Here is a 286,785-nt window from a genome sequence, read left to right as displayed (position 1 = left end):
ACCACACACGTGTAACTCTACCCTAATGTGATGAAATCGTCAATTCATAATGAGAGTGTATCTATGGGCGTTTCCCAGTGAGATCATTCACTCTTTATCTGCCCCTCTTTCTTACCTAGGGGGGTATTTTACAGACAAAATGAAGGCATGTGGTCAAGTGTGCTTCAACAAATTAAAACAGAGGTGACACATTGGTTCAGTGTTTTCTTTGGACATCGTTCCTCTTCTTAAACCTATTGAAGACATTTTCACATACAGGTGAAGCTTTAAAGAACAAAACATGAACCTAATGACCCTTCTAAATATCTGAATAAATGGTCAAGATGTCCTTTAAAGTCCCCCGCCTCCCTCAGAAGACCCCACAATGACCTACCATCACCTGCGCTTCCACATTCCCTTCCTTTTATTCCCCGCTTTTTCACACCCCTCTGAGGCTCGTTCACCCCCCCGCCAAGTCTGTCTTTTGTGATCTCTGTCCCCCCGCTGGCTCCCACCCAGTCCCTTCACACCTCGGTGTGGCATCCATGACCCACACCTGAATGAAGATTAGCTGGCCATTATCCTCCCCCTCCTCCCTTCCTCCCCTCCTCCCTCCACTTTATTCGTCTCACTCCTCACCTTGCTCCAGTGTCGCCACATCTCCTCTCTGCTCTGCCTTTTACCCCCCCACTCCCCCCCACTCCCCCTCACCCCCCCCCGACCGGCCTCCGTGTGGAGCCTGAGGTCTGGGATAAGGTTACTGTCCTGCACCGACTGGGGCCGCGAGGAGAGGTAAGTCATTGGGCCACGGGAAGGAGAGAGACACCCCCCACCTGGGCGCAGACGCTGATGTCATGGCGAAGATGCCTCAGGGACGAGCTGCAGACTGATGATGTCATACTATGTTTAAAAAATTGGTGGGTGGATGATGGAGGGATGATGGAGGGGATGGGTGTGTAAATGTGTTAGATGACAGAGAGAAGAGTGTGACCAGACATACAGTACAGTGTCACCTCGACTGTGTGTTTCCTGTTAACACAATGACGCACTCATCTGGAGCAATTCAGGAGGACAAAAAAAGGGGGGAGAATTTTAAAACGACCCTGAGTTTTTATCTCTTTTATCTCTTTTCAGGACCATAAGCATAAGCTGTAGGCTAAACATCTTAAATAACAAAAGTCTCACCGCTGTGTCAAGGTGACCCTGAGCGAGCCTTCTGTAATTCTAGGATGGTGACGAATGCATTTCTGTCAACCACAAAGATTTTCCACGCCGGTGTTTGCCCGTCCATGTTTTTGTTTGTTTGCTCCGTTGGTGGAGGTCCGGGGGAGGTGTAGCGCCGCTGAGTGAGTATAGGGTGCCACCTGTGACCTTGTAAAGGAGAAGTGATGAAAAATTAATGTGAGAAATTCGACCAGAATCTCCACAGGTCATAAATTATGTTTACACCACATATTTTCTCTTCTTTGTCTCTGTCTGACACGTAACAACTACACGCAGGACAAAGCTGGGCGCTGCCGTTGTTGTTAGGTAACCAAACAGAGAGCCAGGCTGAGTTAAACTGATTTATAACAGTAATGTGAAATATTTCAGATGAATAGTAATCAGCCAGCTCAGCGCTCCACCACATCTGTCTTGGGCCGTGCAGGGTGACAGACACACGAGGTGAACGAAGAGTCAGCCACTCTGACAAGATCAGCTTTGATGTGTCCTGCCTTCCTTGTTGAGTTGTGTTTGTGTTATTTAGCGGAGGAGAAAGTTCACTGTCGACCCCCTCAGTCCTGTCACGGCTCTGGATGACTGAGCAGGTCAGAAATAGCAGTGAGGGGCAGCTGTGATTGTGTGTGTGCGTGTCTACAAGCTCAAACATGCATAGGCAGCATAAACAGGTGCCTCGAACACACACCAAACACACACACACACACACACGACCTCTGATGGGCCGACATTCCAGCATGCTCCTCCTCTTCCTCGCACCCTCCATGTGAAAGTCTTAAGACCCCCCAAACACTTTGATTACAAGATTTAATTACATCACCAGGCCGATGGTGAAACATAAGGAGGAGGCGACTCCATGTCAGATAATTATGGATTGCACCGTATGGAGGGTGAGGTCACCAAGTTAATGTATAGCTGCTCTGCCTCACTGTCACTGTTTTAAATTGCAGCGACAGGCCGGGTCATATCAGCCTCAGAGTTAAGATCTTAATCTTCTCAACAGGATTGATGCCGACAATGTTTCATACCTAGTGGAGATAAATATTGACTCACGTACCCAGATGGGCCGGCGTGTGTCAGGCTCAGTCTGTCATGGACGTCAGGTGATTTGCTGACCTTGGCGACGACAGGTTCACGCACGGGGCGGGAGGTACGGCTGCACGTGGAGGTTCAGGGGGGTGGGGGGTTGGGGTGAGGATGGTACAGTGTGTTCTTCTAAAAAGATAATCAAAGAAGAAGGAATGATAATGAGTATCTTACATATTTGTAGATGTTTATAGTATTGATTAATATCATGTAATTTATTGTAAATATGTCCTCTTTGTATTGGCCTTGTAGACATTGTCTTCTGTGATAATTCTGTCTATTCTGCGTTTTGCTCCTAATTGCCTGATGGCAGACTGCTGTGCAGCTGGGAATGCTGGGTACTTATTTCTCACACAGCATTCTGATACTTCACACACTGACAAAGACTGACCGTCGAAACTGGTTTGTGTGATTAGCCTGTCTGTACCCGTGAGGTATTAGATAGTTCACCCAAAATTAAAATTGCACTCATAATCTACTCACCCTCATGTCGACTAAGGGCTGGGAGAAGTTTCAGAGTCCTCCGTGGCTTCTCTGAGTTACAGGGGCCGGCGCAAATCTCGTGAGATTTGGACGGACCAGGAAGAGGAGCTTCCACTACAAACAAGCTTGAAATATAGACTTATTTAATTTTTTTCGGAACAATTTCGCATTTCGGGGCTTCAATACAGGACGGACATTACATACGAGCACTATGGAGGTATTTGGATGTTTTTTGGTGTGTCTTTTTCTTACGAAGAAAAGTGGTATCCATTTGCAACCGTCATATGGACATGCACTGCTGCACGGAGACCCGCTGTAACTCAGAGAAGGCACGGAGGACTCTGAAACTTCTCCCAGCCCTTAGTCCACATGAGGGGGAGGAGATAATGAGTGAAATTTCAATTTTTGAACTATCCCTTTAAAGGGACAACGAGGAGTTTGTATTTGGTTTAAAGAGTCTCACATTAATGTGGATTAATCTATGTTACCCACACTTGTTAAGTTAATGAATCCATTTTCAATAAATATATTGTTTTGTCTTAGTGGTCGGCTCGCCCAGAATTTCCTACTTTCGGTTTCATGCACGCTGCCCGGCGGGTCATGGGAACACCGCCGGATCGCCGTTTATGGTCGGAACTACGACGGTATCTGATTGTCTTCAAACCTCCGACTTTCATTCTTGGCAAATGTTTTCACTTTTGTCCGTCTTGCGCCAGTCCAAGAATTTCACCGTGGGCGCAAAGGCTGTGAAATGTAGCGTGAGAACACTTCGCTTTCCAAAACTCCTCCTCAAAAGTGATTAGAAGGACACTGAGTGTTGATGGCTTCTTTTTCTTTTTGATTGTTGGTTAGCCGAGCACCTCCATACTCTTCCTTCTTCTTTGACGGTGTGTTCTTCTACCGCTGAGCAGTTGTTTTGTGGCACAGCCAAACAGACGAACCAAAGTCACCAGGGAAGCGCCAAAATGGAGGCCGACCACACAGCTCCAGGGGCGTGCGGTGGGAAAAACAGAGCTACGGCAGGAGGGCGAAGACTCCATTAAGGACCATCAAATATTCATCTGGCATACAGCACCAAGCCCTGGGCTCTATCCCCACAGCACGGTGCAACAAACCACCAAGAAAACTACTCCTGCACACAACAACAACAACAAGAGCCTGCAGCAGAGAGCTTAGAAACTCCTTTAATTATCTTTGACCTCACAGCAGGCCGCACTGAATGACTTATTGATGAATTGAGCTAAGAGCTTTACACAGATCTCTTAACATCACCAGCTTAATGGCTGTGCAGGTTGCACAATACTTTTTACACTGACAAATTGGGCAGGAGGTTGTTTAATACCCAGAGAAACTTGCTCACTCACCTGCCCGCATTAAGCATTCACAAACTAATGGTCCAAGAAGCAGTCATCAATGAGGAGAGCGGTGACATCACCAGGCTGACCACATGTTCAATAAAGTGAGTTAAGTCCAAACTGTCAATAAAAACTCCATCAATGAATCAAACCAGGCCTATCCAGGCTGTGATCAGGTCATAAATGTGTTTAGTGCTGCTGGTGGGGTGGTAATTGCCTTAGCAGGCTGGCAGGCTGGATGTAATGACATTATCAACCTGTTAACAACCACAGAGGAGCTCAAGTTGTTCCTCTAAAGGCTTTGTCATCCCTTAATTTATGGACAGTTTTACTGTTTTTTTTAATCCACAGTTTCTTATGTTTTAAGCTGCATTTTATTTATCAATTAGAAAAACATTACACAAAAAAGCACAAAAAGGGTGAGGAATACTAAAGAATGTGTTAGTTTTCTTTTCTTTTCTTATTTTAAATCAAGGAACATAGTTATAGTATGATAATTTCAGCAGGGGGCAGCATCAACACATGTTTCAGACCTCAGTTTCACCTCATTAATTCTATTCTATTCCACTGAGCTTATTTACCTAAAAATGTAAGAACACAGACAGAGACCTGTTGCTTGAAGCCCTTAACTTCATATCAGCAAAGACATGCAAAAAGTACTGGCGCCACCATACGCTCACAGGCAGTCATTTGTTTACTGATTTGCAAACATGCTATTGTTTCACAGTAATTGATACATATTTGCGTTAGGATTTGCATGTGAATCCAGATGAGCATGTCATGGTAACAAACTGGAAAACAGAGACAACAAGCATGGGGCAAAAGAACAAAACTCAGCAATGACCCTGAAAATGAATATTCATCTGTTCAAACAAGTACCTCCACAGTGAACAGCTGAACTGGTGAACTTATTTTCTTTTCTCAGTTTCAGACCGGAGAGCCAGCCTGACATTACACTTATCAAACTTTTTTTTTTTCTTTAAATCACCACTGATCCATCAAGTTGATAAGTGAACAAAACAAATATGAGTTTGGTGGCATCCGAACACAGATGTGTGTAGAGAGAACTACATCTGTGTGTGTGTGTGTGTGTGTCTGTCTGTGTGTGTGTGTGGGCAGCCTTGTGAACATTATGTGTCAGTAGGTTTACAAGATAACTCGACTCCTCTTTTTGTATTATTTTGCATTTTAAATGTTGATGACACGGCACGGCTGATGTCATGAACCTGTGATGTATCACTAAACAATGATGTGGTCAGCTGTGCTGTCTGCTCCACTTCTTGCCAGATGTTAGCTGGGACGCGTTCCTGCTGTTTGCCAAAATGAAAACATGACAAAGAAGAAGAGATTTAGACATTGTTGGCAGAGACCTTTACCAAAAAAAGAAAGAAAAAGAAAACGTGGAAACACTTATCTAATTTTTTTGAAAATGTAGAAACAGAGTAACACAACATAGACATAACCAGATAAGACGAGCTGATCAATCACCACCCCCTCTGCAGACTCATCCCACAGGACTAGTGCACTAACCAAGCAATGTACAGTACAGGCCACAACCATCAACTGTGAGTGTGTGTTCCACGTCACACGTCTGATTTCACACGCGTTTAAACAAATCAGACACTGTGGTAGGAACATGCTGACTTTGTTTTGGTGTTGTTGAACAAAGGCAGCATCAAGATGGATCCTCAGCAACAAAGTAGGAACTCCAAAGTCATGCAACAGCCTGCCATGGCACAATCGGTTGCCAGAGTCTATGGAGGCTTTTAAATCCTCCTTAAAAATGTTCTTTTTCTCCCTGGCAGTCAGTTGAGTTGACACATTGGTCTTTCACTTATAGCACATTTGTATTTCATTGCACTTAACTTAGGATTTTCATTGTATGTTAATAGTCGTATGTTGATCTGTCCAGCACTTTAGTCAACTTTGGTTGTTTTTGAAGTGATCTGTAACTAAAGTTTGAGTTGAGTTGAGTGTTTGAAGCTTAATGTTTGATGTAAGCGGAATATTTGTGTTAATATAAGTCTTAAATAGTCATATCTTCCGACGGCAATCACTTACATAGACTGTTTGGTCCGAAACGCGGGTCTGTCAGTCACTCTGCTCTGCTGTAAGCCGAGGAGAAAACTTTCCTTGTATCCTACAACCTTTATCCAATGAGGAGAGAGAACGGCATGAAGGGCTGTGTGAGAAGCCAAGGGATGCGCGTGAATGTGGTGACGTAGGGACGAGGGCGGGGACTGCTAACTCCATCAGCTGACAAGAAGTTAGCCAAAATGACCGGATCACTTACTTCTGCTTTAACATGCACTCTCACTATGACACTGCTAACATGCAAATGTTCAACAGGTATTCTTCTTCTTCTTCTTCTTCTTCTTCTTCTTCTTCTTCTTCTTCTTCTTCTTCTTCTTCTTCTTCTTCTTCTTAAACCTACGGTCCATGGATGAAAAAACTTTGCACAAAGGTCCTGTCCCATGACAGATTTGCTCAGATGCAAAGGACAGGGATAGGGAGGACAGCAAGTGTCCAACTTTATAAATCTTTAAAAATTCCTAATAAATCACCCGTACGTGCTACAGTTTTGCAACTTTCGCCGAAAGTTTTTGTATGCAAAAACCATGCCCAGCAAGGTTTTACAGTGATGGACTTCATAAATTCCACTCCTCCTACAATTTCTGCTCAATTTGCTGCACTGCATCTTCAGACTGTCCTGCACAAAAATACCACCTGGCCTTTTGATATTTGAAAGATTGAGCCTACAGTGCATGAAAACGTTTGATTGTAAACAGTACTGTGAACACCAGCCAATTCCTGCTAAATGCATTTTCAATGTTCTTGGTCGATGAAGTTTGTCAAATATCAGACTTCAATCTCAAAAACAGATTTTTTGAAAACATTTTGAATTCTGCTCTTATGTGAATAATTGCAGTCAATGTAAGAATGAATGAAAGAATTTTAAAACATCAGATTTTCACTTATGGAGCAAAACACGTATTGAAGCCACATACCAGGTCTCACCTCTGGCCAACTGGCTTAATGAGTTATGGGGATGATTCTTAGTATCAGAGGTTGTGAGTTCAAGCTTCATTTAATGCAAAATGGACGTTGTAATGTCAATGTTCTTGTGGTTTTCCTATTCTGTTGTTGCTCAGAATTGCCTAAAATTGTCTAAAGTTGCCTGCCCCAAACATTGCTATGAAGCAGCTTTAATTATTGTTGGATGGCAAGTTTTTGGTGAGCTATAGATTGAAGTATTAAAAGACTGAAATGTTGTTCTGATGATGAACAGGCAGGGAAAGTTATCCTATGGGGACTACAGGCAATGACACTGCGACCATTGACACGCACCGCAACGCAGTAAGAAACATGTAAAGGTCAAAACACACCTGCCCAGTGGAATAATTTGCATAAGTGTTAAAACAGCTCATGAATCCATATCTAGTGCTTGTTTGTCATCCATCTTATCAGGTGAATACTTTATATGAATAACTTAAAATCCTTGAACACTGGAAAAGAACCATGCATTCTCTGTTTCTTAATTTCATTCAGTAGAAATGCTTTGCGAGAAATAACAGACTCAACAACAACAACAAAAAAGCTGGTTAACAATGTTCTGAATAAAAACATAAGTGTACTGTGCCTTTCAATCCTCCCTGGCAGTGTGCCAGTTGTTTACTGTTCGTTGAAGGCAGGAAGGACATACCTATGGGTGCGTTTCATTTGCAAGGTAAATCAGGTACAAAAAAAGAGACACATTTGCCAGTAACATGACTAGCGTGACTTTGAGGTGGATGCGAGATAGATTGGACTGTGTCAGTACACGGCTCTGTGGTTAGGAGCCACATACAATTAAATAGGGCTTCAGCATTGCAGACGGTCATCACAAAAATGTCACCAGTGGATGGAAATAGTGGCTTGATGTTTGTTGTGAGGACTGTAATTCTGTTCTACTGGGTGTTCCCCGAGATCAACACATCGTCAGGTGAGCAAGTTTTACAAAAGTTAACTCAGAAACAGTATTTCCCATCAAATCAACTGTTCTACAGGCATTTGATTACTTTCACAGGCAATCACTGCAGAACGAAAAATATACTGTTTGTCAGTACAGAAAAGTGGCCGGAAGATCTACAGGTACCTGGTAAGTAAGAAAGACAGAGTGGTCTTCAAGTGAACATTTGAAAGGGATTTTAAAGTAAACTGTGGTTTCACTTCATATTTCAGAACTTCTCGAGGGCGGTGAAAACAAGGTCTGTTTCCAGCTGGTAAACACAACAGAAGGTAATTCCTCATTGACACTTGGATCTTAACAGGGACGAACATGCAACTGTTTCTCTTGATCGCTGATAAATGTGAGTGAGTTCTGCTTTGTATTTTTAGGTTGTTGTGATGATTTCAACTGCGATATAACAATATATCCTGAAGACAAGATCATCATTTTGGATGAAAAGGCTTTATCTCAGCAAGATGTTGTGGTGATGACCGGACAATTAGATAACTTCACATGTGAATCTCCTCTTGGCCATATTGCCAGGTCAACTGACAACTGTGCATCAGGTAAATACTACATGATGCAGTTGCACGGAGCAGTGGGATACTGCCCTCTATTGGTCAAAATGTGTTTTGGTTTTTACTTTCAACCAGCTGCATTATGCACATTTTTATCTGTTACAGTTTTCCTTCTACACCTTCACAGATGCTTACATTTGGGTAAATCACAAATCTATCACAGCTTAATTTCTATATCATAACTATGAAAGACTGTGTGTCTAATAATGGTTTGTATTGATGTTGTAGATAAAGGTGGAAGGAAGCCAAGTATTCACTTAACCCAAAAGCTTTGTGGCAAAGGTTCCTCCTATGGCCTAAAAACTTGCGAAGGTATTGTCACTTGTCTGTTAGATTATATGATTATTAAATTATATTATAAGATATTAAAAGCACAAAGAAAATGGTAGTGAAAATCTAATGTCTCTTTCTATCTCTATCTCTCTCAACACAATCTCTTTGTGTGTATTCAGATCTGCAAGAAACACAATACAAGCTCACCTTTTATTCTGACAACAGTATTAGCTGTGTGTCATGCAAGTCACCAGGAATAAAGCCAAACAAAACTGTTACTCTCCCGACACCGCAGCCCAGCCCTAACGGTGGTATTTGCCCAGAGGCCGCAGTGTAAGTGCCTGTTAATTACTGCTGCAGTGACTGTTTTTGATTATAGAGATATCTTGTCCTTTGCATGCCCACCACTCTGAAGCCTCTGATGCAGCGTTTCATAGTGCGTCACGCTTTATGGCAGGTGATTTTTTTTTTAACCCATCACTGTGTGTTGTATTGTTTTTGTTTTTATTTACAAAAGCTTTGATTGGCAAGCCACCTGCTCAGCATCATTTATTAGATTATAGACGTGAAAGAAAGCCTCCAGCTATTTTGCCCCTAACAAATGGAATAGATTACAGGATGGAACCATCCATCAAATTGAACCATCTAGTCCCTGTGGCGATATTTAAGAGCCTTGTAGACACTTATTAATCTGTCTGTTCTATGTGTTGTTATCTGGGAGATTGTTTTATTGACTGTATTGTCAATTTAACGATTTTTACAATTTTGTAATTAATTATCAGTGTTATGGATTTTATAATCAGGGTGTCACTGAAAAAGAGAGCTTACCCTTATCCTCAACTGGCTTAAATAAAGGTTTCTATACAGCCGAGAAAAAATTAGGACCCCTGATGTCCTAATTTGTCCCGTGATGACATTTTAGGGTTTTTGAGGACTTCTTTTAGCATCTTGCTGTCTGTTCTTTGGTGATGGCCAAACCTGGACATTTTGGCAATGTCCTCCATTTGTAGACTATTTTCAGGACAGTGGAATGCTGATTTCAGATAGTTTTGAGATCTTTTTAAATACTTTACCAGACTCATAAGCTGCGACAGTCTTCTTTCTGAAGGCCTCAGACGGCTCTTTCAGTCTCAGCAGTCAGGAGCACACCAAACCAAATTTCTGAGGTATAAATAAGGCAAGACTCCTTCAAAAAGCTGAGGACCAATGTTCAGATCATGTGCACCTGACGTGATCCACCTGTGTGTGTGATTTTAGCCATTTTAAGTGGGAATAAATGTGACTGTGTTTTAATTTATTCATCACCAAAAATTTAATTTTTTTTAGAATTACATTTTACAGAAAATATAAAAAAGTATTTTCTTCATTTTTAATTGTTTAGTTATATCAGTATTGTTAACATTGATATTAAATATATCTACAGTATATGTCCAAATATGTTTTTTCATATGGTGTCCTAGCTTATCTGGAGTCATGTCACTGTGACTCAGACATGTGTTTGTTGTGTTTCCACCACAGAGACATCATGAACAGTCTCTCCTCTGTCCTGGAACAGATGGGGACAGACAGCGTGGCCACCATCTCAGCCGGCAACGTCACAGGGACTCTGGTTAAACTTAATTCTGAAGATACTGGGGATATCAACTGTGGCATTAAAAAAAGTGGCGACATGAATGTATGCAGTCTGCTTAGCTATGATACAAGAGTGAAACACAGCAGTGTTAGGGTTAAATTACCCTGTTTTCCTCTGATAATGTGTTTTCCTTCTTTCCCTCACAGATTGTCGAGAATGCCACTGATTTGGCGTCAGGCTTCCCTCGGTCTGTGCACATCCCTAAAGAGGCGGCTGACAAGGCCCTGGAAAGAAACGGTTCATTCGCTGGAGTTCTGCTTTTTCCAGAAATGTATCAGGTAAAAGTAAAGTCAATCTTTAACATCAACATACCCTGATGATTATGATACGTTCCCATGGAGATGTTTTTGCTCTCTGTGAATGCTACCATACGCTATATCTTGACAGGATGATGTTAAGAGTGAATTCATCAACAATGAAGTATTGGGTATTGACATGGGAGCAGAGATATCCAATCTCTCCCATTACATCAACATTCAATACAGTGATGTGGATAAGGTAAAAGAGACGTGTTGACAGATGTCATACTGATCTTTAAATGGGTTATGGAAAGACAGTGTACTGATATATCCCTCTTTATTCTAATACAGAAAGGAATGGTTGCTTCTTGCAGGTCATGGGATGGCAAAGGTAGAGGAAGAATAATATCCTTTTACTGTCACACTGTTCTCATTATTAATGCAAAAAAAAAAAAAAACCTTTAAAGTACAGCAGCACTTTCTGTCTTCATATATACAGACAACAGAACCCAGCCCTGGATCACAGATGGCTGTGAAACAGAAGAGATCAATGGCAGCATCACCTGCCGTTGCTCACATCTCACATTTTTTGCCATACTGTTGGTAAGGTCTTCAGTAATCCCACTATATTGGTAACTGCCGCTCACATTTTCTGACACATTTTTATTTTTATTTTTTTTGTTATAAATCAGTCGCCTCCTACATCTGGACACAACATAAGCACTGCTGATTTCAAGTCTCTGACCTACATCACATCCATCGGCTGTGGCCTGTCAATGTTTTTCTTGGCGGTGGCTATCTTCATGCATTGTCTATTCAGGTAGGGGTTACATGCTGTCAAACCGACATCGCACCAATCCGACATCCCACCATTTAAACATCCCACCAATCCGACATACCGCTATTTCAACATGCCATCGTCCCACCATTCCGACAAGGCTTTCAATATAAGGAAATGTGCGTTACTCAACAGGTGACTCCCTCCTACTTATCTGGATTCTCTACTTCTTGTAGAAGTGTCAATCTGGCCTGTCTAGCCTCTATCTGGTCTTTTTTTACTAAACTTAACCAACTCCTTTAATCATTGCCTAAGCCGAACCTGTGCAAAAATGTTTTGGGGAAAAGTACGCTATTAATAGCCTAGAAATCTAGACGCATCCTAGCGGCAGCAAATGTATTTGCTCCGTAGGTGGGTCTAGAAACGAGCCATAGGAACTTTTTGAGTCTCGAACACCGTTTGTGTTCACCAATCACAGCGCTCTATCTGTTTAGAGAGTCGTTGGGCGGGCTTAATGCGATGACAACATACATTTTAATTGGCTTGTCAGGCTAACGTCATCCTGCTCTTTGCTCTGATTGGTCGTAGCGCTACCCTATTGGTGCAGAGGCAGTTTGAAAGACAGCCTTCATCCCGCCCCCTGGATTGAGCCGAGGTCTACCGCTCGTTGCCAGACTAGACATGTTAATGATATAGTCAAGGCAAGAATTGTCGAATGATGGGACATTTGAAGGAAAATGAAGTGTTGCCATTTAGACAATTAGAGGCATAATCAGACTGGTGGGATGTCAGAATGGCGGTTGCCACCCTCAGGTAGGGTGGCGGCAGGGCGGTTTGTCACTTAAATGTGGTGCATTGAAGGCTTTCCCTGACAAAACCTGACACGCTCCACAGAAAGCGGAGAGCAAGCCAGTCGACTCGACTCCTGATGAACCTCTTCGTCGCCATGTTCAACCTGAACTTGTCCTTCCTGATAAATGAGACCATTGCCAACCTCGGGAGCTACAGCGCATGTGTGGTGATGGCAGCAGCGATGCACTACTCCATGCTGGCTACCTTTAGCTGGTTTTTCGTTGAGGCTCTGAACTTGTATTTGAATCTGTGGCTGGTCCCAACACAAATCAAATACTACATGGTAAAACTCCTCGTCGCTGGATGGGGTAAGTCAAGAGAACTCAACCAAAAATGCAACTTGTTTGGATAACCACAAGCATAATATATAACATACAATTGTCTTTCTCTCTAGTCACACCAGCCGTAGTGGTGGCCGCTCTACTCGCCACCAGACAATATGATTTCATGGCCATTTACACTGATGATGGGAATACAGCAACAATGTAAGCAACTTCAGTCTTATAAGACATCTTCTATTCACATCATTCAAAAGAATAATGATGATTTAATTCCTCGTTTTCAGGTGCTGGATTTCTGATGACATCATCCACCGATGGTTGAATATAGGTTATTATGGTGTGGTGTTCATCTTCACCTTCATCATCTTCATTATAACTGTGCGGCAGATTGTTCTGTTGAAGCCCACAGCAGACACGGTTTCAGCCACGGCTAAGAGACAGAGCTCCATCAAGACAAACTCTTTCTCCATCCTCGGCCTGCTGCTCATGCTCGGCATCACCTGGGCCTTTGCCTTCTTCAGCCACGGACCTCTGCTCCTGGCCTCCTACTACATCTTCACCATCCTCAATTCCTTTCAGGGTAGACTCACTACTTTACCACGACGGTTTCAGTCTTATTTAATAATAATAATAATAACACAATGTTTGTAACACTGCCAATGCGTTTGTTTTGCAGGTTTCTTCCTCTTCATCTACTATTACAATTCCACCAAGACAGATGCAGATGAAAAAGGTGCCTCGTCATCAGACACAGTTTTAACATCTCCTTATCAATAAGGTGTCTGTATTATAAAGGCATGTTGAAACAGAAACAGTAACTATTCCATGCCTGAGATAAATTTGACACAAGAGGGCAGCATTTTATTTCATATAGTCAATAGAGCCTGAAGTTTCTCACTGTTCTTGTCTCTTCATAAAAAGACTTGTGTGTGCGTGTGTGACTAGTCTGACCTGGAGTTATACTATAGAAAAACTCATTGAGAATTCATTGAGAAAACAAAAACAGAAATGAGGCTATTACTGACGGAGGAGATGGAGAGGTCTACTGGAAGTCATTTGTTGCTGATGACTCAAGTTCCTCTGCTTGGAATTTGAAGGTTGTGATTCACTCAGAATATATCACATGCAGCGCTCTTAAATCAAAGCTTTAGTCATATGCTGGAATGCAGTCTAAATGTTTAGGAAGAAAAAACATCGGCCTCTTATGATTGATGTGGTTGTCATAAGGACTGAGGATGGCAAGAACGCAGAGGAAACACAGGGTGAAGGGAAGTCTTGTCTCTCACATACTGTGCAGCGCTGGGGGCTGAGCTGGTCGGCTCGCACTTTGCGTGCCTGCAGATAATTACCGTGTGCCTACAGAGAGCAGTATCCACCGTGCGGGGAGCCTTAACTGGCTCACAAGAAATGAGCTCATGACTACCAATAGTGATAAGAAGCCTGAGGTTTATGCCACTATGTTAAAACTACTCTCTGAAAAATGACTGCATATAATTAGTATTTATAGTTCAGTGTATCTAGTGGGAATCTGTATATCATGGAAGGAATCACTGGGAATATCTTCATACCTGATAAGATTGTGATCAGATGTTTTCTGTTGCAGAGTTCATTACAAATCTGCTATTATATCTTTGTTTTTTAGCTTAGTCTGCGGCTTGTTAAGGGTTTTATTTTAATGAAATGTGGTAATAATTGTTCCTTGCAGAAATATGTGTTTTTGTGCAATAAAACCTCTAAGTTATGGTGTCTTAAGTTTATACCAGACTAGTCTTTCCTTATGCGGAACTCTGGGCGTGTAGGCCAAGCCTGTTTACTTATCTATGTCTGATTAATCTTCTAAATGACCACAGCGTGCCAGCCAAAAACTGGGGTAATTACTGCCATACACGTCTGATTTGTGTTGCCCCCCACCTCCCCCCAAAAAAAGGCCTTTCATGCAGAGCACAGCGGGCTTCTTTATTATACATGTACCTGAGTGTGTCTGTACGCTTTCGAGCTCCCAGTGCAAGCCACAGCCGAGATTTAATCTGTAAACTGAGGTTACTACACAGGCTGCGATTACAAATCAGAGCACTGTGGTAAATGATGGCTTGAGAGCTAGAGATGTGAAAGGCCAAGCACATGAATTTATGCGAGGCAAAGATCAACAGTCATTGCTCTTTATTCGTTAATTTACCAAGTCGCAAATCGGTCAGCTTCCACACAGAGATAATGATTTGGAGTGTGGTTTGATCGAAACATAAATCCTGACATCTTAAAGAAATGTCTGAAAGGAGGCCCTCATGTTGAAGCTTCTGGGAACATTTTAATAAGTGTGTCAATCTAAATGATTTCAAAATGAGAAGCGTGAAGAATGTTCAATTTTCACGCCATCCCATAAAACTGTCTGTTTCCAGGGTGAAAATGTGGACGCCAGAGTAAAATTTTAACATGTGTTGCTGTGTTTCCTTTAGTGGCCGGGAACCGTGAAAACACTTTTAATTGCTCTCAGTATTAAACCATATGTAAAGTGAAGCCGGGAGGAAACACATTCACATGCATCTCCAGGTTATAAAAGACACAAGACTGTAACAGTGGAGTAAAGGTGCAGAAAAAGGAGAATGCTGGAGCTGGAAACATTACGGGTGGATTTCTCTTTCTCATGCTCCTTGTGTCGGTGCATACTTAAAAAAAAAGAAAAAAAAGAAGTCAGCTTCAGCCTGAGCAAATAAATCGTTCTTCAAAGGTTTAGTTTCTTTTTGATGGGGGATCATTAGTCTCCAGAAGAACGGGAATAACAATAATAACACTGTTCTTAACCGCAGCACAGAGTGTGAATAGGTTTGCTTTAATGATTTGCGTATTTAAGGTGCAGGAAAAGGGACATCAGCTTTTTGTGTGTATTTTATTAAATAGTGTCTGGACTGAATCCTGCCCTGTAAAAGCCAAATTGCCAATCTCAAATGACCTATAAAGCCTAAGGTCTTGTTCAGAGAAACAAGGCTTTCGAGAAGAAATATGATTAGTAAAATAGAACTCCACATGCACCTGGATGTTTTATTTATTTAATAATAATGAGCAGTGATCTATATAAATGGCTTTTATCAACATGGAGCCAACACGTGGATCGGTATTTAACCTCTCCTACCGACAGAATAACTAGAACTAGACTTAATTTCAAGCATCCATGTTTTTTTTTTAGGTCAGGGCAGCACACTTCCTTGCACCCCCTTCTCTCGTCTCCTTTTTCATAAATCCTCAAAATGATTTATTTCCTAGTAACTTTGCTCGTGAAATTGATGTGGACCCGGGGCCTTTGTAGAGTCTGGTTTCCCGTGCCGACTGCAGTAAAATCAGGCTGAGGTCCAGGCTTGGGGCAGCGCTTGCGTGACTACAGAGTGGGGGAGCACCGGCCATAAGTCTAAGCACAGGGGCACCTGTGAGCCCCCCCACCCCCTTCAACCCCCCCACCTCCTTGCATGTCACGATGTGGCCCCATAGACTCAACAGTCAGACTGATAGATTTGAGGACCAACAGTTAAAGGTGCAGATTTATAACAGGCGTTTGCGGCGTGTCAGAGAGGCTGTGTTACCTTTTTTAAGGGAGCGAAAAATGAGGCCTCTTCCAACAGGAAAACAGGGAGTAAATGGGCGTAAAAGATCCAAGGTGCTTTCAGGTTATTGGCTGTGACTTGGGAAACTCTCCAAACAACACACCGCCTTGTTGTATTTCAGGAGTGGAGGGGGGGGGGGGGGCAGATGGCTGCAGATGCGTTCACTGCACTTGACTGAGATGAACTGTCTCGCCCGACTCCTGGAAGTCGGTTCAAGCTCCGTCTTTGCTGCTCATCAACATCTTTCATCGGGCGGAGAGATGATGCAGTGAGAGCGGAGGGGTCGTGATAGGGGGAAAGGGGAAGGCAGGGGGAGGTGTCTGAGGGCGTGACCTGTTGCAACCTCTGCATCTCAAGGTTCTCCTCCCTGCAGTTCCCCTGTCTCGCCTTCGCACGTCATGCACACCAGCAGGAAGGCTCATTCCCCCTCATGTCACGTAATGGGGTTCTCTTTGTCCCCCTGTGACCTCAGCGGCTCCTCATCACTTACCCATGTGAGGCAGAGGGCCGGTGCAGTCGGGAAGACTGAAGAAGTCTCACACACATCCACATCTATCCATCCAGCATCTCCAGATTCATCACAATCACTCCACCATGTAACTGACATTTAAAACGGTGTTGCATTGTTGCACGATTTGAATGCAAAAGCACAAAAACGAACCTCGTCATGAGGACAAATAATAATCAAAAACAGATGGGAGTTTATTATGTTTGTTATTATTCACTGTTGGAATCAAACCACGTGCAAAGTTCCCTTCAATGGCAGCAGGAAAAGTTGTATTTCACAGTTGCCAAGGAGCCTTAACTCCAGCTGAATAAATAAAAACAGTTTTCAGCAACTAAAATTTATAACACGTGATTAATCTCTCAATAGCAATTTGTGCATTAGATTCCACTTTGCATGGCATTATATTATCCTTAGTGCTGCGTCTCACTCTGAAGTATTTCCTCATTCATGCAGGCTTTAAACAGACCTCATAACTACCAGTTTGGTCCCGCACTTAAGAGACATGAAAGCTTATGGTTAAAAAGCTAAAGCCGTCTGGATTCACTCATACTGCGCCTAGTTTGCTTGCTATTGACTTGGCTGCTGTTTAGCCTTTAAAATTCACACTTGATGAAGTTGTGGTATTTGCTTCACACAAATGGTGCAGGCCTTCCCACAATGATGGAGAGTTTACCACAGGGACTGATTCACCCGCTGGTTTAATGCTGCAGAATTACAAAATCAGCCCAGGTAATAAATGAGCCCTTGGTTTGCGTGCAGTGGCTGCAGGTGTTATTAGTATCTACAGTTCCATATGGTGCCAAAGCATGAGCCCAGTTTTGTCTTTTTTTTTTCATTTAACATTAAGTTATATGAGCAAAGAATGTGGTACCACTTTATTTGACGCCTATCTCTAGAACGCATTATAACCATAATGAGTTATAATGCAGTTACAGCACTGTATAACTATAGTTATAAACACTCATAAATGATCATAATGCTTTATAACAATAATCATAAAACACTGCAATATAAAGCATTTTATCATGACTCATAAGGTCAGGTATAACAATACTTTATAATTGTTAGTAACTCGTTGACAATGCCCACGTTGATAATGCATTTTAAATATAGTTATAATGTGTTATAATTGGCTTAAAACATGTCTAACTATCATTATAAACACTCATAAATTATCATGAGGCTTTATAACAATAAGCAACATAAATTATAGAGCATTATACTGTAACTCTATTATAATACCTTATAAGCCATTATAAAATGCTTTATGATGTGTTATGCTTATTGTTATAAAGCCTTGTGATAATTGATGAGTTAATTAACACGTGTTCAGTAACAGTTCTGTAATATACACTCTGTAAACAAATCTGTGAATTTGCTTTACAGGATCTGTAAGTTCAAGGTGAAATAATATCTTCATGCTACCAAATATCAGTTTATGCAGGCTAAATTTAGTCATGAAGTTTTAATAGTTTATTTAACAGATTGTGAGAGCCCTCTTGTGTCAGTAGCACATGTGTACATGTTAATATGTGTAGATGGTATGTACAACATGCATCCTGAGTGCACAGGGGTCTGATAGGGGTTGTTTCAACTGTACTGCTCAAGCATGAGACTCGCTCCATAGAGACCATTTAATCACCCTACAGTGCTCTCCTCAACACATTTATGTGTGAGACTATATTCATCCGTGTAAATAAATCAACTTAAATCACGATGGGAGACAAATGCGGAAAGCATCCATCCTTGTGCCAATCCCAATCAAATCTTGTTTGTATCTGTGTTTGCATTTGGGTTAGTGGCAGTTTAATGTGAGAGACCACCAGAAAAGTTGGTTTCCTGGAACAGCAGAGGAAGGTTGTTTTTTCATCCTCTCCATGGCTCATTTTAATGTCTCTAGTTTGTCATTTATGGCCGTCTCAGAACATAAGGATGTGGCTCCTCTAAATAATTTGTGTATTGTCCCCAATATGCAGTCCAGATCTTTCACCAAATCGCATTGGACAAACCGCACAATTTAGGCTTGATGAGTGTTCATTTGGAGCGAATAAATCTTCTTTATGAGCAGCTTCGGATATGTCCATTCAATCCATGCAATGAAAGACAAGTTTCACTCCTGTGAATCAGCAGTCGTCCGGCACCAACATGTTTGAGGGTTGCCATATGAACTTTTCACAAAATCTGCGCAGGGATAATAAATTATAGGGAAACAGACCAAAGAGCAGGGTGACATAGCGGGCTCCTTCCTCCACAGAGACAGTATCTGCGTTTAGAGCCAAAGCATCACTTCCAGTATCCAGAGCCAGACATCTCCAAGTGATTCCATCCCAGCAGAGGTACTGACTGAAGCAGTGGCAGAGGTTAATCTGGAACATACTTGCGACTATGTCAGGCTGTGTTATCCTGCTGTCCCAACATCCTGTTTGATTTATGGGCCTCATCGTGCTGCTGTTCACCATGTCTCTTCTTGGACTTAAAGGATTAGTGGGAAGTGACGTCAGCTGACGTTCTCTGCTCCTCTGTCCACGCTCATACTTTTCAGAAGGGTCTGAGTGTGCGCTTTAACCCGCACCAGGTGCATGAAGAACTCAATTTATTTCCCACACTTTTGCTTCACTATAGAACTGTCCTCTGGTCCGCTCTCATTATGCTGTTGTGTTGAGCAAGTAATAGTCCACTAAACATTGTGGAGAATAAAATCAACACAACCAGTGAAACTCAGTCTGGATCCAGGGAATTGGGACCACATGTGTTTATATGCTGTTTTCTCCGAATGGCAATAGCTTTATTTATCTAATTATTGCAAACTTTAAAGTAGCCTAAGGCATATGCATGAGGACTGCTTACTTCTGGGTTTCACTTTGTGAAGGTGTGGGATTTCTACTGGTGACCTCATAATAAGCAACTTTTGGTGTTGAAGGTCGGTCAGTGACAAGAGATAATAGATTTAAACAGAATTATTAAAATCCTGCTGGATGATGCTGCACCTCATCACAAAGTTAAACACTGACACACTGCAGGAGTAGTGTGCCATGTAAATCCTGTGTTTTCCTCTAAATGTAATCATTATATTTTCTGTACATTAAACAAGGGTTTTATTTAACCTTGACTACATTTTATTTGCCGTAATCACAGAGAACAAAGCAAAGTCAGTATTGTCTAAAAAACAAAAAACAAAAACCCATGTTGCCATTGAATGTAATCCAGTAAGATATTCTTGTCTTGCAAAAAGCGGTGATTAAAACACAGGTAGCCGGTCTGTTCTGACTGATTGGGGCTCAATTAGAGCACTCACCCATGCACTGGCATCTGAATGAAATGCGTCAGACTGTGGTCCATGTAATTACCAGGAGGAGGTTTTGCGGATGGGCAGTGGGGATGATACGGTCTGAATCAGGTCCAGGTAGCAGCTCTGGGCCAGTATTAGGACTAATTGTGGTGCATTATTCATCACTGGAAAAGAGCTGCAGGGCTCCGAGTGATTTCAGAACATGTTCAGCTGATGTAGTGGTAACATTCAATGCTTAAAAAGCACCAAATCACAGCATAATGTATTTCACAGGACTTTTGAGTGAGTATAGTTATGTTTTTTTAATATATTTTTATATTTTAGGGGGAAAAAATGAATTATTGTTATTATCTGTTTATTTATGTTTAAATCATATGTGTGTATAATGTTTTTTTTTATTGATGTGTGCACTTGATTCTTCAAGTTAAAAAAAGAGACCAAAATAAACTCACTAAACAAGAACTAACTGAAGTACAGAGCCACAGCAGTTCCCATCAGAACCAGTCTCAGGGTGAGCGGCTGTCTGCTTTGACCCGTCTGGCTGGGAGAGAATTTCAGCACAATGACAGAGATCAGTGCATGGTCCTTTTTGGGTCCACGTCTATGTTCCCACAGCTTTATATTCCCACATTTCTAAGATTCTTCTCAAAATGAGTCCCTAACATGTGTCTAACCCTTACCCTAACCGCCTGTGTCTAAATTGCACCAACCGACAGGAGGCTAGTCAATATGAGGCCTCTGTGCTACTTGCTACTGGATACTGGATAAAAGGTTGGGTATAACTGGCTACTAAATAGGGAGATAAGATGAAATTTATGAAAAAGGAAAAAGGATATGTGGGAGCATAGGGCCTAATTTTGAGGAAAAAATGTTAGATGTGGGAACATAGGAATGACCCCGTCCTTTCTCTTTACTTTAACTAGGATGCACACAAATGTTGGAATTAAGTGTATGTTATGTTTATAGTTAGTAAAGTTATTGTTGTACTGACCTAAATTTGTAGCATATGACTAAGTAACTTCAAAGTTAGTTTTTCACCTTTACATAAGTTTTATACCCCACACTGTATTGTCTCTGGTTCACTTGTGTGTGTGGGGGAACTCTGTAACCGCACTCCGCTCTGCAGATTCGTGTTAGCCCTGTGCCCCTTGTTCCTATCTATATTTGTATATCCACTCCGAGTACAATGGGGGAAATTTGGCAGGAGAGGGAATGTACAGAGACATGAATGTTAGCGTGAGCATTTGTGTGATTACATCAGTGGGAACAAGTTAAATCTCCACACACTGCCACGATCCTCATGCTCCCCTTTTCTCCGGCGCTCTCTGTGGAACGGCAACCGGGACGGTAAACTCTGAGTGACCCGTCTGTGCATGTCATTCCTCAAAAGCAGTTACAGTGGGGCATATTTCCCTTTGACCAAGCAGGGAGGTCACACACTCAGATATACCAGCCGCACATTACCACGCACATGCAAAGCAGAGAGCTCTTTCAGCTGCTGATCCCACACACACACCAGCAACCAACACCTCCATTCAAGAGATGACCCCTCCCTGAGTGTGGTCAGAATGTGCCTTTCACACAGGCGGCTGGCCAAAGCAAATAAACCAGCAACATGCCAGCTAACGAGGGCATGGACAGGGTCGGGTGAGGGGGGGGGGGGGGCTTGCTGGGAGGTACCAGGAGTGACAGAGGGAGGGACATGGTCACGCAAAGAAAACAAGCCCAGCAAGAGCGAGCCAGCCTTCTCACGCAGGGGCCCAGACATGTGTCTTGTCATGCAACAGCCACCCCATCAACCCAAATTAGGTCTGACGGAGGTAATAAAGCGAAGGAGCAAAGACGGAGGAAGAGAGGAGCGATCCCCTCCGTCTCCTCGCAGGCTGAGAAAGTGAGAGGGAGAATATTGTTCACCTTTTAAAGGAGTTTTATAAAAGGACTCTGGTGACCTCAGCGTACCTCGGAGTGGCAGGCTGCCTGCATGCTAAAGCCTCAGCCGTCAGATCCGTCTTACTCACACACACACACCATGTCCTCGGTTGACCTTCTATGAAAAGCAATTTTTTTTCAAACACAAGGGGTCTATGTCATCGGTTTTCCCAGATGCAAATAGGTGTAAGGGCAGTTTGACTGTGGCAAAGTCTATTAACATTAAATGTTTTCTCAAGGAACCTCTAGACTCTTTCTCTTTCTACAGCGGCTGCAAGAAATTTAAATCCATTCATGTATTTTCTATACCCATGAGGCACTGGGGCAATGAAAGGAGGGAAAACATTGTGTGCAGGATGCTAGTATCCTGAGGAGACGTGTCCATGTTGACTGGATCTGAACGTTATGTGCTACACACCATTTATATGCATTACCGTTTAGCACGCTACTTCCAAGTAGCGTGCACTTTATGTGGAGAGGCGGAAAGCAGGGGTGTGAAGGTCAGGGTGGTGTGTGTAGCACATTTCACTTTCATGCATGAGACTGGAGACCTCCAATAAAAGTTTTTGTTTCACCCCCCCACCCCCTAGCCATGTGTTTTAGCCACCTAACCATAACCACTCAGTGACTAAACATTATTTGTCCTAACCAGGATCTTTCCATCTTTAATAAGCTCCATGTGCAGACGCTGTGGAAAGAAAGACTTGGACACCACCAGTCAAAAGTTTGGACACACCTTCTCATTCAATGGTCTTTCTTTATTTTTTTATTACTTTCTACAATGTAGATTCATACTTAAAGGGATACTTCACCCAAAATCAATAATTCACCAATTTTCTACTCACTGTCATGCCAAGGAATGGTTTGGAGAACTTTCGGAGTTATCAAAACGCTTTTGGAGTTCCAGGGGGGGTCCGGCTGGCAACGGATTTTCATAATGGCAGCAGATTGAATCGTCCAAAACACATGTAGAGGCAAAAGTTTGCTCTATGGCGAGGAAGTAAAGACAACAATTTAGAATTTAGAATTTATTACAGAATAGCATATCAGATTAAAATGAACAACCAGCAATAGTCAGCAATGATCATCAAAGAGATTCAGAGACCAAGTCTCGCTGTTCGGCTGAATGGGGTGCAGTGTCTTTCAACCATGGGGGTCTCAAGAGACAGGACACACACTGATGATAGGATCAGATTTTTATACAGTGATGGTCACGTACACATGTTTATCCAGACAGTTCAAAGTACAGAGTATGTCTGGAAATAAATGACGTTAAACATTATTTGCAAAAGAGGTATGTTTATTTGTTTAAAGAGAACAGCTTGACCAAAAAGAACTGAATCGATTAGAAAATTGTTACACAACACATCAGAGCAAAAAACAAGTTTCCCATTACAACACACACTATGAAACAGAAGTTTAGTTTAGTTTTAGTTTAGTTTTATTATGGATCCCCATTAGTCCTCACCTTGGTAAGGACTATAGCTCCCAGTGGCTCTGTTGATGTTTGTGCACATGCGCAAGATTTGCTGTGAGATGTTCGTTCGTCGTTGTAAACTGATGTCTGATGTTAACACAGAAGAATATCTCGCAGCAAATCTCACACATCTCGCGAGCAGTATGGAGGTATTTGGATGTTTCATAGTGTGTGTTTTGGACAATTCAAAAGTCGATTTTGGGTGAAGTATCCGTTTAAGACATCAAAACAATGAAGGAACACACACAGGATTATATAGTAAACACAAAAGTGTTGATTAAAACGAAAGTGTTTTCTGTCACCTGAGCTAAACCCAACTGAGAGGCTTTGGGATGAGTTGGACCACAGAGTGAAGGCTAAACAGCCAACAAGCCAACAACAACTCCTTCAAGACTGTTGGGAAAACGTCCCAGGTGACGACCTCATGAAGCTGAAGACAGAATCAAAAGTGTGTGAAAAGCTGTCATCAAAGCAAAAGGTAGCTACTTCGAAAAATATAAAATCTAAAACGTATTCTGCTTTGGTTAACACTTTTTTGATTACTACATAATTCCATATGTGTGTAGAGTTTTGATGTCTCCAGTACAAATCTACAATGTAGAAAGTGTTGAAAATAAAGAAAAAATATTCAATGAGAAGCTGTGTCCAAACTTTTGACTGGTAGTGTACTTGTTTGGCGACTTTGAGTCAAACCATGTTGACAAAAGAGAAGAGGCAAAGATGTATAACTTGCACCCAGGAGAAGTGACAGATGTGACTGTGTGAATAATGAAAAAAGAGGTAGCACACCTGGACAGTCGCTGCGTGAAGTGAACGTGGTGATCGAAAAGTTTCAGAAATCGCTGGTTCTTGTTTCGGACACTGTTTAACAGTCCGACAAATGCCTCATCTGAAACACACGGACGATTAAAACCAAAGACCATGAAGAAACTCACTCACACAACCTGAAAATCCATCACTTCACAAATCTGCAATTAATAGACACAAAGTGATTTACAAGAGGTCGTTGTGGAGAAAAGACTCATCACGTCCATTTAGCCTGATTGTAGATAAACTCACTGTGCCTCCAAGTCTTCAGTTCGTAAACAAATGCAAACATTAAAAGGAGGAAAGGATGGCTGATGAGGCCGGCCTCCCTCCACCGAGAGGCAGCCAGTCTGATGGGCTGAGGAGGAATATGTCAGCTAGCATAGGTGGTCCGTGCCAGATGTGAAGTATAGGGTGCCTCTTGGCCTCTGAGTGAGCATATGGAATACATTGTGCGTGAGGGACTCCTCCGAGACTGTTCTCTCTTAAGCTATTTAGGCTGTGAGGCAGCCCCCGCTTTTCCCTACAGAAACTGTGGGATTTAGAAATGTATCACCTTCAGTGGTGGGTGCAACAAGGAGGAGGGGGGCAGCGGGGCAAGTAGGGGGACAGGGTAAGAAGGTCAAACTTTAAAGTTGTTTGTGTCTGGGTCTGCCTCCATGGGAAGCCCGAGGATGGGAGAAGTTGCGTCTCAGATTACACCATTCATTCAGATATCTGCAGGCCCACGCCTGACAAGATGTATGTTGTGCTTGTAACTAACTTATCAATGACTTATTACCTACTTACTGCATTTATTACATGAACAACTTGACTTCTCTTTTTGGCCAGCTCTGTGCTTCTCACAAAATACGTGATTCAGTCTTCACATCTGCCTTAAGTCCAGCTCCACCCTGAGGTCACCCTGTAATAATATCAATGAATTACCAAAGCGTATCGAATGGGGAGGAAAAGGCATATCATCCCATATGAAACACGGGGCCAACATTGGTCTTCATCGCACATGTCTGTGAAATTGTTCCCAAACAATGACGGAGTGCCACTCGCTCCAGCTAGGCCTGCAGGGCTCGTTTGAAAAAAAAGAGAAACCCATACAAACAGACTCCAGTGTTCCCCGCTGACTGAACTCCTTCAGGATCTGTTCTGCAAATTAACAGGAATCTGACAAGCTCTCCAGAGAAACAGGATTTCTTCACTCTCTTTAGTGAAAATGAACTACTGTCTCCTGAGCAACCAGGAACCAGGTAGTGACTCAGGCCGTCTTTACACTACATGGTTCCATGGATTTTTTTTCTCAAGTGGTACAAATCAAATCCGTAACATGAACGTGCAAACGGGAAGAAAAACGCATGAGACTGGATATCATCAGATTGGCTTCAGGCTTCCTTCATATGTGAAATTGAATCCAATATGAATCCGAAATCTGCTGATATGGCATTTTGATGATAGTGTTGATAGTGCAGTCATCACTGCTGCATAGTTACACCCAGGTCTTAACAAGGGCCCTATTCGTTCTCCTCTGCCTTAAAATGCAATATATTCTATATTCAATATTCCGTGCACTTCTAAAAAACCTTCTAAAAGAATTGCTTGACATATTCCGTCCATTTCATCAGCTTCCATGTTGTTTCCAGTGTGTTTCCCTTTTCCGCGTTGGTGGTTAAACTGCGGTTGTTTCACGAGTGGAAAGCAGGTGTAAATGCAGATGTCGGATATGGGTCACTGCTAATAGAATATGTTAACACACAGTCTAGGATATAGGCAATAAATTGGAATTGGGCATCGAGACTTGTAGTGTAAAGACAGCCTATAAGAAAAATACAAGCTACAGGTGACTGGACGGGAGAGGTGTAAATCTCTCTCAGGAAGTCTATATCACACAAAATGGTAGGGGTGGTGTTATGCAAATTTGAATCCTAGTTACATCACTGGAAGACAACTGAGGGAACAGCTCGTAAAACCATGTGGATTTCAACCTAGGGAGCCTGAACATTACACATTTTCTTGTCAATTCTCACATTTTGGGGGCCGGAAGGCAAGACAAACACCCAAATATATGTTAAAGAACCTTCAAAAAGTGATATTTCCATAATATGTCCCCTTTAAACAGCAGAGATGGTTGAGATACAATCACAGTAAATGTATCTTTTCTCTAACCACAGACTCCTGAGGCTCTCAGCTCGACTGTACATTAAGAAGAAATATGATGATATAAGCACTTCCATCATGCAGCAGACCTTGTTACACAAACACCATGTGTCCAAGTGTATGTGGATGACTGCTTGAAAGCACCCCTGTGTCTGCTTGCATTGCATCAGTATATATAGATACTGTAAGTATTCATGCTCGTACAGCTTGTTTCAGCCAAAAGCGGTGAACAGGTCAGTGGTTCCAGGTTATTTCCCACATGGGCCGGGCCGCGGGGTGCGCTGCAGTCTGACGGAGGCGGATGAGGTGGACTCCACTGCAGCTGTGGCTGGTCAACACGCCAGGGTGAAATAAATCCTGGAAACCGAGCAGCTATTTGTATGAAATGATGCTACAGGATACATGTGCACCAGAAATTGCATTTAGTAAATAGAGTTCTTGGCATTGTCTTTTGAGTCCTTGACTTTTTGTTCACTCCAATATGAGCGGTCACATGTCAGTCCTCATCCCTCAGCCGAGCCAGACTGAATGGCGTAAAGCATGTCTGTGCAGAATCATGTAATCCGTCTATGTCAGCTGGTGTCAACTCAAATAAAGTTTACTTTTTGATGGCTTGTGTAGTGCAGCTGTGTTGCACAAGTGAACAAACTAGTACCCAACAACAACAACACCACAAACATACTGCAAAAAAAGAAATTCAAGAAACCAGAGTCAGATTTTATCACTTTGTAAATCAGAGGATGTTGTTTTAAATTCTGAACCATCATCATCTGTGCCAAACAACAACAGAGCCGAGTTTCTGACAAGTGAACAAAAGTAATAAAATCAAGCAACAAACGCGCTCTGTGACACAGAGCAGGTCTGAGGGGTGGAAATGTGATGCGGTCATGACCATCTGTCCCCTAGGGCCAAATGATGACACCTCTCTCTCCTGAAGAGCAGCGGAGGGGCAAGAAGGTTTTTTTTTCCCACGTCAGCTTGGTCTAAGAAGTGTAATTATTCTTTGTGCGCTCGCAGACATTAAGTATAAACACTTCTGCAGCTCGTTGGAGATCTCCGCTCCTGGAGAAGCGGTGAGGAGAGGATTGACCTGTCTGCACTTCATGTGAGAGGTTCAGGCTCTGCAGTGAGTGAGGGCTGAAACTGAGCTACTTATGAACTGTAGACAGCAAACTCGCACATTTTCTGAAATGAAAAGATCAATCTGCACCCATCACAAATAAAAGAGCATAGATAAATAGAAGCGGATGAGTTACACAAATTTTAAGACAACTTGAATGTCAGAGCAGCATTAGTGGCTGCAAGATGATGACCTGAACGTTACATTCATGACTTTTTATTTCTAAAATCTGCATCACTGTGTAGAAAAAAGACAAAACTGCCAGTGGATGTGATTTAAAGTCATTCAAGCGACTTCCTTGGTCTCGCTGAAGTTTCTGCTCCTCTGTAATTGCTTTACAATTTACGATCCCAGATACACAGCACTGTGGTGTGTAAATGGAGCGTGTGGTACACAAAGCCAATATAAATCCACCCACTCACTCATTTCACACTTTCCTCTACAGCAGATCTGCTTGATCCACTTCAAACCTTATGTCTAATTGTTTGTTTTTCATAGAGTTTATTTTAAAGGGATAGTTCAACATTTTGGCAGATTGGCCCATTGCCATAACCCCTACAGTTTTAGGAGTAGGTTTGTTACCTTCAATTGTCGGTGCAAGCTATTTTTAGAACAGCAGAGCAGAGCCGCGAGCTGTTCAGAGCTACGCTACGGAGGCTAATGGGATTTCTTGGTTTCCCTCATCAAACTCATCAAATACACAATCCAACAACTCCAAAACGCTCTGGTGGACAAGTTGTGACCTGCACATTCACCACGCTATGAGATAATAACAGAACGTTACGAGACAGAGTTGTTTTCGAGGTAAATTCATGCAAAACTGCTGATGCTCGTTCCTGTCGGGGGGCAGTTTTCAGCAAGCAGTATTTGCCTCGAAAACAACCGCTCTGCTCCGCCGTTCTAAAAATAGCTTGCACCGACAATTAAAGGTAACGAACCTACTCCTAAAACTGTAGGGATTATGGACATATGGGTCAATTTGCCAAAATGTTAAACTATCCCTTTAATTCTTAATATTGGCCTTTTTATTTTTAATTCTTTCTGGCCTGCCAATAATTTTACAGTATGGAGATGTTTCTGCCCAGTGCTGTAGTGTAGTGTATGTGTGCCAGTGAGCCTGCAGCAGGCTGCCAGAGGGCCTGGACAGTGGCTGAACTCTGTTCCACTGCTGGTTGATGCAGTGGGCTCATGTGCAGAACTGGAGCAGCGAAGGGGGGTTACCCGACCGCTCGGTGACCCGGCTTCATTTTCAGGATACTGAAATGCACCGAGCTGCTCAAGCGGAACATATGGAAGTGCAAAGAGAGGGAATCACGGAACATTATCCGCCCAATTACACAATGAGAAGAGCGACCTGCTGGTAGTATCCATACTGCACGTCATGTTCAGTGGGCCTGTGGCTGAGCCAGCGGCCCCCCTCAGCACCTGATCACACCAGCTCAGCCTCCCCACCTGCAGGGATCCCAGCCTGGGACGGTCTGTCTCCAGGAGGGACGGATGCAAAACAGCTCATATGTGAGTCAGTAAAAAGAATGGAGCAGGAAAAGGTACATTCTGTGCCATACCAAAGGAGAAAAACCCTTCTTCATGTCATATCACAGAAGATACTCTACAGATGATGTGAATTGCGAAATATCAAGAGACAAGATGCTTTTATAGTTAACCTTTTCAATGTTCTATAAAGAGGGAAAAGTACCTTCAAAGTTGTAGTAAACACGCTGACATTTTGCCTGGATACCTCTCATCTGTCTGAGTCGTCACGAGAGTGAAGAGTAATGCTCTCTCTGGCTCAGCAGGGCTCAGGGGTGCAATGATTTGACTCTCAGTGATACGAACTGTAGCCTATGTAATGTGAGCAGAGAAGGACTTGCACGCATTTGTACAGAAATCTGAATAATTGTCCTCTCTGTGCACTTCTCTCATACTCACTGTGGTAAATTACACCAAGGTATGCAATTGCAGTTACACTTTAAAATGTTTTAGGACAAATACAGAATAAATTGCACAGTAATACAGACAGGATCTAAAGCCTCCAGTGTGTGGTTTGTTCGGATGAAATTTGCCAAGAAGTTTTCAACAACTCGGTGTGTGTTTTATGAACACAAAATGTTCAGTGTAAGTGCATATTCTTTCTCGAAATGTTTTAATTTCCGTTATGAAAATCACTGATAAGCATTTATTTGGCACCGCTGGGAAACCTTATATATTATTAATTAATATTAATTTGATTAAATAATTGGTAATATGAAAAATGTTAGAATAAGCTTGTTATTTTGGTAACACTTTACAATAAGGGTCCCTTAATTAACATTAGTTAGTACATTATTAAGCATTAATATATAAACTAATGTGTTAATTAATGCTGAGTAATGCATACATAACGATAACTAATTACATTATTCAACTTTTATTATTACTAAATTTCTTAACTAACTTAAACATGAATTAACTGCTTACTAGGCTACATTAATTAATGTGTTTCCTAACCCTAAGTAATACATAATAATGATTGTTAATATATCTGTGAACACTTAATTAATGCTTAATAATGTACTAACTAACGTTAATTAAGGGGCCCTTATTGTAAAAACTGTTACCATTTTGATATTACAGGAATGTTTCATATTTTATTTAATATCTTATTCTAAAATAACACATGATATGTAACATAACAAGGAACATATAGGACAGACAAGTTAGAGTAAAAATACTCAGAGACACTGTGAAACTGCATCAATGCTGGATAATGACTGATGACAGTTAAAAAGATCAAAATGAGTGCAGAGCCAACACAAGCAGATTAGCACCCTGGAAAATCACTTTGAACACTTTGTCCCAGAAAGACTGTAAAAAAAAAAATGGAACAATAAACTCAGTATCTTCCAAATATGTAAGCTTGGCTTTCCAAAGTGGAACATCTTGATCACATACTGTACACAAACTTAAGCACAGTCGGCCATCCTGACACGTTTTAACTTGTCGGTCCATGTTGTCAAAACCGTAGGGAGTCTGAAAGCTTCTACAAACACACAAGTGTGTTTTGTGTGTATCTGCTTCAACATTATCTTCTGGATTTGGATAGTGTGTGTGTTTATGTGTGTGTCACATTTGACAGCGTCCCTGTCAAACGAGCATATAAAATGAAATTCAAAACGACTCTCCTCACATCCATTGGATTAGCTTCAGAAAACATCACCGAAAAGTGCTGTCGTTCTAGTTTCCAGCTGTGTGAGACCTTTCTCCATGTGCAAGTGATTTATTTTTCAAGGTGGATTTCAATTTTCTCTTGAGCGACCCAAAATATCTTTACAAAGCCATCCACGTACTGCGAAGTCGGTGAGGAGCTTGAACAAAGTCTGACGCTGACAGTTAATGATTTGCAGCACGACTGTGGGTGGCTGACGATAACATCATTTCACTGAAGCAGCTGAGATAAGTAACAGATGTTGTTGTCAAGTTTGTATGAAAGGTTAATTGCAAGAAAGCAAGTTTATGAAATGCAGTCATCTGTCACATCTTATGCTAAGATGTGATGCATTATCCCAGCACTTAACTATGATGAGGTGCACAGCAGAAACCTTGCAATGACTCGTCAGTAAAATACAAATACTGTTGAGTGTTTCAACATAATCTGACGCGTGTGAGATAATAAATGGTAATGTGCATCTTCACAATAAAGGCAAGCTTGTATTTCTGGGTTAAAGTATTAACCTTACTTTCTATAATAAGGCAACCTGGTTTAAACATATACTGCAAACTGACTAGAAACCCTGAATCTTGAGTAAAAAAATAATAATATTGTAAGATGAATACAAAAGCATAATGATGGAGGTCTCTACAGTATAACATTCACACACCTGGGAGATACTCTGATAAGTCCCAGATGGAATCATGAGACCCCAAAATCAAAACTGAAACATTTCATTGAGAAAATACAATTGTCTTGAACAAAACAATTTTTTTTTCCCAAACCAAATTTGAAATAAATTTTTATGAACACAACATAAAATACAGAATGTCGTGATACACAAACCACAAGGCCACATGGATGAAAAACACAAGGAGAGTGAAAGAAAATAATAATAATTTACTGTAACTTTTAGTGTTGTTTCCTATCATATGTTACTGGATGGTAATTTTACAACATCTCTTCAATCTTTTTACATAGGCTATCAGTCAGTGTGTGTGAACTCACACACACACACACTCACACACACATATATACAGTATGTGTACGTATGACAGAGCAGAAGGCGAGCTCCATGTCTCAGCCTGTCTTTGATGAGCTCACGGAGTTGAGGTCATCTGGAAGCCATTTCTACTTGTGCTTTCTCCCTGGTCTCATTTTAATCTCTCAGCATAGTCCCCCCCCCCCCTCTCCACTCCACACACCTCCCCCCACCCCCACCCCCAGCCCCCTCCACTCCCCGGGGAAGCCGAAGTTCAGTAACCGAGCTCCGCGCACGCCAGGCCGGCATGGCACGCAAGCTCATCCCCGCTCCACTCCACTTGCACGCAAAAAAACTCTACGGGATTAGAAACAAATATCCCTTATACTGTACATAATAGATGGCTCCTGTCCTGGGTGCCACATTAAGTGAAGGTCTATCACGCAGCCTGCACAAGTGAGGAGGGAAAGGGGTCCAGTCCAGCAGCAGCTTGGGGGAAAGACTTCCTAATTACCCTAATAAGTTTTTTTTTTGAGTAATACCAGTAGAAGTTTGGGTCTGTCTGCAGAAACCTGCTTCATGTGTGACCTGGATGAAATGTCTTCATGCAACTGTATTTACTCCGTTACTTAATGTTAACTCTGTTTTGATGAAGAAATTAAAAGTTGATTTTGGAAAGAGCAAAGATGCCAAATAAATGTGTGTGTGTGTGTGTGTGTGTGTGTGTGTGTGTGTGTGTGTGTGTGTGCGCGCGCGCGCTACTTCAGAAGAACAACACAACTTCTACTTCACAACTTTAATGTCTGCAACTCTAATGTTTTTCCAGTAATGTTTCCCTTTTGATTACAAGTGTATAAATGTGTAATGTGGGTGGTCACTGCGTCGAATCAAAGCTCTAACCATGTCCAACCACAGAGCTGCATGAAAGTGCAAAGTGAATGCTATGTGTAAGAAAACATTGAGCTGAAGCTGAACATGATTCTTTTTGACAAAAGTTTTCATGATTTCAGTTACTCCAGGAGAGCAGCATCTCCTCCAACATGTGGGCTGTTTGACATTACCCACAGAGACACATCTCTGAGCACAGCGGGTCTAACACAACAACACTATCAGAGATAACCAGATTCCTTCGCACAGTGTGTTGCGTGCATGTGTGTGTTTTTCCTTTTATCCCAAATCAAAATGAACACAGGACACTGGAGCTGCTGTTATCCCCCAGTTCACTGTGTCTTACACAGGGCAGCCTGCATGCGCCTCGCTGTGGAGCAGATTTTAAACAAGTGAAACCACCGAGGTTTAGTCGAGTCCACCAGCAAAGAACTCAATCGCAATAGTTTAGTCTTGTTTTGTGTGCCGGGGGGGAGTGAGTGTGCTGTATGTGGTGAGATGTATGTAACACAATACACGCACAATACACGCAGACTGGTCATGCTGTGCAAAGGCTTTGTGAATTTTCTTTTCTTTCTTTTTTTTGTTGGACTCTTTCCTTTTTCGTATATCAAACATAGTTTTGATGCAGAATAAAAATAATCTGTTTTCAATCTCTATATTATCACCATAAGACATTTGTTAAACAGTATTGCTTTTGATTCTTTTTTTCCTTTTTTTTAATAAGGGTTAATCTGCATTGATTCATGTTTTTGACCACTTGGGGGCACTGCAACAAGCTGTGATCCTACATTTAATATTATCACTTTATAAAGTTGCAACCAAGGTGTCAGCGAGCAGTTGTCCAGTGGACACAGATCGTCTTTAGCTCTGGATGGAGGTCTTCTCTCTCTCCACCTGATGGATCACCGTCCACTATCGACCTCTCCAAGCTCCGGTTTGGTCTCCAGAGGGAAATATCTGACTCTTTAGGTTCTAAATACTCCACCAGCGAGTTTATAACTTGATGTGATTGTCTTTATGGGGCTTAGCAGGTAGCGTGCAGTGGCTCTTCTGCTGATAACTGTTTCCTGCTGTGGCTTTAGAGTGAGACTGAACAAAACCAGTCTAGTCACATAATCAAAAAATCAGCTGAAAGACACTTGAGTAGATCTGCAGTTCGGTTAAACTTCTTTCATCTTTCACTTTGATCCAGTATTTATATAAAAGTAGTGATTGGTGCGCTTTTGAGTGGTTTCACCACTTTCTTCTATTTTCAGTCGGGGTGTCACAGTGTCTAAACACACTCCTCCACAAAATGAAGCCGTTTCAGCCGATGACCTTGAAGATTCCAGAGCTGAACTGGTGCAGGGCTGAAACGAATCCCTCGTCGCACATGTGAAACTACTGCTTTACTTCCACCGCCTCGGCCACAAGTCCATTTAATATCATCCCACTGGAGTGAATTGTGTCTTTGCATGTCTTTTCTCAGGCGTCTTACACACAAACAACACAATCAGGTCAGACGCTGACTTTTTTTTTTCTTCTTCTGAGTATCTCTCTTTCCTCGTTGTGGTCTGGCAGGAGGCGACGCTCTCATTTCAAACATCACCATCTCTAACTAGCAATGTCCGGTGGTTACCTTCTGGCTGCCTGAGATGGCTCTGGCCCAGAGGATGTTTTTGTTGGTTTGTTTACTGATTTGTCTGGGTTGTTTTTGGCTGCAGCTTTTTTTTTTTTTTTTTTCGGTCTTGGCTCACCTTAGTTCTGTCAAGCAAGAAAAAAAAAAAGAGCAAAGAAATTAAAACTTCACTCGAATTCCTTCATTCTCTCTGCTCTTCCCTTCCCAACGTCCCACCAGCTCCTCAACTGCCTGTTGGACCCCTGGCTTTCCTCTCCCTGCTGCTGCCCCCCCCCCCCCCCCCCCCCTCCCCTCTTCTTCCTTCCTCCCTGTCGGTGCTGTGCGTGACAGTAGCTCACTGAGAAGTGGAAATGAGACTAGTAAACAATGATTAGCTCCAGAGCCGGCGCAGCCTGGTCTACCGTTGGTCCTGTCTCCACACAGCCAGCGCCCACCCGCTAGCTCATGACATGCAGCGGCAATATAGACCCCATCCCCTCCTCCCCCCCAGCCACAAACAATCACACACAACCCCCCCCCCTCCTCCTCCTCCTCCTCCTCCTCCTCCTCCTCCTCACTATACTTCCCTCTCACCCAGAGTCAACGCAGGGTCAGGGCCAACCTTTCACAGCTAGGTTACAAGGGGTAATCACAGGCAAACACAGCAGCCACACGCAAAACGCACACACGACCCCCCCCCCCCCCCCTCCTCAAAAAAAAAAGCCTAGCCCTCCCCGTCCGTCCCCCCTCCCCAGCCACAAACCTGGCTCTAATTAGTGTGATGGGGATGCGAGTTGCCACATGTGTATGAGGAGCACTCAAGCAAGGAGGAGGAGGCAGTGGTGGTGGTGGTGGTGTTGGTGGAGGTGAAGGGTGGGGGGGGGCTGGGGGGGAAACCCCTATAGGAACGGAGGATAGAAGAAACAGTCATCCCAAGTGCAGCCAGTGTATTGGAAGACGCTGGTTAACCGAGGAACCGTTCTGGAGGCTGCTTGGTGCTCGGCCACGCCACATTTCTCAAGACAAACAGCTCTCGGGCTGAACTGAACCGTCACAGCTCGGTATCTGTGAAAGGCTCTTAAAGCACCATTATTGTGGAAGAACCGCACATAAAGGTGCACTTAAGTTCCCTCACTGTTGTTAACAGACAGCGCCGGTTAGACCAGTTATTTATCAGTTTGTGAAATCAGAACTTGGTCAGTTTGCGAGTGAATCAAACATCTCTGATGAAGCAAAACTCCTACTTTGCAGAAACAGTCAGTTCATCAAAAGTTTGTAAAACATTGACTGTCACAGAAGCATTTGAAAGTCCTGATGAAAGATCCAGGAACAGACACTAATGGATTGCACTGCACTGCATGACTTTAACTCCTATGATAATATATAAGACTCCTCTTGTCTTCTTAAATATTTTTTTTATGAACAATCACTCCATTATTCTCTGTAAATTGCACTTTTAACTGTCAGTTCAATATCACTTTCAGTCACCGTCCTCCACTGACTAACATTGACTGCATGTGCTTGTGCGGCGGTGGAGCTGCTGTCCCTCTGGCTTAGTGCCTCACTTGGGAAATGTTTTAGTACCTTCAATTAGCGTCATTACCTCCGTGCAAAAATAAACTTCACAGTCGGTGGGAAAACAAGAAACAAATTTGGTTCACACACAGAAGGGAAATGTTTTTCCTCGGGAAGTCACATCACTCAACTGAGAGTTTTGCATCTATCTATCTATCTATCTATCTATCTATCTATCTATCTATCTATCTATCTATCTATCTATCTATCTATCTATCTATCTATCTATCTATCTATCTATCTATCTATCTATCTATCTATCTATCCTGATGTTTGTGCAACTACATCAAACACACAGCTCATGATTTATCACCTGAGGCAAAAAAGAAAAGAAAAGAAAAGAAAAGAAAGTTAAATATGACCAGGACTTGATCAGATTATGAGCAGACCATTATTTTTTCTCTTTTGCCGTTGAATATAGTTTTTCTACTGAATTTCCTCCTCTGTGTGTCTGTCGAGGAAAGTTTAACCACTGCTCACACGGGTGGGGGTTTTGTGGGGGTGGGGGGCACCTGAGGTTTGCTGTGGTGTGATGATGTAACCTGAAGTGTCAGGTAAATCTGCAGTTGAAGTGTAATTCACATATTAATATTTCATGGCTAAGTTGTCCACATCACTGTTACTGAGTTAATGGAAGCTGTCAAATGCTTCTATCTCATTCAGACAGTAGGATCAGTGTGTTTTAATGATATTGGCATTTGATATTTTAGAAAACATTATTACATTTATTATATCCAGGTGTGATTTTATTATTTGTATTCCATGAAAAACTCCTGTCATCATATATATAATTATTAACATAAATTATTTTTTGTTTATTGTTTTTAAAAACCAACATGCTATTTACACATTAAATGTTTTAATCGATTCCAGTTTTTAATGATCAAACTGAATAAAAAAAATGTAAGAGGGGCTGCAGGGGCTTTTCTGTTTCATTTGACATAATCACATTTTTACAAACCATTCTCTGCTAAATTTTTCAAAATCACTGCAAAAAAACAACACAAAGCCTATTTAACGATTAGATTACAGCTCATTTAATTCACCGACTTTTCTGACAGCTGATACAAGCAATAAACTGATTTACGCTCTTTCAGGCAGATCAGAATAAACGAAATGAAATGAATAAATCAAAGTTACGTTAATTCACTCCAAATGGAATCACTTAAATTACTTTGCAAACGTTTTAAATGAGAGTCGCCTGCAGATTAAGTCTAAAGTTGGACAAACCGTGCGCAAACACTTTCCCATAGAGATCTCCCGCTGAGTCTTCTGCAGCCGCACAGTAAATCATGTCAGAAAGACGCACTTTAAAATGTGCAAACTCTGTCACTCCTGCAATTAGTAAAACAAACCGGCTCGGCGCGTTTCCTTCTGAATCGGTCACCAGTTGCTCTGAGTCCCTCTCTCTGTTTCTTTTCAGCGGTCGTTCACTGCGCTGCACGCTCACGGTGTCCACCCCCTCCTCCTCCCTCCTCCCCCCCTTCCCCCGGTGTCCGCTCACAAGTGCGCGCCTCCAACAGCGAGCGACAGCAGAGAGATAATGTAGTGGGGTCTGTAAGGCTACCACAATGGGAGGAGTATGAAAGTTATCCTGAGCCCTGCCCACCAACTGCAAAACATATAAGACGCTGCAGTGGAGCAAAAAGCAGGCACTGAAGCCTTAAAGCCTGATGACAACACTAACTAAAGACACACAAACTTCACACTAACTCACTTCATTTATCACTCATTTTAAGGTTTCATCACTATGACCTCTTTGATATTTGACTGATAAACCTGACACATTTTTCTTACCTGATATGGATATCCAAGAGCTTTAGAAGATTTTCGTTTTCTTCCAAAAAAAAGAAAAAAAGAAAAGAAAATCAACCACTGAGCAAACTTTGGTGAGAAGTGAAGATTTTTTTTTTTCTTTCCTGAGGAACAAGTGCGCAGAGAGATCTGTGACCATGGCACTGGACGCAGAGTTTGGTGTGAAGGGCAGCAGCATCATCAGAGAGTGGAGCGGACAGGTCCAGCCTGCTCTGGTCGCCTCCTTCGTCTTCCTCTTCTGTCTGGAAGCCTGTCTGTGGGTCAGGAACCTCAGGCACAAGAGGAGACTGCCGGGACCCTTCGCCTGGCCCGTGGTGGGCAACGCCATGCAGCTGGGCCAGATGCCTCACATCACCTTCGCCAGGCTAGCCAAAAAATACGGCAACGTGTACCAGATCCGGCTGGGCTGCAGCGACATCGTGGTGCTCAACGGAGACAGGGCCATACGTGAGGCTCTGATACAGCACAGCACTGAGTTTGCAGGCAGACCAAACTTTGTGTCTTTCCAGATGGTCTCTGGAGGCAGGAGTGTGACATTTACTAATTACAGCAAACAGTGGAAAGCACACAGGAAAATTGCCCAGTCGAGCCTCAGAGCCTTTTCCTCTGCCAACAGTCAGACCAAAAAAGAGTTTGAGCAGCACATCACAGGTGAGGCCATGGGGCTGGTGCAGGTCTTTCTGCGGCGCAGCGCTGATGGACGCTATTTCAACCCTGCTCATGAATTTACAGTAGCTGCCGCCAACATCATGTGCGCTCTCTGCTTTGGGAAGCGGTACGGACACGATGACCTGGAGTTCAGGAAACTGTTGCAAAGACTGAACAAGTTTGGAGAGACGGTGGGGGCAGGGAGCCTGGTAGATGTCATGCCCTGGCTTCAGTCCTTCCCCAACCCGGTCCGCAGCGTCTACGAGAACTTCAAAAGCCTCAACGAGGAGTTTTTCGCCTTCGTGACGGATAAAGTGGCGCAGCATCGAGAGTCCTTCAGCCCCGACGTGACCCGGGACATGAGCGACGCCATCATCAACGTGATCGAGCACGGGAAAGACAGCGGGCTGAGCAAAGAGTTCGTGGAAGCGACGGTCACGGATCTGATCGGAGCGGGTCAAGACACCATATCGACCGTCATGCAGTGGATCCTCCTGCTGCTGGTCAAACACCCGGACGTCCAGGTCAAAATGCAGGAGCTCATCGACAAGGTGGTGGGCCCAGACCGACTGCCCACCACCGAGGACAGGAGCAGCCTGGCGTACCTGGACGCCTTCATCTACGAGACCATGCGTCTGACCAGCTTCGTCCCGGTCACCATCCCTCACTCCACCACCTCAGACGTCACCATCGAGGGTCTGCGCATCCCCAAAGACACCGTGGTCTTCATCAACCAGTGGTCCGTCAACCACGACCCTCTGAAGTGGAAGGACCCTCACGTCTTCGACCCCACGCGCTTCCTGGATGAAAACGGGGCCCTGGACAGAGACGCAACCAACGGCGTGATGATCTTTTCGACGGGTAAAAGACGCTGCATTGGCAACCAGATCGCCAAGGTAGAGGTGTTTTTATTCACAGCTGTGCTGCTGCACCAGTGCAGCTTTGAGAGCGACCCCTCTCAGACCCTCACCCTTGACTGCTCCTACGGGCTCACGCTGAAGCCCCTCCGGTATTGTGTCAACGCCAAGCTCAGGGGGAAGCTGCTCGGCTTAGTCTCCCCGGCGTGAACAGCACGTCCCGATACTGTGACTCAAGGCCAGCAAACATTAAATCAGTGAGTATCAACATACCTGCACTAAATCCTGTTGTAAGATTCTCGTATTTAATGATATTTAATGGAACTTTAACATGGTCTGTATTTGAATTATTGTGGATGCAGGGCTGGGAATATGATTTCAAAGATGTATCATTCACTGCAGGTAGAATTCACATGTGTGGACTGTTGGGATCAGTGCAAAAATGATGACATGTCTGTTCCACAAAATATTCTATACTTGATCTGATTTTGTACATACTGTAGTCATTTAATTCTGAGTTTTGTGCTTGTTTTACATCCACTATTGAGCATGTCCATGTATGATGTGTCCATGAATTAGCTACATCCCCTAAAGGTCAGTTTAAACTAACAGACTACATGAAATGCTTGTGAATGTTACAGAGTCACTTGATAACTTAACGGTTCAAATTGTATTATGTAAGAATATATTTAACCTTTGCCACATAAAGCAGTTGCATAATATATTTTATATATAATTTCCTACTTCAGGTATGACTGTAAATGTAATGAAGTTTAATGCATTCCACTATCTACTGTACTCCAACTATATGAACAAGTTAAACCAAGAGAGCTGATCAGAGGAGGGGAAAAGAGGCAGGCGTATTTGTGAAGGAGGGAGCCGTTCATCAAGGAGCATCAATCACAGTCTCCAGAGAGAAGAAGAGACTGAATGAATGGAAGAATAAACAAGTGAACACTTCACAAACGTTGTACGTATTCAGGGTTCACTTTTACTGTACGAGCACTGCAGCTACTCCATGCCAAATCCAAGTCTCACCAATTCAAGGAAAACACGTGCAGTTTTTTTTTCCACTCAAGAGGCATTCTCAAAAACATGTTTGTTTACAAAGTAATGTTTTCAAAGCTACACGAATGTCACGGCATCCTTTTTAAGCTTCTGTATTCAGGAATTGATGTTATAATGTCCAAGGGATGCATTTCTCTGTGTGTGTGTCAAGGCAACAGTTTAAATCAGCCGGCCTTGAATGTTAAAGCATAAAGGGTATTTTGTATCAATGTGTTGGCTTTATATGATGGAAAATAAGCTATTATCTGAAATGAATAAAGTGAATTATTAATGCACAATGTGTCCAGTTTAACTGTCTGTTTTTCACCTTAAGAACGAGCCTGAACTTTAGTTTCATGACGCTCTTTTGGAGCTGCGTCATAACGTCAAGCTTGTCAGTTTTTTATGCATTTTTTCAGTCACTACTGGCTTTGTGAGACGTGTGCCAAAAATGTGACATTAGGAACCACCATTGTTTAGATGTCTGTCATTACACATTGTTCTAAAAATAGAAACCTCTGGAATACTTAACTTGGCAGAATATGACTAAAACCAAACTTGATGCTTTTTTAAGTTCTTCCTTTTGTTGCACAAGCACCCACATGAGTAGATTTATAACCAGGGTCCCCAGTTCTGAATCCTTTTTAAAAACTATTTTGATGCAGCCACAAACCTAACAGCTACATTATCTCAGTGACCTGTGTTTAAAGAGCTATTATGCCAACAATAACGCTGTATATATATTTTTATGGAGCATAATAAATCCTGTTGTTTGTATCTATCTAGTGTTTGGATCTTGAAACCCACAGCTTTCATGGTGATATCCCAGAGCCTCTTTCCCTGGATGGTTATAATTAACAGCTTGGCTGTAAATAACAGAAAGCAAATTGTATTTAAAATAGTCACGGAAAGTCCATAGGAAAAGTGCAAACAGCAAAATCATCTAATCCGAGAGGAAAAAACAATCAACTCAGCTCATTGTCCAAATAATTACAATATATGCTCCTACTTTAAAATTCCACTCCGTCCATTCCATCACATTGATAAAGTGAATAATTTCTGGACATTAACAAATTTAAATTAGGCATTTTGTTTATGTAATCTCTGTTATATTATTTGGCAACAAACATATAAATGTGTCGTTTTTGGCATCAGGGCTTATTAAGTAGCTTTCCGACGTCCTACAAGGGGACGCTGCTGGAAGGAGGCCCGAGAGGGAACAGGACTAAGGTCTGCAGGCTGTGGTCAAAATGGGAGGGGAGAGATAATAAAAAACCTGAGTCGCTGACCCCTCCCACCGTAGAGATACATATAAGCAAAGTGTTAAGGCTTGAATCTGCATTCTTCTAAAGTGGTCATCTGAAGACGTGCTGCACCACTGCTAACCGCTCAACCTGATCAAGCCCTTCTCACTAGCTTCTGTGGAGGAGGGGGGAGACAGCATGTGAGTGCTGCTCCGAGCACTTTTTTTTTGGTATGGCTGTTTTACCAGTCTGAATAGATTAGAAGAAAAGAAAACAGTAAGTGTTTGTGCTTTGATATATTTAAGACTTGTTAAATAGAAACCACTTGTTTTCCAAATTTTCAGTGAAAAGCCTTTTTATTGGCTGCAGTGACTGATAGACAAACCACAGGATGGCTCAAGTGGACGCAGAGTTTGGTGTGAAGGGCAGCAGCATCATCAGAGAGTGGAGCGGACAGGTCCAGCCTGCTCTGGTCGCCTCCTTCGTCTTCCTCTTCTGTCTGGAAGCCTGTCTGTGGGTCAGGAACCTCAGGCACAAGAGGAGACTGCCGGGACCCTTCGCCTGGCCCGTGGTGGGCAACGCCATGCAGCTGGGCCAGATGCCTCACATCACCTTCGCCAGGCTAGCCAAAAAATACGGCAACGTGTACCAGATCCGGCTGGGCTGCAGCGACATCGTGGTGCTCAACGGAGACAGGGCCATACGTGAGGCTCTGATACAGCACAGCACTGAGTTTGCAGGCAGACCAAACTTTGTGTCTTTCCAGGCTGTCTCAGGGGGGAAAAGTATGACTTTCACCAATTACAGCAAACAGTGGAAGATGCACAGGAAAATTGCTCAATCAACGATCAGAGCATTCTCATCTGCCAACAGCCAGACCAAAAAAGCCTTTGAGCAGCAAATTGTGGCAGAAGCCACAGAGCTAGTTGAGATTTTCCTGAAACTCAGTTCTCAGGGCCAGTATTTCAACCCCGCTCACGAGCTGACGGTCGCTGCAGCTAACGTGATTTGCGCCCTGTGCTTCGGAAAGCGGTACGGACACGATGACGTTGAGTTTCGAGCCTTGCTAAAGAAGGTTGATAAGTTTGGGCAGACGGTAGGGGCTGGCAGCCTGGTAGACGTGATGCCATGGCTCCAGTCCTTCCCCAATCCGGTTCGCAGTGTCTTCAGAAACTTTAAAGACCTAAACGATGAGTTCTTTGGGTTTGTCCATAACAAAGTGGAGGAGCACAGAGACACATACGATCCAGAGGTAACGAGGGATATGAGCGACGCCATCATCGGCGTCATTGACAAGGCTGACGCTGACAACGGACTGACCAAAGACCACGCAGACGGGACGGTGTCAGATCTGATCGGAGCAGGCCTGGACACAGTCTCCACAGCTCTTCACTGGCTTGTCCTGCTTCTGGCTAAACACCCTGAAATCCAAACCAAGCTCCACGAGCTCATCGACAAGGTGGTGGGCCCAGACAGACTCCCATCAGTTGAGGACAGGAGCAGCCTGGCGTACCTGGACGCCTTCATCTACGAGACCATGCGCTTCACTAGCTTCGTCCCCGTCACAATCCCACACTCCACAACATCTGACGTCACCATCGACGGTCTAAACATCCCCAAAGACACAGTGGTCTTCATCAACCAGTGGTCCGTCAATCATGACCCCTTGAAGTGGAAGGACCCTCACGTCTTTGAGCCCATGCGCTTCTTGGATGAAAACGGCTCCCTGGACAAGGATATCACCACAGGTGTTATGATCTTCTCAGCAGGGAAGAGGAGATGTATTGGAGATCAGATTGCCAAAGTTGAGATATTTCTGTTCTTTGCAATTTTACTCCACCAGTGCAGCTTTGAGAAATGCCCCAGCGAGGACTTGTCTTTAAACTGCTCATATGGTTTAACACTGAGGCCTTTAGATTACAAGATCACAGCCAAACTCCGGAGGGGAACCATTAAAGAGCAGTAAAGAGCTGTCTGACTGTGGTTTCTCTGTTCAAAGAACAGCAATACAATATGAGGTATGTGTTCTGAAGTACATATTTATACCTTGATATATTTATGTAAATAAAAGATGTTAATTCATACAAAAAAATGCAAATGATAAGCTTTCTTACTTTTGGCAACATTTAAAATTGTGACCAAAGACAATACATTGCAAGCTATTACATTCACTTAAAAAATCCCTCCCAGTGTACGTATTAAAAACATCCTGATAATAATTATACTCCTCAACTCTTAAAAGAAACTGACTGTAAGTGACTGAAATCAAATATATCTGTACTGCATCATGTAAGAAAGAAGGGAGAAAGATGTAATGAAAGCTTTGATGTGGTTGCCCAAACCCACAATTCATAATAAACCTTAAGTACGTATTGTTATTTATATGAGGGTAAATTTTAGTGGAGTCTCCCCTAAATTACAATATAAACTGGTGGTGATGAATAAAGTGTTTTTTTTTTTCTCTGATGATGGGGAGAAATCATGGACCAGCTGTGTGGTCTCAACTCAACAATTATTCACACAGGCACTTCCATTTATCTTCATATGTACCAAACTTCTTTATGTTTGAGCTCAATACAAATACAGCATGCATGTCATCTACAGCCACGTACTCCTGAATCATGCATAATACTGTTGTTCTCAGTAACTCATAACTCCTGTCACATGTAAAAAAAGCCACTAATTTAACTGTCTTAGATCTCTTGTGCACATAATACATTACTGTATGTGATCCATGAGGAATACCACACTGTCTGAGAAATAAGCTGTAAAGAATAATTAAATAATGTTTTCATAGTGACCTTGTGTGTACTCTAAAACGTGTGACTGAAGCCGTGAAAGTACAATAAACATTTTGTACTGATTTATAACTGCATCTGTGGCATGTATTAGCCAAAGTGTTGAGAGTCACAGAGGCCAGAGAGGTCAAAGAGATAATAATAGATCATGATGTCTGGTCTCAGTGTTGTTGTGAAAGATTAACAAGGGTTACCGGCCCCGCATGCTCTCGTTCTCCGTGCCTTAACAAGCAGCCAGTGACTCAGTATACGTCAGTACAGGCAACAGCGAGCAGCCGCGAGCCGCCCTCATCAATATTTAACCCGGGCCGTGCTGTGCTCTTTTGACTGCTGTGTCATTTTTCTTCCGAGCGAACACATCCAGATTCGGTCGCTCGCTGCGGAGCCGTGCATCTCTTAAACTGACATCATATCTAATAAAAGGTGTGAATTTCAAAGGACTAGAGGTCCAAAACATTACAGCTTTGGCGTTATGCTATAAGGCAAACAATGCGAAGTGCACGCAGAGACACTTGGGGTGATGAAATCGGCAGGTTACATCAGGCTGTATTTCAATAAACAGCGTTTGACAGGCCTCTTTGTACTATATGTGCACCACGTCCCCTGAGGGCTTTTATTTTGAGACCACTGTTTTAGTGCAGTTTGCAGATGTAACATGCAACAGGAGGGCTGGTGATGTGGCCCTGTTGAAGGTCTTTCAGTGGAAAATAAAGGAGAGCATTTTACTTCAGCACTGTGCTCAAGATTAAGGTTTTCAATATAAATAGAACAAGACAAATGAGAATCCTACAAACTCCCAGTCTTTTTTGGCCTGTGACCCATCACACAAAAGCAGTGTCTGCTTTGGTTCCCTGTCATGTTTCATTTGTCTTTGAGTTGTTAGAAGTATTCTCTCTTTCATTAGTTTATCATAATTTAATAACAAGTACATTTTTGTCATTACTCATGGACTTAAATTTGAATGAAAAACTTTTATCCGCATGACATTTCAAGTAAAGGGTGTGAGTATCCTCCTTCCACCACTTTTAGTTGTTTGAAAACTCACATACCAGAGCGATGATGACCAGACATCTTTCATGGACATCAGAAGCTGCTTACTGGCACTCAACCTGACACGACCCACCTGTGTTTTTATTATCATTTAGCATGAATTTCCATTATTTCCAACCCACTGTTTATCATCTTTACTGTCACAGGATGTTGCAGCGACCATCATTTGCGTCTATTCCAGCAAAAGATTCCCCCTCCTGACTGACGTTCTTTTATTCTTGGAAAACCAAAAACCACCCATTGTTCAACATTCATCCTTGCTGCGAGTATGATACATAAATATTAGTGTAAGTGTGGGTTAGCAGCTTATCATTTTCATCCCTCGTCCTACTTTTATCTCCCTCCTCTGCCCCCATGAGACTCTGGTCCTGAGTGTCTCTGTGGATGAGGCCTGTTTCCACCAGGGTTATGAAGACATTCAGCGCTGTTAAAGACTCTTTCTCCCTCACTCTCGCTCTTTGCTCTGACACCGCAAGGACCCTAGAGGGAGGAGTGGGCCGCCTCAACTCCCCTGTTTCCATCATTGCTTCCCAAAACATCCATGAAATGTGTCCAGCTGAAAGACTTCCTTTCACCCTGAGTCACCCGCGCTCCGCTCCGCATACCAACTCAGCCCTCGACCTGCTCGGGGTTTTTTTTTACCCCTTACAGGAAAAACAGAAAAGTGTACAGGCTGACAGTGTGTCAGCCCTGAGGTTACTCGCATTCTGCACGTACACAGAGTGACCTCCCACTACGTTCTCTCCGCTGCCACCGAATACAGCTCAGCAATCTTATCCCAAAAAGAAAAAAAACTCCTCTCCTCCTCCGTTGGAGCTTTGACATGCAAACTGCAGTCACTGTTTGGTAGATGACACTCAGTGAGGTAGAATTACTTGGAAGGAGACAAACGCAATCCTCCAGAAAATCCCCCCTCCTCCTCCTCCTCCTCCTCCTCCTCCTCCTCCTCCCGTCTGCTGCCATCATCTGCTGAAACACAGCGGAACATTGTGTCTGAGCACTGGCTAGGAACGGCCTCATGTACTTATTCAGCCAATCTTTCCTAAGACCAACAAGCTGACCACAGCTACACTCCCAATCCAAAATGTTGCAAAGACAAATAAAAGTACAAGCATAAATCTGCATTTTCCTCATTCTGCCTGAAGCATAGAACATCACAGCAGATCATTAATCATTCTATTGCAAAAAAAGAAAAGAAAGAGTAAATAAACCAGCAAACATTTTTCTTAGGATTACAAGAACAGATAGCCTTAGGGTGGGAAAAAAGAGCTCACGTAAAATAACCAAAGACTGGACAGAGGTGACGTTTCCAACAAGTGAGATGACGACGGTTGCTCTGAGGTCAACGAATTCTCGTCTCTCTCCAGCCTTGTTTATGGAAGCATCCAGACTGTGGCGATTTGGCTTCAAAAAGGAAACGACAGCTTCCGCCTGACACTTTAATAATCCTGATCCCTGCAACAAAATAATGAAATGTGTCGAAGAAATTGGAAAGAGCTGCACTTTACATTCTGATTCAGTGTAATATATTCCAGAGGCTGTTTGATGTTTAATTGGTTATAAATGTTTCCTCTCTACTGAAGCCCCCTGTGGAATTATGTCATAAACACTGAGCAGGACTTACAATAATGTTCCACTTGACATAATAATGCAGTCGTGCCACCTTACAATTTGGTGCTATAGTCTTTGTGTTTTAGCACATTACTAACAGAGTCTGACAATTAGTGACCCTTCACTTCATGTTCTGGAGAACGACCTCACGCAACCATCGTAAAGACTTGTGACGTGACCCTTTGCAATAAACAATTACCCCATTCATTATTACAGGGTGGGGCGGCCATTGCCTGTTGTTTTGTCCGTGTTGGGATTGTGTTTTGGAGCGGTGGCAAGGAGAAGACCTTTGACATGAAATAATACAATGTGTAGTTCCATTTGCTGAATTTCTTTCCATATAACAAACAATTATTTTCAGGAAGTGCAGGAGGAAGCGATTCCGTGTCGGTCGGAGCACGAGAGCGCGGCACGCATGTGGTTTGTGTTCATGGACGGGGGGAGTTCACATCACGGTCGGACACAGTCACTCATGTTAACAGTGTTTAACTGGTCCGTTTTTGTTTGATATGGAAACTGAGCAACGCTGTCTCCTGTGATTTATGTTAAAACGGCGGCGGCGGGTCGACTGCCGGTGGCGACGGGCGTTCTGATGCGAGATCTGTGGAGTTTGGTGAAGTGGAGGCGTGCGGAGGCGAGGCTGGTGGAGAAGCTCGCACCTCTTTGTTGCCGCGCGTCGTCGGCCGAGGTCAAGTCAGGATTTACACTTTTTCCTGCGATGATGTGGATGAGGAGGCTGACAGACCGCGTTTACACCATTCACATTCTTCACTGTCTAAACAGCTGCACTTCCTTACTTTCTATTAAGAACAACAGGACTTGGCAAGATCTTACTCAAGCAAACACAAAAGCTCCCTCTTCACTTGCCAAACCTAGAAAGCAAATTAGATTACTATAGCATGTCTCCTACAAATAGCCCATGATCTCATTTATCTAATGATAAATCAGTCCTGGTGGACCTTCAGAGTAAGTGTCTGCTACTCTCCTGTAGGTCCAGCACCTTCAAGAGGCCATCAGTCTTCGGCCGTGTCAGAGATAGCGCTGTCGGGCTCAGACGATAACGAACCACTGGCACCGCTGTTGTGTAACCCAGACGGGAACCTCTCGGAGACGAACACAGAGGGGTCTCTGAGAAGTAGACACATCGGGGAGGAAATAAATCAGATTATTGCATTGTGTATTTTCTCAAGTAACATGAGAACGTTCAACAGAGTGAGATCCCATGCATGAGTGGGAGTGGGAGGGGAAGGTAAACCAGAAGACTTGTAGATAAGTGCTACTTTGAGCTGCAGAAGACGCATTTTGTGCAGAACGTGTCAGGAGAAGTCCATTAACACGTCCACTGTACGTCCTCCAGGGTATAAATGAGGAAATCACACTGATACATTTGGCATGAGAGGTAAAGGGCAGTTCTGTATCTCATTTGCACGGTTTACTTCGTGGATAGTATTTACACCATGGTTTGTGCTCTGGGGATAAAGAGAGAGCAGGAAAAGCATGACACATGCCAGACAAAGTCAAACCATGTCCCGCTGGCAAGACCAATGCTCTTTAGCACGCATCACGGCTCACAATCAAAACACTCCAAGAGGACAAACGGGCAGATTATCAGACTGGCAAATCACAACGACGACGTCAACACCGAGGGATCGGACAGCGTGTTTCAGCTGAAGAAGAAAACTATTAGACTTATAATTACAGTCAGGGGGTTTTTCTTTCTGAGGGGTCATTTGATATCAGCTGCTTCAAAAAGATTCTTCTTTTTCTTGAATCCACAGTCCACACGAACTTAACACACTCACCACAAGTTCTTTTTTTTTTTTTCAATTTTAGAAATCCATGAAAACAGATACATTCTTCTACGTGTCCAAAAGTATATGGACAGTAGTAGTGTTGTGGTCAAGTCCACCTAACCTAAAGGGGGTCGAGACCGAGACCAAACCAATGCGAGACCATTTTTAATACCATTACTGCATTCGGTGCCAGTACTCATAATAATCATGTGGCTTGATTTTTACATTATTCCTGAAATAAAAAAGAAAAGATAATTTGATATAAAATCTATACCATACTTAATTTAAACTAAGTTTGTATTGAACAAATAACACAGCACAGAACCTGCTGAAGTCTTTCCCACTTTTGACTTTTTCAGATAAGCAGATACTTTTGTACAACAATTTAATTATCTTAAAGTTATTGAATTACATTACATAAACCAAAGTGAGCGAGTGACAGAGAGAAACATCTGCGTTTTAAAAAAAAGATGTCACTGCAGCTGCGGTCTTGAGAAAAAATCCTGAGTCCAGCTCAACCGAGACCGAAACAAGGCCGATCTTGAGACCACATTTTCAAGGTACATTTTCGAGTACCATAACACAAACTACGTGCACACAAATATTCCAGCTCATTCAAATACTAAAGGACAGTTTTGTGACTATGACATCTATGGTGACAGGATAAGCAGTATGGGTAAGATATGAATTAAGGAATGAATGACTGCATGCTGTAGCAGTGAAATCAACTAAACCCAAAAGCAAAAGAAGACAAAGGAAAGTTAGATAACATCTGTATACTGTCGGCTATAGTGTATAACAGACAACAAATAGTATGTTTCAGCCTAAACAGACTTTGTGCCAGTCCAAGCACTCCAGTGTGCGGTTTTAAACAGTGGCCTTGGCACTGTGCAGTGCGGGTTATCGTCTGAATCCGCAATGAGTATGTAATATTTTATAATCATTGCAGAGCGTGAGACAGCGACATATATACATAGAAATTAAGGCCAATCGAGAAGCGGTCGTTTCCACTGTTTCAGAGAAATAACAGAGGAGTCAGTCATCCTTCATACCGCTGGTGGATGAAGGAAGAGTAATGACCCTGCATTTGTCATAACTGCGTCCGTGTCTGAAATTCTAAGTTGATGAATTTCGGGTTGAAATATCTTGTTACCATCTCTCTGACAAAGAAAAAAAAAAATCACATGCGTCTGTGTCAAACAAGCTAGCCATAACTCAGCAGCAGAACCCCTCTCCTTCCTCCTAACCCTCGCTTTCACGCCATCCCACTTCAAGCTCTCCTCTTGGCAACACTTGACGCCAGACCAAAACAATTTAGCAATAAGCTATTTGCGTTCATAGGGATTCATTTTCAGTTGTTTTTACATTCTCCTTTTGTAGTGGGCTCTGATTGCCTGTCAGAATTTCCCTACTCACTGAGAGACTAACGGTTTGCTGGAGCTGACCACTCCACTGAAAATACCTTGCTCTGTTAAGACTTGGAACCGTCTGCTCTTGGAGCGCGGGGCCGGGGCCTTGTTGACAGTGTGACATGTTATATTTCAGGTCCTGTTATCCAAAACAACACTTTCCCATATTCTATTACCAGCATATTTTCTAAGGGATTCACTCAGAAAATAAAGAAGATAATGCGGACTAATGTCAACATTTTTACTTTTATAGTCCCTGAATATTCTTAAGCGCTTGTTACTTTTTACTTTGCTCGTCTCTCTTGCAAAAGGTCTGATTTTAATAACACCGGTGGATGCTGCAGCTGCCAGTACCTGGAGTTAAATTCCTTCCATGAGGACAAACGTGCACACGTAGCCATGCTAAGACACTGTGTACCCTATGCTTTATTCAGCACTCATTAGCTTCATGACAGCACACAGAGCACCGGTGGGACGAGGGCAGCTAGGTCACATTCAGCGAGCGAGGTCAACATCCCACAGGCAGATTGTCTCTCTCTATGTCCTACTTGTGCTCCGTTGTATCCCAAGCTGCTCTGCCTTCAATCTTTTGATCATGTGAGTGTATCTGCGGTCCAAATATTACATAAACATTTGTTCCTGCAACACATAACTGAAGGTGGAAATGAAGCATAACACTTTCATCAGGGCCAAGCAGAGTCCAATCATTTAAACGACCATCTACGGCTTTTGTTTTTTGTTTTTTTCGAAGGGACACACACAGACATCTCCAGTTAGAAATGTCCCACAGTTCCTAGAAAACAGATGTCTGCAGGATGTTGAACGCATGGGCGTGGACTCAGTGAGTTCTCATCGGGCTGGCCTGCAGGACAGTACATCCAGTGGAACCCCTCGTGAGGGGACCACGCGCAATAAACAGGCATCTGAGAGGGTGCAGGGTGCCGCTCGGGACAGAACAAGAGGTCCCGGAAGACGGCTTTGAGCTGGAGCGGAGGTGCAAGATCATAAAGAATAACACAGCAGGGATGAAGGGCGCTTATGGGAAATGCTGGGGCTAAAACAAGGTTCCGGAGACACCGTTTACTCAGCCTGCCAGCATTAGAGGGGCCGGCCGGCCGTTCCTCCTCTCCTCCTCTCCTCCTCCTCCTCCTCCATGAACGAGGAGCAGAGCTCGATGCCACAGAAGGAAAGAACTCAAGAGGACACAGAAGCCGATGGCATTCCGACTGTTTACACCAGTGTTTTTCAACCTTGGGGTCGGGACCCCACATGGGGTCACCTGGAATTCAAGTGGGGTCGCCTGAAATGTCTTGTAGGCCTAACTGATAAAATTTTTTTTTTTTTTTAACTAATTATTATTCTTTAGGCAATTATGATTAAAAACACCACACACAATCTTAAACAACTGTATTCTATACTTTCACTTTCTCGTATATAAATCGAGTTTAAATAAAATGCAGCATATAAAAATATCTGAGCTGGCACGTCTTGACTGACGGCCGCAACGTGCAGTCACATGATCGTCGAGAGAAATTATGATGTCAAAATGGGGTCAGGAGCCACAAAAGGTTGGGAACCACTGGTTTACACAGTGGCATCAGGATACCAGAGTGAAATTAATCCGAGAAGTCAGAGTCAGGGGTTGGCAGTGCTTTGGATTTGCAAAAAATGTTTTAAAAAACTAGGGATTTTCTGCATACCCACACATGGTCTCTTAACTCACACTTGACTGGATACTAGGGGGAGGGACTGTCAAATTTACTGGAGAGTAAAACCATGCATTGTGACTGATGACAACAACTATGTATTACAACTTTGAGTCTGTAGTGTAGTGGGGGATCTCATAGTATTATGTAAGAAAGCTGTGCCCGTGCCAGACAGAGTGCAGGGGAGGCATTCAGGTGCACGCCACTGAGCACGCAGCTCTCCTCTTTGCCTGCCATACTTGGAAATAGTTGGTTGAGGTTGCTCAACTTGATTACCCCAATAAGGATCCTGAGCCAAGCCTTCAAAACAGGGGGGGTGAGCAGTAAAATGTAGAATTAAATAAGGATACTATTGTGTTAACACCACAACAAAATTAAAAAATCGTGCAACTGTCCCACGCGGGCACAGTAGCTCCAGGTGATTAGGTAATTCAGTCCAGGCACAGAAGGAGTTAACACATCTGCAGTGAACCACCTCTGTCTGAACCGCGGTGGCTGTGGGATGTCTCACATGGACCTGCAGCTCGGCTTTCAAATACAATTACATGTTCGTGCAAATTATACCCACTGTGCCCAAAGCCCTGACTGAGCAGGATCACTTCAAAAGTATCTGATCCTGACTTCTTCAGATGAAGATTAATGACCTGATTGGGACTCAAAATAACGTTAGGGAGGATTAATTATGATTTTTCCTCTCATTACTCCTGCGGTCGCAGAGTGTAAACGAGAAAACGGGAGGAAGGAAAAGTGAAAATAAAGTAAAGGCATCTGGTGGCAGCGGGAAAGCTTAGATCCCAGAGTGACGGGAAATTTATGATCAAAACACTTTCAGCCTGCGTCTGCTCATCCAGGGGAAAGTGCCGATTCATTCAGGAGGTGTCGAGAGCTGAACTCAGACAAGTGCGGCTGCTGATGATGATGGGATGAGTCAGAGGAAGAGGAAGCTGTGGTGTGAATGACAGCCAGTGACTCAGGCTGCTGCACACACACATACACACACACTGAGGAGGCTTTGTGACAAGGAGACATGAGAAGTGACAGAAGCATCCACAACCCCCCCTCATCCCCTCAATGACCACCTTCTACAAGCCAAAGCCCCCTCACAGTAGGCAGAGCAGGGGGAGTCAGGAGTCGGGGTGTCTGCTCCAATTCTCCAAACTGGGATCACATCGTAGAGGAGAACCCATTAAGCGAGTCCTGGACTTTGGCTGACTCCCCAGCAGCATAGGCCCCCTCATCATCACCCCCCCCCCCACCCCCTACGCTGCTTCCACCCACCCCTCTCCTTCCCTATTCCTTTTTACTCCTCCCACGCACACTCCCCCACCCCCCCACTGGCTCTGCTGCCAGGAACTAAGACGTATGGGCCTCTGCAGAGAACCGCCTCCAAGGTAGCACTTCTCCCCTCTGCCAGCAAAAATAAGACATTCTGCTCTCCCTCCCACCTCCCCATCCCGCCGCGGCAACACAAGTCCCTCCGCATCGCAGTGGTCAGAGAGCTGCCAGAAGCAGCAGCCAACAGCTACACTCTGTTTTGCCCCCCCACACCCCCCACACTCCTTTTGGTTCTGAGAGACATTTACTTTGCCCAAGAAAAATTTTATGCAGATATGGGGCCTGCCAGTTCTGGGAGGCAATGTGTGTACCCTGAGATACGTTACTATGTACACACCAGAGCAGACCACTTGTTGCGTTTATTGTTGTTAGGTTGGAAATTAGGAATTACATGGGCTGTAGAGTATCTGGATTTGGCCGTGTTGGAAAAACAGACAGAAAGAGTCCAAAAGTGCACTTATAAATGTCTTCAGCGCAGTTCAAAGCTATATGGGCAGAGCAAATACCAATACTGGCAACGAGGGTACAGTTACAAATGGATCTGCACACATGCACACAGTTGCGGGGACACGTAATTGACTCATGCTCATGCTGTAACCCCTGGCACTAATCTTAACCATAACAATGAAATGCTCCACCATAATCCTTACCCTAAACCTTAACTCAAGTCTAATTATAACTCTGTTCCAAACTCCTGATCCCTCCGCAGCCCCCTTTTCAAAGAGTCATGACAAGACTGTCTAATTTTAGTGGATATTATTTATATTCTTTTTTAGGGAAAATGTGATCATCAAACAACACATGAATGTCTTTATGGCCTCGAGCGTGGGCTGTGAGGAGAAATCCGGATGTCCTGCAATCGCATCTCTTTGGCCTTTAAATGGTCTTAACAACCAGTTCCAGCCTATAATTAGTTCAGCATCATGTCCTTTAATGTCTGCAAATATTACAGACTTTTAGATCCACTGAGTAAGTTTCTAATAAAAGATCTGAAAAGCACTTATATACTTGAAAACTTCCATGCAACCAGGACAAATTATACCAGCCAACCGACCAGTATGTGAATTTGCCACATCTGTCTTTGCGCTCATGGTGGGTCACCAATATCGAGGGGGGGCAGACCAACTTGATCGCTGACGTAATGGATATACATCTGTATTTCAGGTCGACGCAAACATGTGTGCGTTTTCAGTGCCTGTGTCCTCCCGAGCCGAGCAGCTGAGAAAACACTCCCTGCTGCACACTCCACAACATAAAAAAAAAGAAAAACTTGAATTCCATCAGTCACATCCCATGGCACCCATTCGGCTTGGCCTCTAGCTGACATCACACCTACTCCTCATTTCATAATATACTGCAAGGGAAGAGTTTAACATGCAGTACATCACGGGCTGATTTATGACGAGTCATAAAAGCTAGTACGGATCCTGATGGGCCATGGAAGCTTTGGAGTGAGAAATGAAGGGGGATCAGGTGATTTTGCAGGAAAAAGGATACTTGACACTGGCGTTTCAGTCAGATCCAATTCCTCCATGTGAAGGATAAATGCGCTGTGATGATGTACAACCATGACAGGTTTTTGCAACAGCAACACATGACAGGAGAAACTCAGCGAAATAAATAATTCATCCTGTCCAAACCGTGGAGAGAGATTTCCTGAGAAACAATAACGCAGATTTTAACGATTACAGCTGTGCTAATCAATATTTCTATATCACCAAAGCACTAAATAACTATGTGTGATGTAAAAGGGTTCACTCATGGTGACAAACCCACAGATAATTATCACCCATCTCTTCTGTTCCCCTCAGCTCTATGAAGCATTTTTAAAACTCCTTGTTTTGGTTTTTATGGGCTGCATGTTGGTTCACTGTCACCATTCTTCTCCAAGCTCTTTTCCAATAGGACCGGACAGATGTTTTCAGTGAGAAACTTCAAGTCAGCAACTATATCTACACACAATGGAGCATTTAGCTGCTAACAAGCCAGATATTTCCATCAGGAATTGGTGAGAAAAAAAACACAACGCTCAAGGCATTAATACTGGACTGACTCAGGCTGCATAAACACTATAGTTTCTCACTGTCTGCTGGATGTTTTATACAAGCTACTGTTTTGCTAACACATCCACCATGACAGCATGGAAAGTAGATAATGTGACAAATGTCAGAAGTCACATATAAATGTAGAAACTTTAGAAGCTTTTGAAGTTTTATGATCTCTAAACTTCATGAACATTAATGTGGCACGGAAGCAAATGATCCTTTGAAAAGTGGTATGAGTTCTGCTGGTGTGTTGACCTCTTAAAAGTTAGGGTTGGAGATCTTATTCTGGAGCATTTTTTTACTGAAATGCTTGAAATCATCTTCACACCCTGATTGCAAATGTAACCGAGGTTAATCTGGCCCTCTGCGTTATGTTTCGGTACGGACTGCCCCAGATGGGGTTCGATGTCTCCCACACAGCGGGTGACGATGCAAACCGTTGTGCCAAGAAGTCAATGACCACTTAGCAATCAAGTTTGCACGTCCTTTATGGGTGAATGAGTGCACCTGGACCCTCCATTACACAAACAAGTAATAAAATGCTTTTTCACAAAAATGAAAAAAGTCAGTAACCTGTAGAACGGACAAGCTTGGAAAACACCATCCAATCATGTTGAAGTCAACTGGATCATGATGTGTCAATCAAACTGCCATCGCCTCCTCTGCGCGTACCGCTCCTCCTGGACTTATTACATGACGATATCGTCGAATGCCACATTGCTCACATTGGGATTACATTGGGTCCCGGCGTCAGGTATCCCAGCATTCTTAGAGCAGCAAAGGCATTGCTTTCGCGGCGCAGCCCAATGTAATCTCGATGTGAGAGACGCGGCTTTCCGCGATATCGTCACGTGTGGCTTCAACTGGACAAGCACTGTGTGTTCCTGAGTTCTGGAGGCGTGGCTTCAGAAAGAAGTCTGAGGAGGAAAAGGTGCTTGGGCTTTTGAATTGTGCATTTTCAAAATGTGGCCTATACTCAAACTGTTGCTCGTGGATCTCCACAGCTGAGTAAGCCGTTGCATGATTGAACCCTAAGAGGATGGATGGGATGGGTGCCTTACAATGCATGGTTCCCTTTGTAAGCTCATCGTCAAGAAGGACTGTCGACTTAAATGCTCTTTCATAACTTTTTACTGATACTCCTGTCTGACATTAAACACAATGACGTCTTCAGAAGGACTTGGCCAATGGTTGAATATCTTTGGAAAGCACCCAACCTTTCTGACACAGAACTGCTGTGTCAACCATTGACCATTAACGTTGCAAAATCTATGATTCAATATTAACCCCCACTTCACTGTGTGATTGACCAACTGAAGAAATGCCCCTGGCCCTGAGAGTGTGGTGGATATTTACTGGTAGGACTTTGAATGAGCCCAGATGAGCTCAGCTAATGCACAGCAGCTTCATTAAGTGGGAACGGCCTCAGACTATTGTGTCTTTCACTGGAGCTGGCGATTAACGCCTGAGATCTATCAGTGTTCTAATGGGGAAAAATACATTGGGATCAAACCCAGAAGCTCAGACACAAAAAACACTACAACTGAATCAACATATTGAAGAGAACTACATATGTTAATCACCACCAACCTCGGCCCTTAGCTTTCATCCCATAATTCATCTGTTTTCCTAATGGCTGTGGTGAGTTGTGGATGACCATGTCCCTGCTCATAAAGCGTGTGTGGTCACACAGTGGTTTTAATAGCATGACAGCGAAGTTAACCACCACCCAGTGGCCTTATTGAAAAAACAAGGCAGGATTTGATGATTTTTAGCTTTTATGAAACACTTATGAAATCATGCTCTCTGACACACACGGATCGCATTCGAGAAGAACGGGCTAATCGCTTCCTTCAAAACACTGTAAATACACTGGAGAAAACTGCAACGAGTGAAACCATAGTCACAGAGACTACAAACAATATAGACAAAATAGCAGCTGTAGACTCAACAACAAATTAAAATTATTTAAGAAATAAGGCCACAATTACTGAGGGACGTATATTCACAGATTGTTTGTTTTCCTCCCTGTGCAATATTTAGACTTGTGTCTATTCAGCCTATTTAGACACGATTAGCGGCTAAAAGGGATTGATGGAGAGTGAGTGAAAATGTCTCTCTGACTTACTCATTTCCTCCAACAGTAACCACGGGGTGAGGATGCTGGAGCTCACTCTTTATCCCCCAAAATCTGAAAATTAAATCTAACAGATACAGAATAGGTTCATATCCATGGCACTTCCAAAAGGTTTTAGGGTATATTTACATAGTTCTGAACAGTCACGGCTTCTGGATGGTGATGTGGGACTGAATTTGACATCTCATGCGAACTTTTGCTTGATCAGTTGAGTAAAGATAATGCGCTGTTCTTTTCTGAGAACGCACCAGAAATGGAGGATTCAACCAAGATCAAGCTCAAACATTTTATATTAAAAAATATCGAAGGAATAGTCAGGAGGCAGATAAAGAAGCCAGCATCATCCCACTTTTTTTAAATTGTTCTTTTTATGCTGTTTTATGCTGTAAATGCTTTGTCTTCATGTAAAGCACATTGAGTTGCTTTGGTATGAAATCCGCTATATATAAAGATGCCTTGCCTTGCCTCAGCTCGACAACTTTACAGATATCGCGCTCACGCTGTGATCAGAAATAAGGCCAACATTTGTTTTGCACGCGGAGTGTGAATTTGTCAGCGTGATAATTAAATGTAAGCTGAGCTCATTGCTCAACATGACAACTGTAAGACACATGGGAAATGCTAAACTCACACTACGGAAATGACAAAGCTGGATTAATGGAATTCGGAAAAGGCCAAGGACGTTTACCACTGAATCTAGAGACAGCAAAACACAAGAAGAGTTCGATGCCAAGGCAAGAGTACACGCAGCCAAAACGGCTGATTGAGGAGGCCAGGGATTGTGGAACAGGACGCGGAGGGAAGAAGTAAAGAAAGAAAATCTTGAGGCCTGTTCCACTTTGGCAGGACCCCACCTTGGTAATATAAGAATGGTAACTCAGCAGAAGAAGTATGCATGGTTTTCAAGAATCTGGCATCAGAGCCAACAAGGTTTTTTTTCGCTGGCATTTTTATTCGCATTTGGACTGAAATTCAAAATCCCTTGGATAGCGCTCGTAGCTGCTACATGCCATCTGATGTGGTCAAACAGCTTGTGATGAAAATATTGTGTGCAATTATCTGACATTAGCTTGTGTTTTATATGCTATTTTGAGGCACAACACAACAGAACCAGTTCTTTAGAAAATTACTTTATCTAAGTCTCGTTGATGTGGAGAGGGGGGGGGGGAGCAGCAACTGTTGCCCAATTTTCTGGATAAGCTTGTGACATCTCTTTCAGATAAGTGTTGGGAGGAAACAGATAAAGCTTTCCATGTGGCATGTTCTTTTCTGGCTCATTCCTTTGCCCGGCTGCCAGAGACCTCTGTTTAATGGAGTGGTACGGAGCAGACAAGGGGAGAGGAGGGGAGGGGGGGAAATGGAGGAACCTCAAGGGGAACACTGAACATGCATGAAGGAAAACAGTCTTCCCAAATGACTGTGATGACTGGGGGACAGAATGTGAACTAATGTGGGCGAGTGGCCAAGCCAAACAGCCCGAGGGGGCAAAGGGGAAGCCACAGAAAGGAGTAGGAGAGTTCAAATAACGTGTATTGATGGTGGACAGGACAAGGCCAGACACATGCCGTTACAGTGAGATCCAAGAGGGAATCTGGGATCTGTAGGAGTGTTTTCCTCTGGGGGGGGGGGGTCTGGTCTGGTTCTGGCTGCACAGAGACACGGAGCCACCTGTTTAATGGTGCTTAACATGCACAAACACAAACATGCAGCGAATGTGCCCAGCCTCATGTGAAAGTATATTGTCGACCGTACAGTGCATGCGGTCTCCTCTCTACCGCTGCCTTTTCCCCTCGTTCTCACATATACACACACACACACACACACACACACTTGATGACCTCCTGGGTGCTGTGTTTTCTGCGCAACGGTATGTACTGCCAAGTCACACAGATTGAGCAGCAGGGAGGTCCAGAAACCCGGAGGGAGATGGTACGTGACAGAGAGCAGGCTGCGTATGAATGTATGTGTGTGTCAAGGTTGGAAGTGGATATTTTTTCGCGCACACACACTCAAAAAAAAAAAATGTCTGCAAGTTTGCATGAAGCTACATGTGATAAGTGGCAGTGTGTTTTGACAACACTGGACGTGCGAGAGTGTGTTTTCCTGGGAGAGAGAAGGAAAAGACAGTACAATAAGACAGAGGACACAACATCTGAGATCCATATGTTCACTTGGCCAAAGCCGTTTCAATCAGGTTTTTGCGGCTTGGTGGGGCCTAAGTAGCTGCCTGTAGAGTAAAGACTACAACAAGAGGCTCATAACATCAGCCTCACTCTGTGTTGGTTTCGTGTGTGACCGGTTGCATGCACACGTGTATACAAACTGTGCAGAGTCAGGAGGAGAGACAGAGGGGATGGGGTGGTGGGGGGCGTGGGGGGCATACGGGCTTCACGCTGCATCGATCGCCTGCTCTCCAAACTCTGAAAGTGATTTTCTCACCGTATCTTGGAGGAAATGATTCATTAGGCTGTGGCCCAGTTGGGACCGCTCTTGACATGGAATAAGAAGCAGCCACTCACCCCGGGCTGGTGCATTTGGAGTGCGCAAACCAAGACAAAGGGGGGGTGGGGGGGAGATGGGAAGCAGTCCGTGAAAAGGCCGTGAGGACTGGAAGGCAAGAGCGGGAGGAGAGGAGGGACGCAGCTAAAAAAGGAGGGACGGAGAGAGAGGGGGAGAGGGGAGCCTCCGTGGCTTGGAGTCAACGGTACAACAGCTCCCAGACAAGCTCGTCTTTCCTGGAACGCCACGGGACCACTCAGCACGGAAGAGAATAATGCACAATGCGCTAATCTCAAGGAGGTCATCTTGAACACATCTTTGTCCGTTGTAATCCTATCTCGGCATTTGCAGCCCTTGGGAAATGTATGCCAACACGGTCCGGGGTCCAGATGAGAATATTGGGGTCTGATTGAGAATCACACGAGGAAACACATAATAGAAACACACTGGCTGCAGGTATAGGCCTACAAGGCATTAGCAGCCATCCCTGCGTCAACACTAATCACAATAACAGATATCACATTGTGTTCCATTTCAAGTCGGACACTCCAAGTTCCCTGTTGTAAGTTTTGACCTTTTACTTCTGTGATCCCCAGTGTCCGGGCGTTGAAGAAACACCCATGTGATGTGAACAGCTGCACTTCCTAACTAAGTTCATGTCTAAATTTGATGAATAACCCAGTTGTGAGTTCTCATAGTTTTCATTATTAAACCCTAAATATAACCAAACAAAGCATTTCACTTGATTAAAGACAGGATGTGCTCCAGAGATTAGAATGACATTAAATTATTTATCTCCCCATGTTTTTTTAAGCAGAGTTAATCTCTGCAACAGGATAAGATTATACTGTTTAATTTATCAAGTTCAAATTTATTACTGCAATTGAATTCTATGTCTCTGTCGTGTCTACCACATGTCCGTGTGATATGAGACAAGCACCTATCAGAGACACTGTGGTTGATCACACACAGGATGGTGCCTCGTTGCTCGAGCTGTCTCAAACACAACTTTTTTTTTTTTTACAGCTTTGGGAAGCCAAACAGAGAAAACTGTCATAACTCAAGACGTTCCAACACTTTGCTAATTTACTGCTCTGAAGTTGAAAGTAAAATTTTACATCCTTTAGTGATAAATCCGCAAACTCTCCAAGGCCTCTTACTCCAAACTCCCGTCAACAAGTCTAGATGAGTTCACGAGCCACAGAGCAGAAGGCAGAGAGCTCCATCTGGGACGTCCCAACATCCTGAAGTGACCAACCGACATCAGCGCTGATAGGAGATCAGGAGGGTCTGACTTGTGTGGAATGCAGTGTGGTTTCAACTCAACACAGAGGTTCCTGGTGATAACCCAGGATTTTCCCAGAAGCGGTCATAAGAAACAAGAGCGAGAACTAAGAAGAGAACGAGCAAAGATAAGGGAGGGAGGCCTGGATTATGTGCTAAGCCTCATTACTCAACCTCCCACTCACTTTAATAAAGTGAGGGACAGAAACAGAGAAATAAAGGGAAAATGCAAACATTAGTAGGATATGATTGCATGTGCGTTCATGTCTAGCAGTGTGGGTGTCCATGTCTCCCTCATGACCCCGTGCCGCAGTTGAAGCTTGTTATAAAGCAGCAAATTATAAATTAGATAAGTGTCAGTGAGCTATTGGTCTGGGAACACAGAAACCATCCCAACCACACTACATTTAAGAATGTGACTTTCTGCCCTCAGCTTCATCTATCATTTTGTAAAGCCAGTGTGTGTGTGTGTGTGTGTAGTGTGTGAATTACACATGTGTGCTCCCAAGAATTTCCACCGAGTTACTCACATTAGTCGGGCCGGTCTGAACGTACCTCAAAACCCCCATAAACGTGTTAAACGGTCAGATCCCAGAGCCCCAAACGGTAATTTACTTGTTACATGTCACAACAAGACAATAAAAATCACACAGCCGGGTGCTAATTTATTGTCACCCTGCGCTGAAACGGTGTTTTGCTTGTTTCTAATGTAACTTGCTCTCACCGATGGGTCTGAGGTTGTTTGTACGCGTCACCTACACCTCCAATCCCCCTCAGACGGTCTGGCTTCTGAAGGATGTAGGGCACCGAGCACAGCCAGGGAGCCCTATAAGACATATGGCCTTGATCAGAACCAGTAGTACCATGACATCATTGTCACATCATTTACTCCCATAGTCCATCACTCCGTTTCCTCCTTTGTAGTCAGGGCAAGTGAAGGCCGCAGCTATTGAAGTGTTCCTGTTTCACGTGATAATAGTGTTGACTGTGGGCTGCAGTATTAAAGGCTACGAAGCCGCTGGAAATTCTGTTTGTGGAGTTCTTTCCCAACCAGACACGCAGCAGACGGAGTCTTTTCAAGGAAATGCTGGTTTATTAATGGAAAAATTATTTTGGTCTATGATGGAGACAATGTAATGTCTGCTTCTGTAGCTTTTGCTTTAATATGAAAGTAACCATGGCGACAAGCGAACACTGTCAGTAAAGTGGGGGTAGAAAAGATATGAGTTCCTGTTGACATGGTGCGCTACTCAGAAACAGCTGCTTGTCAAGATGCGCCGCACGTCGCACCGTGCCACAGCAACTGTTTAAGTGTAAACCAGTGGAAGTTCTCCGAGCTCCCTGCACAACCAAGGGCAGGAATAGGGCAGCTATTGTGCTGTTGTTGTTATGCATTAAATAAAGTCAAGCTGTCCCCTTGGCTCTTGCCAAGCTCATTGTCGTGGTTGTTTTTCTAGGAGCAGCCATTCTTTGTGTAGCGAAGCTGCAGCGATACACTAAGCAGATTACCTCTGCCAGACTTGTTCATAAACAACAACCACATGCTGCAACATATAATAAAAAACATGATAATAACCACAGGCCTGATGGGAATTATGATGTGACTCAGTCCGGACAGAATGCATCCATGTTGTCATTCCTCTCTCTGCTCAGTTATCTCTTTCTAACGTTTTATTCACATTTATTCAGCCCATCCTTCTGTGGAACATTCTAGAGATAACAACATGCTGTAATGGTAAAAAATGGTACATTTCTATTACTTTTTTTGCACAGTGACATTGCTTAAAGCATCTGTGTGTTTCTTCCACCATTATTTAGGCAAAATATTGGGCTATTTCTGCAATGAAGGCCTCAACCTTTTAACTTCTTCACTAACAACGGGAAGTTTGGAGATCACTGATGTGTGTAAAAGTTCAGAAAAACACTTGCAGTTACATTTAAAGTGAAATAGGTGTCCATAGCAATGCTATGAGATCACACTTGTGTAAAGAGCCAGTTTGAGCAAACAGCTCACATCAACATGCTAACACACTCAGTACGTTTACATGACACTTGAAAAAAACGAATTATTGCCTTAATCCGACTATAACTGGACAACTGAAGTGCATGTAAACACCTTAGTCCGACTGAAATCGGAGTTGGAGAACTCTGATTAAGACACCCAGATAGTACGATTGGAATTCGATTTTCTCCGTCATGTATACACCTTAGTCGGAGTATAACTGGACAATGCATGTGCGCTGCTCCACAACCGTAGAGACGGCACCAAGTGGAGCAGAGAAGCCGCCCGAACCCGGCAAAGTAAAGCAAAACACCCAACATCAGCGCCGATTCAATGCATTTCACACAGCGCCACCAGCAAGAGTGTTTTTTTTAAAAAGAAGAGAGAGAGAGAGAGAGAGAGAGAGAGAGAGAGAGGAAAAAGGAAGCCCGTATCCTATTCTCAGCGTGAATCCGGCCCAGACTGGCGCGTCTGGTCGGGAACTGCAGTTGAGAATTTATTATTAAGCTACTAAGTTGTTTATATTCAGTTTTTTACGAGGTGACAGAAACGTCAACAGGCCAGGGGGCGTATTAACGCGCTGAAACAACGGGTGATGACGCCGCATGAGAGGGCGGACCCCGTCAGTTATTTGCAGGGGTGGAAAGTAACTAGTTACATTTACTCAAGTTACTGTAATTAAGTAGCTTTTTTGTGTAATTTTTAAAATCAGTACTTTTACTTTTACTTGAGTACATATTGTTGGAAGAAATTTACTTAGTTACATTTTAAATAGCTTAAGTTACAAAGTAAAAAATATATAACTCTGTGTGGGTTGTCAAAAGTAGCTACGCTGCTGCCGCCTCTCTCACAGACGCACACAGCAGCAGGCAGGTCATCTATGCAGGCAGGTACACACCTCTTTCCCCCTCACCGCTACGTGAGTTTGTGCATAACAGGGCTCGTCGCTATGTTGTCGTCTTATATTAGCCATTAGCCACAGCTAGCGGTTAAAAGCTGACGTTAATGATTAAAGACAACGTTATCAGGCATGTCCATCTATTCGGCTACGTTTATGGTGACCGTGCCAGACACACCGGGGCTGAAGGCCGGACCGGCGGTCCGTTGAGTTAAATGTAGGAGCCCAGTCAGACCCATGGCCATGCTCAGAGGAACAGACAAGCAGCCCACTGCTTCAGAGCAGTTACAGTAAAGAGGCAAGAGAGAGAAAACCTACAGTAACCCCCCCCCCCCTCCTCCTCCTCCTCCTCCTCCTCCTTGAGAGCAGACAGGAAAGACAGTAAAAAAACAGGTGTGTGTGAGTGAAAGAGGGAGAGAGAGATTTTTCTTTTCTTTTTTTATCCGTATTGAAAATGGTATTGAGTATCGAATATTTTCCTTAATATCGATATTGAGTTGAAAATTTTAGTATCATGATCATGATCGTGACAACCTCAGTGCCAGTAACTGTAACTGTCCATCTGATTGGCTCTGGACAACTGCAGTGTCAGAAGGTCAGAATCAAGTTGGTGCCACAGGAGCTAAAAGATGATGGAGACCAGTGTATCGATGGAGAAGGGACAAATTTGGAACACAGAGACATGCACGGAGAATGTGAGGCCAATCTCTGGCCATTATAGCCCCCCCCCCCCCCCCCCCCCCAAAAAAAAATAAAAAAGTAACTAAGTAACTTGTACTCTGAGTAAATTTTAAATGAACTACTTTTTACTTTTACTTGAGTAGATTTTTACACCAGTACTTTTACTTTTACTTGAGTAAAATTTCATCAAGGTAACTGTACTTTTACTTGAGTAGATTTTTTTTGGTACTCTTTCCACCCCTGGTTATTTGATTTTCTCAGTTGCATGTTTATTGAGACAAGGACAGAAGTCCGACTTGACGCCAAAATCGAATTTTGAGCCTAGCTGGATTAAGCTCTGCATGTAAACGTACTGACTGATGTTTTTGGATGATTAGCATTAAAGCAGAAGTAAGCGATCCGGTCGTTTTAGCTACTACTTGTCAGCCGATGGACTTGGCAGCCCCCGCCCTCGTCATGGATCTATTGGTCCTCGTCCCTACGTCACCACTTCACGAGCATCCCTGCATGCCGTTCTCTCTCCTCATTGGATAAAGGTTGTAGGATACAAGGAAAGTTTTCTCCTCACAGCACTCTTACAGCAGAGCAGAGTGACTGACAGACCCGTGTTTCAGACCAAACACTCTATAGAAGTGATTGCCGTCGAAAGATATAACTATTTAAGACTTATATTAACGCAAAAATTTCGCTTACTTCTGCTTTAACATAAAGAATTGATGAAGCATAATTTTAACAGGTATTTGGTCATAACCGAACCTAACTTCAAAGCCTGGACCACAGAGAACACATGGACCATGGCCTTCACATCAAGTTGTTCAAATGTGGCGTTACCACTGACCAGGGACAGACTGGCCATAGGGCAATATGGGCAAATGCCACAACGGCCGCGTAATGATGTGGCTGCGACCGAGGCAGCCGCGTGGAGATGCAGCCATGCTGATGTTCGCTGGTTGACGGCCAGCCAACTCTGAAAGACTAAAGACACAATAACATTTAGATTAGGAGTAACACAGCTCACCTGGTAGAGTACCTCTCTCTCTTCTTAATCACGAATTTTGTTCCAGTCTGGGACTGAATCCTTCTATCAGTGTGCAGTTTTGGTGAACAATGCATTTTCTTTTCTTTTCATCATTATGATCACTGATAAGTTTGTGTAATGTGTAGCCTCTCTCTGTCAAAAATGCCAGGGCCTCTTTTCGGTGCCAGTCCGCCACTGCCATGGTTACAGTATGAAATTTCAAAGAAATAAATGAACGTCTTGTATCATTATGAGTTTTCTTCTTAAATTCATCTGATTTCTGGACATTCAGATAAATATTTGACTTTGAGGAAAAATATGGAAAAATCACATTTAGGATCTGGTGGGATCAAACTAGAATGAATAATGTAAAGAGTGATTATTTTTCAGCCCATTAAAAGATTGAAATCACTGGTAACAAGCTGAATATAGGCTAAATTGCTAATGTCAGAACAAAAAAGTTCACATCATAATCTAATAAATCATTTTGTGAAAAAGTGAAATTGTGTGGGACACCTGATTTTGCAGCTGCAAGCTCAGAGCTGTTGCTTTAAATAAACAGCTGGAACTGTTTGGATGAACTCAGATGACTCAGAGGTCACCAAATTCACATTTAACAATTCTAAAGCATCCAAGTCAGCTTTATTGTACCTAACTAGTGATAATTAGTCCTACTAAAAGCACATTACTGTGGTGGAACTCGCTGGGATACAACACAGGCAACCATCAACAACAAACTGGGCTGTATAGTTCAATCCTTGTTAAAATCTTTCCTCTGTTCCTTCGTGTTCATTACACATCATGTTTGTTTCCTGTTACTAATAGAGCAATTAATCCCATTTGTGGAAGCCCACAGGGACATGCTCCTTGCACAAAATCAAGCTCAAGAGTCGAGGTGATGAGAGAAAAGACGCAGTGTGTGAGAACATATCCTTCCAAATTTCAGACGACATTATTCTTAATCACAGAGAGAAAGTCTCCCTAAACAAATCCTTCCAGCATGCACGACCGCCGAAACCGCATCCTGGTGTTTCTCAACAAACCTGGTGACAGCACTTGAAATGCTTCACAGCGATGTACGTACAGCTATGATGTGTTGTGTAATTCCTAAAGCTGGCAGTATCATCTATCAGTGTGAGCGCAGCATGAAGGAAGGAGGAGGCGAGGTGAGGTAAGGTGAAAAGAACACACAAAGAGGAGGAGAGGAGAAGCCGACCTCGCCGAGGCTGCTGGGTAATATCGCCGCGGCTCGAAGACACTTTATGTAAGCTGTTGGGTGTAATCTGGAAAACAGCGGAGGAAAGGAGGTCAGTGATGTATCTTCTTGCAGAGGAGGGACTGTGAAGCTCCTCTCTGCAGACACACACACACACACACACAGGTTTAAATTCACAAGTCTCAAAAAAAAGAAATGCACGGCCCAACAATGCAGCGATTCATCACAATTAAGTCGATGTAAACCTATATGGAGTGTAACCCTAACACCTAATCTATCAGCGAGCTGCCCGGTGTCTCTGCTCTCCCACAGTTGAAATCCCTCAGCTGGATATTGGAATATCACTCCGACACACACCTACAGTAAATCATCATATACACACACTGCCTGATGTATAATTCATTCCTATTCGGTCCCCGCTCAGTGATTTAAAACGATCGCTTTAGCAGTGCATACAGGTCTTCACCCACACATATTCACAGCAAGTAAATCCAGCAGACATATTTATCATAGGAAGCCTGGTGTTGTGTGTGGGATGTATGAGATGAGGTAATGGGAATTAGACTTTACGTGACGTGAAGTTTATTTTTTTGAAGAATAACTGTGTCTATTCAGAATTCCATATGTTATACTGGTTTTTTTCTGTTGCAGGTCAGTTTCAATTGTGCTGTGATAAAAAATAACGTTCATTTTGATAGGTGTTTTTGTATTTTATGACCATAAAGTAAAGAAAACCCTTTGCGTTAATGCTTTACGTCTTCACTTGCAGATGGTTCTTTTATCGTTCGACCGAGGTCTCTCTGCTGCAAAAGCCTGTCACACTTTTTGCTGTGAAGGTGAAGGCAGAGGCCTCATCAAAACATCAAACTGCTTCCTGCAGACCCACCAGGGACGTGATCCACTGTCACCGCAGGTCACAGAAGAGGTGACCCTGGACTCCAATAACCAGCAGCAGATGAGCCGGCGCAGGAAGACGCTGCAGGAGCACAGGAAGTGGCTCGGGAAGGAACGTGTTTGGAGAGTGTGTTCTTTTTGGCAGGGAGAGGTTGTCTCTGGTTTGTTTTGGGGGGCAGGGGGGCTCAGCAGCAACCCTGCTGCTTTCCTGTTTTCTTTCCTGTAGTAGGTCTCAGGTTAACAGGGACAGATGAAACAGGAGAAAAGAGACATTCGCTTGGGAACTTCTTTTCATTTGTCAAACCACAAATGATTCAGGTGGAAGCACACAAAAAAAATACTGAAGGCCAGAACATTAATTTGTCGATCAACAAGTGTCCGCTCCAAGGTCAAATCAACATAATTTAGTTTAATTACGTTTTTACCGACTGAAACATATAGTGCATGAAAGTTTCTGAGCAGTGTGAAAGATGTGGTGGATGGATAAGAAAGACATGCACCACAAACTATGACGACAATGATCTTGAAAGCCAGTAGGTGGCAATCTTCTCAGCAATCCTCAGCAAGCACCTGTCCCTCTGAATGAATGAAGGGGCTGCAGATTACAGGCTCTGCATGAATTCAGTAGGTGCTAACCACACTGTAAAGACACACCCATCTGACATTAACAAACAGCATCCATGCAAACTCACACTGCAGAGTTGCATCAAATAAAACAACAATATATGATAAATTCCATTAAAAGTGGTACAGGACATTTCTGAATGAGATGCTTAGATTCATGGCTGCCTACCACCACAATAAGAAGTTATGATCAAGCTCAAAATTACCTTTCCCATTAGGGAAAGAGAAGCGGAGGCCAACTGAAAGGCCGTCGGGCTCCACTGGCATCAGCGTGACATTACTTTCATATTGCTGATTTTATCTGAGTTCCTGCCATTGTTGTCTTCCTTTGATCCATCTCTTTCATTTCCCTTACAGTTACAAGACTGATCCAGAATTATTATTACGGCACCAAGGGGGAAATTAATAAATTTAATTAGAACTCCAGGTTCAATATTCTGCACTTTTTTTTAGTATTATTTATTCATTTATTTATTTACAGATGGAACATAGAAGTCTTGTGAATTTGTGCCAGAAGATTCTGGAAAAAAATCTCTTAACCACAGAATGAGGAGAGCTGACCTGTATGTCATCATATACAGTGGCATGCCCTGATATTTAAGCAATATCAGTGTGTGTTATTTTAGTTTTCTACAATTTTAGAGTGAGAAAGGGAAACCAAGCAGCAGCTTGCAAAGGAATGGGAAACCCAGAAGACTTGAGCTCTCAGATAACTTTGACCAATGTATCAGACAAGAGATTTACTATTTAGTTTCCAAAGGGGGGGCTACTAACTACTGTATGCAGGGTGGTCAAACCTTTGCTGTGGGCCCTTTTCCTTTTCTGTCATTTTGAAAATGTAAAAGAACAAATAATTGTATAAAATGTAAAGGAAATGTGTCATCTGTAACGTTATGCCTTTTGGAGATTCATCCTCCCCTTGTTTAACTGTTCACATTAACAGGAATTTTGACTAGGGGGGTGCACAAACTTCTGCATGCCACTGTAGTGATACGGGACTAGTCTGCTTCATTAAACACGATGATAAATTGTATCTGTGAACTCTGACACGCGCAAACTGGCCAATGTATTTTATGTCAACAAACTCCTGATCTCAGTTGAGCAAACAGTGTGTGCAGAGCGAGCAGCAGCAGCAGCAGCAGCAGCACCGTTGTCAGAAGCCGAGAGGAGACCTGTGATTGGTCCGTCGCGGTGGGTGTTTCCGCATTCCGCGCGGAGCTGTCAGGAGACGCGCGAGTTGGAGAGGAAACTGTCGCGTCTGTGAAGAAACCAAGAAACCCCTCCACCGGTCACCATACCCACCCCGGGGGAGGAACGGTCTGCAGCCAGCCAGGGAGCCGGGATGCCTTACATGCTCGTCAGCACGCAGATCAGACTGGTGTGTATCCCGCATCTGTTAATGACTCGTGTCATGTTTGCAGGAGGAGGAGGAGGAGGAGAACAAACACACATTCACACACACACACACACACACACACACACACACACACACACACACACACACACACACACACACACACACACACGCTGGAGTTGGACGGTCGGGAATTGATTGATTTATTTATTTGGCTGCGCGACGTTGCTCATAACTTCTGATCAGTCCAGATGCCTACTTGCAGATTACACTTATTGGCCTGTAATATTCTGCATGGTGGAATCAACAAACTATTCAGGCTACAAGCGGAGCAAGCAGTCTGCGTATGTGTGTGTGTGTGTGTGTGTTGTTTCTTCTTCTTTGCCATGGTGCACTAAATTAAAAACACATGTTGCAGTTGTCGGCCTAGTTGTTGCGCATGTTCATTTTGTTGTCTGCACGACTGAACAGAGCTAATCCTATAGGCTCTCAGTGCTGCTGGATCTATTTTTAGTCTGTGCAGATTTTGGAGATTATGACCTGCACCTGCCACTGAGAGCAGGTAGCCACAAGTGACAGGCAGCAGTAATGCAAGCATTTCCTACAAATCTTGAATAAACGATCAGCTGTATCCAGGGGTGCAAATCCGATGTCAGGGTGGGGGGGGGGCACAAAAGTGATTTTTTTTTTACCCTATGCAACTCATACCATGATGCCACCATAAATCACAACTTCTCGCCATGTCATTAAGAAAGTACTGCACAGGGAATCATTTATTGTGCTAACCTTTCTTGTTTATTGTGAATGATGTGAATCTAAAATGTAAAAAATGTGAAGTCTGAAAATACATTTGTTGAATTTTGAATAATTTTGGGTATTTTTATTGGGGGGTGCCGTCCCCCCTGTCCCGGGTTCTGCACCCATGGCTGTATCGTTGATGTGTTTATTTGCTTGTCTTGCAGGAAAACGGTCCAACAAACGTGGGAGATGAATATTCTGATCCAGATGTCATGAATTACCTGGGAGCCAGGAAGACAACCATGCTGGGGAACAATTTGTAAGTATTCAAAAGTGGAGACAAGGTTAAGGTGGCAGGTAATGAGGCAGGCAATGTGTAAAGTAGTAGCAGTACCTTAATAATGGAATAAAAACAGAGCGATTTCAATGCCGAGGCTTCAGTCTCAAAGGAATCTTGACTAACGGAGCTCGGAAGAATTTCTATTAAAATTTGATCCATTTCGGGGGAAAGCATCCCCGCCATCACCAACCAGGAAATAGTAAACAGTATGACACATTTCCAATGTAGACCTCCGCACAAAGAACCGGCTCCCAGGTGTACTGTAAATGTCCTCACACCAAGCCCTATTTCCACATTTAGACACTTAACACTGGTGTTTCTTTCTGTCTTGGCAGTCAGTGTGTTCATATTGACAACAGAGCTGAGATCAGGTCAGATGGAGTCGGGGGGAAAAACAAAAAAAACTCTGGTGTGGTTGAGGCGAGACTGCTGCTTTGCAGATTTAGCATAAACCATTCAAGCTGATAGAATGCAGATCAGGGAAGTGTTGTCATTGGCAATCTGATTCAAATGCTGCTGGGAAATGAACCAAGGTGTGGGAGGAAGTGAACAAGCACTAGAACAATTAACAGCATTCTGCTCTCCAAGCGAAGTTTACTGAAAGACAGAGAAACCCCACATCTGTGGAAAGTTGAATTACCTTGTGTTTATGCTCATTTAGCTCCGAGTACCATGTGGACGACCCACCGCGCCTGGTGCTGGACAAGCTGGAGAAGATCGGCTACCGCGTGCAGACAATGACGGGAGTGGGACAGACGCTGGTGTGGTGTCTCCACAAGGACACGGAGTGATCTGTCACAGGGAGATCGACTGTCCAAATACCACTATGAACATTTGAAAGGATGAATGAATGAATTCCGTTTTCTTTTGTTACTTTGGTTATGTGCTTTACATTTAACACACAGCCAGCTACATACTCAGGCTTCTGACAACTGAACATGTAGTTCTAAAGTGTAGATTATCCCAGACATGAGGGTTCAGATTATCTTGAAGTGAACACTCATGGGGAACACCAAACTACATTCCAGATTTGTTTTTATAAGACTCTTTGCCCATATTGTTTGTGATTTACCAAGTTTAAAGGGATAGTTCATCATTTGGCAAATTGGCCCATTGCCATAATCCCTGTAGTCTTAGCAGTAGGTTTGTTACCTTTCATTGTCGTTGCAAGCTATTTTTAGAACGGCAGAGCAGAGCCGCGAGCTGCTCAGAGAGCAGCCCCATGTGTTGAGGCTATAGTCCTCACTGCAGGTGACCGAATCCCGTGTCGAGCGTCCCTATCCTGCGTGTCATTCCCCCTCTCTCTCTGCCTCCCCGTTTCCTGTCTCTCTCAACTGTCCTATCAAATAAAGGCATGAAAAGCCAAAAAATATATTTCGGGGGAAAAAAAAAAAAACTGCCCTCAATGGGAACGCACATCAGCGGTCCGTCTCGTAAAGTTCCGTTATTATCTCATGGCGTGGTGAATGTGCAGGTCACAACTTGTCCACAAGAGTGTTTTGGAGTTGTTGGATTGTGTATTTGATGAGCCCATGAGCCTCCATAGCATAGCTCTGAGCAGCTCGCGGCTCTGCTCCGCCATTCTAGTATAGCTTGCACCGACAATTAAAGGTAACGAATCTACTCCTAAAACTATAGGGATTATGGCAATGGGCCAATTTGCCAAAATGTTGAACTATCCCTTTAAGTTTAGGGAGTGAAGACCACTTTTACTGTTAATGTCATTTTGCAGTAGAACTTCATCAGAAGCATGGCTGTAAAGTCATCCTGTGTAAAAGGCTTCACCCACTTCTCTCTTTATCCAAAGTAAATAAAACACTGCTAGATATGTTTGTACTTACAGCACCATGCAAAGATGTTTAAACCTATCATGTGCTTATGATTAAATGATGTAATGATATGAATTGTTTGTGTACTTATAAAAAAAAAAAAGAAAACAATTTGCAACCCATCTAAGATTCACCGCAGACAACACTGAACACATGTAGTGGATATATAGCCATCTGATAATCCGTCAAGACGGATACACAAATATCACATGTTAAAAGATACACAACACGCTCTCCTCGCAGCTCCCTGGCACCTTACACTGATGCTGCGTGAAAGCACACAGAGTGCAGGGGTGTGTGCCTGTGTGTGAGAGCACAAAGAAGGCTGAGTGGTGGTTTCATTCCAGCTCCAGGTCTGCCAGCACATGTCTGGGGCCAGCCCCGGATCGCTAACCCACAAACCAGAACCTTTTCCAGCACAGCTCACAGCCAAACTCTTACCAGGTCTGCTGCCTCACACATGACTTAGCTTCCACATCCGCACTAAAAGATCAAAAAGGTGCGGGTACTTCCCAGTTTCTGTGACCATGGAGATTTAAGATTACTGTTTGAACACACTTGACATGGCAGCTACGATACGGACAATCCACGGAAAACAGGGGGGAGGAAGAGGATACTATTAAGATTCCAGGGTTCTGCCGTAGCCGCTGATAGGACGGAGCATCCAGCAGTGCTCATCCTCCCATCCTGGTTCGCATGCAGCGCAAGCCACTGTGGGCTCAGGGCAGGGTTGGTGGTGAGTGTGTTTCCTGTAATTGTATTTCCTCTGTTGTCATTTGGACCGGGTTTGTCTGTTTCTGAGCTTTTCTCTGTCTCTCTCTCTCTCTCTGTCTTTGCCGGGATATGAAAAAGGCTACACATAAACCAATCCATGTGATGAGGGGATTTTGCAAGAGAGCAGCAGATGTCTCCCACCACACCGCACCGCACCACTCTCCTCCACAGCTGGACATTGTGTAACAGAGCCACGGTGAGGCAGAGCAGGAGTGGCAGGGAGATGGATGGCCAGGGCTGGATGTTACCGCCATGTAGCTCCTAAATAACACAATGACAAGAGAAAGCACCGCCACACAACCCCAGCAAAAGACAAATACAGACAAACCATAACACCATAGTCCTCCTCTGTGGGACAGGAAAATACGACTATTTGGATGAATAGATGTTGCACAGGCAGAAGACCCGTTGCAAAAAACCACAATGGCTTGGCACTGTAAAGTCTGACTTAATGTGGGTCACAGAGCGGTAGCGTGTCACTTCAGAGAGCATAAATAAGAAATGGTCAGTATCTTCTAGGTATCTGTTACATAAGCCTTCTGTGAAACGGCCAAGAACAGCAATAGCTTGAAGAAACTTTGTTGGGAAAACTTATTGAGATAAGTATCACAGGACAGATCACAGGCAGGTGGCTTGTTCTTCAATCAAAGCTGGTCCAGGGTCTGTGACATGATCTATCTGACTGAAGATGATGCATGAAGGACTTAACACGAGGTAAAAGTCAGAAATCAAAGGAATCAAAGCTTCTTAGTTGGTGATTAAAGCAACAGCTTGTTGCCTTTAGACAGAAAAAAAAGCAACTTGCGGAGTGATAGATGAGAAGATCGATACGACTTTCATGTCTGTTCATTCAATCCTGAGCTGGAGCCACATGCGGTCGTACAGGGGGTTATGTGCCAGACCATTTCTTTGGCCGGGAGCAGTGATTATCTGGAGTCTCTGGCTGCCTGGCAAACGCATGGTGATAACACGACTCCGCAGAGTCATGTCCTCCCTGCCAAGAAATAGTTCAGCACCCAATCTTCTGTCAAACTGCAACTTGTCATCTTTATGCTGTTTACTCAGATTCAACAAACTGGATCAAATGTCTTAATTAATGAGCTTTCATTAAGCTGGGAGGTGGAGATTTTAGTGCTTTTTGAGGTCTTTAAACTAAGCCAAGCAAAGCTAACTTTCAGCTGATTCCAGCTTCATGTTGAATGGACAGACATGAGAGTGGTATCAGTCTTCTCATTTAACTCTCAGCAAATAAAGTGAGAAGACGTATTCTTTACTATTTCGTATTAGGCTACTGAAGATAATTGTAGGAAGTTTAAAGCACAGTTACTTTTAACAGCCTATTCTGTCTGCATATAAATGTGGTTCCAACTTTTTTTGACTTTTCATTCCATCATCTACACTGCTCACCTGTGCAGGGTTGTGGAGGGTATACAGCCAGTCCCTACTGACGAAGGGCGAGGGCGGTGTACACCCTGGTCAGGTTGTCAGTCAATCGCAGGGTTCACATACAGTGACAGGCAAAAGTTTAAGCACCCCTGGTCAAAATCTCTGTTAATGTTAACAGTTCAGCAGGTGGAAGATGAAATGATCTCCAAAAGGCATAAAGTTACAGATGACACATTGCCTTTTTATTTTAAACAATACATATATTTTTTTAATTTAATCTTTTACATTTTCAAAATGACAGAATAGGAAAAGGTCCCACAGCAAAGTAGTAGTAAATAGTAAACAGCTTGTCTGAATTCTGGTATGTTTACATTTGTTAAACTGTTTAATTAATGTGCATTGGCCCTGATTATTAAACCTTTAAATAAATTAAACAAATAACATGGTCAAATCAAGTCTCCTGGTTTCCCATTATTTTGCAGGTTCTGCTGCTTTGTTTCCCTTTTTCACTCTAAAATTGTAGAAAACTTAAATAATACACTGATATTGCTTAGAATATTGCAAAAGAATAGTTCATGTTTAACTTTCACCTTTTGGAGATCATTTCATCTTTCACTTACTTAACTGTTCACATTAACAGAAATTTTGCCCAGGTGTATCTAAAATGTTTGCATGCTTCTGAATAGAGAAACAACCTCACACTTAAATTCACACCTCAGGAAATTTAGAGTCACCAGTCAACCTAGCATGGATGTCTTGGGAGGAGAGAACCCATGCAGGCACATGGAGAACATGCAGATTCTTCCCAGAAAGCCCCAAAGCCTGGGAATCAAACCCAAAACCAACCACTGTATACCGCCACACCCTTTTTTTGACTTGAGATTCCTTAAATCAAAATCATGTTTACTCTTTGGTCACTAGGCATGGCCCCCAGATTAGTAACACCATGCAGTGTGTTTTGTGTGTTTGTTGCAGAGGGCAGAATGGAGATCACATACAAATATTGAACCTACCACAGAAAAGTCTTGAAGTTAAGCTTTACATAAGTTGTATACAAAACCCAGGGAGCAATCATCTAAACCACCAGATCTACAGTGGAGAGCCTCCAGAGTATGATCACTTTTCATCACATGGGACCACAAGAATTCCCATAAAAGTCCTACCTAGTGTTCCAGTTGCAGCTTGATTACTACATGAGGGACAGACCAGATCTCTGTGGTCTGGGTTTCTACAACACTTCACTAAGTTTTATAATGAATCCGCAGAAAAAGAATGATTTTTGCGTTGCATTGGGTCGACTACAATAATGAGGTAATGAGTTGTCACAGCTAACTAGACAATGGTTGACAGATGCAAATTGCATCATTACACCGCTTTGATTACATGTGGTGTTGCACGGCCAATCTCCTCTGGCTCTTTTACAACACAGTGAACAAAGACGACATATTCACTGGATGATTTAAAACTCTAAAGGTCTTACATTAACTAACCAACAACTTTATTACTGCTGGGCAACACTGCAGTAGATGCAACATGGGCCATATTTTACAATATGATGGTGCAAAGAGCCCAATGCAACACTTGAGATTCTAAGGATTTGAAATAGGCCTACTGTACTGATTGATAAGAAGGACAGAAACTATTAATAACTAAACTAAGCTTTACAAATAATCATGTGACTGTTCAGAACAGACTGATTTCTTAATTTATAGTTGAAAAATATGTCAACTATGTACAGGTACTGTACCTTGAATGTGGCGTCTTTGTATTGGTACAATACTTTAAATTCATTCACTGCAGACTCAGTGCTGGGACTCCTACCTGTGGGACTGTATGGTTTAACACTGAATCCTGCAGGAGCCCTCACTTCTTCTCTACTCTGTCTCTCCCTCAGTCATCCTACATTGTCAATAAAGGGGGGAACACACACATTTCAAAATAAGTGTTTCTTTCATTAAAAATGTTTAATTTTCCACAACAACATACAAAATGTAATAACAAAAGACATTAAGAGGCTTTATGAAACTAAAGCCTGAGACAGGTTTTCATTTAATGGTTGCAAGCTGGGTGCTGTCGTGCTACGACCTGGCAGACTCCTCCTCGTCCTCTTGTTGCATTTGCTCGATGAGTTTCTGTCTCTCAGCAGCCTGCCTCATCCTCATCATCACCACGCTCTCGTAGTCACGCTCGTTTGTCAGGGAGTTCTGCACAAGAGAGAATGTCAAACAAGGTAACTCAGACGGGTTAGTACAACAGGGAAAATGCTGCAACAAATCTGTGTATGTTTTTAAAGCATGTATAATCTTAAGAACCAATCTGTGTAATTGCCGTCTTCACGACAGATAGAATTAGCCAATAACATAAATATCTGAGCGCAAGATTCCTAAAATTCTCCACAGAGCATGTGATATTGTAATGTTATTATAACAAACACAACATGCAGTACAATTTTAATCCTATTTGCCTTGCTTGTTTTTCATGTCCTTAGAATAAAAATAAACTGAGGTTTATTATTTTTTATTATTATTTTGATAATCATTTAAGTGATTTTTTCAAGGAAAATATTGAATAACTTTTGCCTTTTGGGTAAAAAGCTTGAGTTTAGAGCAGGGGTCTTCAACGTTTTTCAGGCCAAGGACACCCAAACTGATGATGAGATGGAGCAGTATCTGTATAATGTATAAAGCTGTGTTTTATAATAAACTGGGCCCAGTGCCAGGTATAAACACACCTTGTTATTGTGCATTCAGTACTAAGCTATTCAAATAATACATGTACATATTTAAGGGGACATATTATAGAAATATCCCTCTTTAACATATATTTGGGTGTTTGTCTTGCCTTCCGGCCCCAAAATGTGAGAACTGACAAAAATATCTGTAATTTTCTGGCTCCCTAGGTTGAAATCCATGTGGTTTTATGAGCTGTTCCCTCAGTTGTCTTCCAGTGATGTAACCAGGTTTTGAATTTGCATAACCCCACCCCTACCTGGGACAGGTAGAAGCGGTGGGGCGGGGCAAGTAGTGGTTGATTTGCATTTAAAGGGACAGGCACTGAAACCAGCCGTTCTGAACAGGGCTGTTTTGAGAAGATGAAAAGTTGTGATGTTTGATCTTTGGGGTATTTTGACCGAAGCATGTCACAGACATGTCTTTAAGACACCTGGGAACTATTTTAATTTGTGGAAAGGGGGCATGATATGTCTCCTTTAATGTTTTTATTTTAAACATGTACAGAAACAGTGAGCCGTGCCACTGCCACAGATAAACAGACCTCTAAACTGATACCAGTGCCAATATCATCAGTGCCTGTCGACTGCATGATAATCATGCAGACAGGCTGTTCTTGACATCTTTATTTTGAACTAAACAATTTTGAGAAAACTGTCTAAATAACCAAAAATTTGGCGACCCCTCTGCAGTACCTCGGTGGACCCCCTACAGGTCCCATACCCCCTGTTGGTTTAGAGGGTATTGCTGTGATTGACATGTTTCAGTTTATGGCTCAAGGAATAAGTCATTGAATTAAGAAAACTGTCCAAGTGATTGATAATTAAAATAAACCTGAATGTCATATACACTACGGTATAACTGCCCCAAATATGGAACCTGACAAAGCTCCACCAGAGCCATAATAAAGGTCTTATGTAAAGGGTAACTCAGACCTCCCAACAAGTAAACTAATGTATAAAAGCAGTGGAGTGGATCCTTAATCAGTCTCCAAGGGAAAATGTCTTAGGCGTCATTACACAGGCAAGGAGTCATACAAAAGTTCAACATGTCTGTATTTTATAGCATGACAACAATGACACCACTGTCACCGTTCACTGTCTGTTTGTTTTCACGACGGGGTCCGTGGGTGCAGAGTGGAGCAGAGGTTCGCCTGGGACAGATGCTCTCATCTCAGTTACCATCAGCATGACGGCAGGCTGAACATGCATGAGACAGCAGCATGCAGAGCAACTGTGACAGGGTAATTCCGCTGCCTGAGGTCATTAAACCCCAAAATGAGGGCTGGGATTAGGCCTGGCAGGCGACTCACTCAGTGTGTATGTGTGTGCGTGCGTGTGTGTGTGTGAGAGACAGATTCTCCAACTGTGTGAGGTAGGGGATCAGAGAGGGCAGCCACCACCTAATGGCTAATCAAGCAGGGTGGACGGCCAAACGCCTCACAAACACACAGGCTACAAATGCCACACACAAGCCGGGATACGCGTCCAGGTACAAGAAGAAAAAAAACGACTGTGAAGAAGCGAGGAGGCACTTTTGAAAACATGCGAGCAGAATGTGTATGTTTGCATTCTTCCATAATTTAAAATCGACACTCGCAGACACAGTTGTGCCATTTTTTAAAAAGCAGAGCGAGGCACGCATCCACAGAGTAAGCCACTGTTTTATAGGATTATATCCAGGAAGTCTGCTGGGCCAAGGAAGTGTCTCTTTAACAAGACAGTGAGCTGCAGGAGAGAGTGAGTGTGTGTGTGTGTGTGTGTGTGTGTGTGTGTGTGTGTGTGTGTGTGTGTGTGTGTGTGTGTGTGTGTGTGTGTGTGCATGAGGGACACAGAGAGCAAGTGAGAGCGATTTTGAAGAGGAGACGTAGTTTTTTTTTTGTCAATGCGCTGGCTGAGCTGAGGCATCTGGAAAACATCAAGGGGACTCCAGCATCCATGTGCTGAGAGAAAGAGGGTAAGAGTGGAGGAAGAAGAGAGAGGAGAGGAGAGGAGAGGAGAGGGTCGGTGAGGGGAAGTTACCCCCCGCTCCCTCCCTCCCTCCCCCCTCACCCCTGGATTGAGGAAAGCTGCTATTATCATTCCAGTAATGTGAGCTCAAGCCCCTGTCTGACACGTAACTATGAAATATCACGCGAACGACATTAGGTAAATAAATGACTCTTGCATCTTCGGATTTAACTAAACACAAGCAAGCACACAAGCGGGTGCTGGTGGAAACCGGTAGAAACGCTCCCTCCTCTTCACGGGACGTAGCTCCGCCCTGGCCTGCCCTCTACTGGCCAATACTGTGAAGTGCACCTTTAACGCAACTCCTAAATGGTCTTGACCTGTTGTGTACCCAGCGTGGTCACGGGTTGGACTGGACCGGGGCTAATGATGGAGGGGGAATTCTGAGCTTTAACAGGTGCTTTATGGGCAAATGTGACGCATTTTCTTCGCAGGATGAGGGATGTTTCCTTGCCCGGGGTGTTAACTTACAATGTACATGTTTAGCCAATGCATCACTGTGTAACTAAATACTCGGTGTGTATATATGCATGCGTGCGTGCGTGTGTGTGTGTTGCAGTGCGGCTGGGCCTCCAGAGTGAGTAGGAAACCGCAGAACACAAACAATGGGCCCCCGCACAAAGCCAAGGGAGGAGGATACAAGGCCACCGCAGAGGTAGGATGATTGTAAAACACACATACGCACGCATACGGACAAACAAGCTGAGGATTAGCTATGTGACATCAGCACATGGCTGGCCCTCTAAACAGCACATCCCAGCCTGACCCCAGGCCAGTAATGACATCATGGATACCAGCAGTGCTGTGAGTCAGGCAATATAAGTATACACACACACACACACACACTCTCTCTCTCTCCTTCCCACACACAGGAGGCATCTCTCGGCGCAGGTGGCCACTGCATTCCCCCGGCGTAACTTGTGGGATCAGCTGCAAATTACACAATTTTTCTTTATGTGTGTGTGTTTTTGTGTGAGTATGTAGTGATGGAGTGAGTGTGTGAATATGCAATGGTAATGGAATACGATGGTGAGATAACCACCACCGCTCCAAGAATACTCAACAGTTTCAGTGTGCTTTAAAAAAAAAAAAAAGTTTAACAAGCTAATTTGAAGTTTTCCTGTTGCTACATGGCCAACGTTAGCATTAGCAACTGTTTATTTACCAAATCTTGCTGAGAGCTTCACTTCTTGTTGTGTTTACAGTAGGATATAATACGTCCTCACAGCAGCTCCACCTCTTCAAGGCAGCGTGGACGCTACAGCGAGACAAGGGACAAGGCCTAGACCTAGAGACCTAGAGCTGGTTAGCAGGAAAAGCAGCAGAAGAAAACAAGTGATAGAAACAGAAGCAGAAGAGTTTGCTTTGCTTCAGACAGCTCTTTGAGAGTAAAGGAACAATGTTTGAGGCTGAAGTTGTGGTGTTTCTTTTAGACGGGGAAGTAAACGGTTGTTCATAATAAGACGAGCAGAACTTACAAACAAGTGAACAACTCCTTTAAAGGTCTCTGGAGCTCTACCACAACACCTTTCTTCTTCTCTTTGATGACAGTGGTCATGACAGTTTTATTAAGTATGCACAATAATGTTTTTTTTCCATCAATATTGATGACCAACAACTTCCTGCTTCTCAAAACCGATGCCAATATCGATATACACACCTGAGCTTAAGAAAGGCTAAGATGTAGTGAATAGGGATGTGTTTTCACAATATTGCGATATGAAACGCCACAATTAATTAATCGTAAAGCTTCCTAAATACTGTCACTTTCCAAAAAAAAGATTATGTTGGAACCATATTGGCAGATCAGCACCAAAGTAAAGGTAAATGCACAGATACTGGTCTATAATATGATACCGTAACACTGAACTGGTAGGAATTTTAATGTTATTTGTAATTTAAAAACAAACAAAAAAACTATTAAAATAAACTTAAACATTTGGTATGGAAGACAATTAATGATTTCCCCTGGGGGGTTAATAATTGGTCCTATATTAATAGATACTTAAAATATTTTGTGTATTTAACGAGCAATGTAGTTATATTGACTACATTTGATTTTACACATTCATAGTGTTGTGAAATTAATTGAATCATAATAATTTGTGATAATCGTAATACCATGATTATTTCTATGATAATAATCGTACTGAAAAAATCTATAATCGTGACAGCACTTGAAAATAAGAATTTTGTTCTTAATTTGCTTGCCTGGGTAAATAAAGGTTAAATAAATAAACATCCCTAGTAGTGCGTAAAGATGAATAGAACATTAAAGCTCTGTTTTTTACTTAACAAAATCATATAATCTAACCGACATCACTACTGTTGTAATCACAACAAAAACAAGAACAGTTATGACTCTCCAAAAATCAACATTAAACATTGTTTCAAATCAACTTAGGGGGCAAAAGGACTTATTATCCTATTATTATTATTTTGGCCGATAATCACTGGTACCAATAGTTATCGTGCATCCCTAAATTTCATACTCATCAAACCTCTCAGTGATCATCCCTGCTTGGCATGGATGCATCTGCATGCGTTAGACTTGTAGATCTCTTGCAGCAGCTTGACTGGGAACAACCACTTCATTGTGACCGGCACAGAAAGAAAGCAAAAGTCCCGTCTGCCATTTCTCTGCAGCTCATTCAAAGTTCACTATTAGGCAGGATCATAAAAAGGTGATTACTTTGACCACCATAAAGGTCTAGTCTAGTATAGTGTTTTTCTTAGGGAAGAATAAACACTATATGGGAATTAAAGCTTAAATGTACTTCCTGTGTTTAACCCTTTACCTCCACATGATCTGCCATCTGGTTTGTGAATGGAACAGCAGGACTGAACCTGCTTTTATGTCAGTAAGGTCTAAGATAAATCTGCACATGTAGTCTTAGTGAACACATATTCAGATGATTGACTGTGACTGACACTATTGTACAGGTCAATTATTCATAAGCAGGCTGGAGAATTTACAGACAGACTTGAAACTATATTGGGAAATATGTCCAAAAATATAGCCAGCTTCAGCCAGCCAGGTAAAATGAAGGGGGAAAGGAGTGGATCTGAGGTGTCATGTGAAAACCTGTGTGCATGTGGCTGGACAGACGAGAAGCCTGTTGGATGGGGATGGAGGGTGCCTTTGGAAACTGTTAAAGTAAAGTAAATAAACAGTGAAAAGAGAAATGGCAGCAAAGACCTGAACTTCTGGTGCCCTGGCATTTCTCTTTATGATGGATGAGCTCAGGGATCCTAGAATAGGCGAGACGTGGGGGTTTGGCCTCTATAATATCTAACAATACATCGTTGTAAAAGCAAAATTATGTCTTTCACATCCGAGCCTTCCGGGAAAAACCCTCTGATTGCAAAAGATTTCCCATTAAAACATAAGGGGCCACGGGACTGGTAAGAATGCAGTCTGAACCTTGGAGATGTCAAAAAGAGCTCAGGTATTTTGAGAGGAGAAGAAAAACAGAAAATTATATCAAGGTTCCAAACACAATAGTGAAATGTCTGTTTGTTCTGTGTATGTGTTCCTTATCTACAGTATTTAATGTGCAGAGCAAACAGCCAGTATAAGGCTAGCACACTGTTTACTTCTACTAAGTAAACCAAATATCACAGCTGTGATTTAATAATTACTAAAGATTGGGTGCCAGGAGACAGAGCAGTGCATTCCCAGTTTTCAATGACCGCCCACCTTCTCTGGGGGAAAAAACAGCAGCATGTTATGTGCATTAAACTTTTCAAATTGCTGCAAAACCCTACAAAAAAGACAGGAAAAACAGTAACTCAAGTACCTGATTTCTATGTATAATTTGCTTTACAGTATAGAGCTTTTATTTTCTGGAGGTGGATTTCTGCCTTTATTGGACGTTTGGCTGTTGAGAATGACAGGAGAAGGGCTCCAGATTCTAACGTGAGACAATGCAGCTCTAATGTATTTTCCATCTGAACCCTACCAGAATTCTTCTAAAAGTGTATAATGCTAAAATATTTGTCATGATGTAGTACTGTATGTATCTGTGTTGCAACTACAATAAACAGTGATGATGTGACATAAATAAAGTAATAGGGAAATGTTATTCTAATAATGATAGTAATATTAAAAAGGTTTAAGGTTCATCATTTCTATCAGGTCAAAAAATTGATATGCCCCACAATAAAAAAAAAAACATGCTATGCTATATCATATTGGAAAGGCATAAGGCCAAAACCACATGTTCAGGAGCCCAGTGAGACACAGGAGTGACTCGATGTGACGCCTCCTCCCCCACCAGGTTGGGCTAAGGCTTGGCTCAATGCTATCCCATCCTGTCACACTCTCCATTGCCAACTTCATGCTGTGCTTTAAAGAACGATATAGGTCATCAGATGTTTTGTTAAAAAAATAAAGTCACAGGGCAGTGTTCAGCTCAGTTGGTAGAGCACCCGCCCCATGTGTAGAGGCTATAGTCCTCGCTGCAGGCGGCCCCGGTTCGAGTCCCGCGTCGGACGGCCCTATCCTGCGTGTCATTCCCCCCCTCTCTGCCTCCCATTTCCTGTCACACTCTGAACTGTCCTATCTAATAAAGGCATGAAAAAGCCAAAAAATATACTTAAAAAAAATAAAAACAAAAATTAAGTCACTTTATATCTATATATATTTCTCCATGAATGCCCCAGCCTGTTCTCCTGCATGCTGTTCTGGCCCTGATGTGAAATAATCCAGCCAATTAGAGGATACTGTAAGCTTTTGTCAGGCGTTGATGAGTCGGCATTTGGTATTCAGCAGCATCACACCTGGACTCTGACTGACGTCAGGCCTGTGCTGTGACAGTCATGCGGTGTCGACACTTCCTCTTAGCAGCCAGACCGCCGAGTTTCTCTTGGAGCGCCCTTCAAAAGGCTCATCATTGAGTCATACGTTTGGAGACAAACAGAGAAGGCAACGGTTGAGATGATGACAAATGCTAAGTTGAATGTTCCCATCAGAGCTGATGAAAGGAGATTACAAAGAGTAGCTACTAGACAGAGATAAAGTAGTGGCCCAGTTTCGATCGTCTCGTTTCATGGTTTTGCAGAGCTGAATGTGCTGAGTACGGTATGTCCTGTGTTTATCATTATTGGACAATGTTTTTCATAAAAAAAGAGAATGAGACAGCTTGCTGTAAATCTAGTCTAAGTGCCGGCTGTCTGAGGGCCTCCATTGAGCGGAAGATGGAGAACACACAACAAAGGGCCAGAAGAATATCCACCAAAGCCTCAGTTTGGGCTTCTAGCGCCAGTCAAAGCAATATCTGGAAACACTTTTTATCCTGCAACAACAAAAACACGCAGCATCCCAGATTTCAGGCCCAGCATAGCTGCATCAAACCACATTGCCCGCTATGGTCAGGTCTCAGAAAAGAGGCTCATGCAGAAATCCAGCCGGGGCTGAACGTGTCAGCTCACAGGCTACATAGCATGACAGCGCTGCTAACAGAGTTACCCCAGCCTTGGTCAGACAGAAAGACTTGTGAGGTCATTCCCAGATACCACGGATAAAACCAGCTGATCGCCCTGATTGTCTTCTAGCATGAAAGCAGCTTTGTGGTCGTAGGTGGAGGGAGGAGGGGGTTTCTCAGAAGAGATGTACAAAAATGTTCTGTTTCAGTCTTGAGTAAATGTTATGATAATTTCATTTGCGTGAGTAATTGTGTCTGGTCTTGCAGACTGTTCTGGCACTACGGTTCAGAGCGGGAGAACAAGAGGATCAGGCGGCACGCCTATTGTGTTTTGGATCAATTTGAAAGGACCGGAGGAATAGTCAAATAAAAGACATGAGTGGTCCATTTCCTTCACACCCTGCATGTTTAGCTTTAGTTTAGCGAACAAGGGGATGCGGTGAGACTGGACGGAGGGATTCAGAGCCGCCATGTCCTCCTTCCTGAGGGAACACAGTGTTAAGAATAGGATGGGATAGGAATAACTTTATTCATCCCAAGAGGGAAATTCATTTGTCAGGAAGCTCATCTATTAGAAAAAATAAAAGTATTAAAAAGGCTGATGTCTGTAGGTATGAAGGATCTTCTGTATCTCTCCGTCCTACAGAAGATGTTCACTATGAGAATAAAAAAAATATCAAAATGACGGCTTTTTGTGATTTTAATGTCTCGCTTAAAGGAATAGTTCACCAAAAAATGAAATTCAGTCATTATTGGCTCACCCTCATGCTGATGAATACTCCAGATTCCTCAAAGTGCATCTGGAGACCCAGGAGGCCAGTTCGTAGTACTATTAGTAGTATTCCTCCATACTGCTCATCCACTGCAATCCAAGTAGTAGCAGGCTGTAGAAATGTCCTAAATGGCGTAATTTCAAGTAAACTCTGGACTATATCCCTTCAGGACACTTGGATTGCAGTGGACAAGCAGTATGGAGGAATATTACAGGGTTTTTGTGTAGTTTTATGGACTTTTTGTGTCGGGCACTATTGATTCACATATAAGCAATGATGAATAATGAATAATATAATGAATTTCATTTTTTGCTGAACTATTCCTTTAAAACACACAAACACAGAGTGTACAAGCCTGAAGTATAAACAAGAGTCTTTCTATCCCATAAGACAAAAAACAGCTATCGTGCCCTTCGTGCAAGTAGCAATTACTTCCTGTGAAAGCCCAACAAAACGCTTTAACCCCGCCAGTTATGATGAATTCCACAGAGCTGAAAGGAGTTTTGCTGTTGTGACACAATTTCCAGTATTACTCCGGCATTCCAGAGGGCAAAGACAACACGCTGGAGACGTGAGAATTGGAAACGCAACATGTTATCTCTCTTGTGTAACCCCCGTCGTGCCGCGCCTGTCCATACATGTCTGTGTGCGATAGTATGCTTTGGTGACTTAGAGAAGCTATAGGCCTCCAGTCAGGCAGAAGGGCCTGCAGAGTGGGGGCCGACTCAGAGGCTTTAGGCGAGCCAACAACGGCCAGGAACCAGGAAATGGGCAGCGCGGGGGGACAATGACATGGAGATTAGAGATAAATTAACCCCCCTGCTCTGGGTTTGCTCACTCACTTGTGGCTTCCTATTTTTTTCTAAACATAAGCACACATCTACACAAACTCCACTTGTTGTGCACTCACAATCCTATTCAAACTCAACCTCTGTTGCCCTTCCCACCGACACTCATCATTCAGCCAGAGGGGGGGAGGAGGGGGGAATTAGCCGGTGGCGTCAACATCACAGGAACTAAAATCAGCTGCTACTGTGTGTAACCCGCAGGTAATGTAATGGGTGCTGCCAAACAACCGCGAGGAATGACTTTATACCTTATGACTAAAGGTCCGACACGTACCACAAACAGGATGATATCATCTGACGGCTGGCAGACGTTCCTCAGAAGGGGGATGACAGCAAATATAAACTAAGACTAGCCTGAAGGAAAAGCCTCCACCTGGACGCCCCAGCACTCCTGAACTCTGATCCTACCTATCTGCCTTATCTCTTTTCTCTAGAAGACTTTCCCCAGCAACACACCTGGAGACTTCTGCAAGGCTACAGTGGGAGTTGACACTGGGAAGGATAAAAAAAAAAAAAAGGTTGCAATGTCCAAGGACTGAACACACCTATTTAAGTAGCAGTATGGACAAAGGTAAGAAACGGTCTCCTTGCAGTCACTGTGGAGTGTGGACTGTATTAACTGCTGCACTCTAATGTCAAAGTTGACCCTCTGAAGACAATGCTGTTTTAACGCATTGTTTTTGTTCGCTCTGTCTCAAGACTGTGCAACAACAGCTTCCCTGTAATGACTGGACAAGTCCCATCATGCCGAGGGAGTTTGTCAGGGTGTGCAGGTAGACACAGCCTAGTTTCCTGACAGAGACGTGTGTGCATGTGTGGGATTCAAATGCCTTCTATTTGCTCGGCGAAACAGGTAAGGATTCAAACGTCCGTCTTTTTTCTATTGCTGTTCATCACCCTGTTAGACAAACAGCTGTATGAAGAGAACAATCTTGAATTGGATTGCTTTTAACTTGTTGCTGATCAGACAGATTCCACATCTGTCCTGAAGATGGATTGTGTATGGCAGCCCTGAGAATGATCTATTAAAAAGTGTTCCTTGGCCAATCTGTTTTAATGGACTACTTTAATTTTTACTTGGTTATGAAGTGTTTCCTGAACATGATACTCATGGCTGAAATCCGAAGACTCCTCCTTGGCCAAACTGACATGTTTGGAAAGGAATGCTGTTGTGTCCATGCTCTCCAATCTCCCGCTGCTACTAAAGTGCCGATAAAACCTTTACAAGCCAACAAAACCTGTTTGCTATAGTGACTTACAAATTTACAGAGTGCGTGTTTCAAGTCACGAACACAGACCTAATGTGGGCAAAGCTGTTTGGGAGACCATAAAATCACAGACACTGAGCAGATTATCTAATCGACATGCCAGCGCTGATGAACTGAGTTCTGCTTTACTCAATAAAATGATTACAGGTCACGGAATGCAAAAAAAAAAGGGGGGAGGTTCTCTTTTTGACCATGTTTCACTCTCATTTCAAGTGTTATTGTATCATTTCATTTTAACCAATATGTTTCCTTCAAGTCCAAGCCTTTCAAGTGAAATTTGAAAAATATAAAATCTCCAAACTACAAAGTGGTATTTATTTTTGAAACATTATGGCTGGCTGCAGTGTGATGTTATTTGTGGAATAAGAATATTTCATTTTATTAACTTCCACGTCCAGAGTCACTGCATACCTCTCACACCACAGCAGAATAAACTGACTGTATCCCTGCTATTTGTACTTTCCTCAGAAAATGGTAAACACATGTTCATATGCTTAGTTATCACTGTGATTTCTGACAAATAACAGTAAAACCTCAGGCTCTCCTGAAAATATAAAAAAGAGATACAACGCGCTTAAATGCAGATTCCCGATTGGTAATTGTTTTTCCTGCAACTTTTATTGCTTTTGTTACTGGAAGTCTTGAGCAAGCTAACAGACGTCTTTTGGAGGATCTGCAGAAGACCACACCTGCATTACGGGAAACACTCTCATTTGAAAAGCAAATATTTAGAAACGAGAGCTTCAAAGCATTGTTGGAACATCCCCCTGCTGCCAAATAACACTGCATTTCATTAGAGCGAAATCAAGTGGAGCAGGTGCAATCTCTAAACAATGGCTGTCGGTTCACATCAGGCAGGCTCGTACAGTCCAGTACTTACATCTGGTGCTGAATTTCATGACAAGCACAGACCTGCTCCATCTTCTAACAATATGAGGAGGAAGCCTGGGTTATCAAAAAACTGATTTAAGGTTTTATCAATTATCTTCAGAGAAAATCTGCCACCAGGCTCTATCTTTAATCATTTCTGCTCTTTTGTGATTTGTTGCAGATGGCATCATGGTTTTGAACTTCACAACTGCCTAGAAATTCGCTGTTGGACAAACGAGGACATACAAAAGACTAAGAGGACCTTTTTGAATATATAAGAACATTCAGCCCATCTCAACCAGATCTCCCAAGATGCCTTTCAGAACACAGTCCCACAGGAAGCCGTCCTCTGGCCGCTGGTCCAGCAGGAGCTCCAAGCGGCGGGAGGTGCTGTCGGTCAACATGATCAGCCTGCCGCTGGCTGATTTCCGCCACCTCTCGCATATCGGAGGTGCCCATACGGACAGCTTCGGAGACCTGTCCTTCTTGAAGATGGGCCACAGTTTGCTCCTACAAAGCTCCCAGAGCGAGCAGAACCTCTTCATGGCCTGCTCTCCGCCGCCGAAGCCCCCCCGCCTCAACCTGGATGGGACGGACGGTTCCGAGAGCCCGGACTGGTCGGTCGGCCACCAGCACAACGCCTCCCAGAAGAGGAAGAAGTGCAGCTCTATGCCGCTGCTGGACAGTGAAGACGGAGAAGAGGAGGGAGAAAAGACGGACGGGTACCAGAGGGGGAACGCCGTCGCTTACAACCAGAGTCACAGCCTGGGTCGGGGCAGCGTGAGTTCAGACAAGGACGGAGACTCTTCTGACATCTGTGACAAAACTGACGGACAGATAAAGGACGAGGACAGTGGCTTTTCTTTTAGCCTGGACCTGGGCCCTTCGATCCTGGATGATGTTCTGCAGGTGATGGACAAACTGCACAATTAGACAATTACAGGACGGCTCTTATAATCAACTGGGAGAGTGATCCAAATCATGATGGACACACTTCATGGACAAACACAATCCATCAGTGATCTTACTTGTTCAAATGAACCTATACATGTGTCTCTATTATCCCAGTGACTAAAAGCCTCTGGAAGAGAACTGACATTTGTAAAAGAATACGCACAATCCGGTCTGAAAGGTTAGACTGAAAAATTAAATACGCAACCTACACAAAGTTAATGATCTGCTTAGATTCATAATGAAACCCTGTCTGATGTCAAACTCCAAGCTAGACATTTTTACCTTCCTTCACTTCCCTCCTTTGCTAGTGTAATCCCCCAAACCACACAGCGCTGCGCTGAAAACGGCTGTTAAGACTTAAGAGTGTTGTGTTTAAGAAAAGAAAAGCTGCGGCTGGAATCCAAGGTCCTCGAGCTGTGATGTCTTGGCTCTTGGCGTGCTTGCCAATCTATTGTGTGCAGAGGGCAATTTTTCCTCCGCACGCATCCCAGAGGCCCCACTCAAAGGTAGGGCTAAGGTACCCCCCATCACTCCCCACGCAGTGAAAACAAACACTTAGCTCTGCTTCCAATAAAAACCAGCCAGTGGTGGCAGGTTGGGCTGCGGACCAACCCAGGCCACAGGTCCAAGACCTCAGAAGACGAAGAAGAAGAAGAAGAAGAAGAAAAGGGCTGGAGCAAGCTGTTTGCTTAGCTGCAAATCAGAGTCCGATGCTCTGGTGAGTGGCGCACGAAAGGGAAAGTGGTAAAGGGTAACGTGATACTTCCACATATGCAGGGGGTGTCGAGGGAGGAGGACCAGAGACATCCATTACTGCAGCACAAGTCCTGATGAGGTTTTAAACACTACCTTCTGACTAAACAGGCCCCCGACACGTGAAAAAGACATGCTTGCATCTCACACACACACACAGACACGCACTGGCACACAAGTGCAAAGAGAGACACCTGTATACGTGTAAGCACGCGTTGTCAAACGGAGATTTTTGGAGACGATCTCGGGTTTTGTTCCTCAGGTTTGGAGAGAGGAGAGAGTCAGGACTGTCTATGCCTTAGTGGGAGGTGGCCAAAAGGCTGCGGGGCAAAACCAGAACCAGTCAAATTCCTAGGTGCCCCATGGGTCGTGCTGCAAAATAAACAAACCACAAGTGTCCCGCTCCTACAAATAGATTTAGAACTCTATGTATGTCCTAACAGACACGGCAATGTTTGTGGATACATCTGCACTGTGTATCTGTTTTGGCATCTCCTATTTTAAACTGGATATCACTGCACCCGTTTCTTGTATATGTTCTGACAATAACACATTGTGAAACTTGTGAAAAAAAAATGTACTTTGTATTTTTGGGGAAGTAAAGAAAAATATGTTTCAAATTCCAAGATTGGTGGTTTTGTGGACAGAAGTGCTGGTGTCAACATTTTGAAAGTTTGTATGAGAGTGTTTACACACACCCCGATGGACTGACATTTATTTGGCTTTGTAACCATCAGAAGCCACTGTGGAGGCAATAAACCCTGTCTGTCACTTCCACAGAGAAATTACAGCCTTGGACCATCCGACACTACGAGCAGAGCAGCAGAATATTATTTCAAGGTGAAGAGATACACAAACTTAAATTAGACAAGCATGTCAAGCAGGATTTCATGGAGAGTCATGGTAGTGCTGTGAAGCGGACTTTGAACTTGTGGGTTGCTAAGCATTCGGTGCACCTGTATCACAAAGAAATGACATTCAATGGGTAACCAGGGTGTGTCTGCAATTTGTCAGACTTTTCTATACAGGCTGCTTTTTCATGATAAGCTGGAGAAAGAGCTTTTTAGTCACACAGACTTTACTTTGGACAGTCTTCTCTCGTCTGCTACAATGAGCCTTTATGATCAAAGCCTCATTTATTCTTAACAAAAAAAGAGAATAATAATATATTTGACAGACACTCACCAAACCAATTACTGGGTTCAAAAAATGCTATTAAAAATGGTATTTTATGTACTAAAGATAGAACTGATTAAAGAAAACTTCTGGCATTATATCAAAACTAAAATGAACTGGATAGAAAGCCTTCCTGCAGACAAGAGCCCTTAGCCGCTTATGACTCTGCAAACTATACAAGAGCCCTCAGTGTGAAGAATCACATAAAGTTAAGCTCAACATGAGTTCAGCCACATGACTGATGTGAGAAGAAAGAGCCTGTAATTGAAAACAAATTATCTTGTCTGCACTGCACAAACTGGCCGAGCTGTGAAGTATCCCAATCACATCTGGTACCACTTCACTCCATGCAAAAGTCTAAACTCACTGTCATACAGATTACCAAGAAACCCTGTCATCTCACCGTGGAGTAGCTGTAATGAGTTATTTATTTTGTCAGGTACTAACTAAGAAACCTAGAAACATTGTTTTGGAAAATAAGAGACGTGTCCTTCGACTATAATTATATCTCCCAGTTCAACCTTATGAAGTCACTGGAATACCATATAGAGGATAAATCTGCAAAAGGATGAGATAATAAATGTTGAAATATAAAGAGGAATAACCGACTGAGGATGAGAAATGGAAATATAAAAAAACAATACAGGTACTTTCAGTTATTTTCATACAAAAAAAAAAGATTTTCAGTATATCTTAATTTAACTTTTTTTTTTTATCCCTATACTTTTTCCTCTTGTAACAGAAAAAGCAACAGAAACGTACAATATGGAAATGTATTTATTAACACACTATATAAAAATACATGGATGACTAAAAACTAAAAGATATAAGAAAAATGTGTTATTTTGGTAACAAATAAAAAATATATATTCTTTATATTTTATGTTTATTTATATTTCCACATTTAATAATTCTTTCTTTTATTCCTCCATGTATTCTCTTATTCTTTAACATATTCATTCATTTTATGGCCCCTCTGTGACTCCATACAACCTTATACTACTGAAAAATACTGTATGTTTTCACATGGGCTCACACACAAAAGGGGATTTTGTGAAAACTGATATTGTTTATACTGTCTGTATCATGTCAGAACATATTATCAAACTATACATGGTTAGGGCCAACCCAGTCCACTACAGCCTTCCCTTCTCGTGAGATACATGATGAACTGAAGGTACATGGGTGTAACGCAATCATTTGGAAATTTTGGAAATTAATTCTGTTTCAAATGGGGAAAAGAAAACAAAAGCTGTGCATGACAAGCTACCCTAAACCAGTTTATCCTTTCTGTAAACTGTGTGGTCTTTTGTTCCATGAAGTCCAGACAGTGCATCACCAACAAGTCCAGCCTCTAATAGTTCCACCAAACCTGCCACACAGTATTAATATTAGGTACAAAGTAAACAATAATAACAAAAACATCCAGACGTCCATTATCCCCTATCAGGGCTGAATATGGCACCAGCATGGCCACATACAGCGCATCTCCTCTAAACTCAGGGGCTATTTTAGGTCAGAGTGCACTTTTCAAGCACCAGCAAACTGACGGGCTGGAAAAATAATCCTAGAATAGCTGATCTGCCGCATCTGGTCTGTGTCGTGTCAAGCTTGCGATAACTCTCTGGCTCAAGATGGAAGAAGCAGGCACAGAAAGCTTCAGTTTAAATCCTTTACAATAGACGCACTTTAAATAATACGGTACGCTAAGCTACGTAATAAACCATGAATCAAGTCGCGGTGATTAATGATGGCATCATATCTCGGGAGACACAAACACTACGTCTGGCAAGGAGAAAACAGATGGTTAGATAGTGATTCCATGTCCAAGACAGGCCGGGAAGTGAGATATGAATTATTAGTCAGACTCTGTGGAATCCATACAGACGGCCACACATGAAATACTATCATGATGCAGCTTTTATTTACAGCTCTCATAAAGACCTGTTTTTTTGGAAGACATCAGCTGAGCCTACACTGTGTCTGGTGTATGCCAAAATTAATATCAAACAACAAGCACTGTGCTTCATTCAAGATTCACTGTGGTACAATACAATATGAAAACTAATCTTTTCTGTTATGACAATGACTTAAGCACTTTTATAAACTTTCATAACCTGCCCATTTCCCAATCTCTCACTCACTGTGTCAAAGGGTAAAAACATAACAAAGAACCGTCTGGAGATGAAACCAGATCCATTCCCAATAGAGAGGTCGAAATTAAGTCTGGAGCATGGGGAGCAATTTCACACAGTGTGGATGATGTGGCCCTTCCCTATTGTGAAAATGTTTAATATCCATGGTGAGAAAAAGTGGGTGAATGTAGTAGAACTGGTTTTATCTACTCTCTCAACAGGCAGAACAAAAACAGAGCCAGCGGTTCAACGGGCCTCTCTGTGTCTGAGAGAGCAGTCACAATCACATCACAGTGCAGTTAATTATGTTCAAGGTCCCCGGACCCTAAGGGGGGGGGGTCTTCGAGGGGGGCTGGGATTTGTGGCCCTTACTCCATTAGGGCCCAAACATTGACCCCAGATTAGTTTATCAAGCCCACCGGAGCGGGAACTGAAGCTGAGGCTGAAGTCATTCATGTGTGTCTCTGAGCTCCCTGTGGTGAGACCTGGACTCTCCCAGCACTATGTTTGGATTGACAAGGTTAAAGAAGCAAGTCCTCGCCCAAGCTGCTGCTATGTGATTCCAGCTGGCTGGTGTGGGGCAGTGAAGAGGGGAGAAGGGGGGGGGGGGGTTGGTGTACAGCAGAATAGGAATCTGAGGAGATGAATGTCATGTCATGTGGGGCCTCTTTAGCAAGAAGTTTTCTTGCTCAGGGCTAATGCGAATATTATCCGGTGGTGATAATGATTTCATTCTCAGGTGCAGGACAAAATGTTAAAAAACAAAAGAAAACATGGATGAAGCAATCAAATATGGATATTTGTGAAGCTAACTGTGTTACCATAATGAAATTTGAAGAGATTAGAGCGACAAGTCCCAGTGTGCAGGCTGGGTCTTAGATGCTAGTCCTGACAAGAGGATCTGCAACACTGCACCTGGCTGAGGGGTGAAACCCAGTTCAGTGGCTGCTCGGTTAACAGAGGGAGAGAGTTTATTCATCTGCAATCCCCCCAAATGTAAAGATCTGTACATAAGGCAGATAAAAATGGACTCAGTGGAAATAAAGCATTCCTTCGTACTATAATCTAATGACAAGAAAGAAAAGCATTGTTGGTTCTCAGTGGATACATCTGAAATGAGATTACTCTGTCTGAGATGGAGTTAATGTACCTTTGGTGTCTGGCAGCAGACAAGACAATATTACATGTGCAAAATTAATCAAAAAAAGTGGCGATTGCAATATGTTCTGCTGCAATTGCCAAATCACAAGTGGCAACACATCAGAGGGAAAAGTTTTTAAGACAGTTGTTACTCAATAAAGAACAGTTTTGTGCTGCAAATGTTTGGCCTGCAAAAAGTAAAAAAAAAAAACCCTCATTTATTTCTTTATTATCAACAGAAATACAAACGCACGAGTTCACTTGCCCAAGTGCAGACGGTTAATCAGTCTCACATGCCAGGCTACCATTATTGTAAACTGCGTCTCCTGGGTTGTTATGTGAAGTAAGGCATTCCTGGGGTCTCCCAGGTCAGGCCCGTGAATGAGTGGCTGACCAGAGGCTTTGGGCCGGTGCCGAGCCAGCGCCAAACCACTCCAAAGCAAATAAACTGCGGTCAGTTTAACCAAACACATTGTTCTAGGCCAGACGAGGTGAGCGCGAGCACTGGAGCAATATTTGCACCGCTGATATGAAAATAAAACCTTCCGAAGGTTTACATACCTCTCTTTGTGGGGCAGTGTTTAGGCTGTAGTATTTGTGTTGGAAGTGGTGTACATGGGAAGGCTCTGTGACATGCTTTATGAGGGAGGGGGAGTATTGCGTGTTATACGGTACCTGTGAAGACATGAACTGGCCGGGCTGAGATGCTGGAGCAATAACTTCGGGCTGTCCTTCAAGCCATGAAATCTTCAGGGGGTTTCCACTCAGGCCACATTCGTTCTTCACTGCCAGCTCCTAAACACACAAAATCAAATAAAAAACATTTCTCTCATTATGTCAGGCTAGAAAAACTATTCCTCTTTCTCTCAATATCTGTTAAGGTCGTCTTTTTATCTGTCTCACACGTACGGGGACAGTTGGTAAAGTAGACATATAGAAAACACATGTAAGACCTGGACAAAGCTGAATTATAACCGGGCAGACTCCCAGAGTGGAGCTAGAACTTGGAGATGGGCAGGAAGAGACCGCAGACCCTGAACCAGGGTCCTAGTAAACTGGCAGACATGTTTCCCTGGAGGGAAACCACACGCCGCGGTGAGGAAGCCACAATAGAAAAGTACACCATTAGGACAAAGGGCCTGAGGATCCAGACAGTGGGGAACAATGAAATAGCTCAAATCCTTCCGTCCAATGGTTTCCATCAGCACAGAGATCTCAATGAACATCAAGAACAAAAACATCGGTTTAGGTTGCAAATATGGTCCTGGGGCCAGGACGTCTGTGACAGGTGTCATTCCTCGTAATAATCAAACTCAGCAGGTGATCAGAGACTCTGGAGGCGAGCGAGTGGTACGCAAATGTGGTTCTGTGCAAATGTCCACTTTGGATAAGATTTTCATTATTGGACAACAAACAAATGGGGACAGAGACTGGGGGAAGAGGTATGTACTTACAGCTGCTCTCACAGTTGCAAATTCAACCACAGCGCTTCCTTTCTTCTTGCTGGATAGGATCACATTCAAAACATCCCCATACTAGAGGTAGGGAACAGGAGAATAAAAGAAGAAGGGCAAGAAGAGGAAGAGGAGAAATGCAGAACATTCAAATTAGTATTTCCTTTTACAGCACAACCCATAACCATGAAAACACAAAGCATATGCAGACTCAAAAACTCAAAACACTGGTGAATATAATAAGACTTCTGGCCAATAAAAAAAAAGTTTGGATTCAATATGTGTTTGGTTATTGAACCAAATCTCTAATGATAGGGTTTGTATGTTTGAGGCTAAAGTAGTAATGCTGCAAAGAACATTGAGTAACATCATGTACTAAAGTGAGGCCTCTGAGACTTCTCAAAAGAGACAGGAGGCAATACTTTATGTCATCGTTTCAGCTACTCCTTGTACACTGACGACATTTGACGAATGATATTTTTGGCATGGAGGCTGGAAGCAAATATGGCGGCCGTCCAGCTCGCTGACTCAAATCAGAACAGGGAGGAAAGGTTGGCCAAAAAAGATGGATCAGGGTGAAGAGCATCTCAGTCATTTCCTGACCTCTGCTGAAGTCTATGTAGGATCTGCCTCTGTCCAAGAGAAGAGGATTAAGAGGAGGAGGAGGAGGAGGAGGAAGGCTAAAAACAGGACAGACCCAAACTAAATCTCTGTTGAATGCAACGTTGTTTTTATTCTTCAGGGTTTGTATCACCTTAAACCAAGGTCTTGTATCATTAACCTCGTTCCAGCCGAAGTGGGGGCCTCGGAGCAGAAAGGAGGCTGGACGTGGCCTTTGACCGTCTCATGAAAATGTAGCTTTCTGGGAACGGGAAAGTCCAGGAATGCTAATTCTTACTAAGGACACTCTGGAGCTAGCCAACAGTGACAAAGGAGACTCTCAAAAGGCCTCTGTTTCATAAAACATAAATATCTGAACATGGGTTTTTTTTCCCTCCTTAAATGAAAATGTATTATTTTAGGCGGCCAAAGTACACAAGGCCGCGCACGTACGCATGCACAAGTACACACAAACCATGCTTGCTTTCCCACACAGCGGTGGCTATTTCTACTTGCCCAAATCATTAACTGTCACTCAGCTGAGCTTTGCCATCTCAAACAATAAAAAAAATCCTGAAATTTATTCCCTTTGCTTAAGGATTTAAAAAGGAACAAGCCTTTTTTTTCCAGTGTTCGCTCGCTGTATTGATTGAGTGTGTGCACAGGAGAAACTCATACGCCTTTTTCCGGATGGCTTGACGTCAATGACACTTGCCCTATCCTCGTTTCAGGCAAACCTATGCCCCACCAAAAAGCCCCAGTGACGGATCATAGCATGAAGTGGTACCAGGTTGCATGAGAAGAGCACATTTCCTAATGCCTCCCCTGGCACTGCTTAATCACCTGGTAAGAGGGCCGCAAACAATGGTGTGCATGACTTTAAAAGGGCACTACAACATTGCCCTCAGCACTTTCACTCCAACAAAACTTAATGGGCCTTGTTTAAGGGGAAGAATAAAATGATCTACAGCGCTGATGTCATGCAGACCTCAAATATGGCCGGACTCTACACGCAGGTTTGTTACCACAGAGCTCTGCTTTGGGACAGGGAGGTGAAGAGAGATTAACATTCTCACATCAGAATTAGATCGAACAGTATCTGTAATCTAATACTGTAAAAGGCCTATATATTCTGATATAATGACCTAAACTATTATATTTTGATTGAGAAATAATTCATAGATTAAATACACATTATTGTATCATCATTATTATGATTAAACACATGCAAATGATTGTGTTTTTGGTTAATTACTTTGTATATCACAGTATTTAGGACAGGATTTATTGCATCCAGCAGGGCTCCAGACTGCCCCTAAATGGGGGCATTTTGCCCCTAAAATTTGAGACAGTGCAAGTATATCTTTAATCTACTTGCGCATGTGCAACTAGTAAATTTACCTTCTTTTCTTTTTAACACTGGTGAAATTTGGAAGGGGCGACTCATAAATCTGTCATTACAGGTGTCAGGCCAATGTGTGTGAGGATCGTGAATGAAAAGGAAATGTGAATATCACTGTGATCATAGTAAAAAACTTTAGTCTGGTGCCCTGTCCATGCAAATCCAAGAATCCTGTAAAGTTGGTCCAAGGAAAGAACAGTGGTGAAGCGGCCACAGACTCATTGATACACATGGGGAGAGAAGGCTGGCCCGTGTGCTGCCATCCAACAGACCAGATACTGTTGATCAGACTGCTCAACAGGTTGATGCTGCTTCTGATAGAAAGCTGTCAGAACACACAGTGCAGAGCAGTTGGTTGTGTAATTACTGTAGCAGCAAAGCAAGGGGACCAACGCAGAATGAGGTGCGTGTGTGAGGTGGGGATGTGAGTGGTGTAGTAGGGGGCATACCATTTTTATCTTCTATGTATGTATTCTATGTTTGTTTGTTTTATTGTATGTGGCGGTAAATGTCTATTTTTGTCTGTATCTGTATTTTTTTTGTCTCACAAATGCCCAAGATGAATTTCTCCAAGACAATAAAGGCTCATCTTATCTTATCTGAACACAATATTAGGCAGGTGGTCAGAATGATATGCCTGATCGGTGTATATCATAATATAACCCAGCCTAAAATTACACTGTATCACTGAAACTGTTTTGAGTCTTATCAGCAGGATGGTGTTGTAGCATTCTGGCTCTGCAGATTTCATTTTCTACCTTTTGTAGAAGTTTCAGAAGAACGTCTTGAGAGTAGCCTCCGTTTGTCTCGTCATCTTTTTTACACTTCCACTTCAACTGCAGAGAGAAAGCAGACGAGAGAGGAGAGGTTGGCATTAGTCATGAAGAACTGAGGACGTGCACGGTTATGTCTCATCATTAGAGCACAATTGATTGAACTCAGCTGACAAGAAGGCAAAGCACGCCAGCTAGGCTTGGTCCTAATAAGACACTGATTACCGCGGTCGTCAGGACAGACTGGAGTTACCGGGAGAAAAGAACTTGTTAAGCTTCTTGGAACTTCACCCTGGCGCCACCTGTGAGACCTGCAGACAATTTCCATTCATACCAAAGGTGCTGGTCAGCGAGAAAAAGGGTGAAACTTAACCTGTTGCCACTCCGACGGCCCGCCGGCGGGCCGTCGGGGGGGTTTTAATCAGGGAGGTGTCACAGAGGATGTCACCAGTCACTTGAAATAGTCATGCCACATATCGTTGGAAAGCTAAAACTCTTGTGATTAAAGATATGCCGACCATTCCTAAATATAATCATCACAGCAACACTCGAATCAGACTATAAACATGCTAACAAAGTTCGTAAAAAGCCGATATAACTCACGATTTGTGTCAGGGCAGGCTCAGGATCACAGGGTTTCCCCACAAACTTGGTGTCGTTACATTCAGAAAAGTCCAGTAAATCCAATCCAGTAAAGTATTTAGTCCAAAACACACGGTTGTACCGGTAGATAACCTCATCCCGCTGCTGCATCTTATGAAATTACGCATTGTATATCCAGTAAATCCGTTTATTTCTCCTCATAAGTCCGGCGTTTACATGAAAACAATGTTTATTTCACTTTACAAAATGGCGCTGCCCTCTGACCTTTCGATTGACAGCTCACTCGACCAATCACAAGCTCCCTCTCTCCGGCTGCCGCCTGCAATAGCGAATGAGTGGCTGTGTCTCATGAGGAACATCCCCTCCGACAGCGCTGAATGGCTTCAGCCAATAGAAACAGATCCCGATGACAACTGTAGCATTGAATAGCCAATGAAATTACGAAACGAACGATGTGCTGCATTCACGGTCCCTGGGAAAAGGCAGCACCGCCATTTTCATGCGTAACTTTGCAAAAGCTGCACTTTGGCGCATGTATTGTTTGTCAATGGCAACTTTAGGAAAACGCCTAGATATACACTTAGAAAAACATGTGTAAAATACTCATTTTTAGCAGGATTGTTATCAAATTTGAACTGGGGCCAGGTAAGGCTTCATGCTGTAGTCCCATTGTGTTTTCCAGCTAAAATTCTCAGCTACACTCATCTTCAGGCATCTGATTGCAACAAAAAAATTCAGGCGAGAATAAAAACATTCTAATTCAGTGTGCTCCCACTTAGATTACTCAATGATAGTAGCACTTATAGTGATTATTTCAGTTTGGGGAAAAACTTCAGAGTGATACCTTTCAAAAGAGACCAAGCCCATCCATATTCTCCAAACAGTTCAAGAACAGCATTCAATTTACTTTGGGTACGCCTTGGATAGGCGAATATTACAGAATTTATAGGAGTGACAATTAACACACTGACCCCGGGAACCAGAGAATACAATGGTGACTCAGCTTGCTTAACTGCAGCTTTGGGGAATAAAGCACAACACCAGACAAAACAAAGACGAAGTAATCCAAAGCAGGTCGATGCCCATTGCCCAAGGTGCTCGGGTGTGGGTTAAAAAAAAAAAAAAAAGTGGCAGTCCTTTTGTGGAATGTGGTGTGTCTTCGTTTTGAACTGTGCTGAACCTATTTGCTTGTTTCTGGGATTTCAGTCTCAGTTCCTGCCATTTCGCAGTGTGTTAACGGCTGTTTTAGAAATCACCGGGCAGCCTTTCCTGCTCAAGAGCAGCTTCCATAAAAGGTGAAAAGTACATAATTTATCTTCCTTTTCCTTGGTTAGAATCCTGTCACTAAATGCTGATGTGGGTTCCCGTAGACCTAAGAAAGAGATGTTGTGCAACCTTTCATATTCATGCAGAAAGCAGAGCCGAGTCGGAGCCAACATCACACTAACTGCTTAAAGTAGCATGATAAATGGCGAGCGCAGAGTGTTGATTCGGCTCCAGCATTCTCCTCACTGTCAGAGAAGGAGCGTTTCTGGGAATTTCCATGTCTACATAGCCTCTTACCAACAAATGTGCATTCTTCTTCCAAGAGCAGTCTCCCACTACCCGCTGATAACCTTCTTTCCCATTAATCAACTATCAAGTATTTGCATGATGTGATCGCTACAGTTTTAGCCCACAACACTGACACATTACCCTTACTCCCAGTTTAAATAAATATACAGAAGAGACATTAGTGGAAACGACCCAAATGGCTCCGTCTGTATTTGATATCCACCCATCTAATTAAAAGAAAATTTCAAGAGCCGTCATGTGATAATGAAACATGCTTTGAAAATAACTGACTTCATATAAAAAAGCAATGATTGGAAGTTAACTTGATAATTAAATACTTAATAGTTTTGCTAAGGATGATGCAACTAAAACTGCCAAAAGACTAAAATAAAGCCAGACTTTGAAAATCAGGGTCACTTTTGAATAAAACCAATGTCAGGGTACTCCACGGTGTAAGTTCTTGAGTTTAGTCTAGACATAAAAAGCAGTAATACATTATTTCTTAAATAAGATAAAAGTCATTATTTGCTGTAGAAATTTAGTTTTGCAGCAACATGGAAAACCTGACACTTGATATAATCTAAAAAAATGAACTGTGGTCAGGACTCAGCAGCCTCTGAGACAAACCTATGCTGTAACATTCCCATGTCCGCGAACATGACCTGTGATATTGTCGGTCTTAAGGCTGCTGTTTGTTTTTCTAACTGAACACACAAACGTCAGGGAATACACTGCTGCGCTGGATGGCTATCAAATTCTAAAACCAGATTTAATGTCTAAACACATTAGCTAACATCCCCAGTGTCTGTTAATATGCGCGGGCTTGGTCGCTTCCAGGAGTTAATATAATAAGCCCTCTCCTGGCTCGGTCGCAGCTCTACTGACGCTCTGGAGGAACGGCCGTTAGCACACACTGGTGAGACGGCGTATGTGGTCTTCAAATAATGAATTACAAATGTCTACGGTTCTATCAGAATCCCAGCTGAGGGTCTGCCTGTACTTTGACGCAGATGAGGCAGATTAACCCTGCTGAATACACTTTTTTAATCTTGCCATATTTCGGCAACCATCAGCCCGACCTCCGTCACTGACTGACAACACCAAAGCTGAGAGCCTTACCTTCAATTTGGGGGATACGTTGCTCTTAAAACATCTCTCCACTCCAGAGTCTGGGGAGAAAAAAACAAAACAACAAGAGCCGTGAGATGGAACGTTGAGGTGAAAAGACAAAGAAACAATCGCTTTGCTAAAGAAAGAAATATGGCGTTCAAGATAGCTTTCAAGGGACTCGTGCAGATGGAGAGCAATTTAAAACTGGCTGTCATGTGGTAAATGTATGGTTCTTGCTACAGTCTGATGATCCACAGAGTGCCTCTCGAGATGGAGCAGACAGAGCGCTGATCCAGGGGAGGGCTGGGGAGGCCTGACTGCGTGCAAATGGAAGAGATGTGCTGACTATGCATGAGTAATTGTCCGGCCACAAAAAGGGATCTCGTCGAGGGCCAAGACTCGGTGCTTCCCTCACATACCCACACTTCCATGGCCTTATTTTACAAGAGCATTTTTTAGTGTCTCCAGCGTGGAGACACCGAGGCTTTAACGCAGAAATATTATCGAGAGGTTAAAAGTTTGATGGACAGTGTGTGTGCAAGTGTGTGCGTGGTGCTTGGCATTCCTGTGTTACCTTGCCAAGTTGTCCTGCTGCCAAGAAACTAAAATGACCTCTTCAAAGTGGTTTAACACAAAACATAAATTCAGATATACATTGACTTATTGTTATTGTTTTTTTATGTGAATAATATTTGGTGAACCACAGGGTGCCTGGTGACTGCTGTGGTCACGGTGACACCACGATGGGGTTCACTCGGCTGAGGTTTCAGCGTAGTGAAGCTTCACTGGATCCAACTGGATTTCTCCAGGCAGAACAGGACTGGGCTGGACTGGTATAGTTAACCTGGACGTGGGTCAGTCTTGGAAGTGGACTTACGTCTTTGAGGGTAGTCTCCTGTTTGCTGCTGTGCTTCTCTCTCCCTCTGGATCTGCTCCCTGATGAGCCTCTGCTCCTCCTCGAGCTGCCTGGATCCTTCCTCTCTCAAACGGGCGATCTGGTGGAGATTGAATCATAAAAAAACAACGGTCACAACAAGTTTCATCACAGCAACATGAGAATCTTGATTCTTCTCCAAGCACTGATATCAAGGGCATAACTTTTGCTATCTCATAGCGTGGTGAATGTGCAGGTCACAACTTGTCCACCAGAGCGTTTTGGAGTTGTTGGATTGTGTATCTGATGAGTTTGATGAGGGAAACCAAGAAATTCCATGAGCCTCCGTTGTGTAGCTCTGAGCAGCTTGTGGCTCTGCTCCGCCGTTCTAAAAATATCTTGCACCGACAATTAAAGGTAACAAACCTACTCCTAAACTATAGGGATTATGGCAATAGGCCAATTTTTTAAAGCAAAAAAGGTCAGTGTGTATGTGTCCTAATACGAGGAAGAGTGCAAAATCATTACCTTATTTGTTACAGTAGTAAAAGGTGTTTCATTCACTTACCACCATTATTTATAATGCATTCATATTTTGTTGTGAATTGTGGTGATTAATCATATCATATCACCACTTGCCACTGTGTAGCTATTTCCTAACAGTCAGATGAACTAATGACACGATTTTGTTTTAGAGAGAAAAGCCGATCAGTTTTCAGATCAGATAAATCATACACATTTCTGTGGTGTCCTCCCATAGCAAACTATCACCCAGCTAACTAAAGATAACAATTCACTAACCAACTCAATGATATGACTGTTACCTCCTTTGGACTGTTGTTTTTCTCCTTTTATATGAACCAAACCAACTATCTAAATTGTTTGTTGGCCTTGTGGCTCTTGTCATTATTAGCAGAATATTGGCTTGACCACTTATGACCAGTTATATTGGCTGGATTAGATTTTTGGGGGAACCCCCCCCATAAATTACACCCTTAACTGATATAATCCATCACCTGCACCACCTACCTGTCCTTCCATGAGCAGGCCTACCGTATTTATCAGTTACCCATAACACCTTGACATGAGACAGAAAATGGAACAGTGCCACCTACTGGATACCTCCTCCTCATTAAACCATGTATTTACATGCATTGAGCGCATTGACCACATGTGATGACTCACCTTGGAAGCATGCGCACCATTTTTATTTATCATTGGCTGTCGGAACAAACTGTATCAAGTCATGCGATATTATCTAACGGGTTTACTGATAATTATGATGTGGCAGTGAAAAAAGGCTTCTCTCAGATAAAGTCTTTGTTCATGACCCAAAGATTTCAACTCAATCAGAGGGAAGTCTTTGATGAAGGCCAGAATAAAAGCACCTGGGCGTGCTTCAGAATTTCCTGGATGCACTGGAACACCTTGTTTCCAGTGCACGGCGGAGAGCTGTAAGTATAGTGGAATTTCTTATTTTTTACTTCTGTCTCTGGGCGATGTGAGGTGGAATATCATGTCTCACATGGTTTCCATTAATTCCCTTACCTCTTCTTCAAGTGTTCTAGTGATTTGAACCTCCTCCTGGCTCTGGGATTCTGCTTGTCGCTCTCTGGCCTCTAAATCTGTTGGCAAACACACACACACACACACACACACACACACACACACACCTCTGTATTGCCATCACAATTTTCCACATGGAAACAGACAAAACTATGCAAAATAACTTTATTATTATTGTTACATGCTGGACCATCCATGTGGCAATCCCCATCATCTCACAAACCTCAGCGCTTGTTGTGTTAATCCTGGTATATGTCTTACAAAACAATGTAATTTACTACAATAACACTAAAATAAACCCCATTTGTAAATGAAAAAAGAGAAAGATATGCTACGATTTGAACTCACCAAGTTTAATTTTCTTTCTTTTCGCATCGAGTTTATTGTTTCGTTCTTCTGCTTGCTTCTTGGCAGCGCAGATCTTGTCATAGGCCGCCTGAAAACAACAGCATTAGACACTGAGATTAATTGGTTCTGTGGATTTGTATCAGCGCTGTAAGTGAGAGAGATTTGTGGTCTTACTTTGGCAGCAGCATCAGTTAGCACCTCAAGAGCCTGGGACAGCTGGTGGAAGAGCTCAGCTGGAAAAAAGTGAGACAAGAGAAATGATAACACTGAAAACACTACAACACATAAACACAGGGTTTTAGGTTTCTCAACACAGTACACTTTATGATTGTTGTGTGTGTGTGTGTGTGTAATATGAACCTTGAAAATGTGGTTAAGAATTCATAAATTATTTTTTTATTGAATGTTTATGTATAGGGACAAAGCACATGGCATAAACCAATGCTTCATACCCAAATCCCTTGTAGCTACAATACAATTTAAAATGTCATAACAGCAGTAAATTTGTACATTTGACACAACAGATAATAAGAGTGAAGAGCGGGTTCATGCCAGAAGGCATTATATGCAAACTTTTATATTTTCATGGGACACTGGTCTGAGAGAAATGTTATGCTTTAAAAGAAATAATAAAAAAAATGCACCACAAGTCTCACGAAACCCGTTTCCACCAATGACACAGCCGTACATCACCACGCAAACTCTTGCCCCCTCCATCTATCTTCCATTACAGCACCCCGAGGGGGCCCGCCGCCACAGTTGCCGCTACCACGCGAGACCGGCCCTGCAGTGTTGGCCTGACACACACACACGCACAGACGTTCACAGGGAGACCGCCACAATCCCACTCCCCGTGGTATAACCGCCGCGCCGCTGCACTATACAAGCCAGGCTTAATCATTCACTTATGAGAGGCCTAACGAACCGATACTGTTACTCCCTGTGGGGACCGGCGGCGCGCACCGACAGGAGATCATGCTACCAGCGGAGGCGTTGGGTTACCTACGTGCATATAATGGGCTGGAATGAAACCCAACTGTGGAGGGTCGGTGGGGGGGGACCTGCCATGCCTACTAGGCAGGAGTGTCACAACATGGGGGGCTGAGGAAAATGAGGGGTAGCGGGGGTTGTCTTCAGTCAGAGAGGAGAGGAATCGTGACCCCCGCGTCACCTCTTCCACGCACACAGCGTTCCCCCCCTCGAGGGGCAGCGAGTCCCGAGACTCGCTCCGCTCTCGTGCGATAGAGACCGGGTCTGTGCATATGTGGGTTCAAGTGTTGAGGCCCTCCAAACCACTTCTTTTCCATTTCTGGGAAACCGACCCCCTGCTTTTGTATTATCCCACTCAACCCCACCAATTTCCCAGTTTTTTTTTTCCTGACATAATCAGGAATTGTCTGAACCATCCAGTAACCACAGAAACCTCACTTGAAAACATGCCTCGCTCACGACCAGCCTTTTTGTCCAAGGTGCCTTTTCCCCCCTCCCCGACAAAAAGCATCGAGATTTCCTGGTCTAATTGTTGACATGTTGGTTGGCGACAGGCCGTGGAAGGACTCATAGAGCCAGAGAGGCGAGGGGGGGGGCGGGGGGGCAGAGTGTGGTGATGGCGGCGTTTGGCTGGTCCTTCTGACTAGAGAGCCGGCGGGAGAGAGAGAGGCAGAGGCGCTGGTTGAGACTTCCTGCAGAGCGCTGTGGCTTTTCGCCTGTCTGGCAGGGTCGACGCTGCTGAGAGCGAACAGAGACGACGAGGGGAAAGCAAACACAGATAAAAAGCATTAACTGGCTCGCTCACCTGCTTTCGGGTTGTCTGGATTCTTGTCTGGATGGCATGTCAAGGCTTTCTGTCGATAAGCTTTCTTGATCTGGGGAGGGAAACAGAAGAACCCCTCGAGTTATGTAGAGTGGAAAATGCTGATTAGGACACAAAGAGAACGAATCATCCACTTAAAGCACAGATTTTGGCCATGTGAAATTTAAATTCTTACTCTCAGTACCAATTATCTTTATCCTCCCCTTCCTTGGCCCAGAAAACCAAAGTCTGACTACAAAAAAATGACGGCCCCATTAAAATAAGGGCACAAATAGTAACAGTCTGACATGGAAGCGTTGGGGGTGCAATGTGGTCTGGTCTGCATTTACATCAGAATCTGAGATTGTGTTGTGTGGATCAAATCGACACCTGAGCGGATCCTCTGCTCTGTGTCCCTGTGACATGTTGTCGATGGAATCTAAGCAACCGCTGGTGCATAATGCACAGTGAATGACCCGCGCATGAACGCCAAATTATTTCTCAGGCCTGTTGCCAGTTTGCGAGATAAATGTGTCCCGAGTTGCAGCTTAGTATTAGCACATCTTTATTCAAAAAGCGCTACAATAACACACACAAACAGAGAAGCCATTGTCTACAACAAATCTAAGGAGGACGCAATTAATATGTTAGGCTGCTCGCCAAAACTTTTGGGAGGTTCAGAGAATGAAAGTGTAAAAACTAAACAACACTTTGGAGTATTGTAATGTCATATGAGGTTTTAGTTCTAGCTGATTTTTTATTTTTTTTGTTAACACTGGGTCAGTGCTTGGAATGTTAACCGTTCATTGGTCCTTCTAGGGACCAGTTAATGACAAGGTGGTTTTCATTAGATCCCTGCTCCTCTGGAGAAAGAGGGGAAGCAGGAAAAAAGTTTCCGTGGAGACCAGAGGGGGCTGTAGAGTGCGGTGATGAAGCCCTCCGCACACAACCCCCTAAAAAACACACGCTCATATTTATGCATCGCATGCAAAGGACTTGGCACTTACATCCCCTATACGTCCAAAGCTCAGACACAAACGCACACACTGACACACACATACACACACGTGCGCGTGCTTTCTCGCCAGTCTTAATCAGCCATGCCAAAGTTCTGCATGTTTTCACATACACCCCCCTTAGCGCAAACCGATCTCGTGCCAGTACGCTACGGGCCATAGAATTTGGGAGCTCCTTCTCTTCGGGGCCTGGGAAACATTTACGTCGAACGCCTTGCCCCTGTGTGTTGTTTTGCGCAATTGACTCTCCAGACTGCACACCAAAACACACGGAGCTGGCTTTACTCGGGGGGGGGGGGGACAAAAGTCAACTCTGAGGGAACCGAGCAAGGATGGTGTAATCCGTCAGTGTCCAAGTGTTTTTACCTGGAGGCTCCAGTGAGCAACTCCTGACAGTCACATCAGGCCGGACGCCCGTCGTCAGAGGTACGAGGTACAGGAACCCAGCTTCACCGGCCTCCAGTCAGCCCTCTGGAGATAATCATGGTTCAGACAGCTCCTAAATGTCACAAGTCCTTTCCTCCCCTATCTCTTGGTCAACGTCAGTTTTTTTTTTCTCATAACAGTTCCAATAGTAAATGAGGGTTTGGTTCACCGAGAGGGCTTCGAGAGACTAGACATCATTAAGGGATATTTAGTCTTGCTGTTTGGCACGGAGCCTTCCTACAGATCGAGGCTGACACGCAGGGCTGTGGACTGGCGCCAAACACATATGCTTGATGGCCTAGGCCCATTTCCCCTTTTCAGCCTCTCCGCCTGTCTCTCCTTTTCCCCTTTCTCTGTGCTCGCTATCATACCTTTGCCCAGTTCTCCATTTAAGACAGTATATGGGAATGAAATCCTAAATTTGAAGTCCAGTACACAGTTAAACAAAATGAGGTTCGTCATTGGGCCGATGGGAAGCAAAGAAGCAACAGCACAGCAGACACTGTGAAAGTCAATGTTTCTCAACAGAAACCTCATAGTCTTATACAGCCCAACTAGCTTTACAGGGATAGTTGATGCACGTTCCCGTCTGGGGCAGTTTTCCGGCAAGCAGTCTCTTTACGGCTTTGCATTTAACTCGAAAACAACTCAGTCACAACTTGTCCACAAGAGCATTTTGGAGTTGTTGGATTGTGTATTTGATGAGTTTGATGAGGGAAACCAAGAAATCCCATGAGCCTCTGTAGCGTAGCTCTGAGCAGCTCACGGCTCTGCTCCGTCGTTCTAAAAATAGCTTGCACCGACAATTAAAGGTAACAAAGTAAAGGAGTAAAGCAGTCTGCCCTTGAGAACTACACCACCAACTTTCACCTCTTTCACAACTTTTTTGCTGACAATTTCCAAATGCAAGTTTTAGTTTTTTTTCCGACCTCTCCAAGTTTTCCATTTATTGCGATATGATATGAAAATCAGTTACCATAAAATCCAAAATTGCTTGAGTGATTTGTTTAATCTCGGTAAAGCATTTTATGTGCAGACTGATGGGTTTTTTAAAGTCTGCAGTGCATTACCTCACAGCAATAATGTCATTTTCACAACAACACACCTTTAATGCTTCCAAACAAAGGTCAGTAACAAGGTGAACCTTTCAGAACATACAGAACCTTTCAGACTATTGTGGCTTTCCTTCAGCCTGTCAAAGCCATGAGAGGCAAGAGAGGTAGGTGTTAGAGCCATTTGTACATGGTGGACAGGGTGCTGAATAGTTTAGATTTCGTTGTATTTAACCTGATTTGTATTTTAAGTTTCAAAGTTTATGGCAGAATGCCTATTTGTTAATAATCACTGCAATTCTCCTATTGGTTGAGACGTGTAATGTGATGTTTGTGTACAGTACTTAAATTGGACTGCGGCTGCAGAGACGGGAGGGCATACTAGTTTTTGACCGTGTTACACGTGATTGTTGCCTTTTTGGATTACTGCACAGTTTTGTTTTGTTTTGTAACTAAAGAAAGGTTCTTCAATAAACCCTTGGAAAGAAGAAACTGTGGAGTTTTTGCTTTAAAGCTCCGCGTCAATTACATTCACGTGCTCCATAGCTTTAGTGGCCATTTAGAAGAAAAGAGACGGAGCCACACTAACAGTAAATGTTTTTACAAGAATGAAAAAAAAATGTATCCGTTTCAAAAAATAAAAGTTTACTAAAAGAAAATTCAACTACATCCATCACATCATTCTGTAGAAAAACTAATATGCTCCCTTTTCTCGTCGCAGCTCTTCATCTGAACACTTCAGCTGTCGGTGACGTCTTTAGCATTTTAAACATATAGTAATAGACTAAAAATACAAACTATGTAATTCAAAAACTTATGAAACTGTTTAACTTAACTTTCATTCATCCATAAATTATGGCTCTAACACAGACCATACAGAAATCAAACCACTGGATGTGTCGAGGCAGATGAGCGCCCACCCTCAGTCTGCTGCTCGAGGTTTCTGCCTCTTACATGGAAGTTTTTCCTCACCACTCTTGCCTTGTACGCTTTCTCTTGGTGGGAACTGTTAGGTCTCTGTAAATATTATTATAAAGAAAAGGTCTACACCTTCTCTTTTTGTAAAGTGCCTTGAGTCAGCTTGGTTGTGAATTGGCGCTGTATAAATAAAATTGACTTGACGTGTGGAATGGTACAAAAATTAATGAATACTTGTGAAATAATAGTAACAGAGTTTAAAATCAGCCACTGGCGCGGTCGTCTAAGAGGTAACTCTGCGTCCTGAGCTCACACTTCACTTCTCATGGTCTTCATCACCTGCAGCCAGATGACAAGATAAACATGTCTCTACGTCTGCTGTAAACACTGGCCATGTTTAATGCTGTCAGGACAAAAGTCTGGCTGGCTACCCTAACCCTGTTTGACAAGCGCAACCTGTCATCGTCGATGCTGTCCCGGTGGAGAGAAGCCATGTTGCACATCTTCATATTTGTCTCCCTGGGCTCAGTTAAAGGTTAAGTTATGCTTCTCTATATTTCACTTTATTATCTTACCTCTCCTTCTCTCCTCTGCCTTTCCTTTCACTCCCTCTAGCACCTTCTACCATATCATGTCTTAACTACACTTCCAGTGCTGTTTCGTTAAATAATACATGATTACTCCCATCAATGCCGTGTCACGCGAGCTTTAATTGATGCTGGAAGACCCCGAAGGCCCTTGGTCCTATAAACTAGGAGCAAAAGTGAAGGTTAGCACATGTGTGTGAATAAGAGCTCTCAGATCGAGTGGCATCTTTCTACAGGACTAATCCAGTCAATTACTGTAGCAATCATCTCCATGCATTCAGTTTGACCTTTTAGGGTTGGCTCTTGAATCGGGTATGACTAAGACCATGTGAAGAGAAAACCATAAGAAGTCCTTGGCTTCAACAAACTGCTGTCCATTCTGCTAACAGAGGAGACACAATTCTCCTCTTGTCCTCTCTCTATTGCAATTGAAATTATTCTGAACTTTCACATGCTCATTTTCCTTGTCTCATAAAGAAGACAAAGTGAATGGGAGAAATATCAGCTATTTCCCATGCTCGAGTCTGAAGAGTAAGGAACCAGAAAAAAAAAAACAACAACAAGGAAAGACTCCAATCGTGCAGCAGCAGGCCAACAGTAGCCTAATGGTTAGTGCCTGGTGAAAAACAGACTCTGGGTTGCCCTGATCCCTGCCTGCCACGGTCTTAACTGCATGCCTACATCTTGTCCTCATTACGCTGCTCTTTGGTGCCAATTATAGTTGACAAACTGGTCCTGGTGCAGCCGCAGCACGGCCCCGTTAGGGTCCCTGCCCTGCGTGTCTGATTAGCTGCTTGATCTGCCATGGGCCCATCCTCCTTAATTACAACACTCGGCTATTTACGGGATGTTATCAGCTGGAGGAAAATAATCACAGGCACAACAAGGAGAGGGAGGGAGGAGAGCTAGATTGTGGGCAAAAAGGCAACGAGCAGATGGCAAGTGGCACCAGAACGGGATGGAAAGAGAAGAAATGTGGAGACAGTGAAATCTAATGTCTGATCTAATGACTGGGACCAAAATAAAAATAGACCAATGCCTTTCACATACATTGTAATGGAAGGATTCACACCTGATGATTCCAAGAGTAAATAATTAAATAGAAATAGGCCTTGTTGGAGAGACTGTGGAGTAATGGATGCGGATCATTCACATATTTTTTTTAGTAATGTGATAAAATAACACAATTTTGGAAAATGTTATACGATGCATTGTTAAAAATACTTGAGATTGCTATGTCTTGTACAGTACTATAACTTGCGTGAAGAAAATATACGAGCAAAGGACAGATATTTGGTTACTGACAGCGGCTAAAAAAGCCATTAGGAGGACATGGGGAAATGAGGACATCCCAACACAGGATCAATGGACACAGATTGTAGAAGAAATCTACATAATGGTGAAAAAAATTACGCACCGGCCAAGACTACAGGAAGTTTGATGAGAAATGGATGAGACGGACAATATTTAAGACTGAACAGCATCAAAGCACAAGACTTAAATATGGAGAGATTGCAAGATGGTAACTCCCATGTTTGTTTACATGTATAAACTTTGGTTTTACAACTGTGTAAAAGAAAAATTCAAAGTGACAAACAAAAAAATCCAGAGAAGCAGATAACTCAAAGAGATAGATAGTGCAAAGGTCACTCATTCTCAGTGAGAGCAGTGAGTTTGCAGCTCAATGCAAAACACCTTCCCTTGGACGATCTGCCTGGAAGTGAATCATCCAGGCATGTAGTTACTGCATACTCTGCAACACATCAGGTACACTATGGTTTAAGTAGCTGAATAAACCACAATAAATTTTGTGTGGTCTTGGCTGTTGAGCCTGTTTTACCAAGCAATCTGTGGTAGGTAAAACACACACTTACGCAATTATTACTCAAACCCTGCTGATATGCATGAGCACAACTCTTTAAATGGTGGCTAGCCTTCAACAGCAGCCTCCCTTAGCACTACAAGACTTAAACAAACCCCAGTCATCCGTAGTCATTAAATCTTCGGCTCTGACATACCAGTTTCCGCAGCATGTGTACTCGACAGCCAAGTTCGGAGCGGGCAACAGCAGGAGATGCTAGGAGATGCAGAATGTAAATACTTGTTGTTTTACGGCCTGTGAGCCCACATACAGGCCCAGGGATGAGTTTTAGCTGTCTGTGTGACGCACAGCGGTGGTGGCGGAGCAGAGCGGCCAAAAAACTGGGATAAGTGGCCCATCTGATGACATCTGTCTTCTCACACTTGATTGATTTCTGAGCCCAAACTCCCAGGCTCAATTCACCACACACACACACACAAACATATATAAACCCTCACTATCTCTCTCCACCATCGACAGACCTCACAGAACCAGCCTTCTGCATTTTGAAGTCTCAGTTCTGCCCAAGCCACAACCACCAACTTCCTCCAAGATATTCCTCTGGGGAGGACAGGACTTTGAAATCCAATTAAGAAATTAACTTCCTCCCTCGTTTTGGCAGTGATTTTAATTTCCCTACGGGGCTGTGGATTCTGCGAGCTGGAAACTGTGAGGAGCAGTGGTCTTAGGGAAAATGCTGGTCCAGGATATCATGGTGAACCGCTCTGGGCCGGGACTTTAAATGCAGAGGAGAGTCGAGGAATCTTCCCAGAGCTCATTTAAAATCCTTGCAAGTACAAAATGCCATTCTGGCAAATAATCCTGTGTGTTGGATGCAGGGCTGAGATATCAGATGTCACATATGCTGCCCCTCAGTATCACAGCCCTTACTGCCAATCTATTATCAATTTTACAGACCAGTAATCGCATTAACACTCCAAGATTATATCTGTTCAGGTCTGAGAACTGAGTTTAGGAATATGAATGTACCCTGGGCTGAGAGACTCAAAATGCATTTCAAATGCAAACAATTTGTAATTTATATTTATTTTTTCTATAGTATAGTTGTTATGTGTCCTAATGTTCAAATGTTATTTCATGTCAGTGTTGATGCCCAAGACTTCACTGATGCAAGGCCGCCCCCCTGTGGCCACTGCACTGTATCACACCATTGTGATTTAGCCTTTAGCCGGTTAGTCTGTTTTACTGTGGAGCTTCTACACACCTGAAACCAGACTTAGTTTAATTAGCTTGGCCTTTGTCTTAGCTGACCCAAGTCTGAGTATTACATTTATTTACATGTAGCTACACACATAAATATACCCCCACGCTCTCTCAGTAATAATAACTTAGCAGGCTACCACAGCTGTCTGCTTACGGACATACAAGCTCTCTCTGTACAAACATACCTTTGTGTTAATGTTACACAATGATAATAAAAGGACCGTGACCGCCTACAACACGCTTCATACCAGCAGCGGCTAACGTTAAACTACAGGTGACGGTTTGTATGAGTTAGCCTGACAGCTAGCTTGTTGACTAACCTGTTTCGTTGTAGCCGTGGTGTCGATGCCGAGGAGACCGTACAGGTCCATCTGGAGGATGTCCTTCGCCTTCCCGGACATTTCTGCAGAATAACAGCTTCAGTACTGACACAGAGGAGAGACAAATGGAAAAGAATTGCCAACGTTTCGAGCTACAGCCCAGCTGCTATTTGTTGTTGTTGCAGGCAGCATGAATTTGTCGTCATCGACATGCTGCCGAGGATGGGCACTGCAAACTGGGAAATGTAGTTTTTACATCACGTTTCTGCTCAGCTGCTTTTCAGCATTTATCTGCATTTATTTGGTTATTATATATGTATACAGTATATATATATGTAGCTCATAAGTTATAGTATATATTTAGTAGTCTTTTTAACTATATTCTTAAGTAATTTTTTTAGGGTATTTTGGGGCTTTTTGCCTTCAATTGATAGGACAGTTGAGAGAGACAGGAAATAAGGAGGCACCATTAAACTGGATGCCAGCCGCCATTCAAATCCAACAGAAAAAGAAGGAGAAGGAAATGAGGAGGCAGAGGGGGGGGGGGTGACATGCAGCAAAGCCACCAGATTCAGGATTTGAGCCTGCAGGGCCGGCTGCAGCGAGGACAGTTGCTCCTGGATCAACCCACTGAGCTACACTGCACCCCCTTTTAAGTTTAACCTCTCTGAGTGCAGTTAACCTGTGATGACACTCGTGCTTCTTCAACACACAGGTACCCTTTTCTTTCTGATGGTTGTACAGTAGCCATATTTTCTGCCTGCCTTCAGCCATCACAGGCCCTGTAAAACTGGTCACACTGTGCTTTAGTTAGTTGAAGTCATTCCGTTATTGTAAAGGCTTTCAGATCTGCACACTGCATCAGTCCTGGGTTGATTCCTAATTAGATAACCCTTAGCACATAACTCATATGCGAGTGCAGACAATTTGGTTATTTACTGTAACAGCCATTCCTAAAGAAATCATATTCTCTGCTTCATGACCGATGAACAGGCCAGTGCACGTCTTGCATGTTTATTTTGACCTGTTTCAAGTTTAGACAGATCTGGGGAGTAGTAATCAAGATGAGATAAAACTAGTACCTGTCTCAGCAGCTCTCTAGTGTCATGACATCTATATTATCGACATGTTTCTACCCATCACTTCTAATTTCAAGCAAATTTCCCTCTTGGACCTGCCCAGAAGCTGAGCCTGTGTGACTGGCAGAGGGGATTATCACTGTAAGTGGCATGTCTGGCCCTGAGCAGAATAGGCCTACCTCTGGCTGTGCAAAAATGCAGGTCTATAACAGATCCTCATAAAAGTTTTCTGTTGCTCCTGCATTTTCTTTATGTGAATGTCTATAGTCAAATATTCTGGACCATCACTGACAGTTGCTGTGTTTGCATTTTCACTGGTAAATACTCACTGTATCAGTATCATACAGTATCTCCCCTCAGTAGCCATCATCCTCCAGTCTTAGACAGTCTAATAATACTCAACAAAACACAGTACTGATATTTAAACCAGATTTTTTATTATTCTTATTCCAAATCAGTGCTGGTTAGTAGTATGTATTTCAGCAGATGTCAGTTTAAGAAACTAGAAGATACTTGGTCATTTGACTAAATAAATGTAGGAATTGTTAGCATCAGTTACTGTTAGTGTATCAGATCCTGTAGTATGTTTATTTATTCATGTGATCATCTGGTTGATTAACCATTTACATTCCAGCCTCCTTTAGATTTCTCATTTAAATTGAATTCATCAGTCGAAGTGTAACAGGTCAGTACAAAGTTGTTACTTCTGCAACCTTACAGTTACATTGTTAAATCATAAACAGCCTTTCCAGTTTGGACTGATTTACATCTGACGTAGGTAATGACACTCTGGTGATTACATTTTCTTAAAAAGGAAACACATAACAAGGCTTATTTTGTGGTAAGTTCCACAATTTCATAATTGTGGCCTTGTGAGAGGCTCAACGGTGTTTATTAGACTTCTCAGGATTCTGCAATCACGGGAACTCCTGTAAGGAAGAAATTCTGAATAAAATCAAACCTAATAAGAAAAACATTGACATTGTTGTGGTTCTTTTTATGATGAATGCTGAGGGCCTAACTGGAAAGAGCAAATGTTAATTCAAGAAACTGACGGAAGATCCTGAGAGAATAGATGTGCTTCACAAAAACAAAGAGCAAGGAAGAACGAGAAAGCATCACGTGTGATTAAATGCTCTAGTTGTTAGAGAAGACACAACAGATGCCATCGCTTGATAGATTGCGTAAGTCCACACGGGGGGGGAGGACACCTGCGGGGTGAGGTGAGGATCCAAGCTCCTGAAGAAAAAGCTAAAGAGTCAGGTGGAAGCCAGCCAGATCACAGACGGACAGAGCAGACAGGACCACGCTCAGCCGAGCATGAGGAACTAGAGAAGTTCACCATGGGCGAGGAAGGTAGTTAGGAGGGCTCAGGATAAATTAGAGTGTGGCATTCAGGGGCAGATAAGACAAAGCTTTAGCAAAACAAAGAGATGAAAAAGTCCCCGCGTTGTGAGAAAGAGGCAGACAATTGGGAGGAGACTGAGCAGCTGAGACTTTGAGGACAAAATAAACAGCTCATGTCTGAAAGTCTAGATGAAGGTGGGTGAGGGGCACACTGTATCAAACCTCCATTAATCCAGATTGACAGATATCTTTTTATCTTTTAATCTTTTTCTTCTTGTAAGAAAAAATCCACACTTCAAAATGTAAAGTATGGACAATCTGGATTAATACATACAAATCTACATTGTTAAGAAACTGCACACATGTAGCTACCACCTGAATAAACTATTTCACATGTTGCATGTGGTTTTCCTGCACCGATAAAGGTTTCTGTGATTATTGTATGAAATAATAAACACATCTAATCAGCAGTGTCACTGTACAGTTGTTCTGTTTGTTGTTTTGTTCTGGGAAACGTCTCAGGATCCCCCAAGAGGAGCTGGAAAGTGTTTATAAATGGGATTATATAAAAACGGAAATGAAGAATGTACTGTGTACACAGGAGCCTCATGATGTCTTCACAAAACACTTGCACATTGCAAAAATAAATTTACTAAGGCTCCTTCAAATCTGCATATTGAAGTGTTTTGACATTTTACATTAGAATAATAAACTGAGCAGCTAGTTACGCTGGTGCATCAGGCTTTAGAGGGGGATCTATTATGCACAAATTATGTAACCGACACATTTTCACCAGAAATAAATCACCTTGTGGTCTTGCAGCATTTACTACATGTGATTATGAAAATTCTGTATAACACAAAGATCTGTACTTATACATGTGTGATAAGCCAATATCTTAAAATGCTCGTGGGAGGGAAGTATTACAACAATGATTATGTTTTTCTGTTATTATTTTGGGCAGCAATGTTCCACCTTTGTTTATACTGGTGTTATGGTTTAGCCTGCTTAAGTCTGTGGGTTGGTTTAAACTTGCCGACTCCTTGTAACAACTATTAAAAGTAAATGGAAAATGTGGTGCTGCTAAGACATTTTCATCCTTGGCTTTTTCATGTATTTTTCATTAATGCTGATTAAGGCTGTCTGGACTGGTGGAGGCTGTTGGCCAGTCTGGGGTGTGTGGTTGCACTGAGGAGCTTATTTTAGGCAGCAGTACTTCAGTATGATATTACCATGAATAATATACTGATTTGAAAAAAGGATCAAAAACATCTTATTACAGCATCGTTCTCCACCATTTTTATGAGATGGGACAGCTCATAAGCAAAATCAGTTAGAAACGTGCAGGAACATGCCCTGACGTGTTGAGTGACTGTTCCTAGGTTTTTCAAGTTCATGAATAGGCTGCATGTAATTTCTGAACAGTTCAGTAAAATTATCAGTTTGTCTCCTAATGTGTTGAATGTGATGGCTTTCTTTTAGGACCATCATCTGTGTCACTGCCTCCTATAGAGAGTTCTTTGTTCAGCCCATAATGTCGCTTGTAGTGACCTTTTATCCTTCCAGGATTCCAGTGACAAACACAGAGGAACTAAATCCTGTCAACACCAGTGCCAGACACACCCTATAGCCATTAACATTTAGCAGCAGGGCTGGTGGGTGAGGGGTCGGTTTCAGTCTAAATGCATGGCTAATCACTTGTTGCGTAGACATGTGTAATATCTAGAACAGTAAATGGAGAAGGGACAATCGTATTGACTTTCAGAATTAGGAAGTGGATTCCAACTGATGTTTTATAATCACGTTCAACTCGCTCAGCTAGAGGCCTATTCGTGATGAGTGCATGATATTTGCCCAGTAGCTTTTCATTGCTCAGTTTAAACAAAACCGATGCATGTGTAATTATGATTTTCATTGTGACAGGCTGTGTATTGTGTGCTAACCCGCATGTAACTTGAGTACCTATGCAGCTGAGTCTCAGTGGTCTTCCTGAGAGAAGCTCCATTTTCTTTCAAATGTGCAAAGTATCACAGTGATAACACTTAAGCCCAGGGGATATAAAGCAGTGCATCAATACAATTACTGTAGGCCTACAGTTACCTTTGTCTGAGCCAGTGAAACTCTACTGAACTAAAAAGCCCCAAGTAGTCACATGGGGAATGATAAGAGCTACAAAAACACAGGGCTGCAAACTCAACACACACATCCAGTCTGATTGGTTTACTAAATTATAAGATATTTGTGCACATCACACTTTGGTGGGTGTAATTCAACAGAAGGCTAAAGCTGTAAAAGAAAACACACCACACTGTTCCTGTTGTCTCATCCCAACCCGCTTGTCTCCACAGTCCTTAAGGAAAAATGCAAAATATAAATTTCATATTCTTTCTACGGTATCAGTAGGCTAACTGGAAATTTTGGTTCATTAAAGGACAAGTAGAAAATGTCTCTGTTATTTTCTCCATCCTGTTGCTTCAAGTTGGTTTGTGCATCTTAATCCCCGTCTTTTAGTAAGAAAGTGGTGGATCATTGAGCTTTGTGTTGCTAAGCCCTGAAGCTAATGCAAACAAATTATAGAAGAGAGACCGGGTTTATCTAGGTGTTCCCTTGTTACATCTAAGCCCTGGATTCTTATCAGAAACATTCATGGGACAACTTGGGGTTTAGAAGGAAAAACAATGTGCACCATCCCACTGGGAACACTGGCTTAGGACCAGTTTACATGATGCCTCATGTTGAAGCATGTAGGCTACCAGTGAAAGTCTGAACTACAGGATACACATCCTGGGGGGCTGCAGTTATCTGATGGAGACTATCAGTGCATGGTATTCTGCTGTGGAAACTTGTAGGCTACAGCCCAGTTGTTGACTGTCTTGGAGAATGAAGAAACGTGGTATTTTCGCTCCAGCAGCTTCTCCGTACCGCCCGAGGTCAGATGCCGCTGCTGGGATGGATGGATGGGGAGTGTGGGAGTGTGGGAGTGTGGGCGGACGGCCCAACCACTGGCTGCATTCAACATCACAAACAGCTCCAAGCCACACAACGACAGGCACAGTGAGACCGGAAACACAGCATTGTGCCCTTCACAATAAAGTGTTGCTTTCAACCTCTTTAACTGTGTATGAACCATCTGTATGAGCTGCAAGTATTTGGGGAGATGAAACTACAAATGAAGTTATTACCACCCATAAATAGTTCATAGTACGGTCATAAACGGTCTATTGAATCCATATACGTAATTGCAGTTTTCAGCTGACATTACAGTTCCGTACAGAAATGTCATAAAGCATATTGTATGTAGGCCTACCATATTTGAATGTCCAATTAAAACCTACATATAAACCATACATCTTTATGTAATAATTAGGCTACCTGGAACAATTCAATTTTACGTATATGGCGAATGAAATTCATGTAACAATTCATTATCATGTATCATGTGACATATGTCTAATATGTATAGCCTACTGTATAGAAATTTGACACACAGGCATATGTATTTTTAATATGATTACATATATTATGCTGTTAAATTTGCACACAGATTATTAACCATGTAGTATAATTGCAACAAATAATCCATGAAAATATATTTTTCATATGTGTTTACGATGGGCATATTCAGAGCATGCATGCATATAACATCAATTTAACCCCTTATATGTGACATGGTAGGCTATATGGCAACATCTTTCTGGATAATATGTTCTATATTACATTTCTGTAGAGGCAGAAGATGCTTAGGCGGGACAGACATGTTTTATCCTATTCATAGCCTATCTGAATGGAAGTAGCCTATTTCCTGTTGCTGCTAAATTTTTCATTTTCTCAGCTAACTCTTAGCTCAAACCATGTTTCTTCACGCCATAACTGTAGTTTAATTTTTAATGTGTTAGTTACATAATTTGCAAAAGCTGCCTTGAGCCTGTTGGAAAGTAAAACATACGCATTGGTTTTATTGTGAAGGGTCCGACCGGAAGTCGTCGCCCTGTAACGCCTCACCTTCGCCAGCTTTCCCTCCAGTGACTGAAAGCTGAGGGGGCCGTGGCAATTTGAAAGCGGTGCCCTCCCGATCCCGTACTGTAGTTTGAGCTGCCACTGTTTCCACAGGTCCACGTCTCCTCTGTCTGCAGAGGGACACGGCGGCAGCTGAGGAACACACACACACAGACACACACACAGACACAGACACACACACCTGAAAACACGCGGCAGAGGACTGCAAACCTGCAGGTGTAGCAGGCTACTATATTTATGGAATAAACCAGGTAAGTCTGCACTAGAGAGGCGATCTGAAACGATGCAACAGTGTGTGTGGAGATGTGATGTGACCTGGTGTTGTGGTGCTTTGTGTGTGTGTGTTTGACCGCTGCGAGCTGCCTGGTCTGGTCCTGCTCTGCTCTGCTCCTTCGGGATGTGGCAGAGAAAATAAATCGCAGCGCAAAGTAACGATGTTGGCAGCGTTAAACGTCGCTGTCTAATCTGCTTTACGAGACAGCAGATGACATGATGCAGCCTGACGCACAACAACACTCTCATGCTGTCACTGTGTTGTGTTGTGTAGTTGTGTTGTGTTGTTTGTGTAATCGGTCCATTGTGGATGTGGTGATCTGTTCTCGCTTTGGACAGGATGAGGGGAAGAAGACGGCTGTGATGAACAAACACACACTTGAGCCGAGGATTGCAGTAGTAGGCTAAGGCTGTGTGGAGCAGATGGGCTGTCACTTGTTTGGACCGAGTCTAATATATAACTACTGAGTAAAACCCTGTAACAGATTGGGAATAACGGAAACTACTGTAGGCTATAAACTAAACTACTAGATCAGACTTCTCCTAATGTGTAGTCAGAGAGTTTGGTATGTCGGTTCCTCCCTCACATAGCAGAGAAGGGAAAGGGAGGACTGAAGGGAAGCAGTGGAATGAGGACCAGATGTTCTTCCTTGGTATTTAATCATTCTGCAAATACTGCGAAAGGTTTTATGGTGTGTGGATGGAATTATTCTCTAAAATTACTCAACCCTCAAAAGGAACACACAATCCTTGTGTTAACACAGATGACTGGTGAATGGTGATCAAAGGTGAACACACTGACTCCTCATATCATCATATCATCTTGTTAAATCTGTCATGTCAGCGGAGGGAAATGAAAAGGAGCTGGGAAAAAATGTGCAAATCTGAAAATCTATGTGTTTATTTACTCTTTATTATTATTGCAGCACATTAGTAAAGTAGAGGAAGCGCTTGTATTGGCTTTGCATATGTGTCAGAGGAAATAAATCGGTAGAGATGTTCCTGTTTGTTCCTAAATGTTGAGGCTGCACACACAGTAGCAGTGGGCTGATGTGTGGGAGGCTGAACCAGAGGACAGACTGAGTAGGTTTGTCCTGTGTGCAGTGAATCAGCCTGCTATTAGTGGTACATGTGGGAGCTCTGGCAGACGGGGGTCGGCAGATGACAGTTTTCTTATACCCGAGGAAGGATATGCAAATGTTTTTCTTCCCCATAGCTGCTGATCTTTGATGTTTTGAAGCCTAAGCCAGCTGTTTGTGTATAGGAACGGTTTTGCAAGATGTTCAGGAATGAAACTGAATTGAAATAAAAGAGGAACATGAGCGTGTCACACCAGCGTGTTTATCTCGTGCCAAGTTTCCTGTCCCAGGAAAGTCCTTTCCTTCCCTCTGAAAGTTCCTGAGCCATGCAGGGGAGGAGGGAGTAGGCTCCAGCTTATGGAGCACATGACACACACACCCGCTTCTCTCAAGTGTTAGTCATACTTTGTAGGAAATGCCATGACATAAAAATCCCTCAAATTACAAGAATCAGACTGTAACTTTTGTTCCCTGTCTGTACATGACAATACAGTACATGAGTCCTGAGTGTGTGGAAATGACTGTGGGGCAGAAGTCTTGCCAGGGCCTGAAAGAAGGGGGGAGGGAACATCCCCATCCATTCTGTGGCTAATGAACACGGCTCTTTGAAGAGCACTGAGAAGGCCTATTGTGAAACCCCATTGTCTGACTGCTTGCTGCCACGGTAACACTCTCATACTGGTAGCAGGACTATAATGCTTTCGGTCAGAGCTGAGGAATGCCTTTGCAAGAATATGAGAGACAGAAAAAGTCTCATGGTACCTCCACTCCACTGAGTGAATTGTTCAATTTGTCAGATTGTTCACAAGTCATTACTTCTGTTCAGAGCCGTTTCTAGGTATTCTGGGCCCCCTGAAAGTTTTTTTCTTACACGCATGTATTATATTTTTTTATTTACTTTGTTTTGATGCTGATAAAGCAATGTGTATTAGTCAGGGTAATATGCAGAATAATTTAGTCATAGAAAGATTGGGCTACTGGGGGTTTTTTGGGGGCCCCCCTGGGCTGTGGACCCCTAGAATTGTCATCACATTTCTCCCCTTTGCAACGGCCCTGCTTCTGTTCTCTGCAAATTGCCCCTTGATAGCAGAGAGATAAAAAGTCATTTGGAAACAGCTTGTGGTGTTTTTGGTTTACCACTACCAGGTTCCTAAAACATGCAGAGGACCGAGCCTTACGTTGTCCATACAGTCAAAAATATAGGCTACCGCCCAGTCCTGTGACTTTTCTGCAGAGCATTGTGTTTGTACGTGCTCATCGCTCAGCGTCTCATCTGTGTACGTTATCTTTGCCAAGTGTTAAACCAACAAGAGGAGACGGAGGAAGCACTCACCCGGTTCACTTCAGACGGACCACCTAATATCACAACTGCGGTATAGAGAGAAAGTATTTTTAGCCTTTTAGAGAAACTTTCCCCTTTTTTGGTCTGAACCTTATTCTGTTGATTTTATTAGTGTGGGAATGTGCCTGTTCTTGTACAAAGTACTGGAATTTGATCTTTTTTTCCTTCTTTTTTTTTTAGATGTTTTGGAGTTAGACAGGTTGGTACAGGAGGGGAACACGCTTTGGGGATCTGCCAGGAAAAGGGCTCTCGTTGGATCAATATGTGCATTCATAACGACGTCAGATGTTTTTTCTCTCTAAAATCATATATATTTGTTCATTTGCCAAGTGAATGCACATGTTGTCCAGTGTTTACATCACTTAGATGCGTTTATTTGCATCTGTAAATGAGGATACTCAGCGCCCAGACAACACAGAGCCTGGCTTTGTGCAGAGTTTTGATGAGCTGACAGTCAAGCCTCTTTTTCTCTTTCAAGCAGGATTAAGATGGAATGCTTGGCAGCGCTGGCGATGACTGGACTGCTGACATATCTTTTACCCGTACACAAACTGCAGAGCTATCGTTTCCTATTCTGTTTTCCTTTCTGATAAGGTGCAGTTATGGCATGTTTCCTGTGCTCTGAATAGCTATTACGCCACTGTACACCGGACAAAAATCATTAGTTATCAGTACAAACAGACGCCATCTGCAGAACAAAACAAGCTGAATTTCTTTTTCTTTTTTTCTTTTGTGGATAATGATGAAAATAGAGAATGTCTATTTTCATCTGCATGAACTCTGTGTCCCTCTGGCCTCTGCAGTTCCACCACCCATCATGTCCGGGAAGTCAGACATGAAGAAGAAGTGGGCGGCGGTCAGGGGTCGCCTGGGCTCCTCGCAGGACTCGGACACCCCGCAGGAGGCCAACCTGGAGAGCGCCGATCCGGAGCTGTGCATCCGCCTGCTGCAGGTCCCCACCGTGGTCAACTACTCTGGGCTGAAGCGTCGGCTGGAAGGCAGCGACCAGACATGGATGGTCCAGTTCTTGGAGCTCAGCGGGCTGGATCTGCTCCTGGAGGCCCTGGACCGGCTGTCGGGGCGCGGGTGCTCCCGCATCGCCGACGCTCTGCTGCAGCTCACCTGTGTGAGCTGCGTCCGGGCCGTCATGAACTCCTCTGCAGGGATCCACTTCATTATAGACAACGAGGGATACATCCGCAAGCTCTCACAAGGTTGACTCCTCTTGCATCAGCCTTTTAATCTCATCTAACGTTGTCACACACACACACCGCACACTTTCTTTTTTTCTTTTTTTAATTTTTAATTTTGTTTGGAAAAGGCATTTTCCATCAGAATCAACAGTACAAAAATACAAAAGTATTTTTCATAGTCCTTTTCAAGTTTATGCAATCATTTGCACAGGTGAGCAACAAGAGTCAACTAAGGACATGTGGTAAAGGACAGTCCTCCTGGTCCTTCATGAGCTTCCATATTCACTTTCCTGGAAACATGTCCTTATATATTCCACTAAATATGAAAGGTTTAGCACATTTACTGTAGGCTACACGTATTAAACTCTCTCTTCAACCCACATGCTTACAACCTGCATAGTTGCAGTTTCTAGCTACATCAATATACTAACAATCTTGAAAAGACTAACTATCTAGACTAACTAACTATATACATTAACATTTTTGGCCAGGTCTCTCTTGCAAAAGAGATCTTGGATCTCAATGGGACAAACGAAAAAAACAAAAAAGGTTATAATATTAATAATAATAATAATAATAATAATTAAGGTGAGGGAACTTGCTTATTGTTATTTCCATCACACACTGCACACTTTCCGTCATGTGTTCATTTAATCCAGGCTCAGATCAGTGCTCCTTCAGAAAATAAACCTTCAAGTGCGGTCGTGATATTCAAATCATCCTATTAATTAAAAACAGATCTGATATCATGCAGGACCTGACGCTCCAATCGCTTCTCAGGTGTCGTGATTTAACATTTACAAGTTAATTTGGTCACGATTCGATGGTTCTCATCCGGCTGACTCATTCTGCTGGGCTGAATTTCCCAGCCATGTACTGTACTCAGTTTTTCATGTGGACATGAATCATTGAGGGCTGCCTAGGGAGATTCCTAAAAATGTTGTGTCACAGTGCGCTGTGAATATTGGATTTCCCAACATTAAAAACACACACACACACACACACATACGACCACTTGTTTATCTCAAGTAGGTACAACACCTCATCTGAGCGGGGCAAAGTTCAAGAGAGAGAGAGAGTTGAGAGTGTGAAACAAAGCATCCTGCTCTGTATCTGGACACCAGAAGGGGATGATCACACAGAGGGAGAGAGACAAACGGAAAGAAAGAGAGCAATGCTTTAAATTTAAGAGAAACAGATGGGGAATATGAGTATTCATACTGATGTGTGTGATCATGATGCTCCGCAGCCTTGGACACGTCCAACACCATGGTGAAGAAGCAGGTGTTTGAGCTACTGGCGGCCCTCAGCATGTTCTCCACGGACGGACACCGCCTGTCTCTGGATGCCCTGGATCATTACAAGGTAAGTAGATGAGCATGTAGAGTCATTTTGTTTTGAAAGCTTGAAAACTTAAGTTCCTGAAATGATCAGTGTGAACAACAGCTCCTCAAGCAGTGCCCTCTAGTGGCAGGATAGGTGTACAAGGCTTATTATCAGTCCTCCAACAATGATTGAGAGTTTGATCGCTGACCTTGTTTTACCCTTCAGGGCGTGAAGACGCAGCAGTATCGCTTCAGCGTGATCATGAACGAGCTGCAGGCGACGGATAACGTCCCGTACATGGTCACACTCCTCAGTGTCATCAACGCCCTCATCTTCGGCTCAGACGACCTCAGACAGAGAGATAAGATGAGAAAGGAGTTTATCGGTGGGTTCTCTGTTTTCACTAATTAATCAGGAGTCTGGAGCCACATCACGGCCAAGGTCACACCGTGGTCAGTTGTCAGTACAACAGTGTCTTCACCCCCCCCACCCCCACCCCGCCCCGGGCTGAAAGTGAATGTAAAAAAGGAAAACAGGCCATCAGCAGGAGCTCTATTACAAATATCTCTGTCACTGGGTCTGTCTAAGAATAGGCCTAATGGCCTCCTTCTCACTGTCACTATGCTGCAAACCAGACAGACAGCATTGTGTACCTTTTGCCTTTTTTTTAAGCAACTAGTGACTACTGGATGTTTCACTTTAAAGAAAATGTCATCACTGCTGCATTGATTAGATCACACCACACTGATATCACATCTGCCATTTGAAACTCTACGGCAGATAATCACATTTGAGAGTCAGTGAAGACCAGCATGCACTGGGAGAAAATCTGGGTGGATTCAAACCAAGCACATATCCCACAAGCTGCCTGACGCTGCTGCCCAATGACACGGCGTCGCCACACGGCCGCCACCTTGCTTCAGTCAACTGGTTTCCTCAGAGCATCAAGCCTCTGTCTACTATAATAACCAGAACTTGCTCAGGTTTTGACCAGTTTTCAAACAGTTCGGTTTGTTATGAACTTCAGAAATGCAGTTATGATACTGCATACTTAAAGGTGCCATATGTAAGAATGTGGCCAAAAACGGTTACTGCACTCGAATTCAAAACACAGTGATCTCGTTTTTCCTCCCATCCGTAGCGGCAGCTCAGTGGAAGCAGACTGAGGCTGAAATGCCACTGACGCTGCCGTGACTGGGAGAGAGCGCTAGGTGGCGCAACATGCCAACACGTAAATTCAAAACATAAACATGATTTGCAGTCTGCAAAAAAAGATTTTGAATGCGAATACTGTACTGGCTGTACAATTGTTGTTGGTGAGTTCATCATGTTATATGAACATTATTCCTGAGTCTCTGTGACATATTAGGAGGATTTTACTGTCAGTTGCTTTAGATTTCTTACATACTGTACCTTTAAAATTACGAATAATTGTAATCATGTACTTTTCTATGAAAGTAACGCAATAGTAACGTTATGCAAATAGTTAAAGTAATAGCTACATACAGAGAAAATTCCACAGCATTATGAGTGTTTTTATTTAGTGCAGATGACTGGATCATCATCTACTGCAGCCAGAGTCAGAGCAAGTCGACTGACCCAATATGGCCGCCTGTGCGTAGTCCGATCAGTCAGCTTCCATGTATACATGGCTTCTCCACGGCCCCGCCCCTTTAGGAGACTAGCAGCAGTCTTGAGTCTATTAACTCCAATGAGAGACGTGAACGTGAGCACAGATTATGGTCGAGTCTTTCACCCCATAGTAAATTAAGTAAATATCGGAACCATTTTTCACAAGACACATCTCTTCTGAACATTTTGACACTAAAATGGCAATTTTTAGACAGACACATTAGGAGAAAAATGAACTTTGTTTAAGACCTGTCTCTGTCTCAACAACACACTCTCGTGAGATCACCTCACTAATTTTTAAAATAATTTCCGTTATGCTAAATATGACTGTTAGCTGTGTAAATATTGAATGTTATCATAAGAGAATATAAATAGCTATCTCACTTCCGTCTACCTACAACTTTTATAAATCCAAACACGTTCACAACATGAGCTGGGGGGACAGGTGACCACGCCCACTAGGAGACATGAAGCGTAACTATTTCATGTCATTTAAAGCAGAACAATGCAAGTCGGCCGGAAATAGCTCGCTCCTTCGTTGGTTTCTCTTTTTTTCCCTCTCCGGAGCTCCCCCACAGTTCTGGGAGGCACATGTCACTGTCGTAAAAAAAAAAAAACTCTCCGCCGCCACCTCCTCCACCCCCTCCACGTGCTTGTGTTTACTGCTGTTTGCTAAGCCCTGCTAACACCGAGCTAACGCTAACGCTATGCTAACGCGGAGCTAACGCTAACACGGAGCTAACGCTATGCTAACACGGAGCTAACGCTAACACGGAGCTAACGCTAATACAGCCACACACAGGCACAAAGACACAAAGACACAGACATACACACACAGGAATAAAGGTTCCAAAACGCGAAGGTGTGTGTGTGTGTGTCATGATGTATTGCATTATCTTATAAAGACCCATGGTGTGTGTATCTGTGTTAGCATTAGCTCCCCGTTAGCCACAAGCTGAACTTCATCAGTAAACATTTCATGTTTCCATGGTTTCCTCCGACTTTCCGAACTCAAACCAATCACGATTCGTGACATGCATGACGTCATGTGCGTTCTTATCTCGTACTGCCGTAAGGCAGTTTCTCGCGATACTTCTATCCATTGACGAGATTTGTAACACCGAGACGGACGATTGATCTTGCAAGTGCGGTTTTCAGCCAGTGGGGGGGGTGAGCGCATTGGCCTAGACCCCATTCACTTCATAACAGGTCACTCAACCATCACAGTGACTCTGAGCCACAATAATTACAGCCCAAATCCTGCATAGTTCCGCTTTAAGCAGCTTCTCATAGGGTGTCTTGGTATATAGAGTATCTTTGGTCCGATCCACCCCCTTAGGTGCGGCTTCATTCACATAAAACACCACCCACCACCTTGGGCCAATTAGCCTTCTGATTGGCCACTCCTCATTTGTTGATTGCTCACCTGTGACCCCTTGCCAACCGTTTGCCTCTGTGACTCTGTGAGACGTGTGGTCCCTTTCCTTTTAGGATTAGCTGTCTTCAAAAATTGATGAATTGAGTGTTGTCATACTCAAGAGTTGTGTTTTCTTGTTACTGTCTTGCAGGGCTTCAGTTACTTGATATTCTGCCAAAGTTAAGGTGAGCCTTCCTTCTGCTGCCCACATTTGATTTTGTTTTAATATTCAAACTAGATGTTATATAATAAATAAAGACAGAGTTTTAGATGATAAAGTGCATCAACACTACAACTGGAACAGTGCTTTTAGGAAAGGATGGATGTAAATTGTGTCCGTTAATGACAGCAATTTGTGCAAAGGTCTTTTATCTTTGCTTTTTTTCACTGAAAATGGCATTTTAATGTGTTGACGTGTCCCATCAGTGATCTGTGTGTGTGTGTGTGTTGTGTTGTGTTGTGCAGGGAGCAGGAGGATGAAGACTTGATTATTCAATGTGAAGCTTTTGAAGAGGCGATGGCTGAAGATGAGGAGGAGCTGCTGCGGGTGTATGGAGGCATTGACATGAGTAATCACTTAGAGGTCTTCACCACCCTCTTCAACAAGGTAAGAAGTGACTGTCTGACTCACTTTCTACTAAATTACTTAATTGTGAGCCTGAATGCCTGAACATTTTGTTACAGATGTGAGGAAATGAGGAAAAATATCATTTATTATCTGGATATGTGGATTAGCTTTAGTTGCAGTGGCACATACTAGACTTTGGTAGCTAATATGGAAACATGTGGAACGTCCTCCCTGATTTTGTCCGTCACACATGTGTGGATGCAGGTGAGCAGCTCTCCGGCCTCCCTCCAGCTGCTGTCCATCCTGCAGACGCTGCTGGTGCTGGGGCCGAGCCGCTCCGACATCTGGCTGGCTCTGGAGGCCATCACTAACAGAGCCATACTGCTGGCCCAGGACTGTGAGTCAGCACCGAAGCAACAACACAATACACTCTCTGAAGAGGCTAATGGTCAGCTAATGGTCGCCTCGGTGATTAATGTGTGAAGCGGAGGCGGCCGTGTGCAGCGGACAGGACGGCTGAAAGCTTTTGTTTGAGAGTAACTTCAGATTAGGGATGTCACGATTTTAGATTTTCTTGGTATGATTTAATCACGGTATCACAATTATTACATATTATCATATTCAATTCATTTTACAACACTATGAATGTGTAAAATCTAATATAGTCAAAATATTATTTCATTACTAATCTCTTAATATAGGACTAGTTATTAATCCCCCAGGGGAAGAGTTTGAAATATTTAAGTCATTATTTGTCCTCTATACCAAATGTTTAAGTTTTTTCAAATGACATGCGATGCAAACATTTAAATTCCCACCAATTCGGTGTTACGTTAGAGAAATGGACCAGTATCTGTGCAGCTTCCTTTACTTTAGTGCACATCTGCCGATATGGTTAAAAGGTAAATGGTAAATGGACTTGCACTTTTATATAGCGCTTTTCTAGTCTCTCGGACCACTCAAAGCGCTTTACACTGTAGGTCACATTCACCCTTTCACACACACATTCATACAGCGCTGTGCATAGTGCAGGAAACTAAGCATTCACACACATTCATTCCAACATAATCTTTTTCGGAAAGTGACGGTATTTAGGAATCTTTACGCTCAATTAATCGTGGCGTTTAATACCGCGATTAATTGTGAAAACAAGTAATTGTGACATCCCCACTTCAGATGGGTTTCATCCGTGTGTGTGTGTGTGTGTTTGTGCTGCAGCTCAGATGGAGTCCTGTGAGAAGATCATGCAGCGGCTGATGTTCTCCAAAAGGAAGAGCTGTGAGGGTCGTCATGAAGTGGACGGGCTGGTCGGGGTGGACAAAGCCGTGCAGACGGATCAGGACACGGAGAAGCAGCACAAAAGCACAGCGTCCCCTCAGAAGCAGCTCTGCACCTCCTCCCCCCCTCCTCCTCCTCCTCCTCCCCCTCCACCTCCTCTGCCCCCTGGATCCCTGCTCCAACCCTCTAACCAGTGTCCTCCACCTCCACCTCCACCTCCACCGCTACCTGGAGGGCTGGGCGGACCCCCACCGCCACCTCCTCCCCCTCCCTTACCCGGGATGCTGCCTCCTCCTCCGCCACCACTGCCCTGCGCTCCGGGCATGGCGCCTCCTCCGCCTCCGCCGCTCCCGCCAGGGATGGGCGGCGGACCGCCACCGCCACCTCCCCTACCCGGCATGGCCCCTCCACCACCTCCCATGCCAGGACTGATAGTGGCTCAGAGCGTCCAGTCCCTGGGGTGCGCGACACCCATGAAGGCCAACCGGTGTCCCACCCTGAGGATGAAGAAGCTCAACTGGCAGAAACTCCGCGCCGTTACTGGTGAGTATGAAAAACATCCTTTCAGGTTCAGATTCAGAATACTTTTTTTAATACCAAGAGGGCAATTCAGTTTCCACAGACCAACTAACACAATATCACACTCACTCACACAGAGTTACTCAGGGCATATTTTGCAAGCGTTTTTTTTAAAGTATATTTTTGGGGCATTTTTTTGCCTTTATTTGATAGCCGAGAGAGACAGGAAATTGGTCGAACTATAAGTTAAAGGGATAGTTAAACATTTTGGAAAATTGGCCCATTGCCATAACCCCTATAGTCATAGCAGTAGGTTCGTTACCTTTAATTGTCGGTGCAAGCCGAACGGTGGAGCAGAGCCGTGAGCTGCTCAGAGCTACGCTACGGAGGCTCATGGGATTTCTTGGTTTCCGTCATCAAATTCATCAAATACACAATCCAACGGGGCGGCGTTTAGCTCACTTGGTAGAGCTGCCCCATGTTGAGGCTACAGTCCTCACTGCAGGTGGCCCTGGTTCGAATCCCGTAGCGGGCGACCCTTTCCTGCATGTCATTCCTCCTCACTGCCTCCCTATTTCCTGTCTCTCTCTCTCTCTCTCAACTGTGCTATCAATTAAAGCCATAAAAGCCCAAAAAATATACTTTAAAAAAATAAATAACAAGTTGTGACCTGCACATTCACCATGCTATTGTTCTCGAGGTAAAAATAGCTTGCATCAACAATTAAAGGTAACAAACCTACTCCTAAAACTATAGGGACTATGGCAATGGGCCAATTTTCCAAAATGTTGAACTATCCCTTTAAAAGAAGTGGAATACAAGTTAAAAATAGGTATTACGCAAGTACCCTTAAAATCCAACACCACAATATCATCAGTGAGTATAAAATAAAGATAAATAATTTTTTTTTTAAAAGAATAAAATACAAGCGGTTCTCCATCCTTCTCATTAAGTCTTCCTATCTGCTCCTGGTTCCCTCCATCTGCAGCATTAATCCATCCCAACTGTACTCATCCCCTCAGGATGTTTTTATTTGTTTAAACAGAACAATATTATAGAGAGACACTGACAGAAGGGACATGTCCACACAAATGGCTCTCCATCTGAAAGGTCAACAGAGCAATAGTTCATAATTGGGTTTTTATTCGATGTGGATGTTGCACAGGATTCCCCTGAGCTTTCAAATGAGTTTCAGACAATGTGTGTTTTGTTGATACAAAACGGAGCCACATGAGCTCATGACAGGTTACTCTCTCTCTCTCTCTCTCTCTCTCTCTCTCCTCCCCACACACACACACACACACACACAGATGGTCACTCCATGTGGGCCTCGGTTCAGAAGGAGCCTCCTCGGGAGCCGGACTACAGCAGTATCGAGCAGCTGTTCTGTCTCCCGGTGACCGAGCACAAAGACAAGGGGGCAGCTGCTCCTGTCAAGAAGGAGCCTAAAGAGGTGTGCTTGGTCAACACTCGACATCGCTCCTCAGAGCTGCAGCACAAACGCACCTGATTATCAGAGCTGAATAATCAATGTGCCTCTCCACCTCCTGCCTTTTTTTCCCCAACAGATTACATTCATTGATCCAAAGAAAAACTTGAATTTGAACATATTTCTAAAGCAATTCAAATGGTGAGACATCGCACATTATTTTCATGTTTGTTTGTGTATTTCTTTATACATATATTTTTTACAGCTCAATATTTTACGTTTTCTCTGCCCAGCAAAAATGAAGAGTTTGTAGCCATGATTCAAAACGGAGACCGATCTAAGTTTGACGTGGAGGTGCTAAAACAGCTTCTAAAGCTGCTGCCCGAGAAGCACGAGGTGTGTTCTGGTAACACTTCTGTATTCTACGACTTTTACGCGTGATGCACACTTTAAAAATAACATAGCACGTCTGAGTCACTGTGTTGTTTCTTTAGATCGAAAACTTAAAATCCTTCCAAGGAGAAAAAGACAAGTTGGCGAATGTTGATCGCTTCTACACCTCCCTCCTCACTGTGTCAAGGTGATGATTATTTCCAGTTCTTGTTTTTCTGATTCGTGCCTATGCTGCATATGATATTCTTTATATCCCAATGCCACCATGATTGGCTCCATGCTTACTTTGTCTCATTTGGTTTGTCTCTGTAGTTACCAGTTGAGGATTGAGTGCATGTTGTTGTGCGAGGAGACTTCATCAGTGCTGGACATGCTCAGACCTAAAGTCAAACTGGTGGAGGAGGCCAGCCAGTGTGAGTAAACCCTAAAGCCTGTTGCTGAAATGACACACATCATGTATGATTTACTAACTTCCAGAGGTAACTGTTCTCTCAGCTCTCAGAGACAGCACACTCATGCCAGAGTTCTGCAAGCTCATCCTCGACGTGGGGAATTTTCTCAACTATGTAAGAACCACATCGGCTCATTTATATTTAACTCCGCCTGACATTTATTAGAAAAAAGAGCTTGCATTGTTTAATCGTCGCTCTGCTTCCAGGGGAGTCACACGGGGAACGCAGAGGGGTTCAAGATCAGCTCGCTGCTCAAGCTCACCGAGACCAAGGCCAACAAGAGCCGCATAACGCTGCTCCATCACATCCTGGAGGTACGCTAACTGGTTCATGTCTGCCATAACTGTTGTCCCCCTCCACCCCCCAACACCATACCACCACCTCAGTCATGATCCGGTGTAATCTTTCCCAACTGTGTGGCTTCTCTTCCAAAGGAAGCAGAGGCTAAGCACCCGGAGCTGTTGGAGCTGCCAGATGATATAGAGATCTGCGAAAAAGCAGCAGGGTACGAAAACGTTTGATATGTTCTTCTCAGCTCATGTTCTTTGTGATCTTTAAAGGGATAGTTCAACATTTTGGCAAATTAGCCTATTGCGAGCTGCTCAGAGCTACGCTACAGAGGCTAATGGGATTTCTTGGTTTCCCTCATCAAATACACAATCCAACAACTCAAACGCTCTCGTGGACAAGTTGTGACCTGCACATTCACCACGCTATGAGATGATAATAATGGAACGTTAAAAAACTGCCCCCGACAGGAACGCGCATCAGCGGTTTTGCATGAATTTACCTCTTAAACAACTGGGTGCAGGTCAAAACTTGTCCACCAGAGCGTTTTGAAATTGTTGGATTGTGTATTTGATGAGTCAAATACACAATTAGCCTCCATTAGCCTCCATAGCGTAGCTCTGAGCAGCTCGCGGCTCTGCTCCAAAAATAGCTTGCACCGAGAATTAAAGGTAACGAACCTACTCCTAAAACTATAGGGATTGTGGCAGTGGGCCAAAATGTTGAATTATCTCTTTAACAGACACATAAAACTTTGACTTTGTCCCCAGAGTTAATCTGGACTCTGTCCAGTCAGAAGCCAGTGCCTTACTGAAACGACTGAATGAGACTGCCAAGAAGGTCTCCAACTCGGTGGAGGAGGTGAAGGAGCAATACGCTGAAGTTCTCGAAGTAAGATGATGTTCTCTGCTTTCTCTACAAATAAGATTTTTTTTAAAAAGAGTTGCAAATGTTGTTGTGATCTGGGTTCACATCCTAAATGCACCATTTCCCCCTTTTTCTTGGTTCCAGGGGAGTCGAGAGGCCTGTCAGGCTTTAAGCGTCAGGTTCACTGAGATCGATAAGCAGAAGTGCGAGCTGGCCGTCTACTTATGTGAGGACCCCAACCAGCTGTCGCTCGAGGAACTCTTCGGAACCATGAGGACTTTTCGAGGACTTTTCATCAAGGCTCTGAAGGTCAGGGAGGACACTTTTTGTTTTGCCGTACGGCGTCGTGAAGTCTTCCTCTTGTGTACGGGGATGTTGTCTTTGGATCATGTGTGTCATTTTAACCGTGAGAAACTGGAAAATGTTAATATGTCCCTGCCCAAATGCTACAAAGACAGACTGCTGTGTACGTTCTGTACTTGGCAGCAAGTGACATCCCTTCTTTGATGATAACAGGAAAACAAAACCAGAAAAGAGCAGGCAGCCAAAGCTGAAAAGAGAAAGCAGCAGCTGGCAGAGGAAGAGTCCAAGAGACAGAAGGGAGAGAATGGAAAAATAAGTAAGTTAAAGAGCCTTCTGATGTAAAAGAAAGCCCTCATCAGGAAGGCATTTGAATAAAGTTAAAGCTCTCTTTCTCTTTTTTACCTCTTTATCCAGTTAAGAAAGGCATCCCGCCGCCGGACGACGGCTGCATCATCGACCACCTCCTGGCAGATATCAGGAAAGGTTTCAGCCTCAGAAAGACCAGGCCAAGGTGCGATTCGGAAAGCCGAACTTCTAGTGAAATGCGTAGCGATTCCCGCCCACCCGGTAAGGACAAGAGACTGCGGCCCCCATCCGCAGTTCCCAGCTCCGCCCCCACCCCCGCCCCCACCCCCGAGCCACTTACCTGCGAGCCGCCACACAGCTTCGCTGCTTTATCTAGAGCTCTTTTTCATTTGCTTTTACACCACTCACCTCTTGATGAGCTAGCTCCATCGCTTTGCTGCTTTTGTAGAGCTGCAGTAGCTCACATTCTCATGCAGAGTCTGCAAGGCTTTCTTCTTTAAAGGGATAGTTCAACATTTTGGCAAATTGGCCCATTGCCATAATCCCTATAGTTTTAGGAGTAGGTTTGTTACCTTTAATTGTTGGTGCAAGCTATTTTTAGAATGGCGCAGCAGAGCCACGAGCTGCTCAGAGCTACGCTACGGAGGCTAATGGGATTTCTTGGTTACGAGCAGAACACGCGTCAGTGGTTTTGCATGACTTTACCTCAAAAACAACTCTGTCTCTTAATGTTCTGTTATCTCATAGCGTGGTGACTGTGCAGGTCACAACTTGTCCACCAGAGTGTTTTTGAGTTGTTGGATTGTGTATTTGATGAGTTTGATGAGGGAAACTAAGAAACTCCATTAGCCTCCGTAGCGTAGCTCTGTGCAGCTCACGGCTCTGCTCCTCCATTCTAAAAATAGCTTGCACCGACAATTAAAGGTACACCTGCTCCTAAAACTGTAGGGATTATGACAATATGACAATTTGCCAAAATGTTGAACTATCTCTTTAAACTACAGGCCTCGATGCCCAATTCCGATTAGTCTATATCCGATTTATTTTTTGTCCCTCTGTTTACATGTTCTGTTGAAGTGATCCATTTCTGATGTCTGTGTTTACACCTGCTTTTCCTGCACAAAACGTCTTGCATGCATAGACGTGGTTGGCTAGCAAAGAGGAAGTCAGCTGGCCCAGCTGCAAGTAAACAACACACACTGTCATTAATATGTGCTATCGACGCATTTGTGATGATGTACAACTTGCATTGCTAGGGAATGTCCAATCTGTCTGTTTAGTCTGCAGACCCATTGGCAGATATCTGATCTGATTTATTTCCACATAACGGGGGGCCTGAATATTTGATATTGTTTTTTTCATGTTTACATGTTCATGTTGCAGATCTAATCTGCGCCACTTGAGAGGAAAAAATCGGAATTGGGCCAGTTGATCCTTGTAGAGTAAAGACAGCCTAACTGTTCAACTCTTCAAAAACACCTTCTGGTTTTCTAAATCTTTTCCTTCCACATTGGTCCTGTTTACTTCTCCGCCGCAGGATCAAGTGTGAAGCCTGCAGAAGACGGAATCGCAGAAGCGGCCACCACTTCCGCTCCTACCAAAACCACGACAGAGGATCACCGAGCCACCACAGGCGAGGTGAACGGTCTAAGCAGCCCGTCAGAAGAGACTGCGCCAGCGCCGCAGGCTGCCGCGCCAGACAATGCAGCTGCACCTCCCAGCACACGCCCAGCAGAGCCAGCCGCGACCACGCAGGCACAGGCACCCCCGGAAAGGCCTGCGTCGCTGCAGGAGGCTCCACGCCCGGCCAAGCCTCCTGCAGCGCCAGCCCCAGCCCTGCCTCAGGCTGAAGGGGAACAGCAACCATCTCTCACCACAAATGGCTTCTCAACGGATTCAGCTGACACCAGCGTCCTCAGCCCGTCCTCCCTCTCAGATTCTGACCTTTTAGAGGCCGTGTCAGACGCCACCTCCGGCCTGGTACCAAAGCCCGAGCAACCAGCAGACATTAGTGTGGATGTGCAGATCAAGGAATGTCCAGTGCCCGAGACAGACATGAATGTGACGCAGGGTAGTGAAAGCAATACAACGGGAGACGGGAAAGGTGAAACTGGTAATAAAATAATCCATTTAGCTGAGACTGTGGGAGAAAAGAAGGGTGGAGAGAAGCCAGAATCCATTACGACAAGAACACACAGCCAGGATGAGGTTGTGAGTCATGAGCACTCGGACCCTAAAAGCAATCAGACCACACTTAGTGAGGGCATTGAGGGGTATGACGTCCCAGATGGACTGGAACCAGAGGATCTGCCGTCAGTATCTGAAGCAGAGCCTCCGTCCCTAAAGTCAGACCCAAAGAAACACCACAGCTTCTTTAAACGAAGCAAAAAGAAGAATAACCAAGGTAATCTATTTATTCACTTCAATAAACACTACCTTTGGAATGCTAGCTTCTTGACTTGTCTTAAAGGGAGACCCTTATTTGTGTTGTTTTTATTGCATTTTGTGTTTTATATCTTATGTGTGGGTTTTTTAAGTATATGTTCCTAAAGTGGTTTGCATGATCACATGCATTTTTATTAAAGAGTACGGTTGCAGTGTTGTAGCACTTGATATGCAGACTTTTAATACTGAATGGACTTGAAATCTCTGGTCAGTTTGTTTGAATGCTCTGTTCTTCCGTCTCTGACACACAAGGTGGAAAAGGACACACTAAACATAAAAAAGGCTGTGTGTTGCAGTGAGGTAGGTCAAATCGATGGGATGGCAAACTGTAAGCAGGACCATCATCCTAACGAACTCAATCACCGTCGAAGCTTTGTCTCAAATAACACGTCATTTTGTCGATCTAACTGGGATCTGGATCTCATTTGTCTGTGTCGTCCAGCTTTTAACACTCGCTCTCTCTTTAGCTTTTTTAATTCAGTGGTTCTCAGGCTAAACATTTTAACATTATCTGACCTAATGCACGTGCCTTGGTGGTTCTATTTTATATTAAACCTGGGGGAAAATACTCCTAACAATACTTCTGTTATTATAAGTGGTGCAGTTAACATCAGTGTTCTGATCTCAAACAGCCTTGCAGTGTTTGACGTCATCGTGAAGTCATCGTGGACTGAGTAATCTCATGAAAACTGTCACTTTTGTGTCTCCTCCTTCCATATTTTCTTGTCCATTTTCCCAAAATCTGCAAGTGGGACTGTTTATAATTGTCTAACAACAAACTCTTGTGTTTCCTGTGAAGTGTACTTTGTTAATCTGACTCTTAAGAAAGCTACATGTGCTGTAAATATATTAAACAGAGATGTTTGCACAGCAAACAACCATAAATGAATTTCTCTACCTTTGTGCAAACTGTTTTAATGTAAAATTTTAAATATAATAATTTGAAAGATATTAAATTATTTATCTTCATATATTTTTGATTTTATCCATTCATTTTAATCTTTTGTTTCCGTAGGTGACAGAAAAAGGAGATCCAGAGGAAAAAGAAAATCTTAATATCTCAGTGGAGTTCACAACTGGAAGGACTAAAGTATATTTTTATTTAGAGACTACATGAATATTGACTCCTATGGGTGGATGCAGAAGTCTTCCTTTTGCAATGATTAGTTTTTCCAGAACTCAGAAGAGGAAATGCATATAAAAGGCTGGGACCTTCACAGCATGGATGTAAAACGTATCACTTTATGTAAATGAATTATAGTCTTTGTGTATACAAGTGCTTTTGATTCAAAAAGAAAAGAGTTAATTATGCTTTGTATGTTTTTTGTATAACTGTTGTAATATGCATTGTATGTGTTTTGTTATGAGCTTTATTGACCTTTCGACACCTTTGGGAAGGAGGATGCAGTGTGGTGCAAGATATTTAATGTAACATTGAATATGAAGTTGCTTTGAATAATGTCTTAAATTTATTTCTATATTATTCAGATGGCATCTAACAGAAGAGAGCATACAGTGGATTGCAACTTTTAATGTTAAAGTCAATTTTAATAAAAGTGAATTTACTGTTCAGTTGTTCTTATCAGCTTTATTATGCAGGTTACACACTGTAAAACCTCCAGCACGCTTTTATTAGCAGGATCTCCACTCTAAATCCCGGTTACTGCGGTGTGAAGTGTATTTTGTCGGCGCTTTAGCAGGCCGAACACACAGAGAGAGAGAGACACACACCCAAGCGCGCACTTCAGCCTGTGTGTGTGCCCGCGTCTGGCTCTGACATCATAGGCTATGAAGTTACAGATATGGCAATGCCACTCTTGGAGACGGTTTAGTCTTCTTGAGGCGGACAGACTAGAGCCAGCACCTCTTCCACCTCCACCATGTCGCTCACCTGGTCGGCGAAAGACCACAAAAACACGAACCAAGCCGCGGCGGGCGGACTGAAGCGATCGCGCAGCGACGTGGGCAACAAGGCGACGGTGGTGCTCGGTGCGCAGTGGGGAGATGAGGGCAAAGGAAAAGTCGTGGATTTGTTGGCGACCGAGGCTGACGTTGTCTGCAGATGTCAGGTAGGTAAATGTTGTTGGGATTCGTTGATTACAGCTGAACGGTCCGCAGGGGCGTGTCCTTGTGTTTGTCTATTGTGGCTGAATGAATAATGAATGCCACTTTTACATTATGAATTTCTATCTATGCGCTCGGTGTGGAGGGGGTCAGTGGTAGTGGTGGTGTGGTGGAGAGCAACAGGTGCCCAGACTGAGAACACTCCTACTTCTGCTGGAAACAGACCTGCATGTGCAGCCCATCTGTGACTATTACTAACACATACTGAGCATTGATCTAAATGGTGGATAAGTGAAGTGTCATCCAACATGTAATTAAATTTTATGTTTTATTAGTGTAGTATTTAAAGGACAACACACAATTCTTGCACAGACTTGTGAAACTCATGGAAAGTTGTCCTGCCTGATCAGAATGTAAACTGACTCAGAGTTCACAATAAAAACAACCTCAGACCCGTCAGCGTCTGTCCATTCGCGAAGGGAAACATAACACTGTGGTCAGAAATCAGAGGTCACTCCGGCACTGGGACGGACACGATGTGAAACCTGCCAACAGTTGCTGTGTTGTACTTAACTCTGCACTGACAGGACTGGCACCCTGTGTCCCGGAGGCTTGAGAGCCCCACCCACCGGGTTGGAGCGAGGTCACATTCTCAGGGTGGCTTGATACGTGAGAAGGCCAGGTCTTAGAGCGGAGGATCCACTAGGAGGGCCAGCCAAGCCTGTTAAAATAGGTGCTGGAAAAGCTGGGTGAATTGGGAAGAGGCTGGCTTATCACTGTCTCACGAAAATAAGACAAGACGTGGGCACGAGGCTGAATCGCCCCCACGCCCCAGGTGGTCCTGGGTAAAAAAAAACATGTTGGATCTGATGATAAAAACATGTTGGATCTGATGATACCACAACACTGACAGAGCCACATACTCATGGTGTGTACCCCACTTTGATTTACAGGGAGGCAACAACGCAGGACACACAGTGGTAGTGGATGGAAAGGAGTATGACTTCCACCTTCTCCCAAGTGGAATCATCAACACCAAAAGCATATCACTCATCGGTAAAGGCCTCCATCTTTGGTCTTTATTGACAGAACATCATAGAAGTTTTACTCAAACTAAATGAATCAACTCTTCTTCTGCTCCGGTAGGCAATGGAGTGGTCATACATCTACCTGGCCTGTTCGAGGAAGGAGATAAAAATGACAAAAAAGGTATTTTACAGAAGAAATACAGTATGTGATGCACTAATGAAAGCTTAGTTTGGTGTGTCCTCACATGTGTGTTTTCTCTGGCCAGGTCTGAAAGGCTGGGACAAGAGGCTCATCGTCTCAGACAGAGCTCACATCGGTTTGTATGGTTTATGCATTTGTTTAATAGGGATTGGCTTCAGTTGTGTGCAGCCCCTGCAAATTCATGTACTTTTAAGTGTGCAAAAGGTTGTGTTATATTGATTTGTTTGCTGTCTCTGTGCAGTGTTTGATTTCCACCAGGTTGTCGATGGCTTGCAGGAAACTGAGAGACAAGCACAAGAAGGAAAGAAGTAAGGCTAGAGAAGGTGACAGGGTTCACAATGATCGACATCACCGACCAGCTTCTTCTTTTTTTTTTGCCAAAAGATAGGAAATAATAATCCACCTGTTTCATATTGACAGCATTGGAACAACCAAGAAGGGCATTGGACCTGCTTACTCGAGCAAAGCATCTCGCACTGGCCTGCGTGTCTGTGACCTCCTGGGCGACTTTAAGGACTTCTCCACCAGGTGCAGATGACAGGAAATTGTAAAATGAAGTGGTAAAATAAATAAGGTGATGTGATATGATTCATGACTTGCTTTCCTTCCAGATTCAAGAACCTTGTTCATCAGTACCAGTCCATGTATCCAGCCTTGACAGTTGACGTCGAGGACCAGCTGAAAAAACTCAAGGTTACTCATCATAGAAATGAACAGCAATTGTTTATCATCATTGATCCTCCAATGGTGAGACTAATCACATGTGTGTTTTTGTCAGGAATATGCTGAGAGATTGCGGCCAATGGTGAGAGACGGGGTCTATTACATGTACGAAGCTCTTCATGGACCTCCAAAGAAAATTCTGGTTGAAGGGGCCAACGCTGCTCTGCTTGACATTGACTTTGGTAAGGGTCAACAGGTTCTTTCTGAAACATGCATGTGCTTTAATGGACTTAGGGAGGAGTCTGTCTGTGTGATAGTAACATAGATTTTTTTTTCTCTTCAGGCACTTATCCTTTTGTGACCTCATCAAACTGCACTGTGGGCGGGGCATGCACAGGTCTCGGCATCCCTCCTCTGAATATCGGAGACGTGTTTGGCGTAGCGAAGGCTTACACCACCAGAGTGGGAATCGGAGCGTTCCCCACAGAACAGCTCAATGTAAGTGCTCAGTGTTACTTGAGTAAATCACGAGGAGCATTAACATGTGTAAGCCACATGTCGTCACATGTCTTCCCTGCTTCACTGCTGGTTTTATCGTATAGAGGAGGGACATGTGGTTCGTTATGTAACTCGCAGACACCGAGCTGGACACGTACAGTTTGTGATAATGGGCCTGACACCCAGACAGCACGGCCGGGGGAGGGCGTGTGTGTTCTGATGGCCGAGTGCAGCTGTCAGATTTAGTGAGAGACGGGCTCAAACACACTTTACCTCTTATGCAGGTCACATGTTCACAGGGATAAATTTAGGGCCAGAGCCCGGGTTCGGGATATATTTACTGTGTGTGCAGGGGTTATGTTACTTGTCACGGGAACTGACCATAGAGACATCGATCTTAATGTCAAAACTCTATCTCCCAGATCATGTGATGTTTTATTGTACTCAAATGCATATATAATTATTATATAATAAGTATATTTTAGGATTCTTATATATATATTATTATATATATTCTTTTTATTTTTTAAATTTATTATAATTTAACAGTTAAGGATGGGTTTTTTCTGTCTTTTTAGGCAGTAGGAGAGCTGCTGCAGACGAGGGGTCATGAGGTCGGTGTAACCACGGGAAGGAAGCGACGTTGCGGCTGGTTGGATCTTGTCATCGTCAGATATGCTCATATGATTAATGGCTTCACAGCGTGAGTGCACATTTAAGAAAATCCAAAGGTGTTTTGTGGTTGTTATGGGTTTTTTTTTTTTGTTAACACTGGGGCACATTTACATCACAAGCTTTGTTTTCCTGCGCCACCAGTGAATGAGACAGCACATATTAAGCAGTTGACCATTGACACAGTACTTTCCTTGCAGCATTGCTTTGACAAAACTTGACATTCTGGATGTGCTGGATGAAATAAAAGTTGGAGTTGCCTATAAACTCAACGGAAAAAGAATTCCCCATTTCCCAGGTAGGCTAATTAACAGAGGAAGCATGTAGAGACAGACTCACAGATCCATATGCCTTATTTGATTAGAGTGGAAGTGGCAGTGATTTAATGATTGATTTCTTATAATTATAGCTAACATGGATGTTTTGCAAAAAGTGGAAGTTGAGTATGAGACTTTCCCTGGATGGAAGACGGACACGTCTGCAGCCAGGAAGTGGAACGACCTTCCAACAAAGGCACAGAACTACATCCGCTTCATTGAGAACCACATTGGAGTTCCCAGTGAGTTTCACACAAAACACCAACAAGATGCAAAACAGCTGTTGTCAGAACTTGGCCCTGAAGGCCTCCAAACTAAATAAACAGTAGGCTAGTTATGAAATTGCACAATATCCATTAGCAGTGCTGTCTCACTGATCAGAAATGGCCTTTGTTATGATTTTTCTAATCTTTCTCTCTTTCTTTCTCTCTCTTTAGTCAAGTGGGTTGGTGTTGGAAAGTCCAGAGAGTGCATGATCCAGATGTTCTAAAGAGAAACCTTTACCTCCCTCTGATGGACACAAAGACAATAATGTGGCAGGAGTGGCATATTTTCATCACCTAAAATTATTTTCTCCTCATTAGTTAATAAACAAAACATCTAACAGTGTTGGCTATGTTTGTTTTGTTGTTGCAGCCTATTGTTGTTTTATTGATACAATTAGCCTATTAGATTTAATTTTACCACCAATGTCAATTTGTTACTGTGTCACCAATAAACCAGCACATGTGTTTTCAAATAAAAGTCAATAAATCCACAGCAGGCACTCTGCAGATCATTAATCAGTGTTTTGATTTCTGGAGCTCATCTGTAGCCTAAATAAAGCATGGTCAGTTGAAGCAATAGTCCATGAATCAGACACCATGTAATTAATTAATAAAAAATAAAAAAAAATTAAAAATATATATATCATTTATTCGAAATCAATATCATGCGAAAACGTTATGTATTCGACAGTGAAACTAAAGATCAAAAATGCGGCATTAACCACAGCCCGTGAAGGCAGCATACAGAGTGGGGGGAATTTAATGGCGAGCCAAACGTCACGTGACAGAGGAGCGGTTATCCGATTGGTTGTAACATTCCACGTGACAATAAAGCTCGTCTGTGATTGGCTGCCTGCTCCCTCTCTTCGGATTTTCCCGCAACAAACAAGTGTGTGGTGTGGAAGCCCGCTGCTGGTCGACCGCTGAGTTTTTCTAGCTGCTAAAATGCCGAAAAGAGCGTGTCCGTTTCCCGAAACCTTCTCCTCTCAGTACAAAATCCACGTCGGGCAGCAGGAACTGAATAATTACGGCGTGTTTGGGAACATATACAGGCAGGAAATCTACGGTAAGTGCGTGTTAGCGCTGCGCTGACTAGTTAGCTGCGTCGGTGCAGACAAAATGTTTGTTGGCGCTGCGCAGCTACAAAGTTATGACTGAAATACGTCCTCGAAGTTGAAGCATTTGTCAATTTCAATGCTATTGGACTCTGCCTGTATTGTTAATGTCAGTATGTTGGTGTATATAAATTGACAACGTTAAGTACGTCAACTGTTGAACGAGATATTCACGGTCCGTTTGCCCTTACTGCCTAATGGCCTCTGGACTAATACAATAGCACAATCAGTGTGGCTTTAATGTGGCGTAAACAACAGGCTCCTGTGCGGCCAGCTGCATCTCACTTAGTCACATGTCATTTCACTCACTAGTGGCTCTGTTTTTCTCCACCCCGCCCTAGAAAAGACAAAGAGCTTGCTCTTCACCGGAGCCAAGGCCGTGATGGGAAAAATATGGACCGGAGAGGATAAGTGCACGGAGCCGCCGACACCTGGACAAGCTGAGACGCCTGCACGCAGCCAGGCGCTGCTGAGGGGACAGACGCTGATTGGACACGATGGGAGACTGACAAAGGCCAATGCTGGTCCAGGTGAGGCTGAAGTGAGAGGCAGGTGAAAGGATGGACACGCACAGTCCCAAAATAACAACACATGAGGAATCAGTTCTGATGTGTCCAACATCACCACATGATGTGTTTATAATCCACTAGTCACACTGCATGAGACTGCCTCAGCAAACTAAGACTGTCACCCATCCATCCATCTTTATCCTATAATTATGCGTCTCCTCCTGTGAGCTCTGGTGGTGCAGGAACTTTCTCTGAAACACACAGACACACACAGACCGGTGGGCGTCGGCCACAGTCTCTGAGCTTGTTTCCTGTGTGTGGTTCTGGCTCGGCTCAACAGTTTGGGATGTGAGTCGACCTAGATACCTAGATACCTAGATACCTCACACGTTTTTCGTGGTATCACCTCTCATGTGAACTGAGGTGATGGCAAAAGGTGCCATGCAAACACTGTAGACAACTGATCAGAGAGAATCATCACTGTTGTGTCATCATTTTGTTAAAGGGCTCATGTGTAACTTTTTTTAAACAGCAAAACATCTGCACTACGCTACACACAGGAAGTGCTGTGTCTCCAAAACTTGACTTTGATCAGTTGAGGAGGTGCACACGTTTCCTCTTGTAGACACTCTTCATTGGCCGCGTCGTGTGTGTTGTTTTGAACATTTGACACTCAACGATAGCTTTGTGTGTTGTCAGTTAAGTAACAACATTGACTACAGTCTGCAGGTGTACGTCGCTGAAGCAGAAAAACATCTGGTTGTAACACAAGAGGGGAGTCTGCCAGTAAACACAGTCAATATGTGGAAACAGTGACGTCTACTGATGGAAGTGGAGTAGTGAAGTGACTGGGCCTGATGTCTACGTGTTATGAACTGCAGTGTAATGTCCTCATAGCATACTATATAGCCTGTGAAAGTAGTAAATTATGACCCAAGTCCAGTTAATGTTGTATTTACCCACAAAGCACTGGGAGGGTGGGACAAATAGTATTTAATGAAACCTGAGATTAGAGTTGCTAACAATAACTATTTATTTGATCAAGTCCATGTCATATATTTACTAGTCATTGGGTAAATGCTTTTTTTTTGTCTGTTAGTAGAACACATATGGCCAGATGTAGACTCATTGGTTACAGTGATGTTTCCTGTTGTCTGCACTGGGCATGGAGGATGTCCTTCCTGAAGTAATCTGTAGGAAACACAAACATGTGCCTGCATATCACATATGGGTTTTTACTCTCAAAACTGACGGAAGCAAATTTCCCGCTGATATTAGAGCTGTTTATCAACGACGGGGAAAAGGCCATAACATGGTGAACGACTGTGCTCCAAGGCCGAAAGCAAACCTGCTTAGTACAGTTCATCGTTTTCACCAGCAGGTGTCAGTGTTGTCACAGGTTTGGTTGCTTTTCCAGCTGATCCAGTGTGTTGTCTGGACGTGTCTCTGTGTCTAGGTGCACCGGTGGCTCCCACAGGCTGCTGCGTGTGTCAGAAGAGCCAGGGGTCCAGGACACAATGCTCCCAGTGTGACCGTCCAGCATGTCCCTCCTGCACCCGCCAGTGCTCCAGCTGCTCCAGCCCCTGCTGCTCCGTGTGCACCATCATAGAGTGAGTTACCTTCTTACTGCCTGTTATCTGCCTGTTATGATCATCTCTTCATTTCCCCAAAGTGCCTCAACATTGATGGAGCTTAAAGGGATAGTTCAACATTTTGTCACATTAATTGTCAGTGCAAGCTATTCTTAGAACGGCGGAGCAGAGTCGCGAGCTGCTCAGAGCTACGCTACGGAGGCTAATGGAATTTCTTAATTTCCCTCATCAGACTCGTCAAATACACAATCCCACAACTCCAAAACACTCTGGTGGACAAGTCGTGACCTGCACATTCACCACGCTATGAAATAATAACGGAACGTTACAAGACAGAGTCGTTTTCGAGACAAATGCAGAGACTGCTTGCCAAAAAACTGCCCCGGACTGGAATACGCATCAGTGGTTTTGCATGAATTTACCTCTAAAACAACTCTGTCTCGTAACGTTGTGTTATTATCTCATAGTGTGGTGAATGTGCAGGTCACAACTTGTTCACAAGAGCGTTTTGGAGTTGTTGGATTGTGTATTTGACGGGTTTGATGAGGGAAATTAAGAAATCCCATGAGCCTCTGTAGCGTAGCTCTGAGCAGCTCGCGGCTCTACTATTCTAAAAATCAGGGATGCAAACAGCGCGCCGAAAAGCGAAACTCGCTTTTTTCATGACCAATTAGGTGACTTGTGTGAATAGTTCAGATCCGAAGAGTTTTTGTTTGGGGGGGTCTCAGTGTCTCAGCGTCTCAGCGTCTCAGCGTCTCAGCTGGGGTCAGTAAAATGTTTTTCTAACAGGCTGACAGTGACAATCACGTGAAACTGAGGTGAACTCATTCATGGTCTCTGATTATACTGATAACAGCCGACCTCAAACGTAGACGCGCGACGTGCGCGCTCGTTACCCAAAGCGGCGCGTAGCCGCGTGCAGTCGGTGCGACGGCGACGCCGTTTTTTCCCCCGTGCATGTCTGTGGAGCTCTGCACCGCGGACATGCACGGTTCTCTACGTTGCTGTGTCAGGCAGGTGTTTCCCACGGAGCTCTGCCCCGTTTCAGAGGTGAAGGAGAGACGTCTCCTCCGCGATGTAGAATGTGTTCAATTAAAGTGAAACTAACACATTATACCTATAGGCCTATATGTCCATTACACACTGAATGAAACATCCCATGTCTTTATTTATTCAGTTTATTTTAATAGTAATAATTATGACTAACATTCAGTGAAGACCTAAAATTCAGTATCTCCAAAATTGAAATATTGCAAAGGATTTTTTTTAAGCATTTTTAATCTAGAAATGTTGGCCTTCTGAAAACTATGTCCATCTATATGCACTCAATACTTGGTTGGGGGGTTGAACTACTGGAAATTGACTTTTCCATGATATTGTAATGTAATCATTTGTTAATGGTGAGCCCCCCCCCCCTCCCCGCCAGACAATTCCTCTCTTTTTTGGTCCTGACCCGTTTGCATCCCTGAAAAATAGCTTGCACCGACAAAGGTAAAGAACCTACTGCTATGACTATAGGGATTATGGCAATGGGCCAATTTGACAAAATGTTGAACTATCCCTTTAAAAACAGCATCTATGTCAATATAATGATCAAAGTAGCTCTAAAATTTAGGTTTAAAAAAAAGTATGTCCCTCAATCTTCACGTCCTCTGCATTAATATGTCAGTCACTCATTTAAATTAATTATCTTGCAGCTAATGCAGGCAGGGAAATATTGGCCTTAAAGGGTTAGTTCACCCATAATTCAAATTTCACTCATTATCTACTCGCCCTCATGTGGACTAAGGGCTGGGAGAAGTTTCAGAGTCCGCCGTGCCTTCTCTGAGTTACAGCGGGGCTCGGCGCAGCACTGCATGTCCATATGATGGTTGCGAACGGAGCTCACTTTTCTTCGTCCAAAAAGACACACCAAAAAACATCCAAATACCTCCACACAGCTCGTCTGTAATGTCCCTCTTGTATTGAAGCCCCGACATGAGAAATTGTTCAGAAAAAAATTAAATAAGTCTATGTTTTAAGCTTGTTTGTAGCGGAAGCTCCCAGTGTTGCGCTGCAGGAATCTTGCATGATTTGCGGAGCCGTGAACTGGGTGTCAATGCAAATCGCGCGAGATTTGGACGGACCAGGAAGAGCAGTGCTGGGAGCTTCCGCTACAAACAAGCTTGAAACATAGACTTATTTAATTTTTTTCTGAACAATTTCTCATGTCGGGGCTTCAATACAAGAGGGACATTTCATACGAACACTATGGAGGTATTTGGATGTTTTTGTGGTGTGTCTTTTTGGACGAAGAAAAGTGAGCTCTGTTCGCTGCACGGAGCCCCGCTGTAACTCAGAGAAGCCACGGAGGACTCTGAAACTTCTCCCAGCCCTTAGTTGTCATGAGGGTGAGTAGATAATGAGTGAAATTTGAATTTTGGGTGAACTATCCCTTTAAAATCATTGCAGTACATCCTTTGCTTGAATCAGTGCAGTGTTTTTGGTTGTTAGAACAAGCAACAGTTTCAAGGTTTCATTATATTGCTTTGAAACAGAAAGACAGTGCAAGCTGAGGTTAATTAGGTGTCAGATGGAAAAGCACTCTCTTTGGCATTAAAGAAGTGTTTATACAACACAAGCTGTTCTTCATCTGTTCTGTGAAAGGCATTTCTCTAGTGCATTGTGCTGCAGATCAAGTTTATTGTAAATGAGATACTTGAAGTAATCAATAAGACAGGACAAAACCACGGATCCACCAAACCCTGAAACATGGTTGATCATTAATTGTGAGTAAGTTGCAGGGTTTTAAAAGTGAGTTTGCTGGAAGGTTAGACGACAACAAAAAGCAATGGAAGCAGAAAGCACCTCAGCTGCTCATTCATTTTTGAGCACGAAGAAGCAAACTACCCATGTCCTTCAAGCCTGCAGAGTCATCAACACTTGAAAGGTTTAGGACTGGACTAAGTTGTAAGTACTGTTTATGGGGGCTCAGTTGGCCATTAAAGCATAGTTTACATTTATTATCATAGCAAGTTTTACATTGGTGCAAAAAAATATATATATATTTTTTTCAAATCAGTTTTTCACCAGTAGCTCTAGTGGCTCCTTCTAAGTACCATTTGAGCAAGAAACCCAGACTCAGATCAGACTTTAAGGCAGTCCAAAGGTAGTTAAAGACTTTCTTTACAGTTGATCTAATGACTGTTTTGTCTGTTCAACAGTTACAGTGGGCGGTACGATGAAGTACTGTGCTGCAGCTGCTCGGCGTGAAGGACGACCAACGGAGGGACCATGAGTTTAAGCTTGAACATACTGTGTATGTAGTTGCCTGACATGATATTACTAAGACTGCATTTTATACCTGTGATTGTCTTTTTATGTGATCTCAATGTGTGCTTGTATATATGTGTGTATTTCAACAGTATCTGAAATAAACTTGAATGAATTTTGTACTCAGTTAAATGTTGAGACGTGGTCATTTATACATCTGATTAATCAAAGGGACGCTGCTGTAATCATTAACTATTTAAATATAGTTTAAAACTTAGAAGTAACCAGTTTACCAGTGGGAGGTTACAGAGCTGTCGGTGCATCAGCAGATGGCAGCACACTTCAAGGTCTGCAGCTGAGCTGCTCGGTTCCTGGCTGACTGCGCCACGCTCAGGGTGAGACATGAACCGGGTTGTCTCGGAGGATGAACAAATTTATCTCACTATGCTAAAGAGGTGCTTTTTCAACCTTTTATTATTTGAAGTGTGAAAGTTTTGTCTCGGCTCGGCAATGATAATGAAATTCCAACACGGCTCGTCTGTCCCGACCTTGAGGATGTGCTATCAAATCTATTTATTAAAACAAGACCATCCAGAGGTTGAGCAGCACCACAGGCGCCTGCAGCACACTATCCTGCTACGATTAACCCCCGCTGGACACGACCTTGAGGGTGCAGTCTTCACCTTCCCCCGGCTGCGGCCCGTCGTCGTCGTCGTCGTAGATGACGACTGGGTTCGGGGGTCAGGTATTGTACAGTGTGGGTAATTGTTCTTGGTGGCAGAAGTCCTCAGCGCTGCTATATAGAGATCAATCACATGCTATGGTGTTAGAGATATTAGCTTGGATGAGTGCACTTCCTGGAGCTTATTGCAAATGTGCCTATGAGCTGTTGAGTCACATCCCCTGCTCAGCGGGCCAGTTGTGGCTCCGGTCTTTGGGGAGCTGTGCAGTTGGTGTCCGAGGGCACCACTTGATTTCTGGCTGATTGAGCAGACAGCTGCTGGCGAGCGAGGCGTCAAGTTGTCTGCACATTTCTTGATAAGGCATTAAGGAACCGAAGAGGTGGACAGAAAACACTCAGAAGGGAAACTTTTAGTTTAAAAGAACAGTTTTTCTTTCAATTATTGATTCATTTGTTAAATCCACCATCATTGTTCATAATTATAAACCTGCTGGATGCATTCAGACTAACTTAATTGTAAGAAAAAAAAACAACGACAAAAAAAGTTGAGCTGAGAGTCATGCTGAAACAGTTGATCAACAGGACATAAATCTGCAACAGATTTATTGAGGAAAATCTGTGTTCACTTTAATGCCAAATATTTTCTATTTCCTGCCTCTCATATATCAGAATTTATGAGTTTTTCTGTTTATGATCATTATAAACTGTTGGGTGAAACAAAAGCACATCTTCAGAGATGTCACTCCAGGTTCTCAGAGCTGCTGACTGGCACTTTTATCATTTGTGCAATCTTTTTTGAACTCATGATTTTAAAGATAATCAACAGATAAACCGGCAATGAAAATGAGATAGATTATTAAAACAAGCGCTCCCCGAGATACAGAAGTACCATCAGTGTGTCTGTATCACCCTTGACCTTTGCTTCTTTTAAATATGTCAAATCAACAAGTCCAGTCGCACAACACTTGACTACAACCTGACATACACATGTGTACAGTTTGATATTTTCTTTTCCTGTGAGTCATTGTTGCATCAGACCTTAATTTAGTGTTCTTTGGTGGAAGAAGAAAAAGATAATTTAATGTTTGACAGAGGGTATGAATCATCCCCCCCCTCATCAGTCAAACCAAGGCTATTGGCTCAGTGCGTAGAGCAGCTAATATTGGTGATGATGTGTCGTGATGCTCTGCACAGCCTGAAAAATTAAGAGTAAAAACCATTTTTCAGGTAGAAGGACACTATGAGAGGTTGGATCTCTGCCAAGGCCGATGTCGGACAACATCACCAGACTTCAGAGAAGAAAAGACAAAAAATGAGAAAGAAAAATCAAATTCCCAGTAAATGATCCGCATCTGCCGTGAAGTGTAGGGAGGCGGGGGGGGGGAGGGGGGTCTTCTCTGGCTCCTGCTCCATCCCTTAGGCCAGAACACTCCCAGATGTCAATTGACTGACATCAACACAGGACAATCATGAGTCTTAACCCAGAGTGGTGCAGATGCTTTACCTCCTTCCCTCCCTCTCTTCTATCGGTTAATAATGCTGTGATGTGTTCATGAACCCCCACTCCACCACCACCACATAAGAATGCAGCTGCCTTGGGTTTTTTCTTTTTTTTTCAGCACATCCCCATCCATGACACCCGAAAAGAAAAAGGTCACGGTCTCCCATCTCACCCCACCCCACCCTACGAATTGCCCTCATCTTTTCTCTTGGTACATGTATGGCTGGGTGTCTGCGAGGAGGACGGGGTGGTGGCAGAGGGGGAAGGGGGGCACACATACACACACACACACACACACACACACACACACACACATAATCACCCACAGCGCTCCAGACAGGACCAACTGCAGCCGGCCAGCGGGAGCACGTGGCTTTGTCTTTCACCCATTCTTTTGGGGACCAGCTGTGGACTGAGCGTGGCGAGCGTCAAAACCCAGTGATGCTGCTGCTATAAATATGCGTCAACGAGTGTGAGTAAGTGACAGCTGTACAGTGGACCAAGGACACACTGTCTTGGCACTGTCAGGGCGAGCCACTCCAAAAAAGGCAAACCCAGTATGAGAGCACTAGTTGATATGTATTTATGCACTTAAAGGAGCGATTGATATCTGACACACACACTTCACATTTGGGTGTTTTTTTAAGCTTCAGATGTGTGTGGCTCACGCTCAATGTAATACGCAATGCAATATTACAGTGCAATAATGGTTCATCATCACCAAGATTTTCTTTTTTTTGCACACACCAGACTATTCAATTATTCCATGGGACTTAAATTATTATTGTTTATTCTTGGGAGCAGTGTGATTTTCTGAAAGTCAAAAGAGTGGCTCCTCTGAAATTAAGTGGATGATAACCATATGCATGTGTGTTAATATGGAGAGAGAAAAAGAAAAACCACCCATGTGTGTGTGTGTGTGTGTGTGTGTATTGTCTGTACACAAGTGCATGTGTGACTGTGTTTGTGTGCCCTTTTCAAGTGTGACCACCTGTCTTTTGTTAAGAAATAAATAAATAAACACAGGCCACACCAGCTGTCCCTGGCAGTCCGTCCCTTCAGAGGTCAAGGGCTCCCACCGCTGGCCTTGTTGAGGTGGTGGACACTTACAACTTTCCTCTCAACTTCTCTCAAGTACCTCTAAACACACACAGAAAGAGAGAGAGAGAGAGACACACACACACACACACAATCACTCACAGCCAAATGAGCCGGGCTTTGAGCCTCGGAGAGGAATGTTTTATTACACCATCGAGTTACACTGCACATATCCCAGCTCGTCACCCTGCAGCTAAGCCCTATCACATGGCCCCGACTTTCCATGTGAAGGTTTTGGTCCATAAGAAACACACACACACACACACAGGCACACCAGGCAGTCTAAGCCCTGGATCCTGTTGGGCAGATGTGAGGTGTTGGTGCCAGTGAGCTCTGAGGCCTGCTGCTGTGGATGTTTACAGTGTGAGGTGGCCGCAGCCTTGCGGAGGGCCCTTATTTACCGTGGGCTGGCCGATTGGCGGGGCCGGGGCCGTTCAGGGTGTTTATGAATGATCTTGGGAGGACATTGTTTTCTTTATGTTGTAGCTGCCTGGCCAGCGCCGCTGTGTCGTCTGTTTGTGCATAAAGTACGTGCTGGGGAGCCGGGCCAGACAATAGCCTGGCTGAACTACTACCCACGCACACAATGGAGTGTTGGGGATGAGGGCGAGGTTTGGGGGGCCCGTGGTTTGGGGGGGGCGGGGGGGTGGAGGTAGGATAGATGTGGGGAGGGTGCAGGGGCAGTTGGATGCGACCCATGTCTATATGGTGTTCCCAGAATGGGTGAGCTGGAGGGGGATTGGAGGGGGGGGCAGGGCGGTGGGAACCCGAGCACATCCCCATTGGGATCACGTCGCCGAGCAGCTGGATTTCTTTCATCGTGCAGCAGGGAAATAATTAAAAGTTCTCGCCATTGAAAATGTCCAGTGAATTGGCATCAAGTCCCTCAGTTAGACACGCACACACACACACACACACTCGGTATGTTAATTATTTATGTAGAAAAAGATGCATGTGTAGAGATAGGTTTGTTGAAGCCAGTATCAGTGTTAATAACATGACAAATTCAACTGGTTCTGTTATCCCAGGTTCGATCTCCCCTGCAGAGTATTGGCAACAGGTCAGGAACAATGGGGGCCTGTCTTGAAAGTCTCCGTCCTTGAGCTCAGTTTATGGTTTCAGAGGGATCGGGCCTGTAAGACCAGCAGTATTATCACATTCTGTTGTCTCTGTACACATTGCGATTCTGCCCACACACACTCTCTGTCTGCCTGATTGTTGCTGCTGTGTGTCAGAGTCTTCTATAATATTTTCTGGCTGTTCTCCTCCATGATGATTATGTGTCTGTTAATGACATACGACCTAAAACTAAACGACTGAAGTAGTGTGGCAGTGTGTGTGTGTGGTGGTGGGGGGAGGGGGGTTGTAAATGAATGAAACACACAAAAAGAAAGTTGTTCCATTTAATTCTATGCATAATCTTAATAAAGACCTAAATCAAGATTGTCACATTTCCACAGCACACACACACAAGCACACTCCAAAAGCGCAAACAGAGAAAATGCACATACAGTTATAGATCAAAGTAAATTGCCTCAATATCTAAGCAATGTCAATTCTGCATAAAGATTGTCCTCTAATCTCTACACCACTAACACTGAAGCAATTGATTACTATAAAATATACCTTTCTTATTAAAAAATTATATTAAATTCTAATGGCACTTCTACAAATTCTATTAAAAAGATTTTCATTTTGACATTTAGAAGCTTTTTTCTTTTCTGTTTTTTTTTTTAAACCAAATTAAAACGGAGACAGTCAAATGTTGCACAAGAAGCAAATGCAATAATAAATATTTCTCATGATTATACACAATTTCACAGTTGTAACCTGCAGAGGACAAAATTCCAGTATCAGTATATAAGTCAGTTTTAGACTTTAAAAAAAAAAAAAAAAAAAGGATCATACAGCATGAGTTAGGCAAACGTAGCCCTCGGTCAAGAGAAGCACTGTTTCCATAGAAGTCAACAATCAAAATCTCAGTGTTTCACATTCAACAGTGACATTAACTGAGGAACAGACTGTTAGTTCCCAGTAGCGCTGGCTACTAAAAGCCAAAACAGAAAAAATGCTTGTCTTCAGTTGAACACATCCAAAAAAACAGATTTAGTCACAAACAAAACAAAGAGAAATGGTCAAAATAAATCTCAGAATGCCGATGTAATCTCTTGCAAAGCAGCAAAAAACAAATTCAATGGACTTCAAACTTTTAGTTTGTCTTGTTTGACATTTTTGATATGATAGGAAAAAAAACAAAAACAGGAACAACAGCTGTGAAGTGTTTCACATCAGTGGGCCACTGTCGCTGTGACGTGAACTTTGACACCGCAGTCGAGGGCAAAAATGTACAATATAGAAAAAGGCCTTCTCCAGATGCAACACCTATTTGTGTGTCTACAAGGCACATTTGGTGATCATCCTGGAGGTATAAATAAAGACTGCAAACAATAAAAAGAAAGAAATTCTTTACATATCATTAGTTTGTTTGTCTGTCTACCTCTGTACACATGTACATTAGAGAATCAAGAGATTTTAACTTGCACCACATATGAAATATTCCTTTAAAAAAAACTGAAAACAGACAAAATCTACATTCCTGTGGGTTCGGATTGAAATATACATTATTAACACTACACGACATCTACGTCTCTGAAATATAGCTATTGTTCTGATGACTAACAACGTGATTAACCTGTCATGTGAACAACAGGAGCGTTGTGCAAGTAAACAGGGAGCCAAAGCACATTTCCTGAAAAAAAAAAAGAAAAATTACAAGCCAACCTTGATCATTGGAGCTCCACTGCTGACTGCAGGTCAGGTAAGGAGAATGAAAATCAGATTGCACGTAATTCTGAGAGAAACGCTTTGATTCCGTCTTGACTTGGGCTTTTTCTCTGCCTAGAAATGCTGACGACCCTCGCTGCAAAACGCTGAGGAATCACAGAGAGAACTCATCTCTGAGTCCTCAGGAGAAGTCTTGGTGATTAACAGAAAAAGAAAACTAACACCTCGGGGGTGTTTGTGCTGAAACGCACAGGTAGTCAGCACCTACATCTGACCTCGGCTAGCCGTCACAGTTTGCCAGATATATATATATTCTTTTTGTTTGTCAATCTCAACGATCTTTTCCTCGGTCTGGCACTTTGAAAACAATACTCTGATATTCTCTTGATGGATGTGCAATCAAATCACCGTGGTACTCCTCCATGCAGAGGAAACAATGAAGCATTTATCTGCTGCATGCTGGGATGTGGAGGGGCCGTTCTTTGATGCCTCCAGACAATACACCTGTTTACAGTCTCCCTGCTCTCCCTTTGCTAAATACATTTCTCACATTCCAAGGGCTCCATTCAATACAGAAAAGTGCAAAGAGAGACTTGCGCTGGCTTTTCTCCCCACAGCTCGGAGAGAGACACACAATGATCCCTTGAGAACTACCTGGGACCTGGCGATGGTGGGGGGTGTGTGTGTGTGTGTGTGTGTGTGGATGTAGGGGAGGGGGGACAATGCCTGTATTGTCTCAGTTCTATAGGTAGCCAATGCTGTATCAGTGTGGCTGTGCTTGTGAACAACTGTTTCCTGTGGCGGAACAGCGGGAGCGGTATCAACCGTGCCGATTTGTAGTGAGGCGGAGTCCAATCAAGCCTTGAATATGGAAAAGGAACCAAACTCCCCCGGGGAAGACGTGACACTTTAAGAGACTGCAGCCTTAATAAGACACCTGACTCTTCTCTCTCCCTCCTCTCTCTCTCTCTCTCTCCGCCTAACGTGTGTTGTAACACGGAAAAACAAACAGTTTGATAAATAGAATATATATTTACATTAAATATACAAATAGTAAGAAATAGCAGCCTAGACAATAGTGTTGAAACTATATGCATGCTAAAAACAAGTGCTTCTCTATGTTCCATGTGACAAATCTCTCGCAGAGGTTTCTACATGTTATATTAAAATACAGTTACAGTAACGTGATTTGCACAGAGAAAAATAAACAGACAGCCCCAACACCAGTTAATGAGTACCAAAATTGCTAGGCAAGACGCGATGTCTTTCAAGCTTATAGCAATAAGGACTAACACCTACAATAAACCCTGAACCAAGTCAAAACTAATAAATAAATTCTGATCAAGTCTTCTCAGGACAGATTAGACAAACATCATGAACTTTTAGTGCTACGCCCCCTGTTTTAAGAATTCATACAGCCTCTAAGTGAGCAGACAGGAAGGAAGAAACCCCCATTTTTCCTTGCCCGGAGATTCTTCCAAAAAAAAAAAAAAAAGGACTTGAGCCTCAACAAAAGGCCTCCAGCTTCATCAGTAGTAACTTACACACAGTACAGTAACAAGATACAACAATGTGAAAAAGTTCGCTCCAAAGAAAGAAAACAGTCAGTAGATTCGGGCTGAATGGCACAGCTTCTGATGAACAACAGTTCCCCGACAAAAGCACTGAACATCCATCTGTCTTCCCTCTGTGCCCCCCCCCCTCCCTCCCACTCCCCCTCCCCACTCCCACTCCCCACTCCCTACTCCCCTGGCTGCTGAGGGTCTCGCCTTCAACACCATGTCAGTGTACTGTAGCCTTAATGCCATACCAGGAAATAACAAGGTAATTTACTGTTAACTGTTTCCTTTTAAACCTCAAACGAGCCATTGAACGTTTCATTGATTTATATGCTTTTTATTACATTCTTGTAATTGACTTTATTATTATTATTATTATCATCATTAAGGACACTGGTGGATCAGTTGGCGTTGGTTACCTTTGTTATCACCTGGTATGTGGAGTGTAATGCAGGTTTCGTAAAAAGAAAAAAGGCCTTAAAAGCCACTGAACTGGACGAGAAGGCATCGCAATATATCTCATTCTTGTTTTGAGTAAGTCCACTAGGTGAAGTGTAGAGAACTTCAGTAGGCACCAGTGTTACAGGCATTAGCTTTAACTACTCTCCATCCCTCCTCTGATTATACAACTTGTTTTGAAGTAGCAATTACAAGGCCGTTTCATCGATGTACGCTCGCTCACATTAGCAACTAAAGAGCTGGTAACTCTCTCCCCAAGGCAAAAAAGAAATGTGATGATATAATGGTCTGCTTGTCTCTTGTTATAAACAACATAAAACTCTAATCAGGTTCTTTTCAATCAAACAGAGAAAAACATATATTCTACTTCAGTGAAAAAAATAATAATCATACTTCCAGTAGTCAAACTTCATTAGTTTTGCTGCCTTATGATAGTTTACTTTGTTAAAAGGACTAAACAAATCCCAAATAATAAATAATAACAAAAACGTAGGAGTTAAAAAAAAAAAAAAAATCATATATTGCTACTCACGGACGGTTCTGATCTCCCATGTGCACAAAGTCTCACCTACTCTGACGATTGTATTAACATAATGTTAGGATTAGCCATCACCCATTTACCCAGAGGGTATGAACATGGATGCTTTCATCCAATAAACTCAACGACAGATTGACACAAACAGGACACGAAACAAAACAAGTGCATCATCTGATTTGTTCACTTTTCACCAACACAGATCCAGAGCTTGAGTTTCACAGCACCCATGTTTTAATCTTGAAAAAAAAAAAAAAGCCTGTGGCACCTTTCGGACTGTCTGCCTCTGAACCGGCATTTCAAACCTCTTGACTCAGTCCGGCTGCAGAGGACAGATCCCGTCTTAAAGTTGCTACATCTTTAAAACTCGAAAAATGCCACATGGGTGGGTGGGTGAGTGGGGTGGAATCCGTAAAAAGATATGTCTCCGACAAACTAAAGAAAACTGTTGGGTGATAGATTTCAGTGTGTGAAAAGACATTCTCGTCTTATGTCATGGCACTGGTGAGACGTGTTTTATCCAATGGCGAGAGTCTTGACAAGGCCACAGTGAAACTTCCTGATGTGGCGGTACAGGTCCCCGGACTGGGTGAAGCGCCGTTCACACCACTTACAGGCGTGGGGCTTCTCACGTGTGTGAACCACAGCGTGCCGACTCAAGTTATGCGAGTACTGGAAGCTCTTGCCACACTGGCCACAGGTGTATGGCTTCTCGCCAGAGTGCGTGCGCTCGTGGCGCTTGAGGGTGTACATGCAGGAGAAGGTCTTGTTGCACTGCATGCAGGTGGGGACCGAGCCGTCGGGGGACAGCTTGGACCGGGCGCCTTCCTTCTCGCGGAAGTGCGAGCTGAGGTGCAGCTGCAGCACGTGGGGGCTGGGGAAGACTTTGCTGCAGAGGGGGCACACGCACACCTGTTGCCCCGGGGGCAGGAGCACCCCGCTGGACGTGGAGATGTCTGAAGAGGCCAGGTCGTCCTCCTCCTCCTCCTCGCTGTCCCCCAGCAGCCGACCCCTCCTCTCCTCCAGCTCCCTGCCCGGGGCGCCCTCCCTCCCCCCCTCCTCGTCCATCAGGTCCTCCTCCTGGGAGAGCAGGGCGGCTGTGGAGCCGTTGTTGCCTGGGAAGAGGGCAGCGAACCCTGTCACCACCGAGCTCCTGGCGCTATTCCCAAAGCGCTGGCTCTCAGGGCTCGTCGGCTCACTGTCCTCCTGCTCTGACAGCAAGTCGTGTTCGTCTTTAACAAGTGGCTCAATGCCCTGCTGCTGGCTGTCGAGGGCCAGCTGTCCCGAGACGTAGGAGGGGTGTAAGGGATCTCTGCTAGACAGAGGCTTGAAAGACAAATCCAGTGCACAGTCCATGTCATCTGAAGCCCAGGACCTCTGGGACAGCGATACGGTGGAACTACTGACATCAGCTTTTGTTTTTCCAGCTGTTTGGACGCAGGGCTCGGCCTCTGCTGACACATAATTGACACTTACAAGGTCCGGGGACCTGCCAGAGTGACCGTTCGCCTTCTGCCTGCTCCGTGCAGACCTATCACAATCTGTGACAGCCAGCCTGACTTCGCTCTTGTCCATGTCAAACTCTTCCGCCGGGGGGGCCCTGTGAAGCCCCTGAGACGGCGTCTGGGGCTGTCGCCGGATGAGCTGCTTACTGTGCAGCTCGCCGTCCGACGAGTCGTCCCTGTCCAGACAGCTCAGTCCCAGACCCTCGCCCAGCTTCTCATCCAGGGAGGAGAGTTCCTTATCCTTCAGCCTGCCTTTACACACTTTGACTATGTCGTACATGTGGAGGTAGCTGGCCGCTGCCAGGACGTCTTCCACCGGCAGAGTGCTGAACTCCAACTTCCCCTCATACATAAATTCAAGGAGCAGACTGAAAGCAGGGGCTGTCACAATGTCACTGTTGAGATGCACAACGTCCCTTTTGTCTAGCTGGTCCCTGTAGAAGAGATGGAAGTACATGCTGCAGGAGGCCAGCACGGCTCTGTGCGCTTTGAATCGAGCCTCCCCGACAAGAACAGTGCAGTCACAGAGGAAACCTTGGTGACGCTGCTGACTCAGACACTGCAGCAACTGGCGGCTATGGTCTGGGAACTCCATTCTTCCTTCATAACCTGATGAAAAACAGGAAAAACAGGATAGTGGGTGAGGGAAATGGAGGACACACACACACACACACAGTCGAGCTGCTGTCGCATGCAAGAGGCAAATAAATAAATAAATAAAAACAGCGAAGTGACAGAGAGAGCGGAGAAATTGGAGAAATAATAACTTCAGCTCAAATAACGCAAACGATTACAAAGTGTCAGCAAACACACACACACACACACACACACATGACCTTACACCTGCCGCGCTTCCACACACACATTCACATTCATATACACACTCAAGTTCATTAAATCATAGCAAATGTCCAAACTTCATTCGGATCAGGCTTTCAGCGCTCTAACTGCCTCCAGCTAAAGACTTTATCCAACTTGAGTGATGCAGGACACGCTCGCTCACCCACCCACCCATGTTTCACGGTGTAAACGGATCCACGGATCCTACAGCTAATACAGGCTATATAGTGGGTTGTCTGTTGTCCGTCAGACCTGCAGTTCTCCTACTTTCTTGCGCTCCTTCTCCCACCGCCCACCCCCCAAAGAAATTTTAAGCGAATGGCGACGCGCCGGTGCGTTCCCAAACGCACACACAACAGAGGTGTTTACAGAACAAGCAAGTGTGGCTGGGAATGATCGCGTCCGTCCATCGGAGAGAGAGAAAGAGAGAGAAAGAGAGAGAGAGGCTGGCGTGAAAAAAATAAGAGCCGAGCGGAGTGAGTAAACTGCTGCTCTGTTTGCTAATTACACTGCAAGCTGTGGAGTCAGCTGCTCTGACATCACCGCAATGGAAACGCTACCTCCAGCTGTGCTCCCCTTTATGCCATATGTTAACTCTGGGCTACGCAGTGCAAAAAAAAAAAGAAGAAGAAAGAAAGAAACTCAACTTACTTGAAGTGAGAGGATCGTTGAGAAATAACGCATGTCTAACTTTTTTTCCCTATCTCAGACGATCTGTTATCAACACCACTAAACCGCAACTCGATGTCCGCGGATGAGGAGAAAAACGCTTTGTGGCCCCCTTTTTTTACGCACAGAGCACGCACACGCGCACAGCTGTGTATGTGTGTGTGTGTGTATGTGGAGGGGAGGGGGGGTTTCTTTAAAGGGTGTTAATTCAAACCAGAAAAGGCAGATGACAAAGAGGAGGAGAGGAAAAAAAAGGAAAAGTAAAGTCAAAGTGAATATTAAAGTTTGATGCCACCGTGCATATGTGTGGAAAATCCGCGCAAAGAAGTTACGATCGATTATAATAAAATAAGAAAAAAAGTGTAGGGAGGAGGAGAGCGGAGGGCGCAGTAAACCGAGCTCCGTGTCCGTGTCGGGAAAACGCATTGCTGGGATCCTTTTAAACAGCAGAGGAACTCGCAGCAAAAGCCAACTGCGCTGAACGAAGCGGCGAGAGAGAGAGAAGGGGACACACACACACACACTCTATAACTTTCGCTTTCTCCGCTCCGAGCCACAGAAACACCGTACTCACATTCACTTCCGCCTACTTCGTCGTCTTTTTCTCCTTAAAAGCGCCGATTTCCTTTCATGATGTGCGGCCAGATGTTCGCTTCTCTCCCTCGTCGTTTCTTGAGCTTCCACAGTCCGACCCTGGCAAGGCAGGCTGCACTCAGCGCTGCTGTGTGTCAAGCAGGTTGATAATGGCACAAGTCTCGCGATATCGCGCGGAGAGCCCACAATAAGTTGGGTTACTACTCTGTGAATTCGCACAGCGGCAGCAAGTAGCAGAGTACACTGGGAACATCAATTGGCTGTCTTATTAAAACACCTGTCCCTTGAACAGGGGGGGAGGGGTGAGGAGAGGAGAGGAGAGGAGGGGGCTTCTGTCTCACTGTGTAGAAGCCTCAAGTGGAGCAGGAAGCAGACAAGTGACACAACTGAAACACCAAATTCTAGTCTTTGAAATTTTTTTTTTTTGTTAATATAAAACTGTAAGCTAAACGAGTTGCTTGGTCTTTTCTCAGAAGTATCCAGATCTGTTTGAAGATAATGGGATTTGTAAAAGTTTAAACCCAGATTTAAAATTTTGGCTCATTTACTGTAACAAGCCTCCCAAAAATGTTGCCCCCTTCTTTTTTATTCCTGCTGTGGTTGGGGGAAAAAAATAAAACACACTTTTTGTGTTACAAAGACTTGGTATTTGTGAAGGTTATCCAAACTGATAAAAGAATTGTAAATCTCGCTTTGTGATTTCGAGGGTCAGTGGTCTTTTTTGGGGGGAACTTTTAAGGGCTGTTCTCTCTAATCCTGCTTTGGGGTTGTGGAATTCCCTGGCACCAAATCACCACCAGTGCCTTTTGTTTTTTTCCAGACCACACCACAGGTCCTCGTTGTGTTTTATTTAACTCAAGTCGTCTTGAGACAGGCAGGGTGATGTTAAAAAAAAAAAAAAAAAAAAGACATTCATTTGTGTGAGTTTTTAAGACATTAGCTATTTTAAAAACACACCCTCACACTCTTCCGAGTCCTGCTCCGTAATTGTTAAAGCTGTAGAGATGGTGGCACGGTGGAGGAACAGGGGCTCGAGGTTGCAGCTGCTCATCTCGTGCCCCCCCCCCTCCTCCTCCTCCTCCCTCCCTCCCTCCCTCCCTCCCTCCTCCTGTTCCTCCCTGTGCTCCCCCAACTGCCTCGGTCACCTTTGCCCTGTGTTCCAGCTGTCGTGTGTTTTGAAAGGGCCATTTGCAGCTCCTCACAGCCTTCTGACACAGAGGGGAATGAGCAATGTGACGGGAGGCGGCAGCCACTGGTCGGAAGGGGCCACCGGCTAGATTCTTATCCACTTACTGCTTTATTCCATTTTTAGTCCGGGCTGTTAGGACTCTTCACAGAGAGCGGATCTCTGAGCTCTGATGATCACGAGCAGGAGAATGCTGCAGTCTCTAAATAAAAACTCCACTGGTTAATTGGATGCTCCTAGATAATAAAGCAAAAAAAAACGATGACTGACTTCCTATACACCTGTAAACTAAATGAATACACAAGTGTTCCTATTGAAGTGTGTGATGTGTTACATGAATAACAAATTACCATTCAGCACTGAGACACACACACACACACACACACACACACACACACACCATCCATGCAGAGGCAGCGATGTGGATAAGAATAGGAGCAGTGGCCCTGTGTTTCTCTGGCCCTGGCAAACGTAGGCGCCCAGTAGAGGAGGGGTGTGTGTTCACAGGGCAAGACAAAGCAGTGGTTGTGCCTGGGGACCGTGGCCTCAGAGAGAGAGGCTCGGCACGGCCAAGGTTCTCACACACAGAGAAAGATAGAGACAGGGAGAGAGGGAGAGAGAATGAGAGTGGGAGAGTGGGGGAGCGGGTGAGAGAGGGAGAGAAAGAGAGAGGGAGAGGGAGAACACTTCCTGGAGGTTCATTCTTCCTCTCTGCAATCATCAATGGCATTCTCCCCCTGACCCACTCCTCTCTCAGACAAACAAAAGACCCCGCATTCCAGTGTAGCCTGACCGGCCAACCAGCCAGCCATCCAACCACAGTTGAACCACATCACTCTCCCCAACTGGACCGAGTCTCATCATGGGGGTGGGCTCAGGGCTGGAACTGGGCTGAGGACACTGCTGATACATCCTGATGCATTGAAAAAAAATGTGAGAGAAAAAAGTGGAGATAAGTTTACCACTGCAGATGTGCCCTACAAACTATAAAGCATCCCTCTGTTTATTTCACATGGGGATGATGTATTTTTACCCTTTAACAACCTAAAGGTGCAGCATTATGGTGGATTATACTTTAGTCATATTACTGCCACATTCAATTCAATTCTATTGTCACTTTAATGAAAAACCTTTGTTTAACATGGGAGCGAGAATTCCTCATTTATGGTGCAGGTTTGCACCATTGTCGTTATATATTGGACTTGTACACACTGAACTCTACAATTTTTGTGATTTAAAATAAATAAAGTGTTATTCAATATTTGGAGAAATAGGCTACATTTCTCTTTCTAAGAGTTAGATGAACAGAGAATATGTAGCTGGAAACGGCAGCTGAAGTTGTTTTTTTTTGTTATGTGTGGATCAGTTGTTGGTCAGTGGCTGTGAGTCCAGCTGCTCCCAGGAGGGGAGGGAGACATTTTCCAGAAGCCGCATGTAAAACCTCAACTTTTCAATTACGCACTTCGGCTTTTGTGCAGATCAAACAAATGTGTTAATTAATGAGTTTTAGCAGTGAGGTAGACAGACTTTCACAGAGCAAAGCTAGCTGTTATGCTAAGTAAAGTTAACTGGCAGCTGGCTCCTTCTATATTTTCTTTACAAGGAAGTAAGTTTTCTCTCAGTCAAAGGTGTTGTAGTCTATGTTGCAGAGCCCTTTAGGCCAGTTTGTGATTTTGTTTTGTTTCTTTCTGTGTGTGACACTGGGAAAGAACTCAGAATTCCACTGCTCAAAGATACGGCTTCTCACTGAGCCTCAGTCTTGAATGTTTAGACCTGTAGCTGCGTAACAGATGGATAATACATCCTGGAAAATAATGTGACAATACAAGCAACATAGCACTGCAGTTGCCGGGTGATGTGGTATTGGTCGGACTCGGACCCCCCCACCTCCTCCCTCCAGCCTCCCCCTCCCTATTATGGCCCTCCTGCCCCTCTGTGTCTAATTGTTGCTACTACATGTTATCTGCTCTCCTTCGCCGGCCCCCGCTCTGCTCTGAATGTGATATTCCGACACAGACACTGCAAGTAGACAAGAAAAGAGTCGAGAGCAGATGAGTCTATGACAGGAAAGACAGTTTTATCTCACTTTGACTCTTTGATCTTTTTAGTTTTTGCTTTGAACCTGCAAAACTAACAACGGGGTAGGCATTCCCATCACCAGACCAGCCACAGACAGCTGAGGAGGGTGCAGAGGCAGAGGAGGAGGAGGAGGTGGGATACCCTCAGTCAGCTCTTTCTGTATATGACAGGAGCAGCTTGGCATGGCTGACGCATAGTCGCGGTGAGGAGCACATTACAGTGTAAGTGACAAAGAGGGGAAATGACAACAGAGGGGGCTGAGAGACAGAGGCCAGAGGCCAGTGAGTTTTTCATCACGGAGGGAAGGCTGCAGCTGTCACTGCCCTCCTGTTCTCACAACATTATTTATCAGGTATCGTGCAACTTTTCACAAACACTGTCTCTCATTCCTATATCATACTCTTCTGCAGTTTACACTGATTGAGCTCAGTCATGCTCACAGATTTGTCAGTCTCATCTTCAAAAGTCAGACCATTAGATGTAGATCAAAAGCTTGGATGGCAATATGAAGGTGAGAGGTCTCCGGAAGTTTTAATGTGAAGGAAATGGTTTTTTTTCCCTCTATGACCAAGTCATCTGAGCTTTGATACAGAGGATCTCTGACTCTTTTTAAGTGTGACTGACTGACCTGTCTGTACCTGTCCTCCGCTGGTTTAGCTCCGACCTCTCTTTGTGGCTGCAGATGAGCTTTAATCTTGAATAATCTGTCATAACAAGCAGTTTTATAAGATGATAAAAAACCATCAGGACACATGCAACATTTTTACCATCTGTATTATCTATGCAGATTATGCTGAGACAATTGATGCATTTCAAAATTTAGCAGGGTTTATTCTTGTTCTCATATACGTAGGCCTAGATAATAATGGCTACTTAATTAAAGTCCACTTACTGTTGTTTTCCTCTTTGCTGTGTCACAGAGGTGGATCTGTTGACAGTTGTTGTGGTTTCAGTCCATCCATTCATGCAGACAATGTGATGCAGTTGGAAAGCTCCAGAACAGACTTGTTTCAGTCTCAGTCATGATAAATCAGATATGCTGAAGTGCCAAAAAAAAAAAAAAAAAAAAGACAGAGAGAGAGAGAGAGAGAGAGAGAGAGAGAGAGAATGTACATTTAAAGAATTTTAGCCTTGGCCACAAAGTTAGAAATATAAATGTTATGTTCAAGTGCTGAAGTTCACATCATGTCTTGGCTTTTAAGTGAAAATGTCAAAGGCCCCTTCCATCCCACAGTAACTCAGACAGAAAGCCTGTCTTTTTACCATCAACAGGCCTTCTACTACTGTCATTACCTCCAATTAGTTGTCTCCAAAATACGCCATAAATCACTGAGCTGCGGAAAGTAAACAGCACCATACCCGGCAGCAGCACACCACTCACTTGTTATTTTTTCCAATTGATTTTAATATTATTTTTACGACAGTATTCAGGACTCCATGTCTGACAGCCAGGTCCTGAGGGGACATTAGATAAAGTTGTTTTCAATGTGAAAGACAATAACCCCTGCTCTATGAGCCTCCTTTGAATCTGATTTCAGAACTCATGCTTTAGCCTGGTGCTTGTCTGTTTCACATTATTTATGCTTTACTTGAATTTTATTTTATTTTTTGGTCATTTTCACAGACCTTATTTAATAAATAAAGAGGTAAGTTATTTGAATGTATTTTTGAAAGCAGAGAACACAAATATAATACAATAAAGTTATCAATATAACCAATATATCAACCATATGGTGGGGTTGATCTCTAAAAACAACGAGACTGCCAATTTATCAGAGGTAGAGGGGCTTGCTGTCTGGTGCAACAACAACAACCTGGACCTTAATGTCTCCAAGACCAAGGAGACAGTCGTGGATTTCAGGAGGGAGAAGCAGAGGAACAGCTACACACCTGTTACCATCAATGGGACTCCAGTGGAGAGAGTAAGCAACTATAAATACCAAATACCTGGGAGTGAACATCACGGAGGATCTGTCCTGGACCACACACACCTCAGCGCTGGCTAAAAAAGCCAGACAGAGACTTTACCATCTACGAAAGCTGAGACAGTTCAAAGTCTCCCCACTGCTGCAGAGGACTGTTTATATGGCTATTGTGGAGTCTGTGCTCATGGGGAACATCACAGTGTGGCAGGGCAACTGCACTGTCCAGGACAGGAAATCCCTGAGCAGAGTCATTCGGTGTGCGGAGAAGATCCTGGGAGCACCTCTGCCTGGCCTGCAAGCACCTACAACAAACACTGCAGGTCGAGGGCAGCCCGCATTATGAAGGACATTCACCATCCCCACAGCAGACTCTTTGCGTGGCTGCCCTCAGGCAGACGGTTGCGCTCCCTCCAAGCCAGGACCGAAAGACTGAAAAAGAGCTTTTTCACACAGGCAGTGAGGCTTATGAACATGCCATGATTTTAAGGACTCTTATGGGCTTCCCTATTTATTATATTTATTTTTATCTTAGTGTATTTATTACTGAGAGCGATGTTTTTATAATTGTTTCATTTTAAAATGTATGTGTGTGTGTGTGTGTGTGTGTGCGCGTGTGTGCGTGCGTGTGCGAGTGAGGGTATGATATATATTTTTTATCTACTTTTGTGTTTCATACAGTCGAGAGCTTGTTTTTTTTGCATTTCACTGCACTGTTTTTTAACCTTGGTTTTAGCTTTGCATGTGACCAATAAACGTATCTATCTATCTATCTATCTATCTATCTATCTATCTATCTATCTATCTATCTATCTATCTATCTATCTATCTATCTATCTATCTATCTATCTATCTATCTATCTATCTATCTATCTATCTATCTGTTGTGTGTCTGTATCTACATAACCTTTATGAATCCTAATGGTTTTATTGTGTATATTGTTTGTTTAATTCAGTTAATTTTATTCTAGCATGTTTTTGAAGCATGAAAGTATAGTCGACACAGTGAACTGTGAGACAGTTTAGAAGTCACACGCTTTAACACCCTGATGGATGTCATTTTCACTACATGTCACTGCACATGCAGTCAATATTTTACATGGAATATATTTATGTTTCTATTTTCATATAATTCAATTACATTATCCACAATGAAATGACTCTTGATTATATTTTTGCTGTAATACAATTTTGAATGGTATTACTGTAAACCTATAGTAGTAAATAATTATAAAATTAATTGACGAGCTTATTGATTGAGATTCTATTTTGATTATAACTTTAAGTCAAAATGGGTCAAATTCACATGGTCCAGCTGCTTTTGTGATAGCTGGGAATTTGGGCTATTTGAATTGGAGCAATATCCGTGATTTTAGGGAATGGAAAACTGTGAAGGACACCTCTAACTATTTTCTGACATTTAATAGCCCAGAAAAATAATTTGCAGAATAATGAAAATCATTACATTTGTCAAAAATGAAATCACTAACTACCAGCAGTAACTTAAAAAAAAGTCATTCCTGTAGCAGACATCACCTCGTGCGATTGTTTGAGCACGTTAACAACTGTGATGCAGCCTGCTGGGGCCTCAGCGGGTCCCCGGACCACAGTTTGGATACCACCGGCACAGATAAAACAGCGCCGAGTTCAACGAGGCCATGCAGAATAAGCACGTATAGAAACACTGCAGGATTTTTTTTTTCAATGGGGTCGGCTGACAGCCCTACTACTCCTCCTATGAGTGCGACTCATAAAAACAGGGCCGGCGTTAGGACCCGGGAGAGCAGACTGCCACAGAGGCATTGCAGACTGCGCGTTTGGGAGGTGTAGTGGAAGAAAGGCAAGAGAAACGGAGTAAATGAGAGCACTTTGTCCAGATTGTTGAAGGACTTATCAACTTAATATACCGCCGAAACAGCTCCCTATAATGAGACGGATACACTGTTGAACCCCCGTCCAGGTAAATGTCCGCGTTTCCTTCGCATGGTTAACTACAAGAGGTCGACAGCTAGACAGGGTAGGTCCCCATTGTACTTACATGGGATGCGGTTATTCTCACCCAAGCTGCCCTGCTAGGCCCCATATCCTTTCTATCGCTAAATGCAAACCTGAAATGAGGTACTTTCCTGACTTCACGTCGCCGTTGCAAGTTGTTGTTTTGGTTTTTTTAAGCAGTAAAGTCAAGGGCTTACAAAAGGTCCCGCGGTGAATTATAACGCCTTGTTGTTTTTTTCTTCTTCCCCTCAAACAACACTGCGTCTTTGTAAGATGTTAACCATTCATTTTTGACAATGACCACTTTTGAGACGCAGCCCTCGGGCCAAAATATCTGCAGTCATGTTACTTTGAACGGCTCGTCTCTACGAGAAAGTTGTTTTTTTTGTGTGTGCTCGTACCGAGGTCAATGAAAACAAATGAGCTCAACGAGACAGCGGTTCATTCATTGTTATGAAGTAGCTCAGCGTGTGTTTACTGCTTTGACTGAGGAGTTAATCACCAGACAACCATTTTACGTCTAGTCACCAGCTTTGCTAGCCTGTTGCTGCTCTCTCCTCCATCCAGGCGCACTGATATGAAGTGATACATCTCTGTTGTGACGTGTTGTCCCCCCCCCCACCACCTCTCTCTCATGTGCTGCCTCTCAAAATGGGGTCCACGCCACGGCTGGGGACCCCTCTGATCCACAGGGAGGTCACTGGAGAAATAACAACATCTTATCATGTGTTATTGTCTTATTTTTTCCCCCTCTCTAGTAATCAGCATGTGGGTTAGTGTTATTGTGATGGCTTTCACTCTCCTCACTGTTATCATGCCACCTACAGTGATGACAGTAGAAGAGGTACATTGATAGGTTTGTTATTGACAGTTTGATTTAATATGTGGTTTCTTTCTGTGCATTTGAACCTTTGCAGTGCTTGAATTAAGATGATTAGTGTTTGCAGCTCATCATTCACTGCAGGACGTCCTCTGGTTTCTTTTATCTGTTTGTTTACAGTTGAGTCCAGATCTAGTGCAGTCATTATCACCTCCTGCACTAAAAGAGCTCAACTGTGCAAACCTGTGGCCTAACCAAGCTGGCACTGACCACAAAATATCCAAAGGCTCTTAAACAACTTCTTGATGTAAATACAGAATGATAAGTATGATAAACACAAATGGCAGCTTCCATCTCCTGTATTTTGGGTGTTAATTTGACTACGGTATAGGGATTCAAAATGTTTCGACTAATTGTTGAGATATTTCACAAATCCACACGACCTTCATCCTCTCCAGTAATCAGCACGGTGGGATAATGCATGTGGGCCGGTGTTATTGTGATAGGTTTCACTCTCCTCACTGTTATCATGCCACCTACAGAGCTGACAGTTATGACAGCATGTGTTTACTAAATCATGTTTAACTACAGGGCTCCTTTGTGAAGCGGGGTTTGTTTTCGTAGGAGTCTTATCAGGTGGTTGGTTGTCTGTGATGTAAAAACCGATGGGAGTTTGCATGGAAAAGTTCCTCAGCTGCACAGGTTTCATGGACATGCCAGATGTGAAGGACTCCAGTCAGATAAAAAAGCTCACACTTAACTTGTTAGCTTGTTGTTGTCACTGTTCGTCTCCGTCTCCCAGAGGTCACAGAATATGCAATGTACACTTAACTTAACGGAGAGGAGAACATTGTCCTCGGGCATGTTGTACCCGTTACGCCTTTTAGTATCAAAATGTTTTTTTTTTATCAGTCATGGGACTACGTCTCTTCAGAGTGTGTGTACGCAAAGGGGGGTGGTGGGGAGGGGGACTTGGCATGTGACCCAGGGAAGACGTAACAAGCTGGTGTAATGATGCAGCCGCCGGTGACTGCTTGTTCTATTTAGAAAATACCAGTCACCTCCCACCCAATCCCCTCGCAAGCCCCCGTTGACGCAAATGTGCCACCAGTTGCCTGCAGAATCTGAGGAATGTTGTTTGAAATTTTGTCCTGGTACACACACACACACACACACACACACACACACACACACACACACACACACACACACACACACACACACACAGAGAGGCAGACTCGTGGCCTCCGTCTGTGTCTAGTCTACAGGGGCGGACAGACAGGCAGGTGATGCTCGGGGTGATGGCGGCCCCACCGTCAGTCAGCATCTCGTTACACTTCTGCTTTCAGTCTGTGTCACAAAACTGAGAATACTCTTTGTTTCATTCATCTTGTTTACTCGTTGCTCGTGCTCACAAAGGTCAAGCATTTTCACATTACCACAGACTAAAAAAAAAAAAAGAAGAAAAGGCCAGGACCCTGATGTCTTAATTCTGCGTGGAATGAGTCTATATGATTTTGAATATAGCGCCTGGCTTTGTCTGAACAGTGTGAAATTGAATACATTAACAGTAGTGAGTCATAGAGGGGTTGCCGTTCATGTCATCATAGGATTAAAGCAGCGGGGCCTCCTTTGGCTTTCAAGGTTACACTAGCTGTGGTTTTTAGCATTCAGCTCCGCCACCTACTCAAAATATTCTTATCAATAGTGATGTGTTTTCAGGGAACTTGAAAGAGGAACTTGGCACAGCGTAGTACATCACACTTCATTGTCTCATTGGGGCACAAACGTGTCGCTTTCAGCAACAACAGGTGAGCAGGTTTGATGCTTTCTCTTTTCTTTTTGTTAAATATTGGAGTGTGACGTTGTCCCCGTGTAACCCTCAGCCAGCTGCTGACACGGTTGTTTACAGCAGAAAAATAGAGCAAAAAAAAACAGTCTTGCATCTATCGATCTGTGATGAAGGAAGTAGTGTGGTGATGTCGGCCTGATTTTCTGCTTCCTGTCGTAAACACTTTGGGCTGTCCTGTCTGGCCCGGTGACAGGCTCAGTGTGTGTGTGTGGTATCTTCTGATTTGCATTGAATGAGGTGAGAGCCGCTGGAGCCGGAAAGATGAATGATTGAGAGCTGCATGGACGGCAGGGCAGGCGGGCAGGCAGGCAGGCAGGCGGGCAGGCAGGCAGGCAGGAAGGCAGGCAGGCAGGCAGGCAGGCAGGCGGTGGCCCAGAGGCCTGAGCACCATGTGACCCGCTGTCAGGGTACTGGGTTCATTCAGTGGCTGCTGGCTGCAGCGCTGGCAGCAGCCCAGCTTTTCCACACAGGCCGCAGTAGCAACAGGTCGCTCCCATTAAAACAGCAGCGCTCTGTTGTGGCTCCAGAGCCGGTCTTGTGCATGTGTTGCTTTTTTTTTTTTTTTTTTTTCTGGCTGTGGTGTGTGTGTGTGTGTGTGCGCTCCGGTTTGTTTGTGTGATGTATCCCAATGTGTATATAATGTGTGCGTGCCTGTGTCACAGAGTACACACCAAGATGCCAAAGGGATCCAACGGTTTGTGTGATCCCAACTTTTGAATTGCACTCAGTGTGCTTTTTTTTTTTCAAAATCCCTCTCCCGAGATCCTTCCAACATCGACTGTGTGACACAAGCACCACAACCCCAGTGCAATAAACAAAAACACCGAGCGAAAATAAACCCCTGCTTTCATAAACTTGCTTCTGCTCGTTGAATGGAAGTGAGCAGAATGGAAGTAAAAAAATAAAATAAAAAAAAAAGGCGTGTTTTTGATCGCACATTCACCGACAGATGTGCTCGAGCCTGGGGCTGTACTGATATGACTCGTAGTCTGTCAATAGTCACATCCACTTCCTGTTGTTGTCCCCACCAGTAAGCTGGATGGGGCCACTCAAACAGAGCTCTCTTTTGATGGCTTTACTCTGACGGAGCAGCAGCAGGCAAAATTGATTTCAGTCGATGGTCAGAGATTGCCTGCTGCAGTATGTGACATTTGTGTGAATAAGCATGGCGATTGATCATTCCGCTGCTTCTGCCCCACGCTCAAAGCTGCATTTATACCATAAAACAAGCACTGAATGAATCAAAAGGCCAAGTGCTCGGGGTTATGATAGCCTGCAGTTTCTTTTAGTAGCTGCGTGTCTCTGATGGTGGAGTTCAGCACCGTTGGTTTTTATCAGATGACTTTGCTCTGGTTTTGTCTCATACGTTTTTGACTTAGAGTTTCAACAGACGGGGGCCGTTGCTGCAGTCTTGAGCTTTTGCCTACATTAAGTTTCCATACTGCACTTTACTCTGAAGACCCTCTCACACAATTTACTTTATCTGAATGTGGCAGCAGTTTGCTTCCACCACATGTCGGGTGTGAATAAAAACAGCAACAGTCACAGATGCGGTGGAGAGCAGTAAACAATGTGCCCTCTCTTCACAGCCATTTAAAAAAATATTCTGACAGAAAGATCTCACCTTGAGGCCCATTTTCAGTTGCTTTTAATCATATCACATGATCTTCATCAGCAGATGGCAGTTTGCCTTGTTGTCATGGAAAAGGATATTTTTCTTCTGAAGCTATAGTGAATATCTTAAATTAGGTGGTCTAAAATCAACACAATGACAAAACATTCTCATTTCCAAGTCCATTTAGTGGCTCGTCAATGGATGTTGATCATTCTATTATATTGATCATTTGATATGATATTTGGACCTCAGCTGTATTTATTTTCAGCTTTTATTTAAACAGACACAATACTGATGGGATAATGTCGTGCAGGGTTGTCAGGCAACAGACAGCACTGTAAATCAGAAAAAAATATTAAAGGGATAGTTCAACATTTTGGCAAATTTGCCCATTGCCATAATCTCTATTGTCACAGAAGTAGGTTCAATACCTTTAATTGTTGGTGCATGTTGTTTTGAGATCCCCGGGGCAGAGACCTGAGCTGCTCAGGTAACGACATACAGTAGTCCCTTGTCCCTAATCAAACTCATAAAATACACAATCCAACAACTCCAAAACGCTCTTGTGGACAAGTTGTGACAATGAATGTCATGTATAAATATGTAACATTACCACACACGAAGCAATACTGAGAACTACTTACTTTTGAAATCACTCCGCCCAGCAACCGTGTCTGAAATGTAGTTTCGTTTACGCATTTACTGAGAAAACAACTCGTAATGTTACATGATTATCTCATAGCGTGGTGAATGTGCAGGTCACAACTTCTCCACGAGAGCATTTTGGAGTTGTTGGTTTGTGTATTTGATGAGTTTTGAGGGACAGGGACCTGTACCATTCACCTCAGTTATGTTAGATCTCAAAACAACATGCACTGATGATTAAAGATAATGAACCTAGTACCCCCTATGACTATAGGGATTCTGGCAATGGGCGAATTTGCCAAAATGTTGAACTATCCCTTTAACTAGTTCTTATTAACTAAAAATAAATCAATGACTTTGGTAACCACACAATAAAAAAAGTCCATTTGAAGTGACAGACAATGGTGTAAAAGAACAGTTGAACCTCTCTAGTGTAAGTTGACGACAAATAATTGGAGTGGGAAATAATTTTGCTTCACGGCCCTTGAAGTCCAACGTCCATTGCTTCAGCCACAACAAAAATCTGCACGTGTGATGATGAGCTCTGCCATCATTCCCAGAAACTCATATAGTGGCACGGTTCAAACAAAAACATCACATTCTTCAAACCTGTACAAATCCCTTAAAATTGACACTTTCCTGTCACTTATTCACAGAATAAATCCAGGTTAAAAAGATACAGTTCTAGAAAAAAGTGCATGAAATCATTTATTGAATAGGATTTTAACAAAGATCCAAGACCTACTGTACCAAAACCATAAGCTGTGCAACTGCAAAATAAATTCATAATAGCGAATCCTGCAAGGGGATTATTTGATGACACTGTTTTCTAACTCACTGCTCCTCTGGTCATGAGCAAAAGAAGAAAAAGAAGAAAAAAAACAAGATCCAGTCTATCAGGAATGGTTGTTGTGTGCGAACAGCATGGAATTTTCCAATACGGGAGACTTCATTGTAAATGCCAAAAACCACGGCCTTACACAGATATTTGAACCTTGACGTGGAGCAGGTTCCACATGCGCTGTGGTCTGAGCGTATACACTCCGCTAACTGGGCCATAAATCACAAGGATCTTCTCGATTCCGCCGCCTCTCCTCTCTCCGCCCGTGTTGACCCGAGGGTTAATATTCAGACAAGTGGAAAAACTCTTCCACCTCAATACGAGGCTAATTTTTACTCTTCTTGGACTAATAGGTAACCACCATTGAGAAGGCGGCTGTAAACCCGAGGACCCCGTCTCCAGGCTCCTGCACAGGGCTGCGTCAAGCAAACTTGGGAAACGAAGCTGTGTCTCTTCCTGTGGGAAACCTGGATCCTCCACCCTGCCCACCAACATGACCAATGTGGTGATCGTCAAGGAGGGATGGCTGCATAAAAGAGGTAAATTGATAGATACTTTTGCTATTGACAGTTTGTTTTAATATCAGTTGTGAAGGGGTTTCTTAAGATGATTAGTGTTTGCAGCTCATCATTCACTGGACGTCCTCTGGTTTCTTTTATCTGTTTGTTTACAGTTGAGTCCAGATCTAGTGCAGTCATAATCACCTCCTGCACTAAAAAAAGCTCAACTGTGCAAACCTGTGGCCTAACCAAGCTGGCACTGACCACAAAATATGCAAAGGCTCTTAAATAACTTCATGATGTAAATACTACAGAATCCCTTTTTTGATATCTGTACGATAAACACATTTAAACTGCAGACCAACCGCGCTTGGCGCACGCACGCCACAGCTTTCATCTCCTGTATTTTTTGGGGGTGTTGATTTGAGTACAGTACAGCGATTCAATTTTTTTTTCGACTAATTGTTGAGATATTTCACAAATCCGCATGACCTTCATTCCTGAGGTGCTCGGATTAGCGAGAGTTTACTGTAGTTCGCCGGAGTAGACGGATTTTGTTTTCTAAAAAAGTGCAGAAACCCGACGACGGACGCGCAGTAACAGTACGTCCCCGAGTTTGATTGATCACCGGGTCAACCTATTTAAACAGGCAGCGTGCCAGATCTAATGCAGAGTAGAGCCGTCCAGTTGCAGCAGCGTGTCCCAGGCGCCCCCCCCCCCACATTTAGCTGCTCTGACAGCGCTGTGCGGCGTGGCGTGGCTCCGTATCGGGCGTGAGTCCTGTTGTTTGGACGAAGAGGCATTCCTCACATACCTGCTGGCTTTGAGCAGCTTTATGTGTGCATACTGACTCTGCCTTCAAACTGCGCCTGCCTCGCGGAGCCCACTCCACCACCACCACCGCCGCCGCCGCCGCCGACAACGGGGGCAAAATAGGATAAGGAACCTTTCCAAAACCGCTGAAGGCTCCAGGGCCCAGTGCCAGAGAAGCAGGCGTTTTCACAGGAAGAGGGGAGAGGGGAGAGGGGGGGAAACCAAGATTCTGACTCAGGAGGACTAGGTGATGGGAGCAGGTCTCTACTAGGAGAGTTACTGGGACGCTGGAGGGGGAACTGAGTGCTGCTGCGGTGTGTGTGAGCCCTCGCTCCCCTCCTCCTCAAGGCCTGGGCTGAGAGCATAACAGGCTGCTGTTTTAGGAAAGGGTCAGCCTGGTTCGGCTCAGTCGGTCCCAGGCAGACACACCCTGGCTGTTCCAGCGAGCGGAGGGATAAAACCTCTGGTTGCTGTTTGGGCGGTATCAGAAAAAAGTTCCCAGTGTTTTTTGTTTGTCGGGTTTTTATTTAATCAACAGCAGGGTCAGTAAACCAACAACACATGAGTTTAGTTTAGGATTGAGTTATTGACAGGATAAATATTAATTACACACAGCTGATAGGTTGAGGTTGTACCATCTGTGTATGTATTTAACCATAGAAGTCAATGCTCACACCAACCATGACTCATGAAGCTCATTGTTTCTACCCCACTTTGGAAAGTTGAAGCTGTGTATGCGTTCAACCTAAGTGGATAAAACTCACTGACCAATATCCACTGACCTATACAGTGGCATGGTATGGACAGCCGATTGAACCAAACAGGAGAAGCACCTCTGCAAAAGTTGTTGTAATCGCGGCTTCATTAGACTCTAAAGAAATGGTGTCAACGGGTTTAAATGCAGCGGGTATAACAGAAACACTGTGTTCTGTCGAGTATAGACCAGCGATACAAGTTAGTAGTATCTCTCAAAAATGAAATATAGCTATTTTGACCTTTATCTGATCCACAATCGTGGGTTTCTGAGAAGCCTGCCCATCTACCTAGAAAGCGCAATTCATGTGATGAATTAGATTTGTGTTACTTACCAGAGGCTTTAGATGCAAACTGTTTCTATTTTGGGACAAAGCTACCGTAGAAAAGGAAACTCTTTTCTCCGGAAGGGAACATGTAAAAAAATCACATTTGCGTGGTCCGACAAGCCAAAAGGTCATTCATCACCGGTGTTTAGATTTGTACACTCTGCTGCTTGGTTTCATCGCTGCACACAACAATACTGACATATGTCCATTTTCACACACCTGCAGGCAGCACTGATAAAGAACAGAGGACGGCGGCTGAAGGCCTGCGTAAAAATATAACTACAACAGTAGTCAAATAGTGACTGTTAGAAAAACACTCAGGTTGTGTGTGGCAGTAGGCTACATGTGCGCACACACACACACACACACACACAGTGACACCCTTCTAGCTGTGACACACACACACACACACACTAAACAAACAACCCTTCAGGAATAGTGAGTTGGCATGCTGTCGCAGCCCAGCAGCTGTGCCCTGTGAAATGTCACCCAGAGCCGCCGTGTTTTGATTGGAGGGCGTCCGCCTGCCGCCTTGACAGGAAGGCTTTTAGTGTCGCGTCACTGTCATGCCGTCTTTGCCCCAGAGTCACTGCACAGAAGGTGAACCTGCAGCGGCCCTCTCCCGGTGTCCATCACTTCAGCCAGGCAGCCCCCGCTCAACCGCCATCATCCCGTGATGCACCTTGAGTGGATTTTTTTGTTTCATTCTCTCCGTGTGTGTGTGAGTGCGTGCGTGTGCGGTGGTGGCGCCACCCAAGTGACTCACATCAGCATGTGGGCGTAATAATAAATGGCTTATACCGCTTCCAAGTGCGTTCAGCGTGCTCATTACTCCCATGTGTGCACTCAAAACACTAATTTAATGTCGTACAAAGGGGACGGCCGCTGCGTGCTTCCGTCAACATTGTGTGCGAGTTTCCTCGGACACGGAACCGTGACTTAACCAGAGCAGGTACGGGCCGTCGTTTGGCTCAGTGGGTTAGAGCAGAGCAGAGCAGAGCAGGTGCCCCCCATATGCAGCCAGGCACTGCGTTGAATCCCAACTCGGGCAGCCCTTTGCTGCATGTCATTCCCCCTCTCTCTGCTTCCCTATTTCCTGTCTCTCTCAACTCCACTATCAATTAAAGGGAACATATTATGGAAATATCACTTTTTGAAGGCTCTTTAACATATATTTGGGTGTTTGTCTTGTGAGAATTGACAAAAAAAATCTTTTGAGAGGATGAAAAGAGCTGTGATGTTTGATCCGTGGGGTATTTTGACCAAAGCATGTCAAAGATAAATCTGGGGACTATTTTAATTTGTGGAAAGGAGGCATAATATGTCTCCTTTAAAGGCAAAACCCCCCCCAAAAAATATTTAAAAGAAAAAAAAAAAGCCTGAGCAGGTAAGTGGTAAATGTTTCGTCGTCTGCTAGTCACGTGCCCACAGACAGAGACAGGGAGCCGCTGCAGCTCTGGTGCCTGCAGCTGAACAGCTTCAACACCACTCACGCTTCGCTCTTTGATTCCTCTTTGATTAATCATGTTCAACACGCACGCATAAACTCTGCAGAGATCCCCTGCAAGAAACCCCGGCCGCGAGCGCCGTGCCTCAGCGCTCCGTCGAGGCTGATCTGTCATTAGAGCTGCAGATTCTTGGCCTCGCTTGTTCCAGACAGACTGCACTCGGTGAAATGATCTCATTGTGAAGGACACACCTTGATACTTTCTCCTTTTTAAACCTTGCGCTGCGGTAATGCGTCTGGCTGGTGGTCGCTGCTGGGGATGTGTTGTTGTGTTGTTGTGACTGTTATCTTGTTTTGTTTTTTTGGGGGGAAGGACAGTTTTGGAATGCGAGGCGAAGCGGCCGAGGCCGGACAGGAGCGGGGACGGATGTGTACGTCTGGACATGCATATGCAAATGTGCCAGTGTATGGAGAGTGTGAAGCATATTTAATCCGAAGTCGCACCAGCAGCAGGACATTACCCGTCGCCCTCGGTGCAGACGGCATCACAGCGCAGCGCTTGCGAAAACACTGTAACTTTGTTGTTACTATCATAACCAGTTGTTATATGTCCTCAAATGCTGCTTCCCTTTTAGATCCTTCAGAGTGCACCCACACACTCTGAATGTGCCTACGGCCTCTAGTGGCCACAGAGACCGAGTAGCATGTTATTTCTTTCTTTTTCTTTTTTTTTTGCAAGTGTGTTTTTCCAAAGTTTCCATCAAAGCCAGAGCATCATCAGACATCAAAGAGGCAGATTGTGGGTTCCCTAGTTTCCAGGGAAGCGCTGCGGCCAAGAACCCAGTGAAGCTCAACAGAACAGCGCTCGCTTGTCCTCCCCTCTTCCCTGGCCCTTGTTTGTTTGACTCATTTGCTCCCTGACAAGTATAAAGAGCCGGCCCCCTCGTTAGGCTAACGAAGGCCGCAACAACTGTTGGATTTGGGTAGCACGCTCAGCTGGCTCCGGCTCATGAGAGGAGGCATGGGCTGAGGGAGAGGGAGGGGAAAGCAGAGAAGAGCACACCAGTGGAGATAGCGAGGGAGAGATGAAGGGACAGACAGAGGGAGAGAGAGAGAGAGAGACAGAAGTTGTGCAGTGTCTTTGTGATGTTCCCAGAACATTGCTCAGTGACCCAGTCGGCCCTCAGCAGAGTGGATGGATGCTGTGTGCGACGTGCCACACAGACCCTCTCGTGGTTTGGGTTGGAGCGCATGAGCTGATTTGCTCCTTCGCCGGTCATGTGGCTGAAGGACACCCGTGAGCTGCTCCTCCGAGCGAGACCTTGTTGGTGGTCCAGGAGAGCGCATGAGACGCAGGGTGGGAATGAAGGGAGGTGAGGGGAGGGGAGGGGAGGGGAGGGGAGGCATGCATGGGTGCTGCAAAACACCAGGCACAGTAGTCGGCGTAGATGAAACTCCTTTTTGTTTTGTTTTGTTTTTCATCTTTTTGGAATATGAGTGCATCTGGTGAGCAGGCCTCCGACAGCTCAGCCAATGTTCTCTACGTTTGTATTAGTCTCCTCTGTACGAGCTCGGCGAGGGAATGTGCTGTTTCCTGCTCTTCAAAGAAACAGACCCACCTGATTAAAAATGTCTCATGATGCTGCAATGCTGACTGTCTCAGGACTTCAGGACTTTGACTTGCTGCCAGCTCTGCTGCTGGGCTCGCCCAGGCTCCTACACATCCCCTCATTATGGCTGTCATGGGCCACACACTGCTGCAGTACGCAAACACACACACACACACATTACATACTGCAGGGCTGGAGCAATAGCTCATCCCGTTTGCCGATAGTTTCAACTACAGTGTCAGGCATTTCACAAAGAAGTCTCAAGTGCACATGAAATGACTTAGTCTTTCAACATCAACCCCAAATTATTTCTGCTTTTTTTTCTTAAAACATCATCGATGTGTTGCAGTAATTAGAAACACACCTTCTGTGCTTTAGTAGTTTAATATAGTATATATTTATATTGTGCATCATATGTTTAAGAGCTACTATTTTGTTGTTTAAGTCAAAGTTAAATGCACATTCCTTTCTGCACATTTTTTTAAACTGAGTATAAAAGAACAGTATGCAAAAATAACAAATAATAAAAACTTATGAATCTGGTTCCTTTTAGCTGATGATTTATCAGTAGTTTACAGTAGTGGAATAATTTTGATGGTTTATTTCACAATCCTCAGTTCTTTTTTTAAAGATGGAATTATTTAGTTTTTATCTAGCTATATAATGAACACTAACTTATATGTAGCTTAAAGGTCCAGTTTGTAAAATGAGGGGAAAACAGTGACATTTAGCATTTCGATTCTATTATTTATCTATTAAATAATTCTATTGTTTATTTACCAGATTATTAGTTTATTTAACTCTTGAAACTCTTTAACCATGCTCTCTGATTGGCTGGATTTTCCATTCTGTACAAACATGGCGGCGGAAGACCCTTGCTAAAGAAGAATTATAAGGCTATGAAAACCAAACGGATTTTGTTTTATAGCGTTTATACACTTATCCAAATACATTCATTTGTAATATATTCAGATTTTATCAATAAACCTTGACAGATATTACACACTGGACCTTTAACATCACAGCCTATGAAGAAGAATTCAACAGATAAGGTAAAAGTATGTCAGGATTTAATGAAGAGTGGCTTTCTTGACTTTCTCTAAAATTTCAGTTCATTGTAAAAACCTGTGAACAAAGGATGAAAAAACAAGCCAGAGAAACTGAGAGATAAAGGGCTTTTTGTGGAGCAGAATACAGTTGATTTCTATAGCGATGCAGCAGCTGTAAAGCATGTTGTAAGACTTGCTGATCTTCCTGCAGATAACTTTGCAACAAACAGGCCTAAACTTTTTTTCTGGTTACATCCTCCGCCACATCCAAACTGATAAACAGCAGTGCAGAGTTAAGTGGCAGACAGCTCTGGGAGCGGAGCCCCCGTGGGCAGGGTCCAGCAGCAGAGGGTGTCACGCCGGGAAGCCGGGGCCCTGGCCGGGCGTCTGGCCGTCAGCGGAGACCCCCTGCTCCGGGTAATGGGAAGCAGTCTTCCTGCTAAATGTGGTGGAGAGAAGTAAATTACTGGGGTGCAGCTGTCGGCAGGCAGGCAGGCTGGCTGGCAGAGTGGGGGTTTGTGGTGGTGGTGGTGGTGGGGGGGCGGCCAGGAGGCTGAGGGAGGTGGCACCTTCACCGCTCGCCTCCTCTCGCTGCAGGCCCGCTGCGTGCTTACTTTGCTGTGCAGAGTCCGCCTGCTCGCCACAACTGTGCCGCTCGCCCTCGCCTCTCCGTCTCTGCTCTTCCGCTTCTTCTTTTCTTCCATCTTTACTCCCACAGTCTTCTTCTTCTTCTTCATCATCATCCATCTCTCCTCTCCGCTTCTGTCCGCACCTCCCCTCCCTCCGTCACCCCCCTTCCCTTCTCCCCCCTCCAGCTTCCAGCACACGCTCCCCACCCACCGCCCTGTTGCTAGGATAATGACCCTGCTGACAACTCAGACCCACGGCGGAAGCGGCTATGGACCGGCGAAAAAGCCCCCACCTCCCCCCAAGTCTCCGACATCAATCACATCACTGGCACCTCTCTCCAGCGGAGGGAGGGGCCGGGAGACGGAGGGATGCTCAGCTGTCTGCGGACTGAGAGCGGAGTGTGCGCGCTCGGATACGCCTTGCATCCTCCACATCAGCTCACTCCGCTGCTCGGAGCATTCTTTACAGGCGACTCACAGGAAGCACAGAGGGTTTTATCATACTTTTAGGAGAAACTTTCACAATTTGAAACAGCTGGATGCCCCCTCTCCCCTCCTCTTTCCTCCTCTATCCTCCATCCTCCTTCCCCGTGCAGTTTATTCCTTGCTTGTTTTAGGGTGTTAGATCTTACACTGGTCATTGAGAGTTCATTGGCACTAATTTGCTCTAAATAATGTGTGTTTATTTGTTTGCCATGCAGTAACCCAGTTAACTAATCCATGGACTGCTTGTTTACCCAGGGAGAGGGGGCAAATCTCAGCCCCAGTGTGGCAGGGGGGGAACTTCCCACAGTGTCTCTATGGTAATCAGCAGGTGTCACTCACCACAGAGAAGAAGTGAGGGCTTTCTTATGAGCGTGAGAAAGAGGGGCAGCCTCCATCGTGCCCCCCTCCCCCTCCATCCCCCTTGCTTTTTTTTTTTTTTTTTTCCTGTTGGGGTAGCAGCAGCAACCGCAGCGACAGAGAGAGAAAAAGAGAGGAGGGATAAGGGCAAGAGACAGAGAGGGCTACATCGGAGGCCAGGGTGGCCCTTCCCCGCAACCTGTTGATGCTGCTGCCAAAGCCCTGGCAATGGAGACCCCCCCATCCAGCTGCATGGGAGAGAGAGGGGCCAACAAAAGTGGTTCGGAGAGGAGAGGAGAGGAGGGGAGGGGAGGGGGTGTCAGGAAGACATAAAGAGAAAAGGGAAGAAAACGAAAGAGCCCAAACTCCTGGACAGTTGAGGATGGCATGCGAGGCCGACGCTGCCTTATATGGTCACAGCGAGAGGGGGCCAGCGGGTAGATGGGTAGCCCGGGCAGCGCTGGAAAGCCCGGCACAGAGCGGCGGTGGCCGTGGTGGCTCAAGAGCAGGGGGGTTTGGGTGAGTGGGTTAGGAAAGTGCGGGGGCGGAGTTTGCGGTTGCCGGGGCTCAGCGGTGACCCCCCGCATCAGGGAGCCCCCCTCTCCTCTGGAGCAAGGCGGCCCGTGGCTCATTGAGATGCAGGGCACAGGGTGGCAGGCCACAGCTGCAGCCTACAGGCAGAACCCCGGCAGAAAAAGGGCCGAAGGGACGGCGGGGGCGGCTGAGGAAAAACCAACAAAAGGCGCAGCCCCCCTCGCCCTCCCCCCTCTTCTTCCCCCCCTCGCTTTGGAGTTCTAATTCCCTAATCCTCAACCTCCGCCTACCCCACCTCCCTCCCCTCTCTCCCCTTCTCATCCGATTCTCACCACTCAAACACACACACACACACACGCACAGTTCATGCAGTTACCACTGGCTCCCTTCCTCTCATCCCCGAGCTATGAATGGGCAGACGGGGGGACAAAACCCAACAGCAGCCCCCGCAGGAAGTCCAACCACTGGGTGTGGGCACTGAGAGGCGCATTCTGTCCGACCCTCTCTCGGTTCCTCTCGCGATGCGTGCGCGTACGTGTATGTGTGTGTTGGTACGCGCATTCACCCACATCCAGTGTGTGTTGGGTTTATATGGAACTCTCTGTTTTCAGATGATTGTTTTGAAGATGTTATTAAAACTCTCCAACGTGAAGGAAGACGGAACGGAGAGGGGCGACATGTTAGTTTGGACACATTGTTAGGACGCGGCCTCTCTCACTCTCTCGCTATTGGGGGCCGCATGATGAATGCTGCATGATGTGTCTTATTAAAAGCCAACAAGCCACAGCAGCTGGGACCTCAGCATTCCTGTCGTTGTCACGTAGAGACGGACAGGACGGGACGCTCCTCGGAAACAGCCACTAACCTCTGTCACTCTCTGTCCTCTTTCTCTCTCTCTTTTTTTTTCTCCTCCATTTAAAGCCTTTCACATTTTTTCCTTCTTTTTATTTATTTTTTTAATTGACCCCTGCTTCACCAGTCCATTCTGTTAAAGCCTCTTAAAGGGATAGTTCAACATTTTGGCAAATTGGCCCATTGCCATAATCCCTATAGTTTTAGGAGTAGGTTCGTTACCTTTATTTGTCGGTGCAAGCTGTTTTTAGAATGACGGAGCAGAACCGTGAGCTGCTCAGAGCTACGCAACAGAGGCTCATGGGATTTCTTGGTTTCCCTCAGCAAACTCATCAAATACACAATCCAACAACTCCCAAAACGCTCTGGTGGACAAGTTGTGACCTGCACATTCACCACGCTATGAGATAATAACACAACGTTACCAGACAGAGTTGTTTTAGCGGTAAATTCATGCAAAACAGCTGATACGCATTCAGGCCTTCAGGGCCAGTTTTTCAGCAAGCAGTCTCTGTATTTGCCTCGAAACCAACTCCGTTTCGTAATGTTCTGTTATTATCTCATAGCGTGGTGAATGTGCAGGTCACGACTTGTCCACGAGTGCATTTGAGTTTTTGGATTGTATATTTGATGAGTTTGATGAGGAAAACCAAGAAATTCTGTTCCATTTTAAACCAAGTTCACTTGCAAATGACTGAAGGAAGCTCTGATACAAACTGTGATTCATTTGGGGCCTATTTTTTCTCAGGTTAAGAGGCAGCAGCACCTGAATAACATCGACCTGTTAAAAAAAAGATGACTCTGAGATGCCTCTTGATAAAAGTTTACCTCTGCGGGGTTTCCACCACTCATGATTTGTCACACACACACGCATGAGCAAACAAAACGAGCGCTCCACTGTGTACAGCTGTGGTTGAACCTGTTCTCTTCCCCCCTGTGCCTTTTTATTCTCTGTGTGTGTGTGTTCAGGGTATAGAGGGCGTGTTGGTGGCCTGCTATAAGAGCTGTCCACACACCGGGGCCGTGCAGCAGCATTTGGCAAATAAAGATGAATTCTGTTGTGTTTGGCAGCGGTTCTCCGTTCATTATTTTCCACTTTGCCCAGCGCGCATCCCAGACCTCAGCAGCTGCTTGTCATGTAAAGACACTCTATCAGGCCCTGACAGCTCCTCCCATACACACACAACAGTATACGCAGGACGCATGGCTCGTACACACTCGACTTGCGCTCCACACACACACACACACACACCCCCCACTCGCACTCCTACATATGTGGGAACATATGTAGTGATCTGTCTCACTACCGCCGCACTCAGCACAACTCTTTTTGCTCAGTGTGTCGACTTCTCATCCCCCCCACCCCCACACCCCCCAACCCCTGAAATCCTCTCATCTCTCATCTGGTGTCAGAATCAGTCCCTCCTGTTCAGCCGTCCTTCCCCTACTTGGGTTGAGTTGACTCACATGTCTGCTTTCGCTGCTTTAGCATCGGTTCGAGAAGTTTTGATTCTATAAGACGCGGTAAACTTTCCCAACGCAGGCAAAAGCGCATCTCTGTTACAGTCAGACCCGACACTTGAAGCAGGTTTTTATCTTATCTCGGTTGTGGTCAGTCTGTCTGTTGGCGAGTTTCCTGTTTTCTGGAGAGCACGTCGACATCAAAAGGGACTAGTTTACTGGAACGCTGTGATGATGAACTGACTTAAAAGCAGAGGGCTCTCCTGTGTTGTTGTTATGAGGCCCATTGTCCTTTTGTCAGCAGTCTGCACTGTGTTCCTCGCTGTACACAGGATGTGTTAGGGCTCTATTCTCCAATCAAACATTTTTTTAATGATATCAAGTGGATAGATTCAGTCTTGATTTCTTCTTCTGGTCGGCGTTACAACTGCATAACACCTCTTATGCCTGATTACCATAGTAATATAATTCTGTGCCCACACAACAATTTAAAAAAAAAAAGAAGAAATCCAGAAAGCACAGCTGTTGGTTTCACTCTGTCATCTTGTCACTGCTTATGAAACGGCACGGTGTGGAAAGTAGAACAGAGTAAAAGTAGAAGAAGGGGAAATGAGTGAGAATGGGAAGCTGACAAGGGTCATCTTTGTTGTTTACTCTCTGAGTAGCAGACTGTTTGTGGGGGGTTGCGGTGCAGGGGGGTGGAGACGCACACACACAAACACACACAAACACAGAGACAAGCGGATATAGCTGCTTCCACTGTTTGTCATGTGACCATCTCTGTGGTTCGCAGATGAGGAAGTTGCAGTGTCCTCCAGTCTAGAAAGAGCATGCACTCGTCGAGGATGCACGCTGCAGATGTGGCGTTACATCTCTGTGGCAGCCTCCGAAGATGTGCATGTGTGTGAGTGTGTGTGTGTGTCAGTGTCAAAACACAACCAGACTGAGTCATTCTTTTGCTTTTCGTTACTCTTGCTCTGGTTTTTCTCAACCACCTGTAGAAAAGTGCTTTTTTTCCCCCTCCCTTCCAGTGACACTATCACAATACCCTGAGTGACACCTCCTCCTGGTTACCTCACTCTGTGTGACCAATCCCCCGGGACAACACACCTCGTCGTCATCCCGTCTACGTCTCACTCGGATCATTTAAATACTGTGGCAACTTGCGAAGAATCCAGCCAGTGAGAATAGCCGGGCTTTGTCATCTCCCTGACATCCGTGTGATGGAGGCCACCTCAGTGCCGGAGAATGTCTACCGGTAAAAGGGACACAACATGCCATGTGCCGCTGCGTCACAAATGACCACCCATGCTACTGGTGTGCGTCACCGCTGCTGGCAGGAGAAGCTCTGAGCCGTCCAAACTAGATGTTGATGTAATGCGTTACACACAAACACCTTTCAGTGCCTACCGCAGGCCGTACTCGCACATACATGCATGCGTGCACATAAACACCTGTCTCCAGACATCAGGATCTCGCTGCATTGCGCCGCGTAAGGTCCTTTTTTTTTTTTCTTCTTTCTGGGAGTCTGGAAGTGATTTGCTGCATTCCTGCTGCCAAAACCAGAAAAAAAAACTTCTGAACCCAAGGTTTAGTCTCCGAGCGTGTACGATGAGCCCTCCGTCTGGTGTCACGGTGTCAGGTAGGGGCGAGGAGGGGGGGGGCTCATTATGCTGCCTCTGCGTTGTGCACATACTGTCCTCAGTGTGGGCTGGCATGGACTATGGCAAGGGGATATGGGTCAGCCAAAACCTGACCACAGAGCGAGGCACCAGCTGGGGCCCAGCTGAGGAAAACAAGGCTCGGTGTGGAGGCTCAGGAGACTTTCTGGCCACAGTGTGAAAGACTCAGGCAACCTATCATTGTGCTGTGTTTAATTCCCACCTGATACCTCTTGTATGACGACATGCACTCTTTTGTGCTTTGATTCTGTCAGTTGTACGTTAACCATATGCAGCGGGGAAAAGTATTGAGCGCATGAACATTTTTTCTCAGAAAATATATTTCTAATAGAGCTATTGACATGAAATGTTCACCTGATGTCGGCAACAGCCACACACATACAAAGAAATCCAAACATTTATGTCCATGAATTAAAGCAGAAGTAAGCGATCCGGTCGTTTTGGCTAACTTCTTGTCAGCCGATGGAGTTAGCAGTCCTCGTCCCTACGTCACCACATTCAGGCGCATCCCTTGGCTGCACACACAGAGAGGACTGCCCCTTTATGCTGTTCTCTCTCCTCATTGGATAAAGGTTGTAGGATACAAGGAAAGTTTTCTCCTGGGCTTACAGCAGAGCAGAGTGACTGACAGACCCGTGTTTCAGACCAAACACTCTATAGAAGTGATTGCTGTCGGAAGATACAACTATTTAAGACTTATATTAACACAAACATTCTGCTTACTTCTGCTTTAAGTAATGTGTAATAAAGTGAAATGATGCAGGGAATAAGTATTAAACACATGAAGAAAAGGAGGTGCAAAACGGTTTGGAAAGCTAAGGAAGCAGCTGGAGTCTGTCAGTATTTAGAAAGTAATCCTGTCCCCTATTAGTGCAAAGTAATATCAGCTGATTTAGTCCAAATTGACGCCTATAAAAAGGTTTCTCATCACCAAGGTGTCACACCAGGGGCGTCTCATGATGGGCATCTCATGATCTCATCAAGACCTTTAGAAACTTATGTTGCACAACATCCTGATGGCATCGGTTACAGATGTGTCTGAATGCACTCTTTTATCCGTTGGTGCCGTTATCCAGAACTGAAAAGAACAACATTTTACCATAAACTGTCCACGACCAGGTCCTCACAAGATATCTGACAGAGTCAAAAGAAAACTAAGAAGAGCCGTCGTCCAAGAGCCAAGGATCACAGAGTGCTACAAAACAAAAACTATGAGTAATGCTTTTGCCATGGCCTCTTTGCATGCTCACCATGTAAGTCTATTGATGCGTTCAATACTTATTTTCCCCCGCTGCATGCACGGCTCCGACTGTCCCTAAATATGAGACAATGCAAGTCAATTTTTCATCTACTTGCACATGTGCAACCAGTAAATTTGCCTTTTTTTTAACACTGACTGGTGACATATTGAAGAGGCGACAAGGTGTGTGAGGTTCATGAATGAAAAGAAAGCGTAATGAATTGCTTTGCAAGTCAATTTACAGTGTGCGCCACTAAATTTTCTGTGTGCACTCCTAAAATGTTAAGTTAGAGGCCACTGTACTAGTGAAAAAAGCTAGTCTAGAGCCCTTATATGCGAGCACTATTGTTACTGATGCAAGGAAGTCTGGTTTTTGATGTGTGATAAATGACCCGACCCATGTGGATTCTCTGGAGACCCGGCGCACACGTGCGGTTGACTGATGTGGAGGTTGATCGGCGCGGCTCGTCGCCTAAAACAGACAAACGACTACATCACCACGACCGTGCTCCATTGAAACGGACATGAGGGAAAACCACCAAACAGATTCCTGCCTGTGTGTGTTTGTGTGTTTCAATTAAGGACAGCAACATCCAGCACAGGGCAATCTGACGGCTGACAAAGTCGAGCTAATTTCTAAACGAGCTTTACGTTTTGGACTGAAAACACTTGCTCAGCTGAAAACCAGATGAAAAATCTCCTCCAGTGCCATGATGAAAAATGCAATAACATATTGGACATCTGCTGCGGATTGAAGACCAAAGTATGTTGTGCTCTGGGGCAGATGTTTCCTCTAGCGCGCTGATTGGTGCCAGTACCTTGCCAGTCACAGTAAATCAGGTGTTTCTGCACTTGGGTGTTTGCTTTGGGTTTAACGGCTTGATGCTCCGCGGGAATGTGATGTACAGACGGCCTGTTTTACAAGGCCTCATCCTGCTGTACTTGGCCAGAGAAGCTGCGCTTTTCCTAAAGTGTCCTTTTCCTTTCCCTCTCGCCTTTCATCTTTACAGAGAAAAGCCATATGGAGGATGTCCTATTAGAGTTCACCACTCGTGTCATCGCTTTCCGAAAGAGAGAAAAAAAAAATGCAGAGAAGACGCAGGAAGAGGAAGTTCATAATTTCGAGGTGTCAGAAGTGGCAAGAATGAAAAGTGACATTTAACCAGTGTTGTAAAAATCCTGACATCCCGTTAAATATTTTATAAGACCGTAAAGACATTACTGGCTGCTGTACGGTCTGTACACTCTCAGACTGGTCTGTTATCAGTTTCATCAGTCAGACGTGAGTGTTTGAAGGAGGGTAACAGAAGCTCATGTTGACAGATCTCCTACCTCTCCTCTGCAGACACACACACACACACATGCCACTTCTGTGTTGGAGGAAATGGGGCAATTAAGGACAGCTTGCTACGGCTCTGCATGGGGTTAATATGCAGCTCCGTGATTAAAAATAAATTACACTTTTCCTGTATAAATATTCAAGTCCCACTCCACTGTGTGCCACTGCCTTGTTATGGTATGTAAGCTATTTTTTTCCCCCCGTCTGCACAACATCTGGCGCGACATTTCCTGAAGCATCACCGGAATAAATTGAGTTTTGTCTGCCCTGCGAGAGATTCATTTGTGTGATGCTAGTGTGTCTAAAAGAATGGGACGGACATGCATGGCTTGAGGTTATGGGTGTTGTCTAGAAAATGGGAATTGTGGAAAGTTTTATTGGAAAATGAAATTGAGGCTTTGGCAAACATGACGGCGGTGTTACAGGATGATTGATGGGAAAGAAAAAGAAAAGTGGTCGCGGTTGATAAAACAATAAACTCCATTTAGAGTTGCAGCGTCTTTTTAAAGGAGAAGGCTTCCGACTTTCACACATACAAGTCTGAAGGAACAGGGGGGAAAAAGCTGTCTGGAGCCTTCGGCAGTGTCAGTTGAGTCAGCATTGGTTAGTAAAACTACAAAAAAGAAAAGAAAAGAACATAAGTTTGTAGTGCAGGATTATGGGTAGTGTAGGCACAAGGAAGAAGAACATGCCGAGTAAAAATTGTGATATAATGTCAGCTGGTTCTTCTGCAGTGACTCTGACCTCGAGGTTATGAAACTACAAAGCGAAATATTATTATTATTATAACCTATAATTAACCAGGTTATCCCACTGAGATAAAAGATCTCTTTTGCCAGAGAGACCTGGCCAAGAATGGCAGCACATAAAGTCTTAACACATAGTCACATTAATCATAGACATTAAAAAAAACAAAACAAAAACAAATAGAATACAAATAACAACTGAATTTTCAAGATTAGTTACAAGAATTTACAAGATAAGTCAAAAAATAAAACATTTGCACTGAAATAAAACATTTGCACTCCTGAAGCCTGGATGTAATGGGATTTATCATGGACTTGAATACATTCAAAGACACCAGACTTTGGAGTTTGAGCTGCAAAATGTTCCATGTACTTGGAGCAGAAAAAAACTAAAGTATTCAAAGTATTAACTGTCAGCTCTGCCTTTGTGTAAAGTAACCAACCACCATGTTGGTACGGTAGGAGATGGTTTCCAGACAGTTTGAATGAGAGTCTACTTTGCAGGTGACTGCTGGGGAGGGGACAGACGGGGCAGGGGACAGGGTCCTGACTCCTACTAAAACCACCATTTGTCCTGCAGCTGACCTAACACTAAAAGAAAGACGGTGACAAGATGGTGATTCCAGGCAGCGCCGGTGAACAGCATAGTAATTATATTGCAGGAAATGGGGTTGCACCTCTGGGAATTAAAACAGAAAGAGAAAAAGACGCCGCCGCTCCGTCGTTAATCATGAAGCCCCCAGTGTAAACAAACGCTGTTGAGCGTTGATCTAGTCATTTTGAGAATGCGAAAAGCCTCGCAAAGATCCTCAGCTGAGGTTTGTTTGTGTGCAGACAACCCGCTGAAAATCTCTCATTACTGTGTCACGAGTTGTTTTACGTTTCTGTCTCCCGCGACTCAACAACCCCTTTTCAAACTCTCTCTCTCTCTCTCTCTCGTATCAGGAGAATACATCAAGACCTGGAGGCCGAGGTATTTTCTCCTGAAGAGTGATGGTACGTTCATTGGCTACAAAGAGCGACCGCAAGATGTTGACCAGCTGGAAACCCCCTTAAATAACTTCTCTGTTGCACGTGAGTATCTGCAGCAAAGAAACCACCACATTTTTTCCTCCCCTCTGTTTCTTGGCAGCTCGTTTTACTCTTTATTTTGTTTGCTGCTTTCCTGTTTTTACTTGCATTGTTGTAACAAATACGTCCACATACTTTTGTTGTTTGTACGCATCCCTTCATCCACCCTGAAAAGTAATCATTAGCAGGAAAAAACAGCGGTGCCAAGTTCCTATGAGGCACAAGTATGAAAGTGAATCATCAGTAATATTAAGACCACGTTATCCTTTATCATTGTTTGTCGCTTTGAAGGATTACCAACAGAAACAGGAACAAATTGGCTGCAGCATCATCTCAGCAGCGTCGCCGTGCATTTCTTTCAATAGGAGCGACGCTCCGAGGCAAAACAAGCTATGCGAGATGTCTGCCTCCTGATGTTAATGCACTGGATGTCATTCTTCTTCTCTGTGCATCTTTCACCAACATTCAGTTTTTTATACTGTGGCAGAAAATAACAAAAAAAAAATGCCCACATCGGCCCAGCCCACTCCATCTCCACATCAGAGAAAGTTGCTGTGATAAGCTGTGCAGATGACTGAACACAGCAATTAGACAGCATACTGTTTGTTTAACAAAACGCTTCCTCTCCGACACTCTTGAGTTATTGTGGTTATTAGCCGCCTGATTTCAAGTATTTATCTGAGCGCCGCTCCGAGGCTCCGTCTCCATCAGTGCCGGCTTTGGGGGGTTTTTGTCACCGCCGCGACCCCGCCGCAGAGGACACATGGTGCGTCGCTGGCTGACGGAGCCGCTGCAGCTGGATTACACATTCACCCTGATGGAGCCATGTTGGATCTCAGTGGTGATCCACTTTTCCTGTCCTCCATCCATCAGACAGAGGCCGTTTTGTGTCACGTTCTGACATATTTGCTGACACGTTTCATTTGGGAACAGATGTTAATGCGAAGGAGGTGCAGATGGAAATCTCTGCTTTTCTAAATTCAGTTATTAGACTGTTGTGAGTAATTGTTTTTGCAAACTGCTTACAAGGCAATTATTTGCTGTGAAAAAGCACTAGGATGAAAGGGAAATGGAATAAAAGAGGAATGTAATGACATTTCAAAATAATAAATCAATAATTAGAATAAAAGTTCAGTTTCAGTCATTTGTGAAAAATGTGTTTTCAGTAGTCTAGAGGCATTTTAAGTTTACACATTACACTTGGATAAAAAGAAACTTGAATCTCAAGTGCACTACTGACTTGTTATTGAATGTGACGCAGATTTCAAATCGGTATAAAACCCCATATTAGCTGATATAATTTTTTTAAGGCGATGACAGGTTAAAGATCAGAGTTGTTTTCCTGCGCCAAAGTGCACCTGTTCTTTTCCAAATTGGCCGACACTGTCTGTTAGGGTGGCGATAAAGATAAATGGCTATAACTGTGGGTCTGTCTCTCCCCTCTGCTCCCCTACACACTGGCCTTTCTCTCTGTCTCCTTCCCCTCCCTCCCTCCCTCCCTCCCTCCCTCTCTCCCTCTCTCCCTGGCTGTGGTCAGAGTGCCAGCTGATGAAGACGGAACGGCCCAAGCCCAACACATTTATCATCCGCTGCCTGCAGTGGACCACTGTCATCGAGCGCACCTTCCACGTGGAGACCCCCGAGGAGAGGCAAGCGAGGAGCACACACCTCTCAGGCTCACGGAGCAGTAAAACACAAATCATTCACACGCAGTGAATTGGCCTCTTTGCTTTAAAGCAGTTTCGGCAATTTAAGCACGTCTCCGTTTGTCTGACGCGTGGAGGCGCGCCGCACATAAACATACACATTTAATCATCGTTACGCACTCGCATAAGGTCCGATGGCCATTGGCAGAACTCACACTTGAAATTGCCTTCCTGTTGATAAGAAGACAATTACGTGATTGGGCTGCTGGGCTTGCATGGTGGTAAATGGGCTGATGTAATCTTTCTGCTGCCTGTGCCTCCCTCAGGGAAGAATGGACTAAAGCCATCCAGACCGTGGCTGAGAGCCTGCAGAAACAAGAGGAGGAGATGATGGACTCCTCTCCGGACCCCATGGACATGGAGGTCTACCTTACCAAACCCAGACACAAAGTGGTACGGACCTCTCACATTGACACATACTGTATAAATCTTAAAGGGATAGTTCAACATTTTGGCAAATTTGCCTATTGCCATAATCCCTATAGTCGTAGCTGTAGGTTCATTACCCATAATTATCTGTGCATGTTGTTTTGAGATCAACTCCGTCTTGTAATGTTACATTATTATTTCATGGCGTGGTGAATGTGCAGGTCACAACTTGTCCACTAGACTCGAGCATTTTGGAGTTGTTGGATTGTGTATTTGATAAGTTTGACGAGGGACAGGGGACCTGTACCGTTCACCTCCATAGTGTTCACTGAGCAGCTTGTGTCTCTGCCCCGCTGATCTCAAAACAACATGCACCGATAATTAAAGGTAACGAACCTACTGCTATGACTACAGGGATTATGGCAATAGGCTGAATTTGCCAAAATGTTGAACTATTCCTTTAACCTCAGCCTTCTCTAACCCACCTTTATGTCCTTGTCTTTCAAGTTGACCATTACCCCCCACCTCCACCCTGCCCTTACCTTATTTGCACTTCAGTCCACCTCACATCGCCTCACCCAGACTACTTTCTACTTCCCCACATCAGCCGTGGGGTGGCTTAGCACCAGATAGCATGTCCGCCAGGTTTCACAACCCCCCCACATGTGTCGTGACATAAACCTCCCAGGCCACCGGATTGGGTGTCCCTCGCACAACCATTTTCAACATTCTCCTCAACACTGGGGTCAGAGGTTAACTGAGGCACAACCACATATAGGCCCAACCATTAGAGGAGTGGAAATTGCACAGTGGGTGAAATGGTGCCTTAAATGCTTGTGTGTTGTTGTCAGTGGGATTGTATGTCCCAGCTAGTTAGAGCACGAGTTTGTTAATGCCACTGTTTGTAATCAGACGCCACTTTCTTTCCTCTGGCCTCCCAGACTATGCACGACTTTGAATACCTCAAACTCCTGGGAAAAGGCACTTTTGGCAAAGTTATCCTGGTAAAGGAGAAGGCCACAGGACGCTACTACGCCATGAAGATCCTGAAGAAGGAGGTGATCGTAGCAAAAGTGAGTGGATGCCAGTGAGCGAGTAAAGCACACTGAGAGCAAGGGCAGTGTTGCTATGACTGATAGCTAAATGGTTAGCCATTGTGAGAGTTGCACAAACACTCTTTGTGACTTCTTTTTTTTTTTCCTCCCCCCAGGATGAAGTGGCGCACACACTCACAGAGAACAGAGTACTCCAGAATTCAAAGCATCCGTTCTTGACAGTAAGGAGCTCATCCATATACCTAAACCCAAACGCTGTTTTAACTCACAGAAATCCTCAGGAGCCTCTTCAGTCCAACTCTGCAGCATCCATTCAAAAAAAAAGGGGCATTTTCACCAGGAATGTTCTAAAGAGGTGTTCAATACAAAGGCTGCGGTGGAGCTCGGCCTTTTTATAGCCCCACTGGAGCTTTTCTTTTATTGTTAATCTTTTAACCTTTTCTCAGCAGCTCTGAGGTGTGTTGTATTGAAAAGCTCCTCCGAAATGTTCAGTCTAAGTGGAGTGTGGAGGCGACGCATAATGCGATGTGCTCAGTGCAATGAACTGGACCGCTGTGCGCCTCACAGCAGCTGTTCAAAAAGCCTCGGCGCGCTAGACGCATCAGCCCTGCTGATGTTTTCCTAATTCTCCTTTCTTTACATAGTTGTCATGTAATTGTAGCTAAAGATGCAAAACTACTACGTGCATCATGTTTCATGTTGCAATGGGCTCTTTAAATGGCAGCTTCCTCTTGACTTAGCTGGAAATATCACCTAGTTCTGCTTTGAAACATTTGTTTTTGCTGTCTACAGGGACTGAAATACTCCTTCCAGACACATGACCGCCTGTGCTTCGTCATGGAGTATGCCAACGGTGGAGAGGTAAAATTGAACTATTACCAAATCTGCACCTGTACGTGACAGAAAACTTTCCAACTTGGACAATGCTACTGTTCCCACTTTCCCTGCACTAACCAACTCTATTTTTTTTTATTCGCCCTCTGCTTCCTTGTTGTCAATCTCCCCTGTTTCTCCTCCGCAGCTTTTCTTCCACCTGTCAAGGGACCGGGTATTCTCCGAGGAGCGGGCACGGTTCTACGGTGCAGAGATAGTGTCAGCGCTGGACTACCTTCATGCTGAAAGAAACGTGGTCTATCGAGATCTAAAGGTAGGAGGGGGGGAAACGCGTCCCTCGCTGTCAGCCATCGTTCGTCTCCTCCATCTTCCTCTCTCACCCTCCCACCCCGCCAGCCTCCGTCCCTTCATCCCCCCCCCCCTCCCCACCCGGCAGGATATAAATAGGGTTTCCTCCACCCAGAGCAGTGGCGGTGGCCAGAGCTTATTGATCTGCTTCACCAAGATCGGTCTCCAGACCTCACTGCAGCTGGAGGGAGGCTCAGGCCGTACGCGTACTGCAGCTAGACAGAAATAACCACCAGCCCTCTTTGAACACATCACCACGGCCTCCCTTTATAGCACACATCCACTGCTCTCAGAGGGTAATATTTTTGCACTCGCACCGTTGCGTGAATGACATCATGTTATAATGTGGCAGTATTACACATCAGAGACGTCCATCATCCTAGAACAAAGACGGTATCAGCTGCTCCTTCAGTAGAATTCACTAATACTCAGAGATCAGAGAAGGATGCTGCGGACTCATCACACGTTTGGTTTTAGGAGGCGTGTGTGTGTGTGTGTGTGTGTGTGTGGGGGGGGGGTTATCAGTGTTGCAGTGGCATCTGTAGGCCTACTACTTCCAGCTGATTAAAACTATAGCAGCCAGGTCAGCACAGCGCTCCCTCTCCTCCCTCCCTCCTTCCCTCCCTCCGTCCCTTGGGTTTATGAGGCAGGCTCCCAGCCTGCTAGGGTTCTCCTGAAAATGCCAGGGTAGCAGGATTGGAGGATGTGCTGACTCTGGCCGGGCGCTGCTGGCCACGTGTGAGCTACAGCTGCCAGGTGACTTTAACCGAGAGAGAGAGAGAAAGACAGAGAGAGGGAGGGAGGGAGGGAGGGGAGGGAGGTCAATCTGATTTTTAAAAGGCGGCGCAGCCTCCAGTCATGACACCGCACGACACACAACCTTTAGGCTTGTTTAGGTTATTCCGCCCGTACTTTTTGCTCTCCAGCTATCCTTCCCTCCACCTGTTTATTTTGTTTTTGTTTTTTGTTTGCACGCCAGAGTGAGTGGAAATGCCAGAAATTCAAAAACACTGCCAACGTAGAGCAAACAAGTTCTCACAAAGACGCGGCCAAGCTAAAACTTGTGGTTTTGGACGTGCAAACTTTTCAGCCAAGGACAAGCGTTTGTGAGGTGGAAAAGTTTTGCATGTTGAAAAAGGGGAATATGGGCTGATAGAAACAGGCTTTTCTAATAGATCTCATGGTTCTTGCATCTTGCAGGGTTTATATAAACTAACATCAGAACTGAAAGCTGTAACTTTCCCCACCCCACACAACTATTTTCTAACTCTAACTTCCCTGATCAGTGACTTATTTTGTATCATTGTCTGATATTTTTCCTCTCCTTGTTCCCCTCAGCTGGAAAACCTCATGCTGGACAAAGATGGCCACATAAAGATCACAGATTTCGGCCTGTGCAAGGAGGGGATCAAAGACGGCGCCACCATGAAAACCTTCTGTGGGACACCAGAGTACCTGGCGCCCGAGGTAACCACCACACTGTTATATTTATCAGCCTGAAATAATAATGATGTACTCTTCCAACTGGCACAAGTTACCAACACTGTGAGTCCTGACACTGGTGATGAGCTCTGTCTCACACGTTGGTCCAAAATATCCTGTAGATGTTGAGCTGAGGTCCAATCTGGAGACCGTGAAGGTCACAGCATACCATTTCCATAATTTCCCACTTACTCCTCAAACCGCTCAATGTCTCACTGTGCCCCTGTATTCGGAGGTGTTATTTTTCCTTATGCATTTATTCAAGTTTAATTTGATCAGGTGTGTGCAATGACAGCTTGGAGCTTTATTGGCTGTAATGGCACTGACTTGGACAGGTAGGTGGAGTCGACACCACTCACAGACCTCTGACTCCTTCCACTTAGTCAACTTTTGGTGGACTATAAAATGCCGTGGAGCCCCGATAATGAATATAAGTCCCCATCATGTGTTCCATGAGTATTCCAAACAAAAAAGCGCAGCATGTGTTGTCGGACCTCAGCGGATGAGAAGCATGTGGAAGAAAAGGGGCAGCTGTCCCAGAATGCCTTTCTAATCTCCAGCCGAAGTCGAGTTAATGAGTGTGCCGTGTGCCCAGGGCAGGGCGGCCTGCGCTGGTGTTTGCTGTAAGGGGGAGGGAGGGGTGTGGCTACTCCCTGTTGCGTGCAGGTATGACAAGTGTTAGAGTGGGCTGTGTAACCCGATATTTCATTGTGAGTGTTAGCTGTGTGTGTGTGTGTGTGTAGAAGCACTTGAGTGTCGCCATAAAGATGTTTTCCGGGAGACGGTGTCCATGTTGACACAGTTGCCGTATCGTTGTTTTTAGCCTCCATTTGGAATTTTCTGTTTGGGGGGGTGGAGAAGGAGGGGTGATCGGCTGGCAGCGCGTCAGGAAACGTGAGCTTCAGCCCCTGGGGGGGGGGAGCAAAAAACCAAAAAAATGCTAGAAGACCACAGTGGTTACAGCTGTTGTTGTGTGACACCAGCAGCGCCACAGCTCCCACTGCTGCCCAGGAGGCCTCACCTGACCGGGGCAGAGAACACGCCACCCCCACCCCCCCGTGGCTCAAAGCTCATAGGAACACGCCCCCTCGACTTTTCATCATCACTCATCTGAACGTTTACCTCCTCACAACAGGACAGGCGTAAAGACACATGATCTTTATGATATTATTTATGCCCCCCTCCCTCTGCCTCCCTGTTTCCCGTCTCTCTCAACTCTTCTATCTAATAAATACATGAAAAGCCCAAAAAAATATACTATAATATAAAAAACAAAAAGCCTCCCTCCACCTGTCCGTCCCCTGCTCCTCCTGTCCTCCTCTTCACTCCTCCACCGAGCAGCGCAGCCGGTGACACCTCCAGCCTCGGCAGCGGAGAGAGAGCAGAGCGGAGCAGAGCAGAGGGAGACATCAGGGGGCGTTGCCATGGCAACAGGGTCGCTGGCGAGGCTCCTCTATGGAGTGCGGGCCAGGCAGTGTTACAGGTTGTTCTGCAGTAAACAATGACCTTGTTGTGTGTGTGCTGCACAGGAATGCTGTAACGTCTGGGAATATTCCACCCAGAGCACGGGAGGTGGGGGGGAGGAGAGAGGTTCGGGGGGGAGGAGAGAGGTTCGGGGGGGGGGGTGGTGGTGGTGGTGAGAGGGAGAGGGAGGAGAGACCCGATCTGCAAAAACCTGGACCGGTTTGTCTCTGGAGTAACGGAGGAGGACAAATTCACTTTGTCACTTTTATTAAGCAGTTACAAGAAGAGAAAGCCATTATTGGCTAAGGGGAATCGGCTTTTAGGGAATATGTACAAAAGAATAAATGTGAACAGGTTCAAATCGAGCCACTGAAAGCGATCTGAATACACAAGCTCCGCAAGATTAATGGCTGTCAGTGCAGAACTTTGTGAGGAGGAGAGGGGGGAAAAAGAAGCCGTATACAGAGGGTAGGGCTCCAGAGGAGCAGCAGCAGCAGCAGCAGCAGCAGCAAGTGTTTGTGCTTTTATCCTCCTCTCTCTCTCCTCCTCTCTCTCTCCTCCGTCTCTCTCTCCTCCCCCGATCCTGCTCCTTTGGGGCAGTGTAACAGTATTAGTTTGGGGCTGGGGCCCAGGCAGGCAGGCAGGCAGACAGTCCTGGTTACGTATATGAGGGATGAGCTTGGCTCCTGTGCTCCTGGCAGCTTCACAGCTGTGGCGCTCTTCTACATATATGGGGCAGCTGCGGGCCCAGCTGTCGCACGGTGTGAATCACACGACAGCAGCGCTGGAAATAGAGACGGCCCAGTAATCCTAGCCCCACACCGGCTTCACGTTACTCCCCCCCACCCCACCTCTCCCCCCTGCCCTCCCAGTCTTCCTCCTTGATGCTCGCCACTCACCGCAGCGCCAGGCCCAGTGCCCACAGACACATGCGCAACACACACACACACACACACACACACACACACACACACACACACACACAGTAGTTTTGTACCTTTTACGGACACATCCGTCCATCTGTTTCCTAGGACCCTCTCTCTCTCTCCCTCTCTCTCCCTCCCTCTCTCTCAGCTCGTGCACTGTTGTGTCCATATCTAATTCTATTAATCCGCCCATGTCTTTTTACCTAAGTGTCTATTCTTAGGTCTGAATCTCCCAGCATCTCACTGCTGGAGGTTTAAGAGAACAGCCTGTTCTCCTTGTCTTGATTTCACCTTCAACATCCGCCTGGCGAGGTAGAATCCAGTACATGTCCCCAGAGACCTTGGAACAACTCTGCTCAGCAGCACATTAGTCATGCAACAGGTTGTGCTGCTGCTCAGTAAGCATCAGTGGAGAAGTTTACTCTTGAAGATTTTGCCAAGGAAATGATCAGAATATCCCTCTCTTTCATTTCTTTTGTTTGTAAGAACCAGATCTGCGTTTGTTGCCACACATTTTGCTTATTCAAGTGACCCGCACCTCTGTTGCCCGTCGGTGTGTTTGTGTTATGTGTGGAAGGGGCCTGTGGTGATTAAATATGCAGGGCTCCAGGGGAAACTCTATCCTTGCTCCTAATGTGAGATGTGAGTCAGTGCTGGCTGTGGCTGCCTCAAAAGCCCAGACCAGTGGGGAGAGCAGGTGATTCTGTTGGGTGGGGGGGGGGTGATGGAGGAGGAGGACGTTGTCGCTTTAGGGTTTGTGTACGCAGCCCTAAAGAGCTGATGCTGTCACAGCCGCAAATACAACCTTATTGGTGTTTAGATTTCTGTTTTTGGTCAGCAGCACCACAGTTTTGTGTAAAGACGATTAGAGCCACAACAATTAATCGATTATTAAATGGATCGTCAACTATTTTGATAATCGAATAATCGGTTAGAGTAGTTTTTTTTTTAGTTTTTTCTGATTTCAGCTTCTTAAATGTGAATGTTTCTGGTTTCTTTGTTCCTTTATGACAATAAACTGAGTCTCTCTTTGGTTTGTAGACAAAACAAGAGATTTTGGACGTCATCTTGTGATTTGGGAAACACTGATATTTTCCAACATTTTTTTTTAACATCATTGACCAAACAACTAATGGATTAATCGTTAATCGATAATGAAAATAATCGTTAGTTTCAGCGTTAAAGACGACTACACCCACCCTCTATACCTTCTCCCCAAAACAGCTCAACATGAATACAACTGCTGCAGTGTCATAAACCTTTACTTGATCCCTCAGGTGCTAGAGGACAACGACTACGGCCGCGCCGTGGACTGGTGGGGTCTGGGAGTGGTGATGTACGAGATGATGTGCGGCCGGCTGCCTTTCTACAACCAGGACCACGAGAAGCTGTTTGAGCTCATCCTCATGGAGGACATCCGCTTCCCCCGGACGCTCGGACCCGAAGCCCGCTCGCTGCTCTCCGGCCTCCTCAAGAAAGACCCGATGCAGAGGTGAGGAGTCGCCCCCCTCCTCCCCTGCATCCTCTGCTGTACTAAACCCAGTGCAGTGACTCACATGCCCCCCCCCACCACCCTGTCTGTGCCTGTCTTCCAGGTTAGGTGGAGGGCCTGACGATGCCAAGGAAATCATGCAGCACAAGTTCTTTGCAGGAATTGAATGGCAAGATGTTTATGAAAAGAAGGTCAGTTTCTAAAATGCCCTATGCTGCCCCCCCCCCCCCCCCCCCCCCCCCCCCCTTCCCTTGTTTTTCTTCTCATGATTGTCGTCACGGAAATGACACCAAACGAAGATAGCCGCCATCCCCCCAGGGGATCGATAAAGTTACGTCATTCCGAGCGGCAGCATCCAGAAACGATACGGATTGTCATCAGACCGACAACTGTTACCAAACCGACCGACGGCGCTGATGTGCTGATATGTTTGTTTCTCGTCTCCTCTCCAACAGCTGGTGCCGCCGTTTAAGCCCCAAGTTACCTCGGAGACGGACACACGATATTTTGACGAGGAGTTCACAGCACAGACCATCACTATTACACCACCCGGACAAGGTAGCAGCAGAGGAGACACACTTACATGACCTGTTTTTTTTCCTGCATGATATAGAAAACATCACACTGCACAATGACACAGTGTTTTTCATAACTGTTTGTGAATGTGACAGTGAGGCTGATGAGCACACTGGACTGTGGAGATGAACTGCCATCCATCTTCTGTGATAGATTTCCCATCCTCTCCTGCAAAACCTATTAAAAATGAAAATGATACCTTTACTTCACTCAAGATGGGTTCAAGGGTCACTGAATTACCAATCCACTGAAAAGTATCCATTTATCCAGTGTCACAGTCAAAAACCTAACCTAAAATGATGTCTCACTTGTTTCCTTTAAGATCAATTGTATTTAAAAAAAATAATTAAAAAAAACAGTTAAGGGAGAAATGGTGCAGATTAATTTAGTCAGAGTGTAGTTTGTCTCTCTGTGCAGAATTTTACACACTGATTTATTCCGAGTGTGAGTAAACAAAGTATTCTTCAGGCGTGTGGAGCTCCCTTGAGAGCAGCCTGCCCTCTCCTGGTGAGTCTGCGCCATAAACGCATCACCAACTGCGTGTGAAGGGCAGCCGGTGTGTTTGCAGAGACTTACACTAAAAAACACTGAACAGACTCTAAAGTATGTGGGAATAGAAGGACTGGGTGATATTAATTAAAATCAAACAATTAAACAATTGATATCATAAGATGAAAGTTTTGTTTTTTTCCGAAGAAAATTTTGGGGCAAAAAATGTTAGAAATGAAAATGAAAATATGGATGTGATGACCCAGCAGATAAACCACTCTAGTTATTTCACTCTTTACTCAATATTACACCAAACATCTGTGGACAATATTTAGTTATTATGCCTCAACAGCACCACAGGATTCTTAGTAAATTAATATGTACTTTTAATAGGAAAATGTATATAATTAAAACCCTCATTATATGTAACTTTATACCCAATATACAAGTGTGTGTTAATATACCATCAAGTGAGAAACAGCTTATGGAAAAATAAAAAACACCTGTTGTGTGTGTGATCCAGTAACCGAAGGACCTGAGCAGTGATTCTGACTCTCAGAGGTAGGAAAAAGGCATCGAGGTAAAAGTATTGTGGAAACGTAGACACATTATACTGGCTGATGTATCCCTGCCATCTGTCCATAACTACTCCAGCTGTTAACTGTAACTTTGCCCTCTGTCCACAGATGACAGTATGGAGTCCTTCGACAGCGAGCGGAGACCCCACTTCCCCCAGTTCTCCTACTCCGCCAGTGGGACGGCCTGAACGACTCTCAAACATTCCTCTGGTCCCACTGTGTCCCCCCTCACCCCACCTGACTGCACTCTCAAAAAAAAAAAAAAAAGACCGGGGCCACAGCCCTGTCCTCCCAGCATTGTCTGCAGATGCCGTCGTTGGATGTAACATTTACGATCTGAAAGTTGCGTTTCTTTTTTCTTTTTTCTTTTTTTTTTTACAGGAAGGAGGAAATCCAAAACAAAACAAAGATAACTGTCGTTGTGTGCGGCCTTCGCAGACTGACCACAGAGAGAGAGTGTGAACACTACCCTGCATTTCCTGATTGTTACGTTGTATACTGAGCAGGCATCCATACACCATAACGAACGGGGAAATGTAGTCATGTTATGCACAAATCGGGCCACTACTATGAATGTTGAAAAAGGGCCATTTTGTATAAAACAAACACAAATGAATATGAACCAACCATTTCAAAATAGAAATAGGCATACTGTGGACCAAAAAACATCAAGTGAGCAGAGAGTGTGTGCGTTGTTGTTGTTGTTGTTGTTGTTGAGTGGCTGATTGAAACTATGTTTTCTTCTCTAAGACTTCTGAACAATTCAAAAACCATTCAGACCAAGACATTTCTGGCTTCAAAAGTGAATGTACCGTCTCAAATAAAGTCGATCTTTCTGCATACTTACATGTTGTAACACATGATTCTCCTAAGACTGACATGCCACCTTCTGGGGAGGATTTTTATTTTTTTTTTTAATCACTTTTCTACTGCCCTGTTGCAAAACTTCCACTAGTCGGTCTGTTGTATTATCATGCTGCACCACGATGCGCTTGATAAATCAATTGTGCAATACAGTCTGATGTGAGGAACGGCAGACATGCAAAGAATGCAGAGTGATTAATCATTATGGTCAAAGTGGGCCTGCAGTGGATTCCTGTTGTAACTGTTTGCACATCAGCATCACTGACAGACCCCCAGTTTCCTGTTCATGATAATAAATAGCTCCTCCAGCCCCCTCCCCACCCCCACCTCACCTCACCTCCCCCTGAAGTAAGTGCTTCTAGTTCCTGATGCCTTTCTCTCTCCATGTTCTGCTGCAGACACCTCCCGGTTTCCCTCTGACCCGTCAGAAACTCTTCTCTCCTCTGGGTTTTTTCCTCCATGTACAGTACCGTATTGGGTGTTTTTACCACCCGGTGCATTCACAGCAGCCTCAATGAGGTCACTTTAACATGATACACTTCTTTAGGAATACTTTTGCAAACAAACTGGGCTTCAGGGGAAAACATACACAAAGAGTCATCTTTGATTTGCTTCTTTAGGGGGACTGCTGTCCCTTCACGAGCTTCTGAGTTATTTATATGAGACCAGCGTTGACTAAAATGAGTTTTACTGTGCCAATGATATGCACTTTGCTGCCCCAAAATGATTGTATTTGGACTCTTATTTGTACTCTATGGTTGGTAAAGACTAAATTAGCTTCTTTTATAATGTAAATTCAAATGTGGATACAAATAAAACAAGACTTGCTTGTTTGAATGATTTCTCCCCTTTTTTACAGATGGCTGAGGCTAAACTAAGACTCATGGGAACTGAAACTTTTTTTGTTGTTGATGTTGTTGTTTTTTACAAAGTGTACTAGAAGGTTTCCAAAAGCGCTTCAGTATTTTTAATATGACTGATAATCATTTTTCAAAAGTGCATCATACGTTATTGAATGTAATGGTTTTTACGAATTTTGTTTTCACTTCAGTCGTTTGCGAACCTTTTGTTCAGTTTTTTTCAATCTGATTGTTACGTATTCCTATGCACACTCACCCTTTTGCTGTCACCTTCTGAAAATAGGGAAATTCATTTTATACTTTTTATTTCAACTTTTTTTTTTGTACCTGCCCTCCCATATTCCCGAGACTGAGGACACCAGCTTTAGTAAACAAATAATATAAACTTTGTACACTGTTTTTACTTGTCTCTTTCAAATTGATGAAATAAAAGGTCTTAACAAAAGGCTTTTCCTGGCTGGTCTTTTATTGTGAAAAGCTCCCCTTGTAGATAATGGTCCGTGTAGTGAGGCATCCAGAGCCATAATATGCTTTATTATAGTGTTTGGCTTGATTACTGTGTCTGGATATTCACATGTGTTTGGTTTGGTTTTCGTGCAAGAAATTGCAGTGTTGAGAGGAACAACAAAGGAAATCTTTTTCAATCCTTCTCTTGTATTAGTTTTCACACAGATGTTCTTCCCATTTGTTCTAATTACACCCCATAAAGTTCATTCTCCTCTTACTTTCCTTATTTTTCTCCTGGATATGTTGGAGCTGCACCTGGATCAGTCTAGATTCATGAAAACCTTTTTTGAATTTTATTTGTGTTATGTGACTTTTCAGCAGCTACATCTGTAGACTGACCTACGCTCAGTCACTAAATGGTAAAAATGAGTCAATAAGAGACGAAATTTTGTTTATCTAACCCTCACTGTGATCACACCCTGCAGACAAAACACAGCTAAGTGTGTGAGGCGTGTTCCAGGCACTCGGCTGCTCTTACTGTGTCTTGGCCGTGTTCTCTGCCTCTGCAGGACTGCGCATGCAGGTCCACGTCTGGGGCTCTGCAGCTGGTCTGAGATGGGGAGAGAGAGATGCTTCCCCCCGGGCCCCTTGGACAGATGGTACAGTCTCTGGAGCAGATGTTGACAGCCAGGGCTCACAGTCTGTCTTTGGGCAGGCTGTAATGTGCGGCGCCACACAGTGAGACTGAGGTTTGGCCCAGTGTGGCGCTCACCTGACAACCATCCCTCACCTGACTCCAGCTGCACTGCCCAAAAACACCCGGCGGAGCGGGGGCTGCAGCTCTGCCACCGGCCTCCTGTGGGTGATGTAGTGTTGTGCTGCGTGGAGTAGATGTCACTCACACACAACCTGCGAGCCAGAGCATTTCTCTCCTTTTTTATACTAGATGCAAAACTATTTATGTCAAAATATAGCATTACTCAAAGTGGATGGAAATGTAGGCCATAATTTATTATTGCTATTTGTGCATGTGCAGAATGGATTTTTCTCTTTGAATCATAGAAACAATAAAGGAAAATGTGCAGAGTGGCTCATATGTAATAGGATTTGTAGACTTTTTAGCCACATGAATATGTGTTATGTATAGCAAAAGGTGCAACTCAGAATAATCAGCATGTAACTTGTATTTAAACTTCATTCTCCTATATTTTACTACATAAAGGTCACATCACAGAGTACAATTAAAAATTTACCATACAGAAATTTTCATTTCTCATCTCTGCTGTCACATGTGATGTGAAAGAGAGTGCCCTCTACTATAGCCTACAGATTAGCTGGGATCAGTGTTGACTTGTTGTAGTTGTTTGTACTTATGACCTTTGACCACTAAGTCACACAGTGAATGTAGCATCTTGCATTTGTTCAATTTCACAACTATTTATGGAGAAGGTGTGGAGTACATGGTAAAATATATGTAATATTGGTAGATTTATTTTTGGCACATTGTAGAATATATGGGTAAAAAATGTCTCTCCCTTATTTTGTATAATTAGCCTACTTTTTAATTTACTACCAACACAATAGTGAGGATGCAGATGTAACACACTTTGTCACAATAAATTGGAACTACAGCGCCATCTAGCGGGTACCAGGCCTATGTGAAAAGTATTTACGTTAAATTAGCAGGCCTCTGTTATATACCACATTCAGTAGACGTTTAAAGGCTAAATTAGAGCGGTGGATCAGAATGACCGTGTCTGCTTTAAGTTCAGTTTAAATTGTTGTGTGATACTTTATTACAAAAGTGTCAAATTTCTCTATTCGCTACCGCTCCAGTCAGTATTTTAACTGATTGACCTCATGCAAGACAAAGTTTTCAATGACTTTAGGCAGGAACATGTTTTTGTCTGCACTGATCGGCCCTGTCCGCGTGAACACACTGTTGAGTCTGACTGTGAATAGAGGCAGCCGAAGATCGTCTATGGAGAGGATGAGTTATCAGATGGGTCAAACTCTGGTCAGGTCAACCGTCGAAATATTTTCGAAAACCAAGGAATGTCTTAACTTCTAAATACACTCTCTCTGCTCACAGCATACCTCTCGTTCTCTAGTGCGGATCAACCCCATGATCAGCAGGATTCATGGTGTTTTTTGTCTCCTTGAAACATTAATAAATGTGGCCCTGAATTAGCAATGTCATCTTTGGACACTGGGTTCTATAAAGACTGATCATCTAAAGCAATTTGATGCTAATTTAAAATTAATCATACTATGTAAGTTAAAGCAGAACCATTGTACCCTACTTTTATAGTTACATTTTACGGTATGCTACTTACTTTCTCTGCACTATTTTTTCTAGATCATACTTTTGACCCTGTTTCATTTATCTGACAGTTGTACTAGTTCATTTGCAGATAAAACGTATACGGAATATAAATGCCCCTCAAAATTGATGTTTGATCAAACACCAGTTTGTTTTGAATTATTGGCTCCATCACGTGAACCCAGGACCTTTTTGTTATACAGGGCCACAAAATGTGCAAATACCTCCCTGGACCTGCCACAGTTGATAATCACCCTAACATTTTACATGTAGTCTACTATTACTGAGTGCATTTACTTGGGATGAATTCTGAGCATGCATATTATAATTTAAATCATAAATATCATACAAGAAACAAAATAAATGATACTCAGATCTAATAATGGTAACAAAAAAACAACAACAAACAACACTTTAAGCACAGATGTATAACTATGTTATTAGAGGGTGTGCCCCTACATTATTCCTCCGTGTGGTTTTCCGCACCCAGTAAAGGGACGGAGTGAGAGCTCTCACCCCGCCTGCTCCTGCTCCGCCTCTCTGATCGAACTCCTAATGCTTCTGACGGGACTCGTCAGCTACGTCACCGCGCAGGGAGGAGGTGAAGCGGCGCTGGGAGGAGGGGAAGCGGCGCTGGGAGCGGAGTTTCGGCCGCTTGTTCTCTCCCAGAGGAAGAAGAGGGTGTGAACGACAATCTACCTGTCCGGTGGAACCAGGTGCTCCCTCCCGTCGCAACTACATGTCTGTCGGCCGTCGACTCCTCTGTGCAGCAGGACGGTTAACTCTACGCTGGCTTCACTCAGGAGTAAAGCGGAGCGGGCACTGAAGGTAGGTAACGTTGACGTTGACGTGAGTCTCCGGCTGCTGGGAGCAAATCACTGGGGAAAAGAAAAGGCTCGTTTCAGTCAGCGACGGTAGCTAAACAACGACACGGCGCTGTCACCTCTCAGACACACACAGACACACACAGCGGCGACAACTTTGGGAACAACCTATGGGAACAACACAGGTTTTCTTCAAACTTATAACAAGTATTTTCGGCTAATATTTACTCAGAATTATTGTTTACATTTCCAAGGTTACAGGAAGTGAAAACCTGAGCTGTGGAAGTTTTCAGTCGTTGGCTAACGTTAATGACACGCGCCAGGTAACAGGTTTCCCTGCTAGCTTCATTAAACACAGCCGGGTTTTATTTTTTTGTTTTTTTAATTTATTTAATTAAAAAATGTTAATGTGCTTTTTTCGTTTTCTTTGAATAGCATACAGCTGGGAACAAAACTTACAATGTAACATAACATAGCATGACGAGGGGAGGGTTTGGGCAGAGTCAACCTGAACACATTACACATAAAAACAGAGCCGGGTTTTATAGGAGTTAACTTTCAAACTAATGAACTCACCAGTCTGAACTGTGTGAACACACCGTATATTCTCTATGTGTATGTCTGACTGTGTAAAAGACACTTATAGTGGTCTCATAACCTCAGGATAACAGAGGCAGACCTACACTGTTCTGATAAACAGGTCGACCTGTTTGGTGTGAGGTAACATGAAGACTTCCCCTCACTAATCTCTGCATTGAAACGTGTTTTTCAGAGGAGCAGCTCCTTGAGGACACCTGGCATTGTTCAGTGGATATTTATCATGCCTTCTAAATGTCAACCTGTGGCCTTTAAAGTTATTTCAACATCACCTTTTTTTGAAATGAGTTTGAACAGTCTTGTTTCCTTTTCCCCCCCAGGATGCTAAGAAGATCTTGACTCGTGGCCCCAACATGAGTGTGACATCATGGTTCCTGGTCAGCAGCTCTGGCACACGCCACCGGTTGCCAAGGGAGATGATCTTCGTGGGCCGGGATGATTGCGAGTTAATGCTGCAGGTGTGTGTGTGTGTGTCTGACTTTTGTATGTTTAAGGGAGAGTGTGTGTGTGTATGTGTGTATGTGTGTGCTCACTTTCCTGAAGTCTGCGTTTACACAGCAAACAGAAGGCAGAGTGTCACATGAAGCCTGAGCGGCCCTCGCTGCAGTCTGCCAGAAGATGCTCAGGATGCGTTGCATTGCTCCTCACTGATGTCTTACAGCTCCTCGCACACATATGTGAAACACCAGTGGGAGGCTTCCTCGCACGCTTCGTGTATGTGTGTGTTTCTGAGTGTGTAACCTAGTGACGGCGCCTTCACACAACGGCCCGTTTCGAGCGCTGGCCTAAAACGCATCTCACTGCGTTGTTTTTCCACGCTTTGTCTGTTCTAAACACAACTACTCTGAGGTCTTTGTACGATACTATCCCTCCTGTTTTCTTCCTCACTCTGTATTTAGAGCAGTGGAGGAGGAATGCTGCTTCTGTCTGAAGCAGTTGTTTATACGTTTTGCTCAGAAAGGCCATGCCAACCGCTGAGGTTGGTCAGATTGAAAAGTTGCTCATGTCCACATTTAGGCGTCGCCGCATCCAGGGAAAAAAAAAAAAAAACCTCAGCTTCTCCCAGTCTGACTCTGAAATGATGCAGACTTCTCCGTTGCTCTGCTTAAGTACTCAGGGTTGCTTCCTGCCTTGGCATGCCCTCAGTTTCTCCTCCAAATCGTCTTAAACGCTGTAATCTTTATGTTTTTCTTTTGTTTGTGGCTCTTTGCATGCCCCCCCCCTCTAAACCCAGCTGAGTGTCTGTGACAAGAGAATCCAGTTTGGCTTGAATAGCAGAGATTGGTTGTAAGTGAAGTCATATCAAATAGCAGGGCTGTGGGCCTCCACTTGAATGTTTGGACTTTCTAGGACAACTGTTGTCTGATCAGTAACCATGTGCCTCCTTCATTGTATCTGTGCTGTAGTTTAACTGTGGATTGTTTCTTAGTGCTGGCCCTTTCTCTCTGATAAGGAGGCAGAGAAGGCAGCACATTAGGAATGTGGAATTTTTTAAAGCTGCTGCTCGGTTAACTTAATCAGGTGTGTAAACCGATTGATAAACCCTCAGGCAGTACAGTATTCCCAAGCAGCGCTGAGCGGATAGGCCTCCACAGAGAACACACACAGAAGGATGGTGGTAATTTTTGCAAATGAGTTTGGCAGTCACCTTCAATCCTTGTGCTTTCTGTGATGAGGAGGCCCAGAGTGCCTAATGAGCAGGAGAGAAAGAGAGAGTCAGTCTGAATCATTTGCTCAGTTTGTACTTAATTGGTGAAAGCATATTAGAAGGTAGGCTCATTTTTCTTTCTCCCCCCCTCTGGTTAATGGCTCCAGCTACCAGAGGAGAGTTTGGTGGATAAGCACCATCTTTTACTTTAATCTGCTGTGATATTTAAAGCTTGTACGTGGTGTATACAGGAGGAAGTTCTCTGTGGCTCTGCTCAAGGTTTCATCCACTCACAAGTCTTAATTTAGGATGATAAAGTAGGAATGACAGTGGCTTATGGGGCTGCAACCAATGATTATTTTTCCTATCCATTTATTCTGATTACCTGATTAAAGGGACAACGAGGAGTTTCTATGTCTATTAATGTATGGTAGATGAATCTATGTTACCCACTTGTTAATGGGTCAATTTTCGATAAATATATCCTTTTTGTCTTTATAGTTATTTTGATATTATTCAGTGGTCGGCTCACCCAGCATTTCCTACTTTCGGTTTCGTGGAAAATGACATGGGGATAACACCGCCGGATCGCCGTTTATGGTCGTTACTACGACGGTATCTGATCGTCTTCCAACCTCCGACTTTCATTCTTGATGAATGAAAACATTCTTGCCGTACATAGTTTTTTATTTAATTTAGTTGTTGTTATGGTTGTTTATTTTTCTTCTCATTACTTGGATATAAACCAAAACATTATTTCGGCATTTAGGGCAGGTAACAGATGCAAGAAGTATGCTCACATGACGTATAGGTTGTGAATGTCTGATTCTGAATGTCAATAAAAAATAAATTAGACAAAAGAAGAAAACATTCTTGGCAAGTGTTTCGCCTGTCTTGCGCCGGTCCAAGAATTTCACTGTGTGCGCGGAGGCTCATGGGAAATGTCGAGTGAAAACACTTCGCTTTCCAAAACTCCTCGTTGTCCCTTTAAACATTTAGTTCCCAGGATGTAAAAAAAAAAGCCAAATGCAGATAAAATTTTGTCAATTGAGAAGAGAAACAGACAGTATATTTTAGTAAATCAATATATTAGCAAATTGATTGTCTGTCAGTTGACTGATAGATTAGTGGACTAAAGTTTCCAGATCTAATCGTCACTTGTGTTTCTCCCTTGTTGCAGTCTCGCAGTGTGGACAAACAGCACGCCGTGATCAACTATGACACAAACACCGACGAGCACATGGTGAAGGACCTGGGCAGTTTGAACGGGGTGAGTGAGTCCAGCAGCTCCGGTGTCACACAACCTGCCTGGGCCCGGGGTGACAAAAGGCCGTGGGCTCCCAGAGGCCTGAGCTGTTAGTCCAACGGTGGTCATCAAGAGACTGGGGGGTTTTGAGCTGGCCTGAATTCTTTTTCTTTCTTCTTCTCTGTGCCCCCCCACCACCCCCACCCCCGCTCGCTCCCTTCACCGCTCTGTTGCCACCTCATTGCACCATTATCCCAATGAAATCCAGAGTTGTGCAGCGGGAGAAGCCGTTCATTGTTCCCGCCGAGTGTTTCTTTTGGCCTTGGTTACCGCAGCCAAACTAATCAGAGCAGAACAGTGCAAGGACCTGTAACTGAAATCCAACATGGCCAACATGTTTCCTCCTCCTCCATTTATCTTTAGTTTAGACTTGGATGGAATAAGGCCTGCTCCTCCACTCTCTGCTCTACTAATGTCCAGCATTATCTTTCCTTTAATTCAGCGATGTGAAGATAAACTCTTGAACGTCTCTCCTACCAATTACGGTCAACACAGTAATCACAGCTGCATGTTTATTTCCACCTGGCCATTAACCATTCTACAAAAGCTGAGACGGCCGTTGCATAACAACCTAATCTCATCAGCTCTTTAATGTGCTGCTGGACTAAACTTTCAATGGGAAACGGGCCAATTGCAAAGCACCTTACAGCAGCTGGGTGTTTGCCACTAGGTATTAGAAAGCCTGTTACCTAGGCGTCAACACATTCACTTCATTAATGAAGAGTGAAACTTGATGTTATCTTCTCTTGCAGACCTTCGTGAACGACCTACGAATCCCAGACCAGACGTACATCACCCTGAAGCTCTCAGACGTCATCCGATTTGGTTATGATATCCTTTGTTTTCGTTTTATTTCCCATGAAATTTGAAGTCTTGACTGTGATTGAATGCTTTTGGTTAGAACAGTTAAAAGTTATGATCAGCAGCAGCCCACTCAGAAACAATTCTCTGCTTCGCTGCTGCTTCAGCCCAGAATTTTTAGCATTTTCTTTCCCCTCTGTGGTCTTCTGCTCCATCGGCATGTTAATCCCCAGTCAGGGGTTTTAGATTATGGTCAACTGTAGACCTAAAATCTCCTGCACCCTTTGACCCCCTGATCAGAAAACTCATGAATGGTGAAATGTAGTTTTTAGATAACAGTGGGGGGAAAGCTGTTTAGAATACAGAGACATTTAGGATTGCTTTTGAGCAGAAGTACACATACAGTCTGAAGTGCGCCATGTGATGCTGCACGTTATGAGGAGTGGGAGGCTGAAGATTTGAGCTCGTTTGAGTTGCAACATATTTTTATGACTTAACGGTTTCCCCCTGTCTTGTCAGGAAAAAACGAAGTTACTTTTGACCTCCTTTGTTGACAAAGTGAAAAGTCGACATGAAAGTTTTTAGGTATCAGATTTCTCTTGTAAATTTGTCCAGTTCTTTATGCCAGCAGATCTCTTCTGAGCCAGGCTGAGTATATCAACAGTCATATTGTCGCAGTATTTTATTAGAAAATAGAAATGTTTTTGTACCTTAACTCCTCCTGCACATGCCCATGTATACATCCTGGAGAAGAGTCAACACAAAGTCCCAGAGGAAGCTCTTAAAGTAAGTGATGCTGATAGTCTGATCCATCATTTTTTATAGTGACAGAGTGATTAAGTGCATTGGCTTTTGTTATTTTCATTATCAATTCATCTGTACAGTTTATCATTTCAAGTGATCTCCTAATCCATAAAGCACTTAAGCCCTTCATAACTGTCAACTTTAAATCTTCTGTCTTTGTCAGACAAGAGAGATTTAAATTCACAGTGAGCAGAAGAGTTGTGTAATTTCACTAATAACTTAAACTGTGAATTAATATTTAAACATCTCTGTAGCTGGTTGATTAAATGACTTCACGCTTCAGCCTTAAAGGCTACAATTAATTTGTAGAACTGCCACTGTCGGCTACAGCCAAAACTAATTATATAGGCTCAGATAATAAATCAGAAGAACAGTGATCTTTTATTTTTATGTAAAAAGTTGGACATTGTAACTTTCTCCTCTCTACCAGCTGAAACCATACAAATGTTTGCAAATTAATCACAAAAACTGCAGTCGGTGCAGCAGTTTCCATTGAGTAATCTTCTATTCTCTTAAAGGGCAACACACAATAACAAAAACAGCTCTGTAAATGTGCCGGTGCCAACCCGCTTATTTCCAAAAGCAGCTCTCTGAGAGCTCCCTGGTGGATGTTCTTCCTTATACTGTGTATGTCTGAGGACAGCTACATCTGTACTGATTGTTGTCAGACGGTCATCCACATCCTGCTTCCCTCCTGTCTCTGTGTGCAGCATGAGAAGTACACCAGCCAGCTGCAGCTCAGTATAAAAGCCCTGGAGGCCAAGGCCAAAGAAAAACAGCAGCTTCAGAGCTCAGAGAAGAGCAAAGAGGCTCTTTCCAATGCCAAACTACAGGACAGGGCTGAGCGCAGGGCTCACTCACTCACAGGTAAACAACTCCACCCGCACACACACCTCCATCAGAGCAGATATTAACAGCAAGGCAGCAGCTTTTGTAATGACACAAGCAGGTGAAATGTTCCTGTAGGCCGACAGGAACTGATTTAACTGGATTTGAATACCCAGTTCACACATACAGGGAAGAGGAAGTCTTTGTGCTTCCATGTGCTGCACGGCTCTGGCTGCAGATCCCTTGATAAGGTGGCTATGGCTTTTATTAAGAGCCTCCCTGGTGTGAGATTAGGATGCCATGTGAGCTGAGAGGCTAAAGCTACAAGCCCATGGAGTCAGTAAAGAAATAGATCTTGACATCCCGGAGTTGGCAGAATGAAAACATGAGTCAGGCCTGGCCAGACAAGCTGAGGAGTTAAGGACAGGCAGCCTTATCTCTGTCACCCACCCACGCCTGACCGCTGACAAGAGGTGGGGTGCTTTAAAGCGCACCAGTACTTGTTCAACACGTGTTCTGTAAGAATTAGAGATGTGTGTGTGTGGGTTTCTAGTTCCAGCTTTCAACTTGTGTACACGTAACCGGTTGTGAATTTTGTGTATTTGTTGCGGTTTATATTCTCCTCTACCTCCTGTGCCCCGAGCTGTACCCAGTAAATCCTGTTTCACAGCGAAGGCAGCGGCGGAACAGTCAGGGAATTGTTAGGTCGACAGAGACACACTTTGTGAATGAAGCTCATTCACGCTGACAAAACCCACTACAGCTGTTGTTGATTTAGCAGTTTCTCGTGCTTTCTTCTCTATAATGGCCCCTGTGAGCTCAGAGAGAAAACTACAACTGCTGCTTAAAATAGGACTTTTCCAGCAGCAGGCCTGCTCCACTCAGAGCGCCGTACAAATGTGTCATTGAGCTGCAACAACTCTGGGAAAACATTTGCCAAGCCTTATTTTATTTTAGTAAGGCGTCTCCTCCTCGGATGGAGGCACGGTTGCATCTCCTGCAGCGATCCGCTGAACCTGCGACTGCAGACTCTTCGCTGAGCGGTGCTGCTCACTGGGGCGTTGTTTTCCAGCTGGCCCTGCTGTTCATGTCTGCAGTGTGACGGGGGCCTCGCAGTGTGCTGTTGTGTCCCAGTCCACCAGCGAGATAACGCAAGGACCCGCTTGATAAATGTGCAGTGTCAGAGAGATAAGGAAAGTGTTTCATCGCATGTCAGAGAAAATAAAGCTTGAGTTGCACACTTAAAATAAGCCGAGTGTGTCAGATTTTTTTTTTGCAGATATAGACAACGGTCCATCAGCTTGTCTATTTTGGTATATCTCTGATAACTTCATCCACGTGAATTTGTTTGACTTGAAACCTTAACGTAATATTGTTTTTCCTCTATAGATATTTAGTGTTTTTTTCTATTCTCGTCTTTATTTTTTTTTGGTGCATGCCGTGTTTTCTTTGTCTTTCTCTTTGTCAGAATTGCTGAGAGAGCCGTGCGTATCTTATTCTGTGTGCTCTGCTCGTGCTTGTTTTTCCCTGCAGCTGTACAGGATGTGGACTGTGTCCAATCCTCCAGCTGTCTGCAGGGCAGGACACTTCACTCGTACAGTATCTGACTCAGTCGGTCCTATTTTACTCTGCCAGGGCCCGGAGCTATTCAGTATTTACTAAAGAGGCATGAAATGGATAGTTCAGTTTTCCCAGACGCAGCTCTAATCTGCACTACATGATTTAAAACGGCCTTAAATAATTAATTAATTAATGTCCCTATTCCATTTCCAACTTTTTAACTTTATTAGACCAAATGAGAAATCAAAGCTGAACTGATAAAACTGTCAAAGTCTGGTCTCATATTGAAAAGTTCTGTAGTAATGAACAGTTAACTCTTCGGGGGGCTTTTTCTTGTATTTGCTCATTAATGAAACAGTAAATCCAACCTCAGTCGGTGGCGCTGTGCTCAGTCCACTCATGTTTTTCTTTAGCTAAAAGCAGAGGATTGAGTAATGGGAAAGGAATGGGTAACGTGCCCTGTCACTGTGTTGATGTCTTATTGTGTGTGTCCAAGGCAACAGTGGTGAAGTGCCGCCGCTGATGCTTTTACGATTGTGAAGCCTCGGCATTAAACTCCACACAGCTTTTTTTTGGCCCAGATATCAGGCCGACAGACACACATCCAGATTATCTCATGCCGGCCATATAGGCTGTCTGTCGTGTGTGTGTGTATGTGCTGGTCAAACCACACGCTAAACACCAGCTCAGAAAGAGCATCATGGAAATAAGCCCTCCCTCCGCAGCTCACACCTGTATGGTGCAGTATACCAAGGTCAATGTGCAGGCTATGAGTGTTAGAGTACACAGACCATCACCATAGATGCGCTGCTTGGTTATCCTATATCCTGTATTGTATTGGTTTGCTTTGGAGATTAGGATTATCTTTGTCCCGACTCACACAAGGAGGATTATGTTTTGGTGGTTTGCGACATACAGTTGATATCCCAGTCCGCTGCTCTGCTCTCTCTGTGTCGTTGGAATGTGTGGGAATCACAAAAGGCCCAGAAGGCTACGGTGTAGTGTAACACTGTGTCCGTCTGCGCTCCAGGGTTGTGCAAAGTGCAGCCGCTGCAAGGCCAAGCCCAGACACAACACTGTTTGTTTTGTCATGTGACCCTGCACGGACTTATTTCCCCAAAAGGCTGTATAAATTCAGCTCTTTGTTCGGTTCTTATTCCTTTCCAGCCTCCCTCTGCTGGGGCTGAGCGTATCCATGTGCCTAATGTTGTGTGTTTGTCTGTGGTTGTGCCTGTCTCTGTGCATCTGTCTGCTAGCTGGCGCCGATTCTCCGATATCCAAGCCCACTCCTCTCTATGGCCAACCGTCGTGGTGGGGGGAGGACGAGGACCCCGCCAACAAAAAGGTGGAAAGAGGTGGAAAATCTCCAGAGCAGGAGTCTCCAGGTCAGTGACAGTGTCTTATATTTTTACTACCATGAGCACGCAGGCTTGATTTTTACAACGGCATCGACGCTGAAGTGTTTGTAACGTGTGCTGCAGTTATTTGTACTGTAATTGTATCGGATATTCCCACATCTGTGAATTGGAGCCTAATTTGTAATGACATGTTTGTCTGTGGCACTGCTATCTGATGCCCTTTGTGGGTCACTGAGAGATGGATGGTGTAAAGCCCAAGGCAGGCTCCTGGCTGCCGGTCGCAGACTGTTAGCCAGGCCATACCATGCCAGGCCAATGGGCAGTGCCTGTCTGCCGCGTGATGGATTATGACCCTCTAAGCTGCTGGAGGAAAGGAGGAGAGGGCAGGCGGGGGGGGGGGGGGTGTGATTGTTGGCCTCATGTTGCCCAGGCTGAAACAGATTATTCCTGCTCAGCTACCCTCCACCGGACTCTGAGCTCCTAAACTGATATTTGGCCACATCCAGCTGGCACCCAAAGACCCACTGGCTGATCTGTTTTCTCAGTCTAACAGCTGGAATCTTTGTTATTTGTGGCTCCCAGTTTTCGGGGATTGTGTGACAGTGGCATCCCGATTGTGCTGTCACAATATTAGCAGTGATGATTTAGAAATGTCCTTTATTTTATTCCCCCCTAATCCATAACTAAAATGATTATTATATTCTATATTTCTACACAGATTGCTGTGCATCTGTGACTCCACTGTGACCTCACTACTGCATATTTTGTTAGTTTTACAAAGGTGAACAACAGAGAACAAGGAACACATATAAGAAACAACAACAATAATAATAATAATGATATACGTATATATTTGGATTTTAATGCATTTTAGGCAGGAGGACTTATCCTAAAAACACCACTTTTTTCTAAATAATCTGAAAAATTATGTAAAATTTGTCAAATAACATACTGTTGCATTGGAAAAAAGTGAATTACATTTATTCCAGATATAAGTCACAAGTTATTTTCCTGTATATAGTCAGATTTTTATGAATAATACACCGATTACACCACTTCACATTGGGTTGCATGACGTCGTTGACCCATACACATAATATACATGTCCATTGTGAGCTCACTACTGTTTTCTTGTTAACAGAGCCTGGTAAAGATGGGTCCAGATACACCCCCAACGGCTCTCTGTCTGACGGCCAGGCCAAGTCCATCTTCGCGTACCGACGAGAGCCCAGCTATTTCGAGATCCCGACAAAGGAGTTCCAGCAGAGACCCGCCAAAAAGCCTGAATCACAAGTCCACGAGGTTCCCACGAAGGACACCCCCGATCCCGCTGAGGGCGTGCCCTCCACGCCCACGCCCCCCGTGGTCCAGAGCCACGCCTCCTTCACCATCGAGTTCGACGAATGCACGCCGGGTAAAATGAAGATCAAGGACCACGTGACCAAGTTTTCTTTCCGCCAGCAACGGAAACTACCCTCCACCGAGTCGGTCGCCACACCCACCGAGGTGATGTCGCCGGAAAACAAAGTTGCCGACTGGCTGGTCCAGAGCAACGCCAGCATGATCAGGAGGAGGTCACAGGCTGAGGATCTGTACAGCACAACCAGTGATCCGTCACTTCTGAGGACCACTCGGGGTGAGTCGGCCATATAATGTCTGTCAGTGTTTACCAACGCTAGTTTCAGGGATGTGCTAATTTGTTGTTTTCATTATCAGCAAACAACCATGAAGACGGCACTCACAGCGACTCTGGGGATCCTACGATCAATGGAAAGGATTTCCTGCTCTCAGAACCTCAGATTGGGTCCCAGGATTCTCCACAACCCCTGAGAACCCCCCCACAACGCTTCACCTCCCCCGACTCTGAGGAGCCCCTGTCCTACTCTCCTCCAGAGTCACACTCCCTTTCCAGTCTGGGCAAAACCGAGCCTCACCAGGCCTTCGTCATCGAATTCTTTGACGATAACCCAAGAAAGAAGCGCTCCCAGTCCTTCACCACCAACACCCCCCCGCCCGAGCCCGCAGGCCTCAGGGTCCAGGAGAAGACTAGGAAGACCGCAAGCCCAACTGGGGACAGACAAACCCCAACTTCAGCCTCCTCCACTCCCCCAACCCAACGCTACACCGTCCCACTGAAGGGGCCTTCTTCCACAGGTTTCCAAAGAGCTGGCTCTCTACGAAGGGAGAAGACAGAGGACCGAATGAGCACCAGCTTCACCTCCCGCTCCACGTCTTCTACCTATGTCAGACCTTTTAGCAGCGTGGGCCGGAGGTCCAAACTGGCCCAGGATTTTAAAGCTGAATTTCTCAAGCACACTAAGCAGGCCATTTCTGCCAGCTGGGAGAAAAGCACATCTAGTTCCCCTGTAGCAGCTAAAACAGAGGCAGTGGTAGCATCACCGTCTAGCCCCTCTCCATCTAATACTCCCTGCCAGCCCCAGACTTCCTCTCCTGTCAGCAAACCTGTTCCCCTCAAGGCCCCTGTGATGCCCCCAGAGTCTCACAGCGTGGAAGTCAAGAGCCCCCCTCCTGTCGGCCCCAGAAACGAAGAGGAAGACACTCTGAGTGATGCAGGAACCTACACCATCGAAGCAGATGCTCAAGATAAAGAGCTGGAAGAGGCACGGAACAATATTGATCAGGCAAGATTGATTTATTTAAAAAAAACACACACAATCACTTAAAGGGATAGTTCAACATTTTGACAAATTGGCCCATCGCCATAATCCCTATAGTTTTAGGAGTAGATGGAGAATAGAAGGAGTTCCACCACACACCTTTAATTGTCGGTGCAAGCTATTTTTAGAACGGCGGAGCAGAGCCGCGAGCTGCTCAGAGCTACGCTACGGAGGCTGATGGAATTTCTTGGTTTCCCTCATCAAATTTATCAAATACACAATCCAACAACTCAAACACTCTCGTGGACAAGTTGTGACCTGCACATTCACCACGTTATGAGATAATAACAGAACGTTATGAGACAGAGTTGTTTTACAGGTAAATTCATGCAAAACAGCTGATGCGTGTTACCGTCGGGGGCAATTTTTCGGCAAGCAGTCTCTGCATTTGCCTCGAAAACAACTCTGTCTCGTAACGTTCCATTATATCTCATAGCGTGGTGAATGTGCAGGTCACAACTTATCCAAGAGAGCGTTTTTGTTGGATTGTGTATTTGATGAGGGAAACCAAGAAATCCCATTAGCCTCCGTAGCATAGCTCTGAGCAGCTCACGGCTCTGCCCTGCCGTTCTTAAAATAGCTTGCACTGACAATTAAAGGTAACAAACCTACTGCTATGACTATAGGGATTATGGCAATGGGCAAGTACACAGCCACATGGGCAACTATCCCTTTAAAGGTAGTGAGACTTTACCATTCGCCAATGTCCCATGGAGAAAGTCCCTCTCAGACTGAGCCCTGGACATTGGTAGTCACGCTTTCTCCGTTCGTACACTTATCCACTTGCAATGCTTTGTTCCTGACAGGTGTTTGGTGTCAATCAGACCGCAGAGCGAACCAACCAGACTGAAGCAGAAACATCATCAGCATTTAGGCCTGTTATTGGTCAGGGCAGGGAGCAGCATAGACAGAGTAGCGGTGGGCAGGTGAGGCCAGCTCCAGAGCAGGGACAGAGTCTGGTGAAGGTAAACCTTCCTGCTGAGGGTTGGGCTAATGATTGGGTGTAATGATTACTAATATTGACTCCAGTTCGGAAGATAATAAGTTTAGGTGTTGGGTCAGTAAACCTGAAATTCTTCAATTCAGAAATCAGCATGTATTGCTGTCTTGATTCTCTTGGTTTCTGCTCTTTTGATTTCGTGATTTTTCTCTCCTTTCCTCCCAGGTTGTGGGTCTTTTTTGTTGGTTTTTCTCTCTAATCAAATATAAGGAGGAAAAATTGTCTTTTTTCTAGCAGCTGTACTTCATACTGAGTAATAAATCGATCTGTGGTGTCTTCTGCTGTTCATCTTCTTCAACATGCTCTGGGAATCATATAATCATAAACTGCATTTCTTAGAAGTGTTTAATCTTTTATAAATCCATTGAATAGGTTGTATGTTTTCTCTTGTAGGTTCAGCCAGCAGGTGCAGTGTTACAGGGGGGTCCTAAGTGGATGTCTTGCTGGGCCAGCTTGGCAGACAGCTACACAGAATCTGGCCCCTCATCTGGCCTCTTTGACATCCCTTCCCAGATGGAGCTGTCAGGAGGGGGTAAGCTGCCTGACAAGACACAGGTCTATTTGAAATGATAATGAGAGACCCTGATGAATATGAATGATAATTCCCTTTCAGTATGTGTGGTTAATATGCATTAAAACTGTTTCACTTCAGCACACGGTACGATCATCCACAAGACCGCGCTCAGCCGTAATCACGACAGCAGTGACTCCAGAGCTCGACGCATCCTGCCCCAGCTACCGGTGGGGGAGAAGAGTGACATTCCAACTCCCAGCATCCATGTTCATTATGACCCACATTCAACATTTGATGTAGGGGAGAACAGCCTGGGGGCCTCCAGGTCTCAGGACGGCGTTCACAGGCTGTCGGTGCAGGACGACGTGGAGCCAGACAGCCTGAGCGACGCCAGCAAATCCGACGACGGTTCCATAGTGGAGCAGAAGAGGAGGCCGCTGTCAGACGGAGAGGAGAAGCAAAATGAGGAGAACGCGTTTCCAGCTAAGTCTACATCTTTCTACATCGAGTCTGAGTCCGAGTCCAAACCAGAATTTGGTTCAAAATCCAGCACGCCTAAGACTGAGAGAAAACAAAAACTTTTCTCCACGGCCACTCTGACCAGACCCAGGAGTAACCAGGATGTTGGGAAAGTCAAGCCCAGTGCGTCAGCTCCCGTTCTTGGCCAGAGGACACAAAGTCCAGAGTCCAAAGAGGGAACAGTGTCTCCATTAATCAGACAAGAGAGCTTCACCAAGGAGCGGCCTAGCAACGCCAGACTGCCCAACATCTCCAGCCAGCTGGTTCCTAAGGACCCAAACCCTGAGTTACTGCAGGGCGCCTGCAACCAGGACACCCACTCTTACCTCAAAGAGACGGAGAATGTCCTGGCTGCTCTGGAGGCCAAACTACAAGCGGGACCCCCGGCAACCACTCCGTCTCCGATAATGGACTCTCTGTCGGGGGAGTCTGACGTAGACACCTCCAGCACAGTCAGCCAGCACAGCAGTAAGACCAAGTCAAACACAGTGACCAAAAGGCCGTCAGTCAGCGGGCTCCACAGGGAGAGGTCCTCAGCCAGTCTGGCCAGTCAGGACTCCAATCACAAGCCGGCGGCATCGGAGAAACGGCGCTTTCAGAAAGCAGACAGCAGCAAGTCGGAGTCTGCCAGGAGGCCGCTCGGACTGAGGCGCAGTGTTGGGAAATGTGGTTCCACAGACCTAAGTGACGAACCTCACAGCTTACCGTACTCTGACCAGGAGTCCAACACCCACCAGACCCGCAGGAAATACACCGTGCCTCTCCAGAAGGAGGAAACCAAGATGTCCAGAACAAGCCAGGCCCTGAGCCGCGCCAACAGCCTGTCGGCCCCCAGACCCACCAGGGCGTCCATGCTGCGCCGCGCTCGCCTGGGAGAGGCCTCCGACAACGAGGGCACGGAGACGGACCGGCTGTCGCAGGAGGCCGGCAGCGGCTCGGCCAGGCAGCCTCAGGAATCCAAGAAACTGTCCAGGCTGGATCTGCTGGCCATGCCCCGGAAGAGGACCAGCTCCTTCAACACGCCCAGCGACACCGAGGCGTCCTCCGGCTCGCAGTGGGGAGCGGGGAGGAGCACGGGCTTCTCCAACCGCAGCACGGAGTACGGCGGCGGCAGCTCCGTCAGAAGGGCCTCGGCCCCGGGGCCCAAACCTGCAGAGAGGCAGCAGAAACAAGTGCTGAGCAAAACCCCGCTCACCCGCGTACGGTCAGGCAGCGGCAAGTACACCGGCAGCACCACAAGTGAGTGTGATATCAACCTACGCAGATACATGTTTGTTTGACTGGAATGTTGAATGTAATATTGTGACTGCTATGAGCACTTAGTCATGTGAACCAGCACCTTAGAGAAGAGATCATGTGGTTCCTGGACTGGAGGCAGGACAAGGTGAATTGGTTTGACACAGTCAGTTTATACATTGAAGGAATGTGAGGAAGGTAAGGAAGGAAGTAAAGCCCGTAGTCTCTGTAACTCATCTACTAAAGAGCTGATTCTGACTAACATCAAATATTACTAATATTCATACAACAAAACCTTTTAGAGGGAACTATGGATAGAATGAATACTGCAATACTAGCCTTGTGCTTTATAGTAGACACTGTTTTTACTAATATGGGGTTATGATCTGATAATCAGCTGCTGTACTGTGGAGGTCAAGTACTTATTCAGTTTGGAAATGATTTCATAACAAACAAATACAATGAATAAGTTAAAAATGTCGAGACGAGGGCTGCGACTGCAACTTACCTATTTCTTTTTCTGGTTTTGGGTGATAATGTGGTGGTGTTTTCTCCCCTGTATCCTGTGATGGCATCTCTTTTTTTCCATCCTGTTTTTCTTCTTTCTTCTCCTAACGTCCATCCTTCGCTACTCAAACCGATTCCCGACGTCAAGGCTCCAGGAGGCGACAGAAAGGCTCTGACTATACCTCTACCTCAGACGAGGAGTACGACTCCAACCAGAGCACCCCTAAACACAAACGCTCCCAACCTTCCTCAGCCTCCCACAGCCCGCGCAGCCAGCCTCGGCCCCTGCCCCAGCCCCAGCCGGCGGTCCCCCTGCGCGCCAAGCCCCGCAGCAGAGACTCTGAGGACGAGACCCAGGAGGGAGGAGACGCTTTTCAGAACTGGTCCACTCACAGTGCTGAGATTGCACGGTAAGACTGAGGAGTACATTTTACAAACTGAGATTTCTTCCTAGTGTTATATTTATTTTATTTCTTTAAAGGTTTAAAGATCAGGGACAATGCACATTAACAAAAACATTTAAACAAATGTAAACGTTCCAGAATTAGCCAAACGGCTATTTTACATCTGTTGTCCCTGGACTGATGTTAAAGGTCACCCTCTGTTACTCGAGAATCAGAGTCTTTTTACAGCATTTATGTGATATCAACCACACATTTGTTATTGCTGTGACAGCCTGTGTAGAGAAAGAAAGGATTGTACATTCAGCGGAAAATGTTCATTTTAAGATCAAGATAAACATCTACTTAATCGTCCCGTAAGGGAAATTTGTCTTGGAGATGAAAGGTGTGGTGCACAGGTACATACATTATGACAGAACAGGACTGACACAACATAACAGTAACCACAACAGTGTTTCCCCTACTGTTCTGTTGGTGGCCCACACCAATGCGAGCCCCCGCCCCCCTTGAAAAACGGGAAATCTAGGAGCCAATCACGGTCCGAGCGGACCTGTTGGTCTGACTAGTCCAAAACAGTTGGAGCCCTCGACCCGAAGCACCCAGTAAGAAGCTGCAGACGGGTCGACCAAACGGCGCTATTCTCCCTCTGCCAGCTGATTTTTAAATACCAGTGCTGCTCACCCTCAAAAACCGATCACATAAATGCGATGCAGGCTTAGGGGGCGCGGAATCGCGGATGAGTGTGTCTTTCAGAATAAAATCGAAGCTGAGTCATTTTTCCCCCCTTATACATCAATATAAGTTAGTTTAATTTACTGCCCAAGTAAGTTAAATACAGCAGCAAAGACAATGGGCATCCAGCAGGATATAATGCACAATACATTATCGTAAGTAGTTCGCAAGATAATTACAAGTAGTAATTAACTAATTAAATTAAATTAACTAATAAAATAAGAGATCAAGAAAGGCAAATGTAGTTTTTTCAGTAGGGAGATAGAGGTAGGGATATAGGAGAATTTAAAACGGTTGCTCTAAAACACTTTCCTGAAGGCAGCAGCTCATTCAGAAAATACAATTCTCCTCTCTCCTCTCATCAGCCATTGTTCCAACATGTTTCCTCCCTGCTAGGTTGAGTCAAGACCTGGCTAAAGACCTGGCTATCCTGGCCAGAGAGATCCATGACGTGGCAGGCGACGCTGATCCACAGAACCCTGAGGTAGAGAGCGATACACCCGTCTCCACGGTGACAACTCATGAGCAGGTGCAGCAAAAGAAAACCATATCACATACTTGTCACGTAGTTGCCGTTAAATCAGTCACACAGGTATCAGATCTCCATTTGACCCAATATGACGGGTCTTCAGTTCTGTCATCTTCAGCTCTCATTGCTCAGCTTTGCCTTCTCACGCCAGGTGCAGTTATGTAATGTGATTTATTTTAGAGTCTAAAAATAATTGTTTTAATCTCAATCACCGGATCTGTTCCCTAAATGAACAAAGCAGTCAGTCAGTCAGACACATGTGGTTAGAATAAAACAGTACCTTATCATTTTAACTTTCATTTCCTTGTTTTTTCATAAGCCTTAACTGTCCATTTTAAATTGAAACATTGATTTCTGACTGTGGTGCAGCTCGTCCAGCATGTTCCAGAGGCTGGATTAAACCACCAGACAGTCCCTCCGAGTTCTGCATCTACAAGGGAACCTGAGCAGAGCTCCAGTGACCACGAACAGAGCTCCAGGCAGCGAACCCGCAGCAGAGACGAGGTCTGGTCACAATCTGCCGCTTCGCCTCGACAACAACCTGTGTGATGGAAGCACCGGTGGATCCTTCTAAACTCTTGACTGTTTTTCCTCCAGGCGGCTGTGGACGCTCTGATGCTGAATCCAGTGTCTCAGGTCATCACGGCCATCAGAGAAAACACAGAGCAACTTGCTGACAAAATTAAGTATGATGTTCTGTCTCTCTCACACACACATGCATGCACACACACACACATCCTGCATTCCCAGGCTTAATCTGAGTTTGATGAAAAACTTTATTGATCCGGTCTGACAACCCGACTGCACTGAGCCAGTAATCTTATTAAATTAGTAGAAGTGAGTGAGACAACACAGAGACTTGCAGTCTGACAATGTGCGACCAACAGGGATGTAATCATCTGAGCAGATAAGATGCAGAATAAACATTTGTGTGTTAAAGTTTTCATTGTGTGACGTGGCCACAGTTTGTTCTTCTCTGGTTTTTACTCAATCTACAAACAAGACACAGAAGTAAACTGTATTTTACAATTTAAAACACTCCAGAACGGTATTTCACTCTCATTACTCTCAATCTAAATCAACATTGTGGACACAAACATGTGGATCCTCCCTGTTAGATGACAACTTAACAACTACTGCTCTTGGCATCATACACACAGGGTACTGTTCCAGGACAGGGTGGATATCTGGGAGGAAATCGAGGCAAAGGTTAACTCTGACAATGACGTGCCTGTTGTCAAAACCTCCAACAAGGTTGGTGATTTCCCTTTTTATACTTGCAAGCAAATTTCATGCTAAAAACATCCTTGTGTGTTTGAGCTAAGTCAGATGTCTGTGTTTCAGGAGATCACGTCCATCTTGAAAGAACTCAAGAGAGTCCAACGACAACTTGAAGGTGAGTCACACTCTTCTTTATGGATGTGAAACAGTCTTTATCTGTGTAATACTTTCTCTCAGTGAGCGCTAACTGTCTGTTGTTTTCTCTGTCCAGTCATTAACACAGTCATGGAGCCCGGTGAGCAGCCAGACGCTCCCAAGGCCTCAGCCTTCAACTCCACGTCCTCATCCGGAGCTCGGAGCTCCAGACCTTCTTCCTCACAAGACTGGAGAACAGTCCACTCTGTGTCCAAACGAGGCGGCGGCCCGCGGCCCGGCGACAGCGTCAGGAGAGCAGCTGTGACACCAGACGATCTCAGAGAGGGATATCTGGTCTGAGATCTGACGCAAACACACAGCGCTGAACTTCCGCCATCACCCCACACACACACACACACACAGGTGTCAGGCCGATGTGGGCTGATTGAAACCAAGGGGGTGGAAGTGAGACGACACAGACAGAACTGTAGTGTACCCTCACACTCATTCAGACACACTACTGCACTATGAGCACTACACACGTACACTGTGCTGTAATACACAGTGAAGCTGTGAAGTGTCAGGGTTGTGTCTGAGTGATGATTTGAGGAAGTAGAATAAAAGCCTGCTTCACCTCCTAAAGGCCTCAGAGCTGTACTTGATCCTGTGTGTTGGGGATAGTTCTCAGTAATCACAATTATATGACCAATAGTACTGATTTAAAAAAAAAAAGCTCTTGTAATTTTTTGGTTTAATTGAAAACCAGCCTGAGCTTAAACAACTCAGGGAAATATAATATATATATATTAACACATCACGTGTTTGTGTTTAGTGACAAAAATATGTTTGAGGAAATATTATTCAATATTATTATAATTATAAATTATTATAATATCATTATTAATATCATTGAGAATATTATTCATTTCAAATATTCATTAGTTCATTGGTATTTGTTTTATTCAGAAAAAGGCAGTAACACGTTTCAGATGTTAGTGTGCTGTGTGTGATGATTTTTCCTGGTTTTGTCTTTGTTGTTTGCCACTTTTTCTCTTTGTGGACCAGATTGATGGAAGAATGTAAAAAGTATTTATTAGGGGTCTCTTTTGTGAGGCACTGGGTGTTTTGTATCCAAGGCAACATGGTTTTTGGGAGGGAGCTTGTAAATCCTCGAGCCAGACCAATTCATCTTACATTACACAGTCGCTACCAGCCAATATCTCCTGTATTTATTCAGTTATTTCCCAGTGGACTGACTGTGTCCAGGTCCTCTATCTAATACTTTGCCCAGCTGGAGGTGAAAATCCCTCCAGGAATGTCAGTCCGAATGGAAGCCACGGTTTAGTCACCTGGCAACCACAAACTCACGTGGCTATAAAACACTAGTTGCCAGGTTTCCTGAGCTTCTACCTTCTGGAAAGTGTGTATGTGTTATTGTGTTGAGCACAGTTTGGAAACTGAAACTTGTTTTCTTTGTTTTGCCCTCCACACCTGAAGAGCACAGTCACCTGAGGGTTTGACAATCACAAAATGACTGACAGGAGCAAGTCGCCTTTTATCTGCGCCCACACACAGAGCTCATCACATGACACCTAAACTGCAGGGGTGGTGTGAAACACTACGAGCTGTGATAAGATGTATTATTTCCTGGCTCTGTCCAGTCACAAGGTCCTCACATGACAGGAGAAGTAATGTCATTTTGTAAGTTGAGAAATTGTGTGTAACTGTAAATCAGATTGTTAGTATGTAAATACCTACAGATGTCTATATGTCCTACAGATTACCTCTCAATCTTGTCTTTTGCACTAATGTAGTCCAGCGTCATCCCCTCGAGCTGACACGCTGCAGAACTGAAAGCCTCTGCTCTCCTGTGACTGATTGTACATTTTGATTCATTGGGCAAAGAAGCAGGGGAGGAGGCGAAACAGTTCACCAGCAAGTTCCCACTTCAGACTGTACATGTGATTGTAATTGGGAAGTACCTATAAGTGCCACAGAGCTGTGTGGGGGACAATGTGTGATGCAGCCAAGCACAGTGGTTGTTTACAAACTGAATGTCTGTCCTTTCTCGCTCAAAGAATTGCTGCTACTCATCATCATCATCATCATCATCCGTGGGGGAAGTGTTTCTCCCGTTCTTTACTCCATCTAAGCCACACAAAGTTGGAGCTGGAGTCAAAATCTTCTGTGTCAAATGTGTGTCCCCGTTTTATGAGATTCAGTTTCTGTTTCCCCTCCTTTTTCCCCAGAATGATTTGGTTGTAATCTTGCTGTCTTGTTAGCTGGTATTTATGTCTGGTTCTCTCTGTAGTTGGTAAAGATGGTGATTTCCAGGTTTGGTTTGTTTCTTTTGTTTTTTTCAAATAAATTAAATTGGCAAAGTGTTTTTATTTGACTCTTTGTCTTCTGTTGGGGGCATTCCTGAGAGTATAGATGTATGAAAACCAGAAGTGAAAGTAAAAAGGAGAACTATGCTGCGCTATATTCAGAGGCAGAGCTATCGCTTCAGCTCAGAGTCGGGTGAAAGCTGGAGGGGGATCACACTGTTTATTCTCAGCTCTTCTTAGTGAGGAACTATCTTCATCTTCTCTGTGTAAGTTGTTTTTGCCTCAAATACTCCAAGAACAAAACTTGTTTGGAAACTTAAACCACTAAACATGCAGAGTCCTGTCATTAGTGTGGTCTGCATAGTCAGATTTCAAATGTGCTTATTTTCTGCCTAAGACAATAATTTCCTGCTTTTGATCTTTAACAGATGAGTGATGCTTGAGAGGGAAAATGTCCTCTGCGTATAGTAGCCTTCATGACAGCTATGTTCCAAACAAAGGGGTAGGATATAACAAACATTCATCAAACAGTTAATTATTTCATGTATTTTACCTCCTACTCTTACATTTGTTTTTCTATCAAACTCCTGGTTGTCAGAGGTCGACCAGCTGTGTGACATTAGCTGTGGTTTTGGGCTTGTTGACTGTCGTGGGGATTGTGCTCGCCATCGTTGTTCTGAAGAGGCCCCCCCCACCTGAAGATCATGAGACGCTCCCTGGAGACGTGGGTGAGGGTAGTAACTCCACAGACCAGTGCAGGTAATAATCCTCCCAGAGGTGGTTCAGTCAGTTGTCTGTCAACATGTTTGTGCACTAAAAGATAAGAAAAGTCAACTCAGTTGTTACATGGTACAGGAGTGAAAGATGTATACCATATCAATATAAGCACTTTAAAAACCCAGTGGACCAAAGTGCTGGTATCTGGACTCCAATAAAAAGTTCAGCCAGTGAACTGTCACTGATGAAGTGATCTGGTTGAACTCACTGACAGGTATGAATATAGAGACTATCTAAATACTTTTTTTTGGTAAATTTAAAGGTAGAGTTGCTATGGCTATACCTAAAATATATCTTCAAATTCATCTTCTGTACAATCCCACTGTACTTCCTAGACTTCTGGTCTTTCATTGTTTCTGTATGTTTGTCATCCATGCAGTGGTTCCCTTTTTAACCAAGCAGAATCTCCCCCATGGGAGACAAAAGAACTTTGACTTGTCTTTGATACAAACAACACGCCATAAAAACTAAAAATAGCATTATTTAAAAGGTCATCAATAATAAATAAGATTACATTCAAAGAAAAAAATGTTTTCCAACAATAGATCCTCAAGATTTTTGTAAACATTACTCACAATGTTACTATGTGTCTACTGAGGTTTGTCTGATCAGTGAGTTCAGTCAGAGTTTTGTTTATTTCCCTTTTCGCGTGGAGCCGTTGTGTGGATGATGATACACACACCGGGTCATGAGGTTCAGAGCAATTTGGAATTGAACCCACTAATCATACTGTATCCACATTAGACGCATCAAGTAAAAGATCAGTGTCTCTAAATTGCACCATAATTTTCTCCAGTTCACTTTCCACAGGATTCACACACATGTCTGTGTTTAAACCCCCTCAGCATGGTGCTGGTGGAGAGCATCCCCCTAGACATGAAATACAAAGACAACGAGACCATCGGGATCCCTCTGGAACAGGTCTGGAAAGATCTCATTGCCATGGCAACAGACCAAGTGGATGTGTCCTCTTTTTACTGGACTTTAACGGGGGAAGACATCAATGTCAACTCGTCTTCTGACACACCTGTGAGTACTGCACACACTCTAAAAAGTAATACTGCATGTTACTTAATTCATTTAGTGTAAACATTTTTACACTTAAAAATACTGAGTTGATTTGAAAAAGTCTCAAATCGGTTAAAGGTCCAGTGTGTAATATTTGTGAAGGTTTATTGGCAAAATCTAAATATACTACCAATGAATATATTATATATAAGTGTATAACCGCTATAAAATAAAAATCTGTTTGGTTTTCATAGCCTTATAATTCTTCTTTTATCTATAGGCTACATATAGCAAGGGTCTTGCTTAGGGAGTGTTGACATCTTGCGCCGCCATGTTTGTACGTAATGTAAAATCCAGCCAGCCAGAAAGCACGTTTCAAGAGTTTCACTCAAAATAAACTAATAATCTAGTAAATAAACAATAGAATTATTTAATAGATAAATAATAGAATCTGAATGCTAGATGTCACTGTTTTCCCCTCATTTTACACACTGGACCTTTAAAAGAAAACATTAGTAATATTTTCAAGTACGTCTGAATGAATTGACTTGGCTCCAATACCACATGAATTGATAATGGTAAATATGATTAAAAATATTTGTAGGACATAACTGCAAATTTGCTAATGACTTATTAAAAAATGTGTTGTAGGCTACTGACTGTATTTTTTTTATTTTAATTTTTATTTGAGGATATTCAGTACTATAAACCAATATGAAGAGCTCACAAAACATGAAAGCTTTCCTGTAAAACGTTTTTCCCACGGAAAATTACAATTTCCCACAGATCTGTGCATACCAGCAGCAACATTATTTATGTGTTTTAACACTCAGTGTGTCTCTGGCAGGGAAGGGAGATCCTGGGCGAGCTCGGGGAGTTGCCCTCCAGGAACGTCTCCGTCCGAGTGGTGACCAGCGTTCCCACCGTGAGGACCAACTCCACAGATTTAAAGTTTCTGAAACAGAAAGGTCCTGAGCTCACCCTGTTGGTTCTGATTGCTCTAGTCCACAGTCATCACATCAGGTTTTGATTTGCCATGAATCCTGTTCTTAATGTTTTCTCCTTGTGTCTGTAGGAGCCCATGTGAGGGAGGTGAACTTCGGGCGTCTGACCAAAGGAGTCCTCCACACTAAGTTCTGGATCGTTGACAGAAAACATGTGTTTATTGGGAGCGCCAACATGGACTGGAGAGCTCTCACACAGGTCAGACAGAGCACGGTCCAGTCGTAGGTGCAGCTTCTCAACCTCACAGCAACATCCTGACTTGTTCCTGTCGACTGTAGGTGAAGGAGCTGGGGGTGGTCGTCTACAACTGCTCCAGGCTGGCAAAGGACCTGCACAAGATCTTCCAGTCCTACTGGGCCATGGGAGCGTCCAACAGCTCCCTGCCTGAGCCCTGGCCTGCAAAGTATGAAACTGACATCAACAAAGACCGCCCCCTGCTGGTGGAAGCTGACAATGTCTCCAGCAGTATTTACCTCTCGGTGAGTTTCACTTCCTCTTTACAGAGTGGATGATTTACAGAGAAGTGAATGTGAATGTTAACTTCACAGCCAAGCATCATAACTCATGTTTTATGGATGCAATGTTTTTTTTCCCCATCAATTAAATATGTATTTAATGTATTGTTAACACATACAATCACAATATTCTAAACCACATAAAATTGGAATTTATTGTCAGTTTTCTTGTCTTTTTTTCTAAACAATGTTTATTAATGTTTACCTCATAAATATACAAATGTTCATCCACATACGTAGCTATATATATCAGCATAAAAGTAAAAAACAAAACAAAACCAAAAAATGTGTGCCTCCTCAAATGAAGCACATGGAGGCACATGAACATAAATCTTCTCAGACAGAGTATATGCAGTATATATGTATAAATATATACACATCTTATGTACATACACAGTCCTCCAGTTCTATTCAAAATCCAAAGCCCATCATAGTCTTCCCTCCTCTTCATCATCTGATAAATCTATACTTTTGACAGTTTTTGTTTTTTTAATAGTAATTTTCCACATTATCTCTTCCCCACCCAAGGCCTCTCCACCATCATTCTGTCCTCCGTCCAGGACTCAGGACCTGGAGGCCATCCTCTCCAGCATCTCAGAGGCTGAACACTTCATTGACGTAGCTGTCATGGAGTACTTCCCCAGCACACGCTTTGAAAGGCCCATGAGGTAAACCTGACGCACAGAGGAAGCTGCTTAGTTTCCATCAGCAGTGTAGCTCTGTGTCTTGACTTCCTCTATCTCTCTGGATGCTGTAATAATCACACAGATACTGGCCGCTGATTGACGATGCCATCAGGGTGGCTGCATTCGAGAGGAAGGTCAACATCCGGATGCTGATCAGCTGTGGACGGGACTCTGATCCGGCCATGCTGCCTTTCCTTCAGTCTCTTGCCTCATTCAACAGCCCAAGCCACCACATCAGCATTGAAATAGTAAGACGCCACATGGGTTCAATGTCATGTCATGTCTCCGTGAGATAAACACAACTTCCTGTCTTACTTTTTAAAATGTCATTCTCTTCCCAGAAACTGTACATCGTGCCTGTGGGGAACCAGTCTAATATTCCCTACTCCAGAGTCAACCACAATAAATACATGGTGACAGATAAATTGGCCTACATTGGTGAGTGACGTGTTTTTCATTTCTGCACATTTGTTGTTGCATTTAAACTCAACATTAAGTTCAACATTTTGGCATAATCCCTATAGTTTTAGGAGTAGGTTTGTTACTTTTATTTGTCGGTGCAAGCTATTTTTAGAACGGCGGAGCAAAGCCGCAAGCTGCTCAGAGCTATGCTACAGAGGCTAATGGAATTTCTTAGTTTCCCTCATCAAAAGCGCAATCCAACAACTCCAAAACGCTCTTGTGGACAAGTTGTGACCTGCACATTCACCACGCTACGAGATAATAACGGAATGTTACGAGACAGAGTTGTTTTCAAGGCAAATGGAGAGACTGCTTGCCGAAAAACTGCGCCTGACGGGACTGATCCTGAGCTGTTTTGCATGGATTTACCTCGAAAACTATATGGATTATGGCAATTGGCCAATTTGCCAAAATGTTGAATGGTCCCTTTAAGCTCCCCTTCATTTGTTGCATGTGAATGAGTTAATCATTGACTTGATAAGATTGTGTTGTCACCAAGGTACCTCCAACTGGTCAGGGGACTACTTTGTGACCACAGCTGGAGTGGGTCTGGTGATTTCCCAGCATGCTCCTCACCCCGTGTGGAAGACCAGGGCCCTGCAGAGTCAGCTCAGGCAGGTTTTCAACAGAGACTGGCACTCTGAGTTTGCCGTGCACCTTGCTGACCTGGGGCACCACCCAGACTGTTCACTGTCAACATGACAGAAAGATGTATTTTAAGGTTGTATTAGTGATGTTGTTGTAATAAATCTTGTTTAAATATTATCTTTATTATATGATCTCTCACTCTCTGATTAACTTACTCCCTCAGTTGTTTCCCTACGTGAGCTAATACACTTGTAAATGAAAATAAGGTTAATTGATGTAACACTGACTTAAATGTATTGGTGACCCTTGTATTGACTGACTGTTGGATGTGTTATTACTGATACTGTATAATTGCTAAATCTGTGTTAATTATTAAACATGTGTAAACCACAGTCAGATAAAGTATTGTTTGAGTCCAGACTCAGTTGTTTATAGAGACTACAGGACGAAGGAGTGTGTCCTTCACTTGTGATTATGGCAGCTGCATCAGTAGCTGCCATGAGAAGAAGGTTTTTCGTATTGAAAATACTTTCCAAACATCTAATTAGACCCTTCTATTTGACCTCCACCATATATGAAAGATGGTACATGAAAAGTGGTGCATTTTCTCTCGCTTTAAAACTCCTCCTGTTAAATCACAATGCTACATCACCACCCTTTTCCCAGCACATTGTGCAATGCAATGAGATTAATGTGTTTGTTGTTTTTGTTTTTGTCTTTCATGTAATTAAACTCTTATTCATAGTGGCTGACCTTTGGGGGTTTTGACACCACCATATAGCTACTCTCTCACACTTCAAATTACTTACATTGGCTGTAACCTTTTACAGTCTGTGGCTGTAACCAATCAGAATGCTCAGGGAACTAAATCACAAGATATCCTGGCTGCAACTTCAGCATTTGATCAACTACTAAATGATTTACTTTTTATTGAAACAATTTAAATAAACCGACCTTGACATGATGTCCCGAGCAAACACAAAGCCATGTGTTACAGTTTTTTTCAATCGCTTTGGTGCTATTCTCAGATCAGAATGAAAGTTCTCATAACTATTAGTTCAACCTCCACAACATGTCTGCCTAGTCATTTGTTCACATCATAGTAGCAGTTTCTCCTTCCTCTGAACAAAGTGCAAATGCTTTTGGACATGTATCAGTTGCTCTCATACAATTCTCTGCTGTTTTACAACATTATCATTTGTTTATGTCATGTCAGTCAAAATGAACTATACTTTTGAACGCTGAATAGTCTTTCCCTATAAAACTAATAGTCCTCATTTCATTGCTTGAGTCATTACATACAAAATTGTTGAACTAGTTTTCAAAATCTGTCAAACTAATTTTAAATGTTGGGAGAAGCACTGTGAATTCAATGATTCAAACATTTAAGGGGTATGTACAGTATAGTATTGGACAGTAATTCAGCACTAAACATGCACTGTCCCACCTCAAATAAATTGAATTGAATTGAATTGAATCTGTACTGCACTGCTGTCATTGTGTCAGGCACAGTAGGACAAGCACATTTTACATTTACATTTTAGCAGGGTTGCCAACTCTCACGCATCTGGCGTGTGTCACACGCTTTTAGGTCCTGTCTCACGCTCTCACGCCACTCAAACAATTCTCACGCCAAAATCAAGCGATTTGGCAAAAAAAAAAAAAAAATTAAAGCAAGCTTTGGCACTCATCAATAGGCTCTCTGATTGGTGTGCGCGATGCTTATCCGCGTGTCGATTGGACGGCTGCTCAAGCCTGTGATCACAGCACAGTAGGACGGGGAGTTGTCGATCCGCGACCCCCCCCCTCCACCAACAGCGGCACGGTGCTGAAGCCTGGACCCGACTTGGTCCGAATCCGATGGCCAAAAAAAAGAGGGAGAGAGCGAAGCCCGAGACACAACCTGACCTGACCGAGTTATGTTTTCAGACTGAACGCGGCTCGAACTGACGCCTGCGGTCGGGCTGGTTGGGCCAGTCCGTTGAAAACTATAAAATCAAGATGCAGACTGGGTAGCACAAAAGTACAGCCAGGCAGCTCAGTCCAGAGAGCAGAGGAGAGAGAGACAGCGCAGCAACAGGTGTGTGTGTGTGTGTGTACGTCTGTGTGTACGTGTGTGCGCAACTGCGCATACATGCACGTGTGCCACACCTGCAAACTCCGAATGGGTGTAGAATGTTTATTACAGAAGAGAAACACACATTTCAGGACCTGACTTGTATCATCAGGCTGTAGTAGAAGACTGAAAATCACAGGACGTGTCTGTTCTGTCCTTTCATATATTAATAGGCTCAATAGGCTGGTCCAGGCCAAAAGCCACAGCTCCCCACTAGACCAGTTTCATACATGATAGGAACCACAGATCTGCTTTTTTCCCTCTTATCTGAAGCAAATGTTGTGTTTTCCCTTTATTTTCTTCTCAGAGTACACCAGAATGCTTCAAATACATGTTAAAATCACAATTTTTTCCTGGGGGGGTGCCCCCAGACCCCCCTAGAGGGATATATTTTGTCACCTATTATTACACCTCTAGCCTACTCAGTTTGCAGGTATAATGTGTGTGTGTGTGTGTGTGTGTGTGTGTGTGTGTGTGTGTGTGTGTGTGTGTGTGTGTGTGTGTGTGTGCGTGTGCGTGTGTGTGTGTGTGAGTGTGAGAGAGAGACAGAGAGAGAGAAAAAGTACAATAAACATAACTATTATTATTATTATTATTATTATTATAGACAACCGCCCCCCCCCCCGCCAACAGAATCTCACTCCAGCCCAGGACCAAAAGTTGGCAACCCTGTTTTAGACTTACAGCTTCACTAGAGAACAGATTCACTGTATTGTAATGTATTACAGCAACCACAGTAAAGATTCCCCATCTTTATAGTACGGTACTGTACTACAGCATTCTGCAACATTGTTTATGTACTGTAAAGTTGTACACAGTTCTACCCAAAGAGTGTTTCTTATGTTTGTTGTAGATGACTGTAGTGTATTTTCCCTTTGCACAATGCTGTGAACAAATCAGAATTGCAAAGAGCATATGCAGTAAAAATGTGAAACATACGTATTCAGTATCAGTTACTCCATTAAATACAGTAATGTGTGACTTTACTGTAGTTTTCACATGGTAGTGTATACTGCTGTCTTGAGCATTTTCAGGTAATGTCATGACTTTTTTGCATTGGAAAACCCTTAGAGAATAAAGTGTCCTAATGAAAACATGACAAAGCCATTTGACTATCTTGTTCATAAACGATGGTGTCAGGACTTCTCATTTTGACGACACTGACAGTTTCATTGACATGAGTACTTGCTTTTGAGGGATGGACCATCCATTTTGAGCAAGTGATGCGCTTTTGCAGGTCATCCACTAGGTTTTGCAGTTTGCAATAATTGTTCTGAGAAATGCACTAACTGTTGTGCAAATGTTAAGAGTGATGTGAGAAAAGCACCAAAGCGATTGAGAAAAACTGTAAAACGGCAGATGTGTTCTCCTTTTTGCTGCTGCACAAACATCAGCAGAGTGTCAGTGTGTGTCGGTGCTCCTCCCGGGCAGCAGGCGGCGCTGCGCTCGGCTCCGCTCCGCCGCAGCCTCCCGCTGAGGCGCAGGGCGGAGCTCCGCTTGTGTAGTAGCTACGTGTGCTTCAGGTTTCCACAGCGAGCTAGCTTGCGGCTACAGCTAAACTGAAGACAGAAACATGGTGCTGCTGGAAAACGACTCGGTAAGAACAGAAAAGACTTGGTAAATAACCGAGGCTGCTGTCGTGGCCGGTTGTAACGGAGAGAAAGACGCTGTCCTGTCCAGGCGGCTAACACCCTACCTCAGCGGTGGAGCAGCCAGTCGGCAGCTGATTCATTAGCCGTCTGCTAACGCTAGGTTGGAGCTAACTGGTTTAGAGTTGGTAATGTGGTTCAGTTATTGAGCTGTCTAACATACTGACAGTCAGTAGTCCCGTAGAAAATGACCGTCTGTGTTGTTTAACATTAAAACTGCGGTGTTATTATGGGGCACAAATCTAGTTGGCGTTAAACAAACTTTGTGAGTTAGCACCTAGCAGCGTAACATACTGCTGTAAAGACAGCTGTACTTGAAGCAGAATAACTGATATTTTATATTATTGTCATTATATTGTGTGATTTTATGAAGGAGTTATCTTAATTTTCTTACATACTAAAATGTGTTTGGTTTAGTGGGTAATTTAACGATACAATTCATCAAAGCTAAAGCAGGCGAATATCCCATAATTCCCCAGTCACCACCTCAATGAACCGGTTTCAACGACAACACAACTGTACGTTTAGCCTTCAAGGCTAAAGGTGTTGTCTATGACAGGATTTCACCTGATTGTGCCCAGTTAACATGAAACTGTTGTGACTCTGGATTAAACCGGTTCAGATATTTCTTACTCTTGTTGTCAGATCAACCGCTGCACAGATCAGATCGGTCGTGGCCCAGCTGTGTTTGTGGTGCTGAAATGTAATGAGTCATGACTGAAACAAGAAGATGAGCCCTTTTCTTTTGTTCCCCAGTTCCTCACAGAGCTCACACGGCTTTTCCAGAAGTGCAGGACATCTGGCAGTGTTGTCATCACACTAAAGAAATGTAAGTGGACTCCTACTGAGAATTATCAGTGATTACTCATGATACATTAGGAAAGAAATCATTTGAGTTTCTGGGGTGTGTGTGTGTGTGTATTTTCAGACGATGGGAGGACCAAGCCCGTTCCCAGAAAGGGCCACTCAGAGTCATTTGAACCTGCAGACAACAAATGTCTCATCAGAGCGTCTGACGGCAAGAAGAAAATTAGCACAGTCGTGAGTTAACGGGGTTTCCTCGTGGTTGGATTTGATGAATTCAACTTTGTTTTGGTCTCAATGTTTTATACGAGCTGTTGATGCTAAATTTTCCTTTCTTGCCATTTCAGGTCAGCACCAAAGAAGTAATCAAGTTTCAAATGGTGGGTTGAGCTAGTTAAATGTGGTAGTTACCCAGGGTTAAAAAGGATAGTTCAACATTTTGGCAAATTGGCCCATTGCCATAATCCCTATAGTTTTAGGAGTAGGTTCATTACCTTTAATTGTCGGTGCAAGCTGTTTTTAGAATGGCGGAGCAGAGCCACGAGCTGCTCAGAGCTACGCTACGGAGGTTAATAGAATTTCTTGGTTTCCCTCATCAAATACACAATCCAAAACACTCTCATGGACAAGTTGTGACCTGCACATTCACCACACTATGAGATAATAAGGGAACGTTACGAGACAGAGTTGTTTTTGTGGTAAATTCATGCAAAACCACTGATACGTGTTCCCGTCGGGGCAGTTTTTCGGCCAGCAGTCTCTGCATTTGCCTCGAAAACAACTCTGTCTCTGTCTGATTGAAGGTGACGAACCTACTCCTAAAACTATAGGGATTATGGCGTTGGGCCATTTTGCCAAAATGTTAAACTATCCCTTTAAACATTCTCTTGGTTGATGTTATTAAATAGTTGTTGGAAATGATCCTTTGTTCCATGATTGTCTGTGATGAATGAGCCGTTGTGACTGAATGATACGTTTCTCTTCACAGGCGTATTCCAACCTCCTCAGAGCTCACATGGATGGACTTAAGAAGAAGGATAAGAAAAGCAAAAGCAAGAAAACCAAAGCCACTCAATGAGCAACAGACTCTTTCACATATCCATGGTTACGTAAAACTGGCCTGTACGATCAGTGGGGGGAAACGGGAAAGGCCTCTGCTAAGGTTATTGCCCCACCCACACTTTCTACCCATTCACCCGAGGCCACAGAATCACTGTTCATCCACCCGGTGACTGCGTCGACATAATGCCATTGTTTGCATGGTAACATCTCACCCTTGGCTGTTCAGTGCCACCGGTGATCTGAATGTTTGAGGTGGATTTCCTTCAAACTCGTACAACACGAAGCAGGCCAACTGGCTCCTGCTTCTGAAACCGGGTCATCAACAGCCGCGTCGCCTCTGGAGCCAGAAACCCAGATGCCCAATGATTAACTGCCTTTCATCTTATTTAATTGTTAGAGTGAGTCCCTATTTATGTTTCATTAACAGCTAACCTCCGAGCTGTGGTAGCATGTTTCAATTGGACCGTTTCAAAAATGTTTAATTTTCCAGGAATTTGGTTTTTCTTTCTTTTAGATATGCTTTGAAATTTCAGCATGTTGCTCAGAAATGCAGAGCTAAATATGGTCAGGTTTTCTTTTTAATGAGTTTAACTGCATTTGACTGAGCTTGATATTGGAGATGAAATTGTATTTTATGTTATTTTACTTTTTGAAGTACATTAAATTCTTGTGCCCTATATTTTGAACCAACGTACCCATGGCGGGCTGTCAAACTGGAACATCCTGAATTGTAAAGAAACGCCAATAAAATGTGCAGTATAGCTCCAGATAATGTGGTTAATTCATATATAGATTCTCTGAATGATATCATGAAGTAAAATAGTACAAAAGACAAAACATTACAGATTTACTTACATTTTTTAATATCTTTTCTGAGTTCTGAATACAGAGACAAAGTATTGGCTGTATTTCTAATTATGTACATTTCTGTTTATCACAACTACAAGGCGAGTGTAGCCACAGCCAGTACACTGTCCGTCACTTTGTTGTCATGTCTTGTTCTCCAGCCCAGATCTCACAGAAGAGGACTGCAGCAGACTTTAAGTTCAGAGATAAAGTGCTTTGTTACAAGTCAGTGTGAGTTGTTTTTTGTCCATTCTTGTTAAACTAGCAAACAGTGACCGATAAACATGAGCCATGTAGAAAACGAGACAGTAGATACACTATATACACACACACACACATCTGTGCTGCTCTGGTACAAACAGTCTGAGGTGTGGAAGCAGCTCATAGCGCCGTGTTCCTCTCTGGTCTGTCCTTCGGGGAGAGTGTGAGGTGGCGCTGCCGGGCGCTCTCCTCCTGGTAGCCCTGCCTCATCAGAGTGGTCACGTACTGGAACATGGTCTGGATCACAATCAATACACAATGGACTGGGTTATAGGGTGAAGCACAATCACTCTCACTGGTGAAAACATGAATTTTATGAAATGTTGTTATATATGGTCACAGGTGCCTTAGGAAAATGCGTGGTAACACAAGCTGGGTCATTGGTGTCCACAACCACAACCCATACAACAGGTAGATGACACAGGGAGACTCGGGGTGGGACCTAACTACAGTATGTGAGGTTGGATAGAAAATCTGGAGGGATCTGATATGGAATTGGACTTGGGAAGTGCTGTGAAAATAAGACATTTAGGATGAACACATTGACATTTGACCCTTTGTTGCAAAAAAGAAAATCAGCTAACAGATTTTCTTACAGCAGTGGAACGAGTGAAACCAAAATCTTCTAAAATTAGGGTGATGAAATATTGACATTTAGAATTGAATGATCCTCACTTTTGTTAACCTGTCATACTTTTCACTGCATTTTACTGAGATATAAAAAGATGGATGATACACAAAGACTCGAGCTGCTGTTCATATATAAAACATCTAAATTGGTTATTTACTTGAAATCCTGGAGATGATAAACATTAATCTTGTAGCAGCTCTTATTTAACGGAAGACAATCCACACAGATACATTAATATTATTTGATAGTGAATAGCAGCATGGTTAATAATGAGGTGTTTTCCCTTTTCTTCTTGTAAAGTGTGGCATCATGGTGCTGAAACAAAATGAAGACTGATTCAACCACTAGAGAGCAGTAGAGCTCATCACCTGAAGCAGATGATCAAAGATGTAGGCTACAGACCTTCAAATGAAATGTTATAATTTTCACACATCTCAATCCCTAAAAACAACATGCTGTCTATAAAGTGTACATACATGCCAGTATGTAGTCTACTTTATGTGTGTTTTGCTGGAACTAATTAACCCCCTACACCCCTGAACTGTTGTGACACCAGTGTCACAAAGACTCTGCACTAGAGCCTGGTTCACTAATTAAAAAGGTGTGTATAAGTGTGTGTAGCAGCATCGCCTCCGTATTAATAACACAAGGGGCTTCGTCGTGACGTGACGTGATGTGACAGAGCCACGGTCTATTTTCTCAACATGCTCATGTATGGTTCAGTGAGATGTACAGTCCCACATCAGTCAGGCTTGTGCAGCGCTGCTTCCCCTCTCGACATGTTACATGGTGCATTAAAACAAAGATGTGCACAACTCTTGGCGTTGATTTGAGTCGGACACAAACCGTCGCCGCTGACGCACCGGTTGCACACATGAAGCCTATTTTACCCAGAATGGATTGCTGCAGAGGTCTGTGATGAAGAGATGCAGGTCACAGCTCACCTTCCACGCCTCCTCCAGCTCGGCCGTCCACCTCTCCTTCAGGATGGGCTGCACGGCGCAGATGAACTCTGCTCCCACGTACTGGAAAATCAATGTGGGAGACACTTAACCTTCCTCTTGTGTTAGGGTCGCCACTGACCTTTTTTTTCCTTTTTCTTTAGGTTTTTAATGCATAAAAGTACCACATTGATTTGTTTATTGCATCAAGGCTTTTTCACTTTGTCAAGAACCTATATTTAAACAAAATAAAACAAAAATGTTCTTTGGTTAAAATGATGGCATTTGTGGTGTTAGGGGTTAGTTTGACCCGGTTATAATGATAAGAACAATAATGAGAGGTAAAACTGAAATCATAAGTGCAAAACCAACCTTTTCATGGATAAGGAAGCCTAACAATGTAACCAAGAGATGAGAAACAAATGGAATGATAAATAACTGTTTTTAGTTTATTCTATAGCTGATTTAAGACTCGGGTCAAAGCCGAATCCAACCTAACACAAGAGATGGTAGCAGAAAGCTGACATGAGGAAGACAAGGGGTAGGCTATACTGACAAAAAAGGCCCAGGGGCCCACACCAAAAAATATTAAAACCAATATTTTCATGGATAGGAAGCCTAACAATGTAACCAAGAGATGAAAAACAAATTGGATGAAACAACCTTTTTAGTGTATTCTACAGGTGATTAAAGACACGGGTCAAAACTGACCCTAAGAGACAGCAGCAATCTAACACAGGACGAAGGTTAATGACACTGTGCTGTGGTAACTAGGCCAGTATCCATTGTGTGCGTGCATGTGCATGTCACTCCATTTGCTGTTAGTATTTGGTTGTGTTTTCATTTTTCAGTTGTGGGAGTGGGTCAGTTCCATTCAGCTGCTGAGGTTTTAGGGGTCTCAGTATAATGGTGAGTGCTACTGTATCGGTGTAAATTAGAATATGTGTGTGCTCTACAAACAAAGCAGCGTGACAAAAACAGACTGCGGCGATCATCAGGGTCTTACACTGTAGTACTTAGGTGGGGCGTTGTAATGATAATGGCTTTTCCCCAGCTCCAGAGCCAGAGCCTCCAGTCGGTCCAGCTGGTCCAGCCTGGCCACGCTTTTCTCGATGAAAGACATCACCCTGAAAGAGACAGGCTTTTCAAACAGAGCGATCAGGCCTCATGGATGGATACATTAGCAGTTGATGTAGCTCCACTATAGATACGTCTGACACTCCTGCGTTGAAAAGGCTGCATGGTGACATTTACAGTTTCACAAACTCAAATGGCAAGGAAAAAACTGAATTGATTGCATATCTATCAATCTGGTGTTCACTTGTGAAACCGGCTCACACACACATGAAAACACTTCTCCCCCTGCACGCCGCAGGATCAATTTCCTTTGTTGCTTTCCAGGTGTGTCTGCCTCCACTGCAGAGTGTGAGTGTGTGCGACGTGACAGTTTTGAAGATGAATTATGGAAACAAAGGGGTTCGAGTTGGTTCGGCTCTCTCTTCTCTGTGTCTCTGTGTCTCGCTGCCTCCGTGGACATTTGTACTAATGTCCCTGAGTGCGGCTGAAGGGCCATTTGGCCTTATCACCGGGTTTGAGAGCAGCCGGTTCACGCTGGAACGTGTAATATGTTTTGTCAGCGTGTTCCTGCTGCAACGCCGCGCTGGCCTCTGTACCTCCAGGTCCTCAGGCAGTTAATGGTCCGCTTTGTCCGCGGCAGAGCGGTAAGTACGGCTGTAATGATACGACCACATAAGGTGTCTGCTTGAACCGTCTTATGATACTGAACCACATCCTGGGCCACATTTATCATATTGTTGTTCCACTTAGATAAGAGTCTTCGATAAGACGACTGGTTGTTCAATTTCATGAAAAATACATGAAAGCAGAAGTAAGCGGAATGTTTGTGTTAATTTAGGTCTTAAATAGTTATATCTTCCGACAGCAATCACTTCTATAGAGTGTTTGGTCTGAAACACGGGTCTGTCAGTCACTCTGCTCTGCTCTGAGCCCAGGAGAAAACTTTCCTTGTATCCTACAAGTTTTATCCAATGAGGAGAGAGAACGGCATAAAGGGGCAGTCCTCTCTGTGTGTGCAGCCCAGGGATGCGCGTGAATGTGGTGACGTAGGGACGAGGGCGGGGGCTGTTAACTCCATCGGCTGACAGGAAGTTAGCCAAAACGACCGGATCGCTTACTTCTGCTTTAACTGAGAATGAACTGATCCTGCTGCTGACACATGTCTATACTCCTCTATCCATGCAGGGTCACAGGGAGGCTGGAGCCAATCCCAGCTAACACGGTGCCAGGGTGAGGTTCACCTGGACAGGTCACCAGTCGGTTGACTTAAAGAGACAACACACACACACACACACACACATGCAATTTAGAGTCACTGATCAGCCTCGTGTGCATGTTTTTGGACTGTGGGAGGAGGCCGGAGGACATGGAGAGAAGAGGGAGAACATGCAGCCTTCCTGCTGAGAGGTGAAGGTGCTAACAGCCCCGTCTCTGTGCCGCCTGTTAGTCAGACGCTGCTTTATATTTTGTACCACGGTTGTCCAAGAACTAGTAAAAGCATGTCCTAATGTCTCTTCAGTCAGCACCTTGTGCACTGTCCTGCTGCAATAAATAGGCAACTCATTCATGCAGTGATCCACAAATATAATTACAACCCAGGGGGTACCTGGGGAATCTGTAGAGTGGCTGTGCTAATTTGAAAAGACAGAAATAATGTGAAGACAGACAGTCACCTTTACCTGAGCTAGCACAAGATTTAGCATCAACAATTTGTTCTCGTATGAGTTCATAGCCTAAAACAAACACATCTGGATCAGGACGGATAGTGTCCATGAAGGAGACCTGGCGCTGTAGAGCAGTGGTTTTCAAAGTGGGGTCTGGGGACCCCCAGGGGTCCTTGAGAGGGTTCAATGGGGTCCACAACTTTTTCTCAAAATTTTTCCAATATGACTTTTTTTTTTCAAACATTCATGCCACTGGCAGTAATTTGAATGTACATTGACTAAAAAAAGTAACGTTATTCAGTCTCAACAAATATTTGTGTTTCAAAATGTTGTCCAGTGGGGGGGTCCATGGTCTAATTTGTGTCAGTTTATGTCCTTGATGTAAAAAGTTCGAGAACCACAGCTATAGAGGTTCATTGTATGAATCCGCAGCTAAAAATAGTCCTGATGATTATACAGTGCACAGTTGGAGTGAAGTCGGGTAAAAAGCGCTGTTCTGTCAGTCAGTGCTTTGACAAGTCATTGATTACTGGGACTTTGACTTCGCTTTGTTCTGTTTTTTTTTACGTATTTGTGACTGTTACACTTTGACCTTTTGGTGTAAAGCGGACCAGAGGCTGTGGATATTGATGTGTACCATGCTGTATGCTGTATGCTGTATGCATCCATTGACTGATTTGACAGCGGTGCTGATGTGATGATGATGATGATGATGAGGCACTGAGCCGCTGACTGACCGTAAACCGTGCGCCCTGAGCTCCCGGCTGGTCCTCAACCTCTCCAGGTCCTCCACGTCTCGGAACAGGAAGAAGACATCCTTGCACTCGGGATGGGTCTCAAACAACCTGTTACCAAGACAACAACAGCACAGAGCAAGCCATCCGTGAGCCACTTGAAGGAGCGGCCTGTCATATCCAGTCCCACACCAAAACAAAACCTCCCCCCTGAGTTTCCCCAACTAAAGATGACATAACCCCCAGAGTTTCAGCGTGGCCACTCAAACAACTGTCACCCTGCGCTCACACAGCCGAGTCTGAATGTGCAAATCTCAGCTCATTAACACTGCGATTAGATGCTTCTCTTTCATCCTGCAGCCTCTCTCTCGCACTTTGAATAGAGATCTGATTGTGCCTTTCTGATCTTGTTCTGATTCTTCTTATCATCACTGTCCTCCACTTTGGGTTCTTTTACACTCAACAGCTGCAATCAGTTAACAGCCCATGCTGGATGCAGGGACAGTGAGGCGATCCATACCCTCATTTCCACCCACAGCTGTGAAGAGCCACCCTGCCCTGTCGGAGCCGGGGCAGAGTCTCCGTTTAAAACCGAGCCGTCGCCTCTGCTCGAGTTTTCCTTTTCTGATTTAACCTCAATCAATTTCCTTAAGCAGAGAGTTTAAGCATGCTGCCATCCAATCAAACAGCCTCCCAGTCTCCAGCTGAGATACTGGTGATTAGTCATGCTACCAGAATACACAGCTACCTCCTCTCTGGATAGGAGCTGTGTTGTGCTCAGGCTGAGATGCAAGGCTGCACGGCTGATGATAGGCATCACAGCTTTTAATGTGAAAATATGAGCATGTAGCTGTTAGAGGTGAGAGCAGCTGTTACACTCCTTGTTCCTGTGTGAAATACTGGACCTGGTGTAGACTGTACAAACAGAATGTGGGATTTTGGGGGGAGGTTTCTTAAAAACTGAAATATAACATTATTAGTATCATTCCTTTAATTAATACTTCATGAAACACCTTGGACCCTCAGGTTTTGCACACTGACTTTGGGATTTTCTGCCAGTCCTCTCTGCAGATCCTCTTGGGTGTGTCCATTTTCTAGTTTTTCCACAGATCAACATTAATAATTAATGATTTCAACAGATGTGGCTGTGACAGTTAAAAGAAGCTTATTATTATTATTATTATTATTATTATTATTATTATTATTATTATTATTATTATTATTATTATTATTATTATTTTCCCCTCATGGTCTGTAGTGGTTTCAAGCCTGGAACCCAGAGCCAAGTCTTTATGAATAAATACATTAGATCTCTATAACATGTGGAGCCCTTGGTGAGAGAGACAGATGGACGAATAGAGGTGTCGGAAGAGGTGTTAGAGAAGAATATCTGTCTAATGGCTGCTGTGAAAAAACATCAGTAGCTCCGTGCCCTTTGACAAGAAGATGATAACACAGAGGTCTATTGAAATGCAACACACTGACATGACCGACAAGATCTGGCCTATGACACAATGTGATTCTGTCTGACATCCAGTCCACATATGTCTGCTGCATGATATATGTTTCACATGACAGCCTGGTCTGTGTAGCGCCACAGCCAAAGCTCATTGGTTATAGAGATTTTTTTTTTTTTTACTGTAACACATCTGGTAGTTGTTTGAGTCACACATACACAAACATTTGAGGTCTATTTATTCAAAAGGATTCTTCTCAAGTTATGCTTGACTGAATTACATACAACACTACACTGTTTACACCCTTGTGTAATTGTGTCTCTCTTTTCTTTTTTGGATGATGCCAGAGAAGCTGTGACAGGACTTATCGGGAGCGAAATGGCTGTGAAATTTGCTTTCTCACTATTCATACCCCCCGCTCACCGGCATCACTGATGGGGGGAAAAGGGGGGGAAATTGGCTCCTATTTTTCCCCACATCTCTACCACTGTCAACGCTGCAGCAAACATGTAGGGAGCTGGTTATTTTGCTCCATTGTGTGCAGTGCACCTCTTGTCAACATGGGCGCACATGCAAGCATGCATAACATAAGCAGACAATGTAGCACCCCTATATAGCTCGAGTGGAATTTTAATTGGCGCTGTTCAGAGGATGTATCTGGAACTCGTGAATGGAGTCCTTGGAGTGTTTTATTCTACATAGATTTGACAAGCCTATCGCCAAAGAATAACACACACAATGAAAAACAGGTGTCATAACTAAAGGACTAAAAACTGTCATAACTACTGCTCTGCCAGGGAATAGCTACAGGCCCTGACAGGCTGGGGGCCCTGGGGTGGCCCTGACCCACAAGAGGCCCTACATATTTCCAGGCTAACATGCTAAGGTCAACGCCTTCAACAGTTTGGGTCGTCCCTGGGGACACATGGCATTACTTGGGCTTAAAGCTACACGATTTCTAACTCTATCATCCACCATGTCCTTCTCACCACATTCTTCCATTTGTGTTATTTCCCAGCCAAAGGAGCGAAGATGTTTACCCGGAGGCTGGTCATCATCATAATTGACAAAATGCATTTTCCCTGATGGCTAATGCCTTTAATTGTATACTAGGATGGCAGACCTGGAGCTGTGTGTTATTATGTAATGTTGTTAAGATGTGATATGAAGTGATAAGAGAGGAGGAGGGGTATTCTGCTCCGAGCTGTGAGGGGGGGGAAGCTGAGGGTCAGGAGGCGGTGCGGTCGGGGGGGTGGCTGATCAGTTCCTGGTCTGGATGATAAGGTCAGGCAACATGTCACCGCCGCTAGTGGATCTACAAGAAGACCTTCAGCAGACCACTTTGTCTCAGAGCCCAGCAGGTCAGAACAGAGCAGAGGGTCCACTGAGCTGCCTGATGAGGTCAAACTGAAAAGTCAATAGTTCTGCTCCTTTGGCTGTTGTGTCTATGTTCAGAGGAGGAGACATTTAAACAACACAGCTGATACAGGACAGTTCTGTGTGCTGCTCGGAAGAACATTTGTCCTTGTTTCACCTGGATGCAAAAATAATAAACAATGTTGAGGTGATATTACTTGCAGAGTTTTTAAATCTAACAAAAATGCACATCTCTGTTGACACTGTCACCTGATGATGGGATAGCCTACACAATGGAAATGTACTATAGGCATAAGATGAGCAGTAGCCTATCTCTTCATGAATATTGAGTAATGTGACATGCAGCCAACAGTGGAGAAGTACAGAGAAGGTTCATGTAACCTCACCTGACGAACATTATAATCCCAACTTTAGCGATATCGTCCCGGATAACTTTCCAGGACTCCTTGATCATGTGGATCTGCTGCTCGCTGGGATGCGCGGCTGCTGCAGCAGCATCCTCTGGGTTCTTCTCTCCAAAGTCCGCTTTTGCCGCCAGACCTGATATTGCGCAGCCCATTCTTTAGAAAAAAACTAACAACAACAAAAAAAAAACTATTGACACGATGATATATTTTTTGCTCCGATCCAGGAGGAGAAAAAAAGAGGTTTAGTTTATTCTAATGCCGGAGGAAATCTGAGATGCCTGGCATCTGGCTTCAGCGCGCGACTCCAATTGCTCCTCCTAACTCCTCTCCTCTGGTGGGCTTCCCGACCCAGCATCAAGCCGGTAAACACACAGGCAGGATGGAAGCTCTGCTCATTGGTTTCAAAATAAAAAAACCCTCTATAATGAAGTCACTGTGCAAGAAGCATAGGCTTTTATATTGAAGGGTTTCCTGCTTGACTTCCGGTGCACGTCTGTATGTTTTCTGTCTGACTTGACGGCTGCTTTCGAAGGCAAAGGTGATTGCAGTTTGGTAACCTGATGAACAAAGGATGAGCTGTGCATTCATTTTATATAAAACACCCTCAACACAAATTGACACAGACACACACATGCGCCCACGTGTGTAATAATATTGTCACTAGTTGTTTACAGCCTGTTTCTGATTTAATCACCTCTATGATATTAAACTCAATATCGGCTGCAGAACTCTGGCCTCATACACCTGCCAACACACATATTTTCAACTTATCCCATTGATGAAACACGTTTTATTTTGTAGGAACAAATGCATTAATAGTTTCTTACGCAGATGTTTTAGTTCCACTGTTTGTCACTTTGTTTCTCCTTCGGTTGAGCGTCTCTTCTATTATCATTTGGGGAAAAAAGAATCACATAAACAAGACACATTCCTTCCATGCTAAGTAGAGGACCCAGCACGGAGACATGGGCTTTCCTTTAGCCTTGTTTGAGTTGATGTAAAAAAATATTGCCTCAGCTTAATATAAACATGGAAACAATAAATCAGTTGATGATGGAAGCCACAGAACTAATGGATACGAGAAGACTGAGGGGGTAAAGAGAGCACCATGGACACTTACCATTTCTGTTTTTATTGGAAATGTGGGAAACTTCAAGTATGAAACAATATATTTTCTGGAACTGAGAAGTAAAAAGTGTTGCTACTGTTCAGTATTTACATGAGGCCGATCTCTCCCAAATGTACAGGTTCATAAATAATATTCAAGAAAATATACAACATGTTGAGGAAAAAAAATAAAGCTCCTGTGATAGAGTGTGAGAGAACAGTTTGAGACACAGCTTCAGTGAACATGGAAGCCGACGACTGCTGTGACCACATGCATTAAAACAGGACAACTGTTAAAAGGAAACTCTTTGGTGTGCGGTCGGAGACTCCGCTGACAGCGGAGCTCCCTCGTCAGTATTCATGTGGATAAAAGATCTGAGCTCCTCTTTGCTCCCTGGATCTCCAGCTGACAGTTCAAACAGTGCTATAGTGACTATAGCAACAACCACAGCAGTAGGTGGGACCAAACAGATGCATATAATATTTCATAAAGTAGGACCTAATTTTCAATTAATACAGGGGACTATATACAATTTTTACATTAACTTTGTATGGTACAGTGCAGACAAATACCCAATGTACAAATAATGCAATACACCTTTTTAAAGACAATATGCTTTCCCACCATGAACCTAATTGATAATCAATAATATCCCTTTCATTTTAAACTTAGTAACAAAACAAATCACCACGTCCCCTGTATTAAAACATTGTGCAGACAATAAATTGCATTCTTTTAGAGGAGAGAAGTGGGAAGGGGGGAGGACATCAGATAACTGGCAGATAATGTTTCCACGTGACAGCTCCTGATAATGGAAATATACATGATTCACATGTTTACGAGCTCGCGCTTAGGCTCTGGAACTTCTCCCGTAAACTTTTCACTAGATTACTTTCAGACATCTTTCCTGAAGTCACGGCAGCAGACTTCGCTGCGCAGTCCAGATCGTCCTGGGAGAGGACGTCCCCGTCTTGGCGTTTAGCTGCTGTGTGGCAGCTCCTCATGGGCTGCTGCAGGTTCTGCACCTCATGGAGCGGAAGAGACCCCAGCATGTGGTCCAAGGAGCTCCATCTGCACAGCAGGGGCTGGAGCCGGGGCGGGGACCGGGGCTGGAGCCGGGGCTGGGACCGGGGCCGGGGCGGGGACTGGGGCCGGGGCGGGGACTGGGGCTGGAGCCGGGGCTGGAGCCGGGGCCGGGGCGGGGACCGGGGCCAGTCCTCTACCGGAGGACACCGCTCAGACTCTGTCCTTGGACAGTCTGTCAGAGCCTGGTCCAGGTCTGAGGAGCTATTGCACTTGTGAGAGCAGCCATCATACATGTTGGAGCAGCACTCTAACGTCTCCATGGTGCAGCTGTGGGGGACTTTGGCGTGGTGGGGGTCTGTGTATTTGGAGCGCAGCTCCTGCACGTCGGGCCAGTAGAAGCTCTCAGACTGAGGACTCTGGGGACAGGTGAGCGTGCTCTGGGAGCTGGCGCCAGAGCTGGGGGTCTGGACCGGGCTTGGAGAACGCACTTCATGGATGACCATCTCTTCACAAGCCATTAAGGGCAACCTCACGCTAGGTTTACCTGCATATACACACAGAACAGAAAAACACACAGAATGCTTTTCAGTTTCATCCAAACACCAGCTCAAGTGTGAGAGAGAGCGAGTCAGCAGCAGCTTCCTATTTACCCTTTTTCCTCAGCTGTGTCTTCTCCTCCTGAACAGTAGACATGTTCTTGGAGCCGTGTTGATGCGCCGCGTCTCGGTTCCTCTGCCAGACAGAGGGTCTGTTATTTTTGATGCGCTGGCTGTACTGACGAGCCAGCTGGAACACCTTGTTTTTCATCTTCCCCATGTCTTGCAGGATCTGGTCCTCGTCCACGCTGGTTCTGAAGCTGATGAGCTTAGGTAGCTGGTCGTGGTTGACGTGGTTCTTCTCTCGTGGCGCGGGAGTCGCGCTCGGCTCCGAGTCCTCCCCGCCCCCGCATCCGCGCCCCCCCCGCGCTGCTGGGGAGGCGGTGTGGGCCGATGAGATGGAGGAGCTATCTGAGGCCGTGCTCGTTTCAGACTGCTCTAAAACCTGAGGTGATTGTTTACTGGTTGGAACATCTGAGCCGCTGTCCTGTGTAGCTTCTAATCTTGACACGTTCACTTTCTCCTCCTCCTCCTCCTCCTCCTCCTCCTCCTCCTCCTCCTCCTCCACCTCCATGTCTTGCCAAACCTTCAGCATGTCCGCCGAGGGTCTGAACTCCTCTTCTGTGGTTTCGGAGACGCTCTGAGATCTAGTCTTTGCTTCCTCTTCTCTCTGCGGCTCCATTTTCTGCTGGGTTTCAGTGTTTCGACTCTTGTCTAACCCAGGGAGGTCGAACACGGACCAGGAGGTGGGCCGGTTCCGGGAGAGGCCTTTCCTGTGGACCGGGACCACCTGCTCCTCCTGAGGGCCGCTGCTCAGCTGTCGGCTCAGCTGCCTGACCAGACCTGCTGGGATGTAGGAGAGGCTTTCCCTGCGCTTGATGCTGAAGTTGATGTCGTGGTGCTCGGCGTGCTCGTAGTACCTCCTGATCTTGTGGATGAGGAGGCGGTCTTGTTTGGAGAGAGTGGACCTGCGCTCTCCCTCCATGAGAGCGTCCAGAACGGCCTTGTGCGCGGGCGCGGACACTAGGTTGACCTCCGGGGTCTCCTGAGGCTCTGGGGTGGAGCTGGACAACATTTCCGTCCGTTTCTCCAGGTCCATGCAGGCCGAGGGGCTTTTGAAGACGTCGTTGTCCACCGGGGGCGAGGGACAGGCCAGGGAACCCAGGTCCTCCGAGACCAGACTGCTCCGTCTGGACAGGCTGCTGATGAAGTGCTCGGCTATCGCGCCCGCCTGGTCCAGCACGGACGAAGGTAGGATGCTTTTACGGTCCAACGCGTCCTCCTCCTCCTCCGAGAGCTCCCCGTTCGTCAAAACGCTGGTCTCCTCCACCTGGAGGCCGGAGGAGTCGCTCCCCGCTTCCTCTTCCTCTCCGGTTTCTCGAGAGCTGTCCTGAGGTTCTGGGGTGTCAGCGTCTCGTCGGACGGGGGAGACGGGAGACTCGGGACACTGGGAGTACTGCACCTCCAGCCGATCGCTGGTCTTTGCTTGAGGGACACAGTCTAGAGGGCACAGCTCCTCCACATTGACCTGAAACATGACAGAAATGTTTGCAGAGTGGGATGTAATGAGTAAAAGACATAATAACGGCCAGCATTCCCCATTCCTCATTAGGTTAATGGACCTTTTCAAAGTGAAACATCTAAAGCATCCACATTTTATGATGCATGTTTTATCTTATGGGCCAAATTCCATCTTTATCACAGTGGAAAATACACTGCATGTCCAAAAAAAAAAATCACACACTCTAATACTTTGCTTTAGCTTTGATTACGACACTCATCTGCTGTGGCATCTTTTCAATAAGCTTCTGCAATGTCACAACATTTATTTCCGTCCAGAGTTGCATTCATTTTTCAAAGATTCTCAATAGGATTAAGGTCTGGACTCTGTTGTCACATTGGACCACATTTCCTCCTTGAAGATGATGGTTCCCCACTATCCTTCCAGCTTGTAATAATGCATTGGACATTTCTTAACCCTATTTTAGTAGTCTCAGAAATCTCCTTAGATGTTTCTATTTGCTTGATGCCAATAATTTGACCCTTCTGAAACAGATTAACATCTTCTCCACAACCACAGGATTTATCTTCCAACATGGTTGTTGAAGAAATGAGAAGCTAACTGCATCAGTTAGGGTTAAATAAGTTGCTGCCAGCTCTAACATTATCATCCATGCAGAAATTATCCAATGGGAGGCTCTTACCTATTAGCTTAGTTACGTAAATCCAAGTGGTGACTTTTATTTTGGACGGGCAGTGTATCTTAGAGTGGAAAATCTGCAAAGACGCAGTGATTACACTGACACATTCTGGTCGGGAGAGCTAAACAGCGAGCATGGTGATGTGTGTAGCTGCTGCTGACGTCCCCTAGTCTACAATGTAAATTTGTTTGCAGGTGTACCAGTGGCTGCAGCTGCAGCTCAGAGCTGTGTGGTGGAGATAAGCTTAGGAAGAATAACAACCTATATGCTGTTCGGATGCACGAGCTGTTTGACAAAGTTACCGTGAGAATCAGGTGAGAACAGCACCTGGCCTCCGAATCAAATGTTGCCTTGCTCAGTGGGAGTACAGACCCCAGGGCAGCAGTCTGTGTGTGTGTGTGTGTGTGTGTGTGTGTGTGTGTGTGTGTGTGTGTCTGTGTGTGTGTGTCATTTTAATTTAAACCAATACAAATATACAGCAGACACTAATATAGCTCCAGGCATGATTCAAATAGGGCCAGATACAAAATAACGACATCTGCAAATGCACTCAAGAGTGTCATCCAAAACACACAATGGTTATGAAAATATGCTCGGCGAGGAAACTAAGTGATACTAAAAGGTGTGAGGATAGATGGGAACGCTGAATACATTATCACACGTGACCTCAGAGACACGTTGTGGAAGTGAGGCTGAACGGACGTGTTGAAAACATGAAGCTGGGCTTCATTAACCAACCTGTGCAGTGAGAGCCTCGCTCACAGACACATCCACAGGTTTGTGTGTTTCTGCCTCCTCGCTCGGTGCGGTTTCCACCTCGGCCGTATCGCTGCTCTGATCGTCCTTTGAGAAGAAAAAGCCAAAGTTAAAGAGAGTGTAAATCCTCTGACGGAGGTGGGTGTGAAGCAGAAGAATCTGTCAACAAACATTTCTGAGACACTTCATGTGCTTTCAGGTCGCCCACTACAACGGGTACAATGAAAGTCTTCCAATTGAATTGACATGTATTAATACATAATTCAGCAACAATACTGGTCGAACAATTAACTTAACAAAGACTTCCTAATTATGAAAATTCAGAGGGGAAATGTGATTAGAAAGTATGATTATCAAAGAGCAAAGCCCTCGCTATTATAATAATCATTTAATTAGATGGTTGCATTAACCTTTGAAGTAAAATAACATTTAACAGGACACATTGAAACCTGGGGTTCTAATGCAAATGCAGGCAGGGTTTCAACAGCAGGAGCTTCAACATCAATCATGTCTGAAAAAACACAATTATGAGACGCAGCACACGATTACTGGAACCACACAGATGAGGGGAACAAACAGTCATGCACGGGGGGGCGGGGAGGTGACCTTTAACTCCGAAGCAGAAACATCCAATCCAAGCAGAGACATGCATCGGGCCTGACGCTTAAGTTGCAACCATACGTTCTTAAGAGGTCACTGTTAGCAGGCTGGAAGGGGGACATGCACTTCCATATGAATTCGACCTCAGGCGTTCATCGTGCACGGCGCAAATGGCAGCAGGTGTTAGATGGTTGGTGTTTATGAAGTAAAAAAAAAAACAAAGAGAGGGAGGAGAGTCGGCGTGGGAGAAAGAGTGGCAGAGAGGAGCGGTAAGCCGGTGGAATGGAGGAGGAAACCCTCACCGTTGTGGAGTGAGTAGAAAGCAAAGCCCTGGCTCTATAGTGCCAGCAGGAGATGGCTGCCAGCACTGAGCTGGCAAAGTCCGCTACCTGGTCGTCTCCCATCAGTATATCTTCCTTGTAACTCTCCTCCCCCTCCTCATCCTTTGCCTCCTCTGCCTTCTCCAGATCCAGCCCCCCCTCACTGGGCGAAAGGCCCGGTTTCGGGTCCCTGTCAGTAGGACTTAGCTGCTCCAGAGAGTTCCTTCTGGGAATCAGATCGTCCACACATGGCCTCTCAGCCCGGGGCTCGCTGAGACTGGAGGCCAGCGTACTGACACTAGTGGCTGGCTGAAGGGAGCACCTATCCCCCAGCAGTGCACCCTCACTGTCTGCATGCTGTAGCGTGAAGTCATAGACATGTGGTTTGTTATTGCAAGGCCAGTGCTAGAGCCATGTTTGTGATTACAAGGCTGCAAATGGGATGGAATCATCATAAAGCTGCTTTAGCTTTGGGTGAGATATGGTTTTTTGTAGTAATCCAGAGCGTAGTCTGAGTTTGCACTCTCTCATTTTTTTTGGCTGAAGTTCTTTTTGCAATTAAAATAGAAAGTTTTTAACTGCTGAGTCAAAATTGGCTAAACCATATCTCACCACAGCACACTGACGTACACCAACTGCTTTGCTACAACAGAATGAAAAAAAAAAGCTTATCAAGGTTTAAGGAAAGACAACATTTGAATTTCACACGCTTACCTTCAAAACAGCTGCATGGAGAACAAAGATAAAGAAGAGGAGGAGAAACAAACAAAGGAGAATGTCAGTGACTCTGAAAAAAAAGGACGTCCACATCAAATGTTACAGGACAAAACAAGCTGGATGCCACATGCATCTTGTACAATCATGGTCAGCACATAACCTCTGCCTCCATCAGAAGGACTGAGTGGGGCAGCAGTTAGCGAAGCCAGACTTAAGGGAGGCTTTGTGATTAGATAAATACCAATTAGAAACATCTTCCTCTCAGAGGCTCAAACTGGACATGATGCAATTAGCCAGGATGTGATGACCCACTCCCTCACAAGAGATGGGGAGGTTGACATGATCATTGCGTCTTCATTTCATTGGTTCGAAAAATTGATCTGCACCGGGAGCAGAGGAGAAATGGGGACAAGAATACGGAGGTTTTCTCTTTCATAACGGCCAATTAGAATAGATGAGAGCAGGAAGACGTGCAGATCAGAGGGTCAGGCTGAATCTGACTATTGAAAAGAGCTTGTGTATGACAAAGCCTTGGACAAATGTGCCATATAATTAACTTCATTATGGGTGAGGCCAGTGGAGTGGGAGTGAGTGTGTGTGTGTGTGTGTGTGTGTGTGTGTGTGTGTGTGTGTGTGTGTGTGTGTGTGTGTGTGTGTGTGTGTGTGTGTGTGTGTGTGTGTGTGTGTGTGTGTGTCTTTTGATCTGATTTCCAGGTGTCTTTGAGGGAGAACAAAAGCAGAGGTACAGTGGAGATGTGGGAAGCTCAGTCACAAAATAACCTTGGTTGGGGGGCCGGGGGACCGATACCACGATCGATGTGAAGAACTCAACAAATCTGCCAAAAATGCTCCTCTAACACTCAGCCACACACACACATTTAAATCCCCCACCAGGTACCGACCTTTTGTGCTTCTTCTGATTTGTTTCGCAGGCTCTGAAAAGAGAGACATTGAAAAAGGTCAACTAATGTGTAAGAAAACTTATTTTTATACCAATATTAATCATTTAAGTACCGTAACTAATAAATCTACATTTCTTTCAAATATAAATCTTTAAAGGTTAAACATTAGTTAAACATTTTGGCAAATTGGCCCATTGCCATAATCCCTATAGTCTTAGCAGCAGGTTTGTTACCTTTAATTGTCAGTACAAGCTATTTTTAGAACCGCAGAGCAGAGCCGCGAGCTGTTCAGAGCTACGCTATGGAGGCTAATGGGATTTTTTGGTTTCCCTCATCAAACTCATCAAATACACAATGCAGCAACTCCAAAACGCTCTTGTGGACGAGTTGTGACCTGCACATTCACCATCATTATGGCAATGGGCCAATTTGCCAAAATGTTGAACTATCCCTTTAACATTACACCCCATCACTTCACCAACAGACACAGAGAACAATGTGTAACTTGACAGATCTTGGAGAGGGTGTGAGGCTTTTACCCGATCTCCTTCTCCCCTTCCGCCCCCCCAGATGGAAGTCGTCCAGCTGGCAGGGCTCAGCTCTCTTCAGCCTCTCAGGACTGTAGTGGTACTTCCCTGGATCTGGGCGGTGGAAGGACAACGTCATCACACTCAGAGCCGCAATTACCAAAACAATTTCATCCACACGGATGGATGAGTGATGGGCTACACCTTCCTGGTAAATTAAACAGCTTTCTATATTCTTTTTTACTGAGAATGAAGCACCCTTCTCTTTTTTCTAAGCAGCATCTTTGGTTTCTATGGAAACTGGCCAATTGGTCTTTGTGTGACTGAAAGTTAAGTTACTGGTAACACTTACAGTTTGAATTGTCCAGGATGGCTTCCTTTGCCTTTAAACACAGAGACGGTGTGTTTTAATAAACAGTTAGTGCGTCGTTAGTGGCTGAAGGAGAAACGAGCGTTTGAGGGATGATGTTGTTTACCTTCTGAGGGACGATGGTGTTGTGGTTCTCCAGAATGAGCCTCTTAATGTGATGGGCCCAGAGACGCTTCTCCTCCACTGACTTGGCCTTGAACAAAAACCACTTGTCATTTAGAAAGTCATTTGAGTTAATCCAGCAGACACAAGCATGCATACAGAGCAGAGGCCACAGTGGAGACCAGAGAGGATAACGTGTTTGTTAACCCAGAAAATGTAGCATTAGAATTAGAAAAGTAAGAATCTAATTCCTTTTCATCGCAGCAAGTATTTTAAAAATATTTAAAAAATAGAAAAATAAATGTATGTCACAGCAGCTGTGTTGTGCAACTGTTACAGGTGGTCATGTTTACCTGCACTGCATGGGGCTGCTTAGGATGCTTGAAGTGGATGACACTGAAGAGCAGGGGATCCTTGGCACTGTCAAGCAGCATTAGGGTAGAGCACTGCAACCGCAACGAACGAGGAGATGTAACTGAGGCTTCACACACTACAACGTGTTGTCTTAGGAAAACTAAGAAGATATGGTCTTATTTGGCTTTCTGGCTATCAAATATCACCTGTATTTTAATTCTAATCAATGAGAAAGAAAAATGTGAAAAAACATACTGAGATGTCGATCTTGTAGACATAGTGTTCCCCTCTTTTCTTGGTAATGAGGAGCATCTTTTCGAAGAGGAAGAGTGTACGGGTGTTCTTGGCCCTCAGGACATGAAAGGTGCCTTCCAGCACCAGCTCTCCATAGGTGGTCAGGTCAGGACCCTTCCAGTTGATCAGAAGAGACTGTATCTCCTGCAGATGCACATGAAAGCACACACCCCCATCCACACACTGTCAGACATGTTCCTTCAGCATGAAAGAATATAAATGCCAGCTTTTATTTGTAATCATTATACAACACCCGCATAGAGAAAACCGTGAACAGGCCGCTCTGCTGCTGACCCCAAACCATGGAAATCGTTAAAAAAAGCACTGAGGGTGAGGACTAACAGGTGAGTAGATCTAGAACTGTGAGGGTTCATGGATCTGCTTTGGCCAACACGTCATTGAATATTTGGCTCTTTAGGATGAATGTTTATGTGAGTATGAGTATAGCGATGAAGAAATCCGCTGAAAGTCTCTTGAATCCGTGTGTGAGTGTGTACTCGGTATCACTTCGTGCCTCACATCTGACCTGCACTCTGACAGCATGTTCGTGTCTCCTCTTCATATCGTTGATGTACCAGGCCACTCCTGTCATGGTGTCGATGGCTTCCTGAACCACCTCAGCGCCCTCCTCGTCCGGGTCAAAGTGCTTTGCAATTTCCTTTAAAAACAGATGAGGGACAGTAGAGAGAAAGTCAGTACGTATCAATCTTTTAGGGATTTTGGTAACACTTTATAATAAGTACACACTATTAAGTATTAGTTAAGCATTAATAAATTCTGAATTCTTCATTTATAATGCATGAATACTCATTAGTATGTAGTTTATAAATACAGTCAGTGCTTATCAATGATGAGTTAAACATTTTTAACTGTGTATTCTGAGTACTCCAGACAAGCAGAGGAGCACTGAGTATTCATGTGTTATAAATGATAAACTCAGTATTTAATGCTTAACTAATGCTTAATAGTGTGTACTTTATTATAAAGTGTTACCAGGATTTTTTTTCCATTACTGTACTGCTTTTACCCTGTAAAAACACTACACAGTCTTTGGCCTCTCTAGGCTCTTAATAATGACTCAAATTATAAGGACCGGAAAAGCGAGAATCACCCTTTGGTTGAGCTATTTATCAGCGCTCACAGGCATCGTGCAGTAACACGCAGTCACAAAATGACATTTCTTAATCATAACCCAGGATAGCTGAGAACTTCTCCTTGAAAACTGTAATAAGATGCAAGGTATTGATGAAACAATGTGACAACCAGGATGTTGTGTACCTGCAGCAGCAGGTGATATTTCAGGATCCTCTGAACTGGCTTCAGCAGGTAGGAGCCCAGAGGGAGGGAGCGCTTCAGAGCAGCCTGTCGATCCCTGAAGAACTTGGCTAAAGTTTTGCTCCTCATGCAGTCGGTCAGCGCAGCCACCGAGCTGGAGGACGGCACACAATGACATTTATCAGCTCACTGAAGCATGTTACGTCATATATCAGCGGCAAAAGGTTATTTCAAAGCATGCATGTTTTCTTGCTACTTACTTGGGATAATTGGTGCAGTACTGGGTGTAGATTTCAAAGTATTCGCTCTGAGGGAGACAGACGGGCACATCAGTGGTGTTCATTTCCTGGTATCGACAGATGGTAGGACAGTTCTACTCACCTTATCCACAAAGCACCTCGCAATGGCCACAGGGTCATTCTCACACATGTCCAACGACTGCAACAGTTCACTGAAATACACAACAGAACAAGTGCAATGTTAATGGATCAACTAAAAGATAAAGGCTCTAGAGTTCATTGTTTTATTTCCTGTGTGTCCCATAAGACTGCTGGGCCGACGGTTTAACATTATGTGAGAAAACTGGGTTTCTTATCCACAAAATGACTAATTCTAATGAACTGAAATGGGTGCAAACTTTGCTGCTTTTTTAAAGAGCTGCGTGGCTGGAGGAATACACAGACCTACTAAGCAGCTTGTCTCCTTAGAGGCCTCGAGGATCTGAGACACCGTCCCAATCTCCCAGCCTGATCATGCTGACTGTAATGTGCTGGTGTGTTTTGGGGATGTAATCCTCATTTTATATTGTCTCCTTTATTCATTTTTATGTTTATTATGTTGTACATTATTGTGTGTCTGTGTGTGCTGTTTTCTGTAGCGTGCCGTTTCAACTTTCCTCGATAATCCTGTTTGCATGATTTCATTATGTTTTAAGAGGCCATTAAAAATTCTCTACAGTGTTAGCCGACATCCTAAACTAATATCCATGTCTACGAAAACAGAAGTGAAACCACAAAAGGGAAGAAGAAAAAAGGAATAATAATTAGTGGCTGCCACTGATAAATCAATAGTAATATTTTCTTCATGGTATTGACTTGCCCCGAGTGCCCTGCCTTGGATTAGGTACCACTAGAGGGCAGCATATGTTAAACAAGAACCATGTGTCCTTTTTCAGACTCAGCATGAAAGGACATGCATTTGATTTCTCTTTCTCTTTCAGAGAGAAGATTTACTCTGCACTAACTGCACGGTGTTTTAACGCTTTACACAGTGTAACATCACATCAATAGCATGTGCATGACTGAGGGAGGACATATGAAGACGAAAAGGTCACTGTGGAAAAAAACCTACACATTGCAACACATGCAAGGTTTTCACCTGATTCATTCATCACACTGCATTCCATAATCTAGATCGAAGACTGCGTGACTTGACTGTAACTACATGTAGATGTGTCAAAAACATGTTGACATAATGATTCAGTGAAGAAAACAATGGTGTTGAGATCTGTTTCAGATATAAGGTTAATATGTGTTCACTGCTTTGTCAACAATAGTTGATGTTGAGGACCCTGCAGAAAGACTTTCTGTCAAAGCAGAAATGTATTTGATTAATTCTATATCATATGTGAGTCAAATGGTCACTTTCAGACCGGTGAGATATTGTGGGTTAGCCACAGTTTAATTACAAACTGTGCTGTAGAGCAGCTGATTTTCATGATCCCTGTGGGATTGCATGATATGAGATGAGTGGATCTGTTATTTTGTGTAAATGTCCCCAAAGGAACACTAATCTGGTTTGCTGTGGGCAGCCTCCTGCAAAACTGGCACAACTCATCAGCAACATGTGGTACCTATTCCCTGGCTGGCACAAACATTTCTCCACCAAAAAACTAGAAAAGTAATAAAAGTCGCTAATGCAATATTCACCGTCAACTTAAAGAAGGCACAAGCTCTCACTGTGACAAGGAGAAAAAGCCTCATCTCTTTGAAAAGGGCCAAAAAAATGACTCTCTGGATCCAAAATCTGTCAAAAATCTCTCTTGTACAGCCTGATAGAATTTCATTAAAAAAAAGTAATAAGATTCAAACCGTCCCCATTTGCGGTTGAGAGCTGTACGACAGCCTCGACATTAGCAGGGAGGCTCCTCGCTGTGAGAGGGGAGAGGAATGTGTGTCAAGCGGCGTGGTCGGACGGCAACCAGCGCTTGCTGACATAAGATGATTGAATGCAAAACTAACTGCACCGCCACTTCCTTGGCCCTCAGAGTATTTACTGTAGTGTTGCTCCATTGTTCCTCCCTGCACAAGCTGCATGAGTCGGTGGAGGAAATATTAGCGGCAAATGAAAGAAAAAGCAGTGAGGAGTGATGTTTTCTTTAAATTTCTTAAGATTTTCCATCACTGAGTGACAGTATAACATTTCACATATTAAATACATGTATGAAAACATTCTTTGGAATTGCACCAATAAATGAATAAATGACCACAGCCTTGTCTGCTGTGCTGCAACTCAACTATCTACTGTCTTTTTCATAATCATGCAATAAATTGACCATGTGTGAACTAGCTGATCGCTGTGTGTGTGTGTGTGTGTGTGTGTGTGTGTGTGTGTTTACATGCAGGGTGATGGCGTACCTGTTGAACTCATAGATGTCCTCTATGTTTCCAAACAGGGCACATACTTGCTCCGGCCGTATGGGGAGGTTGCTCATGTCGATGATGTGAGCCAAATAGTCCTGAAAAACAATAAATACAGCTTGTGTCAATATTTGTTGACATCTGCAGACACGACCATCACTCTGGCACTAACGCATTCTTACCAGTAGAGGGAGCAGGTACATAGAGAAACTACATTCTCCCAGCTATGCTTCTTATATCCTCTGATGAGTTATCTGTTCTGTCCTGACATGTGATATAATGTCATGTCATGTTCATACACAGGGGTTTTTTGTGTTAAAAAAAACTGGATCTTTAATTCACAAGTTAGTTATGTAATGCTTAAAGGATCCTTTTAAGGATTTGTTCCACTGACTAGAGGCCAGTGTGACCTGTCTGGAAGAGGCAGACTGTTGCACCCAGGCCATAAGCATCAGCAGCACAGCCTGTTCCCCTCTCCGCCCGGACCCCTGGAGTATTCACAAGTAGATAAAAATATCTTAAAAACCCAGTAGTCAAATATGCCAACATCTGGACCACTGCCCCTCCGTCTTGGTAAAAAAAATGCACACAAACAACTCCAAACAAGTAGCAAGTTAACGAGAGACAAACACACACACACTCCGTGACTCCTCCAGTAACGGCTTGTGTGCACACCCTGCCTCCCAGATGATGTGGTGCAAAACACACACTCACACTCACACACACACACAACATAGAAAGCCTGCCGGGCAGCCCAGATTAAGAGTAGAGTCATCACATCGCACTACTGAACGAGCTGCAGCCGCTCATGGATGAGGAATTCCAGCGCAGTGAGAGCAACGCTGACATGCAGTCAGCAGGGCGTCTCACAGTCTCCTATGGACAAACTCACCACTGGTGTTACACCACGCACACACGTGACCTTTAGCATAGCGTGAGAGGTTTAATGCGATGTATGCAGTCTCGCTTCAGCGCCACAGGCCGGGCTTCATTTAAGAACGAGCGTTTTGCTTTTTGTGGGACAAAGTGGTCAGAAACAAAACAAAAAACTCATCAAGCACTAAACCAGAGGAGGGACACGCTGGACCGGTGTCTTTTCTGAATCCCATCAGCACAATCCACATTCTTGTTTGAACTGTTCTTCTGGGTGTGTTCGGGCCAGGTGTTGAGTTTGATTCAGACATGTGAGACCAGCTGGGTCAGACAGCTGTTCTAATTCCACTGATAGACAGTCAGTCAGTCAGTCAACACTGAGAGAGCAAACTCAACGTAAAGCCAACAGCTGTCTGAGAGTTCAGTGTCAATATCAAGGGGAAGTTTTGAATCAGTTTGCTGAAATAACAACGGACGAGGTTCACGCGTCTCCGTCAGACCGACGACTTGGTGTGAAATTAAAAATGAGCGGCATGGAATCTCTCTGATTGAAGCCATACTGTAATCATAAAAGGACACATCTGCACTGCGCTGCGTTCCCACAGAGCAGTGGAGGGAAGAGCCAACTGCTCTCCTTTCATTTATGTTATTCTCCAGTTGGTGCAAAAAAACCGAGGTGTTTGTATTGGCCCGGGAGCGGCCTGAGAAATCAGACCAGGCCAGAGCGGGGGGGCCGGAGCAGGCAGGGCTGCTGCTGCTGCCCCCGTCCACCAAAATACTTTAAAGCAGGGCTCTTCAACGATGTTCAGGCCATGGACCCCCAAACTAATGGAGGTATGAAGCAGGGACCCCTACTTTATGTTATTATAAAATTGTGTATTATATTAAACTACTAAAATATCCTACATTCAAATACTAAGCTATTCAAACAATACACAGGTTCATATTCATGTTGTTATTTTAAAGGTACAGTGAGTAGGGAGGCCGTGCCACTGTCATTTATAAACATACCTTCTTCAACAATGTCTGTCATGCATACAAGCTATTCTAATTGACGTTTTTATTTAAAGAGACCCACAGGAGTTTGCTTTTGGTTATAAAAGAGTCTCATATTAATGTGGATGAATCTATGTTACCCACATTTGTTAATGGATCCATTTTCGATAAATATAGTTTTGTCTTTATAGTTATTTTGATGTTATTATTTAGTGGTCGACTCGCCCAGCATTTCCTGGTTTCCTGGCGGGTCATGGGAATAACGCCGCCAGATCGCTAGTTGGCATCATTTATACTTGGAACTACGACGGTATCTGATCGTCTTCGAACCTCCAACTTTCGTTCTTGATCAATGAAAACATTCTTGGCAAATATTTTTGCTTTCGTCCGTCTTGCGATGGCCCAAGAATTTCACTGTGGGAAATGTAGTGTGAAAACATTTTGCGTTCCGAAACACCTTGTTGTCCCTTTAAGCATAAATGTGGAAACAAAATTGTATAATCAACCAAAAATGTCATGACCCCCCTGCAGTACCTCCGCGGACTCCTAAGGGGTCACGGACCCCCTGTTGAACACCTCTGCTTTAAAGTCCTGGAAGCGTTTGTCTGAAAGCAAGGTCGTTATTCAAGCTGCGACGCGGCCGGCGCTCCCTCCCTCCCTCCAACTGCCAGACGCCAGCGCGGCCGGGGGACAAGGTGAGGAGAGGTGCTCGCTGGTTTACTGCCAGTCAGCCTCAGAAACGTGTTAAAGACATTACCAACAGCGCAGCCCAGACCGTTTGACAGCGGCGCGCCTCCTGTTTCTACACCAGACCACAGAAGATTGAAAGCCAGGTTTCTCGGTCTGGAAGTGGTTTCCAGACTACAAAAGGTGAGTGATAAGATGTAAGTGGTCTGTTGAGTGGTAAAACCATCCCTCTGCCTATTTTCCACGCTTCACATCTCTGAGATGAGGCCTCTGCTATCTCTGACTATGATCTTAGAGCCCAAAGTTTTTCCTGCCATGAAAGACCTGCGTTGTGTTCCACTTTTCGACTGCGTTTGAACTCCAGATATGAGCGCGGTCCATAATCGTAGGGCTACAGGCTGTAAACTTTCACTGCACTGTAAATATACGGTATGGTTTATACAAAACACTACGAGCCCAGCCGATCATAAACTCCACAGCCTGCATCTCTACAGAGGAGAGATCTATAAACAAAGCGCACAATTGCCAGATGCAAGGCATGCATTCTTGTGGACTGACCCGTTTGTTTAGAAAGCAGGAAATCAGAGTGGATCCTGGTGATGAAAAGAAAAAAGAAATATCCACAGTGGGTATTTTATTATTACAAGTACCAGACTCATTTGTAGCCACAAACAGCTGCTTGGAACACAGCAGACATTATCTGCCCTCCACTGCCGTTTGTGCTCAACTCCCCTATTCTGGCTCCTGGCTGGCCAAATTCACTAAATCACCTCCTCCTAGAGTGCTGCAGACATTAAGTCATAGCTGCACATTAATCCAAGTCAAACATGTGCTTTAAATACACAGAATGCTGCTGATTTACTCTCTATAATATCAACGACTGGCTCGCAGTGAATAGTTGGCTGGGAGTGAAAAACACCGACTGTAAATGGAAAAATGAAGCTCGAGTAACAGTCAGCAAAACTCACCTCCACGATGCTGCGCAGGTCCTTGACATACATGCGCTCCGTCTCGATGATCTCCATGACGACGCGGTCCACGTAGGTCAGCTTCGGGTTGGGCGCCATGGCGTCGGTGACGACGGGCGAGGCCGGGGGGATGCGAGGTGCCACGGCGCTTCCCTTCCTCCCGTTGGAGGCGGCGTTGTTGTTGTTCCACTGGCGGCCGACCAGCCGGGGCTCCAGCTGATCCTGCCAGCGGCTCCCGGAGCTGATGAGGGTGGGACCGTGGTCTCCAGCCTGCTCTCCGGTACCCTCGGCCGCCGGGCTCAGCTCCAAGTCTATGTCCTCCTCCTCCTCCTCCTCGCACGGTACGGGCGGGGTGGTCGAGGAAGGAAGAGCAACGTTGCTTCCGAAGAGGCTGCGGCTGTCGCGGGACGAGCCGGAGGACAGGGTGGACACCAGGCTCACTGGACGTTCGCCCTCTCCGGCGTCCGGCGGCTCCGCGCACAGCCGGCTGTAACAGTCTGGGCCCGAGTCGGTGTCCGCCTGGTCATGTTCACCGGTGAAGAGGGGCGAGGACAGCTGAAGAGATTCTGGGACAGGTGAGACAAAGACACAGGTATCAGGATTTGACAATGTAGGTTGAACACCTCATTCTAAAAAACTCAAGTATGCTTATTTTCTATCTAATTGTAGTTGTTTTAATCTATTGAGGAATCTCTCTTACTTTGTGTGCTTTATTCAAGCAGAGTCAATAATCGTATTTACACAGCTGCATACATAACCTGTCTTTTACTAGTGGCTACTCCACTGCTGCACAACAGGACTTACATTAACTTGAGATGAAAATGCCAAACACATTTTCACATTTGCATTTTTCAGGGCAAAAACTCGAAAGAAAGAAGAGTCAGAGTATTAGGCTTCTCCTACAGTGCTGCTTTACTGTACTTTTTGTCTGTTATCCTTGTTGTCATTGTGTACAAGGCCAGATTCTTATTCAACCAATTAAAAATCTGCCATTTTTACATACTTTTCTATAATGCTATAAACTTTAAACCAGATGTGCTTCTGAATTGTCTTAATGGTTGTCTTCTTTCACCAAATGGAAACAGAACTGCAAGGCTGCATGACTGCATTAAGATTTCAGATTAATACAATGCTGCACATGTTCAGGCTGCATTAAACTAGACCGCTATCCAAGAGTCAATGAAAGACAGGGACAGAGACACAGAGGAGTGGTTTTCAGTAAAAGGCTTTGCTCAAATCATTACTGACATGTCCTAATTGCAACACTGCAAATTCTATGGAAAACCCAGCCATTTCCTCTTGTTCTCCTGACTGCTGAAGGCCGGGCCTTGGAAAAACAGAGAGGGAGAAATGATGGGAAGAAAAAAAAAATCAGGGGAGGGGAACGGGAGCTTTGTTTATATGTCTTCATTGAGCTCCGTCTGAATTTAAGAGAAATGGAATCCGTACTCAGTTTCACATCCTTCCTGGCCAGATGGGGGAATTTTCCTCACAAACCGTTTTCCCAAATATATGAAGTCATGCTGGTGTGAGAATAGGGCACCGAGTGGCAACTGTGCACAGAGCTCCGTTTCCTTAAATATTTCGTAGGCCACCGAGGTCACATCCATTTAGCTCGGCTGAAGAAATGGAGCTTTGTAATGTAATTCAACTTCAGACTAATAAATGGAAGCCAATGAGGCGTAAACCACCATTAAGCTAAATATTGAGTGAAATCATTCAAGTGCTCCTTATCCCCAGTTTGGCAGTAGCACACAGAGTTTAGCGTTGATGGCCAACAGATGGAGCTTGTGTCATCAGCCTGAATTACACCAGCGCTGACAGGCTTTAAGCTAAACATCAGCATTCATCCTCATTACATGTACAATGAGTGGTGGACTGGGCAGCCCACAGCTGATAACAAAACCTGATACTGCAGAAAGGCTTTAGGGGCTGTGGTTGAACTGAATCACTCTTATCAAGCAATGCATATAGTTTTATAGAGTTTTATAGCTAAAAACCTGTTCTTCTGCGCTTCTCGGAATAAACCATCATATTACACAAGAAATATATTACACATGGGAGCATCATCCAGCCCAGAGTGAGTGATTATTCATTTTTGAGAAAAGCGCAACATGCAGCTGGATCAAGTAAAAAAAAAAAAACAACACACACACACACACACACCTCTTGGCATCTTTCAACTTTCCATGAGTCAGTGCTGAGCTCATGAGAGTCTTGTTCACGCTGCACTACTCGCCCCACCATCCCAGCTCAACAACGCAATTCCCATGCAAAACCTCAGATGAGCTGGCAGCCAGGAGCTGACCACTAGAGAAAACTCTGTTTACGCTCCGTGACAAATCACAGGGTTGATGGTGTCAAAGGAGTGTAATGGGAGGCCACTACGCTCCGTACACCACTATGAATTAGAACGAGGCATCCACTTCCTCCACCGCTTCTGTCTTAACTTTTGGTTTGGGAGGTTTTTTCCCCCCGTATCTGGCATGTGAAACTCCCTTCCTCCTCCTCCTCATCCTCCTCCCACCCAATATCCCTCTATTATAAAGCTGCAGACTGCAATCCATGCCAAGTCAAAAGGAGGGGGCAGCACAATGTGGAGAAAAAAAAATCAACTCAGTTTCCACACTCGTACTTAGTTTACCATCGCTCTGAATCATTTGAAAACATCCTGATGCTCATTTGAAGTGGTGTGACAGGACAGCTGTGACTCAAGAGTCGACATGTTGAGACTCCATCGTGCACTTGACTCCAGAACCAGGTCGGCTCCTGAACCACAGCTTTGATTGACCACTTCAGACACCGACTCTACATGTGGACATTATCTGTGGCTGATACCACACACACCACATGTTGTTGGTGGAAGGCGGCCGTGGTGGAGCAGCCAACGACTCTGTTGAAACAGGCTTGTGCGAAAGGAATGCAAATGACCTGGTCAACATGCAGGTCTGAGATAAGCCAGGGTACACGGGCCGGTGCCATGATGCAGTGCACGGTTTTTTGCACTGGACAAAGATGACTTGTGTTGTGTCCTCTGTGACTCCTGCACTGTCGTTGCTGTCTCAGTATACCAAGTAAGGGACCGTCATCGCACATCAGACAGTGTAAAAGCAGAGTGTCTGCTCTCGCTCGGTGCCACTGAGTCTCTTCAGCATCTGCGAACATTTATCACTAATCTCTGAGGGATCTGTAGCCACTGTGGCAAGGCCGTGCCCATTACTGTGCCTCCCACTTGTCAGATGTGGAGGACTGTCAAGTGTCTGGTATCAAATTTACGTTTCCCAAAAACACACATGCACATTTTCACTCAAATAAAGCTCCACTATACCAGATCGACCCTTGTATGTTTTCCTATAACAGTAAAAGTGGTTATTCTTATACAATTAATATGATCTAAGAATATTTTCTGAGTCTCAGCTGACATGGTTTGCCTCTGCTGCTTCTACTGCTGCTGCCCTGTTCAGACACTGTTCAGAGTCATTGCCTACATAGTAATTTGTGAAAATGAATACACTTACTAAACTATATATCATCATACTTTCAAGCAATTTTCATTTCAGAAAACGGGACTGATGACAGATAACAGCTGCTTTACAACAATTTGTTACCATTAACTTTATTGGTAGGAAAAATACATCTTGGAATTTATGCCTTTAAGCCCAAATGCCAGTGATGTTTTGGCAATAACTGCCGGGAAAGGCCTGTAAAACACAACCACTGTTAGAAAAAAAAGAAAATAAGGGAGGCAATGAACAGTACACACATCGGAGTACTGAGCCATCTGTTTTCTGTACAACTACCGTTGGCCTAAGCTGCCAGATGCAAACTCATGTTTTCCATGTATTTGGAATAATGAGGTTTTATTGATACTGATCCAATTATTAATCACCATTTACAAACATTACAGTGTTTCCGGCAGGCTGAGGATTTACTTGTGATGGTGGGTGGTGGTGCAGTGTAGCTACAAATTATAGCTGTTCCATAAACTCTCACATGCAGACGGCAGATGTTAGAATTGATCGATGTTCCCTGAACGCCTCCCATGCAGGCCATCAGCGAAGGCTAGTGAGATGGCTGGACACAGAAAAGCCTCTGCTCCCCATTTCTGCAGCATGACATCTATGACAGCTGTGAGGCCAACAATTACTTCCTTAATTGAAAATAGTGAAATAAGATGCTGTTTTTGAGGTAAACTCATGCAAAACCGCTGATGCGCGTTCCCGTCAGGTGCAGTTTTTCGGCAAGCAGTCTCAGCATTTGCCTCGAAAACGCAGAGACTGCGTAACGTTCCGTTATTATCTCATAGCGTGGTGAATGTGCAGGTAACAACTTGTCCATGAGAGCGTTTTGGAGTTGTTGGATTGTGTATTTGATGAGTTGATGAGTTTGATGAGCCTCCGTAATGTAGCTCTGAGCAGCTCACGACTCTGCTCCGCCGTTCTAAAAATAGCTTGCAATGACAATAAAGGTAACAAACCTACTGCTATGACTATAGGGATTATGGCAATGGGCCAATTTGCCAAAATGTTGAACTATCTCTTTAAATAGAAATCGAGTGATTATATCCTGACAAATCACCAGAGAAGATTGCATTGTAGATTTTAGACAGTAAGGACAGCGAAAAAATACAAAATGCGGTTACAAGTGTGTCTCTACAGAAGTGTCTCAGTCAGGACACTCTCACTATACTCAATGTAGATTTCTCTCACAGCCATACATTAACTGGTACCTTTGCTACTGCTGATAGGTTGGCCCTATCTGAATACACAAATCTGATTGAAACACTTTGACGTAACAGCGTGCAGACCATCTGGCGGGTCTGATTTGAGAAACAAATCTAATTTGCCTGCAGTCTGAACAATGACAATGAGTTTGACGTTAATATAGCTGTCAGAAAAACACGCTACCATCGATAAAGGGAAGTGATAAGATCAGAGACACTCTGTTTGGACGATTTGGTGCAGGTCCCCAGCTGGAACTGGTTCTCATCGATTCCCATCTGTGTCTGTGAAGTGTTAGGGTTCTCTCACATGTCACAGGAGTTTCACTTACATCGACATCTTACAGAAAAGTATGTCTGAGAATAACTACAATCATTTATAAAAGTACATCTCTCATGCCTCGTCCATCCCCACAGCTCAGTGGACTGACCTGTTAAATTATACCTTTAAAGGGATAGTTCAACATTTTGGCAAATTGGCCCATTGCCATAATCCCTATAGTCATAGCAGTAGGTTTGTTACCTTTAATTGTCGGTGCAAGCTGTTTTTAGAACGGCAGAGCAGAGCCGCAAGCTGCTCAGAGCTCCCTTTTCCCTCATCAAACTCATCAAATACACAATCCAACAACTCCAAAACGCTCTGGTGGACAAGTAGTGACCTGCACATTCACCACGCTATGAGATGAGAAACTATGAGAAACTATGAGAAACAGAGTTGTTTTCGAGGCAAATGCAGAGACTCCTTGCTGAAAAACTGCCCCTGTAGGGAATGTGCATCAGCTCGCGGCTCTGCTCCACCGTTCTAAAAAATAGCTTGCACCGAAAATGCCAAAATGTTGATCTATCCCTTTAACAGAATAGTTGTGGCGATGGTTTTGTACAGTTAAATATATGGTGCAGAGTTCAATTTCCATTTCAGCCCAAGCCACGGATTTTCCCATTCCGCACACCACAATGTCAGATCAAGAACAACACCTGAACAGAACACAACACTCCCCTTTGTCTCAGGGCTACGACGTCAATACAGTCGTTAACTTGTAGACATAACCATTAACCAAGTCAAGGCTACAGAGACAGTGTAGTATTACAGTTCAGACAGCCTCTTAACCTCAATAACTCACAGCAGCGTCTCAATGAAAATCATCACAAAGACGTTGTTTTAATAATGAGAGGAGATGCTGTGTGATCCTCACTGGATGACTCTGGGTCAGATACTTGTTGTGTGTGAACAGGTTGCTAATGTTGTGACTGAAAGAAAAATGGCTGGAATTCCAGAAAAAAAAACTCTCAGCCCCTCATTGTAATTCTCTGAATTCCAGTTTCCTGCCTGTTAAGCCGAGGTTAACATTTACAGACAAAGGTGTGTTAATGCTACAAGCATGACCTTCCTCTTCTCTTTTGTTGCCTCCCCGCGTCCAAATCCCCTGGACAGAGGCTCGCGTTAATGCAGTCCCACTGTATACGTTAATACAAATAACCACGTCAGGTTAATGTTACGTGATTTAAAATTAAGAAAATGACAAATAATAAAAGCCGAAGTGCAGGGCTGCTGATTTGATGTGAAACGTGTGAGTATGAGGGGTATGGAAGAAGTCCCGGGGGGAAATAAAAAGGCAGACAGGAGGACACTCACTGACTGAGGGGCTCGGTGACTAATCAGTCTAGAGCGAATAATCTAAAGTCTGCACTTCCACTTCAGCGTGAGCTTATCAGACGGCTAACAATGCAGACAGTTCATAAAGTTTTCTGCCTCTGACATCATGGTTGGACTGCCATGCAGTGCCTAATAAGGTGGTGGAAGAGGTGAACAAAAACTCTGAAATGAATGCCCCAGCACCTGGTTATTAACTCGTCTAAAAGGCTACAGAGGGGATCTCCGTCTGGCTGACGCTGTAGGTCTACGGGACGTAAAGCATTCTGTTCCACAGAAAATAGTTTGGCTTACGTAATGATTACTTTTAAAATGTTTGGTCTCAGAAAAATATGCTCTTGAAATAAGCTCCGTGGATACGATCTGGTATGTAAAATAGCCCAATATCGTCATCCTCAGTGATAACCCGATAAGCCACAGCATGCAACTGTGATGTTGGTTGTTGGTTGCAAAATCCTGTCATGATATGGCTTGTAGCTCCTTCAGCATTTCATGCAAACCAGCCTCTATGCAGATAACCATGCAAATTCTAACCCAGGAAACAACCTGTAACCTGTACGTCACTGCAGCCAGCCTGTCCGACTCGCATTTGACACTGTCAACAACTGGATGGACACATTCAGTTGTTAGGATACAGTGTATTGCATAACATAATGTCTACCTGACTTCAGGTATTAGGAAACAAAAGAGATACAAACAATGGTGATAACAGTGAGTCATGATGATTATGGTGTTCCTCACATCATGGAAAATGTAACAAACGTTGAAAATAGATCATAATTACCAGTTTGGCCAAATGGTATGTCTAAGATATTTCTTTAAAGCAACACTATATAAACGGACTTATTTTTGGAATTCATAGCTTATGTGTCAGTCCTGACATACCTTAGAGATGGCAGTGATGAGAGTCGTCCACTAAAGCAGCAGGAGGCCTCAAAGAACAAGGTGTCAAAGTCCAGGATTGTGTCTATACCACCTCTTTCCCAGCTCCTCTCTAACCTCCAACCTCCTGTGGCCAGACTTTTGATATGATGAATGATGAGTGTGTCCTGCTCAGTGAGTGAGGTGTGCCTCACCGGGAAGCTACTTCCCGGAGAGGGCACACCTATCTCCGCTCTACTTTCCAGGACCTCTGAATTTGCCTGTGAGACTCTAAAAATACATGAAAAGCTTGTGTCGGTGTACGCCGCTGTTTGGCTTGTGGCCTTTTGTCCTCTAACCAAATGGATGGCAAAGAAAACAGGAACAACAGCACCTTGATCTGGGTTCAGAAAGAAAATACTTCACCCTCCAGGGTCTATCATCATACCAGCGTGATCAGATCATGTGACGTGTTTGACATTAATGATAATTTGATAGTTTTGGGATGGGCAGGCTTTGCATTCCTTTTGATATATTTGTCTTTTTTTTTCATTTTACAAAGCGGAAAAAGTGTCAGCTGATACTTCTGTGATTTGTGTGTATTTTGAGGCCCAATATGTTAATAAAGTAGGTTGAAGTGAAGAAATATAGTGTGAGATCATATAGGCTAGGTGAATAAAAAAAGATACTAAACATGGATATGGAAAACATGTCTTATGCAGTACATAAAAGCTAAATCAAAAGTTTATTAAAAAATGGCCAAAATAGGCTCAGACCCCGAAAGAGTTAAAGTAAGCTGCTCTCAGACCTCACATCAGATAATGACTTTGTCTCTGCTCCTCTCAAGCACCTCGGTTCCTCAAACTATTTGCTGCCTTCGGCACGTCTGCCTCTTGCATCAGTGTTAAGCAATATTCACAGAGTAGAAAACAAACAGTGAGAGTAAGAGTGACTGCATCACAGCCCGATCAGCCCACAGAACAAAACAAGCCCCGGCCTGCTCAATCAGTAACCCGACACGGCTGCTCCTTTCTTGATTCATACTGACTCACGTATCAAACAGTGATGAATCTGAGCTCAGCGTACAATGAATCACATCTCAGGCCACCTGTGATATTTCTCCAGACACCGGCTTGATCGTACCTGCGTGATCTGTGACGATTATATTATATTAGTAACTTCAGTGCTCTTCTTCAGCACAGTGAGTCACCCCTTGTTCCTCAGGTGCCTGGTACTGTCTTGGCAGCTTCGTCTCCTTGGGCCAAACAGGATGCTTTTTCTTTCTGTTTTACAAGCTCTGGTCTACACCGGCTGTCTCCTCACCTCAGTACAATGATTTCACAACTTTTCTTATTACAACACCCTCCTTCTCTTCGAATTCACAGTTATAAACACACTTTCTTGTTTTTCTGTTGCTGGGGTTTCCACTGGCCACAGGAAGAACTTTTACCTCCCACATTAACACATTTAACAAGGTGGAAAATACAAGTTCCTAACTGGCTGATTAGTATGTTCACTCACAAGCAAAAAAAAAAACACAACAACTTTTAAGTGGCTCTCGAGGCGACTGCTAATCTGCTAGCGTATCTTTCAGAGCCAAGGGCGCAGTGTGTGACCTCGTCTCCTTTTGGGGGATAAAGAGCAAATCATGTTTTGCACTAGGCTATACGTCTTAATAAAACCCTTCCGCTCCTCAGCATCCACTCTGGACTTCCTTCTTCAGCGCCCCTCCATGTCCTCTGTTGGAAGACAGTGGGGGTAGTCCTGAGCTGATCCCCATGGGAAAAGCTCCTCCCCACCTGGCAACGGTGAAAAGCTGCCCCCCCCCCCCCCAGGAGGGCAGGAGGCACAAGCATAAAGGGTGCCTCTGAGGATTAAGCCCCGAGTCTTCACAGACCATTATCAAACAGCGTGAGTCAGAACACCGGTGATTAGACACCGACGGCCTGGATTGATTCCTTATCCCTTGATAGAAAGAAGAATTTCGGTCACTTCAATGTTATTTTCTGCTTTGAACCGACCTTTATAGGTGCAAACACGGTTTCATTTACATCTGTGTTTGGACACTCGACTGGCTTTTAATGCTGCGTTAATAATTAACCTGGAAGTGGGTAAATAAACCGCCGGTGGACGAGAGACTAGAGCGCACACACACGCACAAACTCCACCTGCATTCCACACTGACAGTCAAGGTCAAAATGTTGTGCTGCCTGGGAAGTTTTTGGGGGGAATTCTGGCGTTTAAAAGCGAAAGCGAAGGTCGTTGGGATGTTTCCCTGGAACACACCAGGAAAGAGATCTACATTATAAACTGTGACTGAAAAAAAAAGTTGAGCAACTCTTGCAAAATACTTCAGTTTCCCAGGAAGGCACAGTGAAACCATCAGTGTTTGTAATTTTGACCTTAATGGTACACAGAGACAGCAAAGGCCAGAACCCCCTCACCAAGCATTTGGAGTGACATGTTTCAGAGATACAGGATTATCAGTGTAGCAAAAGTACAAAACTCAAACTCAAAAAGCTCAGATTTAATCCTATAAACCTCCCCTGTGGTTGACCCTGGCTCTTAAAGGATCCAGCCGTGCCAAATGACCTCAGTGCATAGGCATGTGATGATCCACTTAGGAAGCTCCTCCATCAACAAGCCCACCTCCCCCTGCCCCCCCACCAAGAACCCTTCAGGCACTCGCAACACAGCCAGCCCTGGATCTATTCACAACTGGCATTTCCTCCGGACAACACGCACCATCTGGGCCCCGAGGTGTGAGTCCATTGTAAACTTTACCACCGGCCTGACAGTCTACAACACAACTGCTGTCCTGTTAGCGCCTCTCTGCAGAGTCCACACACACACACACACACACACACACACACACACACACACACACACACACACACACACGCTGGTGGCACAACAGCTGTGTGAAGTGTGGAGGGAGGAACACTTCATTTACTTCACATCAAGCTGTTTATCACATGTGGCGTTATAAAGGGCGTGATGCTGTTTTCCCTGTAGTTGAGGCCTTATTAACACTTAGAGTACACAGCTGTAAGTGAGGAATTCGCTCTCTTGCTTTGGCACTGACTTCTGTCTGCCCTTTGTGTACATTACCAGACACAGAGCAGATATGTTCGTCATGTCATGCTGTGATAAGCTACAAGCAAGAGCATTAATTACATAAACCATCCTTTTAGAAAAACATGTCATTAACATTTCTGAGCCGATACTGCGCTCGGCGTCATGTCTGCGCTGACACTGAAATATTCCAGCGCTCTGCGTGCTTTCTTGCAAAAGCATCAACACAAAGTGAAGTGTTATGGAGGAGGCTGATGGTGAGATTTATAGATTCAAATGAGTTTCTACAGAGGCCATCTCACCGCAGCGCTCGGGGGCAAAGAGCCTGTAACTAATGTGGGTAATCCACCAGAAGGGCTCTGTAAGGAGGAATGCCACTGGAGGAGCTGTAAAATCATTTACATTGAAATAAATTCTTTTGTAAAAGGAGTACGGGAGCCTCAGACAAACAATGCACTGAAATACAGGGAGTGTTGAGCTGTGTAAATTCTATTACAACAGCAGCCTCGTTATATAATGGCTTATATAATCCTATGCGGCGCTTGGGAGATGCTGCAGACATACGGGACAGTTTCAGCGTCGGAACCCGACTTTAAAAACTTTGCCGGACAGGAGTCACTTCACCTGAGGCCGCCTGTGATTAACGCTTCGGGCAATTAAGCAGAAAAAGAGTTCCAGGCCAGGAGCTCCATTAACAAGCCCCACTCCGAGACGCAGCCATCCCTGCCATCATCTATCTATGTCCACAACCCTGTGCCCACTGGTCTGGAAAAGCTGCAGTGAATGGAGATGATCCATCCGTCCCCCCTCCACCCACCCACCCACCCACCCCAGAAACCCCTTTAAAGCTGTACATTCTGCACACACAGCTACATTCCTGCCCGGGAGGGGGGGTTAAGTAGGTCAGAGAGAAGCCTTATCTTTGGGAGAGCTGCTTCACGCTGCCTCAGGTCGACTGATGCCCGCTTAAGTCCCGGTCGCTGGATTGACAGCCTGTATTTCACATATAGTGGGATATAGGGGTTATAATAATGCTGATTCATTTTCTACCACGATGGTTAAAGGGATAGTTCAACATTTAGGTAAATTGGCCCATTGCCATAATCCCTATAGTCTTTCGAGTACGTTCATTACCTTTAATTGTCGGTGCAAGCTATTTTTAGAACGGCGGAGCAGAGCCGCGAGCTGCTCAGAGCTACGCTACGGAGGCTAATGGGATTTCTTGGTTTCCCTCATCAAACTCATCAAATACACAATCCAACAACTCCAAGACGCTCTGGTGGACAAGTTGTGACCTGCACATTCTCCACGCTATGAGATAATAACGGAACGTTATGAGACAGAGTTGTTGTTGGATTGTGTATTTGATGAGGGAAACCAAGAAATCCCATTAGCCTCCGTAGCGTAGCTCTGAGCAGCTCGCGGCTCTGCTCCACCGTTCTAAAAATAGCTTGCACCGACAATTAAAGGTTACAAATCTACTCCTAAAACTATAGGGATTATGGCAATGGGCCAATTTGCCAAAATGTTGAACCATCCCTTTAAAGAAGTTTGGTTGGAATTGGTAGGAGATTTATTGTCCTGGAAAAGTATTTGGAGTGCAGAACAACAACAGCAAGCGAGCGCAGCCCAGATGTTCTCCTTTATACTGGTTTCGCCTGCTAATGGACGGTGCTGTCCAAGGCCTACAGGTGGTAGAATAATCAACACAGCTTCAAAAATCCTTTTGACCCTTTAAAGAAATTGGAGCTGAATAGTAACTACAACCTTCTCATTGTTTTCCTTGACCAGACCGGGGGGGGGCTTCCTTTCAACATGCATTCCTCCTGCCTGTTAACCACATCCAATCATCACCTCACACAGATAGCACATTACCAGCAGCAGGCCTGTCACTTCATTACCATCCGTCCATCCTCAGCAGGAGAGCCCCGCTCCGTCGGATTCGCAAGCAAATGAGTCTAAATAAAAATAAAAATCTCAGCTGCGGGTGGGTGGTTCTGTCGTGCCGAGGTGATTTCGTACGAGACATCAGAGCTTGCAAAATGAGCTGTGCTGTCAGCGTCGAGTGGCCTTTTGAGGAAACAGGCGCGCAAATTTTCATGAGGGCGGCACACGTCTCCCCGAGCCAAAGGCCTCATCCAGCCAAAGCCGAACCGAAGGGACAGGCGTAGAGGAAAAAAGGGAGCCATTGACACATTGGTATTCTTAAGCCAAAGTTGAAGCTCAGCGCCAAATGTGTTCAGGAGAGAAGAGAGGAGGCGTGGGGGGGGGGTTCGGGGGTTGCGGGACAGAGCAGGCAAACAGATACAAAGAGGCCCTGTGTCACTGCAGCGGCTCGGCGACTCAAGATAATGAACACTAAAATAATATGTAATTTGAGTGCCCCCCCCCCTGCATAGGAGGTCAGCACCGCTGGCCAGGCGAACCACCTTGGCTGTCGGTGAGTCCGACACGTTCTGGTTTGATGAGCGAGTGTTCAGGGGTTTCAGTCTGCATGAGGAGTGTTGGCTGAGCTCCACAGCCACACAAAGAGCCTCTCTGCCAGCTGGGACTGTAGGAGGGGAGTTCATTGCTCTTTCAGCTCTGCCTCTACATTTCCTCTGTTCTTCCATTTCCAGCATTTTTCCATTCACCTCTGCTGTATTTCTGTGTTATGTTAGTACAGTGCCCTGGGTAACCAGATCCACCGTTCCAACTCATTAAATGTCCATATTATAAGACTGGTCGATTCATAGGCGGAAAGTGCCAGAACGTGCGTTTGCACTGAATATAATTGCACTGATCTTACCTTCCCCCATTGGGCCCTGGTGGAGAGCAGAATGGGACCCCTCTGGCATGGCACTCAGGCCTCTGGAGCTGACAAACAAAACAAAACATAGGCACTTTATATGGAGGTTTCCAGTACAGACAGCACGGCAATGTTTACCATGTTTGGTGTGGTTTGAACTTTAAACACTTTGAGGTTCTTTACTGCTCATGTTTCTTCACTGTCCTGACTTGAAATGAAAGAAAAAACCTACCTAGTCTGCTCAGATCTTGTATACAAGGGACATTCTTCTCATTCCCCTGCCTGCTGCTCTGCATTAATGCCAAAGCATGGTGTAACCATGGCTGAGGTGTGACTGTGATATGAGCTCATGCTCATGCAAGAGTGAGTCCAATTTACCACAACTGGATACTTGAGAGATTTAGCATCTCAGCAAATGCTCAGTGTTTTATTTCATAACTTCTGTGATGGTCATTTCAATAACTTTTAAGAGCAACTATGCAGGTGGTTGCATAGTTTTTACCTAAGCTGTGCTACATTTGTACCTTAATTAAACAGCTTTGGCGTAATTATGATGGTTAAATAAATGACTAAACTTCTTCCAGGGAGAAAGGAGGCTCTCTGCCTTCCACCTAGCGCCTCTTGGCCGAAAACCAATCCTGCAAGATCAGAGCCTCCGACTCGGTGTCCCAGCTCTCGTCTCGGCGGCACCGCGACACAAATGAGCTCCATAACCCGTAATCTCTTGTTTATGACAGATCAGTAAGACTACACAAATGTATACGTTGTTACATCCTATATAGGGCTGCAACTAACGTTTCTTTTCATTAGCGATTAATCTGTCGATTATTTAAACAATTAATCGATTAGTTGTTTGGTCAATAAAATGTTGAAAAATTTAGAAAAATATCAATCAGTGTTTCCCAAACCACAAGATCATGTCCTCAAATGTCTTGCTTTGTCCACAAACCAAAGAGATACTTTATTGTCATAAAGGAACAAAGAAACCAGAAATATTCACATTTAAGAAGCTGAAATCAGAAAAAAAAAACAATAAAACACAAAACAATTCATCGATTAATTGTTTTGGCTCTAATCGTATATGATTAATTACGGGTAACCCTTTAATTTACAGGCCATTAATTACATCATAATGTCAAGAAATTAATTAATTGCGTCATAATGTCTAGAAATAGCCTAAATAACGCTCAATTTCATAGCAATGTCGAGAAATGTAGCAAAGAAATAACGATTGATTATGTAGAAATTTCCTGGAAATATCGTTCAATTCCAAGGACTTGGTGGAGAAAAGTTCTGGCCTTGTCCAAAAACTTCAAAGCATGTGTAATATTTTACCTTTATGTAAAACATTACATTGCTATGAAACTGAGCATTATTTCTAGACTATTTCTTGACATTACTACGCAAATAATTGTTATTTCTTGGCTATTTCCTGACATTATCACTTAATCAACGGTCTGTAAATTAAAGAGTTACCAAATAACGTTATCCACCAATCCATGGCTTGCTTTCTCGCCTGCTTCATTAAAAACAAATGCACATGGCCAGGAGGAGGGTTATCAGAACAGTGGAAAAGTAACAGGACTTGAATAGTTCCCCTTTAACTGGAAGTGGCATTTCAAAATGTCTTACCAACAGAAATGTGACTGAAAGTCGAGTGAAGAATAACAAGTGAGCTCAGCACAGACAGCAGCAATACACTGCCTTTAAAGCTATTTTTGAGTATAAATTTGTTGCGCAACAAATAAATCTTTGCTACATCAAAACAAGTCTCTCATTATTAGTATAACTGTCCGGGGAGATTACAGGTTCTCCCCTGGTGGCATGTATTTTCAAAATCCCTCATGCCAGGCTGTGGCACCGTTAATGATGAGGTGTGTCCCCTCGGAGCCACTGCGCTGCCAGTTTCTCACATCACTGCTTCCCCGGCTTCTTATAGCAAATTAACATGGAAGACTGTGCATGAGAACTGGTCTCCCTGTGATTCCTGGTGCGCCTCCGGCCTTTAAAACATCACATTCTTGGGCCAGCTAGATCAGAGGAGCAGGAATTCTTCAGGGATTGGGATGGGCATTGTTCCTGGAGCAGTTTGCCGGCCACTGTGCTGAACTGACAGCCGGGGCCGGCCGGGGCCAAACTGAGCCCACTGCCAGGAGGTTCGCCAATTAAGATGTGCAGGAATGCAGGGAGGAAAGTCACAGAGCTGGATCTGTACATTAAGACCATTGCCTCAGTGTTGGGTCCCTGCAACTGCAGAGTGGAACTGAAGTAAATCATGTTTACTAGACAAGAACATCCAGGGCCATGAAACAGTTTTTTTCATTTCAATGTGAAACACAACAAGCGAGTGACAGAATATAATTCTTTCCATCTTTTCAATATGAGTCTAAATCACTTTTGGACGCAGTGTATTTTTGGCTTATTTACTTGGCAATGAAAATATTGAAATTTAAAGGCATCATAAATTTGCCCAATTTACTTCTTATTGCTTAGTCGTTCTGACTGTTACTGTGACTAAGTAGGAATGGGATTTTTGTCTCGACGCTTTAGAGCATAGAACCGTAATGTATTGAATGTTTTGTCCTCTGCCACTGGACACGGTGTCTTGTCCGGAGCTGGTGGTGATGGTTGGTGTCAATGGCCGTTTGCCAAAACCTTCAGCCACCCTTGTGTTTACAGTACAAAGAGTTATAAAGCACTGTCTCAGCAGTGTAACTCCTTCAGGGCAGACCTGAGGCTACAAGGACTCGCTATCACAGAGTTACGAGCAGCCAGGCCGGCCTGGCTGAGGATAGCTTGTTAGCATGCTAACGTCAGTGGAAGGAAAGTTCACACGGACACTGCTTTCCACCACTGAACCACCTCCAAGCAAGTGACATAATGAAGTTTAATGCTGAGCTCGCAATGCCTCGTTCAGAGTGGTAATAAACTGCTCTAAGTGCTGAAACTGGCTGTAGAAATAATAAAACTTACCAATAGCTCATACACTATTGTGTCTGAATTGCAAGTAAAGTTTATACTTTTAAAAGTGTCTGTGCTCTGCCTTCAGCATGCTGACTGGATCTTTGAGAATGTAAACCATAACAAATGCTGTAAGATGCTGATTTAGACTAAACAGGGACATTTCAAAGCAGGGGTGGGTAAACATTTTGGCTCAGGGGCCACAATGAGTTTTAAAACTTGACGGACGGGCCAGGCTAGCATCAGAGCGATGGAGTGTTTGTGTGAACTAGAGACACAACAATTCATCGATTATTAAATGAATCGTCAACTATTTTGATAATTGAATAATCGGTTTGAGGCAAAATTCTCTGTTTTCAGCTTCTTAAATGTGAATATTTCTGGTTTATTTGTTCCTTTATGACAATAAACTGAGTTTCTCTTTGGTTTGTGGACAAAACAAGACATTTGAGGATGTTGTCTTGTGGTTTGGGAAACACTGATTGACATTTTTCAACATTTCAACATCAACATTTTATTGACCAAAAAACTAATCGATTAATCATTAACATACTCGTCAGATTAATCGAAAATGAAAATAATCATTAGTTGCAGCCCTTGTAAGAACTAATATAGATTAGATGGTATAGGCATTACCTAAAAGTAAAAGAAAACGTACATTCAGATTCAGTAGCATTGCGGTCTTTAATTTAGACAACTTTGTACCAACATTTGACGGCCTGATTAAACAGCCCAGCGGGCCACATATGGCCCTCAGGCCTTAGTTTGCCCATGGCTGTTTTAAAGACTGAAGGGTCCTTAAATGCCCTTTGACGGGTTAGTTTGTGTGACATGTAGAGGTAGTTCTCATGTTGAAGGGCCGGCTTTGAACTTGTCTTGTGAATGGAGAACTAAGAGAATCCTCTGATAATCCTGCCTCCGATGACCTCTGAGCTAACCCCGCTGACTGACCAGGCCAAAACTATGCTAATCTGCCTTCGGTCAATGAGCGGCTAGACCTACAATAATGGGCTAAAACCTGGATATACTGCAGACATCTGGGTCTTAAAAATGTTTTTCTAACGTTGCATCGAAGGCCACAGATGCATGAAGAAGGTTTTGGGTGGAGAAAGCTACATTTTTCTAAAAGGTCTACCAGGACAAGGTAAAGCAGATCAACCCACGATCTGAGCAGAAGTCAACAATCGTAACTCATTAACTTTCATCTGCTGTTTGCTGACATATGGCGATTCCAAAATCCTTGTTTTCCTAGGGAGGGGGCAAAGCCACAGACAGATCCCAAATCCTAAAGAAAACACTTACCTACAGGCCGACATTCATACCAAGCTTGCCACCTGTGCTTGAACTAGCTGCCATTTCACACAAATGGAGAGCATTTGGTTCCCACAGCTGATGACTGCATTACCCGCAGCATGAACCTCCCGCATGGGAATCTGCGACTTGCCCCATAATTGAAGACAGATGCTACCAGAGCGAATCTGATGGTTATTAAAAGAAAGACCTGCGATGGATCACTTCTTCAGATAGGCTGATAAACTTCCTTGTCCCTCTAATTGCCAGGCTTTGCGCTGATCCAGGCGGTCCAAGCCTGAATTCCTTTCTTCAAAACACAACAAACAGATGATTAAGGGGGACAGATGCTGGCCATGATACAGCACTCATGCAAGTAAAGAGGTAATTTATACAGAGTCTTCGCCGCAAATGTGCTAAAGGACTCGCTCTGGAAAAATACACGCACACAAACATAGTATACCTTGAACCAGGACCTCAGGCCTGACACACTTAAGGGGGAAAAAATGGTTCTCAGGGGGGGAGAGATGACTATCTGGAGCATTTTTCACCACTGACAGCCTGTCAAGGCTGCGAGAGAAGCGAAACCACTGAACATGTCTGCAGGGGAAGCAGGAGGAAAATAAGACTTCTGCTATCAGGTAGACATGTCACTTTCTCCGTCTCCTCAGGAAGCGCTACCACAACACGGAGCAGCCTGCGAGGACGTCACGACACAGAGGCTTTTTTATTGGAGACTGAGGCTGCTGCCAGTTGTTGGACTGAAGTTACACCATCATGAGTTGAGCTCCAACAGTCATGTGATTCATTACACACAACTGATGATGTGCAGTTTGGATTCCGCATCATCAACTGTTAACAACACAAACCGATTTTTTTTCCGACTGTTGAACAATTTGAAAGGGAGGGGGGAAGAAGAAGCTAAAAATAATCCACAGACTTCCTGCAGACCTATACCGCATCAAGTTGCATTTCACTGTCTGTCTAAACAGGGCACATGGGAATCTGGAAGTACGACATCACACGTCCCCTGAGACGGCGCGGTGGGGTGAATTTCTTTAGGACACGGCCGCGAGTCAAGACGGATGTTTACGTTCAGAACAAATAAAAAAAATCCACCCTGGCACAGCAGCCAGAGCTGTGGGGTCCTACGGGCGAACTGAGACACAGAGTCTTTATTATTTCAGCACTGGTGCCATGTTTATCCTGCATGACCTCTCTCTTACCCTCTTACCCCGTCTACCCCGGCAGAAAATACCCCCCTTGACAAACAGCCTTTTCTGTGAGTGCCCTCTTTCCCACATTATTCCTGCAGTCTGTCCCTGGACACACAGGCCTTAAGAGACTAACAGCTTTTCATTCACTGGGGGTGTGTGTGTGTGGGGGGGGGGCAATAAATCCTGACAGTCTCTCTTCATCTCAATCAAATCCACAGCTTCTACAAAAGGCGCTCCCACAGACGCGCCGCTACCAGCCTCTTAATTTAGCCCCACTGCATTTCTGAGCATGCTGCTTTTTAAAAAGTGGCGATAAGTGATCCACCCTGGACGAACACCCACAGGGCACTTTGGGGAGTTTTGCCCATATGGAACGCGTCGCGCACATATGCACACGTGCAACCTCCCCCTGGCCAAAATAGCCCTTAATGGGAAAATAATCATTCCCTGCTGTGCTGAGAAAAGAGACAAAGCTATTTTCACCTCCCCACCAATGACCTGTAACCACAGAATGCGTACCTGGCAAGTGAAGCTGGCAAGTGCCATCTTATTTGGGAAATGACATGTAAAAGCTTCCAGTTCCTAAAAATCAAAACGTTGAAACACCCAGGGGGCAAGTCGTCCTCCATGGTGCCCTGCAGTGTTCGCAGGGGGAAATTAGACACCAGATCTTGAAATAGGATTTCAGTTGTGCCCATTTAAAGGTGCACTACACCACATCTGCAGACACACAGCTCCTCTAAGGCTTTCTGAGGGCTTCCATCATCATAACAATAGCATCTAAGTGCCCTATCTCCCCAGGGTGTCTGTTATGCTAAATCACAAACAGTGCACACTCTGCTCTCAAATAAACACACAGGTTTAAAGTTGACCTTTAAAGGGATAGTTCAACATTTTGGCAAATTTGCCCATCGCCATAATCCCTATAGTTTTAGCAGTAGGTTCGTTACCTTTATTTGTCGGTGCAAGCTATTTTCAGAACGGCGGAGCAGAGCCGTTAGCTGCTCAAAGCTACGCTACGGAGGCTAATGGGATTTCTTCGTTTCCATCATCAAACTCATCAAATACACAATCCAACAACTCCAAAATGCTCTGGTGGACAAGTTGTGACCTGCACATTCACCACGCTATGAGATAATAACAGAACATTACGAGACAGAGTTGGTTTCAAGGCAATTGCAGAGACTGTTTGCCGAAATACTGCCCCCGACGGCAATGCGCATCAGTGGTTTTGCATGAATTTACCTTGAAAACAAC

The 286,785-nt window shown here is 44.2% G+C and overlaps 15 protein-coding genes and 1 pseudogene across 23 annotated transcripts; 12 read left to right on the top strand and 4 right to left on the bottom strand.

Moving 5' to 3' along the window:
• Positions 1 to 10,484: 10,484 nt before the first annotated feature.
• Positions 10,485 to 14,498, top strand: LOC146964185 (adhesion G protein-coupled receptor G5-like). The gene is made up of 10 exons (XM_085767117.1): positions 10,485 to 10,635; positions 10,740 to 10,871; positions 10,981 to 11,091; positions 11,184 to 11,223; positions 11,332 to 11,435; positions 11,525 to 11,652; positions 12,505 to 12,770; positions 12,857 to 12,947; positions 13,028 to 13,323; positions 13,420 to 14,498. Exons 1-10 carry the CDS (start codon positions 10,486 to 10,488, stop codon positions 13,518 to 13,520), a joined length of 1,419 nt encoding a protein of 472 aa, XP_085623243.1. The 5' UTR covers position 10,485; the 3' UTR covers positions 13,521 to 14,498.
• A 23,300-nt stretch (positions 14,499 to 37,798) lies between these two features.
• On the top strand, positions 37,799 to 40,512 carry cyp1c1 (cytochrome P450, family 1, subfamily C, polypeptide 1). Its single transcript, XM_085768466.1, has one exon. It carries the CDS (start codon positions 37,799 to 37,801, stop codon positions 39,374 to 39,376), a length of 1,578 nt encoding a protein of 525 aa, XP_085624592.1. The 3' UTR covers positions 39,377 to 40,512.
• A 1,336-nt stretch (positions 40,513 to 41,848) lies between these two features.
• LOC146964183 (cytochrome P450 1B1 pseudogene) lies at positions 41,849 to 44,994 on the top strand (annotated as a pseudogene). Its single transcript, XR_015034791.1, has one exon. The product of XR_015034791.1 is annotated as a cytochrome P450 1B1 pseudogene (transcript).
• Positions 44,995 to 69,785: 24,791 nt separating this feature from the next.
• Positions 69,786 to 71,681, top strand: gchfr (GTP cyclohydrolase I feedback regulator). The gene is made up of 3 exons (XM_085766517.1): positions 69,786 to 69,835; positions 70,774 to 70,868; positions 71,551 to 71,681. The coding sequence occupies exons 1-3, from the start codon at positions 69,800 to 69,802 to the stop codon at positions 71,678 to 71,680; spliced, it is 261 nt and encodes an 86-aa protein (XP_085622643.1). The 5' UTR covers positions 69,786 to 69,799; the 3' UTR covers position 71,681.
• A 5,142-nt stretch (positions 71,682 to 76,823) lies between these two features.
• On the bottom strand, positions 76,824 to 114,652 carry dnajc17 (DnaJ (Hsp40) homolog, subfamily C, member 17). Its single transcript, XM_085766514.1, has 11 exons — positions 114,440 to 114,652; positions 107,039 to 107,108; positions 105,418 to 105,476; positions 105,244 to 105,331; positions 104,878 to 104,954; positions 103,333 to 103,450; positions 102,465 to 102,514; positions 99,174 to 99,251; positions 96,414 to 96,494; positions 95,635 to 95,754; positions 76,824 to 77,082 (listed from the first exon to the last, which is right to left on the bottom strand). Exons 1-11 carry the CDS (start codon positions 114,518 to 114,520, stop codon positions 76,957 to 76,959), a joined length of 948 nt encoding a protein of 315 aa, XP_085622640.1. The 5' UTR covers positions 114,521 to 114,652; the 3' UTR covers positions 76,824 to 76,956.
• Positions 87,408 to 89,737, top strand: LOC146964181 (cdc42 effector protein 3). Of its 2 annotated transcripts, none has more exons than XR_015034689.1 (2): positions 87,408 to 87,516; positions 88,983 to 89,110. XR_015034689.1 is itself a non-coding variant. In XM_085766515.1 (2 exons), exon 2 carries the CDS (start codon positions 89,114 to 89,116, stop codon positions 89,732 to 89,734), a length of 621 nt encoding a protein of 206 aa, XP_085622641.1. In that variant the 5' UTR covers positions 87,427 to 87,516; positions 89,104 to 89,113; the 3' UTR covers positions 89,735 to 89,737. The 2 variants fall into 2 exon arrangements, 1 of the variants encoding a protein (XP_085622641.1); XM_085766515.1 differs by having other exon boundaries at positions 87,427 to 87,516; positions 89,104 to 89,737.
• Positions 114,653 to 120,882: 6,230 nt separating the features above from the next.
• On the top strand, positions 120,883 to 139,564 carry LOC146964179 (inverted formin-2). Of its 4 annotated transcripts, XM_085766504.1 has the most exons (23): positions 120,883 to 121,133; positions 124,380 to 124,790; positions 126,019 to 126,134; positions 126,321 to 126,480; positions 129,296 to 129,329; positions 129,610 to 129,751; positions 129,977 to 130,109; positions 130,931 to 131,533; positions 132,820 to 132,962; positions 133,078 to 133,139; positions 133,232 to 133,334; positions 133,433 to 133,518; positions 133,644 to 133,744; positions 133,827 to 133,897; positions 133,990 to 134,097; positions 134,218 to 134,288; positions 134,842 to 134,962; positions 135,083 to 135,247; positions 135,455 to 135,557; positions 135,656 to 135,808; positions 137,085 to 137,951; positions 138,245 to 138,292; positions 139,008 to 139,564. In XM_085766504.1, exons 2-22 carry the CDS (start codon positions 124,394 to 124,396, stop codon positions 138,289 to 138,291), a joined length of 3,786 nt encoding a protein of 1,261 aa, XP_085622630.1. In that variant the 5' UTR covers positions 120,883 to 121,133; positions 124,380 to 124,393; the 3' UTR covers position 138,292; positions 139,008 to 139,564. The 4 variants fall into 4 exon arrangements, with proteins under 4 accessions (XP_085622630.1, XP_085622631.1, XP_085622629.1 ...); XM_085766505.1 differs by lacking the exon at positions 138,245 to 138,292; XM_085766503.1 differs by lacking the exons at positions 138,245 to 138,292; positions 139,008 to 139,564 and having other exon boundaries at positions 137,085 to 138,145.
• Positions 139,565 to 139,822: 258 nt separating this feature from the next.
• Positions 139,823 to 144,074, top strand: adss1 (adenylosuccinate synthase 1). The gene is made up of 13 exons (XM_085766509.1): positions 139,823 to 140,061; positions 141,010 to 141,112; positions 141,203 to 141,265; positions 141,351 to 141,401; positions 141,528 to 141,594; positions 141,707 to 141,814; positions 141,898 to 141,979; positions 142,065 to 142,191; positions 142,293 to 142,447; positions 143,026 to 143,150; positions 143,320 to 143,417; positions 143,529 to 143,678; positions 143,874 to 144,074. Exons 1-13 carry the CDS (start codon positions 139,873 to 139,875, stop codon positions 143,924 to 143,926), a joined length of 1,371 nt encoding a protein of 456 aa, XP_085622635.1. The 5' UTR covers positions 139,823 to 139,872; the 3' UTR covers positions 143,927 to 144,074.
• A 484-nt stretch (positions 144,075 to 144,558) lies between these two features.
• Positions 144,559 to 150,356, top strand: siva1 (SIVA1, apoptosis-inducing factor). The gene is made up of 4 exons (XM_085766516.1): positions 144,559 to 144,768; positions 145,159 to 145,347; positions 146,783 to 146,936; positions 150,122 to 150,356. Exons 1-4 carry the CDS (start codon positions 144,648 to 144,650, stop codon positions 150,168 to 150,170), a joined length of 513 nt encoding a protein of 170 aa, XP_085622642.1. The 5' UTR covers positions 144,559 to 144,647; the 3' UTR covers positions 150,171 to 150,356.
• A 6,891-nt stretch (positions 150,357 to 157,247) lies between these two features.
• zbtb42 (zinc finger and BTB domain containing 42) lies at positions 157,248 to 162,573 on the bottom strand. Of its 2 annotated transcripts, none has more exons than XM_085766508.1 (2): positions 162,377 to 162,573; positions 157,248 to 160,902 (listed from the first exon to the last, which is right to left on the bottom strand). In XM_085766508.1, exon 2 carries the CDS (start codon positions 160,886 to 160,888, stop codon positions 159,305 to 159,307), a length of 1,584 nt encoding a protein of 527 aa, XP_085622634.1. In that variant the 5' UTR covers positions 160,889 to 160,902; positions 162,377 to 162,573; the 3' UTR covers positions 157,248 to 159,304. The 2 variants fall into 2 exon arrangements, with proteins under 2 accessions (XP_085622634.1, XP_085622633.1); XM_085766507.1 differs by lacking the exon at positions 162,377 to 162,573 and adding an exon at positions 161,305 to 161,682 and having other exon boundaries at positions 158,702 to 160,902.
• A 6,827-nt stretch (positions 162,574 to 169,400) lies between these two features.
• On the top strand, positions 169,401 to 205,737 carry akt1 (AKT serine/threonine kinase 1). Of its 3 annotated transcripts, none has more exons than XM_085766512.1 (14): positions 169,401 to 169,423; positions 175,705 to 175,890; positions 192,124 to 192,252; positions 193,787 to 193,898; positions 194,222 to 194,348; positions 195,266 to 195,397; positions 195,535 to 195,600; positions 196,172 to 196,240; positions 196,401 to 196,526; positions 197,900 to 198,028; positions 201,711 to 201,925; positions 202,029 to 202,116; positions 202,381 to 202,483; positions 203,677 to 205,737. In XM_085766512.1, exons 2-14 carry the CDS (start codon positions 175,845 to 175,847, stop codon positions 203,754 to 203,756), a joined length of 1,422 nt encoding a protein of 473 aa, XP_085622638.1. In that variant the 5' UTR covers positions 169,401 to 169,423; positions 175,705 to 175,844; the 3' UTR covers positions 203,757 to 205,737. The 3 variants fall into 3 exon arrangements, with proteins under 3 accessions (XP_085622638.1, XP_085622636.1, XP_085622637.1); XM_085766510.1 differs by having other exon boundaries at positions 169,412 to 169,543; XM_085766511.1 differs by having other exon boundaries at positions 169,412 to 169,600.
• Positions 205,738 to 208,663: 2,926 nt separating this feature from the next.
• cep170ba (centrosomal protein 170Ba) lies at positions 208,664 to 228,109 on the top strand. Its single transcript, XM_085768534.1, has 19 exons — positions 208,664 to 208,890; positions 209,804 to 209,941; positions 212,312 to 212,401; positions 213,190 to 213,270; positions 213,968 to 214,024; positions 214,753 to 214,909; positions 217,687 to 217,815; positions 218,930 to 219,424; positions 219,505 to 220,430; positions 221,273 to 221,431; positions 221,860 to 221,998; positions 222,119 to 223,738; positions 224,391 to 224,652; positions 225,772 to 225,904; positions 226,274 to 226,408; positions 226,502 to 226,590; positions 227,065 to 227,158; positions 227,249 to 227,300; positions 227,397 to 228,109. Exons 2-19 carry the CDS (start codon positions 209,837 to 209,839, stop codon positions 227,618 to 227,620), a joined length of 4,947 nt encoding a protein of 1,648 aa, XP_085624660.1. The 5' UTR covers positions 208,664 to 208,890; positions 209,804 to 209,836; the 3' UTR covers positions 227,621 to 228,109.
• A 1,664-nt stretch (positions 228,110 to 229,773) lies between these two features.
• pld4 (phospholipase D family member 4) lies at positions 229,774 to 235,033 on the top strand. Its single transcript, XM_085768533.1, has 11 exons — positions 229,774 to 229,853; positions 230,016 to 230,089; positions 230,186 to 230,346; positions 231,210 to 231,393; positions 232,220 to 232,340; positions 232,448 to 232,575; positions 232,656 to 232,856; positions 233,421 to 233,560; positions 233,661 to 233,826; positions 233,920 to 234,016; positions 234,540 to 235,033. The coding sequence occupies exons 2-11, from the start codon at positions 230,039 to 230,041 to the stop codon at positions 234,740 to 234,742; spliced, it is 1,452 nt and encodes a 483-aa protein (XP_085624659.1). The 5' UTR covers positions 229,774 to 229,853; positions 230,016 to 230,038; the 3' UTR covers positions 234,743 to 235,033.
• A 3,246-nt stretch (positions 235,034 to 238,279) lies between these two features.
• srp14 (signal recognition particle 14) lies at positions 238,280 to 241,334 on the top strand. The gene is made up of 5 exons (XM_085768307.1): positions 238,280 to 238,341; positions 239,150 to 239,222; positions 239,322 to 239,434; positions 239,545 to 239,577; positions 240,186 to 241,334. Exons 1-5 carry the CDS (start codon positions 238,318 to 238,320, stop codon positions 240,273 to 240,275), a joined length of 333 nt encoding a protein of 110 aa, XP_085624433.1. The 5' UTR covers positions 238,280 to 238,317; the 3' UTR covers positions 240,276 to 241,334.
• xgb (x globin) lies at positions 241,137 to 249,837 on the bottom strand. Its single transcript, XM_085768306.1, has 5 exons — positions 249,634 to 249,837; positions 246,417 to 246,524; positions 243,945 to 244,065; positions 242,942 to 243,022; positions 241,137 to 241,603 (listed from the first exon to the last, which is right to left on the bottom strand). The coding sequence occupies exons 1-5, from the start codon at positions 249,804 to 249,806 to the stop codon at positions 241,487 to 241,489; spliced, it is 600 nt and encodes a 199-aa protein (XP_085624432.1). The 5' UTR covers positions 249,807 to 249,837; the 3' UTR covers positions 241,137 to 241,486.
• Positions 249,838 to 250,765: 928 nt separating this feature from the next.
• Positions 250,766 to 280,128, bottom strand: LOC146964170 (pleckstrin homology domain-containing family G member 3-like). Its single transcript, XM_085768308.1, has 19 exons — positions 280,061 to 280,128; positions 266,966 to 267,531; positions 263,439 to 263,539; positions 261,184 to 261,253; positions 261,063 to 261,109; positions 260,806 to 260,956; positions 260,054 to 260,185; positions 259,489 to 259,671; positions 259,233 to 259,325; positions 258,884 to 258,970; positions 258,760 to 258,790; positions 258,420 to 258,521; positions 257,881 to 257,913; positions 256,976 to 256,986; positions 256,244 to 256,618; positions 255,324 to 255,428; positions 252,439 to 253,912; positions 251,975 to 252,332; positions 250,766 to 251,872 (listed from the first exon to the last, which is right to left on the bottom strand). The coding sequence occupies exons 1-19, from the start codon at positions 280,107 to 280,109 to the stop codon at positions 251,599 to 251,601; spliced, it is 4,242 nt and encodes a 1,413-aa protein (XP_085624434.1). The 5' UTR covers positions 280,110 to 280,128; the 3' UTR covers positions 250,766 to 251,598.
• Positions 280,129 to 286,785: the final 6,657 nt, after the last annotated feature.

Source organism: Trachurus japonicus, chromosome 22, assembly GCF_045865225.1.
Source record: "Trachurus japonicus isolate A0001 chromosome 22, Traja_1.0".
NCBI classification, from domain to species: domain Eukaryota; kingdom Metazoa; phylum Chordata; class Actinopteri; order Carangiformes; family Carangidae; genus Trachurus; species Trachurus japonicus.
The sequence above is the reverse complement of the archived record's forward strand: the minus strand, read 5'-3'. Positions and strand labels throughout refer to the sequence as shown.

Coding starts and splice junctions, on each gene's coding strand:
- LOC146964185 (XM_085767117.1), top strand. CDS start 10,486: ATGAACAGTCTCTCCTCTGTCCTGGAACAGATGGGGACAGACAGCGTG. Junction 10,872..10,980: donor TTTTTCCAGAAATGTATCAG/GTAAAAGTAAAG, acceptor ATATCTTGACAG/GATGATGTTAAGAGTGAATT. Junction 11,436..11,524: donor CATTTTTTGCCATACTGTTG/GTAAGGTCTTCA, acceptor GTTATAAATCAG/TCGCCTCCTACATCTGGACA.
- cyp1c1 (XM_085768466.1), top strand. CDS start 37,799: ATGGCACTGGACGCAGAGTTTGGTGTGAAGGGCAGCAGCATCATCAGA.
- gchfr (XM_085766517.1), top strand. CDS start 69,800: ATGCCTTACATGCTCGTCAGCACGCAGATCAGACTG. Junction 69,836..70,773: donor TCAGCACGCAGATCAGACTG/GTGTGTATCCCG, acceptor CTTGTCTTGCAG/GAAAACGGTCCAACAAACGT. Junction 70,869..71,550: donor ACCATGCTGGGGAACAATTT/GTAAGTATTCAA, acceptor ATGCTCATTTAG/CTCCGAGTACCATGTGGACG.
- LOC146964181 (XM_085766515.1), top strand. CDS start 89,114: ATGCCTTTCAGAACACAGTCCCACAGGAAGCCGTCCTCTGGCCGCTGG.
- dnajc17 (XM_085766514.1), bottom strand. CDS start 114,520: ATGTCCGGGAAGGCGAAGGACATCCTCCAGATGGACCTGTACGGTCTC. Junction 95,755..96,413: donor TTGCAACTGTGAGAGCAGCT/GTAAGTACATAC, acceptor TTGTGTGTTTAG/GAGCTGGCAGTGAAGAACGA. Junction 77,083..95,634: donor GCCAGTTCATGTCTTCACAG/GTACCGTATAAC, acceptor TCTCTTGTGCAG/AACTCCCTGACAAACGAGCG.
- LOC146964179 (XM_085766503.1), top strand. CDS start 124,394: ATGTCCGGGAAGTCAGACATGAAGAAGAAGTGGGCGGCGGTCAGGGGT. Junction 129,330..129,609: donor GATATTCTGCCAAAGTTAAG/GTGAGCCTTCCT, acceptor TGTGTTGTGCAG/GGAGCAGGAGGATGAAGACT. Junction 130,110..130,930: donor CATACTGCTGGCCCAGGACT/GTGAGTCAGCAC, acceptor TTTGTGCTGCAG/CTCAGATGGAGTCCTGTGAG.
- adss1 (XM_085766509.1), top strand. CDS start 139,873: ATGTCGCTCACCTGGTCGGCGAAAGACCACAAAAACACGAACCAAGCC. Junction 141,595..141,706: donor CAAGCACAAGAAGGAAAGAA/GTAAGGCTAGAG, acceptor TCATATTGACAG/CATTGGAACAACCAAGAAGG. Junction 143,418..143,528: donor AAGAATTCCCCATTTCCCAG/GTAGGCTAATTA, acceptor TTATAATTATAG/CTAACATGGATGTTTTGCAA.
- siva1 (XM_085766516.1), top strand. CDS start 144,648: ATGCCGAAAAGAGCGTGTCCGTTTCCCGAAACCTTCTCCTCTCAGTAC. Junction 145,348..146,782: donor AAAGGCCAATGCTGGTCCAG/GTGAGGCTGAAG, acceptor CTCTGTGTCTAG/GTGCACCGGTGGCTCCCACA. Junction 146,937..150,121: donor TCCGTGTGCACCATCATAGA/GTGAGTTACCTT, acceptor TCTGTTCAACAG/TTACAGTGGGCGGTACGATG.
- akt1 (XM_085766512.1), top strand. CDS start 175,845: ATGACCAATGTGGTGATCGTCAAGGAGGGATGGCTGCATAAAAGAG. Junction 196,241..196,400: donor AGTATGCCAACGGTGGAGAG/GTAAAATTGAAC, acceptor TCTCCTCCGCAG/CTTTTCTTCCACCTGTCAAG. Junction 202,484..203,676: donor TATTACACCACCCGGACAAG/GTAGCAGCAGAG, acceptor CTCTGTCCACAG/ATGACAGTATGGAGTCCTTC.
- cep170ba (XM_085768534.1), top strand. CDS start 209,837: ATGAGTGTGACATCATGGTTCCTGGTCAGCAGCTCTGGCACACGCCAC. Junction 226,591..227,064: donor CAACTTGCTGACAAAATTAA/GTATGATGTTCT, acceptor TCATACACACAG/GGTACTGTTCCAGGACAGGG. Junction 227,159..227,248: donor TTGTCAAAACCTCCAACAAG/GTTGGTGATTTC, acceptor TCTGTGTTTCAG/GAGATCACGTCCATCTTGAA.
- pld4 (XM_085768533.1), top strand. CDS start 230,039: ATGTCCTCTGCGTATAGTAGCCTTCATGACAGCTATGTTCCAAACAAA. Junction 232,341..232,447: donor AAAGTTTCTGAAACAGAAAG/GTCCTGAGCTCA, acceptor TTGTGTCTGTAG/GAGCCCATGTGAGGGAGGTG. Junction 234,017..234,539: donor AGATAAATTGGCCTACATTG/GTGAGTGACGTG, acceptor GTTGTCACCAAG/GTACCTCCAACTGGTCAGGG.
- srp14 (XM_085768307.1), top strand. CDS start 238,318: ATGGTGCTGCTGGAAAACGACTCG. Junction 239,223..239,321: donor TGTCATCACACTAAAGAAAT/GTAAGTGGACTC, acceptor GTGTATTTTCAG/ACGATGGGAGGACCAAGCCC. Junction 239,435..239,544: donor AGAAGAAAATTAGCACAGTC/GTGAGTTAACGG, acceptor TTGCCATTTCAG/GTCAGCACCAAAGAAGTAAT.
- xgb (XM_085768306.1), bottom strand. CDS start 249,806: ATGGGCTGCGCAATATCAGGTCTGGCGGCAAAAGCGGACTTTGGAGAG. Junction 243,023..243,944: donor CCCCACCTAAGTACTACAGT/GTAAGACCCTGA, acceptor TTGATTTTCCAG/TACGTGGGAGCAGAGTTCAT. Junction 241,604..242,941: donor AGCTGGAGGAGGCGTGGAAG/GTGAGCTGTGAC, acceptor ATTGTGATCCAG/ACCATGTTCCAGTACGTGAC.
- LOC146964170 (XM_085768308.1), bottom strand. CDS start 280,109: ATGCCAGAGGGGTCCCATTCTGCTCTCCACCAGGGCCCAATGGGGGAA. Junction 258,522..258,759: donor CATCCTGGACAATTCAAACT/GTAAGTGTTACC, acceptor TCCACCGCCCAG/ATCCAGGGAAGTACCACTAC. Junction 257,914..258,419: donor GAAGGGGAGAAGGAGATCGG/GTAAAAGCCTCA, acceptor CTCTCTTTTCAG/AGCCTGCGAAACAAATCAGA.